Source organism: Giraffa tippelskirchi, chromosome 2 (genome assembly GCF_054371585.1).
Source record: "Giraffa tippelskirchi isolate mGirTip1 chromosome 2, T2T-mGirTip1v1.2.pri, whole genome shotgun sequence".
NCBI classification, from domain to species: domain Eukaryota; kingdom Metazoa; phylum Chordata; class Mammalia; order Artiodactyla; family Giraffidae; genus Giraffa; species Giraffa tippelskirchi.
This window is the reverse complement of record NC_137276.1, coordinates 209,792,203-210,080,560: the sequence shown is the minus strand read 5'-3', so window position 1 is coordinate 210,080,560 and position 288,358 is coordinate 209,792,203. Positions and strand designations below refer to the sequence as shown.

At 36.8% G+C, this 288,358-nt stretch overlaps 1 protein-coding gene, 1 long non-coding RNA gene and 1 pseudogene across 51 annotated transcripts; all 3 read right to left on the bottom strand.

Moving 5' to 3' along the window:
• Nucleotides 1-97,179: 97,179 nt before the first annotated feature.
• On the bottom strand, nt 97,180-250,245 carry USP25 (ubiquitin specific peptidase 25). 50 transcript variants are annotated; one of them, XM_081572631.1, is made up of 28 exons: nt 249,753-250,245; nt 249,257-249,367; nt 226,773-226,850; nt 223,206-223,350; nt 219,348-219,431; nt 210,004-210,127; nt 196,087-196,249; nt 187,574-187,660; nt 178,792-178,929; nt 176,181-176,257; nt 170,579-170,652; nt 165,060-165,208; nt 159,314-159,441; nt 158,876-158,971; nt 157,566-157,727; nt 156,747-156,970; nt 153,835-153,905; nt 152,941-153,169; nt 151,328-151,528; nt 142,806-142,945; nt 137,757-137,870; nt 135,425-135,520; nt 111,616-111,794; nt 109,734-109,812; nt 106,145-106,224; nt 102,010-102,133; nt 98,092-98,287; nt 97,180-97,791 (listed from the first exon to the last, which is right to left on the bottom strand). In XM_081572631.1, the coding sequence occupies exons 5-28, from the start codon at nt 219,415-219,417 to the stop codon at nt 97,619-97,621; spliced, it is 3,174 nt and encodes a 1,057-aa protein (XP_081428757.1). In that variant the 5' UTR covers nt 219,418-219,431; nt 223,206-223,350; nt 226,773-226,850; nt 249,257-249,367; nt 249,753-250,245; the 3' UTR covers nt 97,180-97,618. The 50 variants fall into 50 exon arrangements, 49 of the variants coding, with proteins under 49 accessions (XP_081428757.1, XP_081428783.1, XP_081428765.1 ...); XM_081572657.1 differs by lacking the exon at nt 219,348-219,431 and having other exon boundaries at nt 223,206-223,345; nt 249,257-249,371; XM_081572639.1 differs by lacking the exon at nt 219,348-219,431 and having other exon boundaries at nt 196,087-196,247.
• Nucleotides 244,614-247,171, bottom strand: LOC145539139 (uncharacterized). The gene is made up of 2 exons (XR_014077595.1): nt 246,636-247,171; nt 244,614-245,293 (listed from the first exon to the last, which is right to left on the bottom strand). It is a non-coding gene; the product is annotated as an uncharacterized LOC145539139 (long non-coding RNA).
• Nucleotides 250,246-284,806: 34,561 nt separating the features above from the next.
• Nucleotides 284,807-287,798, bottom strand: LOC145539637 (small ribosomal subunit protein uS2B pseudogene; annotated as a pseudogene).
• Between the last annotated feature and the right edge of the window lie 560 nt (nt 287,799-288,358).

Genomic DNA, 288,358 nt, shown 5'->3' with positions numbered 1-288,358 from the left:
ACTGATTATACAACTCAGTACTATATCATGAACCAATGCACAGTAGAAAAAAATAGGGACAAAATATTCTTTTCAATAAAATGGAGAAAGAGCAAAAGAAAGACAAAAAAGTAAATGAGGGTAGAGACTAGAAAAAGAAATGGATGAATGAGCATAATAGAGAAAAGGAGTTATAGCTCTTTGGAAATTATATAGCCATCATTTTATCAACTAGAAAAAAAGGAAAAATTACAGAAAATTGTTAGGTTTTAAAACTTCATATTATCATAAATATTTTCCTCTCAGACATATGAAAAGTAACAACTTCACAGATTAACCATGATGTTCATTAAATACACGAACTATGTCCAAACTACAGACTAGATAAAAACCAAGGTGTGTGTTGTGTGCTAAGTCACTTCATTGGTGTCTGATTCTTTGCGACCCTATGGACTGTAGCCCGACAGGTTCCTCTGTCCATGAGATTCTCCAGGCAAGAATACTGGAGTGGGTTGCCATACCTTTCTCCAGGGGATCTTCCCCATGCAGGGACTGAAACCACATCTCTTATGTCTCCTGCATTGGCAGGCAGGTTCTTTACCATTAGTGCTACCTGGAAAGCCCAAAGCCCAAGGTACCCTTGCAACTTTTTAAGTTGTGATATATTAATTTTTGTGTAACATATTTATGATTCACAAATCTTGAAATAAGAATAACTATCCATTTCATTCAATAACTCTGTCAAAGGCTTTCTTTATAAATTTCTACATCCTCAACTTATGCTTAACTTATAAGATTAGCCAACAACTGTGCAAAGAGCACAGACTTTAGAATTCGAAGAGCAAGTTTTATGTTGAATTATGTTGAGAGCAAGTTATGTTTGAGTCTAGGTTTCATGATTCTGTACAAAAGGGTAAATGCCAAAATATGGTAGAAACACTTTGTATACCAGATTGCCAATCCAATGTATGTAATCCTCATCCAATTATAGTACCATTACATTGTCATAGTTGTTTAGAATTAAGAAACTTTTTCATAAGAGAACCATTTATAATATGAATGTTTCTCCTTTTTTTCCCAACCATTCTAAGCTTTCTGTTTAATTTTCCTGCTGCAAAATAGTCTGTCCAGAAGATTCAGAAATTATCTCTTTTTATCTGTAAGAATTAGGGAAATATCATCTTAAAATCGATCATAATAAAAACAAGTGCTTATTATTAGATTGTCTTTGAAATTAAATCAGAAAATGCTGTTGCAGATATTTCAGAGACGTGATTTTGTCTTTCTTCTATCAGGCTGAGGTTTAGTTTAAAAATTCCATGCCCTAGTGCATTTTATTATCTTCATTAGTAATTATTTCTAGTTACTTTACTTCTGTAGTTCTCAAGACTAGTTTCAGACTTGAATTCCCTAGGGAACTTTTGAAACTATGGGATAAATTAGAAAACCCCATTTCTCTTCCTTGGGTGGGGGCTTGGGCATTGATTGTTTTTATGTCCCCAAGTGATTCTATGGGGCAGAAAAGATTGACAACCACTCCTTTAGTTTTTCCCACTAATCAAAAAGCAGCTAAGAGACTCAGAATTCAGTCAAGAGATTCTAAATTGATTCAGTCAAGCGACAAAAAAATTACATCCTTACATTCCAGGGGGAAAAAAAAGTTATGACTGTATCAAGGATATTCTAAGAGTAATTATCCCAATTCTGTATCAGTAATTTTTCCTTCTGAGTATTCAGAGCATAGAAACCATTATTTACCCCAGCTTAAAACATTTAAAAATAAAAACTGCTCCTAATTGCACAACCCTTCCTCACCACCACTTCATTTTTTCTGATTTTCTTGACAGCAGAACTCCTCAGGAAAGGATTTATACTGGTTATTTCCAATTTCTCTTCTCATTCTCTCTGGAACTTACTCCATTTGGCCTCTCCCCACTACTAACACTTCATTTAAACTGTTTGTTGCAAAGGCACTGATAATTTGTATAATCCAAAACCAAATGGTCGTTCCAAGACTTGGATCCTTCAGCAGGCTTTGACTGCAGTTGGCAGTAGTTTGATGACTTCTCCCTTCTTTGCACACTAATTCACTCACTTCTAGGAATTAGCTTTCCCAGTGGCTATACCTACTCAGTCTTTTTAGCTGGCTTCTCTATTCCAACCACACTCCAGCTGCTGGTGTGCCCAGTGCTCAACCAGAAGACCTCTTCTCTTTTCTCTGCTCATTCCCTTTCTGGTACTCAATCAGTCTTGGAGCTTTAAAAATCAGGTAGATTTTGAGAACCAGCAAATTAAAATCTCCAACACTTCTCTCCTTTCAGTGTCCTTATACTCAATTCTGCCTACTTGACATCGCAATTAAATTTCTATTAGTTATTTCAAACCTCATGTGTTTGAAAGAAAACTCATGTTATTATTCTAGACTTTCTTTGATTACTCTTCCCCATCTCATCTCCACCATATTTCTAGCTTTCAGTCTCCAAACCTGGGAATCATCTAGCACTACTCATTCTATTATACTCCATGTTTATTCTTTCAGCAAACCCCACTGAGGCTACTTCTACAAATACACCCAGAGGTCAACCACATCATATCACCTCTACTACTTCCTCTCTCGTCTGAATTACATCATCTTTCACCTGAGTCAGGACAGCAACTTATAAATGAATCTCATTTCTTTTACTCTTCATGTCCACACAGAAGCCAGAGGAAGGATTTTTAAAATCCACATCATACTATGTGTTTCCATCACTCAAAACCATTTCATTTTATTCAAAGTAGAACTGAAAGGGTTTATCATTTTTTTACAAGATGCTATGTGATTTAACTTTCTATTTCCTGTCTAAACACATTTCTTAAGCTTTCCCATTACATGTACTGCTCCAGCCACACTGACTTCTGTGCTGTTCTTAGAAGCTACAGATATCTGGGAGAATAGCATTGAAACATGTATATTATCATATGTGAAACAGAACACCATTCCATGTTCGATGCATGAGACAAGGGCTCAGGGCCGGGGCAATGGGATGATCCAGAAGGATGGGATGGGGAGGGAGGTGGGTGGGGGGTCCAGGAGGGGGAACACATGTAAACCCATGGCTGATTCATGTCAATGTATGGCAAAAACTATTGCAATGTTGTGAAGTGATTGGCCCCCAACTAAAATAAATAAATTTATAAAAAAAAAAAAAAAAACCCTCTTAAAAAAATAAAAAAAAATAAAAAAAATAAATCTCAAAAAAAAAAAAAAAAAAAAGAAGCTACAGATATGATCTCACATCATGGTCGTTATTTTGGGTTCTTCCATTGCTAGGAATGGTTTTGCACCTCTCCCTGTTATACACCAGGATGTTTTCTCTCTCAGTTCCTTTAGGTCTTTCTTGCTCAGTGGTCTTAACCTGGCTGGGTTATTTAAAATTAGAATACCTCTCGTAGTCTCTATACTCCTTCCTGTGCAGCTGACCTATAACAGTTATCTGCTTATCACCATCTGATATGTGTGTGTGTGTGCTCAGTCATGTCCAACTCTTGGTTGATCCCATGGACTGTAGCACACCAGGCTCCTCTGTCCATAGGATTTCCCATGCAAGAATACTGGAGCGGGTTGCCACTTGCTTCTGCAGGGGATCTTGCTGACCCAGAGATTAAACCCACATGTCCTGTATTGGCAGACAGATTCTTTACTGCTGAGCCACCTGGGAAGCCCACCATTTGATGTACTGTAGGTTTAATTGTGACTCTCACTCCCATTAGAACGAAGACACCATGAAGGAAGAAATTTTTGGTTTTATTTCATTCTTTGGTTTTTCTTAAGGTTTTCATTATTATTTTCAACTTCAGTATAATTGACAAATTGTAAGATATTTAAAATGTACACATGATGATTATATATATGAATATATTTTGAAAGGATTCCCTCCATCAAGCTAATTAACACATCCTTTACCTCACTATTTAGCTTTGTTGTTGTTGTTGATGGAAACTTTTAATTTCTATCTCTTAGCAAATTTCAGTTATACAATACCATGTTATCAACTTCCCAACTACAAACTGGCACTTGCCACCTAGGTCTATAAGGATTAAATCACATGCTGCTGCAGCTGCTGACCTTCAAGACCCCTGGAAAGGAGTTCAGGGCAGAAAGCAGAAATGAGGTACTCTGTTCCCTCATTTTCCCTTGCCAGGAAAAACTGGCAAGACATGTCTTCAGATAGTTAGATATTTTCAGGAGAAAATTTCATGAGCCCCATTCTTGCATCTCCTCATATCTAAAAAAGCACTAAAATTCTGCATGGTGAAGCACGTTCCTTGTGACTAGTGGAAAACTTCTGCAAAAAAAAAATATGTGCTTGATTGCATACATTCCCCCTTCACCAAAATCACATATATACTGAACTTCCTCCTGTCTCTTTGGAGCAGTTGTTTCTCAAAGCTGAGAGGTTGCCTCCTGGTCTATGGTTCTCATTTTGCCCCAAGTAAAATTTAACTTGCAACTCAAGCTGTGCATTTTCTTTTAGTTGACAAACTATAGTCACCATGTTATACATTAGAACCTCAGACTTACTCATCTCTTAACTGAAAGTTTGTACCCTTTTACCCACTTTATCCTGTTTCTCTCACCTGCAGCCCCTGGCAATCACCTTTCTACTCTTTGTCTATGAGTTAAACTTTTTTTTTAAGACTCCACATACAAGATTTGTCTATCTTTTCAAAAATCCATCTCATAGTTTCATTGATCTTTACATCATCATCTTCATCTCTACTATTTCCATTTTGATCTTTGTATTGCCTTCTATCTACTAAGTTTAGGTTTTTTCTAGTTCCTTGAAGTGTAAAGTTAGGCTGTTTATTTAAGACCTTTCTCTTTCATCATGAAGGCATGTATCATTATAAATTCCCCTCTTAAAACTGCTTTTGCTGCATCCCATAAGTTTTGGTTGTTCGATGTTTCCATTTTCATTTGTCTTAAAACATGTTTTGACTTCTCTTTTGAGTTGTTCAGGAGCATGTTGTTTAGCCTCCATGTATTTGTGAATTTTCCAGTTTTCTTCCTGTATTGATTTATAGTTTCATACCATTGTGGTCAAAAAAGATACCTGATGTGATTTTCAACCTTCATAAATTTATTTAGACTTATTTTGTGCCTAACAATATGGTCTTTCTGGAAGAATATTCTATGTGCTTTTGAGAAGAATGTGTATTCTGCTGCTATTGGACTGAATGTTCTATAAATGTCTGTTAAATCTATGTGATCTAACATGTAGTTTAAGTCTAATGTTTCTTTATTGATTTTCTGTCTGGATGATCTATCCATTGTTAAAAGTGAGATTTTTGAAACCCCCTATTGTTGTACTGCTGTCTATTTCTCCCTTCAAGTCTGTTAATATTTGCTTTATATATTCAGGTGCTCCTCGGTTGGGTACATAAATATTTACTGTTATATCCTCTTATGAATTGACCACTTTATCATTATACAATAACCTTCTTTGTCTCTTGTTACAGTCTTTGTCTTAAAGCCTGTTTTGTCTGACACAATTATAGCTACCCCTGCTTTCTTTCAGTTACTATTTTCATGGAATATCTTTTTTCAAATCTTCACTTTCAGTCTGTGCGTATTCTTAAAGCTGAAGCGAGTCTCTCATGGGCACCTTGCCAGGGGCACATTTATGGAGAAAGTGTGTCTTGGCCTCTCCAACTCATTTTGATATAGGCATATTTTCATTTACTTGATATGTAGAAATCACTTAGCTAGTTTCTGGATGTCTCTCACAGTTGGTTGCTCCTTGTGTGGCTGTACAGTTGGTGTGTCCCTGAGAGGAGGAACATTCAGGAGCCTCTATATCACCACCTTAGTTCAATCAGTTTGCTTTTGTTTTCTTGACAGTGTCAATCCCAGTGACTAGAATTATACTAGGCATGTAGTTGATATTCACTATTTATTTGTTGAATAAGTCAATAATAAGTTTCAACTTTGTCCTGGATACTTTAAAGTTTATCCTAATCTAGATCGTGTGCGTGCTAAATCGTTTCAGTTGTTTCCTGCTCTTTGCAACCCTGTGGACTGTAGCACAGCCAAGCCCCTCTGTCCATGGGATTCTCCAGGGAAAATTACTGGAGTGAGTTGCCAGTGAGTTCTCCACAGATGGAACCTGTGTCTCTCATGTCTTCTGCATTGGCAGGTGGGCTCTTAATCACTAGTGCCACCTGGGAAGCAGTAATCTAGATTAGGTAATCTCTAAATTACCTTCCAATTCTACAGTCCTGTGATTCTAACACAAACCTGCTCTTAGTCTGTTTATGTCTCCTTTCCTAATTCACTCAAATCAAATTAGTTCACTGCCCCCCTTGCCTTTATAGTACTCTATTCTTGCTATATAATGTCAGCATTTACCATATTTTCCCCAAAATTTAGCCCAGAGTTAATTAAGGGCAAGGTATGTTTTTATCTGTTTCTTCATATCCTTGTTATAACACCCCATGCAATCCAACACTCATAGTGTTAGGCTTTCAATAACTATTTATTGATTTAATGAATGTGATGTGTAAAGTAATGCTTTAGGGGGTGGGGATCTGAGAATATTTTGGGGGGGAAATATTTTTCTTTTTAAACATTTAGCTGAAGAACAAAAACTAGAGGGGAATCTCTCTAGTGGATCATTGAGGAACTTTTTAAGATTTTTCTCTTTTTCCTAGTCTTGAAGCCCAAGCACTCAAGCAACAGGTTTTTTGTTTTTGTTTTTGTTTTTCTTTTCTACGATGTTTTCTTTTGGGGGAATTCAAAAGTTATCATTAGTCTCCTGGAAAGTAAGTCTCATTTAAAAGGAGAGAAGCCTATCTAAATCTGCCAAGGTAAGTGAGAAGCAATCTTGACGTTTCAGAAATAGATATTAACTGAAATCTCCATTTCTATATTTTATCACGGTTTTAAAAAATGAGGAAATACCTATCATTGAACATCATTTTAACTGCATCCTCTAAATCACAATATTTAAATAAAATAAAGAGAAAGAAATAACATTGTAAAATAAGAAATTTTATTTAATCACATGTCTAAAGGAAAAGTCAAGGAATTGTATTTATTTTAATTATACATCTACAATATGAATTTATATTTACTCATTATTGTAATAAAAAAGGTCATCATTCTGATATAAGATTTTACAATATAATATATATATTATATTTGACTCTATCATCATGCCTTTCCTATAACTTATTTGCTACACAAACAGAATCAAATAAATTTATTTATATATGAATTTTCTGCTCTTTGAAAATGAAAGTGGATCTCAACTTCACTGAAGTAAAACTCAGAGTTCCCTTTGGTTTATATTTTGTTTTTAACTTTCCATAACCAAAGCACTGCCTCTAAGTGTATGCTCCAGATACATTCAAAAGATAAAAAAACAAACAACAACAACAATGACAAAATTATAGCACTGTTACCAGCAAAGTGCTACCGTCCATGGGGGTCGCAAACAGTCAGACACGACTTAGTGACTGAACAACAACAACCAGCAAAGGCCATTAACCATTCCTGGGGATAAAAATAGAATTTGAGTATCTGACCTGTTTCCTTCCTCCGTGTTTAGTTTACTGTCTCTTGCTCATAGGGTGCCATGTGCTTAGGCCTCACACCAGGCCCTTCAGATGAGAGTTCCTGGTGCCAAATGGCTGCTCTGAACCGTCTGCTCAGGGACCAGGTGCAGCTGACGCACAACACAGCAATTCAAGATGGCGGCAGTGGGGCTTTGCTGTGCCTAGCACCAGGATCTGGAGCCTGAGCAGCACAGCTGTACCCACTTCATGAGAACTCCGCCCGCTCCCTTCACAGCTGACAAGGATCCCTATAAAGTCAGCCCCACCCACTGTCTGTAAGGAGACTGTGTGCTCTTGAGCAAGCTCCCACCTCACCATTCTCTGCCACTCTCTGATCAGCATCAGGGAATGCTTTTGCCTTTGCCCCAAAATTGGTCTTCTTCTATTGGCCTGCCTGACCTCAGACAGGGCTTCCCTGGCGGCTCACTGGTAAAGGATTCACCTGTCGATGCAGGAGTCCTGGGTTTGACCCCTAGTTTGGGAAGATAGGGCTTCCTTTGTGGCTCAGCTGGTAAAGAATCTACCTGCGATGCAGGAGACCTGGGTTCAATCCCTGGGTTGGGAAGATACCCTAGAGAAGGAAATGGAAACCCACTCCACTATTCTTGCCTGGAGAATACGTTTATATTTGTATTTATTTATATATAAATACTGAAATCAGTTTGATTATATTCTTTGAAGCCAAAGATGGAGAAGCGATATACAGTCAGCAAAAACAAGACTGGGAGTTGACTGTGGTTCAGATCATAAACTCCTAATTGCCAAATTCTAAACTGAAACTGAAGAAAACCACTAGACCATTCAGGTATGACCTAAATCAAATACCTTTCAATTATACAGTGGAAATGACAAATAGATTCAAGGGATTAGATCTGATAGACAGAGTGCCTGAAGAACTATGGAAGGAGGTTCGTGACATTGTACAGGAGGCAGGGATCAAGACCATCCCCAAGAAAAAGAAAGGCAAATGGTTGTCTGAGGAGGCCTTACAAATAGCTGTGAAAAGAAGAGAAGTGAAATGCAAAGGAGAAAAGGAAAGATACACCCATTTGAATGCAGAGTTCCAAAGAATAGCAAGGAGAGATAAGAAAGCCTTCCTCAGTGATCAATGCAAAGAAATAGAGGAAAACAATAGAATGGGAAAGACTAGACATCTCTTCAAGAAAATTAGAGATACCAAGGGAACATTTCATGCAAAGATGGGCACAATAAAGGACAGAATTGGTATGGACTGAACATAAGCAGAAGATATTAAGAAGAGGTGGCAAGAATACACAGAAGAACTATACAAAAAAGATCTTCACGATGCACATAACCATGATGGTATGTTCACTCACCTAGAGCCAGACATCCTGGAATGTGAAGTCAAGTGGGCCTTAGGAAGCATCACTATGAACAAAGCTAGTGGAAGTGATGGAATTCCAGTTGAGCTATTTCAAATCCTGAAAGATGGTGCTGTGAAAGTGCTACACTCAATGTGCCAGCAAATTTGGAAAACTAATCAGTGGCCACAGGACTGGAAAAGGTCAGTTTTCATTCCAGTCCCAAAGAAAGGCAATGCCAAAGAATGCTCAAACTGCCACACAATTGTGCTCATCTCACATGCTAGCAAAGTAATGCTCAAAATTCTCCAAGCAGGTTTTCAACAGTGCATGAACTGTGAACTTCCAGATGTTCAAGCAGGATTTAGACAAGGCAGAGGAACCATAGATCAAATTGCTAACATATGCTGAAACATCAAAAAAGCAAGAGAGTTCCAGAAAAACATCTATTTCTGCTTTATTGACTACACCAAACCATTTGCCTGTGTGGATCACAGCAAACTGTAGAAAATTCTGAAAGAGATGGGCATATCAGAACACCTGACCTGCCTCCTGAGAAATCTGTATGTAGGTCAGGAAGCAACAGTTAGAACTGAACATGGAACAACAGAGTGGTTCCAAATAGGGAAAAGAGTACATCAACACTGTACATTGTCACCCTGCTTATTTAACTTATATGCAGAGTACATCATGAGAAACACTGGGCTGGATGAAGCACAAGCTGGAATCAAGATTGCTGGGAGAAATATCAATAACTTCAGATATGCAGATGACACCACCATTATGGCAGAAAGTGAAGAAGAACTAAAGAGCCTCTTGATGAAAGTGAAAGAGGAGAGTGAAAAAGCTATGTGAAAACTCAACATTCGGAAAACTAAGACCATGGCATCTGGTCCCATCACTTCATGGCAAATAGATGGGGGAACAATGGAAACAGTGACAGGCTTTATTTTGGGGGGCTCCAAAATCACTGCAGATGGTGACTACAGCCATGAAATTAAAAGACACCTGCTCCTTGGAAGAAAAGCTATGACCAACCTAGACAGCATATTAAAAAGCAGAGACATTACTCTACCAACAAAGGTCCGTCTAGTCAAAGCTATGATTTTTCCAGTAGTCATGTATGGATGTGAGAGTTGGACCATAAATAAAATTGAGCACTGAAGAACTGATGCTTTTGAACTGTGGTGTTGGAGAAGACTCTTGAGAGTCACTTGGACTGCAAGGAGATCAAACCAGTCCATCCTAAAGGAAATCAGTTCTGAATATTCACTGGAAGGACAGACACTGAAGGTGAAGCTCCAATACTTTGGCCACCAGATGCAAAGAACTGACTCATTTGAAAAGACCCTGATGCTGGGAAAGATTGAAGGTGTGAGGAGAAAGGGATGACAGAGGATGAGATGGATAGATGGCATCACCAGCTTGATGGACATGAGTTTGAGTCCACTCCAGGAGTTGGTGATGAACAGGGAAGCCCAGCATGCTGTAGTCTATGGGGTCGCAAAGTTGGACATAACTGGGTGACTGATCTGATTATATTTATACTTACATTCATATTTATGTTTATATATTGCATGCCTGATCAACTTTGTCTTGTGACCCCTTGGACTGTAGCCTACCAGGCTCCCCTGGGATATTCCAGGCAATTATACTGGAGAGGGTTGCCATGCCCTCCTCCAGGGGACCTTCCTGCCACAGGAATCGAACTTGCATCTCCTGTGTCTCCTGCATTGGTAGGTGGATTCTTCACCACTGAAACACCAGGGCTCCAAACAATACTAAAAACATCCACATCTAAACATGTTCTTAAGTTAAACAAAGATTTTATTAGAGTTTATTTGTAATTTGGACTCAAAGTGAAAAGAAAGTTGAGGTATTAGTTTTGCAATAGACATTTCTCTTCACATTCAAAATAGTTATCCTTACTTATGAGATAGAATTGTATGTTTTTACACACACTGGGGAAGGTGAAATCAAGTGACTTAAAAAATGTCTTCTCTAAGCTGAGCAAACTATGCTTTCATTATAGGGTTTGATTATCTGTATTACTTAAATCAATATTTTCTAATTTTTCCAAAATGATGAATTGCTATCATATAATTACTTTCATCTAAATATGCCAATCATTTTACCAGTAAAAGCAGAGGACCCTGATAACCACCTTGAGCTTCTAAACCAATCCTTGTCAGACACTTTAACATCCTATATTCCTTTAACAAGCAATTTCCACAATTATATATCAGGTACAGTGCTAGCTGGGCTTCCCACGTGATTCAGTGGTAAAGAATCTGCCTGGCAATGCAGGAGGCACAGGTTTGAGCCCTGGAGAAGGAAATGGTAACCAAATCCAGTATTCTTGCCTAGAAAATCCCATCAACAGAGGAGCCTTGTGGGCACAGTCCATGAGGTCTCAAAAGAATTGGACACGACTCAGCAACTCAACAATAACAACTGTGCTAGGTATACAGGTTTTAAAGATAAAAGTCCCTACTTCCTTCCTTAAAGAATTAACAAATAGAAAGCAAAATTAAGATAAATGCTTACTAGAATATGAAGTATTCTGTACAGTTTTATAGGGCTTGAAATTTGAAGGACCATTTTTTGTTTTTTAATTTATTTTATGGAAATATAAATGGCAACCCATTTCCAGTATTCTTGCCTGGGAAATCCCACGGACAGAGAAGCCTGTCAGGGATCACAAAAAGAGTTAGACTTGACTAACCAACTAGACAACAAATAGTTGAGTTACAAAGTTGTGTTGAGTTTCTGCTGTGTAGCAAAGTGAGTCAGTTATACATATGTAGATTCTTTCTCATATTCTTTTCCATTATGGTTAATTATAGGATATTAAATACAGTACTGTGTGCTATATAGTAGGATTGTGTTGTTTATTCTGTATATCATAATTTCCATCTGCTAATTCCAGACTCCCAGTTCATCCCTCCCCCTTGACAACCACAAGTGTGTTCTCTATGTCTATGAGTCCATTTCTGTTAAATAGATAAGTTCATTTGTGTCATATTTTAGATCCACCTGAAACATCATATGGTATTTTGTCATTTTCTGACTTCCTTCACTTAGTATGATAATTTCTAGATCTATCTATGTTGCTGCAAATGGTATTTTTTGGATGAGTACTATTCCATACAGGGCTTCCCTTTGGCTCAGATGGTAAAAAGAAAATCTGTCTGCAATGCAGGAGACCCAGGTTTAATCCCTGGGTTGGGAAGATCCCCAGGTGAAGGAAATGGCAACTGACTCAAATATTCTTGCCTGGAGAATTCCATGGACAGAGGAGCCTGGTGGGCTACATATAGTCCATGGGGTTGCAAAGAGTCAGATACAACTGAGTGACTAACACACACACAGTCTTCCATACTACTCACATTTTCTTTATCCATTCACCTGTCAATGGACATTTAGATTGTTTCCATGTCTTGGTTATTGTAAATAGTGCTGCTATGAACATTGGGGTACATGTATCTTCTCAAATTAAAGTTTTACCTGGAAATATGCCCAGGAATGGGATTGCTGGATCATTTGGCAACTCTCGTTTTTGAGGACCCTCCATAGTGGCTGCATCAATTTACATTCTTGAGGGAACTTCTTTGTGAAAAAGAATATAAAATTACAAATGCAAAATTAGGCATGTACATGAATATTTAAAATGAGAAAATAAGTCAAAAAAATTACAAAATTTAAAAAGCTGAAAATACTACAATTTTCACAAATTTGATAGGCAAATTCTGTCTTTTCTCTGATACAATTTAATAAAATTATTTTAGTATTGATATTTTAGAAAACTTTTACCTTCACAACTTGTTACTGGTAATGTTATAAAAGTGTTTAGGATCATTATCCAGTTTGAGAAAACTTTTATTAAGTTTCTTTCATATAAATAAGATTACTGGCACTTCAAATATTCCTGCACACTGACTGTCTCACATACTGAGTTGACAACATTATTAACCAGTTTATCACTGATATCTTCATTACTTTGATGTCTTTAGGAGTTTCATGTTATCTTTATCAAAGTCAATAATCTTGTCCAAACAACAAAAAATTTAAGTCATTTTCCACTGGGTTCATACGACTTACTTATTCACTAATTTGATTATCTAACAATTTATGACTATTCAGTTCCTTGTCTCAGAAAAACATCTCTCTCTTTATTAACATGGAAATAGTTTTTAGGTATGATTTGAACATGTTATGTTAAAATTTGCTTCTCATTGTCAGAGTAATTTTAATTAATTTTCTTTCTCACCATTTTTTTTCTTTTTCTTTTTAATTTATATTTTTATTTATATTTTATTGATTTTTTGTAAATTTTCTCCCATTTAAAAAAATGTGTCCCAAAAAGGATTCTATAATTTCTCACTTGCTATATCAAAAACGTTCCAAAAAGTATTTATTACAGCTAACATGGCTTCTCCTTAGTCTTATCCTAAAAATTCTCTAGTGACTGCAATGAGTGGAACAAGACTCAAATCATAACCACTTGCAGTTGAATTATGTTTAGCTTCACTATCCTTCTCTTCCAGTTAGCTATCCATCATTCTCATTGTCCAATTTCCACCTACTCATGTACAGGGCTGCCGTCTATGGGGTCGCACAGAGTTGGACATGACTGAAGTCACTTAGCAGCAGCAGCAGCATGTACAGCAGCAATTATGGATTTTGTAACTCAAGGGCAATTAAAATAAGCCATGTGGCATATAAATTTCCAGGTGAAAATAGAATAAAGACAGCTTGAGATTTTTGGTTTGGAAAGGTAAAATAGAGTGTCATGCCCTCCTCCAGGGGATCTACCCAATCCAAGGATCAAACCCATGTCTCCTGCATGGCAGGCAAATTCTTTACTGCTGAACCACTGGAGAAGCTCAAAGGCCAGGAGAAGGATATATTTGAAACATATTAAATCATGAAGGAAATGCTTGTCTTCAAGTTGTGGATGTACCAAATAATGGAACATATTCTTGAAACTTGGAGGCATTTTTGGAAAATGAATGTACACTTTCAGTCAGTGGGCTTCACCAACCCGAAAGATGGTAAAGATTACAATCAGGAGTTTCAAGGAAGCTTAAATGACATCAGATGAAAGATCTTTATCAAAAGGAAATTATACTACAGAGCCTCCAGTCCCTACTCTTTGTGATAAAGTTCAAGAAAAGGAGCTGTCATCCTCTCTACATAAGGGGTCTTATTAAAGTCAAATACTCTGGAGTCAGGTGAGCTTTTAGGGTGATCTGACCTGATGTTCTAAGTTTCTCAAACATCTTTCAAGCCTGTAAGAAAAATAAATATCAAATAGATAATCCCAAAGATTAAAGACAAATGCATATCACATATATGGTTTCCTTTTTCACTAATGTCATGGTTAATTTTATGTGTCAACTTGACTGGGCCACAAGATATTCAGATATTTAGTCAAACATTATTAGATGTGTCTGTGAGGGTGGTTTGGATGATATTAACATTTGAATCAGTAGACTGAGTAAAGAAGATTACTTTCCCACTGTGACTGGGCCTCATCCAATGGATTGAAGAACCCTGGATAGAATGAAAAGGCTGACTCTCCTATGAGTAATTGGAAACTCCCCCTGCTTGATGGCTTGAGATGGAATATTGGTCTTTTTCTGCCTTCAGATTCAGACTGAAACATTGTCTTTTCTTGGTCTTGAGCCTCTCTATCAGTTCTCCTAGTTCTCAGACCTTCAGATTTGGACTCCTACTACACCAGAGGCTCTCCTGGGTCTCCAGCCTTCAGACTGTAGATCTTGGGGCTTTTCAACCTCCATTATCACTCATGGACCACTTTCATATAACATATATCTTCATGTATTTACATATGTGTGCTACATGTGTGCTCAGTTGTGTCCAACTTTTTGCAATCCTATGAATTATAGCCCACCAGCTTCATCTATCCATGGAATTTTCCAAACAAAAATACTGCAGCGGGTTGCCATTTCCTCTCCCAGTGGATCTTCCAGGCCCAGTGATTGAACTGACGAGTCCTGTGTCTCTGGCAATGCAGGCGGATTCTTTACCACTAAGCCATCAGGGAAGACATATGAAGATTTCGGATATACACACAAATACCACTTTCATATAATATATATCTTCATATATATAAATATATGATATAGATATATACATATCCTGTTGGTTCTATTTCCCTGGAGAACCTAATACAACTGATAGAAATTAGATGAAGATTTCCGTATGGTAGCTAGCTTCCCTTGTGGCTCAGGCAGTTAAGAATCTGCCTGCAATACAGGAGACCCAGGTTAGATCCCTGGGTGGAGAAGATCCCCTAGAGAAGGAAATGCAACCCACTCCAGTATTCTTGCTTGGAGAATCCCATGGACAGAGGAGCTTTGTGGGCTACAGTACATGGGCTAGCTAAGAGTTGGACATGACTGAACAACTAACTTTCACTTTCACAAGGTAGCTAAGAGAGTGTCTCAATTAATATTTATGGCTCAGACAGTTCAATCCCTGGGTTGAGGAAATCCCCTGCAGAAGGAGATGGCAACCCACTCCAGTATTCTTGCTTAGTGAGCTACAGTCTGTGGGGTCACAAAGAGTCAGACACAACTGAACAACTTCCACTTTCAAATTAGATGAAGAATTATATATGGTAGCTAAGAAGAGAATATCTCAATTAATATCTATGCTTATTTAGCCTGTACGTTTGTCATTTGCCAGTTAAAATATGGTATAGTAAGGGAAAAAAAGACATACCCCAACCATAAACTTATATCCATGAATGTTAAGTTGGTCCACTTTACAGATAACAAAAAAGGAGCACAGTGCAATTAAACATTTTTACCAAAGATATACAGCAAAGCAGTGGCAGGACCATCAGTAGCATAGCTTTTCTGAATTCTAATCTATTGTTCTATCCTTCACACCAGACTTCTAATTTCACACTTGATTCTTCCCACATTTTAGTGGTTTAACATGTGAAACAATCTCTGAAGCTAACTCCCACTCCCCACTTCATTTACTGTGTATCATTTATTTCTTTAAAATGAGTACGTTCAGCTGAATAAAACAGGTCCTTGGGTTGGGCAAGGAGTATGTTTATACTTTAGAAAAGGATGACAGTGAAGGGCCAGAAGAGATCATCAGAATGCCTCTGGCTCATGAGGCTCCGCCAGAGAACACTCTGAAGTCCATCCCAAGATGAGAAGAGAGTAAATACTGAACTAATGCCAAAGTACTCAACTGCAAGGAGAGTTGTGGAAGGGAGAGGGGGAGGAAATCCCAAGGTCTACTGGGAAGCAGTATCCTGGAGCCTCCTTAGACCACCTCATCTCCAGAGAAGGCTCTGGTAACCTGAACATGCGTAAACAAAACTGACATTAAGAAGCACAAAAATTTGCTTCAAAGAACTTTCCCTGAATATTCTTACATGAGGTGCTCACTGTCCATCAACTAACTGTTTTTGGTAAATTTCACCACTACACTTATTCAGTTTTCATACCCTTGGAAGTCTCACTCAATATTTAATGATATGCTGGCTTGGCAAAATAAAAGAAACTGTAGATTACTTTTGCAAAACACATCTGCTTGCTACAGAAGACAAGTGAGGAAAGGAAAATAAGGCATTGATTCAAATTTCCCTGGACAGCTTTTAAAGTTAACTGAAAAAAATTATATCAAAGAATTATTTCTAATTTCTAAGAAAGGAAATAAAAGTCACTTAGAGAATGTTTATCATAAACTAGCTATATGGCTTTTGTCAAATCTATAATGATAGCTTTTTTATACAACTAATATGTTCAGTATATTTTCCCCTATTCTTTGATTTCAAGCAAGATTTCACTAGTTTGCATTATGGCAGATGTTTATAGTTGCTATGCATTTTGCTGTTTTGCTCTGATTAGCCTTATGTTGGGTCCTTAATGAGAAATATGACACTTATGACACCATTACAATCGCTCCTATGAGAAAAATCAATCTTTTTTGACAGTGAAACAAGTCATGACAATTTTCATGAACATCCTCTAGTGAAAAGAAAGGGTAGATTATTATATGTTTTCACTATACAAAAAGGACCAGAGGGGTAATATCCTAGAGTTTGCTTTGGATAAATCATTCTGATTTTATGAGTCCTTGCATAGATCCCTTCCCTGTGTCAGAACCAGTGACAAGTTTCTAAGGGGATTTCATAGACCTCAGGGTGCTGCTAAGCTGTAGTTCTGCCTGTCCTTAGACATGAAGGTCAATGTCCAGACCTGCTTATATGAACTGTTTGACATATTCTATGGTTTGTAAGCTATGAACCCTAGGATATATTCAAGAGCCAGTTATTGGTGACTACAACTATATACTCATTTCTGATAAAGCTCATGATAAAGCTCATGAAATAGGACTGCTTTTACTTATATGCACAGAAATAAATGAAGAAAAGACATCAACACAAAAACAGATGACTAAGTACCGAAAGCATAAGCTGGAATCAAGATTGCCGGGAGAAATACCAATAACCTCAGATACGCGGATGACACCACCCTTATGGCAGAAAGTGAAGAAGAACTAAAGAACCTCTTGATGAAAGTGAAAGAGGAGAGTGAAAAAGTTGGCTTAAAGCTCAACATTCAGAAAACTAAGATCATGGAATCCGGTCCCATCACTTCATGGCAAATAGATGGGGAAACAGTGGAAACAGTGGCTGACTTTATTTTTCTGGACTCCAAAATCACTGCAGATGGTGATTGCAGCCATGAAATGAAAAGACGCTTACTCCTTGGAAGGAAAGTTATGACTAACCTAGAAAGCATATTAAAAAGCAGAGACATTACTTTGCCAACAAAGGTCCATCTAGTCAAGGCTATGGTTTTTCCAGTAATCATGTATGGATGTGAGAGCTGAACTATAAAGAAAGTTGAACGCCAAAGAATTGATGCTTTTGAACTGGGGTGTTGGAGAAGACTCTTGAGAGTAACTTGGACTGCAAGGAGATCCAGCCAGTCCATCCTAAAGGAGATCAGTCCTGGGTGTTCATTGGAAGGACTGATGTTGAAGCTGAAACTCCAATACTTTGGTCACCTGATGCAAAGAGCTGACTCATTGGAAAAGACCCTGATGCTGGGAAGGATTGGGGGCAGGAGGAGAAGGGGACGACAGAGGATGAGATGGTTGGATGGCATCACCGACTCGACGGACTTGGGTTTGGGTGGACTCCGGGAGTTGGTGATGGACAGGGAGGCCTGGCCAGCTGCGGTTCATGGGGTCACAAAGAGTCGGACATGACTGAGTGACTCAACTGAGCTGAACTGAACTGAAGTACCAAAAGATTAAGAGAGGATTGGGGGAAAAGTTATCTTTCCCAAAAATAATTCTCTCAATAATCATAGACGTTAAACATGTGGGCTTTTTAAAAGCCCACTGGCCTTTACAAAATGTCTGAAACCTGCTGCAATTTTGTAGTACATGTAAACGTCAAAAGAATTAAATCTTTTGACCACTTTCTCCCATTCCTATGGGCTTCCCTGATGGCTCAGATAGTAAAGAATCTGCCCGCAATGCAGGAGACCTAGATTCGATCTCTGAGTCAGCAAGATCCCCTGGAGAAGGAAATGGCTACCCATTCCAGTATTCTTGCCTGGACAATTCCATGGACAGAGGCTCCTGGAGGCCTACAGCCCATGGGGTTGCAAAGAGTCAGATATGACTGAGGGACTAATACTTTCCCATTCCTATGGTGATCTTCTTAGCCTATAACAATTTGATTTACCAAATACCTCTCCTCTATGCAGACTCTGTTTACAGTTTCTCATCAAAAAAATGGAGAGGAATCTTTATTATGAAAATGGAATGAGAACAGAAATTGACTTCCTATCCTGGAAAGAGATGATTTGCAACATAGAACAAGGTTAAGCGAAGATATCAGACTATCAGGGTGAAAAGAAAGGAAAAGGGAGACACATGGTTTGAGAAACATATTCAATATACTTTAAATTTTACAAAGCAAACAAAAAGTACTTTGTAGTATCATAACGATAAATAGTACAACCCACAGGAAATAAACTTATGAAATCTTAATAAATGATAAATGCATATGATACTGTGACTTAAAGAAGGTTTATTATAATCAGAAGGAAAGGAAAACTGAGAATTTTTTCTGAGATACACGTATGTAGAAAAAGTGAGAGAAACACTGGTCTTTGTAAACAGACAAAAAATAATAATTTACAAGTGGGAGCAAAATTCCATTTGGTCATTTGAGGATTGATCACATCTATTTACCAGAAAGTTTTCCTCTAATAAAATAATAAATGAGCTGATTTAAAGGTAGTGAATCTATTTTGACATTCTCTCTTTTCCCACCTGGATACAGACCGCGTTAGCTCCAGAACTGACTCCTTTATTTGATGAACAAGGATGGCCAGGGGAAAGCAAACATAGACATACCCTCTTTGCAAGCTCAGTCTGACACCCTAGTGTTAAAGGCAAGTCATATATTTGATACATTGGTCTTAACTTTATTTATAAAAGCAGAGTTCCTCTGTTGATTCCATAACTCATTCTGAGTTCTGAGAGGTTTGTATAAAGGTCAGCTGTCATAATTTTTCATTTATTTGGGAGTGTTTCTTAACATTTGTAATGAGAACTTGGGATTCCTGATGTAGGGATATAAAATTTCTCTTTTCACTAAATCCTTTAGACTGACTAGGAAATCCTAGGCAACAGAATCCTAGGCAAATTCTGTTGCCTAGGATTTAAGCAACAAAATTTTAAAGCCAGAACAGACCTTAGAGATCATCAGTTTCTTTATTTTCATAAATATGAAAACCAAGGCCCTGAAACCAGAGTCTCAAACTCATGCTTACCTAGCAATGCTGTAGAGTACAAAAGACTGCAGGATTTGGAAGCCACTTTTGAATTCAAATCTTTACCCTGTCATTTATAATTATGATATTCTGGGTAAACCATTTAGCCCCAGAGGAAGATATTTTGATGTGACTGAAGTTAAATAATTTTACCATACACATCAGTTTTATCTATCTATAAAATTAGGGCAATAATAACTAGGCGTCAGGGTTATTGATAGAAATACAAATAATATATAAAAATGCTTTTAAAATGTTAACTGTTTTTCTTTACTAGAAGAAATTCCAGAAATCCTAGATCTCCACTCTTTGCTCTTTCTAACTAAGAGATGATAGTAGTATAAGCTTTAAAAATCTGATTCCTTTTTAAAAAATTCCTTTAGTAAAAACCTATTTCATAACAGTATATTCCAACAATATCACAGTTAGACCTAGATTAATATTTGACAAAGAGTGAGTCTCAACAGTAGACTCAGAAAGCTCCAGGAAAAATGAGGCATGGCTCAGGTAGTGCTGTATATGCTATGCGTTCTTAGTTTGTTTCAGTTGTGTCCGACTCGTTGCAACCCCATGGACTGTAGCCCTCTAGGCTCCTCTGTCCATGGGATTCTCCAGGCAAGAATACTAGAGTGGATTGCCATGCCTTCCTCAATGCTACATGCTATGGCTCTAGACCAAAGAGAATATATTATAATAGGGAATATTATAATATCCCCTTATTAATATTAATATCTAAAAGACTTCTAAAACATCCTACAGGAAGGAAATCTATATATACTAGCTTAACCAGTTTCTTTGGCATCCTAAATAAATATCTATTAATACCACACAGATTTGTGTCACCTGGACAAAATCCATCCCCGAAAATAACTTACAAAAGTGCTGCTAAAGGCACAAGTCAACTGAAATGAAATGGATTAAATAATGGCTTACATTCCTTCTGAATGTTAAGTAAATAAAATAGCAAGTCAATTCATTTATTTTTACTTAAAAATTTTTATACATAGGGCTGGGGAGAGTGGGGCAAAGCCGCTGGATACATATGGAGTTTTACCTTAGGGGAGGAGGGAAGTGTTTTGAACTAGACAGAGGCAGTTGTTGCAGAGCACTGTGAATGTAATAAATGCCATTGAATTGTTTACTTCAAAATGGTTCCATTTATTAGGCAAATTTCAACCTAAATATATTATCTTTTAAAATTCACACATGCATCAAAAGTACAATTTCAAAATGTTAAAATCTAACTATTTCAAGTGCTGTATGAGAAACCTACAAAAAGTTTCAGCGTTAAAACATATATTCCTACAAATGTTGAATCAACACATTGCATAGCTGCAACTAATACAATGTTATGTCAATTACACTACAATTAAAAAAAAGAACACATATCACCAAATCAGTGAGTAAGTTTTCTTAATAGCCTGTAAAATGTCTGTATGTATTTGTAAAAATAAAAATCAATATTCCTTTTAAGCTCCAAAATTGCACAAGCTATGTAATAAAGTCAATACTAGGAAAAAAAAAAAGGTATTTTCTACAGGTAGCTAATATTTTACAGGCAGATTACAAACCATCACAAAACACATATTGACAGAGATTGACTGCGGCTGCTGTAACTTAATCTCTGCATTGGTGATCTCAAGCCTCTTGAGTCTCACTTCATGGTTTTATGATACAGTTACATCACAACCCCTCAGCAGAATTACAGCTTTGTCACTAATCTCTCCCTATCAGTTATCCTGTAAGGAAGGAAGTTGGAAGGCACCACGAGAAAGAGGTAACGGCATGAATGATTGTGTTCAGTTTCTTTCCACCACAATATCTGTAAGTCTGGGAGTGATAAATGGCACCCAAGTTATAAACGAGCAACAAGGTCAGTAGCACCAAGCAGCCAAGAGTTCAAAGAAAAGTCACAATTCTGATGGGTTCAAGAAAAGGCCACATACTGCTGGCGTGCATCAGTAGAGATAAATCCTTCGAGATGCCTTACTGCAATTACAAAACAGAATTAGGAAAGCCTGTTATGGGAGAGCTAAGGGTTCTGTCCAGGAACTGAACAAAGGACATTGATTAGAATAAAAGTCATTCATTTTCTAGAAAAAAAAGTCAAGAATCCTGGTGGAAAATGTCTTCAAAATGTTAAATAATTCTTCGACACTGAAAGATGTATATCTGAGCAAGTCTGCTTTTCTTCTTGGTCTTCTCCCCTTAATCTCTTAAATACATCTATAAAGAATCCAGAAGAGACATGGAGGGAAGTGGCCTGACTCTCTAGAATTATTTTAGACTGAGTCTTTATCTCTTTATCAATTTCCTTAGGTGAACTGCATAAAATGAAAATGTAATCTTTTCTTATGAACTAAAATATATAAATCTCCTAAAAACATAAGGAATAAAAACCACTCAATGTTATAATGATAAGTTGACCAAGAAATAAATCCCCTTGTTTGACCATTTGTGTAATGTGTGTGTGTGTGCGTGTGCTCACTCATGTCTGACTCTTAGCAACCCTGTGGACTGTAGCCATCCAGGCTTCTCTGTGCATGGGATTTCTCAGGCAAGAATACTGGAGTGGGTTGCCATTTCCTACTCCAGGGGATGTTCTCCACCCAGGGATCGAATCTGTGTCTTGCACCTTCTGCATTGGCAGGCAGATTCTTTATCACTGTACCACCTAGAAACCTGAAAATGTTGAGGATTTTCCCAAAGTTATATCATTGGTAATTGACAAATTAGGTTTAAAATCACTGGATTCTTGAAACTTACTCCTGTCTTCTTTCTCCTTAATAAAAAATCCTCTCAGATAGCTTCTGAAGTTCTTGTACCATCTAGCTCTCTCATTGAAGGGACTGTAGTCCTCAAATTTTCATGCTCTGTATATTTGTAATAGATTTCAATAATCTTTGCTATTGCTCATTTATTTGTTTGTGAGGATCAAGACAAATTGTACCACATTGGAAAACTTGCTAACCATTCTGATGCAAATCTGAAGAATACTAAAACTGAAAATCACTGAAATCTCCAGTCTTCCTCGGAGAAAGAATCCTTGAAAGCACTTCTCTGCACTTTCACTCTTGCCTGGAAAATCCCATGGACAGAGGAGCCTGGTAGGCTGCAGTCCATGGGGTCGCTAAGAGTTGGACACAACTAAGCGACTTCACTTTCACTTTTCCCTTTCATGCACTGGAGAAGGAAATGGCAACCCACTCCAGTATTCTTGCCTGGATAATGCCAGGGACGGAGGAGCCTGGAGGCTGCTGTCTATGGGGTCGCACAGATTCAGACACGACTGACTTGACTTAGCAGCAGCAGCACTCTCCTTCCTCATTAAGGAGCCTCATGTTCCACCTGTGACAGCCATAGAAATTTTCCTCCTTATTTTAAATAGCCATGTTGTAGTACAGAAAACTGCACCATGTCTCCCATGAGTAATTAACATTAGGGTAATTATTTGCACAATGCTTTTGCCTTAAACAACAGAATATGAAATGTTAAAAAGCTGTTCATTGGGTCCAATAATGGAAATGTAAGGTACATTTTGTTTATGGATGCTTTTAAGATTCTAATTGATGTTACAAAATTTCCAGGACAGGACAGTAATCATTAAGAAAAAATATATTTCAACAGTGGCCTAAAACTAATTAGTATTAATCAAAGGACACAAAAGCTCTTATTGTCCAAATTGGTAGACAATCCAAGAAAGAATTATTTGTCTTTTAAGACCATTCTTTATAGTTATTTTGTGCATGTCTAATTTTCTGAAACTACTCAAACTAAGTATTGAAATTATACCATAAAGCTTTAAAGGTTTCTTTTTTCCATTGTGTCCCATAAATGCCTCTACAACACTTTCTAATTTGCTGTGAGAGCACTTGACTGGCATTGTGATCAGCCCCAAAGAATTTCTGCAAACTTGCTGAGTCACATCTCTCTTGAATATATATAATAACAGTTTTGCTTCAAAGGTATCTCTCTTCCTGCTATGTTAAACTTGAAAAGCAGAAGATGACTATTTCAATCAAGTACATCGTTAAGAAGTCTAGACCATGAAAGTGAGATTTTTTTTTTACTGGATAATGAAAAGAGGGAGTGATCAATAGAAAGCTACTCAGCTTCAAATACATGTGAGAGTTATGAAGAGTTGTGCTCTGATGGGAGAACAAGATCAATAAAAATATATATAATCACTGAAGTGCTCTGTGTACTCTAGATTCTAGAAAAATTATAGTTCAGGGCAAAGTCTTCTACAACCACTTCAAAGTGTCTGAATTCTTTCCTTGTGCTGGAATGTTCTAATTATTATGGCTAGAAAAACCAAGCTGCAGGATAATTAACTACCTCCTCCATTAGAATCGGACTGAAATAAAACAGATCTCAGATGCCCTCAGACTTCCTTTGGCACCTTTACTTTCATTTGGGTAGGTTTACTTCATGAATATGCAAAATACAGAATTAATCATTCTCTCTTTATTCCATGAAATAAATTGCTCCTGCAGATTTATCCTGTAAGCAATGCTATGTGCCCTGTTTGGCTTTCCTCTTTTGCTGTAGGCTTCCAGAATAGCTGTTTACCCCTCTTCACAGAAAGCACTTCCTGTAGTCCTTGCTGAGCCAGAAAATCTGCATTCATTATCATGGAGGGAGATCACAAAGAGAGATATAACCTGGATAAAAGGCACGTTTTAACTTAATTAAGTCTGCTATTATAATGAGACCATTAAAGCACAAATAGTATTGGCAAGCGGCTGGAGCTGAGAGACTTTTTTTTAAACCTGTGGTGGATTTTATTGTTGCTATAATGGTTTTTGCCATAATGAAATTTAATGCATTACCAGGAAAAAGCCATGCCCTGTGGTAGGGTGCTGCTTATATTTCGAAACACGTTAGCGTGAAGCTACAGTGAGATCTAATAATAGAAATGAACTTACCTAAAGATGCATTGATTTTTATATCAGGTCATGTTGAGAATTTACAAAGATCATCGAGTCCATGAAACAAAAATCCTCTTGAGAATAGCATTGATTGCAAGAAAGGTAATATTAGAAAAATGGAAATCCTCTCCTCCCGGAATGGCGTGCACTCGTATAATGGATTAAGTGCAGGAGGTAGTTTAGAAAAGGTCATCTTTCAAAGAAATGATAAATTTGACAAATTTCAGTAGATTTAATCACCCCTGAGATTTGCTCAAAACAGCAATGAGGTAGCAATACCCATATAATTTGCTTATTTATTATAACTTCTGAAATTATAAACATTATTTCTATTAGCATGATCTAATCAATAAAATTCCTCACAAAATAAATTCGTACCATTTTAATACCTAGCCTAATCATTGTGGAGAAAGAGTGTCAGTTGTCAGTCATGTCTGACTCTTTACAACACCGCGGACTGTAGCCCACCAGACTCCTCTGTCCACGGGATTTTCCAGGCAAGAATACTGGAGTGGGTTGCCATTGCCTTCTCCAGGGGATCTTCCCAACCCAGGGATTGAACCCAGGTCTCCTGCATTGCAGACAGATTCATTACCATCTGAGCTACCACAGGAACTCTAATCACTGGATGACTTCAAAGAAGTTAAGGAGACTGTCCAAGAGAGAAAGAACAGAAAAATAATGCAGAATTCAATTACATCTTTCACAAAAGCAGAGACCCCCACTCCACCCCAACCTCCTGAGACATGAGGGATTCTTATGTCTACATCATTAAACTTGAAGTCAGCATTCAACAGTTTGTATATGTATTCAAAAAACACTTTGCTATCAGCTTACTTCAGGGTAGTGTATACCTTCATTTACTCATTCTAGTTTATGTTGTTTATCCATAGTCCCTATTATAATGTATTTTGTCTTGAAATACTATATTACCATTTTCATATCTTTGAGGGCACATCTCTTGAGAATTTTCCTAATCTGTAGGGACATTCTGGTGCTCCTTACTTTCTCTTTACCTGTATGAAATTGGTACAAGATTCAGCTCATCTTTTTCTATTGCTCAATTTTACGTAAAATAAGGGTTTCAGTCTTTTTTGAAAGAAGGAATGAACCCTGCTATCTTTCTCTACTTTATGGCTCTAGAGCGCCCTCTTTTGTTGTTTTCTCAAAGTTATTGAAATAATAGAGTCATTCCCTTTGTCATTTTCATGCAGAGCAATAGAGACAAATCACCACCTATGGACCAGACATGGAACTCTGGCCTATTTTTGTACTGCCTTCAAGCTAAGACTGTCTTTCATGTTTCCAAAACATTGAAAAGAAAAATGAAAGGAAGGAAGGAATAAAGGAAGATGATGTACAGAGATGCAGTTAGCCCACAATAAAGCTGGCAGATTCACTGTCTGACCCTTTAAATAAGACATTGCCATCCCCTGAGTCTCAGGTCAACATTTTCCTTTGAACTTGTCATTGCCCTGTACAGTGACAATTCTATTTCCAGAATTTTCTCCTAGTTCAAGCAAGACTTTAACCTGAAAGAGAGCTTCTAGTTTTCAGTCTCAAGAATCTTTAGGGTCCACAACTTACACAGGTCCCCATGCACTAACCATTAAATGCGATCCTGAGGACACTGCCAGCTTTGCCTGATGTTTTCAGATTGCCACTATTTCCAGCTGGCTTTCTTCCTCTGTATTTGTGGAGAGTTTCAGGAAGAACTGAATTTTTGCCACTGCCTCCATCTTCCCAAAATTGAGTTAATTTTTTTTAACTGAATAATGAAGAGAACCTAGAAAGATTAGGAACATTTGTGCTTTCTCTCTATGAACTGGAATGTGATTTTTTAAGGACCAAGGATGTGTTCAGTAAATGCTTATTAGCTTTAGTGTTTCTTTCTTATCTCTAATAAAATATTCAATTAATTTTTATATACATTAATAAAACTGATCAAATAAATAATTAAATTTCAATTTATGTACCATTCTACAATAAAATTAAATTCCCCTCAGAAAGGGCAGACTGTTTCTCCTGGGTTAATTCTATATCTCCCCAAATAATAAAGCCACTCTCAGGGAGTTGAAGCTATTTTACTCTCTTTGTTTCAGATTTCCTTTTCAAGCATGTAGCACAATATGAACCTTCATAATTAAATTTATTCTATGAGAATGATGGAGTCACTTATACTGAACCCTTAACTATTCAAAATGCTAAAGAAAATATAAAAAGTAGCTCTGAGAAAACCCTGGAGAGTGAGCAAAGCAGGCAGAACCTGGAGGGTATTTGATTCTTTGGGCAAAGAAAGGAAGCACACCAGGTGAAATCCTTGTCTCCAAGGCTTTGGGGTGAGAATATCCACCAGACAACACAGCGGGAGGGAAGGGTGCAGACACTCAAGCAAAGGTTCAGACTTGCCGGCTTCATAAGTCAGAGAAGGAAGTTTGGGATTCTAAGCGGCTGAAAATGGAGAGGGGAGAATCAAATTAAAAAGACCACAGCATGTCTTTTTGCATTATGGTTTTCTCATGTATATTCCCAGTAGTGGAGTTGCTGGGTCATACGGTATCTCTATTTTTAGTTTTTTGAGAAGTCTCCATACTGCTTTCCATAGTGGCTGTAGCAATTTACATCCCCACCCAGAGTGCAAGAGGGTTCCCTTTTCTCCACACCCTCTCCAGCATTTATTGTTTGTAGATTTTATGATGATGGCCATTCTGACTCCTCATTGTAATTCTATTTCCATTACTCCAATAATTAGTGATGCCTCTTGGCCATCTGAATATATACAAAAAAGGCAATGGCACCCCACTCCAGTACTCTTGCCTGGCAAATCCGATGGACGGAGGAGTCTGGTAGGCTGCAGTTCGTGGGGTCGCTAAGAGTCGAACACGACTGAGGGACTTCACTTTCACTTTTCCCTTTCATGCACTGGAGAAGGAAATGGCAACCCACTCCAGTATTCTTGCCTGGAAAATCCCAGGGACGGTGGAGCCTGGTGGGCTGCCGTCTATGGGATCGCACAGAGTCGGACACGACTGAAGCGACTTAGCAGCATATATACACTATCACATGCTAGTGGGAAGCTGCTACGTAGCACAGGGAGTTCAGCTCTGGTGCTCTGTGATGACCTAGAGGAGTAGGATGGGGGGCTGCGAGAGAGGCTCAAGAGCGAGGGGATATGTGTATGCTTATAGCTGATTCACTTTATTATACAGCAGAAACCAACACAATATTGTAAAGCAAATATACCCCAATAAAAAATATAATACAGCTTAAACGAAACACCTCTTTTGTGACCCCATGGACTGTAGTCCACCAGGCTCCTCTGTCCATGGGATTTCCCAGGCAAGAATACTGGAGTGGGTTGCTATTTCTTTCTTCAGGGGATCTTCCCAACCCAGGGATCTAACCCAAATCTCCTGTTTGGCAGGCGGATTCTTTACCACTGAGCCAAAAAACAAAAAACAGTTAGGGCAATCTTCAAAGCTAAAAATCCAAGTTGATCCCTGAATGTGCCCAGAATGGGATATGAAGAATTTCTGGTTTGCAAACTTGGGAAGAAATGCCTGGGTGAAATCTGAAACTGGCCCCAGGGCATAGCCAGGAAGGAGAGACCCAAGAAAAAGGCTTACTTGGATTCTCTGCTATGGAATTTTACCTAAGGAAATCTCCCAGTATTTCATCCTTTATTTATTTAATACCTTTGATGAAGACCTATAACATGCACTAAGATGGGCACCACAGGAAATACAAAGTGAATGAGACAAATCTTGGCCTTACAAAGAATTTACGATCTAGGTTAGACACTAGTGGTACATATGCTGTGCTATGCTTTGTCGCTCCGGAGAAGGCAATGGCACCCCACTCCAGTACTCTTGCCTGGAAAATCCCATGGACGGAGGAGCCTGGTAGGCTGCAGTCCATGGGGTTTTGAAGAGTCGGACATGACTGAGCGACTTCACTTTCACTTTTCATTTTCATGCATTGGAAAAGGAAATGGCAACCCACTCCAGTGTTCTTGCCTGGAGAATTCAAGGACGGGGAGCCTGGTGGCTGCTGTTTATGGGGTCTCACAGAGTCAGACACGACTGAAGCGACTCAGCAGCAGCAGCAGCAGCTTAGTCACTCAGTCATGTCCGACTCTGAGACCCTGTGGACTGTAGCCCGCCTGGCTCTTCTAACCATGGGAATTCTCCAGGCTAGAATACTGAAGTGGGTAGACTATCCCTTCTCCAGGGCATCTTCCTGACCCAGGAATCAAACCGGTGGTCACCTGCATTGCAGGTGGACTCTTTACCAGCTGAACTACAAGTGGTACATATAAATATACAAAAAAAAAATACAAAAAACAATTAAAGAGGAAAAGAATTGGGGAATTGTGGTGGTTCACCTAAGGAAACATTTACTTCTAGGGTGATTGTCTAGAGAAGATAGTATTGTAGGCTACTTTTGCAAATCAAAAGTATAGTCAGAGTTTTGCCAGGTGAATGTGTTTGTATAGGGCATTCTAGTGGATAAGGCCACATTCATAAATGTTCACAAATCTGTTGAAAGAACAGCTTGCAAGTTCCGATATTATATTTTATACCATCATTATTCTGTCAAGGCTGATGCAATTTGAATTTTATGTAAGCTTAAAAACAATCTAATTTGAGATTCAGTAACAAATCTCACCACATTGTTATTAGAGTCATCCCTCAGTATTCATGGGGGGGTCATTCCAGGACCCCTGTGGATACCAGCATCTAACCTACACACAACCTCCCATATATGGTAAATCATCTCTAGATTACTTATCATACCTACTATGACGTAAATGATATGTAAATAGTTACCATCTCTCAGCAAATTCAGCTTTTGCTTCTTGGAACATTCTGGAGCTTTTCCCTCCAAAATATTTTCAATCTTTTGGTTGGCTGAATTCAAGGATGCAGAGGGCTCACTATTACAACCAAAGAATCAGGTTTTAATTCCAAGAAAATATAAGAAATTCCTCATGATTTACTCTTTTTAGAAATAAACAAAACAAATAAAATCATACAAAGACATGAAATTGTGCACATTACAATTTATGCATCCCCCCTCAAGTGAAAAGAAACTGAAGTGTTAATTGGCCATCTTTCATATATCAGGTGTAATGGGATAACTGTGTATGTGTATCACTATCTCGTGTTTATTTCCACTCTGTGCAAAACACTGTGCTACATCTTACAGAAGAAGAAAAATAGGTATTCATTCTTTAAGGAGTTTGCACGTTAATGAGGGAAACACACATGAGCTCAGTTACCACAAATGAAGTCTATGCATTTATCAGTTCAAAGTCATAAATATGCCTGCCTGTTCAGAAAAAGGAAGCATTTTCCCCTTACCACTGTCTGACTTACAGCTCCGTCTTCAGAATCTTCATCATTGTACTGTTCTATATTATAATACTTAACTGTATTTTAACTGTGTACTTGACTTGCTCTTTTGACACAGTAAGATATTAAAGGGAAAGACTGAGCCATCATCTCTTTTTGCCTCAGAATCTGGGAAGTCCTGGAATATTCCATGATTCAATAAACATTTCATTAAAGGAGGAGTAAGTAAATAATCAGTAACTTTAAAATAAATTATTATATTTTAATTGGGGTATAGTTTCTTTACAATGTTGTGTAAGTCTCTGTTGTACAATGAAGTGAATCAGCTATATGTATACATATATCTCCTCCTGGACCTCCATCCCACCGGCCACCCTCATTGCACCCATCTAGGTCACCACAAAGCACAGAGCTTAGCTCCCTGTGCTATACAGTCAGTTCCCAGTAGTTATCTGTTTTACACATGGCAGTGCACATACATAGATCCCAATATCCCAATTCAACCACTACCCACACGTCTACACGTCAGTTCTCTATGTCTGCATCTTTATTCCTGACCTGAGAATAGGTTCAAATAGCCAGGACATGGAAGCAGCCTAAATGTCCATTAACAGATGAATGGATGAAAAAGATGTGGTATACATATACAATAGAATATTACTCAGACATAAAAAGAAATAATATTGGGTCATTTGTAGAGACACTCCTTTTTCTATTTGGAACCAGTCTGTTGTTCCATGTCCAGTTCTAACTGTTGCTTCCTGACCTGCATACAGGTTTCTCAAGAGACAGATCAGGTGGTCTGGTATTCCCATCTCTGTCAGAATTTTCCACAGTTTATTGGAAAATTTCCTCAGTCAAAGGCTTTGGCATAGTCAATAGCACAAGCTGGAATCAAGATTGCTGGGAGAAATATCAATAACCTCAGTTATGCAGATGACATCATCCTTATGGCAGAAAGTGAAGAGGAAATAAAAAGCCTCTTGATGAAAGTGAAAGAGGAGAGTGAAAAAGCTGGCTTACAGCTCAACATTCAGAAAACTAAGATCATGGCATCTGGTCCCATCACTTCATGGCAAATAGATGAGGAAACAGTGGAAACAGTGTCAGACTTTATTTTCGGGGGCTCCAAAATCACTACAGATGGTGATCGCAGCCATGAAATTAAAGATGCTTACTCCTTGGAAGGAAAGTTATGACCCACCTAGATAGTATATTAAAAAGCAGAGACATTACTTTGTCAAAAAAGGTGCGTCTAGTCAAGGCCATGGTTTTTCCAGTAGTCATGTATGGATGTGAGAGTTGGACTGTGAAGAAAGCTGAGCGCTGAAGAATTGATGCTTTTGAACCACAGTGTTGGAGAAGACTCTTGAGAGTCCCTTGGACTGCAAGGAGATCCAACCAGTCCATCCTGAAGGAAATCAGTCCTGAATATTCATTGGAAGAACTGATGTTGAAGCTGAAGCTCCGATACTTTGGCCACCTGATGCGAAGAGTTGACTCATTGGAAAAGACCCTGATGCTGGGAAGGATTGGGCGCAGGAGAAGGGGATGACAGAGGATGAGATGGCCGGATGGCATCACCGACTCCATGGACATGAGTTTGGATAAACTCTGGGAGTTGGTGATGTATAGGGAGGCCTGGCGTGCTGCGATTCATGGGGTCACAAAGAGTCGGACACAACTGAGCGACTGAACTGACTGACTAACTGTAGAGACATGGGTGAACCTAGAGTCTATCATACAATGTGAAGTAGATCAGAAAGAGAAAAACAACTATTATATACTAATGCATATATGTGGACTCTAAAATAAATAATTTTTTACTGTAAATCTTATTTAACAAAAGAGTACCCTCATAACCATAGAAATTATGTAATGATAGAGTGGGATGGGACATAAAATGATCTATCATTTTATTTTCTCAACCTGACTTCTATAATCTTCTCCCAAAGCACTTTAAGCATCTGAATTAAATATATATGCTGCAAAGGGTAACGTATAAAATATTTTGGTAGTATGTGCCAAAGTTCAATTAAACACTTGGATTCATATTTAATCTAAATTCTACTCATAAAAAGTTCTCATCCTTTCTCTGCAATAGAAATAGAAATATATCATGTCATGGAAACTCTTTTTTTTTAAAATCATGTCCACCTTAGAATTTAAAATAATAACACAGTTTGTGAGTTTTTGCTTTTTTTGGAAAAAAAAATGTTTTTAACGAAATTTACAGTAAAACTGAGCCAAAGCTATAGAGATTTCCTATATACCTCCTGCCTCACATACACACAAGCCTCTCCACTGTCAGAATCCTGAACTAGAAGGAACATGTTGCAGCTAATAGACCTACATTAACACATCATTATCATTCAAAGTCCATAGTTTACCTTAGGGCTCACTGTTGGTGTGGTAGCTTCTATAGGTTTTAACAACTAGGTAAGGACATACATCCACAATTATAGTATCATAGAGAATACTGCTGTAAAAATCCTTTGTGCTCTACCTATTCATTCTTCCTCTTTCCTAACCCTTGGCAACCACTGATTAATTTTTTTAATAGACCTTATTTTTTGGAGCAATTTAAGTTTCACGGCAAAATTGAGCAAAAAGTACAAAGATATCCCCTTCCTATACCCCTAGCCCCACACATGCACTTTTCAATCATTTCTGTTGCGCAAAGGGAAGTGAATGCATAACTAGAAGCTAAATGTTCTACTTCTAAATTCTGTGTTCTTTCTACTTTATAGCAAATACTCCTCTCTAAATACAGTCTCTACTGTAACAGAGTGGCTCTAGGGACCCACTCTATACAAAGTTCATTTGGGGTGATTATGGCCCTAATTCCTTTATTAAAAATGCTCCTGAAAGAATCATAAAAGTTACCCTTTAAATATTAACCAACTTTTAGTGACTACAAATAATCAAAATTTGATTATTTGTGAAGGCTAACCTCTCAGAGTTTTGTATATTCACTCTACACTGTCCTTTAAAATTGCATTTCCTGTTAATAGTTCCATATAAGTATGGAGTCAGTCACCTAAGTTCCTTCATTTTCAACAAAGGTCCTCATGGACTAAATAAATTGTCAGTTTGTTTCCAGCAATAGAATTCAATGATGACACAAACATTCTTTTCTGTCATAGAATTAGAATCTCTCAGAAAAAGTCTATTAATTAAAAAAATGAGACTATATTACTAAATATTCTTCTATTTCCCAAAGTAACATTTTCTCTATATACTGATATATTTTAAATCTGCATTTATAATACCTTAATGTTTTCCAGTACATTGCAAAATTGTTCCCATATAATTTTTTCTATGATTTAAAATGTGGAAAAAATTATATGGAAACAGTTTAGCAATATGTTGGATAAATCATTATTAATAAAGTTATTGGGTTGGCCAAAAAATTGCATTCCAGTAAATGTTACAGAAAAATTCAAATGAACTCTTTTGGCCAAACTGATATCATTTAGGTAATTATAGTTATGTAAGTGGTTATAATCACTTTATAATGCTGATAATTAATGATAATTGCTAATGCTATTTTATTAAAATTATTTGATGGCAATTCAGAAAATAAAAATACATCCATGAATGGTATTTATATATTGTAGAAAATGTAAGAGTGTAATTGGAATCTGCTAGGAGATAGGATATCTGAAGGAAATGTTTATCAGTACTTCTCATCAAATAACAGCCTTCTAGAAATAGAGTGGCTTGCTCAGATCTCAGTCTCTGGAGAATTACAAATTTGGAAAGGAACTTTAAAAATATTGGCAGTGATTTTCCCTGTAAGCTGTAAAGAAGACACCTTAATAGGTATCACGCCTTCCAAAACAATACGTGTGACTGAAGCACAGCATCTCAACCTGTAAGAGAGGCTTGTCAACTCCCTCTGTATTGTGAAGACAAGGTGCTTAAATGCCAGAATCTCTCAGGAGTGTTCTGCTGGCAACATGTTCAAGGCTGACACTCCTTTTCATGTGGATTGTAGAGTCCACCTTGTTGAACTAACCCCAAACAAAGTGAGAAACCAGGGTGGGTTAGGGAAGCTAACTGGAATCAGGGACAAACAAAGCTCTTCAAATTGTACATTTGTGCCCTGAGGTGCCTTTCTTAAACTTTGTTCTCAGACGTGCTGTGAACAAAAAATAATAATACTGTAGGTTTTTATCTTTCATTAGACCTTCATATTTCAAGAATGCTGGTCTTTCAAGTTGCTTAGATTTGCTAAAAATGGATACTATCTGTAGTTTTGCTCTGTTTCCATCTGAAAAAAAGCTAAGATAAAGGACTTTACAGGTTAAATTATGCAATGAGAGATCACATTCAAGTTACCATTCCAAAACTGAAAATGAAGATGGAACCCTTTAAAACTATAGATGAATGTTATCTAATGATTCACATGACTTCTCCAGTTTTTATTAAAATTATCAAGTGAAAAAATTAGTTTCATAGAAACTGACTTTTGACTTATGAGTAAGATGATGCAGTGGTGATGCACGGGTTCAGTTTTATTCCTGGAGAGTAAGATTTAGAAATCTGCCCCTCTAAAGTACCAGAATCATAGTAATCCCAGGAAATAAGGAAGAAACAGGAGCAGCCACTGCCTGTACTTTCAGAAGGAAATCTGACTTCTCATTTTCTTTACAGAACAGCTCCTAAAACATTACAGTATGATGATTTATACTTCCTTTAATTTGAAGCTAGTGAGGTTGATTAGATGATTAAAGCAATTACTTTTGCTAAAAAAAAAAAAAAAAGTGTGATGTTTGAATTCTGGTAAATGTCAAAGTGACGATCATTATTTTCTGATTCTAAAAATGCAACCTAAGTAAAGTTTGCTTCAGCCTTTACTCCAGTTAACTATCTACATGGCTCACACATCAGTCAAGCACTCTGTTCTTTAATGATGAAAAACAGGAAGTTCAACGAAGTTCAAATGAGGAATGTAAACAGAAAGGAGGTTCAGAATATGTATATATGACAGAGGAGATTCAGCTAAAAGACTCACATTTTCTATGTATAAAAAGGAAAATAACTGATTATAAAGATTGCATAAAAATAATTAAAAATTACATTGTTTTGTGAACACCTATAGAGAGAGATTTTAAACTTTTGAGGGGGTTGGGGGATGTTTATCCACCAAAGAAATCTAAATGCTAATATTTACAGGGTCAGATAGGAAATAATAGAATTTTTTAGAGCTGGAATGTGCCCTTACTAATCAAATCCTCTCTTCAAATTTGAATTATCCATTGCATCTCATTTCTCCACTAAATGAAGTTATTTTAAGCAAAATACAAATCCCAATGTGAATAAAAACACCAGTTGGAAATTGAATAAACTCCTTCAGCACAGTGACCTAACTTTTTTAAAGATTAAGAACTCTCAAAAGTAGAATTTTAAATACATGTGTAAGTGTATTATTAACACACTTACAATGATTCTGCTCACAGATAACCTTCTGTTACTCACTCTCAGCACAACAGTCAATACATTATATGAACTTTTCAACACTTTATTATAGAATAAGTTCTGTTAGATGATGACTTTGCCCACTTGTCGGCTAATGTAAGTTTTCTGAGGATGTTTAAGCTATGATGTTCACTAGGTATTTTAAAGGCATTTTTGACTCACAGTATTTTCAACTTACGATAGGCTTATTAAAACATAACCTCATCATCAGTAAAGGAAGACCTAAATTAAAAATATTGCTTTTCTGCTGTTGCCTGTTACATTTTTGTATATGTCACCATTTACTTAATAATATTTAACATTCAAGCTATATTGTAGCATGCTGGGGCCATCTCAAAGATAATTTTTATCCCTGAGACCTGCATTATTCAATGGACTACATCCTTCAGCTACATCTACTTCGCTTTACCCTATCCTGCTCTCCCACATCCATTGTGTTCCATTTCTGCCTCATCCATCATCACAGATGCACTTGCTTACAACTGTACTTCCTTACCCTTCACTTCTGAAATCAAGGGTTCATACAAGTTTAAGTAGTTTATGTGAACTTTCTCTTCTTATCCTATTTAAACCGGGATTTCCCCTGAATATATTATTTTCTCTATAAAAATCCTATACTTATAAAAGCTACTGGATTCAGGTAATCCAGGGCTCTAGTCTATTCCTCTACAAGGAGTCTATAAAGACTTAAAGAGAAAACAGCAAAAGGGATTGATCATGTGATTTCTCAAACCATAGGCATATACTCCCTATGGGTATATGTGGGTATTTGGTGATGATAATGATAGCTGACCAGGAGGAAGATATTTCTCCTCTGCATGTTCTTAATACCTCCTCACCCATTCTTACTAAAGAGAATTTACATTATATCCCAATGAAAGATTAAGCTATTCTTTATTCAAAGCTGTACAGTGCCCAAGAATGGGAACATAATTAACATAAACCAATTTGATGCAGGTACCTGAGTATTATGTACCACACATTCTTCTGGGATGTCCAATCATATTCTGAAACAATGACTAAATCCCTGTTTCTTTTGTGTATCTTGTAAATTTCACAGCCCCCAATCATTCACTTTCAAAGATTTTTCTTCTCTATTTGATTTCTGCTGGTATGCAGTGGAGATTAAGAAGCCTTGGTCTCATTGTTGGTTGGGCGTATCAGGCTTTCCACTTCAGGGTGCAGCTTTTGACAAAATCTTTCCCTAAATCCACCAATGGGTCTTCCTTTTGTCTCATTTGCTGAAATTTGGTCACATGGTCTCTATTAGGTACAATAGAACCTAAAATCCCAGTATACAACAGGGGATCAACATGCCATATGTGGTTTACAGCAATAGCATTTTACCACTTGGGGACATGTTATCACATGAAAACATCTCCATCCTCCACATATGAGGGTCTGGTAGCAAGGAAGAAGATAAAATGGATATTCCACAAATTACTACAAATTACTCATTGTGAAAAAAGCTTAGTGTTAAAACTCATAGAAAAGAAGAAAAAAATGGAGTTATATGTTGCCATTAATATTTATTGATGACTACCCAATAGTCTCACATTTCATTTCTTCAGTTTATTATGTAACAATTTCATGAAATTTATGAAATGTAGCAAAATTTTTCTAACAGGATGAAGCCCAAAGGAACATTGATAGAGTGGGAAGCTCTGATTAAAAAAATGTTCATCAATTTTATCAAAGAAATCGCCAACCCTGATTTCCAGTGGTTTTGGTAACTGTCTACCAAGGCAATCTATTCTATATTGAGAATATAAACAGCAGTTATTTCTTACAATTAACCAAGTGAAAATGTGGTAATGGATATAGAGCTGTGTGTTAAGAAAGTGTCTATATTTTCTGATGGAAGGTAGAAGCACCTCTTAGTAACAGTGCTGAGATTGAATTAAAAGCACTGTAAAAAAATAACTCTCGTCTTTTATTCCTAAAGAATAAGAAGGGAAAAAATGTACTATTGTAAGATTAGGGTGAGTCTTACAATGGCAGAAAGGCAATGACATGATTGTTGATAAGGAATGAAGAGACCACAGAAGTACCAACTCTCTCGCATTTACCAGGAAATTCCAGCATGACAGCCCCAGATGAAGTAAGTATACTAAGAAGCAGGAAGCAGGATGTTATTGTGTCTCTCTTCCCCACAACTTTAAAAAGTCATTCCATCAGAAAAAAAATCATTATATGAAGTTACAGAAACCACATGGAAAAACAAATTAAATGAGAAACCTTGTATTTCACAATCTCATAAGCATTTTTATTTAGTTAAATCCCTGATGCCTTCAAACTGCTTTCCAACTGCCTTCGAACTATAGAGTTGGAGAATACTCTTGAGAATCCCTTGGACTGCAAGGAGATCAAACCAGTCAATCCTAAAGGAAATCAATCCTGAATACTCATTGGAAGGACTGATGCTGAAGCTCCAATACTTTGGCCACCTGATGCAAAGAACTGACTCATTTGAAAAGACCCTGATCCTGGGACAGATTGAAGGTGGAAGAAGAAGGGGATGACAGTGGATGAGATGGTTGGATGGCACCACTGACTCAAACATGAGTTTGAGCAAGCTCCAGGAGATGGTGAAAGACAAGGAAGCCTGGCATGCTGCAGTCCATGTGGTCACAAAGAGCTGGACACGACCAAGAGACTGAACAACAACAACAAAGATCTTTGAAAAAAATAAAGGCTTCTCTGACTAGTATCATTTCTGGGAGCAACTGAATAAAGCATAGGAGGCCAGATTCTCCTTTTAAAGTTTCTACACAGCTCAAGACTGTACTTTCAGAAATCATTTCTATAGTTTTAAACCCAAGTCTCTACACAACTCTAAAGGTGAAAAGTATGTTCATAGAAAAGCTGCATGAAGTTTTTTAAGTAAGATCATTCATTTGCTTCTTCCTTGGTGGCTCAAATGGTAAAGAATTTTCCTGCAATGCAGGAAACCCAGGTTCAGTCCCTGGACTGGGAAGATCCCCTGGAAAAGGAAACGGCAACCCACTCAGGTACTCTTGCCTGGAGGATTCCATGGACAGAAGAGCCTGGTGGGCTACAGTCCATGGGATCACAAAGAGTCAGACATGATTGAGCAACTAACTTTTTCTTTCATTTGCTTATAGTCTTAAGCATAGGGTTGATAGTAATGCACCTCATACTTCAGAATTATTCTAATGTAATCAACATAACCCTGGAGGAGGGCATGGCAACCTCTCCAATATTCTTGCCTAGAGAATAACCTCTATCCAGGATAGAAGAGCCTGATGGGCTACAGTCCATGGGGTTGCAAAGAGTCAGACACCACTGAAGCTGAAGTGACTTAACACACATGCATGCAGAGTCAACATATAATGACTAAATTTGGTCATATGTTAATTAATTAAAGTAAGCAAGTTTATAAATGAACGACCGAGGAGTTCACTGAACAGTAATGTTCTAATAAGAGATGAGTCCTAGCTAGTCACTTCTATTAGGATACTCAATCAACAATTGAAATTCACTATGAACCAAATAAAAGCATCCTGAAATTTTACAATTTTAAGAAATATGAATGTGTACATTGGACCACAATTAAAATAGATTTATTATTAAACAAAAGAAGAGATGAACCTAATACCAAATTTGAGTTGAAAATAATAAACAATATTATTAATATAGTTTTAAAGTTATGAGTAAAATAATTTCTCAAAATAGAAGCAAAAAGTTTTAAAGTAAGTAAGAGACATTGGACCTGACCCAGAGTAACCTCACACTCCTTAGTAAAATCTGTCCTTAAGACACAACATGAGGGGCTTATCAGCAAGACTTTGTCTGCAGGGAAGAGGAGTATTTAAAGTTCTCTTGCCCAGGATCAATCACTTATTCTGACTCTATATTCATATAGAAAAATTCCAGTTATGATTTGCCTTGAGGAACCTACAGGTAGAGAACATTATAGCCTACCACCATCATAGCTAGTTCATATGGAAATAACATTTATCTTTTAAAAACAAATTAAAAAATGGCATTTCTCTCTATGCCTAGACTTCTGTGAATTTAGTTTAATTCAGATGCATGCTAAGTCTCTTCAGTCATGTTCAACTCTTTGCAACCCTATGGACTGTAGCCAATGAGGCTCCTCTCTCCATGGGGATTCTCCAGGCAAGAATACTGGAGTGGGTTGCCCTGTCCTTCTCCAGGGGATCTTCCCAACCCGGAATCAAACCCATGTCTCTTACGTCTCCTGCTTTGACAGATAGGTTCTTTACCACTAGCACCACCTAGATAACTGACAACATATTCTTTTCCTACAAACCAGGATAAGGGGTCCCTATCAGAAAAGGGGCTGGCTGCCTTGTGCTAGCTGTACACCTCTTCTCCATTCTTTCAAACCCTACACTATCCTCTGAATATGAAAATTATGTCACTGTTCCACTCTTAATGAGAGGTATCTAGTAATATCTCGAGAACTTGAGCTAGATTCTGCTGAACAACAAATACAAGACTTTTACCAACAGAATAGAAGTGAAATTAAATTTAGAGAATAAAGGTAAAATGTATGGTCCATTATGGGAGAATGAATCTCTAGCATACTTAGTTCCTACTGTCAACTCATTGGGTTATCAACCCAGGTATTATTCAGTAAGAAGCCTGACTTGGCTGCCAAGGATGACCTAGATTCCTGGGAAATTCTAGCAATGTGTCAATGAGACAACACCCCTTCTAATTCCTAATTCCCCCATGTATTTTTAAAATTTAAGTATTGCCCTCTTCCTGTTGTTTTTTTTTTCCACTTTGACTACTGGGTAAACCAATCATAATCATTGTTACATCAATTCGCATTTGTCTTGGCAGAAATTCCAATAATCTGTAGGAGAATGTACAGCATTTTATGTCTATATGATGATCGAAAAGATTAGGCAATACTAATTAGGGCATTTGTTTTCCCTCTTTCCGGTACAAATATATAGATTCAAATATGGGTCATTAAGTAACTTCCAGAGACCATTTAGCAAATGAATAAAGGGAAGGTTTTCTGATGTCCTGAGACTTAACTCACATTATGGCCTGTCCATATCACAATCAGACCAAAAGTTAGGATAGGGAGCCAGTTGGAGGAAAACCAGACTTGAAATATGATAAACCCAGAAGGGGAGGCCCAGCACAGGAAGCTGGAAGCAGTACGGTGCTGGCTCATGCCACACTCAATCATCTGCTAGATTAAGTTTTGGCCAGGTTAGCTTGCCGCAGAAAAAAATGTGAAGCAGAAACTTGCTCATTATAGAGGTGTAAGTTGACTAAAAACAGAGTAATACTGTTTAGTAATTATCACCTTTTCCTCCCAGCTGCTCCATGCCCCCAACACACACGTCTAATAACAGATGGATATATGGCATGAAAGTCTTTGGCACAAGACAAACAGACAAAGAGTCCAGGAAATGTGCCCCAGGAAAGAATTCTAAAAACAGACACTTGGAAAATCTTCACTTTGTTTCCTTATGTTTATCGATGATGTCTTCCCCAAAGGACCACTTAAGATTCTCCTCCAAAATCCAAGAGTCCTTCTAGGTTACCAAGAGATAGACTCTTTTTTTTTTAGACTAAAAACAAATATTTTAAAGTACTTACAGCAGGATCCTCCATGATCCACCTCCCAGAATATCGGAAATAAAAGCAAAAATAAACAAATGGGACCTAATTAAAATTAAAAGCTTTTGCACAACAAAGGAAACTATAAGCGAGATGAAAAGACAGCCTTCAGAATGGGAGAAAATAATAGCAAACGAAGCAACAGACAAACAATTAATCTCAAAAATATACAAGCAACTTCTGCAGCTGAATTCCAGAAAAATAAACGACCCAATCAAAAAATGGGCCAAAGAACTAAACAGACATTTCTCCAAAGAAGACATACAGATGGCTAACAAACACATGAAAAGATGCTCAACATCACTTATTATTAGAGAAATGCAAATCAAAACCACAATGAGGTACCATTTCACACCAGTCAGAATGGTTGATATCCAAAAGTCTACAAGCAATAAATGCTGGAGAGGGTGTGGAGAAAAGGGAACCCTCTTACACTGTTGGTGGGAATGCAAACTAGTACAGCCATTATGGAGAACAGTGTGGAGATTCCTTAAAAAACTGGGAATAGAACTGCCATATGACCCAGCAATCCCACTGCTGGGCATACACACCGAGGAAACCAGAATTGAAAGAGACGCCATGTACCCCAATGTTCATCGCAGCACTGTTTACAATAGCCAAGACATGGAAGCAACCTAGATGTCCATCGGCAGACGAATGGATAAGGAAGCTGTGGTACATGTACACAATGGAATATTACTCAGCCATTAAAAAAAATACATTTGAATCGGTTCTATTGAGATGGATGAAACTGGAGCCCATTATACAGAGTGAAGTAAGCCAGAAAGAAAAACAACAATACAGTATACTAATGCATATATATGGAATTTGAAAAATGGTAACAATAACCCTATATGCGAGACAGAACAAGAGACACAGATGCGTAGAACAGTCTTATGGACTCTGAGGGAGAAGGTGAGGGTGGGACATTCTGGGAGAATAGCATTGAAACATATATATTACCATATGTGAAACAAAAACTCCATTCCATGTTCGATGCATGAGACAAATGCTCAGGACTGGGGTAATGGGATGACCTAGAGGGATGGGATGGGGAGGGAGGTGGGAGGAGAGTCCAGGAGGGTGAACACATGTAGACCCATGGCTGATCCATGTCGATGTATGGCAAAAACTACTACAATATTGTAAAGTGATTAGCCCCCAACTAAAATAAAAAAAATAAAAAAAAAAAGAAAGAATTAAAGGACAAACTGTATGATACCTGCATTTTCACAGCTAGCAGTGGCAAGGTAGATGGCCTGCAGCTATGGCAGTGGAACTAATCAAACATGTACATCTGATTAATTTTGATGTGTTAGAGGGCATTTGACCTCCTGAAGAGAGAAGTCATGAATTTCATAATGAGACCTAAAAAGGAACACATATACCCACAGCCCTGAGAATATTTTCTCTGAAAATGTCTTCCTTATAGAAAAGTATTGTTTCTGTTACCTTTAGGTTTTTGTTTAAAATCACAGATTTGATAGACTTCATTGCATAAAGAATCTCTCAAGTAAGCAAAACAAATAGAAGGAAATTCTATTGTCAAAATGGGACACCGATTGAAACATTAAAATATTATTTGCACACTAAAAATAAATAAAGAAATAAATAAAGTACTTACAGCTAAGAAGGAGGGAAAGTTCTTTTATCTATAAATGTCCCTTTGCATTTATATTTTGTCTTCTAAAACTCTTGAAAATGCATGGCAAAATAAACCACCAGGCATAATACAGTTTAAAGTCAATACAATAAAATACGGTTGAGGGATGTTGCTATCTTAGACTTTTAAAACATAGTAAGATAACTACATTGATATATATTAAAACAAATATGTCACTGCATTTGTGAGAGGAGAAAAGGTATATTTTCTCAACACAGAAGGACTTAGCCTGGACATTTGTATTCATAGAGCACCACTGAAGAAGTCTAAGGCTTTTTTGGGAAAATGACTTACTTCAAGTAAGAGCCAGAAATTGGTGCCCTCTGGGATTGCACACAGCTAGTTTTTTTGTCCCTAAATTGCTGGAATTACATCTCTGTTTCTCTGTCTTCTCATTCTGTAATTGGCCCTATAATTTAGCTTTGACCTGTTCCCTGCCTGGGACTCCACGCTGACTTCAGTAGCCTTCCACAACCTAAGGAACAAAGCCCTGTCCTGAACCCTAACCTGCAAGGTGGGCCTATGCCTACCAACAAGTCAGTGGTGCAAACGATGACCACTCTCTCCTTGGCTCACAGTATTCCCTTTTTTCTGGTTTACTCACTACTGATCTGACTGGAAAATGACTTTTTCTGCATTGTGAATTAGACTGCAAAACTCCTCAAAGATGAACCCCTGATTCATCACCCACATTCCATCAGCGTTTATATTGAGTCACTTCCTCTGTGTCAGTTCTTCCCCACAGAATAGGTTTTGTGGTGCCACTTGAACCTGTACAGGCAGGTTTTCGGCTCTGTTTCGCTGTAGAAAGGTATCAGTTTTGGGCACGAGTCATCCCAAGATGTGATATTGTATGCAGGATTTTAAAGAGCGACGTTCCCCTACCAAGATTCCCATTCCCTAAATATTCAAACATGTATCTAGGCACTGTTAGCATATGCAACTAGGATCATTAATCAGTTGACCTTCAAGCAAGGATATTATCCTGGTTTATCAGGGTGGATTCAGTATAGCCCAATGAAGAAAAAGATTAAAGAGTGCATCTGAGAAGTGCATTCAAAGAGGAAGACGAGAGATACAGCAGAAAGAGGAAGCCAAAGAAATTTGAAGCAGGAAAAGGGCTCAAATGTACATCACTGCTGGCTCAGATGTGGGGGCCCACGTGCAAGGACGGGCAAGGGTCTGGAGGAGCTACAGGCAAACCCCAGCTGACAGCCAGCAAGAAAGTCTTGATTCTCTAACCACAAGGAACTGGATTCTGCCAACAATTTGAAAGACTTTTTTAAAAAAATTTTATTGGAGTAGAGTTGATTTACAATGTTGTGTTAGTTTCAGGTGTAACCCTGAAAGATCTCAGAAGTGGATTCTTTCCCAGAAGTTCCAGATAAGATCCAAGATCACTGACATCTTGATTTCAGGTTTGTGAGACAAAACAGAGAAAGGAAACCAATGAAGTCATCTGGACATATGACCTGTAGAACAGTGAGGCCATAAATTTGGACTGCTTTAAGCCATTGACTTTATGGAGATTTGCTTTGACAGCAATAGGAAACTACTTACAGATGTTCAGTTGACTCATAATTTTTTTTGGGAAAAAGAATTCTTAGGTTAGGAAGGAGGAGATGTATGTATACCTATGAGATGGTTAGATAGCATCACCAACCCAATGGACATGAATTTGAGCAAACTCCAGGAGATTGTGACAGACAGGGAAGCCTGGCATACTACACTGCATGGGGTCATAAAGAGTCAGAGACAACTTAGCGACTGAACAACAACATCAACAATATGGCTGATTCATGGTGCTGTATGGCAGAAACCATCACAATATTGTACAGTAATTATTATCCAATTAAAAATAAAATCAAATTATAAAAAGATTTCTCAGGGAAAAGACACCTCTGGTTAAGGTTACCTTCTATATTCTTCTTTATATACACAGTTAGCTCATATTTCTTGTAGTTTTGCCAGCACTTTATAAGTAGAAGCTTTTTGTAACCAAACATGTCTTCATTCACTAGACATTTATTGAACATCACCTCTGCCCAAAGGTCTACCTATGGTTTCATCCTCATATGGAAGATGAGATGACCCTACAGGAAAAGCCTAGCCACCTTAACACAGCACTCACAGTGTTCAATCATCTACCTTTTGCCTCTGAGTCTCCACTTCTCCTTACATGATACCAGCCTGACATGATACCAGCTTCTTTCTAAACCCCTGATATCCTTTTTGTGCCTTTGAAACTTGGAACTTACAGCTCCACTACCTCAGGTTAGCTTTTTCCTTTGTCTAGAAGACTCCCCCCCGAGATAGCCTCATGGCTCTCCCATTCACCTTCTTCAAGTCTTTGCCACATTTTGTTCTTTCCAATACCCCTACCCTGACCACTCTACTGAACACTAAACTACCATCACCTCCACGCTCTGAATTGATCTTTTATGCGTGTGTGTGTGTGTGTGTTAGTCACTCAGTCATGCCTAACTCTCTGCAACTCCATGGACTATGTCATACCAGGCTCCTCTTTCCATGGAATTCTCCAGGCAAGAATACTGGAGTGGGTTGCCATTCTCTTCTCCAGGGGATCTTTCTAACCCAGGGATTGAACTCAGGTCTTCTGCATTGCAGGCAGATTCTTTACCATCTGAGCCACCAGGGAAGCCTGAATTGACCTCATCCCTGTACAATTTCTATTCCATAACACCTAGCAATCTCCAAAGCACTGTAATATTCATTCATTATATTCATTGGGTGCTGCCTCCTTCCTCCCCCAATAAAAGATAGAAATTTGCACAAGAAAGTGACTTTTATCTGCTGTGTTCACTGAGTTATCCCCAGGACCCAGAACTGTACCTCACTCATGGCAAACAGACTCTTTAAAAATAGTAACAGATCAATGAATTATGATCTTACCAAGATTGATTGATCTTACCAAGATCATATATTTTCAATAGTTATCTGCAGCATGGAGTTTGCAAGAGCCCAGTGGATGTTCATGAAAATTGGAAAACTGGCAGGTCCACAGGTCACCTTGCCAAGATGAGAAAGTGATCAGGACCTAGGACTTCACAATTGTCAAGTGTCTAGTATGCCCAACATTCTTCTAGGACTGATCTGGAAGTAAGAGAAGCATTGCTAGACGAGTTCTGGTGAAAGTAGGGTCAATCTTACCTATATAGGATACTACCAGGATGAATAACTTTCAAATTCTTGAAAGAGAACAGGAGAGTTTATGAGTCTCACTCATAAATCCCTTTTCACAACTGCCCCTTTATGTTTCAATAAAGACATAAAAAATAATGCTTAATTGAATGCAATATTTATTACTTCTGCATGGCGATCCCTATTGGCTCTCAATCTTCTTTTTGATAAACCTTCAGTTCATGACTGACGTTTTCCCCTAATCTTTAAAAAAATAAACATTTTAACCTTGTTAGTCAAATACCTGACATGCAAGGGTGAAAATTGTAAAGATTAGAGATTTTTTTCTCTCATCCTACAAATACAAGTTGTTCCCTTTGAGGTTATTCTTTAATATATTCTAATTTCTGACTCATTTTCTGAAGTCGTACCTAGAATAAAAAAGGTTGCAAAGAGCTACACACCCCTATGAAGCCACATATGGCTCCCAACACATAAACGAAAGCCACAAATTTATATGTGCAAAACTTCGAAAGTTTAAGAAGGTGCTTCTGGGATATGTGACTGAAAAGTACTGACACTGTCGATTCTAGTGAGGCGAATGTCCTAGAGCCTGTTTACAGAGTGAAGCAAGTCAGAAAGAGAAAAACAAATATCATACATTAATTCACATGTATGGAATTTAGAAAAATGGTACTAATGAGTCTATTTGCAAAGTAGGAACAGAGATACAGACATAGAGGATGGTCTTGTGGACACGGTAGGAAAAGGAGAGGGGGGGACGAATTGGAACAGTAGCACTGAAACAAATACATTAACCTATGTAAAATAGAGAGCTGGTGGAAAGTTGCTGCGTTAACACAGGGAGCTCAACCTGGGGCTCTGTGACAACCTAGAGGGGTGGTACGGAGTGAGGGATGGGAGGAGGGAGGTTCCAGAGGGAGGGAACATATGTATACTTATGGCTGATTCACACTGTTGTGTGGCAGAAACAAACCCAACACTGTAAAGCAATTATCCTCCAATTAAAAAAATAAAATAATTTTTAAAGGTACTGACACCATGAATGACAAGGAGACAGTGTGCTCCCTGGTTGAAAAAAAAAAAAAATTCTAGCTCGTGCTGGCATCGTACACCGTGCTTGAACTTGTCCACTATTTAGTAGGTTACAGAGTGCCAACTTTACAGAGGAAATGTTTATGAAGGAAAAGTTTCAGCTCTCTTTCTTTAGCCTTCTGTATCTTGTCCAAAGCAGTTTTGCCAAAGCCAAGGTTTTAAGGGCTGGGCTCAATTTCTCCATTTTAAATAGGGAGCGCAAATAAAACTGTCAACCAGTAAGAATAAATGGAGCGAGCTTCTTGCCCCAAGTGGTAGACTTCACTTGACTAGCCATGCCAGAGCAAATACGGCCACTGGGCTCATTCAAAGCCAGTCAGATGTGGACTTGGTCCCAACAACAGCAAGTGGAAAAACTCAGTCCTCAAATCACCTCATTGTGGGTTTGCATGTTTTAAGTTATGCCTCCTGCAACCTAAATAGCAGCTATTTCAAACATGTTTTCATCCTCCAAATTCTAAAATGGACCTAATCACATAGTTTCATTTAAGTATGTTGTGTTTTTAAGTACACACAACAAACATGACCAACTTTCCCTTAAAACTAGAAGCATAGCAGATAGACAAAGATAATTTAAAGCCCAACATATTTAGGTATGAAGGAGGAAAAAAACAGCAATTTACTTTTTGAAAAATGATGAAAATAATTTTTTTAAAGAACTTCCAATCTGCCTGGGAAATTTCAATTTTAATGGCAATTTCAATGTTCTAAAATATTTGTATTAAATATTCCAAAGAATACTCACAGTAGACTGACTGCCGTGGCTACAAAGCCTCTGATATGTGCATGTCCTAAGGTAAACTTTGGCAATACTGCCTATTAGAATTATATAGAAGAATACTAGAATACTAGAATTAGTATACTAATTAGTATACTAATACTAGAATTATTCTAGAATACTAGAATTATCTGAAGAATTTTTTTAAAAAATTAGATGACCAGGTCTGACCTTTAACCAGTTAAAGAAGAATTTCTGGGAGTTCAGGTGATTCTAAAATCCAGCCAGGGCTGTAAATTGAGAAGGTCTACAAACAAAAGGAAGGTAATAATAATTGAGAGAAAAATGTTTTGCACACTTGCCTGATGATCCATTTCTCCTGGAATGCTTCTGAACACCAATTGCATGCCAATCTCTTGGGAAAAGCTTGGGAAATGTATTTTTAAACAGGAGCACAACAATCTTTATCACCAGGAGCCTGTGTCCTGGAAGGAGAAATGTGACAATATACAAGCTTAAGCTGATATCCATGGAAAGCATGGGAGAACAAAATGTTTTTTAAGTTGCCTTCCAAATCACTACCTGAGTCTTTTTCAGGTAAGGCTTAAGTGTTAGTCGCTCAGTTGCATCTGACTCTTTGTGACCCCATGGACTATAGCCCACCAGGCTCCTCTGTCCACGGAATTCTCCAGGCAAGAATACTAGAGTGGGTTGCCATTTCTTTCTCCAGGGGATCTTCCCAATCCAGGGATCAAACCCAAGTCTCCTGCATTGCAGGCAGATTCTTTACCATCTGAGCGATGAGGGAAACCCTTAGGTTTAAGGTGTACAATAACTGACGCACACTTCAGCAGACATTCAAGTTTCCCTTAATATTTCTCATTAAAACCCCGAGGAAAATGCAAGGTGAAAAAGTCAAGAGCAAGATGACATCGTCAGACACTGGGCCATAGCTTTGGAGGATGGGGGAATTTCTAGGAAGAGTTGGATTGGGACAGATCTTCTCATGTCATCTTCCTGTCCTCACACAGATTCACTCTCTTCACATCACACACTGTGTTCTGTTCACAGCCTTTTGTCATGTTGAGCTGGGGCCTGGAGCTCCTTAAGAGGAGCAGGGATCTCCAGCTCCACAAAGCCTGATAATACACACAAATTGGCCATTTAATTGTATGTTAAAACAGTCTTTTAAGTATCTGATTGCATTGTGCTATTTGTCTTACTAACTTTTACTATTTTATTTTTAGTAGCTTGTTTTGCTATTTCCCTCTTGCAATGCTGGAGTATTGTGGTAGTCATTGAAAATCCCTCTATCTACACAAGTCCCCAACCCCTGAGATCTAATGCCTGAAGATCTGATGTGAAACTGATGTAATAATAATAGAAATAAAGTGCATAATAATTTAATATGCTGGAATCATCTCAAAACCATCACCCCACACTCCATGGTCCATGGAAAAATTGTCTTCTACAAAACCAGTCCCTCATGCCAAAAAGATTGGGGACTAATGCTTACCAAACTATAACGTAAAGAGGGCAAAGGAAGGCTTTCACAGAGTGCCATTGAATTTCCTGCATGATTTGGCCTGTGAGACACCATGACCTCAGTGGCAATGCCCAGAGGAACAACAGAGAAGCCTGATGGGCACAGAAATATTCTAGTGGGATACAACAGTATCATCAGCAGGACATGGTGATACCAGGAACTCCATGCCAAGAAATGCAGAAGAGAATCTTAGGAATCAACGGAGTAACCACTAGAATATTCAGACAAAACTTTATTTCAATTTGAGAGTTTCTATCAGACTTGAGGCTCTATAAAGTGAAAACCAAAGCCAGAAAGACTGAAGAGGATACCATACCACATGTGTGTGTACATGCGTGCTAAGTCTCTTCAGTCGTGTCTGACTCTGTGCAACGCTATGGTCTATAGACGCCCCCCAGGCTCCTCTGTCCATGGGGATTCTCCAGGCAAGAATACTGGAGTGGGTTGCCATGCCCTCCTCCAGGGGATCTTCCTGACCCAAGGATCAAACTCGCTTTTCTTATGTCTCCTGCATTGGCAGGTGGGTTCTTTACCACTAGTGCCACCTGGGAAGCCCACCATGCCCACAGCTCTACCCAAAGACAAAGGTGGTCTAGAGATACTTACATTTAACCAATTTTTAAAAAAATCAGGATGTAATTACATTCATGCAACAATTTGAGTTGTGTTAGAGAAATTTGGGTGCATATTTTGAAACTTTAATGATATAGAAGACACGGTTAACAGTGTTTACTTCTGGCTAGTAGGTTTGTGAGTGACTTTAGGGATTTATTTTTCCTTTTTCTTAATTCTACAATCAATATTCTTATAATAACACAAAGTATTAAAGTTATACAATTACAATTGTTCAATATTTATGGTTTACTATATAGGTGTGATTTAAGGAAGTTAAATTTACAAGCATCATTATTTCTTGATTTAAGCCTTTCTCATAGCAACAGGTTGTTAAAGAAATAAATATATATATAAATGGTACTCAAATTATATATTAATCATGTCTTAAAGGAATAGTAATGTTCATGATTAAAATACAAGAATGTGCATTAGTCACTCAGTTGTGTCTGACTCTTTGCGACCCCATGGGCTATAGCCCACCAGCTTCCTCTGTCCATGGAATTCTCCAGGCAAGAATACTGGAATGGGTGGCCATTCCCTTCTCCAGGTGATCTTCCTGACGCAGGGATCAAACCCAGGTATCCTGCATTGTAGGCAAACTCCTTACCATCTGAGCCACCAAGGAAGCCAAAAATACAAAAATATTGTAGTGTATTTTTGTATCTAATACAAATATTCTTCAATTATAATTATTCACTGTATTGGCTAATATTTTTTCAATCTCCCCTTATTCTGTTTCTTTAGAATGTGTCATGAGGAATCAATATTGTCAACATCACTGACTGTGAGTAACTGCAAAACTCAGGTTCTTTAGTTCTGGGACCCAAATCCCAGCAGTAGCTCAAGTGACCAGCATTCTCACCAACATAGTTCTCATGAGAACAATTATTTTAGCTGAAAGTCAAATTTTTCTAAACGCAGAGTAGAAAATCCATGATTCTGTTTAGTTATTCCTTTAACAAAAAGCAGAATTTTATAATATGCTTAAGTATAATCCATCTCCATTTATATTAAATTTAATATATTACTCTTAACTTTAGTTAAACATAAAGTATTCAACTATTAATAAGGTTTCAAAATATTTATTTGTTACATGAATGGTCATATATGAAAAAGTGCCATATGATGAGAATTTTATTTATAATTCATATTTTCTCTTTGTTGTGCAAACATTGAAGTTTTCATAGTCACAACTCACGATATGTTTTAAGAGAGATATAAACATACAGCAGTTGGATGGCCAACAGAAACAACCACCCATAACCCTCAGACCCCAGAGTGGTGCACACCAAAATGGGGAGATAGAGTTATCACTTACTATCATAGAATTGTAAACTAACAATGAGTAAATTTACTGCTTTCCTCTCTTTCTGATGAGGTACACAATGAAATGGAATGACCTCATATCAGACCCAGTAGAATGAAATGGCAACCCACTCCAATACTCTTGCCTGGAGAGTCCATGGACAGAGGAGCCTTGGTGGGCTACAGTCCAAGAGGTCACAAAGAGTCAGATAAGACTGAAGTGACAGAGCTCACAATGGAATAGTCTACTGATTTTTAAAAAGTATCTGATGAAAATTTAATTTAGTTAACTTTATTAAATAGAGAGGTATATAAAGGCATATCAGAAACGCTGCCATCTGAAACAGTAAACTTTTATTCTGTGTGATGGATGTCTATTTATAGATGAGTTTTCATAATTTTGGCCTCTGTACTTCTGAAAAAAAGAGTTTCCATCATGGCATTCAAGAACAACATGCTTACAATCATCCTACAGCAAAAGTCATAATCATAATCAACATTGTCAATATCATCCTAGTTATAACAAGTAAACTATAACCAGGAGCCACAGTTTTTAAATCTCACCTTTGCCTTAAGTCATGGCTCTGGCATTCTCCTGCCATACAAAACAGTCTTTTAAGAAATAATATCCGAAATTGTAGGCATAAACTGACAGTAAAAATCAACTAAGATTTTTTAAGACACATTTCATACTTGTGCCTTAAACCATAAGAATATAAGGGTATGATGAAAGACACAATTGATATACTTTGATTTTATATTGCTTATTGAAAAGAAAAATCTCATGTTGAAGACTCTTCCTCTGTGACTTACTCAGTATCCTTGAACACGATCTTTATTAGTCTGTTATAGTGAAAGTCTTCCATTAGAAAATAAACTACAACTATGGATTTGGATGTATAAAAATATTAGCAGTAGGATAAATTTACTAGTAGTAGTGAGGCTAAAAATTGGTAAGTGTAACTAAAGAGGAAGAAAACATGCAGGTATTCACTGAAACTCTGTCATAAGCCATATATAATAAGTGCAAACTGCATGTTCTGTAGCCATAAGAAATTTTATTGAGTTGTATTTTTATGCAGAGCCTACAGGCAAAATGTATGCCCAGGAGGCATGTTCCAATTGTGATGGATACTTGCGTAATGACTACAGTGACAGGGAAAAGACTATAGTTATAAAACAAAGCATAATAGTCATCTGTGAAAACTGGACTTGTTAATCCTATCTGAAACATTACAGATCACACTTCCCACTCAAGTCATAACTATAATTACAAAAATGAGAGGATAATAGAATATATTTATTATACGGTCTAGAATATAGCTGTGTTGAACACTGTTTAAACATTAACATTAAACTAATCTGTGTTAGAGGAACTAATGGGCAGAAAGAGTCAACTAAGAATATCTAGTTGTAAGATCAATTAAATCAACTAAAGGATCAATATAACAATGACTAAACCACAGAATAATGGAAGCATTAATGAACAGGTATTAGAAAGAAACCAGTCCTCCTTTGACTCAGGCATATACATGAAGAGCATTCATTAGAGAAAACAGGTAAAAAGCCAGTATCCATTGTAGTCCTCTCTATGTTTTTGTCTTTTCAACCTCTTAATGGTGTCATTTCAAGGTCATTTAATTTTGTTCTAGTCCAAGTTATCAAATTTTTGTTATAAATTATGCTTTTGATGTAATATCTAATGCTGGGAAGGATTGGGGGCGGGAGGAGAATGGGACAACAGAGGATGAGATGGTTGGATGGCATCACCGACTCTATGGACATAGGTTTGGGTAGACTCCAGGAGTTGGTGATGGACAGGGAGGCCTGGCGTGCTGCAATTCATGGGGTCGCAAAGAGTTGGACATGATTGAGCGACTGAATTGAACTGAACTGAAGGTCATGAAGAGTTTCTCCTATGTTTTATTCTATAAGTGTCATTGTTTCACATATTGCACTTAGGTCTATGGCCCATCACTACTTATTGAAACCAGACTTTCCAGTTGGATTATCTTGGCATATTTGTCAAAAATCAGTTGTCATAGATTTAATATAGTTAAGACAATACTCCAAAGCTTGATCTACAGATTCAACATAATCCTTATTAATATTAGAGTTGTTTTATTCTTTTTTTGACATTTGACACATTGATCATAAAATTATGTATAACAAAGGAATCCAGAATATCTAAACCATTCTGAGAAAGAGAACAAATTTGGAGAGACCACACTTCCTGATTTTAATACTTACTACAAAACTACTGTAATTGACTCTGTGTGGTATTGGCTTAAGGATAGACACATAGATCAATGAAATAGAATTGAGTGTCCAAAAATAATCCCTTACATTTATGGTGCATTGATTTTCAACAAGGGTGCTGAGACCACTCAATGGAGGAAGAAAAGCCTTTTTAACAGATGGTTCTGAAAAAACTGGATAACCACACACACACATACACACACACACACAATGAAGTTGGAACCCTTTTTTATCCATACATAAAAATTAACTCAAAACGATCATGGGCTTAAATTTTAGATCTAAAAATATAAAATTCTTTGAATAAAATATAGGAGCAAATCTTCATGACCTTGATTATGAAAAGCCTTCAGAAATATAATACCAAAGCACAAGAGATAAAAGAAATATTAGATAAACTGAACTTCGTCAAAATTAAAAACTTTTATGCTGTGAACTATATCACCAAGAAAGCAAAAATATAATCCATAGGTGGGATAAAATAATTTTAAATCATATAACTGATAAGGAAATTGTAGACACAGATGTAGAGAATGTACTTATAGACAGAGCAGGGGAAGGAGCAGGTAGGACAAAATGAGAAAGTAGCATTGACATATATATACTATCATTTGTAAAATAGATGGCTATTGAGAAGCTGCTATATAATACAGGGAGCCCATCCTGGTGCTCTGTGATGACCTAGAGAGCTAGGATGGGGTTTGGGGCGGGAGGCTAAAGAGGGAAGGGATATATATATATATATATATATATATATATATATATATATCCCTTTTATTTATATATAAATAAGTATATTTATATATTATATAATATAATAATAATATATTGTATATGTAATTATGACTGATTAATACAGCAAAAACCAACACAACATGGTAAAGTAATTTTCCTCTAATTAAAAAAAATTAAAAATGGGCAAAGGGTCTGAAGAAGATATGCAAATGACAAATAAACATATGAAAATATGCTCATTAGGAATATGCAAATAAAAAACATAAGGAGATACTAGTTCACATCCACTAGGATAGCCATAATGAAAAAGACAGATAATGAACATTGGTAAAGATGTGGAGAAACTGGAACCCTCATACATTGCTGATCAAAGTGTAATATGATACAGTTACTCTGGAAAATTGTTTAGCTGCTCCTCAAAATATTAAACATAGAGTTACCATGTGTACATGTGTGCTAAATTGCTTCAGTTTTGTCCAACTCTGTGCAACTCTATGGACTGCAGCCTGCTAGGCTCCTCCATGGGATTCTCTAGGCAAGAATACTGGAATGGGTTGCCAAGCCCTCCTCCAGGGGATCTTCCCAACCCAGGGATCAAACCCACATCTCTTATGTCTAACCTTCATTGGCAGGTGGGTTCTCTACCACTAGCGCCACCTGGGAAGGCCAAGAGTTACCATAAAACCCAGTAATTCCACTCCTAAGTATCTATCCAAGAGAAATTAGAAGATATATCCACACAAATGTTCATAGAATTATTAGGAGTAACCAAAATGCAGAAGCAACTCAAATGTCCATCAAATGATGAATAGATTAATAAATACAATATACTCATGCAACGGAATATTATTCTGCCAGCTGATTTTTTTGCAAAGGTGCAAAAACAATTCAGTGGACGAGGACTTTTCAACAATGGTTCTAGAGCAATAAGACTTCCAAGGTCTAAAAATCTGAATCTCAAACCTGAACCGCACATCTTCCACAAAAATTAAGTCAGAATGGCTCACAAATTTAAATGTAAAATTATAAAACTCTTGGGGAAAAAAAAGTACAGAAAAAAATCTTTAGAATCTAAGAGTAGACAGAGAATCCTAAGACTTGATACCAAAATAATGATGCATAAATATTAAACCTGATAATGTAGATGACATCAAAATTAAAAACTTTTGTATGTTAAAAAAAAATCTATGAATTTTGAGTGAAAATATTTGCAAAACACATATCCAACAAAAGATTAATATCTCAAATTCAGCAGTAATAAAACAATCCAGGTAGTGGACAAAAGACATGAACAGACATTTCACTGAAGAGCACATATAGACAGCAAATAAAACATAAAGACGTTCATCATCATTAGCAATTAGGGAAATACAAATTCAAACCAAAATGAAATACTACAACATACCTATCAGAGTACATAAAATTAAAATAGTGACAACATCAAATGTTGATGAGGACCTGGGAAGTCATCATCCATGTTCTGCTGGTGGGAATACAAAATAATATAGCCACTCTTTTTTTTTTTTTTTTTTTTTTATAAATTTATTTATTTTAGTTGGGGGCTAATTACTTTACAATATTGTAATAGTTTTTGCCATACATTGACATGAATCAGCCATGGGTTTACATGTGTTCCCCTTCCTGGACCCCCCACCCACCTCCCTCCCCATCCCATCCTTCTGGATCATCCCATTGCCCCGGCCCTGAGCCCTTGTCACATGCAACGAACATGGAATGGTGTTCAGTTTCACATATGATAATATACATGTTTCAATGCTATTCTCCCAGAACGTCCCACCCTCACCTTCTCCCTCAGAGTCCATAAAATTGTTCCATGCATCTGTGTCTCTTATTCTGTCTCGCATATATAGTATAGCCACTCTTAAAAACAATTTGGCTGTCTTATGAAACTAAACATGTAACTACCATTCAACTTACAAATTGCACTTTTGGTCACTTATCTGAATGAAGTATTCAATGTATACACACAGAGTTCAATGTTAAGAATGATGCTGAAACAGAGGTTCCTTGCTTTCAGCCATCCCCAGTCTACCTTTCTTCTTTAACTTCAGTTTAGCCTGAATATTTTTTATTTGAATGAGTTGGATGAAAGTACAGGGTTGGGGAGTGGGCAGGAAGAGAAGTGAGCTTTACTCTGGACTCTGAATTTAATAAACATCTGTTTTCCATCTGTTGGAATTTACTAATATATTCTAATAGTTCGATAAAGTATTACATGAGTAATAAGTCTGACAGAGAAAGACAAATAGTATACTTTTCACTTCTATGTGTAACCTAAAAAATAAAACAAAGGAATAAATATAACAACAGAAACAACCTCACAGATACAGAGAACAAACTAGAGGTTACCGGAGGGGAAAATTGGGGGAGGGGCAAGATAAGGGTAGGGGATTAAGAGGTACAAAGGACTAGATGCAGTATACAAAACAAAATAGGGTCAATATTTTATAATAACATTATATGGTATATAAGATATAAAAATATCAAATCACTGTACTATATACCTAAAACTAACATTGTAAGTCAACTATACGTCAATAAATTAATTAATTAAATATTAAATACCAAAAAAATTAAATTGCAAAGTACCATGAATGTATATACAGATGCCTTTCTTTGTAAAAGCAGTACATGCCTAAGTCCCAAATTAAGAACTTCAGTTACAAAGGATATTGCACACAAATGTTTAGTTACTGAGATTTGCTAGTATGTTTGTAAGACATAATTTTTTTAATTACTGCAATGGTATTGTGTGTCATAATGTTATTAGCAGTGATTCTAGTAAGCTAACATATTTGAATTATACTTTTCTGAAAAGTAAATCACTTGGGACTAAAATACTGCTTTCTATATTGCCACCCAAACAGGAGAGACCCCCAGTTCTAAAATCTGCAGGCAAGGTTATGAGAAATGAGTCATTTTTGGGTGAGAAAATATTCTTCCCTTTGATCACACTTAGTTTATCTTTTGTCTAAGCTTCTGTTTCAGAATAACATACACTTCTTTTGGAAGTCCTTGTAGTGCGCATTCTAAATAAATCAGTTCTGTCACCAAATTCTGATTTCTATTGGCTTAATAAAACAATTTCTGAACAATACAGGTTTGGGGTGGAAAGTGATTGTGGATGAATTTTAACACACTTTCACATCGTATTTATGAAGGCATTATTTTTATCAATAGTACAGACAATGGATAATGCTGCTGCTGCTGCTGCTAAGTCGCTTCAGTCGTGTCCGACTCTATGCGACCCCATAGACGGCAGCCCACCAGGCTCCACCATCCCTGGGATTCTCCAGGCAAGAACACTGGAGTGGGCTGCCATTTCCTTCTCCAGTGCATGAAAGGGAAAAGTGAAAGTGAAGTCGCTTAGTCATGTCCAACTCTTAGCAACCCCACGGACTGCAGCCTACCAGGCTCCTCCGTCCATGGGATTTGCCAGGCAAGAGTACTGGAGTGGGGTGCCATTGCCTTGGGATAACCACGAATCACCCACTTGTCCATTAGTTAAAATTCCTTGTCTATGTAGCTTTCATTAATTACATGTGACCATTTTGGGGACCATATCACGAACATCTTTGAAACACATCAATGCACACTTTTTCTCTCACTATGCTTTACAAACTGCTCGTATGAAGCTGATAATCTTTTTATGTTTGATAAAATCCACAAGATATGCCCACCTTTGAATACTTAAAATGGATGGAGTTCCTTTCAAGAAGTGTGTTTTCAAAGGCAGTGGGAAGAGAAGGGCTGAGCAGCAGCCTGGTGAGCAAAACACTCAGAGTTCCGCTGTCATCTCGACCCTGGTGACCCCTTCACTCCACTTCCCTCAGCTGCAATAACACAGAGGGCAGCCTCGCCCTTGCTTCCTCCATGACATGAAAAGGAAACCATGCAACCAAAATGAGGGGAGCTCAGACCTGGCAGAGAAGTCTTGTGGAAAAAGGCAAGTCAAGAATCAGAAGACCTGGACTGTTTTCCACTAATCGAGAGTATGTGGCCACAAAAAAAAGTAAAAACCTTTCATTTCCTTATCATAAAATGGCCATCATCACAATTTTTAAAAAGTGAACGTTCAGACTTACAAAAGGAATACTTCCAAAAGTACATTGAAATCCAAATAAAGACTGCCTTCATTTGATGCATTATAATTGCCAAATAAGTAACAAAATTAAGTCTGAACTCTTAATTCATTTTCCTAAGTTTGAATAGAAACCAAATAATGTTTTAGTCTCATGGCAAATGTCTTTTAGTCAAAGGAATTTCAAGATTCTACCCAGCAGGAAAACAGATTGCCAGAAAACAAATAAAAGAGTTTCTTAAGGGACTTTAGTTTTTGGATATCAACCTTTAAAAATAAGGTTGTGATAATATATTGAATCAGAACTCAGTGGACTGCATTCCATCAAATGATTACAGAAAGAGAAAATGTGTACTCAGATGTGACTGGAATTTCAGGGAAGACAAACAGGACATATTTTATGCTCTCTTTTTGGTATTTAGAATTTGTAGTACTGCATTGAAAACTATTAAATAAATAAGACAAGATTTTTTAAAAGATGCCACTCAAAAAAATGTAACAATTACTTTTAAACCAAAAATACCTATTAGCTAACATTAGATAATTTCCTTTGTCATTTTTTAAACTCAAGGATATTTAATGACTCTAGAAAATCAGCAGCTTAAAATACATATCTTTATTTTTGCTGGTAATTCCAACACTTAAAATCAGCAGTTAAGAAGACTCTCTGAGGAAGCTTAGAAATACAATACAAATACTTTCAACTCATCTGTCTCTTTCCTTCATCAGACTACAAAATGTCATCTACTTATTGGTTATTCCTTCTGAATAATGATAACAACATGATCAGAAACATCATCTTGTTTTATTCTCCTAACTACTTGAGGAGTTTTATTCTCCTAACTATATCAGGCTTTAATATTTCAATATAGATGATGTTCTCATTATATGGGTATATTGACAGAAAGTTATTTTCAGGAAGAATTTAAGTGATTTCAAGTCAAAGCAGAACTGAAAAGGAAGAAAGAAGTGCCTGTTGGTTTTACCCACATAGTCTAAAAGGTGATACTACAGTTCTCCCTTACTTGCTGAGCTGTTTGCTCTTTCATGGAAAATAAAATTATGTGAAATGGCATGAAAAAGTTGGTACTGTGACTTTAAAAGGCAGGGGTAAGGGTCTGAAAAAAGCTTATGGGAAGAAGAAACTATACCAGAATATTGAAACATAGAAATCCAGAAAAAAACAATCACTATACTTAGCTCAAACATTATAATGTATCTTTTACTGCAGTAATTATATCAATGGAAATCATAAACTATTTTTTGTCTAATTACACCTGATGATATAAGACACAATAATAATTTAATTTATGCCATGGTTCATTCAGTCGGTTCCATCGTTCAGATGTGTCTGCCTCTGATGATGCCATCCAACCATCTCATCCTCTGTCGTCCCCTTCTCCTCCTGCCTTCAATTTTTCCCAACATCAGGGTCTTTTCAAATGAGTTAGCTCTATGCATCAGGTGGCCTAAGTATTGGAGTTTCAGCTTCAACATCAATCCTTCCAATGAACACCCAGGACTGATCTCCTTTAGGATGGACTGGTTGGATTTTCTTGTAGTCCAAGGTACTCTCAAGAGTCTTCTCCAACACCTCAGTTCAAAAGTATCAATTGTTTGGCACTCAGCTTTCTTTATAGTCCAACTCTCACATCCATACATGACTACTGGAAAAACCATAGCCTTGACTAGATGGACCTTTGTTGGCAAAGTAATGTCTCTGCTTTTTAATATGCTGTCTAGGTTGGTCATAACTTTCCTTCCAAGGAGTAAGCATCTTTTAATTTCATTGCTGCAATCACCATCAGCAGTGATTTTGGAGCCCAGAAAAATAAAGTCAGCCACTGTTTCCACCGTTTGCCCATCTGCCATGAAGTGATGGGACCAAATGCCATGATCTTAGTTTTCTGAATGCTGAGCTTTGAGCCAACTTTCTCACTCTCCTCTTTCATTTTCATCAAGAGGCTCTTTAGTTCTTCTTCACTTTCTGCCATAAGGGTGGTGTCATCTGCATATCTGAGGTTATTGATATTTCTCCTGGCAATCTTGATTCCAGCTTGTGCTTCCTCCAGCCCAGCATTTCTCATGATGTACTCTGCATATAAGCTATTCTTTGGAATTCTGCATTCAAATGGGTATATCTTTCCTTTTCTCCTTTTCTTTTCACTTCCCGTCTTTTCACAGCTAATTGTAAGGCCTCCTCATGCAGCCATTCTGCTTTTTTGCATTTCTTTTTCTTGGGGGTGGTCTTGATTCCTCTCTCCTGTACAACGTCAGGAACCTCCATCCCTAGTTCATCAGGCACTCTGTCTATCAGATCTAGTCATTTAAATCTATTTCTCACTTCCACTGTATAGTCATAAGGGATTTGATTTAGGTCATACCTGAATGGTCTAGTGGTTTTCTCCACTTTCTTCAATTTCAGACTGAATTTGGCAATAAGGAGTTCATGATCTGAGCCAGTCAGCTCTCAGTCTTGGTTTTGCTGACTGATTGATGCCATGGTTAAGTGATTACTATTCTATTTTACACTGCTGCTGCTGCTAAGTTGATTCACTCATATCCGACTCTGTGCGACCCCATAGACGGCAGCCCACTAGGCTCCCCCGTCCCTGGGATTCTCCAGGCAAGAACACTGGAGTGGGTTGCCATTTCCTTCTCCAATGCATGAAAGTGAAACATGAAAGTGAAGCCGCTCAGTCGTGTCCGACTCTTAGTGACCCCATGGACTGCAGCCTACCAAGCTCCTCCATCCATGGGATTTCCCAGGCAAGAGTACTGGAGTAGGGTGCCATTGCCTTCTCCACTATTTTACACGACATCATCCAAATTATCCGAAGTACTTATTCCCAATCAATGTTAATGCTGTATGAAAGGAGGAAAAGTCCCCAGCAGGTTATTCATGCAATCTACCTCCACTGAGTGAGTTAAATGGTACCTTGGAAAGGTTTCAATACAGTACCAAAGGGTGGAATATCAAAAATGGAGCATTTAGATAACCTATGGAGCAATAGATAACCCTATATGCGAGACAGAATAAGAGACACAGATGCATAGAACAATTTTATGGACTCTGAGGGAGAAGGTGAGGGTGGGACATTCTGGGAGAATAGCATTGAAACATGTATATTATCATATGTGAAACATAACACCATTCCATGTTCGATGCATGAGACAAGGGCTCAGGGCCGGGGCCATGGGATGACCCAGAGGGATGGGATGGGGAAGGAGGTGGGTGGGGGGGGTCCAGGAAGGGGAACACATGTAAACCCATGGCTGATTCATGTCAATGTATGGCAAAAACTATTACAATATTGTAAAGTAATTAGCCCCCAACTAAAATAAATAAATTTATTAAAAAATTAAAAAAATTAAAAAAAAAATGGAGCATTTATCTGGGAGGTTTTTCTAGTGTGCCATTAAATTAATAAAGACTTTAAAATAATTTTTAAACATGAAACTTTGCATCCATTTATGAATCTGTAGAGACATAATCATGATTACTGCTAATCAAAATTAGCTGAAGCAGCTTTTCTATTATGCACTGGTGTCAAGGAAGGCAGGAAACTAATATTTCTGGCATCTTCTACTTACAGAAACTTTCAAATGCTTTCTCACTTAGTCTTTACAACAATCTTATGAACCAGGCTTATTATTTTTATTTTACAGCTGAGGAAATAGAGACACATAAGCAATTTTCTAAGTAAATGACAGGGCAGTGATTCAAATTCATTTAATTCAGAGAAATTTTGTGGAAAATTACTGAGAAAGTGTGATAAAAAAAGTTATTGTTCTTCAGTCACTAAGTTGTGTTCTATTCTTTGCAACACCATGGACTGTAGCACAACAGGCTTCCCTGTCCTTCACCATCTCCTGGAGCTTGCTCAAACTCATGTCCATTGAGTCAGTGAATATTCATTGTTGATTTCCTTTAGGATTGACTGGTTTGATCTTCTTGCTATCCAAGGGACTCTCAAGAGTCTTCTCCAGCACCACAGTTAGAAAGCATCAGTTCTTCAGTGTTCGTCTTTATGGTCCAATTCTCACATCTGTACATGAATACTGGAAAAAACATAGCTTTGACTATATGCACCTTTGTTGGCAAAGTGATGTCTCTCCTTTTTAGTATGCTGTCTAGGTTTATCATAGCTATTCTTCCAAGGAGAAGGATTTTTTAATTTCATGGTTGCAGTTACCATCCACAGTGATTTTGGAAACTCAGAAAATAAAGTCTGTCACTGTTTCTAGTTTTTCCCTGTCTATTTGCCATGAACTGATGGGACTGGATGCCATGGTCTTAGTTTTTTGAATGTTGAGTTTTAAGCCAGCTTTTTTACTCTCTGGTTTCTCTGCCTTTCCTAAATCCAGTTTGTAAAGTGGTATTTTTTTCTGTGTTTTATAAAAAAAATTGTGAATGATTTTCATAATACAATTCAGGCCACCTTAAAAAGGGCAAGTAGAAAATTTACAAAGCAATTAGTATATTTCAGAATTAGAGCCACATGAGGAAGGATTAACCATTCCATCAGACCTTTTGAAATGACATTCTATTAATACTGTGTGCGTGCACAGCTGCTTCAGTCGTGTCCAACTCTGCGACCCTATGGACTATAGCCCACCAGGCTCTTCTGTCCATGGTATTCTCCAAGCAAGAACACTGGAGTCAGTAGCCATGTCCTTCTCCTCTATTAATAAGAGTGCAATCTAAATCAGTTTTGAACTACAGAGGCCTATTGAGTTCTCTAGAATATTTTTTAAATTATTTTATTTGTTGTTTTGTCATAATGATAGTAATCTGAAAAATAGTAATTAATTGCTTAAGCATAAATACTGCGTTCTGGTCTTGATGCTTGCATTTCTTTATATGTAACTTCTAATGAGGTTATATGTAACCTCTAATCCTTCTTGGTACAGGATAATGAGAAAACAGAAATCAACATTATAATTTATGTGACATTTAAACTACCTAATTTTAGGACTCACTAGAAAGCTACAATAATTAAGACAGTATTGATATGAGAGTAAAAACAGGTAAATAGATCAATGCTGTAGACTAGATAATATCAGTGGTGACAAGGAAGTGAAACAAAAGAAGTTTCAAACATTTCTGGTAAAGTTGTAAAGTTGCACAATTTTGAATTGTTTGGAAACTTCTTATAAAGTTAACATCAAACATCACTTACCATATCAGTCAATAATAAATACAAAAAACAGATGTACAAAAAAGACTTCTAAATGAAAGTTTGTAACAGTTTTATTGAAAATAACAGCTTGAAACAATGCAAATGCTTGCCAATTGCTGAATAGCTAAATAAATAATGGTATATGCATAAAATAGAACACCACTCAGATATTAAAAGAATAAGAGTACTGGCATGCACAACAAAATGGATGAATCTCAAAAATATTATGCTTTCAAAAGGACCCAGATACAGAAGTATACGTACTGTGCAATCTCATTCATATGAAATTCCAGAAGAGGCAAGACTAATCAATAGTGGCAGAAAACAGATCAGTAATTGCCTGCTATTGGGAGTGGGCAGGGGAAAATTAACTGCAAGGGGACAAAGGGGACTTTTTTGAATAATGAAAGTGTTTTTTATCTTTAATAGATTGATGTTTGCATAAATACATGTTTCTCAAAATTCATAAAATCGTATGCTTTGTATAGGTGTCAGCTTTAAAAAAATTTCAACTACATAAAGTTCCAAAGTGCCTTTCAGTCCCATCTTATAAAATATTTCATTACAATTGTTTTATAATCTGTTTTCCAGGGTCTTAAAACATTTTTATGACCTAACTTCAAGGCAAATCAACATTAATGGTGAGGACATGTTGTACTCTACATACCCATGTTTCCTTCTGAAACTGTAGCCTAGGAAGAACAAAAAGAGGGTTTGAAGATTAAAAAAAAAGTCTGAGACTCCCAAGGAAATAAGATTATCCAAACCAGTTACTCCTAAAGGAAATCAACTTAAATATTCATTGGAAGGACTGTGCTGAAGCTGAAGCTCCAATGCTTTGGCCACCTGATGTGAAGAGTCAACTCATTGGAAAAGACCCTGATGCTGGGAAAGACTGAGGGCAGGAGAATAAGGGGGTGACAGAGGATGACATGGTTGGATGGCATCATCAGTTCAATGGACATGATTTTGAGCAAACTCCAGGAGATAGTGAAGGACAGGGAAGCCTGGCGTACTGCAGTGCATGGGGTCACAAAGAGTCAAACATGACTTAGCAACTTGAACAGCAACAAAATAGCCATAGGAACATAAGTACCAGAACCAGTTTTAAATCTGTCTAAACCATCAATGTCAGTTAAATGGCAATGGGAACACCAGAACTGATTTTAAATCTGTCTACTCGATTGATGACAATTCACTTCAGCATACAAACCTCTACAACTAAGCAAAACATCACCATACTTCGGCTTCTATTTGCATTACAAAACATGCTTCTAAGACTGACTTCAATCCACTCCTTCCTGTGTAACTAGCATGACCCAAAACAAGGTCTTCCTAAAGATTTTGTCAATATTCTTTGCTCTACAAGATTAACCTTAATCATCAGAGCTCTCCTTTGCTTATGCTGTCACTTCAGCATTTACCTTGCAGATACTGAAAGTGAAAGAAAGTGAAAACGTCAGTTGCAAAGTCATGTCCGACTCTTTGCAACCCCATGGACTGTAGCCCTCCAGGCTCCTCTGTCCATGGAATTCTCCAGGCAAGAATACTGGAGTGGGTTGCCATTCTCTTCTCCTGAGGATCTTCCTGACTCAGGGAAGATACTGAGTAGTGGTCAAATTTTTTGGCCATTCTCAGATCTCATTTTACAGATGGCAAAAATGTGACATGGAAAAATTAAAGGTTTTGTTTTTAATATAACTAATGATTATATTACTAATATAATCCAGTGGGAACTAAATATCACTCTATTAATAACATGTCTGGTATTATTTTCCTGCCAGCATTCACTAATAAATACATACAAACAAGCACATACATCGCAGACATAAAATTCTTTAAGGCAATAGATGCCATATGAATTAGTTTCATGGTTACTCAATCTCTTTTGACTTATATTTTAGGGATTTGAAGATGAACACATGCTTCTAATACCAAGGGGATATGACTTACTAAATGAGACATTCAGGTAAGAAATAGTAGTAATGTGGTAAATGGAAACAAAATAAACTAGATTCATATTCTAGACTCACTGCTTATTTGCAATATAATGTTGGAAAAGTTAATTATTCTCTTAGAGTTTCAAGTTTTTTATCCATAAAATGGAAAAATAAAACTTACTTTGAAAGACTATCGGGACATTTGAAGATTCATTATAACATAATTAAAATCACAACACTTGAAACAAAAATAGTTGGTATTTCATTTCACCAATATCATTACTCCCAATAACACAAGTGTTCTATGAACATACATGAGAGAATGGCTGTGATTTTGAAAAGAAAGTGATATGTGGACTGGGTTTGCAAGAATAGGAATAAGTTCAGTGGAAAGGAATCTTGATGTGGGAGTAGAGATAGAATGGAGGCAGTCCAGCCAGTAGCTTGTTCTTCAGTCACTAAGTCGTGTCCAACTCTTTGCGACCCCATGGACTAAGAATGCCATGCTTCCTTGTCCTTCACTGTCTCCCGGAGTTTGCTCAAATTCATGTCCATTGAGTCAGTGATGCTATCTAATCATCTCATCCTCTGTTACTCCCTTCTCCTGCCCTCAATCTTTCTCAGCATTGGGGCCTTTTCCAATGAATTGACTCTTCGCATCAGGTGGCCAAAGTATCGGAGCTTCAGCTTCAGAATCAGTCGTTCCAATGAATATTCAGGGCTAATGGTGAACTCCTTCAAAATGTCCTGTGCACACACTGCTGCACTCAGTGCCCCTGAACCTGCAGTAGGCCACTGCCAACCCACGCCTCCACCAGAGACTCCTGGACACTCACGGGCAAGTCTGGGTCGGTCCCTTGTGGGGTAACTGTTCCTTTCTCCTGGGTCCTGGTTTTGTTTGTGCCCTCCAAGAGTCTGTTTCCCAGTCTGAGTAAGTTCTGGCAGCTCAGTGGTGGGGTTAATGGCAACCTCCTCCAAGAGGGCTTATGCAATACCCAAATCTGCTACACCCAAAGCCTCTGCCCCTGCAGCAGACCGCTGCTGACCCATACCTCTTCAGGAGACACTCAAACACTCAAAGGCAGGTCTGGCTCAGTCTCTGTGAGGTCTCCTGGTACACACAAGCTTTTATTTGAGCCCTCCAAGCATCTCTGGAGGGTACGGTGTTTGATTCTAAAGACAATTTCACCCCTCCTACCATCTTGCTAGGGCCTCTCCTCTGCCCTAGGACGTGGAGTATCCCATTTGGTGGGATCCAACATTCTCCCGTTGGCAGCTTTTAGCAGTGAGTTGTAACCCTGGAGTTCTCCCAGGAGAAGAGTGCACATCCTTCTACTCCACCATCTTCTCATCATCAGATGGATCATCAAAAAACCAAGAGAGTTCCAGAACATCTACTTCTGATTTATTGACTATGCCAAAGCCTTTGACTATGTGGATCACAACAAACTTATGGAAAATTCTTCAAGATATTGGAATACCAGACTACCTTACATGCCTCCTGAAAAATCTGTATGCAGGTCAAGAAGAAAAAGTTAGAATTGGACAAGGAACAACAGATTGGTTCCAAATTGTGTGAAAGGACATCATGTGAAATGCTGGGCTGGATGAAGCACAAGCTGGAATTGAGATTGCCAGGAGAAATATCAATAACCTCAGATATGCAGATGACACCACCCTTATGGCAGAAAGTGAAGAAAAACTAAAGAGCCTCTTGATGAAAGTGAAAGAGGAGAGTGAAAATGCTGGGTTAAAACTCAACATTCAGAAAACTAAGATCATGACATCTGGTCCCATCACTTCATGGCAAATAGATGGGGAAACAATGGAAACAGTGACAGGCTTTATTTTCTTGGGCTCCAAAATCACTGCAGATGGTGATTGCAGCCATGAAATTAAAATACGCTTACTCCTTGGAAGAAAAGTTATGACCAACCTAGACAGTATATTAAAAAGCAGAGACATTACTTTGCCAACAAAGGTCCATCTAGTCAAAGATATAGTTTTCTAGTAGTCATGTATGGATGTGAGAGTTGGGCTATAAAGAAAGCTGAGCACTGAAGAATTGATGCTTTTGAACTGTGGTGTTGGAGAAGACTCTTGAGAGTCCCTTGGACTGCAAGGAGATCTAACCAGTCCACCCTAAAGGAGATCAGTCCTTGGTGTATATTGGAAGGACTGATGTTGAAGCTGAAACTCCAGTACTTTGGCCACCTGATGTGAAGAGCTGACTCATTTGAAAAGACCATGATGCTCGGAAAGATTGAGGGCAGGAGGAGAAGGGGACAACAGAGAATGAGATGATTGGATGGCATCGTTGACTCGATGGACATGGGTTTGGGTGGACACCGGGAGTTGGTGATGGACAGGGAGACCTGGCATGCTGTGGTTCATGGGGTTGCAAAGAGTCGACATGACTGAGCGACTGAACTGAACTGAAGTGAACACAGTCAAAGGTTTTAATGTAGTCAATGAAGCAGAAGTAGATGTTTTTTCTGGAACTCTCTCGCTTTTTCTATGATCCAACAGATGTTGGCAATTTGATCTCTGTTTCCTCTGCCTTTTCTAAATCCAGCTTGAACATCTGGAAGTTCTCTGTTCATGTACTGTTGAAGCCTAGCTTGGAGATTTTTCAGCATTACTTTGCTCAAGTGTGAGATGAGTGCAATTGTGCAGTAGTTTGAACATTCTGTGGCATTGCCCTTGTTTTGTATTGGAATGAAAACCTTTTCTAGTCCTGTGGCCACTGTTGCTATGCTATGCTATGCTATGCTAAGTCGCTTCAGTCGTGTCCGACTCTGTGCGACCCCATAGACGGCAGCTCACCAGGCTCTGCCGTCCCTAGGATTCTCCAGGCAAGAATACTGGAGTGGGTTGCCATTTCTTTCTCCAGTGCATGAAAGGGAAAAGTGAGAGTGAAGTCACTCAGTCGTGTCCGACTCTTAGCGACCCCATGGACTGTAGCCTACCAGGCTCCTCTGTCCATGGGATTTTCTAGGCAAGAGTACTGGAGTGGGGTGCCATTGCCTTCTCCGGTGGCCACTGTTGAGTTTTCCAAATTTGCTGCCATATTGAGTGCATCACTTTAACAGCACCATCTTTTAGGATTTGAAATAGCTCAGCTGGAATTCCATCACATCCACTAGCTTTGTTCATAGCGATGCTTCCTAAGACCCACTTGACTTTGCCCTACAGGATGTCTGGCTCTAGGTGAGTGATCACACCATTGTAGTTATCTGGATCATTAAGATATTTTTTGTATAGTTCTGCATATTCTTGCCACCTCTTCTTAATATCTTCTGCTTCTGTTAGGTCTATACCATTTCTGTCCTTTATTGTGCCCATCTTCACATGAAATGTTCCCTTGGTATCTCTAATTTTTTTGAAGAGATTTCTAGACTTTCCCATTCTATTGTTTTCCTCTATTTCTTTGCATTGGTCACCTAGAAAGGCTTTCTTATCTCTCCTTGTTATTCTTTGGATAAAAATTAGGTGTTCACAAACTGCCAATTTTATTTTTTCATTACTCAGTTTATTTTCTGTCACAGACTTTCAAGCAGTCAGATCATAAAAATTGAATATCCATTTGCCTTATTACTACATTTTAAATGCAGAGATGGGTAGGAGTTTTTGAGTATCCAGCCCTTGTCTTATTACTGTATATGTTGGCATCTCTTGAGATCAGCTGAGCAATCAATAATTCATTTCAGTCCATGAATTTCTGGCTAAACAGGTCACTGCTAATCCATAGTCCTTCTTATCCAAAAAGTTTTTTCAGATATTCAACCTCTCATGTTCTTTTCAGATATGTAGGATTATTCTGCTATTCCTCATCACTCAAGCCACAGAGACTTACAGCATGAGAAGCTGCCTAGGACCTCTCATTACTTCCTTGCTTCTTCTAGTTTAAGGAGCTATTTGTACTTATCAGGTACCAACCGGGTACATGAGAAAAATATTACCGTAAGTTGAGCACAGATGTTTGTCTACCTAAATCCATTTTGTCTTTTTCCTGGGACAGTGATAAATTCTCCCTTGCTGGGAGGTGTGACCCCATGACTGGGTTTTAACCAATCGGATGTGAGCTGCTTCCAGCCTGGCCACCAAGCCTTGCACACACTCTCCTCTGTGTTCATCCTCCTCTGTTGTCATGACAGAGACAAATGAGTCCCTAGAGGCTGAAAAAAAACCAGTTGAACAAGCTGGAAAAGACTTTGCTTCCTGAGTGAGCAGACGGTCATAATCTGAAATACCCACTAGGACTCCTATTGATCAAGAAATAAACTTCGGTTTCTGTCCACCCATTACCAGTTTAAGTGTGTTTCTTACCACAGGCTAGTTTACCCTAACTATATAATACCCAGACCCATATGATTAAATGTTTTGAAACTGAGGTTTATGTTCTGTAATACTGTACTGATGTGCCTCCTTGGGCTGTACTTCCAGAAGGGAATAGAAGCACCACTTTCACTCCAATCCCCTAAATTTTTCTAGAGTGTCTGAATGACCCCTCGTTCATCCAAGAGAGGGGTCATCTCTCTTTTATAAAGGCCATTCAATATTTACCTACTTACTGCTTTTCCATCTTACTCTCTTCTTTCCTCAGCTCTAAGAAGCTATTACTTTAATGGGGGGCAGAGAGTTTTGTGTTACACATCAATTACTCCATTTTTAATCATGGTGAAGAGGTTGCTGCTGCTGCTGCTGCTGCTAAGTCGCTGCAGTCGTGTCCGACTCTGCGCGACCCCACAGACGGCAGCCCACCAGGCTCCGCTGTCCCTGGGATTCTTCAGGCAAGAATATTGGAGTGGGTTGCCATCTCCTTCTGCAGTGCATTAAAGGGAAAAGTGAAAGTGAAGTCACTCAGTCGTGTCCGACTCTTAGCGACCCCATGGACTGTAGCCTACCAGGCTCCTCCGTCCATAGGATTTTCCAGGCAAGAGTACTGGAGTGGGGTGCCATTGCCTTCTCCGGGTGAAGAGGTTAGAAGGTTATTAATTGTATTTTGGAAATTACTCACAGAGAAATAAGTAATGTTCTAGCTGATTAATTGAGAGAAAAGCAAAGAGGACAAAAAAAAGCAAAGGTGGGGGAATATCGGTTAATATTCCCAAATATCACCCCACAACATCCACAGTCCCCTATCAAACAGATCACGTAACCCAGAACTGCATCATCCCTTAGGGGCTTAGAAATTAGCTTGAGTCTTACCCAGAATTTGAGGAATGGTGACACTTAAAAATGATTATTATATTTGATAGTGAGGAATTCAGCCCATGCAGATTTTTATTCAGTACCTACCACATATGCCAATCACTGTTATACATATTGACATCTCTAGAAGTACAAATCCTTGTAGTGAAGGACCAACAATCTCTCTTTTCTCCCAAGATACAAATATCCAAAAGAGGGACCATCCCCCCACTCCTTATCCGCTTCAAGCAAAAGAGACCACGGCAAGGTTCTGTAATTCTCCACAGATGTTCTCATGAAGTTGCTCATGCAACCCTAGATGAGGAAATGAATGCAGCTCTCTTTGCATTGCTTCAAGAAAGCCGTTAGTGCCTTGAGTCCCTTGAGTGCAGTTCTTGGTTTGAGATGTATTTCCTTATCTCCCTACCCTCCTCAGAGTACTCACAAAGTTTTGTGATGGAGAACTCCGAAAACTATGGAAATTGCCAACTGCCTCAAATTCTTCTAGGGCCAGCCTCACTCTTTAGTCTGGAGCAAAGCAGCACATATTCAAACTGTATCCTTGACACATGCTTGGATAAACTACAGTTTCCTGATTAAATATGCAGAGTAAATTCCAACATGGGTCCCAGGTGATATGCGGGGTGTTAAGTTTCCTAAAATAATTTTTTTTCTCAGTCATGTTTCTTATTCCATCTCAGTCAAGAGTTAATCCATATTGTACAAAGTCTCACCCCAGCTGGCTAAACTGAGAGCGTGAAATGAAAACCAGATATGTAATAAATATGGGAATTGTGACTTCAATGATGGAACACTGGGGAACTGAAGGATAGGAGATTTTTAGGTTTCTGGAGAACTTTCTTCTTCTAAAAACAACTTGACTTGCCTGGGTTGGATTATTTTGAGGTTATAAACTGTGGGTTAAAATAAAGTCTCAGGGCTCACAAGTCTGGTAAAACCACAAAGTTCTGTCTTGAATGGAATTTCTGGCGCCAAGCTTTGCATTGTTTTCACCTGAAACCATAATGAGAGGAGTCAAGTTTGCATGTGGGTAGAAAAAAGAGAAAGAAAACAAAGGACACTCGTTTATCACGTCACCAAGCAAGTGGGCAGTCACACTGGTGCCAGATCTGCCCAGCATTTAAGCAAGAATCCTCGAGAAAGGCTAGAGAACCACTACTATTGCTTCACCCTGTTTCTCCCCAAAGACTTGGGCACTCACGTCCCACCGTCCTGGGGGAGGACATGGGGTAAATCTGAATTTTTGTGGACAGCATGGCCAGGGTTGGGAAAAGGGTTCCCTTTGTGGGAACTTGCTGGATACGACAGCCAAAGTGTTTTTCACCATATTCAGTCAAATAGATCCCGTCTCCCCTTTGTCACTTCTTTTGGCTTTTTTAGTAACTTTCTTCTATCCTACTTCCATGGAGCTCATGCCTTTTTGTCTCAATACCTTTACTTGTTGTTGTTCAGTAACCCGGTCACGTCCGACTCTTTGTGACCCCATGGACTGCAGCACACTAGGCCTCCCTGTCCTTTACCATCTGCCACGGTTTGCCCAAGTTCATCTTCATTGCATTGGTAATGATGTACAGCCATCTCATCCTCTGATGCCCTCTTCTCCTTCTGCCCTCAATCTTTCCCAGCATCAGGGACTTTTCTAATGAGTCGTCTGTTCACATCAGATGACCAAAACACTGGAGCTTCAGCTTGATCACTAAAACATCATTCTTAGTTGGGGAAGATGGAGGGGAGCGACTTTTGGCTCAGATATGCTGCATGCTGCATAGAAAACAAACAAAGAAGGCTCTGAATTGTGGAGGCCAGAGGATAGACTGCCTACAAAACATGGACTCAAGGAATGACACCATGGTGAGATCCCTGGGCTTTCTTTTTGCCTCATTCACCTCAGACTTGGAGCTGAAGAAGCCAGCAAGCAGGAAATGCTAATGGGCATAGACAATTAAGCCTCAATAAAAGTCTATTTTTCTCTACCCAAAGGGCTAGGAAAGAGTCAACCTAAACAATGCCACTCAACTCCAAACAAGTACCTCAGATAAAGCTGCTGTCCCATGACCCGCCCTCCCACACCCACTTCTGCTGGTGCGGTATCCGAGAAGGCTGACTGAGGGCCTGGGAAGTCTGTCTCCATGAAGCTTTAATGCATCCCACCCTACCCTGGTGTCAGATGCCACATGAGGAGTCTGGACTTCTAGCCTCGCACTGTGGTAATGAAACTCTCCTCTCCCTCCATGCTCCAGAGGCACCAGATGAAGTCTAGCAAAGGGTCAGAACCTCTACTACTGCCACCCCATCCCTGCCCCACGTATCAGCAGAGGACATCTGTGCAAAATAAGCAGGCATTCTAGCCACAGAGGTATCAGCAAAGGTCTAGACCAAAGCCTGAGTTCTTACCCCCAGCCCAAAAGCAATGAGATGCCCCTCAATAACCCCCTCCCTTACTGTGGGGTTAACACAGTAGGGAAACCTAGATTTACTAGGTTTACTGTAGGGAAGCCTAGATTTCCAGCCACTTCTAGCAGTAAGGAAGAGGTGTTCCCACATTGTTTGCCAGCTTCAGAGGAGGTCTGACAAAACAAAAGATTTAGATGAGATCTAGTTTCATAACACAATATTCAAAATGTCCAGGATACATCACAGATCACTCATCATACCAAGAATCAGTAAAAACCTCAACTCTAATCAGAAATAATTAGTAAAGCCACCACCAAGATGACATAGATGTTGACATTATCTGACAAGTGATTGAATAGAATTCTTCTTTAGCAGATTCACTGTAGTTTCTCAGTGAAGTGGGCAGATCAATTAAAATAGATGCAATGAATTATAATCCACATTTACTGAAATGTCTTTCTGAAAAGGATCATTCAGCACCAGCAACCATAAAGAAGCAATGACAGCAATTAATGATGGCTTGTTACAAAATGAAATTGGAACACAGCTTAAGAAATTGAGACTCAAGATAAACAGTATCCATGCTTTACTCCATCCACACACATTATAACCAAACAATTATCAAGTGAGTTACAGATTAGAATGCATTTGTCCACAAACATTTATCTCCATGTCTCCATCACCATTCCTCCTGACCCCTACATATACACCCCACAATCACTTACGAGTGTCTGCATACCGATTGCTTATAACTTATAATTATTCAAATATGGTCAAATATAATTATGAATATCATTTGCAAGAATGGAAACTGGTGAAAATGTATGAGTCAAAGTTCTCCAGAGAAACAGATCAATAATATTTATGTGTATAAGATATATATTGATATATAATATATATGCATAACATATATATAATGCTAATACCTGTCTATCTACCAATAAGGAGAAGGCAATGGCATCCCACTCCAGTACTCTTGCTTGGAAAATCCCATGGACGGAGGCACTTGGTAGGCTGCAGTCCATGGGGTTGCTGGGAGTCAGACACGACTGAGCGACTTCACTTTCACTTTTCACTTTCGTGCATTGGAGAAGGAAATGGCAGCCCACTCCAGTGTTCTTGCCTGGAGAATCCCAGGGACGGGGGAGCCTAGTGGGCTGCCGTCTATGGGGTTGCACAGATTCGGACATGACTGAAGAGACTTAGCAGCAGAAGCAGCAGCAGCATCTACCAATAATATATATAATTATATACATATGTGTGTATATATATATATTTTATATCTACCTACATATTTATATCTGCACATATCTATCTATCTGGATAGATATCTACAGATGTACAGATATATACATACAGCTATAGATAGGTATAAAGTATGTTTGTACTTGTATTTACACCTATATCTATATATTGAGAGAGAGAGAGGTTGGTTGATTGATAGATTATGAAAAATTAGTTCACACCATTATGGAGGCTGAGAAGTCACACAATCTGCCTTCTGCGAGCTGGAGACTCGTGATAGCTGATGACACAGTTTAGTCTGAGTCTGAAGGCTGGAGAACCAGGAGCATCTGCACTCTGGGTCCCAATCTGAGGGTAGGAGAAAACGGTGTTCCAGCTCCGCAGTCAGGCAGAAGGGGCAATTCCTTTCTCAGCCTCTCTGTTGTATCCAATGCATGGGATAATGCTCATCCACATGGGGTGCAGGGGGGCCATCTGTTTTACTGAGTCCTGCAGTTCGAATGCTGACGTCATCCAGAAACACTCTCACCCACACCCAGAAATAATGTTTAGCCAAAATATGGGTTAAGCCCCATAGTCCAATCAAATGGATACATGTTACAAAAGACAAGTGGCCCATCCAACTTAAAGTTAAATAATTAATTTCCTATTTGCTCTGAACTACTTCCCTGGTGGCTCAGACGGTAAAGCGTCTGCCTGCCATGAGGGAGACCTGGGTTCAGTCCCTGGGTCAGAAAGATCCCCTGGAGAAGGAAATGGCAATCCACTCCAGTGCTCTTGCCTGGAAAATTCCATGGACGGAGGAGCCTACAGTGGGTTACAGTCCATGGGGTTGCAAAGAGTCAGAGACGACTGAGCGACTTTACTTACTTTCCTTCCTTAAAGAGTTTTCAGTGCCTACTGCCTTAAGAAAACAAACCCCAACTTATTTTATCGAATCTGGTAAGTCTTTAGGATATCATTTCACTGCAAATGGTGTTTCTTCTTTCTCTCTTTTTACAGTCAGATTTTATTGAGTCTTTATTTATGAGACAATGTTATGATCCACAAGTAATACAAAGCTTTTCGTAGAATTTTTCCCCCCTCTGAGATAAAAGTCTAAAAGTTCTCGTAAACACCTTCACTCTTAAAAGCAAGAATTGGCAGACCCCACTAGGGTTTCAGAATCATGGGCTATCTTTAATTGCATAGTCATCTGTGTTTACATGATATCTTTCACCTGGCATTTAATGGCAAGAGAAAAAAGTGTGGATGACTAACTTTTCTATTTAAATAAATACAAATAGAAATATAAAAATATACAAAAGATAAGTTTATCATTTTCCACTTTTACTCATTTTATTAGTGAATCTCAGGAATGGGTCCTGTTAGGGGAAAAAACAAGATGATATTCAATTTGAATAAAAAATAAAAGAAGGAAAGGAGGAAGGAAGGAAGAAGAGGAGGGAGGAGGAAGTCCTTCCTTTATGTAGCATCTCTAAGATGTGACCGTATTTGTAAAGAATTATTCCTTATCCTAGAAATCAATTTGAATGTGCTGTGAATGAATCCTTGAAAATTTCCCAAGGCACAGAAAATGGAATTTTTCTACTTAGGACTCTGTAGTATTGCGAATTATCTGAGGTAGAGCACACTCGTTATAATTCTTTCCAGATTAGTAAACCACAAAAATGTAGGAAGCAGAAAATTACTTGCAAGCAAAATGAAACCAGTATTTATAGTAATTAACAGATGAGGGGTTTGGGGGAATTAATTTAAGGAGGGGGAGAATCTACACTATTTAATTAGACAATGACACTATTATAGAAACTTTACACAGTACGTGCTAAGCAGCTCATAGTCAACCTTCTAGTATTTGAGACATCCACCTTTCAGCTCTACAGTGTTGACGGAAATATGAGATGCAAGCACTTTATCTTTACCCACGCGGCATTTTCCTGTTAAGATTACAATTGATTGTGCATGACTGGAGAACATGTTAAGGATATTGGACATTTTTAAACCTTTATAAATTAAATCTGAGACATGGTTAATCCTTATGGTAGAGGTAAACTCTAGAAATCTTAAGCTCCACTCTATAAAATATTCTTGATTTTTTAGGATTTGGTCACATTTCTGTATCATTTCCTGGGAAATAGCAAACCCTTACTCCAACTGAGTTCTTCTCTAATTTTTTCTGCAGCCACCCTCAAACCAACTCTGGTGATAAGGACTCAGAACATTACCAGGATGGTATGAAATGTCAGAATTTCTGGAGAAAACCTTGTGTGTGGTGGGGGTAGCAGCTGTCTGAAGTTCTAGTAATGTTCAGAACCACGTGGGAAGGAGTTAGTTTTTCTTTAGATAATATCTAGATCTGTTATTTTATAGTAAACTCGAATTTATAGAAACTCAGGAAGACCCTCTGGAGGAGGAAATGGCCACCTGCTCCACAATCCCTGCCTGGAAAATTCCATGGACAGAGGAACCTGGTGGGCTCCAGTCCATAAGGTTGCTAAGAGTCAGATTGACTGAGCACACACACCACTACCACTAACTGTCAAAGATCATTACAGAGAATAAATTGTAAATTTGGCTCACCTGATGAGCTCTGCTATGTCACTTCAACAGCTTTTAAGATTTTTTTTGCAAGTATTTGGAAAAAATTTTACAGAAGTTAAATGACATTAGAAAGAGAAGACTCAAAACAGAAATCCTTCTGGAATAGCTTTTACATAATACTTTATAGTTTACAATGTGTTGTACATGTAACCTCAGCCGATGGCCTATTTATTCCCCTCCAATCATAGAGTACAATTCCATGTCTTAGATGATTCAGCAGTACACAAAAATCATCTTGGCCCTAACCGTGCAAATACAATCTGAACTCAATTTTTAAGAAACCACAGATTTTCCCCTTAGGGAACGGACTGTTTGTGGGCAGTCTGTCTCTTTATAAGAAAATTATATTCCAGTGGAGCATTTTCACAGGCTAAAACTGAATTCAAGTATTTTCACTGCATAAGTGTATCTAGATATTTCAAAGAAATACTCCAAAAAACTAAACATGAGCAGTTTTCTTGGGTTTTTTTTTTTTTTTTTTTTCAGTTTAAATAGCTGTATGCAGCCCTATGAATTTCCCGGGTGGTGCTAATGGTAAAGAAGCCGCCTGCCAATGCAGGAGATGTAAGAGATGAGAGTTCTATCCCTGAATTGGGAAGATCCCCTGGAGGAGGGCATGGCAACCCACTCCAGTATTCTTGCCTGGAGAATCCCATGGACAGAGGAGCCTGGTGGGCTATACAGTCCATGAGGTCGCAAAGAGTCGGAAGCGACTGAGCATACCGGCCTGCACGCACAGGGAGCCTTGTGTAAAATTCTACTCAAGGACTGATTTTTGTTATCAGATTAAACTAATGGATTCTTAGTCTGCAAAATCTCTCGCTTTTACTTAGGAAAAAAGAAGCAATTTCACTTACCTTGTGTCAGTTACCTATTGATTACTACCTCTCATTGCTCTCCTGATGATACTGGAGCCGGACCCGTAAACATTTATCTTTTCACAGACGGCACAGCGGTACATGTTGTCAGCAGATGGCGCTAGAGAACACTGCAGGAAATAGAGGTTTTGTTTCCGTGGGTTTCTCTCCACTTGCTTCTATGATGCACAGGACACCAGCGCTGTTCTGCTGCATAGCACCTTCCCCCATGGCAGGTTCTTCTGGCACTTCAAAGGGCAGTGTTCCAGCAAATTCCATGAAGCAGCACTTTACTATGCACAGTTTCCCACCCAGAAGAGAGCTTCCTGGCAATTTCAGTTGGCAATATACCACAGAGGACTTCACCATCCAATGGGCCATGGCCATGGCCACAACCTCTCCACTGGGGAGAAGGAGTTTCTCTTCCAGATTTGGTTTTTCTCTTGGTGCTCTGCTTCTGTACTCAGAGATAGAGACTCCTCCCTAGATGTCTTCTTCCATTATTCTTTGGAGTTTTTCTGTAGGTAAGTTAGTGGTAACAGTTATTAATGCTTTAAACTTTGTTTGTTAAAATTATAATGTTATTTCCATCTTGTAACTGGACTCTGAATGACACATACCTTCAAACAGTTTTAAATTTAATAGTAACTGACAATACAAATACAAATTTGTTTCCCCCAAAACATATTATAGTAACATCAGTTCAGTTCAGTTCAGTTGCTCAGTCATGTCCGACTCTTTGTGACCCCATGAACCGCAGCACGCCATGCCTCCCTGTCCATCACCAACTCCTGGAGTTTACCCAAACTCATGTCCATTGAGTCGGTGATGCCATCTAACCATCTCATCCTCTGTTGTCCCCTTCTTCTCCTGCCTTCAATCTTTCCCAACATCAGGGTCTTTTCAAATGAGTCAGCTCTTCACATCAAGTGGCCAAAATACTGGAGTTTCAGCTTTAACATCAGTCCTTCCAATGAACACCCAAGACCGATTTCCCTTAGGATGGGCTGGTTGGATCTCCTTGCAGTCCAAGGCACTCTCAACAGTCTTCTCCAACACCACAGTTCAAAAGCATCAATTCTTTGGCGCTCAGCCCTCTTTATAGTCCAACTCTCACATCCATACATGACCACTAAAACAGTATCTTAAAAAATATGATCCCACAATTTTTCTTTCAGTAGACATTATATGTAGAGTATCCTCTTACCGTCAACATAAATAGATTATCTAATAGAATGTGTGTGTGCTTGCTAAGTCATTTTCATTGTGTTCAACTCTTTGCGACCCTATGGACTGTGGCCTGCCAGAATCCATGGGATTCTCCAGGCATGAATACTGGAGTGGGTTTCCATGCCCTCCTCCAGGGATCTTCCCAAACCAGGAAACAAACCCAGGTCTCTTACATCTCCGGTATTGGCAGGCGGGTTCTTTACCATAGCGCCACCAGGGAAGCCCGATCTAATAGAATAAATATTATCAAACTAATCTGTTGATCATTGATGTTTGAAAGAGAATTTCCTTTAGTGGAAATGCAGCTGAAATATTTACACAGGTGGCTCAAAAAATCCAGTTGCCAATGAAGGAGACACTGGGTTTGATCTGTGGGTCAGGAAGATCCCCTGGAGCGGGAAATGGCAACCCATTCCAGTATTCTTGCCTGGAAAATCCCATAGACAGAGGAGCCTGGTGGGCTACAGTCCATAGTGTCACAAGGGGTAGGACACAGCTGAGCAGGCAGGCACATAGGCATTCGTCAGTAAGAACGTCAAAGGAAATGAAACCAACCATGCACTTTTAAAAAGAATTTGATTCCGTATACAGATATTTTTTGACTTGTAATGGGGAGATATCCCAATAAACTCATAATAAACTGAAAATATCTTAAGTTGAAAATTCATTTAATACATCTAACTAACCAAACATCCTAGCCTAGCCTAGTCTACCTTAACTGTGCTCAGAACACTTACATTAGCCTACAGTTGGGCAAAACCATCCAGCCCAAAACCTAAAGTGTTAAATATCTCATGTAGTTTATTGAAAACTGTACTAAGAGTGAAGAACAATTGTTGTACTGGGTACAGAATAGTTGTACGCGTATTAGCTGTTCACTCTCATGACCATGTGCCTGAATAGGAGCTGTGAAATGATCCCACTGCCCAGCATCAGGAGAAAACATCATGCTGTGTATCACTAGCCTGGGAACAGACCAAATTTAAACATTCAAAGTACACTTTCTATTTTCTTTTGAAACTTTGAAGCTTTATTAATTTAAATTTAGGAAGCATTTATGATAGATATATTCCTCCACTCTTAGGGCTGTGTTTTCTTTTCATATGAAGTATGAAAAATTCATACTCATAATATTCAAAGATGCCTGCAGTCAAGTCCCAAACTTTATCTCATTTTGATCTCACCCTTTTACACCCTATGTTAGTCATTAAATTAGTGAAGTACACAATACCTAAATTCTATTGCACACAGAGAGTGTTTTGCTTGTTGATCAGTTTCTTTATCTAGTGGTTATCAAAGTGTGGTCTAGGACCATCAGCATCAATAACATCTGGGAATTTATTAAAAATACTAAAGATACTGAATACTAATGCCATGAAACTAAAAGATGCTTGGTCCTTGTAAGAAAAGCTACAACAAACCTAGACAGCATATCAAAAAGCAGAGACATTACTTTGCTGGCAAAAGTCTGTATAGTCAAAGCTATGGTTTTTCCAGTAGTCATGTGTGGATGTGAGAGTTGGACCATAAAGAAGGCTGAGCACTGAAGAATTGATGCTTTCAAACTGTGATGTTGGAGAAAATTCTTGACAGTCCCTTGGACTGCAAGGAGATCAAGCTAGTTAATCTTAAAGGAAATTAGTCCTGAATATTCATTTGAAGGACTGATGCTGCAGCTTAAACTCCACTTCATTGGCCACTTGATGCAAAGAGCCAACTCACTGGAAAAGACCCTGATGCTGGGAAAGATAGGAGGCAGAAGGAGAAGGGAATGACAGAGGATGAGGTGGTTGGATGGCATCACCAACTCAATGGACATGAGTTTGAGCAAGTTTCAGGAGACAGTGAAGGACAGGGAAGCCTGGCATGCTGCAGTCCATGGGGTTGCAAAGAGTTGGACATGATTGAGGGAATGAACAACAATAATTTCAGAAACTGTGGGGTTGAGACCCAGTAATCTCTGCAAGCTTATTTTGTACTGAATGCTTATCTCTGTGGCACCATGATAAAGTCAAAAAGTCGTAAGTTGAAGCGTCTACTCAGGGACCCTCTGTACATGTTAGATGACATAATTTAAAGCACCTCTGAACTTCCCAGAATGAAAGGCTACTCCCTAACACTAATGTATTTTACAGCACATGGATCAAAGGAACTGAGATAATATTCAATGATATTAAGGAACACTTTTGTCCTTAGCCAAATAAATATGTAGGTTAACCTTTCTTTCCTAATTTTCTCATCAAAAGGGGCCCTCCTTCCCTCTGCCCTACGTGCAGAATACCCTCACAATGTCAGAAGTTAGTCTTGAAAGTTTCTGTAGATTTAAAGTTTATTTAGTTTCAAAAGCAACAGAAACTTATGATGTCCAACTACAGCAAGTATGAAATTTGTTTTTAATGTTATTGGGCAGCTTACAAAATTGGCAGGAAGTCTGGAGAGTTGGCCTCAGGAAAGGCTTGGGATAAGAGCTCCTCTGGAATTCCAGGCAACAGGCATACTCCATCATCCTGTCAAGGGGACCTCTGAGAGGTAACATGTTCTGAAAGCTCTTCTGTCCTTAAGTCTTTCTACTCAAAAGTCAGAGTCCTCAGATGTGATCCCAGTTTCTCTAGCTTAGTCATATGCCAGTCCCTTGCTTAGACAAGAGAGCATTGTGATTTTCAGTCTCACCAAAACTGCACAAATTGGGAGAGTTAATTAACTCAATGGAAATCAGGATGATATCAGCTGAAGTAGGGTATTCACTGGAACGTCTGAACACTTTTTTCACTGTGCAGACTATTGAGATCAAGTCTCTCATTCCGGAAGCACTGCAGCTTACAGCTAAGTGACAGATGAAACACACTCAAAGAATGACTGACTGTAGTAGTTCAAAGCCTGGTAAACGTCTCCTGTGGGTTGTCTGTGTGTTGGAGAAAGAAGCAAGGTCACTCCCAAGAGTGTTCATGTTCCCCAGTGCATGCCTCCTGGTGACTACTGAACTTTATCCCATCAAACCAAAAATATCAGTGATGGTGATGTGGTGTCCACAGCTAAAATGTTCTTCCTTCTCCAAAAAGGAAACTAAAGGTGTATGACTACTTAACTTCCTTCCTTGCCCTTAGGACCCACTCAAAAAATGATGCTCAAATGATCATGAGGAATCCTCATCCTAGTATATTAGTTTCCTGTGGCTACCAGAAAAATTGCCACGAATTTGGCAGCTTCAAACAACAGAAATTCTCTCATAGTTCTGAAGGCCTGTACAGTATCAGTTTCCCCAGGCCAGAATCAGATTGTTGGCAAGACTATGTTCTCGCTGGAATCTCTAGGGGAGAATTCACTCCTCGGTCTCTTCCAGCTGTGGGTAATTGCTGGTATTTCTTTGCTGTGACCACATCACTCCAGTCTCTGCATCCATCTTGGTATGGTCTTCTCCTTTTCTGCCTCCTTCTCTTCTAACTTCCTTCTGCCTCTCTCTTATAAAGACACTTGTGACTACATCTAAAGCTCATTTAGATAATCCAGGATAATCTCAAATGGCAAGATCCTTAATTTAATCATGCATGCAAAGACCTTTTTCTTTATAAGGTAACATTTGTAAGTTTTCAGGAGTAGGCCCTGTCATCTGTGGGTGGCTGTTATTCAGCCTAGTACATTGAGCACCACTCAAAGCACTTTGACTGTTGTCTGAATGTAATAGCTGAATGACTCTGGGCTAGTTTCCTTGGAGAGAAAGTAAATGTGCCCTGCGCTTGGAAAGAAAAAGTGGGTTAGGAAGCAGCTGCTCTACGAGCATCTAGATGTAGCCACGTGACTAGTGACTGTAGTGAACGGAAAGTAAGTGGAAGTAATTGACATTTGTCATTTGGGGCCAAAGATATTGTGAAGCTGGTGTCTCTCTACAATAGTTACTTTTTCTTTCTTCTAGCTGCATATGACTATGAAAAGTAAATTTCTGAGACATAAAATGGAAAAATCTGAGTCCCTTAATGATTATGTGGAAGAATGGTATCTGCCAATATGTCTAAAATAGGATCAACACAAAGAAACATCTTCACAGAAACACTGTAGTGAAAATGTAAGCACCTGATAAATAAAGATCTTAAAATGTCAGAGAGAAGACAAACCACCTACAAAGACATGATGGATTAATTGATGATACATAGGTTTTTGATAGGATTTTCAATAATAATAAGGGAAGTCAGAAGATTGGGGGGCGGGGGGGAGGATTTTAAAGTGTTGAGAAGAAATATGTATCAACCAAGAATGATGTATCTAGCCAAACTTTACTACTAGAAAAAGGATAAAAGAATCTTAGAAACCAAAGTCATTGAATGTTTATCACCTTAAGTAAAGGAACTTCAGATGGACTTCTATAAGAAGGAAACTGGTCATAAAATGACAGTTGGAACATAAAAAATATTGAACAAATAAAATGATTAATGGGTAAATAAATATAAAATAACTGATTTGTATAAGCTGTTAATGATAGTATGTAGTTTTGAAAGTTAAAAAAACAGAATTTAATTTCTGGGTAACTAGAGCGTGTAAATTGTAAGGCTGTTGTATTTGAGCCAACTGGGGGCTGCAGAGGATGAGATGGTTAGATAGCATCACCAACACAATGGACATGAATCTGCGCAAACTCCAGGAGATCCTGAAGGACAGAGGAGACTGGTGTGCTGCAGTTCCGGAATCAAAAAGGGTTGGGTATGACTTAATGACCAAACAACAACACTCTGAATTTAGATTCTGCCTCAGGTTAAGGCAGAGAATCTGCTGAGGATGTTGACTAAAAGAAATAACTAAGGAAGCTACTTATTGTTACAAAATACATTTATGTTCATTCAAACTAATTAAGCAATCAATCAGTTAAGCAAACAAGGCATGGCAGATTATTACCTTATGCCTATTATTTGTCCAAACACTTCATTTTCTTTGGCTATTTTTTATTCACAGTTGACCCTTTGTTCATAAGTCTTCTCGATCCAAGCAGCACTAGGTGGTCCTAGCAAACTCAGATAACTATCTGAAGCAAGATCACAGTACTCCGGAGAGAGGCTTGGGAGTACAGTGTTGTTCTTTTCCGTTGGGTGGTAGGCCAGTCACTTTATGCTAACTAGGAACATGCGTATATTTGATATGTTTTATCTTCTTTTGGTTCAAATTAACATCAACCTTATCTGTCCCTTTAATAGAGTGTATACAACTGATCCTACTTGGGTTTACAAATGAAGTGGTATTTATCAGTATCAATTTTCAGAACTATAGAGGTTAACTAATCAGAAAGTTTCCATTAATGGTGGAATAGTGTCTTATCAGCAGTCTCACTTCGTAGGAAGCAACTGTAAAACTTTAAGGTGCTGAAGAGGAGACTGAAGCAGACTTAGATGTGAGTATACCTTCAAGGCAAGGTCATAGAGCTGTGTGAAGCAAGCACCTATTTCTGTGACTTTTAGCATAAAGTTAATTGGAGTCTTTGAGGTCACCCAGCATATGTATATGTGTGTGTATGTGGGGTGGGGTGGGATGTGAAAAATCACACTGTATTTCTGGGTGGGGAAGCCAAAAAACTGATGCAAGGAAAGTACCACTAGAGTGAGGAAAGACACTAGAAGGGAAAAAGACCGAGAAAAAAACATAAAATCCACATCTTTAACCTCAGAAAATACTCACAATGACCTTCTCTCAAGTATCTTGCTGTATAAATTCCAGACATAGGCCTGTGTACTCTAATCTTTATCTTCTCCACTTAGCAAGACCACCATGTTCTTCTTGGTCTCCTTTCTGTGAGAGATTAAGGATTTTTTAGGTCTTTCCTGGCCTGGGCACACCACAGGCTTGCCTGTGTGTGTGACCTTCTAGATTCCAGGAATATATCAGAACTTTAAAAAAGCCCATATGGACATTTTCTTCTCCAAATTTTTCTTTTATGTTTTTGAGCCAGCCTCTTATTTGCTCCAACTGGTATTGCTAGCTCAGCTGCTTACATGTTAAATAATTGCTGCTGATTTTCACAAATGCTCTGGGTATAGGATCTTTTCCATCAAGCAAATGTGGAATCATTTTAAATAAAGCAAGCCCTTTGAAGTGGGCTTTTCCACAAAACTGCCAGACAGGTGAAGTAGTAATAGCTATCTGGGGATGGAGAATTTTCACCATTCCATCAAAGACTAACCCCATGGAGATTAATGATTACTGAGGTATCATAAGTATGAAACTACCAAAGTAATAGATCTCATAATGTGGACATCAAATCTTTATGATGTAGGGAAATTTCAAGGAGAAGTCAGTTGTTTAAATGTATATAGTAGTGCATTTGTTTAGTAACCATTTACAGACATCTACTACATAGTTTTCATAGTTTAAAAGGGACATTGTGATAGTTACAAAAATCAAAAACAAAACAAAACCACCCACTAATCCATTGGTCTGATCCTCCAAGAGTATGTAATCTAGGTGAAAGTGAAAATGTTGCTCAGTCGTGTCATACTCTTTGTGACCCTATGGACTATAGGCCACCAGGCTCCTCTGTCCATGGAATTCTCCGGGCAAGAATACTGGGGTGGGTTGCCATTGCCTTCTCCAGGGGAGCTTCCCAACCCAGGGATCAAACCCAGGTCTCCTGCATTGCAGGCAGGTTCTTTACTGTCTGAGCCACCAGGGAATGTAATAATCCAGGTGATGAGACACAAAAAAACATGGACGGTTACACAGTTGTTGAGAGTCATCCTCTCAGAGAGACCATGCTATTTTCTGAGTTATAACTATCTCAGTGCATGTATTATATGGACAAAGCAAATGTAAGGATTACTGAAATGTAAGATAGAAGAATGAGAATGCATTGAACTCAACTATAAATAGCTGGATTTCCACAAAGCCAATCACTTATAATACAGATAGTTCAAGAGTAGCTAAAAGTAGAAAACATTTGAGTGCAAAAGAAAGGTTATAATGGTTATAATGACAGGTCTGGCATTCCTGTTTGACTCCCAGGACAAAAACAGTTTTTTTTTTCACATGTCTACAATATAAGAGTAACAAAATATACTGGGAAATTTGGGAGGCAGGTATTTTAGCCATCTCATTCTTTTGACTGATTATGTATAATTATATAACTATAGAGAATAAGTCATCACTTACTACATATTTTCTTATAAAAATGTGAATTACAGATTCATCATAAAGAATTAAGATGTTCGTAATAGTGTCATCTTAGAGAAAAAACTTTTAAAAAGAAAGTACATAGTTTTGAGCAAGCATATTAGTTCAAAAGTATTTTGTTCTTTCTCCACGTCATTAAAAAGAAAAAACCCTATTCTCTAAATACAGTATTATGACACCACCTACTGGGAATTTAGAAGACAACAATCAAGTTATTTCAGCGTGACCATCCCTTCATCCCTTCTTCAAACGTTTTTTAAATTATCAATTTAGCCATGTTGTTGAATTTTTGAAGTCTTTCCAAAATGCTTTCTGCTCCACCATTCCACTGAAATGACCCTTGTCAACATCACCTACTCTTTTGTCCTTATTTTACCCAGAAACACTTATCTTAAATGACCACTTCCTACTTTTAGAAAAATTCTTCTGCTTGGAGTAAGAGACACCAGATCTTTCTACTTCATTGGAGAGCCTTCTCTGTTTTCTTGACTGGTTTTCATTCCAACAAAACACTTTTTAACTGCATCTCAGATGTGATGATTGCCAAATTTATACCTCTGGAGATTAATCCTCCTCCAAACTGCAGACTTAAACTCAAACTTCAAACTTTCATGCAAACATAAAATTAAAACTTATTAAATCTTGCAAAATTGGAAGCAAGTCTTGAAACCTCCCAGATGTGCTTTTCCAATCACACCTTTATCCTCCCTCCTGGAAGTAACAGTTATCCAGACTTACACGGTAATCCTTTTGTTTTCAGTTTGCCATTAGTACATTCCTATATATTTCTGTTTTACTTGGGTTTTTAAAGTTAAATAAATGGAATTAAACTGTATATACTTTGGTCTTATTTCTTTTAGTCAGCCATATATTATAAGATCCTCTTTCTCCTTTTATTGCTGTATAGTATTCCATTATATGAGCACACTAAAATTTATCAGTTTACAGTTAATGGATATTTGGGTTGTTTTTAGTTTTTTGCCAGGAGAAATATCAATAACCTCAGGTGACACCAGATACACAGATGACACCACCCTTATGGCAGAAAGTGAAGAACTAAAGAGCCTCTTGATGAAAGTGAAAAAGGAGAGTGAAATAGTTGACTTAAAATTCAACATTCAGAAAACTAAGATCATGGCATCTGGTCCCATCAGTTCAGTTCAGTTCAGTTCAGTTCAGTCACTCAGTCGTGTCGGACTCTTTGCGACCCCATGAACCGCAGCACGCCACGTCTCCCTGTCCATCACCAACTGCCGGAGTCCACCCAAACCCATGTCCATTGAAGTAATGGGGCTAGATGCCATGATCTTAGTTTTCTGAATGTTGAGTTTTAAGCCAAGTTTTTCACTCTCTTCTTTCACTTTCATCAAGAGGCTCTTCAGTTCCTCTTCACTTTCTACCATAAGGGTGGTGTCATCTGCGTATCTGAGGTTATTGATATTTCTCCCAGCAATCTTGATTTCACCTTGTGCTTCCTCCAGCCCAGCATTTCTCACGATGTACTCTGCATATAAGTTAAATCTGGTCCCATCACTTTATGGCAAATAGATGGGGAAACAGTGGAAACAGTGACAGACTATTTCCTTGGGCTCCAAAATCACTGCAGATGGTGACTGCAGCCATGAAATTAAATGATGCAGTCCATAGGGGTGCAAAGAGTTGGACATAACTAAGCGACTGAACAACATACCTTTTTGTAGATCTAGGAGCATTCTCTTCAGAGCTCCACTTCAGCAGCCGGTCATACTTTGCCTCCTAGGTTTACTGCAGAGTGACACCTCCTTTGATTTGCCAACTTCTGTCCTAGACTGTCACCTTCCAGCTCCTCTCATAATTGTGTTTTAATTACTATGAGTAGCTTATCTCACAACTCAAAGTTCTGCTTCCCTCATTTAACCTCATAAATGTAGTTATTGGTATCAAGAGGCTCCAGAGTAAGTGAATCTTGAGTAATCTACCATCTTTATCTTCAATTTGATTAGATTAAAATGGATTGATGTTGTCTGTCATAAAGAGGATGCTGGTAGTCCATGGACTGCAGTGGTAAAACTGTGACTTAGATTATCACATGAAATCACCTGTGGAAGGAGTGACTCAGTAGCTGCTGCCATATTTTGCTGAAAACTTGTACCAAGGGATTGATTGGTTACATCAAAGAGCACTGAAGAATCTGAAGAAAATGATGATCTCAGGGCATTAAATTCCTATCTCAAAATCTGGGTAAAGGACAAGAAAACTAGAACTATCTTTAATGACCTTCCCATGTGGCACTTGTGGTAAGGAACCTTCCTGCCAATGCAGGAGATGTAGGAGACTTGGATTCGATCCCTGGATCGGGAAGAGCCCCTGGAAGAGGGCATGGCAACCCACTCCAATATTCTTGCCTGGAGAATCCCATGGGCAGAGGAGCCTGGTGGGCTATGATCCATAGAGTCGCAAAGAGTCGGACACAACTGAAGCAACTTAGCACACACATCTTAAATGAAAACCTTGTCTCCTATAGCCACACGGACTTTTCTGGAGGTCTCCCCAGGATGATGTTTGCCCTTCAGAAGCAATTTTGATTTTGAGCATTTTTTTTACTTCCTTGAGGCTTAGATAGCCTCAGCCTCCTCCAATATTTTTACACATGTCCTTTGGTACCACCCATCCACACATTGAAGCTAATGGAGCATGCTCCCTGTTTTACCACTGCTCTGTTGCAGAAGATTCCAATTAGATCGAGGTCTTCTTTATATTTATTGGCAATTTATTTTCTTGGGGTTTTAGGATGTACAGAGTTTCTTTTTTTTTTTTTTATTACTCTGATACCTACTCATATTTGCTAAACCTGCCAAAAGTCTTGCCAGAATACAATAGGTGCATGTAGTTTGGCTCCATCCACTAGTATTTTGTAGCTTATGAGAATATCCGTCATTTCATTTAGTTGAAAAATGCTGTCACTGGATTTTTAACTATTTTTTTTAATGAAAAAGGATCTGGTTACATTTTAGAAAGTATGTTACCAAAATGATCTCACCCAAGCCACAAGTCCCTTCTTTATATAACTTTATTACTGCACTGCCATCCTGCATGTTGCAAATACCTTCTCTCACTGCACTGCCTTGTCTCTTCTCACTCTGCAGGGAATCTTTTGATCGACAGAATTCTTAATGTCATATGGTTATTAAATTTACCAACTATTTCCTTCATGTTTAATTCCTTTTCTGTTAAGAAGTCCACTGTTGTTCTAAGACCTTAAAGAGAGTACCCATACATCATCTTCTAAAAGATTTATAGACGTTTGCAATTTAGCCATCATAGAACAGCTGGTATCAGAATAAGTTTCCTGACATCAATAACCATTAAAATTGGATTTTAAAAATATGAAGCAATTCTTTTCAGTGTTAGGACAATGGACATACAAGGTGGCAATGCTTGAGGGCAGTGTAGAACATGCTTTCTTCCTGGAGACATTTTCAAAATATGAGCTACAGGAAGTGCAATCCAAACAGAGAGCAATTTTTTATTGGGTTAAATTTCCAGGACTAGGGAAGGCACAATGAAGTTTGAAATGGTTAGGTGATTCTTCATTTTCTAAGAAATTAAATGATCAGTTTGAAAAGTGATGCCTATCTTTAAAATAATCATGCTTGCTGGTCCAAATTTTAAGCTAATCCTATGTGCTGTGTGGAAATGTGATCACAGTATAATTTTCATAATCATTTTATGAGGTGGGGATAGTTATAATTAGTACTTAATTTCCTCTCAAGCATAAGACTTGTGATTTTAAGCCCACCAGACTACAAAAGAAAAACAAGGCAGAAAATAGAGATATTTTTTACTTAAAATAATTTTAACATAAATGTTGACCTTTTAAATCATTTTAAAATTAATACACACTTCAAAATCAATTTCTAAAATGGTAAATATCAGATATAATCTGCTCAAACAAAAACTTTTTTATGTCAATAATTTTCATGTGAGGTCCTGAGACCAAGAAGTTTGAGAGCTGCTATTCTATACCAGTAATATTCAGTTAGAAAGCATTTTTTTTTTTTAAGATGGGAAAAAGCAGCTCATTCATAACCACCACAGAAACATTAAACCACTTTACCACACCTAGAATTAAAGACAAGAAATAATTTTAAAACTCTTCTGAAAGACATTAATTTAATAAAAGGATATACAATACTGGTTTTGGACAGGAAAATTCATCATTGTAAACGCACCATGATTTTTCTATATGCCAATCTATGCAAGCCAATGTAATTACAATCAAAATGCCAGTAGGAATTTTATTTAAAAAAAGATTGAATAATTTAGTTTATCTATAAGAGAGTATGGAAAACTCTGGGAAAAATTGAGTATTAAGGGCATCTGTGTTAGGGAGTAACGTGACATGTTAGATACTGTGAAAATGTGTATTAGTTATAAAACAAACATTTTAAACCAATGTTAAAACAATAGTCATTAAATTAGTAATGGTAGTTGAATAGACAAAGACATTAAGTGGAACTAGAGTGTTCATAAATATCAAATATAAAAATTTATTATCTAGTGGAGATTACATTTTAGATCAGTAAGGGAAAAGAGGAAATATTTTATAGACAATTAGATAATGGCAAAAATTTGTAAATTTTTACCTCATAATATAATTTCCAACTGCATTAAAGACTGACATAAAAAATGAAATCATAAAAATATCAGAAGAAAACATGGGTATTTTTATAATCTTGAACAAGGAAGATTCTTTCTAAACATGATATCCAAGGCAAAAATTTTAAAGTAGGTCAATAGATTTGATTACATAAAAATAAAGTCATAAAATTATAACATATAAGCAAGCTGAAAATAAATGACAGAATGAAAAAATTTGCAGTGTATAATAAAGAATGATTTCTAAAATGAGATATTGCAAATTTATAGACATGAACACCCAAAAGAAAAAGCACAAAGGTCATAAGCAAGTACAAACAGCCATTAACATATTGAAATATATTCACTCTCAGTAAAATTTTTAAAAATACAATAAATTTTTGGCTGTCTCTGAAAAATATTAAAAACTGATAAAATTCTATGTTGTTGATCCTGTAAAGAAATAAAACTCTCATGCACTAGTGGCAGCAGTGTAGAGGAATGGCTTGGTGAAGGACAGTTTGACAATTTAGCTCAAAATTTTATGTCTGTATACTCCATAACTCAGGAGTTATATATCTCCAAATTTAGCAGAAAGACAGAAAGAATAAAAGTAATACACACAAAGATGTAAGTAGCAGCCTACATTGTATGTCCATGAATAAATACTGTACATCCTCCTTATAATCAAATACTGTAGAGCAGTAAGAGACACAGTTTCTGGGAACTATGTCTACACCTATTATGTTTTAAAATTTTTATGAAAGTCATTTAGATACACTTGTATGTGTGTGTATGTATATGTGCACATGCATAGCAAGATGTCCAAGGGAGTCAACACAAAAGCCTTAAGCTCTTTTAAGTGTTAAGTGTCTAAATCTGGGTAGACATGTGGATTTTGGTGGATTATTACTTTCGTCCAAGTTTGATAAATATACTACCTGGCAGATACTGTGGCATATGGCACACAAGCAAAACATGTGAGTGAATGGGCATGAATTCATACATCCTTCCACTGCTGATTTAAACAAAATAATGCATTAAATAGCATCATTAAAAGGTCTCATTTGGTTATAAAAAGAGAGAGCAACTAGATTTCAATCAGAACTAGTGCATTTACTCTTTGAGTTCCCAGAGATAGTCTGTAGATATACTTGTGAATATCTAGGGTTTCAGTGATTAACATGTTTAGATAAGAAGGAAATCTTTGACAGAAAACTAGTGTGTAGGTTGTATTCCTATTGTCTCTCAGTTCCAGTTGCACCCTTTTACCCTCTGACCTGTGACGCTGGGGTTGGGATTTTGCAATGCATTTTGCAGATCTCTTTGTTGCACTTCATAGAAAAGATGGAAGGCAGAAAGAGGAAAACAAGATCTACCTGTCTTTGCTTGCCAATCCTACTAGTGACCTAATAATTTCAACTGATTCCAGTCTTCATTCAGCTCCTTTCAGAGAACACTTAGGTGGTGAATCTTCTCAGAAGTTTGAGCATCACCTCCATGGAGACCCCTTTTCTGGAACTCCAAGGTTCTGGGAAGCTCCCCTTTTCACCTTTTGTTTTCCTACTCCTAGGAACAGTAGCTGCATCCTGCAGTTAGGTTCTCTGGGTTACCTCTAATGCCTCTACCACATCACCCCTGATGAAATACCTCGTGTGGGTCCTTTTAACTGGATATATCCCAGTAGAGGTGTGCTCTGAAGAGCAGATGTAGTAGAGTGATTCATAGCAGGATCAAGATGAGGAGACGTAAATGCTTAAGGCCAGTTTGCTCAGGTTGGCACTTAACAGGTTGTTTTAATGTTCCAAGTGTGTTAACAGAGGAAGATGTCCATATCAGCAAGGCTTGGAAGTACTTCTATCCAATGAAACTTCCTGCGATAATAGAAATGTTCTAAAATGTGTTGTCCAATAGGTAGCCAAAGTGACTATTGAGAATTTGAAATATGGCTAGGATAACTAATTTTAATTTTATTTGGCTTAAACAGCCATAGGTGGCTAGTGGCCAGGCAGGTCTGAGGTGACTGGAGGACCAGACAACCTGCAAGACTGCACCTTTGTTAATTTGCCAGGTATTTTTAACAGATACTTGGGTTACAAAAATCAGGAGATACTATCTCCTTCTAAAGGAGTTGAGGCCAGCAAAGGAAGATGGATATGCAAAATCACTTTGAAAGATGATTCTGCCAACAGTATGCAAGATGGACTAAAAGGGCAAGGTCAAAGATAGGCCACTCAGGGCAAATGCAATTGTCCAAATTAGATGAGAAATCTCACTGACAGTAGTAGTGAGGGGTGCACGTGCAAGTGAAAATCTGACCTGTTGACACCTGGTAATCAATGGGAAATAAAAGTAGAATTGAGAATAATTCCCTATTTCTGAAGCAGTGTATCACTCTCTAAGAGAAAATAAGAGAATCAGGTTTGGGAAGAAGTGGTGAATTCAGTTTTGGATGTGCGGAATTTAAAGTGCCTGTGAAACATCCAAGTCTCTGTGTTGAACAGACACATGGACACACACATGTATCTAAAATGTACAAAGGAGGTTGTTAGGAATACAAACTTGTGAATCAGAAGCATGTAGGCAGTACAAGAAGACAAAGTAGCCAATAGTAGCCAATATGACCGTCCAGGAAGCGTGAAGAGTTAGAAGTGGGCCAAGAACAGAAACCATGACAACATTTGAGCAGAAAGAAAACAAAAGAATGAGAATAATGCAAAGAAGCCTGTCTCAGGAAGGCAGAGATTCTGAAAATTAGCAGCCAAAGCCAACAATGACAAACTATAAAATGGCTGACAATAAATTGAACACTCACACCGTGACATTTTCTGAGAGTTTTTGTTTATTATAGAAACCCATTTCATCTTTTAAAGGAATCATATAAGGCAGTTTTTACTGTAATCCTATTTTATAGGGAAGGAACTTAGGCACAGAGGAGTTAAAGAGTTCACTCACGACCAACACAGTAATCCAGACACGGTCAGTCTGGTTCTGGAGCCTTCACTCTTAGCCACTCAGAAAAGAGAGTCCACAAGTTAAGGACTGAAAAACGTTTGAGAGCAGCTTCGGCTAGAGCACTGACTAAACTGGGCATGCTGTATGGCTGAGGGAGTATTCCGAAAATTTAAACCCCCTGCCTTTTCACGTGACTTAAAACAATGCAGAAGGCAAGTTTCTCTGCCCTACTTTAGCCAGGCTCAGTTAGCCTCTGAGGGGAAGGGCATGGGCGATCCTTAGAAAAATTCAAGTTGGAGAAACACCTACTCAGTGTTCTTAAACATCTGCCACTGTAAAAGGCTTTTAAGAATCCACATGATAAGAAAGGACCTAGACATCTTTTGTAAAGAAAGCTCCTCATATGCTTTTGATCCACAGCTAGGGTTAAGGATACATAACTGGCTCCAGATTATTGAAAAAGAACCATTTGCTAAAGGACAAACATATTTTGTACAGGCTTTGGGTTAATAGAAAGCAAAAAAAGTGAGTTTTCTAATTCTGTCAAAGAGCAAATATGTCCCCCAGGTAATGAATGTACTTTTAATTAAATTTATAAACTCATTCTATAAATTTTACTTATACTTTCCTTGTAGCATTGGTTATCAATAATGTCTATTCCTTATCCCAACCTGGTTAACAATTAACTGTAAATTTACAAGTATGGGGGTGAAAACCTGGATGGGGTCATACCCAAGATACTAAAGGAGATCAGTCCTGGGTGTTCATTGGAAGGACTGATGCTGAAGCTGAAACTCCAATACTTTGGCCACCTCATGCGAAGAGTTGACTCATTAGAAAAGACCCTAATGCTGGGAAGGATTGGGGGCAGGAGGAGAAGGGGACGACAGAGGATGAGATGGTTGGATGGCATCACTAACTCGATGGACATGGGTTTGGGTAAACTCCAAGAGTTGGTGATGGACAGGGAGGCCTGGCGTGCTGCGATTCATGGGGTCACAAAGAGTCGGACACGACTGAGCAACTGAAATGAACTGAACTGAACTGAACTGATACCCAAGCTCCCTTTCTTGGTAAATCAAGATCCCATTTTACTGGAGCTGTGTTGAATGGGAGGTTCAAGGATAGTAGTGAAGGTGTGAGAAGAACTGTGCATGGAATAAATATGGAATTTGAAATTCTGGTGTGTGTGTCTGTGCGCATTCAATTGCGTACATAGTTCCCTCAATCATGACTCTTACTTTTATCTGCATACCAATGTAAAATCTAAAAGAAATAATTACACAAAGTCATCCCTACTCACTCTTCCCAAGTATCCTGTGGGATTTTACTTTTGGAGGATGACAATAGGACTCAGAGGTCAAAATCAACAATTCTGAATCATAAAGACCGTGAACTGCTATAGAATCAGACACAGGAGGAGAGAATTGACCTTGGTCTTAGTAAATCTAAAATTAAGGAAAAGAATTTTAAGTTACTTTCTTAAAAGTGTCAGTGAGAGAAATAATGAAGTTTCCAATAAACAAGGGTTCAGAAAGATGCTAGGGATTATTTAGTACTGTGGTTCTCAAACTTCAGCAGATAGCAGAATCTTCTGAAGGACTTGTTGAAACTTGTTCACTCTTCAAGCTTACCATGTGTTAAATCAGTAGTTCTGATGTGGGGCTCAAGAATTTTCAATTCTAACGTGTCCCCAGATGATGCTGAATCTGCTGGTCTGGAGACCACATTTTGAGAAGTAGTTATTTAGTGTAGTTAGGGTATTGTATTTTAACGAATCTGAAAAGAATTCCAGGCTTTCAGGCTCACTGATGGCTACAGTCTCCTTATACACAATGTTTATAAGTTCCTCCAAGTCTTAACTTCCATTTGAATTCTACCTTAAATTTTTACAAAATGTAATTTTCGGGGAGTGGGAAAGGAATACTACAGTAATCAAAATGAGAGTCATTAAGTGAAAGTGAAATCTGCCATGGACAATAGTTCTATGAGGTTTTGCTTTTTAAATTACTAGCCCTAAGTTATATTTAATCCAATACATAGTGTAAGAAAACTTCACTGACCTAAACCATTAGATTAAAAGCTGATATAAAAACGAGTTGCTTAAAAAAGGTCACTCTTTAAAAGAAGAACTTCAGATTCATAATTAGGAATGAATAAACTGGCTTTAACTACAGAGTAAATATAATACTTACCTGGATGTGCCTTATAAAAGAAGTAATTTACATATGGCATTTAGCAAATTGTGTCTCAGTAGTCAATTATACACAAACAACTTTACTGTTACGGTATAATATCATAAAATGCTAAAGATACTTTATAAATGCTTTGATGATACACATGAAGTTTCTACACTTTCAACAGCACTGGAAAATAGATGCAGAATACTAATTCTGCTAAGTAGAGAATTTAAAATCTAAACCAAAACACATTCTGATGGCTATAATACACAAAATCTAACTTTACAAAGAAATAGCAATTTATCATTAATACCTTAGCAGTACATTGATATCTTTATAAGGAGTATTATATAATAGCTTAATATTTTTTTGTTCTTCCTCCATCCAGATCTTTTATGAGAGGCACTTATAAAAAGCTCTAGTTTTGGCGACGCTGTAACAAACATACACATAGTATAATGATATATTTTACTATGCTGACAAAGTATCACTTATAAAGAAATTTTTATAAATTCAAAAATAGGTTGTTGGTAGCATGATTACCTTTAAAGTATTGGATTTCATTCACAATATTACTTCATTAATCTTAAATAGCAGTTCCACCTATAAAATGTTCTACAGTTTTTTTCCTTTTTGAAAAGGAAGTAAATAAATGCAAGAAGATACTCATATAATTTCTAGTTCAACAATAAACTTCTATTTCACAGCATTATTAGAGAACATTTTCAATTAAAGTAGTATACAATTTACAAAAATAGAATGATTATGTAATGCAAACACCATCCTCCATTATGAAGAATGTGTGTGTGTGTGTGTATGTACGTGTATATATATATAATATATACATATACATAGTTCTTATAAGTTTCACTATTAAATAGCCCTTATTCAAGTATTTTTTTCTGGTATCTCTTGAAATAATCATCTTGCTATACTATATGTAAATACATTAAAAAAATTAAAGGTTAATCTAAGAAAAGCTTAAAAGTTTCAGTGTGGTTGACTTAAATATCAGCCGCTCACTTCAGTTAAAACCTGATTTGAATTCAAAACAGGTTTAGGTGCCATACTAAGTATAACAACTTAGTCAAAAATATAGATATAATATTTAAGTATCAAATATTCAGTAAATTTCTAATGTGCTAACATTAGAGCAAAATTAAAGGTCTGTATTAATCTGTTAATCACCCATAAACAATTCCCAGGAAAAAATTCATTTATATAAACTAAAAAAATACACTAATATATAATATACCTGCTTACAAACACATAGGTAGCCATAAATAAAACTTTATTCTTTAATTTCATTTACAAGCTACCAAATATTATGTATTGTACACAGTGCTGAACACTTAAATGGCTATAGTCACGGAGGATCTAGACTGAATGGAAAGCTGTAGATCAAGAAAAGATAAAAGCAAAGTAATACTGTAACAGAAAAGTGGCAAAAGCATGGTTTTGCCATAATAAAATCAATTGGATTGGTAATCATACATCAGTTCTGGTTAAAACAAAGTCTGAGTGCCATGCGATTCTCAGCTTTATTGTTTGCAGTCTGGCTAAAGTCTGCAGAGTCAATTTGTCTTTTGTAGTTATTAAAATAAAAAGTTAAAAATTATAGCAGCAACAAGCAAACCCTGTGAAAGGAAGGCAAGGGCTAAGAACTAAAAAAACGTTTATACAGTGTGTTCAGGGAGAGTATGTGCAGTTTATCTTCCATCAGCAGGAGTTCGACTGAGGGACAGCATGATTCGGGCAAATCGCTCACAGAGTTCATGTGTGGAGTACGGAGGTAATTTCGGCGGCTCATGGAAACCTTTAATCTCCGTAGAACAATCAAGCAGCTTTGGCAGAAAATCTGTCAGCTTCTCTTGGAGGTTTGCTGCAAATACAATCAGATGTAAGTAAACACTGACAGGGAGAAAAATTATCTTCAACAAAATTTATTAATTTAGAGTAGGCAGCTGATGTTTCATTTCAAAGCATGCAAAATCATTGCCATTTAGGAGGAAGAAGTAAAACATGAATGGCAACAGCAATATGTACAGCTTAGTTTGTAAACAAGAAAAAAAAAATCATGTGAATGTAACAATGTCACAGAATATAAAAATGATAATAACATCTAATTCTAACAGCTTTAATCCCAACAACTCAGGAATCCACTAGCATTGTTTCAACTTACATTCCATTTCTTGTCCAAGATAGGAACACCATCGATTTCTCATATCTTCCACAGCAAGTATGTCTTTCTCTTCCATTTCATCCACCAATAACAGGGGCAAAAATGGGACAATAAATTCATTCATGATAATCAGACCATTGTTTACTTCTCTATCCTCTCCAGATTCAAACAGTTCTGCAGCTTGCTCATTTAATTTCTTAATGCAATGAGAGAGAGAGAGAAAAAAAAAACAGGTTTGTTTCCTTTTCAATTAAATAAAAATAGAGTGTGAATAATGAAGGTAACATAATAAGCATGTTTTTGCAAACAGTAATAGAACAAATGGAAATCAGAAAAAGCAACCTCAGCTTATTGAGCGAGAAAAGTTTCTCAGAAAAGGATATGCATGTTACAACAGAAACAAAAGCAAAAAAAAAAAAAGAGAGAGAGAAATACTGTTGTCATGTTTTTAAATTTCATATTCAGTTTATTTTACTTTGATCATCACTATAGGAACCATTTTTAAATTAATTCTCCAGAGGTGAATTACCCCAATTCTAAAATATGATAAGCACTCAAAGTAATTTTAAAAGCAAAGAAATTCAGATTCCATACTAATTTTGAAAAACTCATCTTTTCCATAAATGTCAACTGAACAGGGACTGTTATATTTCTTGATACAAAAATATAAAGGTAATCAATTAAACCATTCATTTCTTCAAAAAATTCTACTCAGTACATGCCATGTGCCAGAAACTGTTTTAGTTGCAAGGGTACCCAAATGACTAATAAGGAAACTCTCATGGAGTTTACAATCTGTTACAATACAAGGATCAGTAAAATTTTCTCTGTAAAGGACAAGACAGGAAATATTTTAGGCTCTGAGGGCTATATAGTCTTTGTTGCAATGACATTAACATTATTGCACCAAGACAGTCATATGTAAATGAATGGGCAGGGCTATGTTTCAGTAAAACTTCATTTATAAAAACAAGAGGCAGGCTGGAGCAGAGGCCAAGAATGCTGACATCTAATTAAATAGAAGAAAGAAATCCATGAGATAAGAAATACAGACATGGGAGACAGAAAAAAGATACAGGTATAATAAGACTTAAAACATTTTTTTAAACTGGAGGATAACTGCTTTAACAATGTTGTGTATGTGAATCAGCTATAAGAATACATATATTCCCTCAGTCATGAGCCTCCCTCCCACCTGCCCATAAGATGTTTATGTCTGAAATCTCATGTTAACAGAATGAAGAGTATGATTTTTAAATAATCTTCATATTTTAAGAAGAATTTAAATTACAAAAATCATATTATTTCTTAGGTTTATGACATTCTTGTGCAATTCATCTTGACTTTGTAGAGAGCTTATGCTAAAAGTCCAATTCAGCCACTAAGTAATTATCTAACAGTCAGCAAACAACTAATTTCCTAGCTTCACCTTCTTTATATGAAAAATGGCATACTATATATAACCTTCCTCACATAGTGGCTAAGAGGATTAAATGAGATAAGCCTTTAAGTATATAGTGTAATTTTTACAATTTGCATTCAAAGACATTATTATTCTGAAATTTGATGTTATGTTCACTAAATCAATACAGATCCTACAAACAACTTAAGCATAGTTATGTCCAAAGCCAGCCTTATTCATCCTCTTAAGAGTCCCCAAAGCCAAAGACAGAACAGAACTAGTAAGTCATGAGGCTTTAATGCTTCTATTTCCTTCTTTCCACTCACCTAATAGTTACCAATCATTTCCTTTACCATTCATACAGCTTCTCTTTCATACTGTACCTCTTAGTTGAGACTCTTCCTCTTTTCCCTGTCTATCTTTTCTAGGGTTCTTTGTTTCAATCTTTACTCCATTCCAGTCCATATTCAAGTATACTACCACCAGAATTATTTTCTAAAAACAAAACTGATCATGCCCGATTTATTCCAACTTCACAATCAACTCATGAGAATGGTGCGTAAGCTTCTACACTGTTTGACATCAACAAACACTGTTGGCTTTATCACTTCCACCTAAACTTGTTCCTCGTAACTAAGCCACAATAGACTTATCTTCATTTTCTCTTGTATACTCTCCATGTCTTTTCATATGATATTCCTTTGTCTAGAATTTCTTGCCCCTTCTCTACAAGGCACATAAAGCCTATATATCCATCAGGATACAGATCAGTGTTTATCTTATTTCTTAAGCTTCTCTCCTACAATTTCAAGCATATTATGTTGCATATTTCTCATAATACTTATTATGAAATATAAAAATTACTTGTATACATCTCTCACCAGATTGAATTCTCTTAGGATATAATAATGGGTCTTATCTTTGCATCCCTCAGAATCTGATACTCAGTAAATGCTCAATATAAAAAAATAAATAAATAAATAAATAAGGAAAAAAGAAAACACCTAAAAAGAATACTAAAATTCTCTTGAAGCTTCATTTAAATTCCTATGTGAAACAATAAATGCGGCTGGCTTACTAACATAAAAGGATAAACACTGTTTACCATAATATAAACACTGTCTACCATAGTGGTAGGCAGTATTTTAGTTGTGTTTATGTTTAAAATAGGTTTACCAAAATATTTCAATATCCTAACACTGCAAAGTTTTACATTAAGAATTGCTTTGATTCATTCAATGCATGAATTATGAACCTGAATATAATTCAGATCTTCCTTCTTGGGCATTGATTAAAAACCTTTTGAAACTGATCATATTAAGAATGGGCTTCCCTGGTGGCTCAGAGGTTAAGAATTTGCCTGCCAATGCAGGAAATGCAGGTTTGATCCCTGGATTGGGAAGATCCCCTGGGGAAGGAAATGGCAACCCACTCAAGTATTCTTGCCTGGAGAATTCCATGGACAGAGGAGCCTGGCGGGCTACAGTCCATGGGATCACAAGAGAGTCAGACATGACTTAGTGACTAAAGAACAACAAATTAAGAATACCATCCTTGATGGATACAAACCATCAATAATTAAAGTCTTAAAATATACTCAAATGCAATAATACCAGCTAAGAGAAAAATAACAAAATCACAAGCTTCTACTATTGCCATTCAAAAATTCTGAAGACATAATGCAGACTACAATTAACATATACTATGCAGTTCTACTGAAAGAAAACATTTCAGCAGTACTCCTACTGAAAGTCTTTTTAAAGTACATGTAAACCAAGTAACCTATATTGGCTCAAAAATGATATACTCTTGCATACGTTTATGTATTTTATAGAAAAAAAAATCATGACTTAGAGGTCCACAATCTATAGTCATGTTAATAGCGAAATGAAATCCAATCATAAAAAGTATAAAGATGGAATTTGTGGGTTTACACTTAAAGATAAGCAAAGTCAAGAAACATTACCAAAATATTCCAGATATCCAGAAAGTAAACTGGTGGGGAAAACTGCTGAAAATATTTAAGTTCATAACAATATTTCAGCACAAACACAGTAAAAATACTTGAGGAAAAAATTTCAATGACTAGATTGGAAAAAAACTTCGTATTACAATGAATTATTTAACGTTATGTACACCAAATATACTCTTTATAAAAACTCAGAAAAATCTATACATTTTCTGGAATAACAATAATGATAATGTATCATACTATTCAGCACCTCTTCTGCATCAAAAATGGAATGGTAGAATGAGAAGAAATCTACATATAAAAATTAATTATTCTGATCTCATTTTAAGAATATTTATTATTTATCATCTGTAAAACTTAAGATTCTTAAAGAAGGGATAAAGAATTGAGTGTATTCTCCCACCTCAAGGAAGTAGACCCAGAAGACAGACATCATCATGACAATTACTCCATCAGAATTTATAGTCATTTACATGAGTCTGAAAAATTGCCCAATCTAAAACAATCCGAGAGAGTAAACACACACTATGTGCCTTCGACTTACTAGTAAACATTCTCTTCTATAATGTGATATCAGTTCTTCATCATGTCCTCTGTATGGGCCTTTGGACAACAGTTCTTTGTTATTCTGATAAGCACAGATAAGGAATAGCAAGGAATCTATATAACTTAAAAAACAGAAGTACAGCATTAGTATTTTATTTTTGTAAAAGAAGGACAACTACCATTACAAAACATTTTGAGTATACATTTAAATTTTGATTATCCAGATCAACATTAAAATAAAACATCTGATGATACACTGTATGCCTGAGAGTATCTCTGGAGCAACAGCCACATGTGAAGCTAGTAGACAGTTGTTTTAAAACAAAGAAAAACTCAAAAACCAAACAAAATTGAGCTAGGAAGTTAGAAAAAACTGGGAAAAAAAGGCCAAACTGATTAATTCAGAGAGTTCCTTCTGTCTTCTTTGCTATTTCTTTCCATTTAGATTCAAAATTAACACTGACGTGAAAGTCAACAGTCTACTTTTTTAGTAACACCATGACATTTTGTTTGAGGGACTGATCAGGTTACTTTGCTTATCACAAACATCATTTGATTAATTCAATGACTATTTTTAGTCAATGACTATTTTTAGGTTTGTTTTTTTTTTTCCCCTATGTGAGGGCACAGTCATTGAGAAAAATTAACAGAGGGGAGAATATCCAAAGGAGCTGGGAGAAGTAGAAAGGGAAAAAATGCTTCCAAATCTGGGAAATCTACTGGGATACAAGCAAACACTAACATAAAAGGCAGACAGGGTTAAGCCTTTGCTTAATATTTAATATTGCTATAATTTTAGACCTTATGAAGTTCAAACTAAGTTTTAAAAAGGGAATATGACACAAATATTTCAGTATTATATTTGTCTCTAAAATGATTATTCCTCCTCTAACATGCTGTAGGACAAATATATAACAGTTGTACATCTGTATGGGCTTCCCTGGTGGCCCAGTGGTAAAGAATTGGCCTACTTCAATAAGGAGACACAGGTTTGATCCCTGGGTCAGGAAGATCCCTTGTAGGAGGGCATGGCAACCCACTCCAGTATTCTTGTCTGGGGAATCCCATGGACAGAGGAGCCTGGTGGGCTATAGTTCACGGTGTCACAAATGAGTCGGACTTGACTTAGTGACTAAAACAACAACAATATATCTATATAACTGAAATATGAAAGATATTTTAAGACACTGCCCATGAGCCAATTTTTCTACTCATAGCATATCTTACAAATTCTGAAAAATGCAACATCCTAAGAAGTGAAATGCTGTACAGAAACAATATTTTATAGCTCTTTAAGCAATACTGCCCATCATTGTTACTGTTTGTTAATTTCAGGTGCTCAGACACAAACAAGTCATTTATATAGTCCAAATGTTAAATGTAGAATTATGGGGAAATAAAATACTCATTCATGACAAATCAAATTACACACCTGAAACTACTTCATTAAACATATGTTCTTTTAAATATTTCTTGAAAACAGCTTTTCCCAGGGATTTGTTTTTGCATAAATTTAGGGCATGACATCTTATTTTGAAATAATATGGGTATAGTCTCAGCTAAAGCTTTTTCATTTAGAGAGTGACAATAGTACTAAGTGCTGTCTTGTGCCACTAAGTTGAATTAGTCTGCTGGCACATCTACCTTTCCTTTTACAGCTACTAAGTTCCCAGTTGAAAGGTCTCCCTGGAATGACACCCATATCTGGCTTTCTAGACCTGAGTCATCTCTCTGAGAATAGCTCTGAAACCATGAACTTATTCCAATTTTCTAGTGAAGTACACAGAATGTTCCACATTTTATCAGCCTTTAAAGTGCTTCCATTTCAAGTAAACCAGAATAAAATTCAGCAGTCCAGTTACCAAAATCTTATTTAAGATAAAATAAGACTAGGTAGCCTTTAATTTTCATTTTTACTGCTGTAAAATTATGGCTCCTAAAAACATGATTTCATTTCACTACTCATACAAGTAACAGCAGCCCACTAATAAATATTCAATTTATAGCTTTCAAGTGCTGTTTTTATTAAAAAAAAAAGTTTGACAGAGCATTTTGCCAACATCTTATATACTGCTAGTTATGGTAACTGCTACATTTGTGGTATAATTAACATTTCTTTTTACAAAATCCCGTAAATATTATTTGCCACAATCACTAATTTCCTAACTGATATTTCCAATTTAAAATAAACATTTGCGATGCTAAGAATATTCATTTTACCAACAAGAATATATTTAAGATTAAGTAAATTATGAAATTTAAACACAATTTATTTAAAGTCCTTTAACAAATGCTAGCTCAGAAAAGCTAATGCAGAAGCAATGCAGAGAGGAAGAAAAAAAGTTTCATCTTTTTAGTTCTTACTGAGATAATGAATACACTTTGTCCTTTTCTTATTTCATTAAATATAAGAACACAGAGGCCTTTATTTCAATTCTTCTCGCCCTAGTCAGCTGTGTGACCTTGGCAAAGTTATTGTATCACTTTAGAGCCTAGTTTCTTTTATCTGTTAAATGGAAAAGCCTTTTACACACTCTATTCTATTGCAAAGACATATTAATATTTTTCTTAGAAACCTTAATCTCTAAAATCCTAAAGCAAATTAGAATATTCCTACTAAAGAAATAAAATGTTGGCCAAAATATGATTTTATAAAAGAGAGCTATTGATCAAAATATTTTCTACTTCAGCTGACCAAAGTGAATTATCTTAAAAGTACACAATCATTAGGTCTTTAATAATTTGTCTCCAAGTATTAATATTACTTTTTACTTTTCTACTTTTACGTGTTAACTTTTAAGATTTTGATGGCTTTGTGCTTGGTCCAATGAACTGAGTGGCACTGTTCAATAGAACTTCCTGCAGTAATGGAAGTGGTGTGTCTCTGCTGGCCAAAACAGCAGCCATTAGTCACATGTGACTACTGGCCATCTGAAATACGGCTAGTATGACTGAGAAACTTAAAAGTTTTAAAAATTTTAATTAAATTGTCCTACACGGCTCGTTAGCCACCATCTTGTACAGCATAGCTCTAGAAGTAATACTCCATGTTGGCATTTAAAAAAATAGCATTACTACTTCCAGTGGAGGTAAAATACACAATAAAAAAGGAAAGAAAAAAAAAAAGAAATCAATACCCTTTTTACTTGATGGCACTATTACAGTATATTTTAAACATGGCACTTAAAAAATCCCTAGTCAAGTAAATTAATGTTAAAGGATATGAATTAAATACATGGATAATAAATAAATGCAATTAGTTAATAATCTATAGTGCTCAGTAAATCAATATGCCGCCTTTCTTCTCAGTAACAATAACAATTTGGTAAGTAGAAATTCCTTTAAAATCACCTGTAATTTGTATGAGAAGTTATCTAAAATATTTACAGCTACAATATTTAGAAGGCAAGTGATCAGTTTTCTAAAGATATATTTTTTACAGTACCTGGAATTTCATAAAAAGAGACACATTAGAAACATTCTCTAATTTGCAATCAAGATTAAACTCAGAAAGAACAGGAAAAAGGCTAGTGACAGGAAGGTGGATGTTGGAGAATACAAAGAATTCCATTTGCTGGCTACCAGCTGCTTTGAAAGTGAACGTGAAAGTTGCTCAGTCATGTCTGACTCTTTGCGACCCCATGGACTCTGTAGTCCATGGAATTCTCCAGGGCATAATAATGGAGTGGGTAGCCTTTTCCTTCTCCAGGGGATCTTCTCAACCCAGGGATCGAACCCAGGTCTCCTGCAGTGCAGGCGGATTCTTTACCAGCTAAGCCACAAGGGAAGCCCAGGGAAGGAAAACCAGCTGCTTTGGTCCCTAGCAAATCTAGGCTTCAATCTAATCCTATTTCATTCTAAACTTCAACTGTAGTGTCTGAGAGCTGATAAAATCAATGAAAATAATGCTAACTTTACAAATTTAATTTTAAATGGAAAATATACTGCATATGGGGTATATGGGGATTCTTTGTATTAACTTTGCAATTTGCAATTGTAAATTTAAGATAGTTGTAAAATAAAGTTTATTGAAAATATATATTGTGAATAAAATCTTTTTGAGAGATGAGGTCACATCTGAATAGAATACAAGAATTAAGCTTTTCTTATCATGTGTGTCCATTTTGCCTTACCTTTCTCTTTGAAAATTTTCTAGCCCAATAATCAGATACATGGTTGTTTCTCTGAATTTTCTATAATCCTGATGCCACTCCTGTAGGTGAAAGAATATTAAAAGTATATAGATATTAAAACTACAATGAAAACTACTTATAAATACATTTTATGATAACTACTTGAACTAACAGAAGCAGAGTTCAAAATTGAAGATAAACTAGACCTAAATCAAGACTTTAATTTCTTACATACAAACCTGTCAGTGTAAAAATAAAGGTAAAAATTGAAGACACTGATGAGAGAAATTAAACCACCTCACTAGAAGATAGCAGAAATAAAAGGCAAGATGATCAACAGGTAGGCCATTTGTCTCTCAAAAATTCTTCAGTGTAAAAGTTTATTAAGATATTATCAGAGAATATTTGGGGTGCATATATCTTTTCAAATTTCTGTTTTCAATTTTTTTCCAGACATATACCAGGAGAGAATTGATGGGTTATTTTCATGTTTTTGAGGAACCTCCACAGTGTTACCCATGGGGAGAGGAAAAGGAGGAGGAGCACAGTCCAAGTACAGAATCAGAAAATGTCAAGTATGTATGAAATAGATAAGCAACAAAGACCTATTGTACAGCACAGGGAATTATAGCTATTATCTTGTAATACCTTTTAATAGAATATTATCTGTAAACATACTGAACAACTATGCTGTACACTGAAACTAATATAATGTAAAGCAACAACACTACATTTAAAAAAATATTATTATAGACCTACATCACATTGAATGTAGAAGGTAAATGAAGCTAACTAATAGGAATCAAAGCTCGAAGACTATTATTTGAAACAGAGTTTTAAGGAACTGAAAGAAAAATAAAAATGTTGTATTAAACTTAACCTTTTAATTTTGCAAAATTTGTGATAAATTTTAAATGTGGTTGCTAAGCAGTCTTTTCAACTGAGACATGGTGAAAAAGACAGAAGCATTTCACAGCTCCTCTCCAAAACACCCATAATTATTGAGCATGTCATATAACAAAATGATTCAGAACTCACAATCTACAACTCTATAAAACAATTTTTTAAAAAAATCAAGATTTTTTTAACTTACTTAATAGAAATTGATTCAAGGAAAATCATAACTAAAATTCAATATAGGATTACCCTAAAAGAGATAGTGATGATAAAAGTGTGAAAGCTTTTATACACATTATTGTAAATAATGAAAGTAAGATACATATAGGCCAGTTACTAGCCAACTATTGATATATTCTCCTTGAATATAAATCATTTTAATTTAAAAAGGCAAAATTTTCATACTATTGAAAGTGGCAGTGTTAGTCACTCAGTCCTGTATGACTCTTTGCAACCCCATGGACTGTAACCCACCAGGCTTCTCTATCCATGGAATTCTCCAGGCAAGAATACTGGAGTGGGTTGCCATTCCCTTCTCCAGGGGATCTTCCTGACCCAGCGATCAAATCCGGATCTCCTGCATTGCAGGCAGATTTCTTTACCAACTGAGCCACCAGGGATAGAAGACATTAATAACAAACAAAGGTAAAATTTATCTCTAAGCATAAAGTTAGCTTTTCTGGGGGAAGTATTCAAATTGCCACTCTGTTATCATTAGATTCACCTCAGAAGTTTTCAGTAGGTAAACTTCTTCTTTAAAGGGTTAGACAATAAATAGTTAAGGCTTTGCAGGCCATGCAGTCTCTGTTGTAGTTACTCAACTCTGCAGTTGTAGTGTGAAAGTGTTTATAAGTCAATATCTAAACAAATGGCTTGTGTTCCAATAAAACTTTATTTATAAAAGCAGGTGATGAGCTGGATTTGGTTTGCAGGCCGAGGATTACTGATGTGTGACTCAGAGCAAGACAAAGATATGTGGGATATACAAAATCCAAAAACATGTCATGTAAATACCTGTAAGATTTAATGGCTCTGCAATTAGAAAAAATAATGAGAAATTTTCAGAATAAAAATATGCAGAATCCAATCTGATGAAGCAAACTGGTGGAGGGACTGCAGAAGCAAATAACAATTAAAATCAAGTCCCATGTTAACTTGAATCTTGGGAGACAAGGGCAGAATTAGCAACCAATTTGCCTGTATCTCTGCCATGTATTATGTGTCCATTTTTTTTGTGGCTATGTTCCCAGATTTTCTATTTTGCCTTATAATTCAAATTTATCCTTTCTTATGATAATATTATTATAAAGTATAACAGTTAAGATAGTTTATATTGATTTCAAGTGAAAATAGCCTTCCTACCTTGTTTTACAAGAATGCTGAGACTAGAATGTTTGCATTTCCAAAACATTTTTTAATCAGCTTATTAAGCTCCATAAAACAACTTGCTAGAAGTTTGTTAGAAACTGAACAGTTTCAATAAACCATTCTGTGGAAAACTGACATCTTTACAACACCAAGTTTTCCAAACACAATACATACATCCATTTACTTAGGTTTTCTTTATAACATCTCCTAAAATTATGCACATCTTTTATTAAATTTGCTTTCAGGTACACCATCATTTTGGATATTATCTAAAATGGTGTCATTTTAAAGAATTTCTATCTGAATACTTGCTACTGGTATAAAGAAATAAAACTGATATTTGACATAGATTTGTATTTTACAAAGCTCTCTTATTATCTTTATTTATTGCCAATAAATTTATCTGTAGCTTTTTCTTTTCTAGATATAAAACATCTGCAAATAATGAGAGCTTTGTTTCTTCTTTTGCAATTTCTTACCTTTTGCTTTATTTTTATTGCCTTACTGTACTGCTTAAACTTCCAGTACAGCATTGAATAGAACTCGCATACAGCCCTGTCTTTTTCTTGATCACACAAGGAAAGTTTTCAATTTTCAGATTTCAATATGACTTTTATGGTAGTTCTGTTAGTTTTTGTTTTTCAAGACACTCTTCAGCAGACTAAAGTGTTCCAGGTTAGCTAAGAGTTTTGATCAAAAATGAATGTTTTTCTGTATCCTTCCTTTTATCTGTTAAAATGTAGTGAATTATACTAATTGTTTAAGGGAATATAAAGTAATCAGGTTTGCAAACCCGACCAATCACTAATCAAAGGCACTCATGAATGTAAGTTAAAATTTATTCATGTAAAAATTTTTGGAAAAACAATGTAGAAAGTTAAACTTAAAAATTTGACAAAATACTAGGTGTTTGAATTGGTAACTTAATTTTAAAGCCAAAGTTAACACAAAGAGAATTTTGTGCACAAAAACTACCACAAACACAATACCAATGCTCACATGCGTGCTCTCTCTCATACAACACTGTCCAATAATGACAAATACACAAGGCATACAATGACTGAAGCAAATTTTTAACTTCCCCTCAAAATATATATATATGAAGCAAAGAAAACGTATAGCATGGCTTCACTGTAATACAGCATTTAAGAATGGAGGTTCTGCTAACCAAGTTGTGACATGAAGCTATGATAACTTCAGACAGGTTAGTTCACCCCCCTTCATGATGAATTTTCTCAAGTGATTATTAGCTATGCTGAAATGAAAGATTACTGAACTAAGGAATTCCTCAATTTACAGTTCAACCTCTCAAAAGGCACATTACCTCATACTCCTCCATGTTTACTTCTTCAGGTTTTATCATTTCAATTTTGGCTTGAGCAACTTTCATTATGTTGTGACACCTTCAAATAAAAAAAAAAATTCTAAAGCAAAATCCATAAAAACTTAAAAAAATGTGTTTTATACAAAATTAAACTACTCAACACATACGAAAATGAAATCCACTATCACTGTGCAATATTTTTGAGAAAACAAATTTCAAATAACTTAAGGGAAAAATGTGGTTTTTTGGGCAATACTGGATATTTACTAAGTATATAAAGAAGACAAAAGCAATAATTCTAATTCACCATGATATATTTACATATGAATTTAAAATTATGTTCTATTAAAAAACATGAAAAAAGAAAGTTTTTAAAAAAATTGATAATGTATCTCTATTAAGCAAGCTCCAGAGACACAAAACCTCACTTCCCCCAAATAATATTATTCATAAATAGTAAAAAGATATCCAAAATGTGCCTATCCTTTCAGATAGGAATGGCAACATTTCAACAGATTTTATGATCAGAACCACTGCTAAAGAAATCTCCCCAAAGTATATTTATAGTTATCATAGACAGTTTACTCTGTATTTCAAGCACAAGAGAAATTAGATTTCTCAAAAAAAACTATTTTTACTTGCCAGGGCTACTAATTGCAGAAGATTGAAAAGTTAATGTGAGTACTTCATTAATATCTTCCCCAAATTCAATAGCATACACTCATTGGAACACAGTACACTAACAGCCCAGATAAAAGAAGGTCATAATTTCTGAGTTCTTCATTTATATTTAACAAAATAAGTGATGTCAACATTATTACTAATAAAAATAGTCATAGCCAATACTTACCGAGTTTTTACCAGATAGTGCTCAAAACCATTTACTTGCATTATTTCCCTTAATCCTAAATTTCACAGCAGATACATGATGAGGCAGAAATTAATCCTAGATGCTTTGTTTTCCATCACACTCTTTTCTACTACACTTATTTTGAATTCAGTATTTTCAAGACATTCATGAAAGGATAATCATTTACTTCAGAATTAAACTGTGTTTACCATGAACTCCAAGATAGTATAAATGTTTCTACATTTTAAAACTCTTCAATACTTTGGGTGTTCATCTAATAGCTGAATGTTTTGTTTTTTTTTTTTTTAACAGTATTTATTCTAACTGGATTAAATTTTAAACATTAGTAAACAGTTTTATAGGAACTTCTAAGAAAAAACTTGTTGGTAAACCAAAATTCATTTAACCATTCGAAGCCTTCTCTTTAAGTCAGAAGATGTTTAATTACTTTGTGTATATTAATTACTTTCCCCAACTGTTCTCAAAAAAGGATGATTCTGCTCCCACTGGGGGTATTTGGCAGTATCTGTGACATTTTGGGTTGTCACCACTTATGGGGTACTACTGGCATTTAATGGGTAGAGGCCAGGAACATTACTTACAAATTATAGGATAGCCCCCATACCCAGAACAAAACAAACTATCTGGACCAAAACATCCATAGTGCAGAGGTTCAGAAATTCTTTATTTTTCTGGAATTTCAGTCCCCAAAGGCCAGTGAAAATTATATTATACTCTTCTGTGTATCTTTCTATTGCTTATCTCAGTACCTCAGTTCACTATTAAAATGTAATAAAATGATCTAAATTATTTTGGGGTTAAACTTTTAAAAGTCATGATTATAAATAACAAATTACAAAGCAACTGAATTAAGTGAAGTCAAATTAAGTGAAGTCAAATTTTGTGCAGCACTTACTGAAATACATCTATTTGTAAAATACATATTCAAAAATTGCATTTGGAGCTATAAAAACAACACGGGCAATTTGAGCATGGGAATAAAATACTTAACATTTTGTATTTTCAAATTACCTTTCATCAAAACTCAAATTTCTATCAGCAAATTGTTCTAGCAATGTTTTCTCAATGATTTTCTTTGGAGCCTGATTTTGGATAAAGTACACTATTACATGATGTAAACGATAGTCTGTTTCTGGTGGGGTATCTTCTTGGGCCAATTTAACCAACCTTGAATATTCCAATTTAATTGCCTAGAAAATACAACAAAATGCCAATCTTAGTTAATTATAATAATTCACATCCTTCAATATTATAATTATCCTTATATTCAAATATGCTTTTTTCCTTTTAAAGTATTACAAAAAATGTATATCTAAGAACACTGTCCAATATTCCATAGTTTAAATACATCTAAGCTTACCATGAGTTATTTTGCAAAACCTATCAGAGTTTGGTCAAAGTCTATTCAGAGGCATCAGAAGACTGAGATACTAGCTATATCTCCTAATCTATGCTCCATTTGAAATACAACTCTAATATCTAAAATTCTAGGGTTGAGCTGTAGGTCCCTAGAATATTCATATCTGAAAGAAAATGGCTGGCTCTTAAATTGATGATAATAATACCATCACAATTAACTTTAACTGTAGAGCTTATAAATAAGGGATGAAAAAGTAAGGCTTTTTTTTCACTATAAATTTTTGTTTCAAAAATATCTGAATTTCACCAGTGTAATGTTTATCAATGAACACTATCACTATTACTACCTTGATACTGAGCTTACCTGTTCTTTATTAGCAACTACTATTTTGAGAAATAATAAATACTAATGTGTGTTCTCACACATAAGCAAATGATTTGAAAAATATTTGCTCAGAGAAATACGTATAGAGATATATATCAAGTACTGCCATATGTAAGAAGTCCATATAATTAAAGATAACACTTTAATTAAAATATTCATTTATATTAGACACCATATCTAAATTATTTTCTACTAACCATAGGACATTTGGAGCTACGTGCAAAATATGTTACAAAAAGTCCATTCTATTGGAAAGGGTTTTTTTGCATGCGTTTCCTAAGCAATTCTTGGCCATCCAGATACTATCACCTATTTGGCTGTATTTTACAGAAGTGAGAAAATGTACCTGAAAAACAGTAAATGGAACATTCTAGTTATATGTTTTTAAACTTCAATAAGGGGGGGGCTAATAAGTCCTTTCTATACAGATTAGCATTATAAATAGCATAAGATAATTACTCTATAGCTAAAATAAATTATTCCAACTTTATTTTAGACATACATATGCCATTCTAAAGTTTTATTGCTGTGCTAAAAAGCAGCCATGAAAATTAACTGTATTTGTCATGTAAGTCTATCATGACTCACTTTACTGCATGCTTTGCTTACAAACTCTTTAATCTTTCCGATTTGAAATTTAAAAATTCTCCAATTTGAAAAAAAGGCACATGGTCATTTAATAACTACACTATACTGAATTTGAGAGTAAGTGTAAAACAAAAAGTAATTGTTCTTCCTTGTTATGGCCATTTAGACAATGACTGCCATAGGCTATTGGAAGGTTTTTGTGTATTTAAATATTTCAGATGTCATGCTTTTGGCTGAAATTGGTATGACCAAAATAAAATTCTCTCTCAAATAATAATATAGGTTTAGATACAAGACATTATAATACTAAATGACTATCCATTCTCCCACCTCCCTTCAAAATGCAGGCTGTGATTTTTTTTTTTATAAATAGTAAACAGATTTCTATTAGAGAGTTACATTATCTGTCAGCTTTAAGATGATGTTTACCTCTTGATTTTGCTCTACTTATGATTCTCCTAATTATAATGAGTAAATGCCAATCTAACAATTTATAGGTGTTTTATTAAACCAGTAGAGGTAGAAAGGCACTTCCAAATTTCTAGAGCAATTTTTCAAACACAAAAATACTAAATTTTATTAGCATAAATTATCAATGAATGTTTTTTTATCAACTTCCTTCTCAAAAAGTTTTCTGACTTTCAAAATATACTGCATCATATATATTCCTTTCAAATTTTCAATGAAGTGTTCCACGCTGGTATATTCAGGAGATCTCTACACAATTTACAGTTAAAATTTAATGGGGTCCTGCTAATCAGGCTCAACGTTACCTATAAGGTCTTATTTCCTTTTATTCCTCTATTCAGATCAAGCTCCACTCCTCACAAATGCATGCACAACCTTTGTTTCTTAAGTTCTCTACTTGGATGATGTCCTTGACCATTTCCCATCAAGCCACACATGATCCATTCAATGAGACTGGTTAAAATCTGCTTTTTGAAATCTTCTTCCAAACAATTTCTAGTTTGACTTTTTTCTACTTTTCTGAATCATATGATAAAACATACTCTACATGTATTACTTCTTATAGAAGTTATATCTGGGCTTCCCTTGTGGCTCAGCTGGTAAAGAATCCGCCTTAGACCTGGGTTCAATCTCTAGGTTGGGAAGATCCCCTGAAGAAGGGAAAGGCTACCCACTACAGCATTCGGGCCTGGAGAATTCCATGGACTGTATAGTCCATGGGGTCACAAAGAGTTGGACACAACTGAGTGACTTTCACTTTCACAGACTATTTAAAATACCAAATATACAAATATATAGTATACTCTGGAGGCAGTAAGATCAAAGGCAAGATTAGCTAGAGTAAAATTCAGAAAGCTAAATATATCATTTTATTTTAAAAATTGATAGTGTACTAAGAGATACAGAAAATCTACTTCAAATTCCAGAGGATCAGAATCATATGGGTTATATTCTTTGACCATATGTTATATAAATAGGAATTAAAGGTAACACCCAAACTAAACACTTAGGAGTTTAAAAGTATTCTTCTATAAACTATTCTTGGACCAAAGGAATCAATATTATAATAACATTGGGAATATGAAATCTCAAAACCTAAATGACACAGCCAGATTGGTACAAGGAAAATTTCAACTTAAGCAATATAAAATAACATTTATTTCAAGAAGCTAGAAAAAGAAAATAAAACAAAATAAAGTAGAAAAAAGAAAATAATGTGGCAATTAGATAAAGACCACAAAAGGCTTTTTCTTTCCAAAAATCTGAATAGAAGACCAAAAAATGGGAGAAAAACAACATTAGAAATCAGGAAGGTGGTAATACCAAAAATATAGGAAAAAGTTTTAAAATTTATAAAAGAATACATATAATTTATGCCAATAAACTATAACATCTTTATTAAACAGATCATCTAGGAAAATATAAGTTACCAGAATTACTTTACGAAGCAGAAAAACTGAAGAGACCCAGCAAAACTACAGATAACTGAAAAGGCTGCCTACAATCTATACCCAATAAAGGAATTAGGCTCATTTTGTATTAGAGTTGTGCTGTTACAGCAAATCTTCAAGCACCGGATGACCTATATCTAAACTGCTCCGAACATTAAAAACGGGGAAAATTTCTTTCATATTATATAAAACTAGTATAATCTTACTATAAAAAATTGACACATTTTTTAAAAAGGCTAATTTTGCATATGAACATAGATGCCCAGACTGACATCTAATTTTGATAAACTTCCTTGTATACATAAAGAATATATAAGAAAAGATAGTGTTTACAATGATTTAAAAAGAAGATAGATCAATGCTAAGATCCTTCCTTTGCAACTATTAAGCATTAAGAAGAAATTTGTGCAGAATCTCTAATAGAGGCATTTAAAAAAAAATGCCTAAATTCCAATATCAATCAGCTTAAAATAAAACTCTTTAACTGTAAATTTAAGAAATGTCTTTATTTTTAAATCTGTAAGAGAGGAGCTATTAAAAACCAACACTACTCATCCTATTTAATAATAAAACATTTACAAACATTCACATTAAACTCAGGAACTAAGCAAAGGAGTGTATCACCATTATTTTATTATTTAACTATATTCTAAAAGCCTGAATATATTTCAGAAATGAAACAAGAAAAAAGTATAACCAAAATCATCCTGGTAATGAGATAACTGGGGCTTCCCTGGTGTCTCAGTGGTAAAGAATCTGCCCACCAATGCAAGAGACAGGGATTAAATGATCCCTGGGTCAAGAAGACGCCCTACAGTAGGAAACAACAACTCACTCCAGTATTCTCGCCTGGGGAATCCCATGGACAGAGGAGCCTGGCGGGCTACAGTCCAAAGGTTTCGCAAGAGTCGGACAGGACTTAGTGACTAAACAACAACAACAAATGAGATAATTACTAGGAGGCAGTTTACTGAAATAATCAAGAAAATCCACTGGAAAACTATTAGAAAAAATAAAGTAATAAGGTAATTTGATACTATATGAATAAATACAAGTAATTAGCTTTCCTACAAGATACTCTACCAATAATTTGTTATTGAGGATAGGTAACTCAATTCACAGAAAAAATTTCTACACGTCTAAGATTAGATTAAAAAAGAAGGTATAAGACCATGCTGAAGTTAAATAATAAAAGCTTACTTAAGAACCTAAGAGAGGGCCAAAAAAGTGAAGAGGCATATCTTGTTCCTTTCTGAGAAGACTGAGAAATATAATACTGAGAAATATAATTATCCACCTCACTGTAATAATATGAGGTACAATCAAATTCTGAAAGGATTTGAGACTATAGGTGGCAATTAAAAATTATCAAACCAGGAAAAATGAAACCTGACAAACTTTCCATTTATAAAATTAAAAGGTGTTTCTCCTACAAAATGTGAAAATATATTTCAAATGGTACATAATGATGGTACATAATGTAAATAGGTATAATGTGCAAAAGAGACCCAAAAGAACCCACTTATAAATGATACTTAATACTATATGATAAAGATAGTATTTTAAGTCTGTGTGCGAAGAATGCATTAGTCAACATGACATAAATCATATTATGTTTGGACTATCTAGATATTTCTCTATTTGGAAAAAACTGAAATCTTATATGTGGGATTCAAGCAAACAAAAAAAAAGTGACAGAATTAAAGATAAGCATAATTTTGGAAGAGATCATACACTCTCAAATCCATAAAGGAAATATTGCTATATTTTATAAGATTAAAAAAATAGGTATAGTTAAGATACCACAAGATATAATTTGCAGATTTATAGATGATTCAAATTTCTTAGATCAAATGCTCATTTAACTTAAAAGGGGAAAAAACCCTCTATAAAATGTACAAAAATGGATAGTCAGCGAACATAAGAAATACCAACAGATAAAAAATTTCAGAAAGATACTAAGTCTCACTAAAGATCAGAGATACATAAAATAACGTTATTAGCCTTTTCATATCATTTTGTCAGCTAACGATCAACGAAAGTACAAACTATTATAGATATTTGAAGCCAACTTAAAAGTATTTTTATTATTTTATTAAAATATATTTATGTATTTAAATTGAACAAGTGAGTTAAAATTCATAAATATTTTGACTGGGCCAATCTATTATGTTATGTTCACTTGAATTTTCAATAATATATTTAGGTTGGTGCAAAAGTAATTATGGTTTTAGATTCTGAATTTTAAATCATTATAACTAGGCTCAAACACATCTTTATTAATCAAAATAGGAACCATTACAATCAACACATTTTTGCCAATGAGAAATGTTTGTTTACTCCTGTAGGATAAAAATCTGTGTTTCAGGATTCCACAAACGCTTGGAAAGCATCTTTCGCCTCCTGCTGGTTGTGGAAGCATTTTCCCTTCATAAAGTTGTTGAGATGCTTGAAGAAGTGGTACTCGGTTGGCGAGAGGTCTGGTGAATATGGCAGATGAAGCAAAACTTCATAGCCCAAATTATTCAACTTCTGAAGCATTGGCTGTGCATGACACGCGGTTGTCATGAAGAAGAACTGGACCCTTTCTATTGATCAATGTGGTCTACAGGTGTTGCAGTTTTTGGTGCATCTCATTGATTTGCTGAGCATTCTTCTCAGATGTAATGGTTTCACCAGGATTCAGAAAGTTGAGGTGAATCACAGCAGCAGCAGACCACCAAACAGTGACCATGATCTTTTTTTGATTCAAGTATGGCTTTGGGTAGTGCTTTGGAGCTTCTTCTCAGTCCAGCCACAGAGCTGGTCATTGCAGTTGTCTTATAAAATCCAATTTTCATCGCACGTCACAAACTGATTAGAAATGGTTTGTTACTGTTGCATAGAATAAGAGGTGATAACACATCAAAATGAGTTTTTTGATTTGTGGTCAGCTCATAAGGCACCGCTTATTGAGCTTTTTCACCTTTCCAATTTGCTTCAAATGCCAAACGACCACTGGATGGTTGATGTGCTCTTGGGCAATTTCTTGTGTAGTTGTAACAGGATCAGCTTCATTGATGGCTCTCAACTGGCCACTGTCAACAACCAATGGCTGCCGCTGAATTCCTCGTCTTCAAGGCTCTCATCTCCTAGACAAAACTTCTTGAACCACCACTGCACTGTACATTCGTCAGCAGTTTCCAGGCCAAATGCATTGCTGATGTTGCGAGATGTCTCTACTGCTTTATGACCCATTTTGAACTTGAATAAGCAAATAGTTTGAATCTGCTTTTTGTCTAATATCATTTCTACAGTCTAAAATACATATAAAATAAACAGCAAGTAATGTCACTAGCAAAAAACATAAAGCAAGAAATGTGCATTAAAATGATGTACAACATAGTCGCATTTAAGAATGCACATCAAATGGCAAAGTTCAACAATGCAAAACCGCAACTACTTTTGCACCAACCTAATATGTACAAGAACATTCTCAAAAATACTGGAAGTGATCCTAATACCCAGCATGAAAAACCGCAATATGGCGTTTAATAAGTTACAATTTGTGAGCATTCTTTATGTGACAGACACTGTCCAGTGATGTCTAACATGAACTATCTCATTTAATTCTCAACATAACTTCTCATTTATAAATTGAAAAACTGGCCATGATAATTTCAGTAATTTGCCTAAAATCACACAATTATTAAGTGATAAAGCTAGGATTTAAATCCACGCATCTGACCATAAAGCCTTCGCCAGTAACAGCTCAGGTGGGACAGAGCTTCCTAACTTAGGCCATGAGTAAGTTATAAGGATTGAGATACTAATCCTATCAGACTTTACGGTGGCCAGATCCAAAACTAGATTCATCCTTGTTTGTCATAACAAGGAAAAAATGAGAATGCCCTGCTCTAAAAAAGTGTTTAAATAAACTTTGGTAAGTTCAACGGGAAATGTACCTACGAAAAATCTACAAATCATGACATGACTAATCATCCACCACATTACATGAAAAAGATGATAAAAAAGATCAAAAGAAGAAACTTCTATTTTTATTTAAATTATAACATATGGATGAGTACTATCAGTCTTATTTATCTAGAAGCATATATAAGAAATAATCAATACAGGCGAATTGGGGAGAGAGATTAATTGTGGAGTGGAAATTAGAAAATGAGAGAGAGGTAGGCTGGGAACAATATGGCGGAGGAGTAGGTGGACGTGGAGTACATCTCTCTCCATGGATACATCAGGAATACACCTTCAGACACAGAAGTGCATGCGGAACACGAGCTGAGTGAGAACAGGACTGTCTGACAAGTGGAAAAGAATATATAGACCCACGCAAAACTTGGTAGGACGAAGGAACCAGGGGGAAAAACAGGAGTGTTAGTAGGACGGGACTTGCCCTCCATGGGTGGGGGAACTGAAGCAGGGGTCAGATTCCCCACATCAGGGCAATTGTCTGAGTCAGAGGAGAAACATTTTAGGCTGAGAGTGAAACAGCTGATCTGTGGCAGCCTAAATGGAATGAGAATCAGACAGTCCTTGCCGCAGCCATACATACCCGGGACTGGGATGTAGATCCCCTGGAAGGTGCAGTGTCGCAGCTGGGAGCTGGAGTTTAGGGACTGTGGAACAATCCCAGAGTGAGGGCTGCTGCTGACTGCGGAGACACGGGTAAAGGGGATGTGAGGGAGGAGATTGGGGGGGGGGAAATGCCTGTGGAGGGAAGTTGGGCAGAGATGGAAGCAAGGCGATACTGCTGAGTCACATGTAGGGAGTAGAGCCATCACCACAGCCTCTTTCCCCCCACACACCAGCACTGGCAGCTGATCAATACAGATGGTGATCCATCAAACGCCTGACACACTGAACTACAGAGTAGGACCCCACCCAGGGTGCTCCTTTAAGTGATTGATGTGCTGAACCTACACAGTAGGACCCCACCCAGTGGTCCCTTTAAGTGCCCGACCCGCTGATTTACAGAGTAGGACCCGGGGCGGGAGAGGGGGCCTCTATGTGCCTGACACACCGAACAGAGAAGGACCCAAGGCAAGGTAGCCCTCTAAGTGCCTGAATGGGCGGAGCTGTGAAGCAAGACTGGCCAAAGGGTATTCTGATCGCCAGCTACAAGAGGCTCGAAAAAAGACTCTGATAGGGCCGTAACTCCTGCGGAGGAGGCAGTTCGTGTCCCTGTATACTTGGCACTGCCAGGGTTCCTGCAAGCAAGGCAGCTGCGCCACCTTTATGCTCAACTGTCACTGGGGCAGAGCTGCCACAGGCGAAAAATGTCTTGCATCTATGTGCACAGGGTCACTTTGGTAGTGTCCGACTCTTTGCAACCCTGTAGACTGTAGCCTGACAAGCTTCTCTGTTAGGGAGGTGGTGGTGGGGTGCTCTACAGGCAAGAATATTGGAGCGTATTGGCCAATACTGGTTGCCATACCCTTCTAGAGCACTGTATTTCCTGCTGCCCTAACTTCCAACTCCCCTGGTGCTGCCAGAGCCCCTGCAACCCAAGCAGCTGCACCACCTCCACACCTGGCCTTCACAGAGACAAACCCAAGTCCTCTAGGGCAGCCTCAGGAGCGAACCTCAGTGGATAACCCACAGCAGAGGTGGAAATAAAACCACAATAGAAACCCAGGAGCAATGTGACTAAGGAAGACCCAAAACCTTCCCACCAGCTGTACATGCTGCAGATGAAATTCACACGATCAATTAGGCAGACTCTGTGTCTATGGAATATATAAAAGGTCATTGACAGCTCCTACAAAAGAAAATGCATTAGTTCTGATAGCTGTGGACATTGGCGGCAAGAACACATAGGAGTATGACCAGATTAGAATCTGAGCTGGCCCCACAGAAAGTCCAGATATCACAGTGTTGGAGGGCATCCTAGCGAGGTAAGGTTGACTGTGACTCCCAGTGAGGGAAAGGACTGACAGCAGTGACTAATGAAAAACATTTATTATTTTTATGTTTTGACTTGTTCTGTAGATTCTTTTGAAATTTTTTAATCCCCCCCCATTGTAGTTGTCGATTTTATGAAATCTAATTAAGCTTTTGAGTTTTTTTTCTTTTTTTTCTCAGTCACATTTTTTTATTGTTGTTATAAACTTCTGGCTCTACACTGGGCTTCTGCAGTTCTGAGGAGCTTTCCTTTTTCTTTTTTCTTTTAATTTTTTAAATCTATTATTTTTTCTGTTAAACCTATTACTATTATTATACATTTATCCTTTTCCAGTGCAGTTAGCCTTTAACATATATAAAACTTTTTCATCTACTTAACTTTACATATCTATTCTTTTTTTCTTTTCTTTCTTCCCTTTCCTCTCAACATATTTTGTTAGTTTTATTTTCATTGCTTTATTCCCCAACTGGTGCCTTGCTTTAGTTTTGTTTTCCAGTTTGTGCTTTAGTTTTGTTCTGGTAGATATAATTTTTGGTTTCCTTTGTTTGCCGGGTCAATATATTATACTTTATTTTTGTTGGACTGTTTTGATTTTGCTTATGGTTGTATACGTACATGTGTATATTCAGTCACACTTTTTATTGTTGCTATAAACCTCTGCATCTACACTAGGCTTTTGCCGTTCTGTGGAGTTTTCCTTTTTCCTTCCATTTTTTTCCCCTCTTCTCCTTTTTATAATTTTAACTTTTAATTTTTTGTTAAACCTATTATGTTTTTTCTACATTTATGCCTTTGTTTGCCTTTCCTAGTGGTCTTTTCCCCTTGCACTTAATCTTTAACGTATATAATAAATCTTCTTCATCTACCTCTATTTAACTCTGCATATCTATTTTTTCTTTTCTTTCCTTCTTTTCCTCTCAACATTTAGTTTTGTTTTCACTGCTTTATTCCCCACTTGGCACTTTGCTTTAGTTTTGTTTTCCAGTTTGTGCTTTAGTTTTGTTCTTAACTGGTAAATATAATTTTTGATTTCCTTTGTTCGCCAGGTAAATCTATTGTACTTGATTTACGTTGGACTGTTTTGACTTTGCTCACGGGTGTATATGTGTATATACCATTATTTTAATTATTATTTGCCTAACTTTGTAACTGCCATTTGGGGTTCATCTTTGTTTTCTCATTTTTTTGTTATTTGTTTTAATCTCACTTAATGCTATAACAAACCACTTGTGGAATCTTCGTTCCTGACCAGAGAACATGCCGTGAGCCTTTGGAGTGGGAGCTCTGACTCCAAGACCCTAGACTAACAGAGAACTAACCCTAGGGAGTGTCAAATAGTGAGAATTCACACAAAGGAAACCACTTGAATACAAGACCCAGCACCACCCAACCACCAGTAGCAACCTGTGTAGGATGCCTCATCTAAACAACAAACAAAACAAAAATACAAACCCAATCATCAGCAGACAGGATTATCACCTCACTCAGCCTTGCCCATCAGAGGAAAAACAAACACACACAGCACAAATATCATCCTACATGAAGCTTACACAACCTAGGAGGAAACAAACCAAAAGGAAGAATTCAACCTTGAAGCCTGGGAAAAGGAGACCTCAAACACAGTAAGTTAAAAAAAAAAAAAAAAATGAAAAAGTAGAGAAATACTACACAAATGAAGGAACAAACCAGAAACATAGAAGTCCAAATAAATGAAGAGGAAATAGGCAAACTACATGAAAAAGAATTCAGAATAATGACAGTAAAAATGATCAAAAACCTTGAAAAGAAAATGGAGAAAATACAAGAATCAATTAACAAAGGCCTAGAAGAATTAAAGAATAATCATACAGACAACACTGTTACCGAAATTAGAAATACTCTAGAAGGAATCAATAGCAGAATATCTGAAGCAGAACGAATCAGTGAGCTGGAAGATAAAATGGCAGAAATAACTTCTGAAGAGCAGAATAAAGTAAAAAGAATGAAAAGAACTGAGGATAGTCTCAGAGACCTCTGGAACAATATCAAACACACCAACATTCGAATTATAGGGGTCCCAGAAGAAGAAGTGAAAAAGAAAGGGTATGAGAAAATTTTTGAAGAAGAATATAGTTGAAAATTTCCCCAACATGGAAAAGGAAATAGTCAATCAAGTCCAAGAGGCATAAAGAGCCCCATACAGGATAAACCCATGAAGAAACACACCAAGACACATACTAATCAAACTAACAAAGACTAAACACAAAGAAAGAATATTAAAAGCAGCAAGGAGGAAGCAACAAGTAACATACAAGGGAAACCCCATAGGCTTAGCAGCTGATCTTTCAGAAAAAAACTCTACAGGCCAGAAGGGAATGGCAGGATATATTTAAAGTACTGAAAGGGAAAAATCTACAACCAAGATTAGTGTACCTGGCAAGGATTTCATTCAAAATTGATGGAGAAATAAAAAGCTTTTCAGACAAGCAAAAATTAAGAGAATTCAGCACCACCAAGCCATCTTTACAACAAATGTTAAAGGGACTTATATAGTCAAGAAATACAAGAGAAGAAAAAGATCTACAAAATCAACCCCAAACAAATAAGAAAATGGTAATAGGAACATAGACATCAATAATTACTTTAAATGTAAATGGATTAAATGTTCCAACTGAAAGACACAGACTGGCTGAATGGATACAAAAACAAGACCCATATACATGCTGTCTACAAGAAACCCACTTCAGATCTAAAGACAAATACAGACTGAAAGTGAGAAGATGGAAAACTACATTCCAAGCAAACGGGAAGCAAAAGAAAGCTGGAGTAGCAATCCTCATATCAGACAAAATAGACCTTAAAATAAAGAGTATTACAAGAGATAAAGAAGGACACTACGTAATCATCAAGGGACCAATCCAAGAAGAAGACATAACAATTGTAAATATATATGCACCCAACATAGGGGTACCTCAATACATAAGACAAACACTAACAGATATAAAAGGAGAAACTGACAGTAACACAATAATAGTTGGAGACTTTAACACCCCACTGACACCAATGGACAGAACATCAAAACAGAAAATTAATAAGGAAACACAAGTCTTAAGTGATACATTAGATAAGATGGATCTCATTGATATTTTCAGGACATTCCATCCAAATGCAGAACAATACACCTCTTCTCAAGTGCACATGGAACATTCTCCAGGATAGACCACATCTTGGGTCACAAATCAAATTGAAAAAAAAAAATGAAATCATATCAAGCATCTTCTCTGACCACAATGCTATGAGACTAGATATCAATTACTAGAAAAAAACTGTAAGAAACACAAACACATGGAGATTAAAAAATGCATTTCTAAATAACCAACAGGTTACTGAAGAAATCAAAAGGAAAATCAAAAAATTTCTAGAAGCAAATGACAATGAAAACACAACTCAAACCTATGGGGTACAGCAAAAGCAGTCCTAAGAGGGAAGTTTATAGCAATACAATCCTACCTCAAGAAACAAGAAAAACATCGAATAGACAACCTAACTTTACACCTAAAACAACTGGAAAAAGAAGAAGAAGAACAACAACAAAAAAACCCCACAAAATTAACAGAAGGAAAGAAATTATAAAGATCTGAGCAGAAATAAATGAAAAAGAAATGAAAGAAACAATAGTAAGGATTAATAAAACTAAAGGCTGGTTATTTGAGAAGATAAACAAAATTGACAAACCTTTAGCCCGACTCATCAAGAAAAAAGAGAGAAGAATCAAATCAACAAAATTAGAAATGAAAAAGGAGAGGTTACAACAGACAATGCAAACATACAAAGGATTATAAGAGACTATTATGAACAACTGTATGGCAATAAAATGGATAACCTGGAAGAAATGGACAGATACTTAGAAAAGTTCAGTCTTCCAGGACTGCACCAGGAAGAAATAGAAATGATGTACAACGCAATTACAAGCACTGAAATGGAAGCTGTAATCAAAAATCTCCCAAAAGACAAAAGCCCAGGGCCAGATGGCTTCACAAGGAATTCTATCAAACACTTAGAGAATAGCTAATGTCTATCCTTCTAAAACTCTTTCAAAAAACTGCAGAGGAAGGAACACTTCCAAACTCATTCTATGAGGCCACCATCACTATGACACCAAAACCAGACAAAGACAACACAAAAAAAGAAAACTATAGGCCAATATCAGTGATGTACACAGATGCAAAAATCCTCAGCAAAATTTTAGCAAACTGAATTCAGCAACACATCAAAAAGCTCCCACGCCAATGATTAAGCTGGGTTTATTCCAGGGATGCAAGGATTCTTCACTATACGCAAATCAATCAATGTGATACACGGTATTAACAAACTGAAAGATCAAAACCACATGATACTCTCAATAGATGCAGAAAAAGCCTTTGACAAAATTCAGCACCCATTTATGATTAAAACTCCTCAAAAAATGGGCACAGAAGGAACCTACCTCAACACAGTAAAGGCGATACATGATAAGCCTACAGCAGACATTACTCTCAATGGTGAAAAACTGAAAGCATTCCCCCTAAGATCAGGAACAAGACAAGGGTGTCCACTGTCAGCACTATTATTCAACATAGTTCTGGAAGTCCTAGCTACAGCAATCAGAGAAGAAAAAGAAATAAAAGGATTCCAGATCAGCAAAGAAAAAGCAAACCTCTCACTATTGCAGATGACATGATTCTGTACATAGAAAACCCTAAAGATAGTATCAGAATTTACTAGAGCTAATCAGTGAATTTAGCAAAGTTGCAGGATACAAAATCAATACACAGAAAACACATCCATTTCTATATACTAACAATGAAAAATCAGAAAGAGAAATTAAGCAATCAATCCCATTCACCACTGCAACAAAAAAAATTAAATATCTAGGAATAAACTTACCTAAGGAGACAAAAGAACTGTACACAGAAAATTATAAGACACTGATGAAAGAAATCAAAGATGACATAAACATATGGAGAGATATTCCATGTTCCTGGGTAGGAAGAATCAATATTGTGAAAAAGACTATACTACCGAATGCAATCTACAGATTCAATTCCTATCAAATTACCAATGGCATTTTTCCCAAAACTAGAACAAAAAATTTCACAATTCATATGGAAACACAAAAGACCCTGAACAGCCAAAGCAGTCTTGAGAAAGAAGAATGGAGCTGGAAGAAATCAACCTTCCTGAATTCACATTATACTACAAAGCTACAGTCATCAAGACAGTGTGGTACTGGCACAAAAAAAGAAATATAGACCAATGGAACAAGGAAGAAAGCCCATAAATAAACCCATGCACCTATGGGTACCTTATTTTTGACAAAGGAGGCAAGAATATACAATGAGGCAAAGACAGCCTCTCCAATAAATGGAGCTGGGGAAACTGGACAGCTACATATAAAAGAATGAAATTAGAACACTTTCTAATTCAGGTATGACCTAAATCAAATCCCTTATGATTATACAGTGGAAGAGAGAAATAGATTTAAGGGACTAGATCTGATAGACAGTGCCTGATGAACTACGGACGGAGGTTGATGACACTGTACAGGAGACAGGAATCAAGATCATCCCCAAGAAAAAGAAATGCAAAAAGGCAAAATGGCTGTCTGAGGAGGCCTTACAAATAGCTGTCAAAATAAGAGAAGTGAAAAGCAAAGGAGAAAAGAAAAGGTATACCCATTTGAATGCAGAGTTCCAAAGAATAGCAAGGAGAGATAAGAAAGCCTTCCTCAGCGATCAGTGCAAAAAAATAGAGGAAAACAACAGACTGGGAAAGACTAGAGATCTCTTCAAGAAAATTAGAGATACAAAGGGAACATTTCATGTAAAGATGGGCTCAGTAAGGACAGAAATGGTATGGACCTAACAGAAGCAGAAGATATTAAGAAGAGGCGGCAAGAATACACAGAAGAACTATACAAAAAAGATCTTCACGACCCAGATAATCATGATGGTGTGAACACTCACCTAAAGCCAGACATCCTGGAATGTGAAGTCAAGTGGGCCTTAGGAAGCATCACTACGAAGGCAGGAATACTGCCTGGAATACAACTGGAATTCCTATTTCAAATCTCAAAGATGATGCTGTGAAAGTGCTGCACTCAATATGCCAGCAAATTTGGAAAACTCAGCAGTGGCCACAGGGCTGGAAAAGGTCAGTTTTCATTCCAATCCCAAAGAAAGGCAATGCCAAAGAATGCTCAAACTACCACACAATTGCACTCATCTCACATGCTAGTAACTGCTACTGCTGCTAAGTCGCTTCAGTCGTGTCCGACTCTGTGTGACCCCATAGACGGCAGCCCACCAGGCTCCGTCGTCCCTGGGATTCTCCAGGCAAGAATACTGGAGTGGGTTGCCATTTCCTTCTCCAGTGCATGAAAGGGAAAAGTGAAAGTGAAGTCGCTCAGTCATGTCCGACTCCTAGCGACCCCATGGGTCTGCAGCCTACCAGGCTCCTCCACCCATGGGATTTTCCAGACAAGAGTACTGGAGTGGGGTGCCATTGCCTTCTCCGACATGCTAGTAAAGTAATGCTCAAAATCCTACAAGCCAGGCTTCAGCAATACGTGAACCGTGAACTTCCAGATGTTCAAGCTGGTTTTAGAAAAGGCGGAGGAACCAGGTATCAATTTGCCAACATCTGCTGGATCATCGAAAAAGCAAGAGAGTTCCAGAAAAACATCTATTACTGCTTTATTGACTATGCCAAAGCCTTTGACTGTGTGGATCACAATAAACTCTGGAAAATTCTGAAAGAGATGGGAATACCAGACCACCTGACCTGCCTCTTGAGAAACCTGTATGCAGGTTAGGAAGCAACAGTTAGAACTGGACATGGAACAACAGACTGGTTCCAAATAGGAAAAGGAGTCCGTCAAGGCTGTATATTGTCACCCTGCTTATTTAACTTATATGCAGAGTACATCATGAGAAACGCTGGGCTGGAGGAAGCACAAGCTGGAATCAGGATTGCTGGGAGAAATATCAATAACCTCAGATATGCAGATGACACCACTCTTATGGCAGAAAGCGAAGAAGAACTAAAGAGTCTCTTGATGAAAGTGAAAGAGGAGAGTGAAAAAGTTGGCTTAAAGCTCAACATTCAGAAAACTAAGATCATGGCATCTGGTCCCATCACTTCATGGCAAATAGATGGGGAAACAGTAGTAGACTTTATTTTTTGGGGCTCTAAAATCACTGCAGATGGTGATTGCAGCCATGAAATTAAAAGACACTTACTCCTTGGAAGGAAAGTTATGACCAACCTAGAAGCAGAGACATTACTCTGTCAACAAAGGTCCATCTAGTTAAGGCTATGGTTTTTCCAGTGGTTATGTATGGATGTGACAGTTGGGCTATAAAGAGGGCTGAGCACAGAAGAATTGATGCTTTTGTACTGTGGTGTTGGAGAAGACTCTTGAGAGTCCCTTGGACTGCAAGGAGATCCAACCAGTCCATCCTAAGGGAAATCAGTCCTGCGTGTTCATTGATGTTGAAGCTGAAACTCCAGTATTTTGGCCACCTCATGCGAAGAGCTGACTCATTTGACAAGATCTGATGTTGGGAAAGATTGAAGGCAGGAGAGGGGGACGACAGAGGATTAGATGGTTAGATGGCATCACCGACTCAACGGACGTGAGTCTGGGTAAACTCCGGGAGTTGGTGATGGATTGGGAGGCATGGCGTGCTGCGGTTCATGGGGTCGCAAAGAGTTGGACACGAATGAGTGACTAAACTAACAGAACTAACACCATATACAAAGATCAACTCAAAATGGTTTAAAGATCTAAACCTAAAACCAGAAACTGTAAAACTCTTAGAGGAAAACATAGGGAGAACACTCAATGACATAAATGAAAGCAAGATGCTGTATGACCCACTTCCTAGAGCAATGGAAATAAAAATGAAAGAAAACAAGTGGGACCTGATTAAACATAAAAGCTTTTGCACAGCAAAGGGAACTATAAGCAAGGTGAAAAGACAACCCTCAGAATGGGAGAAAATAATAGCAAATGAAACAACCGACAAAGGATTATTTCCAAAATATACAAGCAGCTCATACAACTCAATGCCAGGAAAACAAACAACCCAATTAAAAAGTGGGAAAAAGACCTAAACAGACATTTCTCAAAAGAAGACATACAGATGGCTAACAAACACATGAAAAGATGCTCAACATTGCTCATTATTAGAGAAATGCACATCAAAACCACAATTAGATATCACCTCACGTGGTCAGAATGGCCATCATCAAAAAATCTACAAACAATAAATGCTGGAGAGGGTGTGGAGAAAAGGGAACACTCTTACACTGTTGGTGGGAATTTAAACTGATACAGCCACTATGGAAGACGGTATGGAGACTCCTTAAAAAACTAGGAATAAACCACCATATGACCCAGCAATCTTACTCCTAGGCATATACCCTAAGGAAACTAAAATTGAAAAAGACACATGTATCCCATTGTTCACTGCAGCACGATTTACAACAGTTAGAACATGGGAGCAACCTAGATGTCCCTCGACAGATGACTGGATAAAAAAGTTGTGGTACATATACATAATGGGATATTACTCGGCATTTGAGTCAGTTCTGAAGAGGTGGATGAACCTAGAACCTATTATACCGAGTGAAGTGAGTCAGAAAGAGAAAGATAAATACTGTATTCTAACACACATATACAGAATCTAAAAAAATTGTACTGAAGAATTTATTTACAGGGCATTAATGGAGAAACAGACATAGAGAATAGACTTATGGACATGGGGAGAGAGGAGGAGAAGGTGAGCTGTATGAAAACAGTAACATGGAAACTTACATTACCATATGTAAAATATCGCCAAGGGGAATTTGCTGTATGGCTCAGGAAACTCAAACAGGGTCTCTGTAGCAACTTAGAGGGTTGGGATGAGGAGGGAGATGGGAGGGAGGTTCAAAAGAGAGGGGATATATGTATAACTATGGCTGATTCATGTTGAGGTTTGACAGAAAAAAAACAAAATTCTGTAAAGCAATTGTCCTTCAATAAAAAAATAAAAAGAAAAAAAAAGTGAGAGAAATGTTTACATTCTATGTTTTGATATATGTGTATTTTACTAGTTTAAACATCATTTTCTCTAAGAAGTCCTCTAGATAACATCTCTGATTTTCCATTATATGTTTTTCTTCCGTGTCAAAATGCTACTATATCATACTGATTATAACTCTAATTAGTATTTGCTTTCTCCTAGAAAATAAGCTACATTAAGGCAGAAACTTAGTCCATCATTTCCCCAGCTATATTCACTAGTACCTTGATATCAATACTTTGATATAAGCACATAATAAATACCTTTTGAATATGCCCATCAGCAGAATGGGACAAAAACAGTGTAGTTATACAATGAAATACCATTAAGAGAATGAACAAATTCTAACTATATTCAATAATACATATGAAGCTCCAAACATATTATTGAGTAAAAGCTGCTGCTAAGTCACTTCAGTCATGTCCGACTCTGTGAACCCCATAAACAGTAGCCCACCAGGCTCCCCCGCCTGGGATTCTCCAGGCAAGAACACTGGAGTGGGTTGCCATTTCCTTCCCCAAAGCATGAAAGTGAAAAGTGAAAGTGAAGTCGCTGAGTCGTGTCCAGCTCAGCGACCCCATGGACTGAAGCCTGCTAGGCTCCTCTGTCCATGGGATTTTCAAGGCAAAAGAATACTGGAGTGGGGTGCCATTGCCTTTTCCTGAGTAAAAGCAGCCCGACACAATGGACCTACAGTAAAAGACTCCAGGTATATAAAGTACAACAAGAAAACTTACTTACATTGTTAGAAGTTCAGATAACATCTACTTTTGGATAGGGGAAGAGTGTAGTTCACAGGAAGGATAAACAAGGGTAGTTTCTGGAGTATTATAATGTTCTATTTCTTGACCTGGTAGGTAGTTACATGAGTATGTGTACTCTGTGATAATTTACTGGGCTGTAAACTCATGAACTGTGTACTATTCAGCAAGTTTTATAGTTTAGTAAATATATTTTCATAACTACTTAATAAACAGAGAAGTAATAATAACAGGAATTTAAAAAGAAAAAGCAAACTGATAAAGTTATATCAACTGGGAACAATTGTTAGGAGGCAATGAAATAGCCAGTAAGGAAAAAAAGTTTCATAATATAGTAGTGCTATTGCTTCATTAAAATCCTAAGGGCACTTTAATAGGTATAAACAAAAAATATACATAAAAGAAAACTTAATATATCTGAAAGTAAATGAAAAAAATAATACTAATCCAACGATTTTAATTATGACATGACCCCTCCCACTCCCATACATACACATACAAGTAACTAGTACTTTGAGAATATTATTCCTTTCCTTTCCTTCTGGCTTTTATTTTTTTTTGCTCATCATAGTAGCCTTGTATTGCCTTTCTCTGGATTTTGTTTTTACATGACAGAAACTTCTGTCTTTAAGCCACTATGATTTGGGGACTTTCTGTTAACAGTGAAAACCAACCATAACAAAGTCATCTTGGGAGAAGGACTTACCTAAGTGTCTTTTCTCACTTATTTTTCCAGATCTGCCTGCCCAATAACTCTTTAGTATTCGGTTTATAGAGGCAGACCCCAATGTGGGAGGGCCTGTGGTTGAAATAGTAACTGCGACTGACTGGATTGCTAACCCTTCCTAATTCAGAAGTTAAGCCTTATCAAGGCCACTTACCCAGCAAGATGTAAGTTTCAATGACCAACTGATCTTTTTATCAGTAACAAAGGTAACATTTTCATCACATGGTTTTTCAACTAGCAAACAAATATAACATTTAAAAAATTGTTTTAATTATAATGCATAAGGAAATCTATATTTAGAAGTACTTAAATATGCACAGAGTTGAAAAACATCTTCTCACAGTAAAAAAGCTAATACAAAATAAATCCAACAAAGATTTTTCTTTAGTACTATGACAGGACAGAATAAATATTAAAAAAGAAAAAAAAAAGCAACAAAAAAACTCTTTATCTTAATTTATCATAAACCAAGCCTTATAAAGAAAGAAAATTAAAACTATACTATATCTAATTTAGGGAACATAGGAAGACAGAAGCAATCGTCATATGTTAGATTCTGTGCTATATACATATTTTGTGATTTAATACTGAATGTCAGCAATGATTAGAATCAAATGTCAAGAATGTACAGAACAATTAAACAGATCAATTGCTGTAAAAGGAATCAAAAAGTCTGTCAAAAGATCTACAGCCAAAAAAAGAGGCCAAGCTCATATGGTTATATTACAAGTGAGTTCTAGTTTACTCTTAAGGAACAGTTAATTCTTCTGTAAATTACACTAGAGTTAAAGAAAACAGGACAGTAAAGGAATTTAACAAGTATAACTGCAAACCTGGGACGACAGTCCCCAAATAAAAACATATAGCAATTTTATATTTAATATAGAATGCAGAAAGCCCAAATAAAATGCTACAGTTAAATGTAAATAGGGTATTTTTGAATTTATAAAATAAAAATTTATTAAAAACAATGTTTTAAGAAAAACTATAGAAAATTTATAATACCTTTGTTGAAGATGACTTTTTGAATAGCGATGAAACTCCAGAATTCAGAAAAGAGAGGAAAGATAGTATAGATACCACAGTATTTTAAAAACTGCTTTATAGAAAAAGGTACGATAGACTAAATTCAAACAAAAATGGCAGATGGGGAAAAAATATATGACGTATATCCAAAGAAAGAGTAATATATAATAAATGAGCGTACATCTATACCATAGAATACTAAATTCAAGTGGTATAGATAATGTGGTAGATATATTGGCTTAAGAATACTCACAATATGTTTCTGAGTTATAAAATATGAATAATTAAAAAATAATATGAATAGTAAAAGTTAAAAAAATTCTCTATGCATGTCTTTACAAACAAAACAAAAATATCAGAAAGGATATACAAATATTAGAAGTAGTTACAACAGGGCAGCAGGAGAGACAGTTGTTATTAGTTTTAAGACACCACTATTATTACTGAGTGACTGCATTTTGTATGTTATTTTAATTTTATATTATCAGCCAGAATTTTCAAAATGCTAATCATTTACCTATACAAAAAATATACATTAATTATAAATACATTCCTATATATATTTATATATATTATATATAAGTATATAATATATAAAATATATTTTATATATTCCTATAATTATATATATTTTTGTATATAAATATATTGTAAATATAAACATATCCCTATATTATGTATGTATAAAAAACATACATATTCCTCAATTACAGATAGATGGAAATGTACAGAAATAATAAACTTTAGAGATTTTCCGCTACATCAGAATCGGCAGGGAAGTTTAAAAACAAATATATGAGATACAGAAAATACACAAAGAGCAAGATGCAAAGGCCATCCTGAAAGTGACAGTGAAAGATCTCAAGATACTAGTTACATACGAAGAAGAGTGGAAAACCAATGCAGACTGGAGCAGGTCATAAAGCTCCAGAATAGCCTTCTACAAAAAAAACAAAACAAAGCAACAACAACAACAAAACACACAAAAGAACTAATGAAGAACAGAGCAAAAAACTAAGCAAAATACAACAACAACCAACTAATTCCAAAGAAAATGAAAACTGAGGGGGGAAAAAGTAAAATGATGTTTATCACTTAGTTCAACCCTAAGTAGCATACAAAAAGTAACAGTACAAGCTGAGAATTCTGATTTAATCAAATGATAAAATTCTGTTTGTTGATGTAGGGATAAAAATTGTATGTGTTAATGTGTGTATATAGGGCAGGAGAATAAAGAGAGCTTGTCAATCACATTCCATGGTTGGGAATTCAACAGGAAATAGGTAAACTAAGAATCACAAAATCACAAGCATCCTTCTTAAAGAATTAAAACCAAAAGGATTTGATGAAATAATTGAAAAGTGTTATCACTGATTGGGGGTGGGGGGGACACAGTGTGATTACTGTTGTTTATAGTATGTATTAATAGTTGGCTCTTTGAAAGTATCTATGTATTAATAAAAGCAAAGCTTCCAGTTCAATATAAAGATACCCAAACGTGACCAAAAATGACAGTGGTAGTGTAAAGGACAGATAACTCTTCCACAAAGTAGATGAACATTTTAGAAGACATGTATTTAGTGATTTTTAAGAAAAGAAATGTAGGTTACCCGGGGATAAGGCTAGACTTTTTAAACATAAAAGTTGTTTTTCTTTCTTTTTATGGTAAAGTAGTTTTCAAACTCTCTCATGGGATCTTAACAGAGCAAACAACTCATCTTAGGACTAGTTTGCCAGAACTCTAATCGTTTAGCACTAAAGTCCTGTATCCCAGGAAATCCTTCAGTCCCAGGCATACCAGGATGCTTGGTCACTCTAATTCTAACCCGTCTAAAGTATTTACTGATCTAAGTTTGCTATTAACAAGGCCTTTGTTTGTACTATACACTGAAAGAAATACTAAAAAGAAGTTTCTTAAAGATCTAGTTGAAAGGTGGTCGAGTATAGAAAAGGGAAATTTTTAAATTGTAAATGTGAAGAAAGGGAACATATAACTTACATGGCTTGCTGACGTGAACTATACCTCAATAAAGTTGTGTTGTTTTTTTTTTGTAAATAACAAACACTAAAGGGGAGGGAGGAGTGAAAAAAAGTTGATTATTTTTGATTAACCTAAAGAAAGTTGGGCTTTGCTGATAGCTCAGTTGGTTAAGAAACCGCCTGCAATGCAGGAGACCGCTGGCAAGATCCGCTGGAGAAGGGATAGGCTACCCACTCCAGTATACTTGATCTTCCCTTGTGGCTCAGCTGGTAAAGAATCTACCTGCGAAGCGGGAGACCTGGGTTCGATCCCTGAGTTGGGAAGATCCCCTGGAAAAGGGATAGGCTACCCATTCAAATATTCTGGGCTGGAGAAGTCCATGGATGGTATAGTCTATGGGGTCACAAGCGACTTTCATTAAAGAAAGTGAAAACCAAATGGAGTGTTTTCATCTTTCAAACATATAAGAACAAATAATACTGTTATCAAAACATTGTTAAGATCTGGTATAAGAGGGAAGAAAGATCTAGTCACAGAATAATGCATCAGCTTGATGACTGCATGTTTTGAAATAACTAAGATATTAAAATTAACTATGAGGAACATAATGGAGAAACATAGGATAATAAATGAATGAATTATTTTAGAAACAACTAAATGAAGAAAGCAATTTAGTATGAAATGATAATAAAATCAAAGCCACACTGACTAATAATATTACCAGAGGAGAAAAAAGATATTACCAGAAGCAGGTACTCAGTTCCTAGATGAGTTCTGCTCATCCTTTTGCTCATCAATACCCTGTATTTGCTTCAACTATATATACAATTCAAACTCCTGCTAACAAACCAGAGGTGTACTATTAGGGTAACTTGGGTAAAATGCTTTGTTTTTGTTGAAGTATCTGAATTAAAAAAATAATCAGTCTTAGATTCACGTATAAAAGAAACCCCCAGAACATTAGGTGGTCATGGCTAAGATAGGAAGAGAGAAATTACATAGGAAAACAAATTTAATTCAAGGAAATGAAACATTTTAAGAAGTTACTTAAAAAAATAAATAAAATGAAAATGTTCATTGTACCTTAAAGAACCCTGCTTCAGGGCCACACCTGTCATACACACTCCGGGATTTACCTATGGCCATGATAATACCTTGCATGTTCGGTGTCATCATGATCTGCCATAAGGGATTTAAAGTAAGAACTTTTGAATGGTTATCACAGAAAAAAAAAAAAAATCACAAAAACAAAATAATTCCTTTACATGCAAGTTGAAAATCCTTTGTTTTTTACTATAAATAAAACGTTGCACATTTTTTGGGTAGCAAATGTGATCTGATACGCATGTAAGTATCTCTCAAAATCTTCCATACAGGGCCACAGCTAGCTGGCATGGTGCCTTTGTGCGAAGTGCAAAAAGGCATCCCATCTGAACTGAAGGATTTTTTAAAAGGCACCACCTTCTTGACAATTTAGAAAAATGTGCTGCTCTCTAAGAGAACCATTTAGAAAAATCAATGTTCTTTTTATTTAAAAACATGCTTCTTCTTTAAGGCTTGGGGAGCTCAGCATTAGCTAAATTTCAGCTCCACTCTGCCAGCAGGCCAGGTACCCCTGCTTGTACAACCATACAATCTAAACATCTAAGCAGCAGCCCTGTATCCATATGACTTATTTTTAAGAATTACAAGGCACATGCACTGCTAAACTATCACTCCAATGAATTAAAACACACACACACAAAACACAAAACTCTGCCAATAGCATAAGCACTTGCACAAATGATAGTGTTAATGATTAATCACAATTCTATTTTTGTAAATGACAGAAGGCTCACCCTAAAACAAGCACTAAGATGCCTAATCAACAAATTAACATTTTAAAAATATTTTTAATACAACATGCCAGTTTCCATAATCTTCAAGTACCACCAACATAGAAATGATTAAATAGAAAAATGTACTGCTATTAAGCATTAAATATTTAAGTATTTTTTTGTTTTCACAATAGTTTATTTTGTATAATGGATTTGAGCTTCTGAGGATTTTGGTATCTGCTGGGGTCAGGGAGGGTCCTGGAATCATTCCCCCCAGATACTGAGGAATGACTGTATTCTTAAATGCTTATATGTTAAAATATCTGAAAAATGAAAATCTCAAGACACTATGAAGCTATAATATTGGCGCAATCAAGAGACTGCATCCATTACCTCTAATTCACTAAAACTACTGCCCATAGCATATTTTGGATCACACACAGATAGCTGGAATGTATCTAACTATTTGCTTCAGAAAATCCTTCTGATCAGTTCCTAACTCACAACTCTACTTCTCAGTCTCTTTACGGACCATGCTTTCTTACAGAGGCACAGTAATAGACACCTCTGATTTTGGTGATTAACTCATGAAAGTAAAGTGACTCATACAAGAGTTTAATTATAACCTTGAAGTCAGTCTGAAAAAAAGTTACTTGGAAAAAGACTAATATACATTCAGTTCTCATCCATGCCATTAATAACTAACAAATGATAGAATTCAGGATCTGTCTTCTCTGTTGTTACTATTCAGAAACAGTTTTACTGGCTTCTCTCAAACATGGAAAAGATCAAAATCGAAGAGTGTTAAGAAAAAAGTGGTAAAGGGGGGAAAAAATCTGATGGGATCAAGACAATAGCAATTTTCATCTGGATTCCCAAGAACCATATGACAGGAAGCAAAAGTGACTCCATAATGTTAGAAAACTAAGTGGATGAGAATTAACAGTGGAGTGATAAGAAGAGGTAAGATGAGGTACCCAGTGTACAAAATACTGGTAGGTATTTAGCAATGCTGATGAATTATTCAGTTCAGTCACACAGAGGTTGGGAAAAAAAACAAAACCAACCCCAGTCTGCTATATTGCAGGCAGTCTTCTGCACTGCAGGCGAATTCTTTACTAAATGACCCTCCAGGGAAGCCTATCTATTCACTAATATACATCAAATCAGACTGTAGGAATTCTGGTAGGAAATAGTGGGCAAAGTATAATAATTGATACTTCAAGCAAAACAGGAAAGGAAAATAAAAATTTTAAGGGCTCAAAAAATTTTTGCTATTTAATTAAACAAACAATTAAAACTTACCAACCTGAGGGTAAACAAATTCTGTGTGTGAACAAAGGAATTAATTCTTGCAATACAAAATTATTATTTTGCCAAATTCATAAGCTTTCTAGTTAAATTTTCACTTGAAATTCAAAGTATTTAATACTGTTAGCAATTGGTAAGGTAATTTCAGACTGTGGGTGGCAAAGCTGTATGTTATGCGGCAATAGACACAGTGTGAGGGTGCAGGCATGCCCAAAGCACTTGCATTTAAATAGCAAAAAAAAAAAAAAAACAAGTGGAAATAGTGCCAAGGGCTACAATAAAGGTACCTCATCATCATAACCCCCCTCCTTTGACTCAATCATAAATTTCCCTACATGAGGAATCTCCACCTCTACAACTTGCTGGTTAGAAGGTGGCTGGCTTGTGGTATTTTCAGGTTTCTGCAGAAAAAAATCATTAGTGTGAACATTAGAAAAGAGAACAATGGAAGCACTCAGTTTAAGTGCATAGACTGTTGATCCTTTTAAAATACCTGTATTTGTTTAGTATGAAATAAAACCATCTAAAGCTGAACATAAAAGCAAATGCATTAATTCAGTAATAACACAAGATCTCTAGCTTTTGCTTTGCATCTCAAGTATTAAATTAAATGTAAAAGTTTTTTTTTCCTCACAGAGCACCTTGGATTCCATATTTGTAGAAATAGTTAATACTGAAGTTGTATATCCTACTGTGGTCTTTATTGGTGACAGATTTATTTATTTTTAATTCTAATAACTCTATATAGCCTTTTTTGATATTTTCATCAAAATAAGATACGACCTCCTCCGACCCCAGAAGAATTTGTAAGTTTTCCTTCTCATGATTTTACCTTTCTATCCTTTCTAATAACTAATTATATTGCCACTTAATATCCACAACCTATTGTGTCTAACTCACTAGCACCTGGTATAATATATTTACATCACGAGTTCTCCATGAATTCTTGTTTTTGGAAATGCTGCTAGAAAGTGGTATCAATTTTTAACAACTCAGATTTGTTTTTTTGTTAAATTCTATGAACTTCACTAAACCAATGGAGTTGAAGCCAGTGTAAAATCCAGAAAGTGCACTCAAAGACACTAATATGGTTCATTCAAACTACTGTTCAGATTTCACAAGGATCCTTTTTTACTGAATAGATGACTACCATATTCACTATTTATCTACAAACAAATTTCAAAAATACTTAAGGTGCTTGAAAGCAGATTGCTTAAGTAATTTCAAATTGCACCTTTAAAGTTTTCCTAAGCAAAAATCAACTTAGTTTTGACATCAAATAAACAGAAAATTTTAATGAAAACGGAGTGGTCTTACTGCAGTTTAAAATACAGGTAAATTTTAGTAATGTGAGGATTTTCTGACTTTTTCAAAATACATATGCAGAAAAAGTTTAATTAAACAATAAAACAAGAACAGCGGCTAAGACTGGCCTATTTTTTAAAAAGAAATGCTATTTTTAACCATGACATTTTCAGGAAACGTTTCTTTTGCTTTGAGTCTTCAATTTTTCAAGAGAATATAACCAACCTACATGGTTATCATGATCAGGAGAGAGTATTCAGCTAACCCAAAATCTGATACATTAATTATTGTTCTATAAATGACAGAAATTATAAACATTATACTATTATGCTTCTTGGAATTGCTTATATTTGAATAATCTTAACTCAATATACTGACACATATTCTACAGAGATAAGCTTGATCCATGATATTTAATTAATTAATTGAGAGAGAAAAAAATAATAAAAAAATAATTAAGAGAGAAAATATTGTCCTAGGTTTCCAGTCACAAGAGTGAAATATAAGCAGGTAAACTAAGAAATTTGTCTGGACTTTTGGTGAAAAATTTCTCACAAGCAAACCAATTCAAACCAATAATATATTAAGAATAATAAATGTAAATTTAAGGAAAATATCAACCAGGAAATGCACTCTTTAGAATACTGATCCTTACACAACAACAAATTTCCTTTGAAAAAAATAATTGCACTTAGGAAAAATAAATGTTTTATAAACCTTTCCAGTTACCACAAAACAGTTTAAACAGCATATTATTAATTATTTTGGTGAAAGCTGAAAAAAGGAAGCAGCTTTGGGCACACATTCTATAGTATTTCTCATCAAGCTTAGATATCTTAATTTACCATAAAATTTTTCATATAAAGAATTTTAGGGTTCATTGAAGTAAAGTACAAGGATATTTAGGAGCTTCCCCAATGGCTCAGCAGTAAAGAATCTGCCTGTAATGCAGGAGCCCCAGGAAACATGGGTTCAATTCCTGGATCAGGAAGATCTCCTGGAAGAGAGCACGGCAACCCACTCCAGTGTGCTTGCCTGGAGAATCCCATGGACAGGAGCCTGGTGGACTACAGTCCATAGGGTCGCAAAGAGTTGGATACAACTGAAGAGACTGAGCACGCAAGCCTAAGGATATCTTTTCCTGTTAGGGTCACATCCTCTATGAACATCTTAATAAAGGCTGAGCTTAAAGGAGGTTAAAAATAAATTCCTCAGTTAATAAGTTGCAAAAATAATCAGATCACAAAGATTTTAATTAATTGTCCGAAATCTATTAAATACCCAATTTGTTAAAAAAAAAAAAAAAGTGGTCCCATAAAAGGGTGATTAGAAAGTTATATATTTTCAACCCCTTTGGATTCCTCAATATGCTCACAGCTTTTAACCTAATAATTCCACTATGGAAATCTAAAGAAATAACCAAAAATATAGAAGAAGTTTCATCTTTAGCAGTCTTTTTAAAATTATGTAAAAGCAGAAATAAATATATAAGAAGGGAATGAATAAACAAGAATTTGATCACTCAATGAATTATTATTAAGCCATTAAACATTTTTTATAAAGAATCTGCAACATGGGGAAAGTTGTTTAGTGACAGAAACATTAAAATATAAAATTGTATATGTAGTAAATCAACTACAAAAATATATCACAAACCTGTATATAAAAATAAGAATGAAAGAAAACATACTAACTTATTAAGTGATTAACTTTGGGTAGCGGAACTATGCATGATTCTTAGAGTCTACTTTTTTGTATTTTTAAATTTTCTAAAATATTTCATTTAAAATTAGAGACTCTTTTCTAAAAAACAGGCTGTCTAAACATCTGGAGAGTATCTCCTTATGGCTTCTGTGATTCTAAGCTTCTCAGTAAGTAAAATTTCTTACACTAATGTCAAAACTTTTTATACTGGAAATTTGTGAAATGGTTAGGATTTAAGTAACAAAAGGAAATAAAGAGCTACTTAAGGTCTACACTACATGCTAGGCACTTAAAAAATGATTTTAATTCATCCTATAATCACCTCCATTTTATATTTTTAAAAAACTGAGGTTTAGAAAAATTAAGCAACTTATTCAAGTTTGCAAAGCTTGCAGGAAATAAAACTAATATTCAAAATCCCAGGACTATTTAATCCCCAAATCTGAACACTCTTTGCAATTTACTTTCTTTGCTGTTATTCAGTTGCTATGACTGAGTCTTTGCGACCCCATGCACTGCAGCATGCCCACGCTTCCCAGTCCTTCACTATCTCAGCGAGTTTGCTCAGATTCATATCCACCAAATCGGTGATGCTATCCAACCATTTCATCCTCTGCTGCCCTTAGTTTCTAAGGCATACCTTTAAATGAGAAAACCCAGTAATTATAATGATCCTAAACAACTGGCCATGAGACCAAGAAACACTGGTCATACAGTCATGATCAACATACTCTAAGACATGGTGCAGGATTTATACAGACAATGGGACCAACCACTGGTTTACTCCAGAAGATAAGCCAAATTGAAAAATATTTATGCTAGTTAATCTATTTTCTCAATGCCATCGTTTTTCAACTAAAGGTAAAGCAGTAGGCTGCTACCTTATAAGATGATAACCATATGAATAAACTATCTAAATTTAAGTGCTAATTTCTACAAATTTAAACTGCATCTGATTAGCCAAAATAAAAAAAAAAAAACATGATTCTACATTAAGCTAAGTAATGTTTCCACCTTTTTGATATCAGTTAAAAGGATGAAACTTATCAACCATAATGTAGGCTCTAACAAATAAAAATCCTACCTAGCAAAAGCCCTAGCAAAATATGTTTTTATATCAGACAAAAATATTTCTGCCTCATATTTACTCCTGTGCTTTTTCTTCCTTCCTAAGGTGTCTTCTTCTATCATTCACCCAGATCTACTCAAAGAAGCATTTTTCAGGAAGTGCTTTAGAGTGAGCAATTCCTCAAGGTTTTTATAGTCTTCAGGGTATTTGGAGAATTTGCAATAATAATAAAAAAACTATATTAATACATTGTTTTTTATGGTAAGAAGATATGTAATCAAACTTTTTCAAAAAAGAAACTAAATTAAAAAATAATTTGTCAATATCACTTTGTTCAGCAAGATATAATTAAAAGACTAACCTATTAATTGAACATTTTGGTTAATATGGCCTTATAATATTAAAGACCACACTGTAATTAGAGGGTTACTGTTGAGATTAAGTTCAGTAAGTAGAAATTATGTGTTGAAATGTCTTCTTTCTTTAGTTCTCTGGGTGGGCATCTTCAAATCCTAAAATTAGCTACTGTGAAACCTGTATTAGAGCTGTTTGTGCTCACTAATAAAATAAAAAATAAATACCTGTAGCAACTGAATGGTCTTACAGTATGAAATCCTTGAAACATCTCTCAGAATGCCATATTCACTGAAACATAATACAATACTAATTTGTTCAACTTACTTTTATTAAAAGACACAGCTAAATACTTGAAAATTACAATAAAGGAGGTTAATAATGACAATTTGACACAGGGCCCTTGAAATATGCATAAACTGTTTTATAATAACCTATTTATCCTGCTAATATTACTCTAACCTAGATTATCTAGGATTTTGTTAAACATAGTCCATGGAGCAATGAAAATTATACCCTATATTCCCAACTATTCTAACGTTAAGACTAAATACGGAAGGCAGGCTGGGAAGGAGGTTGAGGGGAAGGAAAAAACAATGTTAAACTCTACACTTTTCTTTTGAAGTTCCAAACCAAATGACCAGTTTGGCCTATGATTATAATTTTTCATAATTCTCTAACAGGAAGCTAAAAACTTTTTTTTTTTAAGAAGCATTTAAAAAGTTATAGCTGAGGAAATTACAACCTGGCAGTTAGGTGACACCTACAACCTCTCATCATGTTCACGGCAGAGCTATCCCTTGGCCAGGTCTCTCCTGACTCCCAGACAGGCCACTCTCCTCACACAGCTAAGAACCCTCGTGAACATGGATGGGTCTCAGAGAGCTAAAAGAAAAATTCTTACCGACTGCAAAACTGTTTCAGGACTTTTATCTTCATGCTCATGTGATGCCTTGGTAATTATTCGAATGGTTTCTTCTTTCAAGTGCTTTGAGAAATCACTTCTTGATGGCTGCTCTAGATATTCTGGTTCTCCTGCTTGTGCTTCACGAGAAAAGAATCAATTGTATATCTAATATATAAATCAGTGAGTCTAGACTAAGATGAATTTCTTATTTACTTCTCATTTGAAGTTATACATTAATTTTACTTTATTGACTCTAAAGTAATACATGCTTCAAACAACAGTACTTCCTCTTCCAGAGTTTACCAAAAGAAAAGAATCAAATCTCAGATAGGTCAAATAATTACTGAAGAAAGCACTCATTATAATTTATGCTAAGAAATTTATTGTTAAGTTTTTTTTGTTAGGACAAGTATCAAAATCTCACTTTGGGTCATCACAGAGCACTGGGTTGAGCTCCCTGTGTTATACAACAGCTTCCCACTAGCTATCTATTTTACAGATGGTAATATATATGTTTCAATGCTACCCTCTCAATTCATCTCACCCTTCCTTCCTTGCTGGTCCACTAGCCTGTGTGGGATGGGGGCTGGGGGTGGGAGGGAGGTTCAAGAGGGAAGGGATGTATGTATACTTATGGCTGATTCACGCTGTTGTACAGTAGAAACCAACAAAACATTGTAAAGCAATTATCCTCCAGTTAAAAATAAATTAGAAAATAAAACTGTGAAACCTTAAAAAAAACAAATCTCACTTTAGAAAATCACTAGCATTCTACCCAAGAACAAGGCAGCAGGGGGTTGTACAACAATCGTGGTCTGAGTTTCCACAGAGAGCACAGTAGCTGTTTTTCTGGCCACAGTATTCTTTTTCTTACTTATCTAACAAAATCCTAACCATGAATGAACCCAGCCTTCTACCTTTTCTGAACCTGTTCCTGATAGCTGAGTGTTGTCAGAGGAAAACAATTACAATTTGCCAAACTAGGACCAATATAAACTCAAGAGTTCAAATACTACTTCTGGGAAGAATTCCTAAAATTATATCTACTGTCTATGTTCTGAGTTCTAAATCCATAGATGCAACAATGTACTCTGAATGTCCACTGGATATTTAACAGACAAGCCCAATATTTATCCTTATGCAACCTACGAGGCTTTATATAAGTGGGCCTCTGCCTGTCTCTCCATCACCTGGTGTCCTTTGCTCAAAAAGAAACACATACTAGCCTTTTTTCAGTTTATCCAACACACCAGAGAAGAGGCTAACCATCCAACTTCTGGATCTTTCGTCATTTTCTTCCCTTTGACTGTTTGGTCAACAACTCTCACTCCTATACCTAATAACTTCTATATATCTTTTTGCTTAAATGGTGGTCAACAACTCTCACTCCTATACCTAATAACTTCTATATATCTTTTTGCTTAAATGCTGTTTCTGCAAGGAAGTATTCTCGATGACTCCATTTCTAGAGCAGGGCTGCTCAGCCCCAGTACTGCTGACATTTTAGGTCAGATGATTCTGTGGTGTGGAGGGCTCTCCTGTGTACCCAGGCATCTACCCACTAAATACTAGTAGTACTGACCCCTCTCTCAGCTGTGACAACCAGAAATGTCTCCAGTATTGTCAAGTGCCCTCTGAAGGTCAAAAATCACTCCCATACAAGAATTACTGCTCTACAGTAACTTATACTTCCATTTTAACAGTACTTTCCCCCAATTACAGCTTCATTACTGTTATTTGTTTCAAGCCTATATTCCCTGCTATACTGTAAGAATCTCAAGAGCAGGGGTGTTATCTCCCTTTTGTATTCCTATTTCTTCCACACTGAGCATATAATAAGCACACAATAATTTAATGAAACAAATGAATTAGTAAACTAATGAAAGCATAAAAGGAATAAGAATGTACTCTAAAATATTGCACAATGTTACTGGGATACGTTGAGTACCTGCTCAACCAACTGGTGGGAAACAACAGGACTACTGTCATCCTTTCCCAAATCTGATTAATTTAAAACCTTTCTCAAAGTGAAATATTATTAAAAAAGAAATACTATAATTTCAACATAGATGCATGAGTATTCATTCATCCACTGAATTTTAATTAAGTGTCTATGTGCCAGGCACTAGGCCAGGCACTGGGATTCAGTGTTAACAAAGTGGCCAGTCCCTGTCCCCATGAAGTTTATAGTTAACTATGGAAAAAGTTATTAACCAAAGAATTACACGTATGAATTGTGATATCATCATAATACATTATAGGAATAAAATGGGGCAAGGGTAACTTAAGATTATGGGGTATGAGATAAACTAACGTTTCAGTTGAAACATAATGAATTAGGTGGAAGAATGAATAGCCCATGAAGTGAGCATGAATTTAACAGTCGAACTATAGACTATAGTATAAGAGGGGAGAAATGGCAAGAGATGATGTAGACAGGGATAAAATGAGGCCTTTGAGTCATGAAAGTTTTAATGGCAAAAGGAAGTGGATAAACATTCTAAATACAATGACAACACGCTGAGTTGAAAGAAAATTATTCTGGCTACAATGTAAAGAAAAGATTAGAGAATCAAGTAAAACCAGAAGTCAGTAAAAGTACTAAAACAGCAATATAAGCTCTTTGCCTTGCTTATAGAGCAATATTAGCAAGAAATGACTGTGCTTTTGGATAACAGAGACAGTGAGAAAGGGAGAAATTGGTTAGACTCAAGATACATTTTAGACATAATGGTTTGGAGACTGATGTGCAGATGTCTTGTATTTTTGGTATGAGTCATTAGGATAATGGAAGTGAAGTATACTCTGACAAGGAAAACTAAAGGAAGAAATGATTACAATGTTTGTGACAGGAAAGAAGTCCAAAAGAAGTTAAATGTCTCATTTCTATATTTCCTAAGAACTGCAATGTTCTTTCAGTGTGCCTGTATAATAGATTAAGTTAAGAAAATCTTAACCACTACAACTCCAGTTTAGCAGAGCTTCTGCTTCCTGAAAGTTTCATGGTTTAGTGGCTTAAGTCAGCTGTTTTAGGCCTTAACAGAGACAAACTTCTTGTTGCTAAAGCTTACATTACTTGTGTTTTCCCCCTCTGTCTCTTCTCATTATAACAGATAAAACATCAATGCTTGACAGTAGGTTGTGAACTTAATGCAATGCGGGTCAAGAAATTCATTTGCCAGGACACTGGGCTAAGCCAGGGAAACCTGGACAATGTAGGTAAATAAAGCTCTTAAGAGCAAAAGTAATTTTATCTGATCAACACAGTCAAATGTCTCCAGGGTTAAGGCTTCCTTCCTCATAGGGATTTGAGTCCAAACACCTTATGTGATGCTGAATGATTCTGCCTAAATGTCATACAAAACTATTTCCTCTAGAATTTTCTCTGTGCAAATATCTTCCACGGAACTTATAAGAGTGGTGCTGTAATCACAGTAGGGGAACCTACAAGGATTCATGTTCTGGGAGTTTGGAAACAAAAATCCAAACTTCATTCCCAACATGTTTGATGAGCATGTGCCATTTTCAGTACTATGTTAGGTATTAATAATGTTAAGAAAAAATGACATAAGATTTACTCACTTTAAGAAACTCTCAACAAAATCAGATAAATGTATACTCCATTACAGTACAAAGTGCTAAATGCTGTAACAAACTTATGCACAAGGTCCTAGAGAAGCACTATGGACCCATACACACACTTGGGAAGATGTTGCATGCTAAGAAAGACTTCCTAGAAGAAATGCCAACTGAGCTGAGTGTTGAAGGATTTGTAGAGAAGATTATCTTGGAGATGAGAAAGATGATTCCAGGCAGAAGGAATAGCATAAGCAAAGGCACTGTAAGGACAGATAAAAGATTAATAAATTCCTTGCTACTAATGAGCCTTTATAACGGTAAGCAAGACAAAATATAACGTTGGTACTGAGAACAGATTGGGACTAGAATAGGGGGAAAAAGACAACAGTTGCTACAGGGGTAATTAGAGAGATTCATAAAGATTTGGGGCTATTAGGGAAGTCTTAAAAGTGGACAAAGTTTCAAGAATAGTGAGGATAACAGGACATTTTTCAAATTAGGGATACTTCATGAGCAAAACCATAATGACAGGAAAAGACCCTACAAGGAAGAGTGATAGAGAACAACCTGGTTTAGATGAAACATGCTTATAGAACAGTGGTCATGGAAGAATTACAAGGGATTCAGATTTAATAGAGGGTAAAACAAAAAAGAAAAGAGGTTTTAACTTTATTTTGTCAAACCAGAAGAGTAAAAGACATGTTCACTAGAACAAACAAATAACCAGAGGAGGAAAATAAAAAGCTCATTCCACTACCCAGAGAAAAATACTTAAAGAGCACTGCTTCAAAGAACAGCCAGCAGTCCATTTTCCTTATAGAAATGCATTTAAAGTCAGTAATTCCCCCAAAGCAGTCTATAAAAAGCCATGCTAGGCTGGCTGGCTAGAATATCAGAGAAACTTTTAAAGGCTTCAGATTCCTAGGTAGCACCACAAACAAAATTCTCAGGAATGTGGGAGGTAGAGGCTTAGGAACCAAAGTTAAATCTACAATTTATCTAAGAAAAAGCCGTAACAGCACCACATATTTTTTACTTTTTTTCCTGAAGTATAGCTATTTGGGCTAACCTTTTAAAACAGCTACACTCCCATACACCGAAGATCACTTCTAGGAAACTCATTATTGCAATTTCCAAAGGGAATGAAATCAAATCAGAAAATATTTAAGGGGCATCTATCATGTGTCATGCATTATGCTACATTCTGGAGATTAAGATAAAAACATGACCTGGTCCCTGCTTTAAAGGAACTTAAAATACTGAGGCTACTGAAAATATCCTAAATATACTGAGAATATTGTCCACTCTACCAGATCTTACTCTCAGGAACCAACTGTACTTTCCTGGAATATCAACTTATTTTTGACTTGTAGACCATTTTTGCTTCATTTTTTCTATCCTTATTTTTTGGTTTCAGTTTCTTTTTTGCTTTTAAAATCTGAGTATGCTATAGAGACAGATTGTAAGGACTTCAAATGGTTTCTGAGTAAGATATGAGTAACACAAGCAATATAATAATTCAAGCAAAGTTCCCTCTTCCTCAGAATATGGTTTTATTCATATAGCCTAGAGCCATGATGCTTAATAAGAGGTACACTCAGAATTATCTGAACATCTTTTAAAAAATATATACTCTGGACCCTTCCTCCATAGATTCTGATCCCAATAAGTCTTAGATGGTATGTCCTCAGAAGCAGTCTCCCAGGTAATCCTGATGTATATACCAGTAGTAAAGAACTGCTGGCTAAATCTCTAAACATAAGTGTTAGGTAAATTTTCTTTTGCAGATTAGAGAGGTAGTGTGATACGGATTGAAGAATACTTTCCTAACACTTATTACTTAGTTTCAATAAGACAATGAATCATGCTGAAGAAGTGATGCCTATGGATTTTTTTGGTTATCTGTTAGCAAAAGAGGAACAAATACTAATTTAATTAATGCTATCTAAATATTCTTATTTGGAATATCATTCTGAAGAAACTGGACTTCAATGGTTCTTAGGTTATAACTTTATTGAAAAGATTTTCAGGGAGAGGAGAAAAATCACTCTGATGGATTTTATGAAGAAGATCTCCTTTTATTACTTCCACTAGTCACTCATAATCCTAATGTACACCTGAGAGATAAATACAGGTTCTCTATGATATTATGAAAGTATTATATCAAATTAAATTATCTGAAAATTGTATGGAGAAATAGGAAAAAAAATGGCATGGGCATTAAAGTAAAATTTCTCTGCTAATAGAAGGAGATAAGTAATGCCAATGAACAATATAATAGATTCTCTTATTCAATTGTGTATGTTAAAAGGCCCTGCAATGGAAGATAGATTTCTTAATGTGATATGTAAGATAAGATAGTGGTAGAAATCAATTTTTAATCAATACTCTCATACACATCCCAAATTTATAGATTTACAATATTCTATTTCTATTAACTCAAAGTGCCTATTTCTAGCAATTCTACAGAGGACACACAGTTTTCTACTGAGGCAGCATTGTCATTGCCTTCTAAAAACTCAGTCCTGAAGATAACTATCACAACAGTTACATGTAAATTGACCTTTACCATCTCTTTATTTTTTAGTTATTCTGGCTCCTCTCAGCTGCATTTCTCTTCAAGTTTTTTTAATACTAAAAAGAGACATGAACATATATGGACAATGCCCACTACTGAATTTTTTAAAACTTACAAAACAGGATATAAAGTGTGTAACAGGAAGTACTGATCAGAATAAAAAGGATATGGAGCATATAGATGTGGCCTTTTCATAGAGAGGGACTATAACAAATGTAAATGATGGGGAAAAGCTGGCAAGTTCTGTCAGATAGGAATATTAGTGGGGAATATGTCTTAGTTTGCCTTAGTAAAAATAAAATGTGTTAAGTCTGTAAATTTAGATACTCCTTGTGAGAAACAGAAAAGATGAAAAGCAGACCGTATAGAATTTAATATTGTGATGCTACAAAATATAAGTGAACCAAGAATAACACGGTTGGAGCTTGGCCAATGACTAGAGGACTCATCTTCATCTGAGTGCTCAGGTGCCACTAACATTTACGCCATTTATGCAGCCCTGTCCTCCCACCAATACGAACAGTCAGAAGCAAATGGAGGTGTTAAAAATTAAGTGAAGAATAACAGAGTAGCTCCATCTTGGGGTAAGTTCTAGGGAGTAATTTCGAAGCAGATAAGGGATGAAATCACAAAGAGATGGAACCAACTCAAAAATGACAGGAACTATAACAAAGTTACTACAGTTATTTGAACTCAAAAACCTCTTGATAGCTACTGAGCTATTTTATTTCCTACTAACATGGGCAAGGTTACTATAATGAAACTGCACTGTTGTAAAACTATAGAGTTCCACCTGCTCTACACGTTGGCCTTTGATGTACGTGAAGAAAGTGCAGTCCTCGTCTGGTATAGATCACCAAAGACTACAATGGTGGTACTGAAAGACACTGTACTGCATACTGCATTTATGTATCAATATGGCAGTATAATACCGTTTTCATAGTCTTTTAAAAATGCTGAATCAATGCTGCTTAAAATCAAGATCAAGGACTCAACTATTCAATTTGCATGAAAACAAGTTACAAGTCTGGAAAGATTTGTGCATGCCTATACATCAGTCACCGGAGAAGGCAATGGCACCCCACTCCAGTATTCTTGCCTGGAAAATCCCATGGACGGAGGAGCCTGGTAGGCTACAGTCCATGGGGTCGCTAAGAGTCAGACATGACTGAGCGACTTCACTTTCACTTTTCCCTTTCATGCACTGGAGAAGGAAATGGCAACCCACTCCAGTATTCTTGCCTGGAGAATCCCAGGGACGGCAGAGCCTGATGGGCTGCCGTCTATGGGGTCGCACGGAGTCAGACACGACTGAAGCAACTTAGCAGCATACATCAGTCACCACAACATACTGTAGTCTTACAGATCTCTCACTGAAAGAATAAATCCGTCTAAAGTTCAAAGGAGAATGCTAAAACTTATCTAGGTAAAAGTGCATAGGAATCTGTCTGTAAAAGACAAAATTAAACAAAGCATTTAAGAGAACGCTTTCTTAAAAAATAAAAACAAAATACACAAACCTTACAAAAAAGGGTGATTCAGAATGATCCACTCAGAGTAAATAAAAAAAAAAGGGAGAGACAAATGAGTTTAAGGAAAAGATCTAATATATGTCTTCTCATTTCCCTAACCACTGAACAGAAATAGTACCTTCTTTACAATACAAAATGTCATCTTAAATTATATTCACAACTTAATCATAAGATGAATCTTAAAAAAAACCATTGGACATTGTATTTTCAATTGTGCTAGAATGTATTTTATTTTTGTAGTCTTATTCTTAATATTTTATTGATTTCATAAGCTAATAATTATAGAATTGTTAAAATATTTATATTTTTATATACTTCTCATTTGTTTTATAGATTACACAGATTTTCTTCACTTGGAATATATTAAAAATTTAGTTGCTGCTAATTTGTCCTTTAAGAATTCTGAAAAGAATCAAATAAATACTCTATATTAATACTATTTACCAGTAGTGTTATTTTGCTTAAATATGAACTTATTAGAGTGCATTCTCTTGAAAGCTTTAGTGAATTGGCGGTTTCACAGTTTTTCTAGGTATCTTGCCAAGAAAAGTCAATCAAAGTAGGCAACATACATAGACGGAGAGTTAGCAGAATCATCTCATTCAGCTTAAAAATGGTATATATGTATATACAGCGTTATCTAGCAAAGGGGTAAACTAAATTGTTGCCTTTTATCTTTGAGTGATGGAATTTCAGATTTTGTTAATTGGAGTCTTCATATTCTAGGATAAAGTTTTTTGCTCTTGCTTTTTCAATGAGTATATCTTATTTTTACAATAATTATCAATGATAAATATGAAATTGATAAAATGCAATAAAAATGGACTAACCTGTTGTCACAGAAGACTCAGACTCTCTCAATTTCTGAGATGCTAGAAGTTTTTCCTGCAAGGCTTTCTGGGCAAGTTGTGCATCCCATTCTTCTAGTTCTTTCTCAAATCGTTGGTTGTCTTCCTCAACAAAATCTCTTAAGTCAGGGGGTAGTGTTTCTATTCCAACAAGGGCCTGCCCAGTTTCTTTATTAAACTCCTCTGCAAATCATATTTCAAAAACTATTATAAAATTAAGGATTAAAAGAAAAATGCAAAGTTCAAAATAGAAGGTATTTCAAATGTTAAAGTCCAAATTACTACCATCTAGCAAATCAGTATTACCTATATATTAAAAGAAAACTCAAACAAATGCTCAGAAAAGCAGGATACAAATACATGATCATCCATTATAGGTAATGTTCTCAGCTTTTATTTTTATTCTGAAGAGTAAAAACAATGAAACAAGACATAAAGCCAAAATTGTTGCTACTCAAACACTGACATAGCACTACTTTTTCTACTATAAAATACCAGATACTTGATTATTCATGAAGTAAAACTTACCACAAAATGAGAAGTAACGCATAACCCCAAAGCTCAAAACAGAACTAAAATTCTTTTCCATCTGAAGCAGTTAAGTATAGCAATATATTTATATACAATTTCAAATCTAATCAATATAGCAAATTTTTTTTAAAAAAATCACATAAATAGAATCTAAAAAGGTTACTCAACCTCTACCACACACACATAAATTAAATTTTAGCTTTTCAGTCATAAATAAGCAAGTTTTGCTGAATGGTTAAATACAAAAGGAAAGTTGATTTCTATCAGTCTCAACAAACCTTTATTGCATGCTTTCTTTTTTATATGCAAAGTCTATATTAGAATATGAGAAGTAAAAAGATTAAGACCATGTCATAGTATGACATGGTCCCTGTCTGTGAGCAGATCAGAGTGAAGTAGGAAAGGCAAGACAGCATATAATTCCAGCACAGTAAGTGCCCAATACAAGTATGGTATGAGGCGATAAGAAGGGATACTTTCTGGCAGGTTCAAGGAAAACTGCAAAGGAGATGACACCTGAATTGAATCTTGAGAGATGAGCAGGAATTAGGCAAAAGAAGAAATAAGATCATCATTGGCAAAAATAAAAAACCTAAGAACATATTGATATAAATATGTGAAATGATTTGGTGTGACCCGAAGAAGTTTAAATATCAGTCAAGTATTTAAAGTTTGAAATGGAGAGTGGTTATAAATAAATCTGGAGAGACAATTAGAAGCCAGATAATGGAGGCTTTACAAGTTAGGCTAAGAAGTTTGAATATGAGTCAATGTGTGATACAGTCATGAAAGGGATTTTAGCAAGGAGAAAAAGTCCAATTTATATTTTATAATAGTTACTATATAGTTAACTTTGAATACAAAATATATCCCAATTCTCAGCCGTGGTCACATTACATTTCAATTCCAGTTTTCTCACTTACAATAACCCAAAAGCATTTTCCAAATATATCCATCACCTTCTTGAGTAAACTACACTTAACTAACCACACCAGAGACCAGAATCAAATTAAAGAGCTAGTTATTTAAAAATATATATTTCCCTATATATTTCATATTCTTACCTTGTATTAAGAATTGTGGTTTGTCATTTATGTACATTAAACAGTATGCACTGGCATTTCTGTAACCACCAAAAGAATCCCTCACTAGCTCTTCCCATGATGATTTTGTTACAGCAATATCATTGTACTTCATCCACCTGTTTTCACGATGATCAAAAATGTATGCCCAGTAGTGTCCAGCATTAGCTTGACCTTCATGAACTAAAACAGCATGTAAACGATAAGGAACCTAAACATGAAAACAGAAGAGTTAAACTGCAGTTAAGTACTCTATTATAATAACATCTCATGAAACTCACAAATCATCTGATGCGAGGGTTCTCTCAAAGCATATGTTTTTTAACATGAGTAAACTGGCTGGGGTTAGAGTTTTGACAAAATTAAACTATGAAATAAAAAAAGGCAGGGAAGAGGGAGGATAAGTAAACTAAAGACATGTAAAGCAGACAGGTGTGTAAAAAGGATGATTTTCAAAACTCTGGAAATACATTTGTTCATTTATTTAAGCTATCTTTAGAATAAAGAATTTATATAATGAATATTTATACATTTAGCACATGATTTGTTTAAATTTTCATAATTATAAATTGGTGGTAAGTTCAGCAAATGGCATATATAAAGAGCCATTATATAAGTCTCAAAAGTTTAAATTTAACTGAGGCCTTTACCTTCTCACATAATCTTAGTATCCTTAAACAACCATATAATTTCTCCCATACAATCTCTTAAAAATACTGAAGCACTTTGAAAAATTTTAATAAATTTTTTTACAAAAGAATAAAATGGCAGGGAATACAGAGAAAAAATAACACAAAGTATGATAAGCTAATATAAAGATAAATTAAAATATGTAAATAATTTAGATAATGCTTACTAGCTCAAAATTCAACTTACCTGGATCATAGATTTGTCAGAGTACATTAGCTCAATTGTGCGATGGATTCTAGATATGCTTTCCTGTAAATCTAAGGATAGAAGATGCCATTTAATGATCAAAATCAAGTATGTTTCTACTGAGATTTCTAAGATAGGGAATAAAGGTTTTTCTACAAATATGCTAGAGGAGTAAGAAAAAGTTTCTAAAACTGTTCTTAAAACATTACTATTCAGAATCTGTATAAAATGAATTCAGTTCTCCTTAATAAAAGATGCAGCACAAATGAGAAATTAAAAACCAAACAAATACGGTTTATTTTAAAAACGAACAAAGCCAAAAACACTGAATTTTGTTCAAATTTATAAAAGAAGGTTCCAATGAAAATTAAAGTTAACCCCCCCACATATTTGTATAAAACAGGAAAACTTTACAATGAAATAAAGTAACTTCATCACATATCACACACACACATACATATATATGTAACTGAATAAAAATCCACTATAATCACCAATGGAAATAAAGTTGTGAGACTCCCATTACCCACTACTTCTACTTCAAGTAGAAATCTATCCTACACAGTTACTTAGAGGCAGGGATGTGCAAAGCTATATTACCCATAATTATTTTTTAAAAACCGGAGACAACCTAAATATCTGTCATACAGTATAACCACATTATTCTATGAGGCTATTAAAAATAATCAAGCAGAAAACATCAAAGCTTACCAAAATAAAGGAAGTAACTTTAGAATAGGAAAGGCCTTTTTTTTTTTTAAGCTTGATAGAAATCCAGTAACCATAAACGCAAAGACTCCTCCCCAAATTAAAAAAAAAAAATCTACTGTGTAGAAACAAAAACAAAAACCAATATAAAGAAAATCAAACAACAAACTGGAAAAATATTATCTGCCACATACACTACAGGTAACAGGTTAACAGGACTTCCCTGGCAGCTCAGCTGGTAAAGAATCCACCTGCAGTGAAGGTGACCCCTTCGATTCTTGGGTCGTCAGGAAGATCCCCTGGAGAAGGGACATGCTACCCACTCTAGTATTCTTGGGCTTCCCCGGTGCCTCACACAGGAAAGAATCCACCTGCAATGCAGGAGGCCTGGGTTCAACCCCTGGGTTAGGAAGATCCCCTGGAGGAGGGCATGGTAACCCACTCTGGTATTCTTGGCTGTAGAATCCCCATGGACAAAGGAGCCTGGCAGGCTATCCCGTCCATAGGGTTGCAAAGAGTTGGACACAATGGAGCAACTAAGCACAGCACAACAGGCTAATATTCACAACATTTAAGTTTCTATTAAACAATAAGACAAACTGTTCAATATAAAAATTGGGTAAATCCACAAATTTATTAAAAAACAGAATTTCATTCATGATTAATGGAATTGAGATCAAGACACTGTAATACCATTTTCATTTCAACTATCAGACTACAAATTAAAAGGTGTCCAGGGCTAAGGAGAATACTGGGAAACAGGGTGTCTCACATAAAATTAGTGAGACTAAACTGGTTCATTGCTTGGAGGGGGTGGAAATCTTTAATACCTGATCCGTAGGTCCAAAATCATATGACATGTCTCTCAAGTTCCTCAATTTAAAATGACTAAAAGTGGACTCATCATATTCCTACTTCCTTCCCCAAGGCGGAGGCGACCCACCATTCTGGCCCTTTTCCATAATACCTTCTATCCATTTAGTTTTTGATACCACCATGAGTAACTGAGGGAGTCAACCCTGATACCCCTCTGTCTCTCACCTCTAGTCAAGGACCCACATCTGTCAGCTGTCTCCAAAGAAGAAACCAAATTCATTTATTTCTTCCCTAAATGCTACTTCCCTGGTGTCAAAAGCATCTTAGTTTTCAGCTTTCTGACTGGAATCTTACAGAAACAAACATAACATGCCTAGTTCAGTAGAAAATTATCCAATAACCTAACAGAGTATTCAGGAAAAACTATGTGCTTAAGTAACATTCACTAATGATTTCAAATATAAAAAACTCCCTTATATATGAAAATACCAAGGATAATCTTCACAGTAACTAATGCTTTTAGTTGCTCTCCCACCTTATTTACTCTCTATTAAATTAGGACTGATCTTTATTTCCATATTGTCTATAAAGCATCTAGCTGGGCTTTAAAACTAGATTTAAAACTTAACAAGTGATGTTGTTTAGTGTAAGTCCAACCTTTTGATATAAAAGAGTAACTCTTAGATTTTTTCCATAGATCAAGAAAAATGATGATAAAATCTACCATAAAATATCGACATCACATCATTTTAGCAACACTGAGGTAGGAAGGAGATAATTTTAGAATAAAGGAGCATTCCTTCGAAGAATGGAGAGATGGCAACTTAATACCAACATAATCACTGCTCCTCCCCTCTCAGAGCATTGTCCTTATTTTTCTTATGCCAGTTAAAACTAGTTACAGACTGGCACTGAATTAACAGATCATGTTTGGATATCCGCTAGAGCAGACTGAAAATGAAAATTCACATTTCTAATTCTTCAACCTAGAGAAAATGTTTTTCACTTGAACTTAGCAGACATCAAGGGAGGTACATAGTTGGTTATGTACAAAATCTGATGCTGGATGATGTTTCACCAATGGAGTACCTGTGAATACCAGCTTGATATAAATTTAGAGCACTAAACCAGAAAATCAGACCATCTGCTAGGTCATTAATCAGCTAAGTAATCCAAGGAAAATCTTTTGGTCTCTCTAAAACTGATACTAAGATCATAAAAAAGGAAGCCAAACGAGCTCATCTTACAGAAAACACTTTGTAAGGGGGGGAAAAAAAAACCTTTTTTAATATTTACACATGAAACCCACAGATGACTTCCCTTCTCAATTTTAACATTAACCATGTCCATCTGAGGTGAGAGTAGTTCTGCTATGAGAAGCTTCTTACCTCTGGTGTCATTTTCTATTTCTGTCCTCCAGCGATGTAAACAGCTTTCTAGCACAGAGAGTTCTTCTTCTGTTATGTGCCTTGGTGCTGGATGCATGGGCAAGTCTGGAGGTATCCGAGACTGAGTGAATGGTTTGTGTATTACTGATCTTGAAATGGCAGCTATTGACGCAGGTGACGTGCTTGGCAGTTCTGAAGAAGGAGCTCCCTGTTGGTCTGTTGTGCTGTATTTTTAAAGCATAGAATATTCATTATTAAACTTTCCAAACTGAAGCTCTGGACAAAGATTATGTGCTAAATAAGCAATATTAAGTTGGCTTATAAAGAAAAAAGTTTTTTTTAAAAAAAAGAAGTATGTGGATTAACGTAACATCCAAATGAAATTCCTACTACATGGAACTATGGATAAAACTGGGGCTTTATATTATAAATGGCTCAATAGTATTTACTTATACAAATCATACGTATACCAGATTTATAAAACCTTCCCTTGCTGATACTTACCAGCTCATGCTACAGAAAAAAATTCTCATTTAATAGTAGTATTTTCATGGATGAAAGAAAGGCTGATGCATATACCAAAACAGCCTAAAGTATAATTCTGAATGGAAAAAAATATGAAAATTTTAATTGACAGCCATAAAAAAATCCATTGATAACAATGAAATAAGAAAGCCCCTAGAAGACCTACACAATCTTCTAAGTTCAGTAAAATAAATCACAACATGAATTTTATGAAAAACCTTCTTTAAAGGTATCAATTACAATATTACATAATACAGAAACACAGCTGTCTCTTCTATCAAGAAAACTTTTTACCTTGGTAATGTCTGTGATGGTATGGAACCACTAGATGGGGAACTAGCATCAATATCATCAACAGGAGAAGTGCAAACAGGTTTACTTGAGGCAAATTCCAAGGCGTACTGCAGAACATCCACCAAGGGGAATCGTTTGGGACCCGAACCATAGCTTAAATATCTGTTAACCATAAAATGCGTGAACGTTTCCATTTGTGTAAAAAGCACATTTATTTCAATAATTGTTCTAAAACATTATAAAAACACTTAAATATTCCTCAACAGTGAAATTAATTTTGCTTTCAAATGATGGTAAAACTACATATACATTCAAGAAATAAGTTAAATGTTCTCTAGAGGAACAAAACCAAAGCTGAGAAGACTGAATGAGTATATACACTGTTATAAATTTCAAATGCTGCTGTAAGTTATAATCCAACAGTAAAATGAAAACTGACATTTTCATCTTCTCAGGCTTTTTATTTTTAGATCTGTCATCTGGTCTTAAGATGATGGCTAATATTATCCCCCTCCTTTTACCTCTGATTATATTTCAATATGATTATTGATACCTTTTAAGAATTAAAACTATTGAAAAATAATATATTTTATATTAAAAGCTTTAGATTACTCATTTGCAAGTGAATAGTAAAACAAGGGGATACAGATTAGATCAGAGGTTGCAAACTGGGCTCTTTCAGACCACATTTTAGCCTGTAGACTTCTGTTTGAACTACAGACTATTTGATAGTCTAGATTCTGGCTTCTTTTGGAAACAATCTGAAGCTCTAGACACCAAGGAGTTGATAATTCACGCACGGCACTGCCTAGTATAGATGGCAGGCACCATCTCTCCACAGGGATGTGCTCTCTGACTCCCTCTGCTCACTTGACTTGCTTCCCTTCTTTATAAAGATTCCATTCTTCTTTATAAAGCTCATAGGCATCTGTGCTTGTATCTTCAGTGTTAAAGAGAAAAACTCAGTTACCATTCATTAACGGAAATCTCAAGAGTAGTATTTAACCTCACACAAGAAGAAATCTCAATCATAAATTAGTTTAACTTTGTATTTTCAGCACCATGAGTATTACCTCTTGACAGTAGGAATATTTAATTTTAAATAATAATTTTCTAATGCCAACTATGAATTATTTTAGTCTCTAACAAAACTCAAGCCTAAACTATTCAAGCAAAATATTCACCCAGAATGATTATCTATATGTAGGACCACAAGTCATTCAAAGCAAATTTTAAATTAAAACTCTTAAGTAGTCATTAAGAATATGAGTTCCTATAGTTAGTTCATAATTTCATAAAAGTTTCAATACCTTTCAAGTCTTTGTTGTAATACTGTGAGGTAATCTTTTAGTCTCTTGATCTCTTCCCTCTTAATTCTTGTTATTTCTCTGTTTCTATGCATGTATCTATCAGGAAAAAGAAATACAGCAATTATCAGTATTTCCAAACAAGAAATAGATACAATATTAAGCCTAGCCACCACCATAGAAGATTAACTCATCTAAAATTTTATAATAAAACATTAGAGAATACAAATTAATATTTTTCCTTATAACATTATTCCCAATAACTATATTTTTCTAAATAAAAAGAGAACTCCATTTTCCTTGACAAATGGTATTAGAAACATTATGCAAAAAGTAAAACTTCTTAAGGAAATTAAGCAAAACTTTTCTCTAAGAACAGTAACTCTTTACTTGGATACTAAATTGTTTCAAAACTAAGTCATGCTGTATACCAAGCCATACCTGTCCAGATATAAAACTTGAGGAAATTCTAATTTATTGTGAATTTTTTCTGGTCTTCCCAGTGCCTGATTAAATTCAAATCTTGACAATTCAAATGTTAACACAGGTGGTAGTTCGGTAAACCAATGCTGAAAGAAAACAAGAAAAAACCTTAACGCGACATTTTTATTTCCTCCACTACAATTTTAGGCACAGAATGTTTGTTAGCAGTGGCATTTTTACATACATCATCATAATGCTAACATCACAAATAACTGATTGGGTATGCAATTTAGTTAAAACTCAACTTCTTCCTAAAAGTTTTTCACACCTTTTGAAAATTCCAATAGGATAACACACAGGAAAGAGAAAAATCTTCTAATGACTCTTCTTCACTGGTAATTCTTTACATTATAATTTCTAACCCAAAGTGAAAAACATTGAATGAAAGTATGGCTTAGTATCTCAATTTTTCTGTTCCCTTAAATCTTATGTCACAGTTATTACCAGGAATGACACATATACTTAATATAATCAACCACACTGTCAAAAATCTGTGAGGAAGTTATTTGTAAGATGTAATATACAAAAGAAAAAACATTTTATAACATAAAAGATCACAATTCTCATGATAAAGCTAGAAACTGATACTTCCTTGTTTTAAATTTAATGTTCCTCCTAGAATTTTGGCAAATTTAAGAAAGAGATCGATTATTATCAAATACAGCATTTATACTAATGATAATTACATTTAACATCTTTAAAAATTACTACTGCATAAAGATTTGAATGCCTGCTTACTATAAGACAACTCCTCCACACACTTTGGCAACTGTTCAATTAACCATAAAATGCAACAGAACTTCAGAATTATTTTAATAAACAAATTCAAGCTTTACATAAACCATATTTATTTAAAGATACAGAAAAATGAAAAAACTTGTGAACCAACAAATACAGAAGTATAAAATAATGTAACAAGTATTTTTTAAATGTTTATTTTAAGCTGTGCAGTGTCCTTCTGTAAAAAGAAACTGCGGCATGCTTTATATTATTTATGGTATTTTCAAGGGCCACAAAATGTCACCACATAAATGTCAATAAGCTCAGTATGCTAATTTAAACATTCAAGAGAGAAAAAAAAAGCAGGAAAATGGACGTTTGGCCAATTGTATATAATCTTGTAAGTTGCTACTTTTCACTAAACAAATTCAGTTAAAGTAAATGGTTATTCAAAACTATTTCATACTTCCCCGGCGGCCTAGTGGTTAAGACTCACAGGTCTAAGGTTCGATCCCTAGTCAGAAAATTAAGATTCCACATGCCGCACAGCTCGGCTACAAAAAAAAAAAATGCTAATGATCACTTGAATTGAGATTTCCTGAGTTGGAGTTGGTTGATCTTTTACTGAAAGCTGAAATTGAAGGAATTTGTTTTACATGTATATTATCTGAAACTGACAAGAGAAAGTCATGAAAGATCTAATATTAAAAATATCCCTTAAGTTTTAAAATTTCTTGAGCAAAGTTTGCCTATTTGCTTTGGTGAGGTGCTTTGTTTTTGTTTTTTTAAGTTAGTTTTAATCCACATCTAAAGTTACTACTAAGAACTAAAATACACCCTACACATATCACAAGGGCAACTTTTGATGTCTTAGGATGATACTCTCTATTCAACTTCATAATACTCGAAAAGTAGATTTCAAAAACTACTACCTTTATTTTTTTCTTGCAATGGTTTAGATGTTACTATCTAAAATTAAATATAACTATATTAAGGTATGCTTACTGTTTAGCTTTAAATAACAAACATATTTTAATTCATGGAAACCTACAATGGCCAACAGAAAGGAAATGACCCAATTTGGTGGCATGCCTTTCTGTAAACCATAAACAGCCCAGGAAATAGGTTCCATATCTTATGAAAGAATGTTCATAATATATTATGTCTCTGTGTGGATTTGTTTAATCTAACAGCAATGACAGTTTTTTCCTACTACAGGAGTGGAAGGGATTTCACTGTTTCATTTTAATGCTGCTCAGGACAAGAAGGGATAGCCAGACATTTCCTAAATACATTTAAAAAAATATTATGGGTGTGCTGAGCTCTGTGATTTTATATTATAAGTACAGCAGTATATAAAAGAGAATTTTAAATAATATAAAACGAGACTTTTTTTCCTTTCAAAATATTTTCCCATTTAGTAAAAACCTATACTTAATTCTCTGATAAGCCATGAACTTTGTGAAACACAGGTCACTAAAGGTAAAAATGATCGTTATATTCTCCATATCTCAAAACACATATCATCATCATCACTATTACTACATTATAAAATGAACGGACAGGAGTAATAGATTTTTGCAGTTAGTAAACAAGAACTTAGATATTCAGTACTGGCAACAAAAGTACTCCTGAATTTACTCTAAATATAAATCTGACCTGTTAAAATATTTTCCAGAGAGAATGTAGTCATTTTTATGAGTTAATAGCAGATTCTTCTATTATATGATTTAACTATCTTGCTTTTATGAGATTACATGTATATTGGGGGGAAAAAAGAAGAAAAAACAGACCTATTACTGCAAACTCCCCATAGAACATCAAACAAAGGTAGGATATAACTAAGCCTTAGAGGAGAAAACTTTCAATTCCAATTCAAAACTCAGTTTCAGTCATTTGATTGTCTTCACTCCTTTGCCCTATTTATTTCCTATGTAATATCTACATATATCTAATATGGCACATGTAGGTATTATTTCTGTAATGTAGTTTTTAGCTAAAGCTCTGTAAAATTTCTCTCAGCACTTTGATTATAACTTGTACAACCCTGAAGGGAAATTTGGCAGTACTTACATTTCTAAACGAGCATGCCCTGTGACCTAAAGATTCCATTTCTAACTATCCTTCATTCCAAAGTGCGCAAGGGTATTAATAGAAAGACATTCTTTGAAATAATTCTTTATCCAATAGTTTCACAGAAGAATTAAATCAATTTAATTTTAGAAATACTAGCTATAGTGATACTACACAGGTTATAAAAAGAATGATGTAAAGCCATATATTGACATGGAAGGATGTTCACAATATACTGGTAAGTAAAAAACAACGCAAGTCTCAAAACAGTATGAACAAATACAAACATTTTTATGTGCACATCTAAAAGGATGTACATCATAGTATTAGTAGTGAATATCTACACCAGAAGTGAGATATTTACTCTTTGAAATTCTTTCTCACAAATAGGCAACCAAAAAGTAGTTCCACATTTCTTGGAGAGATTAACTTATCTATAAATGGCATACCATTTAATTAAAAGTTATGATCTAGAAAAAAAATTGGAAGTAATTATTTTACATATAATCATTTTTAATTTATTCAGTTGATTCTTGGTATGTCATTAAAGAAATGTAAATTCTTATAGCCCACTGAATGTTTTACCATAGCAATTCTGGAGACTAGAGGTCTTCCTGTATTAGTTGGCCACAGCTGTTTTGCAAAAATGTTTTTAAAAATGTTTGCTGCATCAGAGTAAAATCAATAATTTTTATCATAGTGTAAGAGATAAAAGGTATTAACATCAGGGGTTATGCCAATTTAGAAACAAGCCTAAAATGCTATTCACTGGCGTTTGTAGAGAAATAAAATAGTTTTTTCTGAAGGACACAATGGAATGAAACTATTATTTAAGTGCATTACTAAAAACTTTTAAGATATTCTACTCTGGTCAGTGATAGTCACTTCAATTAGGCTGACTTATTGAAACTACCATGTCCAGCAAATCTAGGCAACTGAACTAGGAATCACAAGTAATCATACTAGCTATTATTGAGGAACTAGCTATTATTCAGTTCCTATTATCTTAGGAACTGAATTTAGATACTAGAGAAGATGACAAGCCACTGTATACCTTAGGCCAAGTGGGAAAATCTAGGCAGAAAATATATATTGCAGTATAGGGCAGTCAGAGTATGAAGCCAAAGACAGAGAACAAACTAAATCTTGTAGAAAATAAATGATGACATTCAGAGTCAATGTAAGAAAAATATTTTCAAAAGCTAGGAATATGTGAGAAATATTATTTACCTATTATTACATTATTTACCAATAAATCATAATGTTTCATTTATAAGTTACTGTAATATTGTAAGGAAAAGGCCATTCCTTCTCTCCCTGCATGAATCCACCATTCTTCTAGTTAAAAGCAAACAGGCTGCACTTTATAAAGCTCTGTTTTCCTGTTCCATTTTGGGATCCCTGGAAAGTTCTAATGTTTAAAGATCTGTTTCCCAATCAGTAAGATAAATAAGCTTAATTTAAGTATTATTAATTAAAGGTCTATTATCAGAGTCACATGTGGCTCTGGTGCTCATGTATCATAACCCTTTCCTAGATTCTGATTTGATAGCTTTGAGGTGGAATCTAGGCATCCGCTGAGAATCACTGAGGTAGATGATCTATGATGTAGGCACACCTACCATTGGTTCAATTGGTAAAGAATTTGCCTGCAATGTAGGAGACCTGGGTTCGATCCCTGGGTTGGGAAGATACCCTGGAGGAGGGCATGGCAACCCACTCCATGCCTGTGAAATCCCATGGACAGAGGAGCTGGCGGGCTACAGTCCATGGGGTCGCAAGAGTCGGATGTGACTTAGTAACTAAACCACATGTAGACAGAGAAACTATTTCAAAATATTTTCTCTCTCGCAAAAAAAGAAAAAGGCAAAAAGTAATAAATACTTATTTCCTTTTTGTTTGAATGTATGAGGGGACAGAAGGAGATGAGGATGGCATTAGAAATTACATCTTTTTTAAAAAGCACATAATTCAAATAAAAACAATTGATTCTCAAAGATACAAGAAACTAGTCCCTCTTTAGATAAACAGAGATGCAATCATGTAATAATTATCAAGTGCCTATTCAAGATAAAAACCTTGGAAACTTTTTTAATATTACTGAGATGTTTCACTCAGTCAATACATATTATGTACTTCTATCTGCTGGTAACAGGGTTATAAGACAGAGACCATACTATCCAAGGGACAGAGTGGTGAATGGCACAGAGGAAGACCCCTACAGAGCTTACATCTAGACAGCTAGCAGCAACTACTAAATGATGACTGATTTTGGAGCACATGATCTGTCCTTTCCTTTCTAATATTCTGGATGAATATATGGATGGAAGGATATACAGACAGAGCTAGAGAGATGAATCGAGAGATGAACGTATGTTACAAGACAGAGGCCAGTGGAGACAGATACACAGGTTTGTAATATCTATTTTAATTCTCTTTCTTGAGGAAGCAAGTTCTTCCATCTGCCCTTCAGGCAATTACACAGTAATTTTACAAGAAAAGGAGTGTGGTGTTGCCTCCTTGGGCCTGACACATTCCAACATATTTGATATAAATAACATATGTCTATACAGAATTCCACTCTAACATCAGTGTTCTTCTTCCTTACTTCCAGCACTAGCATGCTGTAATGACTGGTACCTTGACTGAAAAGTCTTAAAAGACCGAACAATGTCCTAAATGAGGATTTTAACATAAAATTTTGAGAAAACACTTTAAATGAAAAGTTAACATAGATTATAGACTGTATTGACTCTGCAGTTTTCCTCAAAATGTCTAAATTACCATAATTAAATTCAAAAACATTTTCTGATTATTCTCTCAATTATTAGGTAGCTATACAGTTTGAGCCTTACTTCACAACACTGTAGAAGAGACCCATAGGGAAGGGGAATAAAGACGCTAAACTCACCTCTTGACCGGATTTTCCTGAATTTTCTGAATGTAAAGACTCAATTTCTCCTTCAATCATAGCAGCTTCTAGGCATTCATGTAGATCTTTGAATCCATTGACCTGAAGTGGGTACTGACCAAACATTTCAGTATTTTCAAATTTTTTACCTATAAGAGAGGAGAAATTCATATTCCTCAATATGGCCTTTTAGCTTCTAGAAAGTAAATAAATGTATATATTAATTATCTCCTCAACCTAAAAACTATACCTGTTTATGTTTCAGACAAATAGATGGGGAAACATATGTTTACGTTTCAGGCAAATAGATGGGGAAACAATGGAAATAGTGACAGACTTTATTTTCCTGGGCTCCAAAATCTCTGTAGATGGTGACTGCAGTCATGAAATTAAAAAAGACACTTGCTCCTTGGAAGAAAAGCAATGGCAAACCTAGACAGCATATTAAAAAGCAGAGACATTACTTTGCCTACAAAGGTCTATATAATCAAAGCTATGGTTTTTCCAGCAGTCATGTACGGATGTGAGAGTTGGACCATAAAGAATGCTGAGCACCAAAGAATTAATGCCTTCAGACTGTGGTGCTGGAAGAGTCTCCTAAGAGGCCCTCGGACTGCAAGGATATCAAACCAGTCAATCCTAAAGGAAATCAACCTTGAATATCCATTGGAAGGACTGATGCTGAAGCTGAAGCTCCAGTATTTTGGTCACTTGATGTGAAGCGCTGACTCACTGGAAACGATCCTGATGCTGGAAAAGACTGAAGGCAGGAGGAGAAGGGGACAATACAGGATGAGATGATTGGATGGCAAAACCGACTCAATGGACATGAGTTTGAGCAAACTCCGGGAGATGGTGAAAGGGAAGCCTGGCGTGCTGCAGTCCATGGGCCGCAAAAAGTTGGACATGACTGAGCAACTGAACATTTCAGACAGTTATAGTTACTATTGTTTTCCTACTGGCTTGTACATGCATGTAAGTATATTCACATACAGTTATGCTACAGATATTAATTACACACTCATATGTGTATATGTAATTATATTTGTGTGTGTGTGTGTATATATATGTTTCTTTTAAAAAGTGCATTTTAAGGGCAAGATACTGTACTAACAATGAGAATATACATAGCAGCATACAAAAATTATAGGGTCTCTGAGCTGAAGAAACTTTTAGCCTCTTGGAAAAATGCAATATGCACATTAACTGCACATACAGCTATGAACAAATACTATTACAGACATCAGAAAAGGTGTGGTGAGATAGAGTGCTGTGAGAAGATATGGAAGGGGAGCAAATCTAGTCTTTAGGGCTGGAGGGTAAAGTTGGGAAGACTTCCACAGGAAAATGACATTTATGCAGAGACTGGAATAGGAGGTGGCCAGGCAAGAATTGGAGAGCCAGAGTATTCCTGGCCAAGCACAGCACAGGCAGAAACTTTCAGGCTGCAGAGAACTTAGCATGTTTAAAGAGTTAAGGGAAAGGAAGCATAGCTTAGGGGAGCAACATGGACACAACAATGAAGAGTTAGGTGGGGAATCAAAACAAAATTCTTAAGCAAGTCTAGTAGCCCTTATCAAGAATTTTTTTCCCAATATATTCTGAATATAATGGAAAATCACTGAATAATTAAATATAGGAATAAGAGGCTCAGATTTACATCTCTGAAAAATCCTTATGCTTCTGTTAAGTGATAAGGCTGGTATGAGACTATATAGAATCCACCTATAAGTAGAAGTAGAATGGAATCAGGAGTTAATAATAAAAGTGTACAGAAACAGATGAAGTAACACATACACACATTTATAAATATATACAAAAGGAAGCACCAATAGGACTTGACTGACTAGTTCATAGGCAGGATGGGGAATAGAAAAGAAAGGAAGGTATCAAGAATAATATTCAGATTTTGAGAATGAACAACTGAATTGATTTTTATGTACTGAAAAGGGCACCAGTGAAGGAATAGCAGAGGATTTTTTTTTTTTTAATTTTCTGCTAAGGCAGCAGGGAAAATCATTGGTTTAGAATGGTCCATGCCAAAGCCTTCGACTGTGTGGATCACAATAAACTGTGGAAAATACTGAAAGAGATGGGAATACCAGACCATCTGACCTGTCTCTTGAGAAACCTGTATGCAGGTCAGGAAGCAACAGTTAGAACTGGACATGGAACAACAGACTGGTTCCACATAGGAAAAGGAGTACATCAAGGCTGTATATTGTCACCCTGCTTATTTAACTTATATGCAGAGTACATCATGAGAAACGCTGGACTGGAAGAAACACAAGCTGGAATCAAGATTGTCGGGAGAAATATCAATAACCTGATATGCAGATGACACCACCCTTATGGCAGAAAGTGAAGAAGAACTAAAGGGCCTCTTGATGAAAGTGAGAGAGGAGAGTGAAAAAGTTGGCTTAAAGCTCAATACTCAGAAAACTAAGATCATGGCAAATGGCCCCATCACTTCATGGGAAATAGATGGGGAAACAGTGGAAACACTGTCAGACTTTATTTTTGGGGCTCCAAAATCACTGCTGATGGTGATTGCAGCCATGAAATTAAAAGATGCTTACTCCTTGGAAGGAAAGTTAGGACCAACCTAGATAGCATATTAAAAAGCAGAGACATTACTTTGCCAACAAAGGTCCATCTAGCCAAGGCTATGGTTTTTCCAGTGGTCATGTATGGATGTGAGAGTTGGATGGTGAAGAAAGCTGAGAGCCGAAGAATTGATGTTTTTGAACTGTGGTGTTGGAGAAGACTTGAGAGTCCCTTGCACTGCAAGGAGATCCAACCAGTCCATCCTAAAGGAGATCAGCCCTGGGTGTTCATTGGAAGGACTGATGTTGAAGCTGAAACTCCAATACTTCGGCCACCTCATGCGAAGAGCTGACTCATTGGAAAAGACCCTAATGCTGAGAAGGATTGGGGGCAGCAGGAGAAGGGGACGACAGAGGATGAGATGGCTGGATGGCATCACCGACTCGATGATCATGGGTTTGGGTAAACTCCGGGAGTTGGTGATGGACAGGGAGGTCTGGCGTGCTGCATGCAGTTCATGGAGTTGCAAAGAGTCGGACACGACTGAACAACTGAACTGTACTGACAATATTTTATGTTGAAAAGAGCTAGACATAAATAAGTCAGTAACTAAGACTGATGTGAAGCTATAAACTGAATAAGTGGTAGCTTATTCACAGCAGGAAATCAAGGGAGTAAATGAGATTGTCCAAGGAATTAGCAAACAAGTAGAGGAAGAGGATCTAAGCTGAGTACCAAGGCTCTCTCACACTTAGATATAGAAAGAAACCACAAATATAATTCCTAAAAAGTATCAACAGAGGCATGAGAAAGCCAAGATAATACGGTGCACTAGAAGCCAGAGAAGTATTTTCAATGCAAAAGTAGGTAAAAGGAAGAGGAGGAGGAGAAGGATTGGAGTCAACAGCATTAATAGTTGATAAGAATTCAATGAGAATTGAGAGGGATCCAATGAACTATCCAATGGAGTAACACATTTAGGAAATCAATAACCTTCAAAAGAAGGTTAGAAGAGGTCTGGAGCCAGAAATAAAAATCGGATAGGTCAAATAAATAGAGAGATAGAAGATAAAAACAAGATGCTTTCTTTAAATAAAGGAGATTATTTCTGAATAAAATTAACTGAAAAAGAACATGTGAAGGGATTTTATTTTTTTTAATTTTAAAGATTTGAAATACCAGATCATATCTAAATATTGATGAGAATGACACAGTGAAAGGAAGAAGCTAAATATACAGAAATAAAAGCAAGATAAAGGATAGAAAAAGACCTGAGAGAAAGCATGAAAAGATGAGATTCTTAGCACACATAGCCATTGATATTAGACAAAATAATTCCTTTATTACCTGGAGTGACAAAGAAAAGAATATGGTGGAGGTAGGAATGGATCCAGGTTGGGAAGCCTAAAGCTCATAAATCTGAGGAAGTCACTTTTAAGAACTATGATAAAAAAAAAATTATAAGCATAAAATTAGATCCATGGCCTTAACCAGGATCCACGGTTAGGTTTCATAAGTTTCAACATCAATCTATGAAATCCGAGGTAAGGACTTTTTCAGAAAATGAAGAGACAAAGAAATTGTATTAAACATAAACAGAATGGAGGGATCAACGGCCTAGTTTTGGCAGAGTTGAATGAACTTCTGAAATAGAGGACTTTAGTAAACAAACTGAAAATTACCCTAACTCAGAGTCTTTAGTCTAAAAAAATGCATTAGGAAGATATATGTAAAAATGACAAGAAAGTGCTCTAAAATATATTGTTAACAAAGCAAATACATAGTTCACCTGGAAATGTACTGAAATCACATTTATACAGCACAGCAACACTGAAACGACATACCAAAACCAAGTACAAAGACTTCAACGCTGATGAAGAAATTTTAATAATCCCTTCTAAGAATCCAGGTAATACAGGTAGAAGTGCTCATGACGAGTATAATATTATCAACAGTGCACAGTCACAACCTGATTAGAGCTCCTCAACTTCTACAGATAGTGTTCTACTTCAAATAAAAACTAGTGTGACAGTATGGACATCCTAAATAGGAATACAATTCACTATATAAAATATCCCACTATTTATATAATGAATATTTAGCATTTGAGGCAAACAAAATGTACTGAAAGCTCAGTATAACCTTTAGCGTATATAAATCCCGAGTTAGTCTCTGCCTTTTTCCAAATCTCAAACTATAAAACCATATTCAAACAAAACTTCATGGTGATCCATCACTTGAGATCTTGAAGAAGTCAAATCCCCAAATTTTATACTTTGGGTAATTTGGGTGAACATTCAAAAGTTGATCCATAGGACCATTTGGGAAAAATAGTTTTTCAAAAATGTATGCTTTGAAACTTAAATGATTTTATTACTTGACATGTATTTTATGAGTCAGTTTCCTGCCGTTGTTAGGAAAACCAAAGAATAACTCTTTAGGCCTGGATTTTGACTAACAGGAATACTATCACTTTCAACTGATTTTTTTAAAGATAAGAGTACAACTCTTCCTTGAAAACTATATTCTAAAGAATTTTATAATCACCCCCTAAATGGGAACCCCGCAAAACCCTGACTATGCTAAATTACTAAGTATAGCTTTTAACTTACATAGACATGAAACCCTCAAAAACAGTGACCATCATACCAAGCCCAGCATTAAACTCTCAATAGTATTTTTTAAAGAGGCACCAACTGCTCCCTTAACAATTCACAGTATCACAGAACCTTTCCCAAGGAAAGAACATCAGATCAACATTAACTGAGTATCAATTAGCATGTGATAATATACTGTGTACTTTCCTTTATATGTACTCAATTCTTTGCTTTCTATATAATTGATTAACAGAAACTACTAGACAGAGGAAGTCAAATTAAAAACCATTCCACAAATAAAGTCACTATTGTGACAAAGGACCTAACAATTAATAATATCTCAGTTGTAATAAAGAAGTAAATATGCAACTATACCTTCAAGCACTCCCACAGCTAGGAATCTTCCATAGAACAACTCTACCATGGGGTTCTTTGGCTTGTCTTCATCCCTAAAAATCACATTAAAATTATAAATGTGACTACAATTTTTAATTTTTAAAACTATAATAGAGAAAACATTAAAAGAACAATAATAGATGACAAGACAGTAACATTAATGTGGTTATTATATGTTTGGCTCTGGTACTTAGTGTTGAGCCAAGATACTTAAATTTATTCTGTTTCTTCACGTGTCAACTGAGGATATTAAACCCACAAAGCTGTTGTAAGGGTTAAAAACTGGGTGGGACCTCACTGTAAGAAGATATGAACCCAGTTTGTATTCACAAAGTGCCTGATCATTCCATTACCGTTTAGAGTATGGACTTTTAGTCATACAATACATGCTTATTTGGACTTGTTGGGAAGGAGGAAAAACCACTCTTGCACAGTGGCCATTACCAGTGAAATAACAAAATACCAGTTTTAAACCAAGTAGCCAAAGAGGTACACCAATATTTTGTAAAGTTTCATGTTGCTGGTAAAATTAGGCATCTGTGAATTTTCCAAATTCTTTAACATATAAATTTGCCTTTTTGTTTTTTTTGCTTGAAGCAAGTAGAAAAAGACAATTTTTAACTTTTCCTTTAACGTTTTGTATCCTGTGATCTAAAAACACAAAGTCCATCTTGGCCTTGGTATATAAAAGTATGTTTTATTCACACACAACTGTAGAGAGACTTTTTCTTCATAAATTTTGTGCTTAAATTAATAAAACTGATTTACTTTTTAAAAAGAGAGAAAGATACTATTGTCTCTTGATGTGTTACATGCACCCCCATTTAAAGCATAAAACAACTGGAGGGAAGTACTTCACTTAAGCCTTGCAACAATTCTGAGGTATATGGTGATCACCAGTGCTGTACAAAAAGATTTCCAGCCCTCTACTTTCAGATACATAGTAAGAAGCACTTTCCCATCTACTTTCTATTCAAATTTGAAAAAAAAAATCTGAATTGTGATAAAATACACACAATATAAAATTTACCATCTTAACCATTTTTAAGCGTACAGTTCCGCAGCGTTAAGTATATTCACAACTGTTGTGGACCAACCTCTAGAACTAATTTCAGCTTGAGAAACCGATTAAACAACTCCACATTCCTCCCTCCCATCAGGCCCTGGTAACCGCCATTCTAACTTTGTTTCTTTGAAAGTGACAACTCTAAACACATCCTATAAGTGAAATACAGTGGTTGTCTTTTTGTGACTGGTTTATTTCACTCAGCATCATGTTTTCAAGGTTCATCCATGTTGCAGCATGCATCAGAGTTTCCTTACTTGGTAAGGATATTCTATTGTATATGTATACCACATTTGTATTTCCATTCATCCTTGGACATAATCAGTCACTTCCAACATTAGTCTATTGTGAAGAATGCTGCTATGAACATGAGTGAGCAGCATCTCTTTGAGACCCTGCCATAAATGCTTTTGGATTTAAATTCAGCAGTGGAATTGCTGGATCATCATGTAGTTAATTTTTGCTGTTCCGTCTTTATAAATGCAACTGACAAACAATTGTAAGATATTTGAAGTGTACAACATAATGATCTGATGTTTGTATACACTGTGAAAGGATTCCCTCTATCAAATGATAATTCTACTATTAATTTTTTTAAGGAACCACCATAATGTTTTCCACAGCAGCTGCACCATTTTACATTTCCATCAACAGTGCAAAAAAGTTTCAATTTTTTTCACATTTCAATACTTGTTATTTTCTAGGGTGTTTTTTTTTTTTTTGCTCTGCACAACAAAATGTGAGTAGAGGTAATGTGTGTCATTTCTGGGCTGTAACTTTGAGAGTCAATATACTTTTCACTGATGTGGTGATCCCAGAAGGCTGGGATGAGATGAAGCCTCTGTCATCTGATATGGGGGAGAGGAAGAATGCAAAGACTGATTCTCTTGATGTAAAAGTCCATGAATCTTTAGACATAAAGATTAGTACCTCCACTTTCATGCATCATACTGTGGTGTACTGGGATGGTCAAAAAGTTCGTTCGGGTTTTTCAATGACATCTTACAGAACCTTTTGGCTAACCCAACAGAAAAACAACATTCCTGATTTCTCTCCTTATTTTCACACACATACTCCACAGAAAGAGCAATGACATACCAGGTTGATGTCTTTGACAGAAGAAACTGTGTAAGAGCAGCTGTATTAATTCTGAATTCTCTTTCCAAGTCTCTTTTCAATTCTTTGTATCTAAATTTTGGTCTGCTCTCCACTGACCTGCGGTATGCACTGACCTTCCCTAAGGAGTCAGGCTGACAAATTTTCTAGAAATTCTTTACCCTGTCCTTCTTTGCAACCTCTCAGAGGTCTTACTCTTTACTGTGCATTTAAGCTTTGAATCTCAGGGACCCCAACTGTTGTTATCAACAAAAGTGCATGGAACACAAGTTAAGAACAATTTAAAACACCTGAAACTTCTTTAATAGAAATGATATATCCACCACTTGCACGAAGAAAAGCTAGACTGACAGAAATATCACAAATATCAAAGGCAAAAGAAATCATCAAAGAAACTTGTATCAGGGACACCTTAACATCAGGAATCAGGTTGGTACAGAAAAGAGTTCAAAGATTTAGAGCAACTGATACAGTACTCAGAGCTTCCCAATCTTTTAAACTTTAAAAAGTTTTAGCTCCATAAACAGTAAAGAAAAAACAAAACTACTGAGAAATAAACAACAAGTAAATACTTCAACTAAAGCTTGTGATTTCAGATGAAATAGGTAAGTTCTAGATTCTTTTAAAACAGTTTTAGAAAAAGGAGAGAGAAAACTTGTTAGTTCAGTACAGTCACTCAGTCACGTCCAACCCCATGCGACCCCATGGAATGCAGCAGGCCAGGCCTCCCTGTCCATCACCAACTCCCAGAGTTACTCAAACTCATGTCCATTGAGCTGGTGATGTCATCTAACTATCTCATCCTCTGTGGTCCCCTTCTCTTCCTGCCTTCAATCTTTCCCAGCATCGGGGTCTTTTCAAATTAGCCAGCTCTTCGCATCAGGTGGCCAAAGTATTGGAGTTTCAACTTCAGCTTCAGCATCAGTCCTTCCAATGAACATTCAGGACTGATTTCCTTTAGGATGGACTGGTTGGATCTCCTTGTAGTCCAAAGGACTCTCAAGAGTCTTCTCCAACACCACAGTTCAAAAGCATCAATTCTTCGGCGCTCAGCTTTCTTCACTGTCCAACTCTCACATCCATACATGACCACTAGAAAAACCATAGCCTTGACTAGACGGACCTTTGTTGGCAAAGTAATGTCTCTGCTTTTAAATATGCTGTCTAGGTTGGTCCTAACTTTCCTTCCAAGGAGTAAGCATCTTTTAATTTCATGGCTGCAATCACCATCTGCAGTGATTTTGGAGCCCAGAAAAACAAAGTCTGACACTGTTTCCACTGTTTCTCCATCTATTTGCCGTGAAGTAATGGGACCAGATGCCATGATCTTAGTTTTCTGAACGTTGAGCTTTAAGCCAACTTTTTCACTCTCCTCTTTCACATTCATCAAGAGGTTCTTTAGTTCTTCTTTGCTTTCTGCCATAAGGGTGGTGTCATCTGCATATCTGAGGTTATTGATATTTCTCCCGGCAATCTTGATTTCAGCTTGTGCTTCATCTAGCCCAGCGTTTCTCATGATGTAGTGTGCATATAAGCTGAATAAGCAGGGCTCAAAGGAGCCTTGACGTACTCCTTTCCTGATGTGGAACCAGTCTGCTGTTCCATGTCCAGTTCTAACTGTTGCTTCCTGACCTGCATACAGATTTCTCAAGAGGCAGGTCAGGTGGTCTGGTATTCCCATCTCTTTCAGAATTTTCCACAGTTTATTGTGATCCACACAGTCAAAGGCTTTGGCATAGTCAATAAAGCAGAAATAAATGTTTTCCTGGAACTCTCTTGCTTTTTCGATGATCCAGCAGATGTTGGCAATTTGACCTCTGGTAATTTGTTAGTTACTAGATCAGAAAAGTTAACACGGGAGCCGAAAAAATATTTTTAGAAGTAAAATGAGTAAAATAAGGAAAGATCTCCAAAACCAGAAAAGAATGATCCTTTCAGAAATAATCAGTATTCAGAAAACAGCCAAGTGGCAGTCTAGTGAGAGACAGCAATAAGAGAGCTGTGTTGAACAGAGGCTACTACATGAGGTGATTACAGAAAGTCTGGACAGATTTCAGAGGAGGAACCAGGGACTTCAGGGTAAAATAAAGAATTACTGAGAGAACTCCAAAGAGACAGGGACACAGATAGCATTCACACTCTGGAAACATGCTCAATAAATTTTGGGGGTTGGAACTCTAAGGAAAAGTACAAGGAACATGAATTTTACTAAAGAGGAGCCAGGGTAGAAAATTGTAGTTCAAGTTCACACACAGGCTGTCTGTCGGTCTGACAGGACAGAACCCTGGTGGAATTCTGTAACACAAAAGAGGTGAAGGTGGACAATTCCTGTGTGAATAATAAACTACTTGGGCATACTCCTAACTCATATTTCATTAACTCTCATTATGACAGACCTATTAAGACAGCATAGAGAGATAGGGCAGAAAACAGAAAAAAACAGGGCAGGAAACAAAGTCAAGCAACAAGAAAGAGAAGACACCTGGGGGGGGTGCAGAAAGAAATATACTAAAGGCCTACAACATTCAAAAGTTGAGAAAACAGCTTATCATAGAGATGATGATCTTTACTGGAGCTGGAACTCAGGTTTCAGAAAGCATCAACAGCAGATTCAGTTCAGCATCGGGATGGGGAGATTTACCAAATGAAACTAACATAAAGAAAGAAACTCCCTAGAAAGCAGGTTTCACAAGTCTAACCAATTTCATACCAAAATGCTACAGTAGCAACCACTGTGGCATGAAAATATATTATTAAAAAGACAGCTTATATTCAATGCAGCACTGAGGGCCAGCAAACTGACTTTTATAAGCAAACTGCAACTTAAGAATTTTGATGAACAGAAAAGAAGAGCACCAGACCACAGCTGTTAGCATCATAAACTTCTAAACATTCCGAAAAGGAAGCAGCTTTCATATTCTAAGTTTCCCACAACAGGATTTTTCCCTCAGATATTGTAGATTTAGTGCCATAATCTGGAGAGATTTTTTCCAACACAAGTTTATAAGTAGTTGTCTAATAAAAAAAACCAATTGGCCCTTAATGATAGGCATCCTGGCAGAATTAAAACCATGATGATTTCCTCCATCTATGACATCATCCAAAGTTTCTGCTACAGTCTTTACAACAGGAACTTGAGTCTGGATTGCACTAAGAGCCAGGAACACTAGAGCTGGACTGAAAGCTAGAGGGCTGAAGCTTTGCTTTTGTTTTAAACCTCAGCATTTGTGGCCACAAATTCCAAAAAGCTTATAAATAATACAAATAACATTTGGGTTTCCATACCCTTATCTCATCTTCCTATTTCTCTGTTGACACGGAATACATAAGAGAAAAAAAAAAAACAGTGTTATTCATCAATCTCCTAAACCCCATAAACTGAACTTCACAGTAACTTACGTCTCTTCTTCAGCTTTCATTTGGAAGGCATCTTCTAACCAATCTAATAATTTGTGTGTAAACTCACTCACGTCTTGCTGTGGGGGAAAAAAAATGTCTTATTGATATTTGAGTGTAATGAAAACACTGCAACATAAAACTTACAGCTAGTCTTTTCTAATGTATAATTAACTGACTTCTCACAAAGGTATCATATGAAATGTTTCACATCAAATGCAAGACATATTTATAACTTAACCAGAGCATAAAATCAGTATTTGAGAAAAACAAGCATTATATTCATGATTCTGTGACTGAGTTTCACTTTAGGAGGGAAAAAATATATATGTATATATATATTGATATATATAAAAACTCAAACTCATGAATGAGATTTTTAAAAAGAGTTATCACCTTCCCCCAGAGTTCTCTAATGAATCTTTATAAAACGAAGGACTCACATTACCAAAGAATTCTCCCTTAAAGATTTATTACTGGCTTCTCTCTTAGAAGTAACATGAGCTTTTAAACAATTCATTTTCTCAATTCAACTGTTACACACCACTTTTTAAGCCATATCTAATTTTACTAAGATATCTGTTAACTTGGATAGGTTGAGTCCAATCAATCACCGATTCCCTGATTATCAAGGTCTACCACCTCTGAAGTTCAAACTGAGTCTCCAATCAGAACCAGCATAATCTTCACCTTCCACAATCCCTTCCTTCGGTTCTAGCTCACCTGACATAGATAAACAGGAATAAAGCAGTGGCAGTTGTACTCATCAACTATCATAAACTTCTTTCAACAATCTGACCTGGAATACAGCAAACAGGTTTGTATAGAACCTGCATGAAGAGTGGGGTTGGGTGCAAGGATAAAGCAATTCTTACTATGACTGCCCAAAGACAGATAAGTAAGTGTAAGCAACTTGCTTTTATCAAAATAGCCTTAAATATAAAACAAACTTACTGTTACACATTTCCATAGCCAGAAGTTTTTTGAAGAGCATCCAGGACAACCGATTTACCTTTAAAATGTTGAAACTAAGGTCTAGGAAGTATCAATAAATTGCTCCAAAGCCATATGAAGACAACCAAACTTAACACAAAAAGCTAGTTATAAACATCCATACCACCTGTAGTGGGTTAAATTGAGGCCTATCAAAATATATGTCCACTTGGAACCTCAGAATGTGACTGTATTTGGAATAAGAGTCTTTACAGATGTAAAGAAAGTATGGATCTTAAGATGCGACCATTCTGGATTAAGACAGGCCCTAACTCCAGTGATGGGCACTCTTATAAGAGGTGGGGGTTGGGGGGCAGGGGCAGGAACACAGACATACAGGGGGCAAGGTCATATCAACACAAAGAGATTGGAACCATAAGCCAAGGAACCCCAGGAATCAACAGAGGGTAGAGGCAAGGAAGGACTACCTTTGAGGGCCACTGGAGAGAGCATGGCTCACTCGGCCAATACCTTTATCTTGATCTTCTGGCTTCTAGAACTATGGGAGAATCATTCTCTCTTGCTTTGAAATCACTTGGTTGGTGAAATCACTCATTTGTTACAGCTGTCCTAACTAACATAATACCTTAAAACGACTTGCCATATTTTTCTATAATGTTACTTACCCTGCAAGGCTATACCTGATAAGAAAGAAAAAGGTTTCCTAGTTATCCAGTGCTCTTCAGAAGAAAATGCCAGGGGGGAGGGGATGGTTAAAAATTGAAAACAACAACAAACATAAGCAAATTCTGATATGACCACCTTTTTTGTTCATTTATCTTTGCCATTAAAAGCATTTTTTAAAAAGCACAGGGAAGGCAGTGGCAAAATCAGACACCTTTCAGAATTCTCTGCCAAAGACCCTCTCCACACATCCAGATAACAGATATATATGCACGTACTACAACAACTACACTGCAAATGTAGTGGAATTTTTAAAATTTCAAGTATCCTCTTTATTTTCTGCCCATTACATCACTGTCATCTTATTCAACATTGTTGCTATTATCCTCTGCTACTTTCTTTGCTTCTCTTCTGCATTCCTTCTTTAATTTCTCTAACTTTTCAAATTATATGTGAAAATGTTGGTATGTTTGTAGGCACTTTCTACTTTTATAGGAAAATTTCCAATATTCTTTCTAAGAAATTGATAAAAAGTAACCAAACAGCACTACATAAAGATTGGGAAATAAAAGAAGCAGTGACAAAGTTAATATCATTCAGAAGCAAAGTTAGTATCATTCAGAAAACTTTTCTGAATGAGGAATTTCTGCCAGCAAAAACATGCATATCAAAAGTATGTATACTATACTGACACTGGGTTATCAAACCTTGGTGAAGATTTTTAATTACATACTTGTGAACATTTTTCATTTTACCTGTTACTTTCATTTAATTACAGCTTGATTTATCATATACTATCAAGATTACTGTGTTTTAATTTAAAGTAAATCTTCCAAATAATCATATTTTAAATGGCTCCAGCTTATTCTTATAAAAATAAGAATTATTTTGATAATAGAAATGTTATTCTCATTTATCTTTTAAAAACACTGCTTAAGGAAGAAAAAATTAAATAAAATAAAAATAATTAATAAACAAGCAAGCACAAAAAAGCTACCTGCTGGGAATCATTTGATTTGAAAGCATCTTTAAGTATCTCAACTGCTCTTGATGGATCAACATATTTCCTTTTAGTACCAACAAGAAGTGCAAATAGATATCGAAGCTCACGCATAAAAGGCAAATTCCGATGCTCCTATTGAAAAAAAGAAAAAAAAAATCTTAAGTGAAATTAAATTTTTTTACTGGTAAAGGGATACTCATTTAAAAATTAACCAGAAATTTAACTAATATAACATAAGAATGAGTCCAGCATCCTATTATAAAAAAAGAAGAGTTGGTTCCAGCTAGCAGACAGAAAGGAGTCAAGCATGGAAACAGCAGAGCATCTAGCTTAAGCTCACAATTTTAGCATAAATGCCATATATTCACAGCAAATCATGTCATTACCCAGCCAAGAATATCCTCATTTATGTCTTTATTATAATCCTTCCCATTCAGCAAAGCCCAGCTGCTGCTGAGAACAGCAATAACAAGAGCCAACATTCAATGAGTGTTTAATCACGTACCAGGCACTATTTAAGTACTTTACCCTCAATAAACCCATTTAAGCAAAAAATCCCTCCTCCACCATGAAGTCTTCCCAGGCCCCTCCAAGTCAATGATCTCATCAAACTCCACATCAACTGAAATTAATGTTTTTCACTTTAGGAATGAATCACTAACTTAAACTGTTATGTGATAATCCTAATTATCAAACTAACATTAGTCAAATAAGAATGCATCATCCTTCCAGGGTTCCTTTTGAAAGTTCACTTTTATTTTTTGATTAACTGTTAAGTTTCTCAAAGACAAGAATATCTGTATATCTTTCACAACTTTTTGCTACACAAAACAAGCATTCAATTCTTTCTGGTTGATTAAACCAAATACTCCAGATGGAACAAAAACAATCAAATATCATAAATAATTCATTTTAAAATAAGAAGAAAATGTTTTATAAGATTATAATTCACCTATCTTAGTGAAACATGATAACAAACCAGACGAGTAGTTGTTACTATGGTTAGCTCTTGAAATAAAAATTTTAACAAAGCTTATATATACCATTTAAATATTAGAAAAAACTTTCAAGTTTGCAGTTTTGTAGGCATGTGTATGTGTGTACAGTTGATGCCCAGTATAATCAATTAATACAGAAACAGCTGCTCTCAAAATGCATCAAAAAAGGAGTCTTAAGAAATAGATGTAAGGAGACAAAACGATTTCAAATATTTATCTGATTTAAAAACTACAAATCCACTATAGCAATCAGAAAGTACATAAAGTCTAACATAAAAATACTAAGTTACAGAAAACATTAAAAAAAATGGATTTTATTTAAGCATAATAAATTCTATCATCTATGATAAAGAATAAATGCAAAAGTTTTAAATAAGATAAAAAACTAATTCATGATTTTTCTGTGGTACTTACTATTTCATAACAAGGGTTTCAAGACTGTAAATACTAACAATTTTAATCCACAAAGTAATTTTCATAAATACTCTTAATTTCTTGTGTTCAATCTCTTCATTTATCACTACACCTAAGGCAAAGACAGCTTGAGACATTCCTTGCCAAGTAACAAGGATGAAAAAAAAAATGTCTTTTGAAAATTTAGTGAAATTCTGCTAAGAAGTAAATGTGAAAAGTTAAATACATTAATAAAACATTCTTTGCTCTTGGCAATTCCTTGTGGCTAGAAAAATCTTGAAATTTCAAAAGACAAAATTAGTGAATGCTGTTAAGACTAGCCACTATATGTGGCTAAATTATGAAAATACCACCACATATAGAAACTATTCAAACATGATTCTTTATCTTTTTTTAACAGATTTACCAAGATATAACTGATGTACAATATACTGTATATTAGTGTACAATTTTACAAGCTTCACATATGTATACATCCATGACTGTATTACCACAATCAGTACCTGCATATTACCCGCAGAACTTTCTTCATCCCTCACTCCCCTCCCTAATCATTCCCAAGCAACCATGGTTACTTTATGTTTTCCAGAGATTTATATACATCAAAATTATACTCCATGTACTCATTTCAGTCTGCTTTCCTGCAATTGGCATAATTATTTTGACCTTCACTCGTATGTTTATGTACAATCCATCCCATTTTATTGCTGAGTGGGATCCCACTGTGTGGGCAGAACACAATTACTTACACATTAACCTGTTCCAGCTGCTGCAGATATTATTGGATGTGGCTTTGTGTGGACATACGCTCTCATTCCTCGTGAGTCAAGCACCACAAGGAACTGGCGAGGCTGTATGGTATACATTTTTAAGAAACAAACAGTTTTCCAAAGGCACTACATATGCCAGTGAATATATAAAATATGTAAACTTTATATAGAAAATCAAGGGATATGGATCAGCCATAGCAGTTTTACATGTATGCAATATTTTACATACTCAGTGGCGGTGGAATGCGAGTTCTAGGTCCACATTCTAGGTTCACATTCACACTTGGATATGGGCTATATTTTTTAACTTTAGTTCTTCTAGTGTCATCTCTAGTTAAAATTTTCATTAGTCCTAATTTAGTCCAGTAACATAGAGCATCTTTTAATGTAGTTATTTACAATCTGTTTATCTTCTTTGGTGGTGTAATCTGTTGAGATAGGTTATTTGTCTTGTACTGAATTGTACAAATTCTGTATATATTTTACATAAAATTCCTTTTTGTGATACAAGTTTTATTGTTATATTCTCCCAATCTGTGGTGTGCCTGTTTAATTTGCATGAATTTTTCAAAAACAAATTTTTCATTTTGATGAAGTCTGATTTATTAAAATTTCCTTGTTTAATTTGTGCCAGTTTGTTGCAGTACTTAAAAAAATTTTTAATTCAGAACCCTAAAATTTTCTGTTTTACCCATGAATTTTTATAGTTTCAGTACTTTGTTTTAGGTCTATAGTTCATTACTTCTTTTTTTTCATATATAATGTCTTGTAGAGGCTGAAAAGTACTTTTCTTCCCATGACATCATTAGTTCAAAAGATTTTCCTTTTTTCACTGAATTTTTTGGGCAACTTTTATTAAAACCAATTGCCCCTATGTGTATATTAAATTTCTGTACACTCTATTCTCTTCTAATGATCTATTTGACTGTCTTTTCACCAATAACATAGTGTCTTGATCACTGTAGCCTGCTAATTTCTCCAACATTGCCTTTCTTTTTAAAACTGCTATTGCTATTCTATATCCCTTGATTTTCCATATAAATTTTACAATATGTCAACTCCTATGAAAATGCCAGCCAAAATTATATCTGTATCGCACTGATTCTATAAGCTGGGGAGAACTGATATCCTAACAATACTGAATCAGCTGATTCATAAACATACTATATCTCTCTACTTCTTTAAATTTTCCCAGTGATGTTTTGTAGTTTTCTGTACCTTTTATCTACTTTCCCTCTAATATTCTATCTTTTATGCTCTTAGATAATCATTTTTTAATTTATATTTCCAATTGTGTGTTGCTGGTACTAAGAAATATAGTTGATTTTTAAAATAATTTTATTTAGTTATTTATTCTTGGCTGTGCTGGGGCTTTGTTGCTGCATGGACTTTTCTCTAGTTGTGGCGAGCGGCGAGCGGGGCTACTCTCCAGTTGCAGTGCACAGGCTCTAGGGCATGTAGGCTCAGTAGTCGGGGCACTGGGGCTTTGTTACTCTGCAGCATGTGGGATCCTCCCAGATCAGAGATCGAACCCTGTCTCCTGCATTGGCAGGCAGATTCTTTACCATTGAGCCACCAGGGAAGCATCTACAATTGATTTTTGCACGTTTGCCTTGTACCATGTAACACAGCTAAATAATCTGGCCCCTTGATTCTAGCACCTTTTTTTTGGTAGAGTACTTAGGATTTTCCAAATAGACAATCAGTCATATACACCAAAAGACAGCTTTATTTCTTCCTTTCCAATTTGCCTGCTTCTTTCTTTTTCTTGCCATATAGCACTGGTTGAGATCGCTAATGTTTAATAAAAAAGTGGTGAGGCCTGACATCCTTGTTTGTCCCTGATCTTTGAAGAAAAGGATTGTCTTTCACCATTAAGTATTATAAATATTTGTAGGTTTCTCATAAATTAGTTTCATCAAGATAAAAAAGTTTCTTTCTATTCCTAGCTACTGAGAGAGATTTTGCCATAAATAGATACTAGCTTTTGTCAAATCCTTTTTCTTCATCTACTGAGCTAGTCTTATGGCTTTTCTTGTCTAAACTGTCACTATGATGCATTATATTCATTTCTGAACACTAAACCAATCTTTCAGTCCTGGAAAAATCCCACTTGTCAATGAGGTATTGTCCTTTACATGTATTGCATCATTCAACTTGCCCCAATTCTGACAATTTTTCCTTCTATTAGTCATAAGGAATATTGGTCTACAGTTTTCTTTTCTTGAAATAAATTTTTCTACTTTTGGTTTCAGTGTAATGTTGGTCTCACAGGGTAAATTTGCAAGTTTTATCTCTTCAATTTTCTGAGAAAACTTGAAGAGAATTGGTATTATTTCTTCCTTAAATGTGTGGTATAACTCACCAATAAACTTTTTGCTGTTGATTTTATTTTTTGGTGCATAAGTTCAAAACTAAAAAATTAATTTCTTTAATATAGAAATACATAGCTTATCTTTTCATCAGTTACATTCAATAGCCTTTGGCTTTCAAAATATTTGTCTGTTGTTTGTAATATTCCACTATTCTCTTTTACTGTCTGCAGAATATGCAGTGATGTGTGCCGCTTTCATTTATTTTGGTTATTTGTTTCTTCTCTTTTCTTGCTCAGTCTACCTAGAAGTTTATCAGTTTTACCAATATTCTTAAGAAGCAGCTGTGATTTCATTAATTTTTCTCTATTGTTTTCCTGATGTCTATTTCAAAGATTCACACTCTTATCTTTATTATTTCCCTTCTTCTGCTTTCAAATTAATGATCTTTTTTTCTAATTTTCTGACATAATCATATGTCACTAATTTGAAACTATTTTCTAATAAGGCATTTAGTTCATATATTTTCCATTAACCACTGCTTTTAGCTATATCTATCTAATTTTGATACATCATTTTAATTTTTATTCAGTTCAGAACACCCTGAAATTTTGTTTGATTTGTTCATTGTTCTTGGGGTTATTTAGAAGTGTAAATAATTTCCAAATACTGTGGGGATTTTCTAGATATCTTTCTGTTGTTGATTTCTAACTTAATTTCACTGTGGTTGGAAAACATAATCTGTATGCCTTGAATCCTTAAAAATTTGCTAAAACTTGTAAATCCAGCTTCTGTTATACCTTCACAGCTAAACACAAAAATTCCAGAATGTCTCTTTTTATTTTAAAATTCAAAACTCCCTCAGATATTTGCTCAATAATATATTTATGGCATTATCCCCATATCATTTCCTTCTCATATGCTTCTCACTTCTAAGTAGGGAGAATATTGTTTATTTGAAAATATTCACCTAAATCAAGGCTTTAAATAATAAACCTTATGATTAATAAGGTTATTAATTATATGGTGATTACCTCTAAATATTATAAGCTTATGCCTCTTTGTTTTGTCAACATTCAATATATGCTTTCCCATCAGTCTGTGGCTTTTTAAGTCAAAAGAGATTATGTGTGGAAACGGGGAAGGATGAGATGTTTACAGTGAGAATCTATCTTTAAATTTCTAATAATCTCGCAATTCTCCTAGACATTAAGATTACAAATAGCATAAATAAATATGGATGTATAAAATTAGTTTCAAACTCTAGAAGCAATAAACAAGTCTATTCAAATGCAAATTGATTTCAAAGACTTCATTTCATTCTGTCGATCAATAGACATATAATGCTTGCTGCAATTTTAAACTGCTAATAAAAAAAAATCCTGCTTTATAATGTATGCAAATACATCTCTGTGATTTGATCAAAGTGAACCCTCAGTGTTTACTGCTACACTGTTCAGACTCAGTGCAGCAGTAAACACTAGATGAGTCTGCTATAAATTCATTATTAAATAATAAGTGACTAAGGTTACACTGACACCTTTTTGAAACCTGTGCCTTTTATCACTTCAAATGAATTGAATTGTAACACTAATCAGTGGCTACCTCTAAATCTCACATTAGCTTCAAAGATGTCAAGTTACAATATGTATTGCTGTCATCACGTGAAATTAAAGAAATATCCCATTTGTAGAACAATCTTTTATAAAACTGCATAGTATTCCTGTTGAGGGATTTTTCCAATGGCAGTCATTATTATTAAAATTATTTTAATTTCTTAAACTAAAGGGATACCTAGACATGCAGACCCTTCCATTAAGAGAAATTTCCCTAGAAAGGTGTTAAAAGATTGGATTCATACATTTCTATAGTATTCAGCTAAACATTCTCATGACCCCAAACTCTTGTACACAGGCATTGATATCACGATTGTTTTTCAAGTAAGATTATAAAACTAAGTAGGTCTTATTCAATTATTTAAAGAATAAAAGAAAGCTAAACTCTGTAAAGTACTAAAATACAGGAACACAAAAGAGGTTAAGATACATATGGGGAAAAAAGATACTTATGAACATCTAATTGCAAGTAATAATTCTAAATAATCATGTAAATTACAAATATACTTCAGCAAAAACACCAAAAGAAAGAATTAACCAAATCGTTAACAGAGGGAGGCAATAGTCCAAAAAGTTTCATGTAAAAACTGTAATGAATGAAAGAGGTTTGCTTAATTTCTCTGGAAGTATAAGTAGTTGGTCAGGTGATCTTAGTTCCCTTCTGAAAATGTTTTTTAGTCTGACATTTTATGGCTAAAGATTACAGCCTGAAAAGCTGGTTAAAAATCAAATTATATTCCCATCAGCTTGCATTATAAATGTTTACATTTATAATGTTTGCAGGAAAAATTGTTTTCAAAATTATAGACTAAAAAGAAAACATAATTTAATAATGTATCATTACAACTAACAAAAGATCATACAAAGTTCAACACTTTATTGAAACCTACAACTTTTCACTTCTTTGTCTTTATGGCTAGTTTCTTTATGGTAAGATCATTAAGTCTTACAGTCAAGCATATCATCTCCATAATTAATCTTTTTCATTAAGTATGAATTTCTGAATGTGAATCAGTCCTATCTTTTGAAAAGCTAATATGAACAATATAACTAGCAATAGCTGACACCTGGTACTGACTACTGAGACAGTTAATTCTTAGGTAGGTTGATAAGGGGTCCGGAGCTCTCAAGAAAGAGACAAGGACAAAAGGTTTTTTTCTACCTTGCTTGGTTTTAGTCACATAAGATGTTTTTTCTTCAACTCTGAGTTGTTATGACAATCTTTAAGACTAAATATCTTTACACAATAAAACAACTCATCTTGCTCAAAGGTATGTTTTTCCTTCAGCTCTGTACTAATGATTATATAACAATGTATCTTGCTCGAGGACATGTTTCTTCTTTTTAACAAGAACCTTCTAACTAATTTGGTATCTTAAGACATGCGCTGTGGGAGTGGGTCTGTAAGATCTTTCTTTTGTTAGTTCTAATCTTGTTAATTCAGGATATTTGTTGTGGGAGTGAGTCTGGCAAAAGTATATAAAGCACGGATAAGACTAGCAAGTGGAGCACTCTCTGTCCCCCTTCTGATGTCTATGTCAGAAGCATTCTCTGTCCCTTTTCACTTCTGCCACACAAAATCTCTGAGTGATCAAGCTCAGTTCCTGGTCCCAAAGCTAAATCTTCTTCAGGACATCTTTAACTGTAAGCTACCACTATGTACCAGGTACTTCTAAGCCCTTTATGTTTTATTATCTCATTTAATTCTCACAGAAACTCTATAAAACAATTGCTGTCATTATTTTCAATTTTCAGATAAGAAAACAGAACAGCAACTAGATCAAGTAACTAGCTCTAGGTCCAGAACTTAGGCAATGTGGCTCTGACCTCTGTGCTCTCTGTCACGTTATATTGCCTAACAATATTAGAAAATATAGATTCACACTGCAAAAACAGGGCAAAACTAATCTTTTAAAGAGTTCATCTACAGAAATATATGAAAAATGTTTGATTTCCACACAATTTTTGAGGAGGAAAGACCCTGAATTGTAAATGGTAACCTATTACTCTGATATTCTAAAAAGAAGAAAAAAGCAATTACTAAAGTGAAACAAAAAAACTGGCCTGTTACTGACACACATGTGTAGAAAAATTCATATATTTACAATATACTGACCAAGAATAGTAAGTTATGTTGTAGTTGAGATTAACAGGTTGATGTTCAAATTTGACACTGCTGGTGGCTCAGATGGTAAAGCGTCTGTCTGTTGTGTGGGAGACCCGGGTTTGATCGCTGGGTTGGGAAGATCCCCTGGAAAAGGAAATGGCAACCCACTCCAGTACTCTTGCCTGGAAAATTCCATGGACTGAGGAGCCTGGTAGGCTACAGTCCATGGGGTCGCAAAGAGTCGGACATGATTGAGCGATTTCACTTTCCTTTCACTTTCAGATTTGATTTCACAAATATCCCAAAAGCAAACTTTCTTCCATGGCTCAGCGGGTAAGAGTCCACCTTTAATGCAAGAGACACAGGAGATGTGGGTTCCATCCCTGGGTTGGGAAGATCCTTTAGAATAGGAAATGGCAACCAACTCCTGGAAAATTCTATGGCCATAGGGGCCTGGCAGGCTGTAGTCCATACGATTGCAAAGGGTCAGGCACACGGCATGGCATCAAAAGCAAACACAAAAAAATATACTCTACTTAAAAATCTTTCATAATTTTACCTTTTGGTTTCGGGGTAAATCTTGAACATTTGATGGAGGCTTGTAATTCAGAACTAATCTTCTGAATTCCAAAAGATTGAATAATGACTGGAAAAGAACAACAATTTAAGATAACCAAAGTGAAAATTCTATTAACAGAACTATAAAAATATGACTAGCTTGAGAGATTTATTTTATATACAGAACATTTCCCACTAGCACAAGAAGGCCTATTTTCTCCCTGAGAAAAAGTCACAATTCTTTTATTTTGACATATTCTTGATCATTAACAATATTTATTGTACTGCAAAGCAGAAAATTATACTTGGACAACTCAAAAATTATAATATGTATTATTAAAAGTTTTCTTTATATGACTATGTGCCTAAGCAGTTTCCTCAAAATTAAATGTATACAAATGCAAACTCAAGAACTTTTTCAACATGTTATGTACAATATAAGTTTTCTAGAGGTATCAATTCTACAAAAATACAGTACGAATAAATCTATAGGCCAGATGCTAGGTTATAGAGACTCAAAAAAATTATGTACTGAAGGAGACACAGCTTAGGAAGGAAACAATATTTAATTAAAACAACAGCAATGTTACGCAAAAATACAGTAACACTGATCACACAGAGCATAATGAAAGCATATGGAAAGATGCTCATGGAAAAGTTTCCTGGAGCTACCCTTTTAAACTATAGCTTGCAATCCATTAATATCAAGATAAACATTAACTTTAGAAAATGAAATAAAATGTAATGGAAAATATTAGAACATGTCATAAAGAGTAAATTTACCAGAATATTATTTATAAAATTTTCATTGGTGAAATTCTCATACATATGTATGTGTAAAGTGTTTTAGAATGTAAAATGTATTCCTTTCTGTGAGTCATAGTTTATGAAGTTTGAAAATGATTGTACAGGAGGTGATGATGCATTAAAATCTTAGTAAAAGATGGGCTAGCCAACTTGCTAGGAAATAAACGTAGCATCACAAACCAATAAGAAAACAAAAATTTGTTCAGTATTGGATGTTGGGAAAACTGGTCCACTATAAATAAAGTCAGATACATATATATATAGATGCAAATCAAAGACCTATATATGAAAGGTAAAACCATAAAACTGATAATTGTGACCTGAAGTATTTCTTTAGTAAACAATATGAACATATTCATTTACTCAATCTTTTAACAAATATTTATGGAGCACCCACTACATGCCAGACACAAGGAAGCCAGGCAGCAGAGAATAAAACATACCAAGTCATCTCTGCCTTTAATACTATCTTGTGATTGCAAGTTAAAACAATGAGAGTAGATGTTATAAACCAGAAACAATGTGAATACAATAATAGACCAAAATCAGAAACTTAAGAAGCACTTAAAAGCCAAAGGAAAAAGAGGTATAAAACAAAAAGGAGGATGACCCAGAGGGATGGGATGGGGAGGGAGGTGGGTGGGGGGTCCAGGAAGGGGAACACATGTAAACCCATGGCTGATTCATGTCAATGTATGGCAAAAACTATTACAATATTGTAAAGTAATTAGCCCCCAACTAAAATAAATAAATTTATTAAAAAAAAAAAAAAAAGAAAAAAAAAAACCAAAAAGGAATAGTAATAGAAGTGGCGAGTCTGAGGGCCCAGAAGAAAAAGGAGTAGAGAAAGCTTTCAAACATAGTTGTGCATCAGAATAACGGCAGAGCTTTAAAAAATGTTTATGTCCGGAATTTCTCAACAAAGATGTAAAGTACCAGATATTCTGAAGTACATCAAACAATCACTGGCAAATTTCATGATAGAGAAGATTAATAAAGGTTGGAGGTTGCCACATCCAAAGAAGGTAAGGGTAGGAAAACAATCTTTAGATTTAGCAGTTGGGACATCGCCTTTCCAATAAAATGGTGGGATAGCAGCAATGAGTCCTAAAGAAATGGGATAAAAGTAAAGAGGTCAAAGTATGGACTGTTCTTACAAGGGATGTATACAGGAAACAGAATGACAAATCTAGAGAAGCTCAATCCACTTCTATGCTCTGAGCTCCCACTCAAAAATATTTTTTCTTCTTTTTGAACACTCTTTAGATTTCCCCTGGCATGGGTCTTATGGTAACGAATTATTTCAGCTTCTGCTAAGCTCAAAATTGTGGGGGTTTTCACTTTTAGAAGACTTTTACTAGTTATAGAATTTGAGATGGCCAGTTATCTTTTCCCAGCACGTTAAAGATAGCATTTCTGTTGAGAAGCCAACTGTCAGTCTTATTTTTGCTCCTTTATTGAAGCAATATATCTTTTTCCAACTGGCTACTTTTAGGGTTTTCTTGGTCTTGAGTTTTTTCTATTTTACTATGATGTGCTTTTGTGCAGTATTCTTTATGTTCATACTACTTGGTTCCTATTGCTTCCCGAATCTGTGGCTTGATTTCTTTCATCAAGTTCAGAATATTCTTCGTCATCTCTTCCAATATTGTTTTTATCCTATTTCCTTTTTAGTTTCCCTCTGGAATCACAAAGAAATTATGTTAGTACAATTTACTCCTTGTTCAAAATCTCTCTTCTATGCTCTCATCTGTACTTTATGGCTTTAGTTTGAAAATGTTCCTCAGACAAACTGTCCAGCTGACTAATTCTCTGGTCCTGCTATGTATCCTTCAGTTGTGTCTAATATGCTGCAAAATTCATCCACTGATATCCTAATGTAATTTATGATATTTTTCAGCTCTAAAATTTCTTTTTTTATAGTTTTTAGTTTTCTATCAAAAATTCTCAATTATGTTTCTAATTCCTTAAGCATATTAGTAGTTATATAACAAACCATTCAATTTTAACTTTTCCCTACATAGTTATATTTCTAATTATCCATTATTTTCTCTTAATTTGGGGACATGTCTTATTTTCTGATATGACCAATTATGAATGATTGAGTGCAAGACATTGTATGTAAAAAACTGGAGAAAGTTCAAAGTTCAAGATGGTATTATCTTCTACCAAAATTTACATTTCCTTCTGGCAGGCAGCAAGACTAAAACATTTGCAATCCTATAATACCTTGATCCAATCAATTATGAGATGATCTTAAGCTGGGATTCACAAGTTATAAAGCCTGGCCTCCTGTCAATTCGCGGTTAATCCTAGAGTCTAGCCCTTTAGAATTCAACTGAAAATCTCAAGTATTTCCAAGGCTTTCAAACTTGTGTGAAACTTTGCTTAGCTTCCAAACAATCAGCAGCCACTTCTGAAATTGCCTTAAAGATCCGTTCAGTTCAGTTCACTCACTCAGTCATGTCGGACTCTTTCAGACCCCATGGAGTGCAGCACACCAGGCTTCCCTGTCCATCACCAACTCCCAGAGTTTATGCAAACTCATGGCACCCCACTCCAGTACTCTTGCCTGGAAAATCCCATGGATGGAGGAGCCTGGTAGGCTGCAGACCCATGGGGTCGCTAAGAGTCGGACACGACTGAGCGACTTCACTTTACTTTTCCCTTTCATGCACTGGAGAAGGAAATGGCAACCCACTCCAGTATTCTTGCCTGGAGAATCCCAGGGATGGCGGAGCCTGGTGGGCTGCCGTCTATGGGGTCGCACAGAGTCGGACACGACTGAAGCGACTTAGCAGCAGCAGTAGCAGTAGCAGCAGCATGTTCATCAAGTCAGTGTTGCCATCCAACCGTCTTATCCTCCGTTGTCCCCTTCTCCTCCCACCTTCTATCTTTCCCAGCATCAGGGTCTTTGCAAATGAGTTATTTCTTCGCATCAGGTGGTCAAAGTATTGGAGTTTCAGCTTTAGCATAAGTCCTTCTGATGTATTCAGGACTGACTGCCTTTAGGGTTGACTGGTTGGAGCTCCTTGCAGTCCAAGGGACTCTCAAGGGTCTTATCCAACACCATAGTTCAAAAGCATCAATTCTTCAGCACTCAGCTATCTTTATAGTCCAACTCTCACATCCACACACGTCTACTGGAAAAACCATTGCTTTGAATAGACGGACCTTTGTTGACAAATAATGTCTCTGCTTTTTAATACGCTGTCTATGTTGGTCATAGCTTTTCTTCCAATGAGTAAGGGTCTTTTAATTTCATGGCTGCAGTCACCAACTGCAGTGATTTTGGAGCCCCAAAAAATAAAGCTTCTCACTGTTTCCATTGTTTCCCCATCTATTTGCCACGAAGTGATGGGACTAGATGCCATGATCTTAGTTTTCTGAATGTCGAACTTTAAGCCAACTTTTTCACTCTCCTCTTTCCCTTTCATTAAGAGGCTCTTTAATTTAGTTCTTTGCTTTCTGCCATAAGTATGGTATCGTCTGCATATCTGAGGTTATTGATATTTCTCCCAGCAATCTTGATTCCAGCTTTGCTTCATCCAGTCCAGGACTTCTCATGATGTACTCTGCATATAAGTTAAATAAGCAAGGTGGCAATATATAGCCTTGATGTACTCCTTTCCCGATTTGGAACCAGTCTATTGTTCCACATCCAGTTCTAATTGCTGCTTCTTGACCTGCATACAGATTTCTCAGGAGGCAGGTTCGGCGGTCTGGTATTCCCATCTCTAAGAATTTTCCACAGTTTGTTGTGATCCACACAGCCATGGGCTTTGGTGTAGTCAATAAAGCAGAAGTAGATGTTTTCTCAAAGATAAAACTGCTCAAAATATGAAGCTTACTCTCTGAAAATCCTGTTCTCTCAAAGGGTAGCCTCAAAATTCCTCAATGCTTTAGGGCTTACGATGACTTCAAAAAGCTGGTTTCATTTTTGTTTTTAGACTCCAGCAATACATGACCAAGTGGACAGCTGAAAAGAACTTAATATGCTATTACCCAAAGCAGAATTTATGACCATGGAGTATCACAACAAATCACAGGAACTCATTTTAAGACCCAATCTATACTCTAGATCAGGCATAGTAATATTGGTCAACATATTTCTTCAAAAGGGGTGGGAAAGTGTAATCGCCACTACTGTCTAAATTACATTTGTGAGTCATACACATTGAAAACAAGTATCCTTTTATTGGGCTCAAAGCCAATATATGAATTCTGAAATCTGTTAGGAATTTGGCTAAACTTGTGGAGGATGAGAGTTTAAATACATTATTTATAGAAAACAAAAAAAGTGATGACAAGAGAGCAGAAGGAGATATACTCTCTCTATGATGAAAGATACTAAGGAAAACCAACATAAATTCTCCTTGGTGGATTATTAATATTTAAAAATGAAATGGTAACAGATATGTTTCAAAGTGTGAGAAAAACAGAGTGGCTTGATTAAAAGATGAAAGTTTGTATACAGAGCAATTAAATCCCTATGGCCTTCCCAGACGGAGAGGCATCAGACAACTACTCTCCTTCTGTGGAATATAGGAAAATTTAGACTTTGGATATAACTGAACTTAACTGACTCGAGTTCATAAACCTTATCATCCAACCCACAGCTCTTCTGAAGACGAAAAAGGGCTCTACAATGAATTAATAAGTGCTGACGCATCTACAATAGGAATAAACTGGGACTGCACCAGGCAAATCGAGCAGCAGGAGCACCTTACTTCTGAGCATCTCAGAGGATTCCAAATGGGAATGGTGCTAAGGATCATGAGAACTCATGAATTACTTGAACTTAACACCCCAAACTAGAGAGAGGAATACAGTAGAAAAAGCAGCCCCAATTAGTACCATCTACATAAAAGTTGCTTTTGAACAGGATGAAAATAATCCTGACTAGTTAAGTGGTTGATACCCAATCTAAAGAGGGTCAAGTTAATATTGTTAGCATCCAAAAAATTATGTAAGCCACTCTCTGCACAATTTCTTTTTGCTAACCATCTCTTTCTGATATTCTGTTTCTCTTTTCTTCCAAAATACTTAGGTCTCAGTACCTAAAGGAACGAGTATAACAAAGCTGTATCTTCTGCAGCTTACCCCCCGTTACCTATTCTGAAGTGAGAGTTTCATAATTCCTGTGATAGAAATACTATTAAAGAAGAGAATTCTCAGTTGTTTCATGCTAGTCTTGCCAATTAAGAAAATTCCATGGAGAAGGAATTGACAACTCACTCCAGTATTCTTGCCTGGAAAAGTCCATGGACAGAGGAGCCTGGTGGGCTGCAGTCCATGGGGTTACATGACTGAGCATGCGTGCATGAGGGTGGAGGGAGATGGGTTGGTAGCAATAAACTGGTAGAACTAAAATAAAAAAAAGAAAATTACATCCCTGAGAAAATTTTTGTAACTGAAACTTCACAGTGCATTTATGTCACAATTTGAACAAGTTCCAACTTACTTCGAAAAAAAACAATTTAAAAACTCCCAACACTAATACAGATTTCCTACCCAAAGTTCCTTTCATAAGTGAAAAGTTCCATTTATTATGATAAACATATTTTAGATGTCTGCTGAATTAAGTAAATGTCAAGGAATGAAAAAATAAAATATTTCAATTACTAGAAGTGAAAATTAAAAGCTACTTAAAATGGTTTAAGAGATTTTAAAGTTACATTCAAAAACAAAACAAAGTCATAACTAGATAAGTTTTTTTTCCTCATCCACAATTTTCCAAACTGAAGCTTACTATTTTTCTACATTCCCAAAAGACAGTATCCTATTACTTCATTAGAAGCCAAAATTTTCAAGGTTATCTGTTATTTCTCCTAGATGTTTAAAGCACCTATTCTAACTAACAAACACTGATTCTCTGCGAGCACTTTCTTACTTCTTACAGTTTTCTAAGAGAAGCTGCTAATCAGTAAGCCTCATTTACTGGCCATAATAGTGTAAAGGTAGCATCTGCTTATCCAAATACAGGGAGCAAAACATACTCATAAGCATTCAGATCACAGTTAAAATTGTGTTTCACATTTTAAAGTGATACTAAATTATGAAATTTAAACAATAAAATGCAAAAGAATTTGCTAGTAGTGCAAGTCTTAAGATAGCAAATAAAATTTGAGATATTGCTAGCATGTAAGTGGATAATTAACGCATACTAAAGACCAAAAACAAAAAAAAGTATTATTACAAATTCATGTTAATTCCAAGTATTCCTTAATATTTTAATAGCCTGGAAAACAAATAACATTATTGTGTTATTAACTGGTGCGTACCGATAGTTGATTAAAAAGTGAGGCATGAAACCAGAAAACCAAAGAAAATCAAATTGTATAATACTATTTGCCAGAAGCAAAATGACAGAAAAGAGCTGGAAATTATAACATTGAAGTAGAAAAAAAAAACTTAATCACCTAGAGAACACAATTAGTAACCTTTAGAATAGAAAATTTTAATAACCTGTTAGTTGGTTTAATATCATATGAAAGTTAATACTATATTCAGGTTGGAAACGTACAAAATGAAGAGGTATTTTGAATGTAAAAGAATGTAAATTAGAAAACATCTAATGATTTAAAAAGACTCATCAGAAACACTAAATGAGCTACAGTTCAGCTATATTAGGAAATTAAGCACAAATATTAATTTTCCTAAAGAGTAATTAAAAGTAAAAGCATGTTATTATTCATAGATTATTTTACTTGAGATTGTTTAGTTTAAGGTTTCACAATTTGAAAGACAACACTACCAATGTCTGAGAATACTAAAGAATTATGACAACAATCATTACATAGGAGTTAAAAAAAACACTAGTCTAAACTGAGAATATGGTTATCTATGTATACAAATATTTTTCATTTTAGAATAAGAAGCTCAATAAATAATTCCAAGTTAGAAAGAAAATGTTATTCTTAATTTATTTTTATTCTTTCATTCTCACATATGTATTGAGATTTGTCAGTCTATTTCCTCCTGAAATAAAATGTCCTTTTATAAAAAAAGTACTTAAACGACTATAATTATTGAATGACATTTTCCATTATATATAAATAAATCCGATCTGACTCACACACACACACAAAAAAACAGTCTTGGTTTCATATCTTGGTTATGAAGTGAAGTGTTAGTCACTCAGTCATATCTGACTCTTTGTGACACCAAGGACTGCAGCCCACCAGGCTCTTCTGTTCGACGAATTTTCCAGGCAAGAATACTCGAGTAGGGAGCCATTCCCTTCTCCAGGGGATCTTCCCAACCCAGGGATCAAACCTGGGTCTCTTGCATTGCAAGCAGATTTTTTTGTTTTTTGTTTTTACCATCTGAGCCACCAGGGAAGCCCCATTTTGGTTATATCCTTTCCTAAATTTGCAGGGATTTATATACAAGTACATATTTTTTTCACTCTGACAATTCCCAACAACAGAAGGAGGAGAAATTAGTTCTGAATAAGGCACTGGCAGTGTTTTATCATGAAACGTCCATACTGGGAATGAAGAACAAAGTGGAGTGGGGAATACTGCAATCACCAAACTAGGTTAGTAGAAAGGCATATTAAAACCTTGCTTGCAGTGTGTGTGTGTGTGTGTGTGTGTGTGTGTGTGTATGTATATATATATAACAACTAAAAAGAAACACAAGTCCAACCCACTTTTCACTGCTGCCAAGCCCACCAGATAAGATCTGCATAAAGATTCTTACCTGAATAACAGCACTAAACCAGCAAGTATTGCCAACATTCTTTAGTCCAACAGGAGCTTTGTCCTGCCTTTTTCTATCGTAAGGGTTTCGAGAATCTCTCCAAACTTCAGTAGGTGTCCTCTTCAAACATGCTTTATTTTCCGCTATGCTGGCTTCAAGAACTCTTAAACAATGGGTAGAAAATAACGGTGAAAAAATACAGCATTAATTTAGCACTGGATGGTAGAAAACAGCATACTATAAACTAAGGATTTTGATAAATTAAGGTCTAGACAATGCATCTGGAAAAGGAATACTTAACACTAAATTTACTCAAGTGGAGGCTACTTTTCTAGAATGTAGCATAGTTCTAGTTTTCAAGAACATAGCAGTGGCAATGCTAATAGATCAAAACATAGGCAGCAGTTTTTCCTCAGAAAGCAGATTTTAATCACAAAAAGATAGCATTACATAATTAACAAATAGATAGAATTAAGTTATATTTCAACAAATTAGAAGCTTAGTACCAGGAATATAGTACCTAGATAAGTTTTCTGAAAAGTCCTTGTATTGAAGTACATATTTACAATACACATAACAATTAGTTTTTATAAGAATTTCTTTGAATCATCAAGAAAATTAAAAATTGAAAAACACTGCACTTTCATTCCTCTGATATTAATTTCCTTTTCTATTTTAAAAAAAAGGTAAGGTAAATTCTAGGTTTCCTTTCAGTTCTACACATCCATACTCTACAACAGCTACGGAAAAATAAAGGGAGAGACTATTTATGTGTTCATTTCATTCCCCAATAGTTTGCCTAGAGAAAAATCTACTGCAATAAACACCTACATATCAGAATAATAAAAGAAAAACCTCTTCAAAATAAGCACATCTACAGAATATCTAAACTATATCTAAACACGGCTAACAGTAATGCTACTCTGCTTAATGGTGTTTATCTTGCTCTTAAGCAAGAAAATGCTGGAAAACCCTAATCCCTACATATAAACTAATCATGCAGTTTGCCTACGCAAAACATGTGTTACTTACTATTCCAAATTATCACGAATAACAGCCAAATATCTTAACTCATTTTATGTTCACTACAAAAATCTCAGATAGTATGAGTTTTTTCAACTTTTTGGCTTCTTGAAAAAAATCTCATTCACGCTACACTATTTTTATCCTAAAGATTTTGCTCTATTAGATCACTGTCAAACTAATACAGCTATCTTCCTTAATTATGGAGGAGAAGCAGAATATTTTTCATCTCTAACTTTGTAATATGACCTTAGATATAGCACATTAGATTCCAAATCAGTATTACTTAAAATAACTTATATGAATATAGGATAGAGTTTTTCTTTGGGAATCAATTAAATCACATACTGGGGTGGGGGGGTGGGAGCAGAAAACATGATACATTAAAATGTAAAGGTCAAAGTAAACTCACATATTTAAATAGTTTACACTTTTAAGAGTGATCTAACATTAGCAGCAGTACTCTCTGCCCAACTATCAACTCTCACAAGGAACCTCAGCCCCTAGAGGCTTTTTCTCTTAAATTATATAACTATAAACAGTGCTAGAACTCCTTGGAAGGTATTTAGTTAGATGATTTGGGACTTATTAAGAATATCAGCGTTTATTTGGAACATACCACTCTAATCAAAAACGAGTTCTCAAGAACATAAAAGGGAGGTAAGTCAAAGAGCCAACTTGCAAGACTTTATACTATTCATTGCACAATTTAGCATGATACAAGAAAAATCAACTGTGCAAATTAAATGTGTACAAGATGACCATTTCGAAACAGAGAAGTTAACACATAGTATACAAAAAGGTAAATATAACACCAAAGTCTGTTTTACATATTTAATCATTTATTGACTTTTATAAGCGGGAGCAATGTTCATTGGAAAACTCTGTTCCTTTTGTTACATATGTATATCTAGAAGTATAAATTAATGAATCTTATTTCTACATTGGTAATCAAAAATGAAAAAACTAAAACAAGCAATGGGTTCTGGGAAAAGTAGCAAATATATTACAAACAGGAAGGAGTGCCGGTGGTCATTTATTAGTTGGCAAGAGAGTTCCAGAAAAACATCTATTTCTGCTTTATTGACTATGCCAAAGCCTTTGACTGTGTGGATCACAATAAACTGTGGAAAATTCTGCAAGAGATGGGAATACCAGACCATCTGACCCGACTCTTGAGAAACCTGTATGCAGGTCAGGAAGCAACAGTTAGATTTGGACATGGAACAACAGACTGGTTCCAAATAGGAAAAGGAGTACGTCAAGGCTGTATATTGTCACCCTGCTTATTTAACTTATATGCAGAGTACATCATGAGAAACGCTGGACTGGAAGAAACACAAGCTGGAATCAAGATTGCTGGGAGAAATATCAATAACCTCAGATATGCAGATGACACCACCCTTATGGCAGAAAGTGAAGAAGAACTACAGAGCCTCTTGATGAAAGTGAAAGAGGAGAGTGAAAAAGTTGGCTTAAAGCTCAACATTCAGAAAACTAAGATCATGGCATCTGGTCCCATCACTTCATGGGAAATAGATCGGGAAACAGTGGAAACAGTGCCAGACTTTAGTTTTTTGGGCTCCAAAATCACTGCTGATGGTGACTGCAGCCATGTAATTAAAAGACGCTTACTCCTTGGAAGGAAGGTATGGCCAACCTAGATAGCATATTTAAAAGCAGAGACGTTACTTTGACAACAAAAGTCCATCTAGTCAAGGCTATGGTTTTTCCAGTGGTCATGTATGGATGTGAGAGTTGAATGGTGAAGAAAGCTGAGCACCGAAGAATTGATGCTTTTGAAGTGTGGTGTTGGAGAAGACTCTTGAGAGTCCCTTGCACTGCAAGGAGATCCAATCGATCCATCCTAAAGGAGATCAATCCTGGGTGTTCATTGGAAGGACTGATGTTGAAGCTGAAACTCCAATACTTTGGCCACCTGATGTGAAAAGCCAACTCAGTGGAGAAGACCCTGATGCTAGGAAAGACTGAAGGTAAGAGGAGAAAGGGAAGGCAGAGGATGAGATGGTTGGATGGCATCACCAACTCAATGAACATGAGTTTGAGCAGATTCTGGGAGATGGTGAAGGACAGGGAAGCCTGGTGTGCTGCAGTCCACTGGGTTGCGAAGAGTCAGACATGACTGAGCGACTAAACAACAAGCACCACAACCTCCAGGGGATCTTCCAGACCCAAGGATCGAATTCATGTCTCTTGTGTCTCCAGCATTAGCAGGTGGGTTCTTTACCACTAGTGCTACCTGGGAAGCCCTATAATTTTCCTTAACCATGTGGTAATATGGTAGAATTACTGTACCTAAAAATGGTGGATGAAAGAATGCCATGACTTTGTGATCTCCTTGATTTAGAACTTATAATATATTCAGGTTTGTAATCATTAGGGACTTACAACATTTTCCAGTAAGTTTCCTCCTATGTCTGCCCCCTGGCTTTTAGAAGACCTTATAAACACATTTATTACACTGCACAAAATTCTGAACCAACCAGTCTCTCCTATCAGCATCAGAGGATAGAAACGGATTTGTTTCATCCCTAGGGCATACTTGGTTAAAAAAATTGGAGTTAAACAAGTGTTTGAAATATAATGATAGATACCATATGTTGCTATCTCTTTGTTATTATCATTATTACTGTCATTTGGCAAAAGCCCAACATCTAGCCCAAATATGAGCCCTCCAGTCCCAAGTTCTTGTCCTTTTCGAGAGTCTGGTTCTGGCATTATGAATATAAATTTTATATAAACCAAGTCCTCATAAGGGTTCCTTCCTGGCCTCACCAAAGTAAAGCCAATGATTCTACCTAGACTTTGAGAGACAGTGACAGAGAGAATAAAAAACAACACTGCAAATCTGAGAGCTCAGAAATAGCTTATAATAAAATGTAGCATACTGAGAAAGTGAAACTGAAGTCACTCAGTCGTGTCTAACTCTTTGTGACCTCATGGACAGTAGCCTACCAGGCTTCTCTGTCCATGGGATTTTCCAGGCAAGAGTACTGGAGAGGGCTGCCATTTCCTTCTCCAAGGTTGCCTTCTCCAAAAGCTGCCTTCCTACTGAGAAAGGCAACCCCCAAAACCAACCCCAACTAGAACCACCTTACGTTCCCAACACTAGTCACGATCATGACATTCACAATAGAAAAAGAGGACAATAAATTTTTGCTGTCTCTTTTCCTTCCACACACTATATTGAAGGAATCTTTAAAGCACTTCAGTTCAGTTCAGTTCAGTTGCTCAGTCGTGTCCAACTCTTTGCAACCCCATGAATCGCAGCACACCAGCCCTCCCTGTCCATCACCAGCTCCCGGAGTCTACCCAAACCCATGTCCATCGAGTCAGTAATGCCATCCAGCCATCACATCCTCTGTCGTCCCCTTCTCCTCCTGCCCCCAATCCTTCCCAGCATCAGAGTCTTTTCAAATAAGTCAACTCTTCACATGAGGTGGCCAAAGTACTGGAGTTTCAGCTTCAACATCAGTCCTTCCAATGAATACCAAGGACTGATCTCCCCTAGGATGGACTGGTTGGATCTTCTTGCAGTCCAAGGGACTCTCAAGAGTCTTCGCCAACACCACACTTCAAAAGCATCAATTCTTCGCTGCTCAGCTTTCTTCATCGTCCAACTCTCATATCCATACACGACCACTGGAAAAACCATAGCTTTGACTAGACAGACCTTTGTTGGCAAAGTAATGTCTCTGCTTTTTAATATGCTTTCTAGGTTGGTCATAACTTTCCTTCCAAGGAGTAAGCATCTTTTAATTTCATGGCTGCAATCACCATCAGCAGTGATTTTGGAGCCCAGAAAAATAAAGTCTGAAACTGTTTCCACTGTTTCCCGATCTATTTCCCATGAAGTGATGGGACCAGAAGCCATGATCTTAGTTTTCTGAATGTTGAGCTTTAAGCCAACTTTTTCACTCTCCTCTTTCACTTTCATCAAGAGGCTCTTTAGTTCTTTTTCACTTTCTGCCATAAGGGTGGTGTCATCTGCATATTTGAGGTTATTTATATTTCTCCCAGTAATCTTGATTCCACCTTTTGTTTCTTCCAGCCCAGCATGTCTCATGATGTAATTTACATATAAGTTAAATAAGCAGGGTGACAATATACAGCCTTGACGTACTCCTTTTCCTGTTTGGAACCAGTCTGTTGTTCCATGTCCAGTTGGAACTCTTGCTTCCTGACTTGCATACAGGTTTCTCAAGAGACAGGTCAGATGGTCTGGTATTCCCATCTCTTTCAAAATTTTCCACAGTTTGTTGTGATCCACACAGTCAAAGGATTGGCACAGTCAATAAAGCAGAGGTAGATGTTTTTCTGGAACTCTCTTGCTTTTTTTGATGATCCAGCAGATGTTGGCAATTTGATCTCTGCCTTTTCTAAAACCAGCTTGAACATCTGGAAGTTCATGGTTCACTATTGCAGAAGCCTGGCTTGGAGAATTTTGAGCATTACTTTACTAGCGTGTGAGATGAGTGCAATTGTGCGGTAGTTTGAGCATTCTTTGGCATTGCCTTTCCTTGGAATTAGAATGAAAACTGACCTTTTCCAGTCCTGTGGCCACTGCTGAGTTTTCCAAATTTGCTGGCCTATTGAATGCAGCACTTTCACAGCATCATCTTTTAGGATTTGAAATAGCTCAACTGGAATTCCATCACCTCCACTAGCTTTGTTCGTAGTGATGCTTTCTAAGGCCCACTTGACTTCACATTCCAGGATGTCTGGCTCTAGGTGAGTGATCACACCATCGTGATTATCTGGGTCGTGAAGATCTTATTTGTACAGTTCTTCTGTGTATTCTTCCCACGTTTTCTTAATATCTCTTGCTTCTGTTAGGTTCATACCATTTCTGTCCTTTATCGGGCCCATCTTTGCATGAAATGTTCCCTTGGTATCTCTAATTTTCTTGAAGACATCTCTAGTCTTTCCCAATCTGTTGTTTTCCTCTATTTCTTTGCATTGATCGCTGAGGAAGGCTCTGTTATCGCTCCTTGCTATTCTTTGGAACTCTGCATTCAGATGGGAATATCTTTCCTTTTCTCCTTTGCTTTTCGCTTCTCTTATTTTCACAGCTATTTGTAAGGCCTCCTCAGACAGCCATTTTGCTTTTTTGCATTTCTTTTCCATGGGGATGGTCTTAATCCCTGTCTTCTGTACAATGTCACGAACCTCTGTCCATAGTTCATCAGGCACTCTGTCTATCAGATCTAATCCCTTAAATCTATTTGTCACTTCCACTGTATAATCATAAGGGATTTGATTTAGGTCATACCTGAATGGTCTAGTGGTTTTCCCTACTTTCTTCAATTTAAGTCTGAATTTGGCAATAAGGAGTTCATGACCTGAGCCACAGTCCGCTCCCAGTCTTGTTTTTGCTGACTATATAGAGCTTCTCCATCTTTGGCTGCAAAGAATATAATCAATCTGATTTCAGTGTTGACCATCTGGTGATGTCCATGTGTAGAGTATTCTCTTGTGTTGTTGGAAGAGGGTGTTTGCTATGACCAGTGCGTTCTCTTGGCAAAACTCTATTAGCCTTTGCCCTGCTTCATTCTGTACTCCAAGGACAAATTTGCCTGTTACTCCAGGTGTTTTCTGACTTCCTACTTTTGCATTCCAGTCCCCTGTAAGGAAAAGGACATCTTTTTTGGGTGTTAGTTCTAAAAGGTCTTGTAGGTCTTCATAGAACCATTCAACTTCAGCTTCTTCAGCGTTACTGGTCAGGGCATAGACTTGGATTACCGTGATATTGAATGGTTTGCCTTGGAAACGAACAGAGATCATTACTTATAGTAAATGTTCCCATTCCTAGTACTGATTTTGAGGGCTTTTTTGTGTATTTTTATTTAAATCGCAGTATAGAAAACATTCCACTTTGATCATTCAAATCCATTTTGAGCAAGCAACATACTGGGAAATTTGCATGTCATTTAAGTACTATATACATCAACTGGAAAAAAAAAAAGAAAGAAGGTAGAAGGGAGGGATAGAGGGTGGAAGAATCATCTACATTTCCTTTAAAAAAAAAAACAAACATGGTATTTTGACTGGGATCACACTAAATCAGTAAGTCAATTTAAGGAGAACTAATCAGTTTTACAATCTTAAATCTTTCAATTTGTAAAATACAATATATTTCCAATTATTTCCATATTCATTAATATGTCTCAGTGTTATTTAATAATTTTCTTCTTAAAAGTTTTTGCACATTTCTTTTTTATTCCTGGTCTTTAATAGTTTTATGTGTTATAAATGGTAGCTTCAAAATTTTTCTCCTTATCATTCTTTATTATACAAAAAAATATAAATTTTTGTATATTATCAATTAACATAGCTAAATACATTTTTTCCTGGTAAAAGTATTTTATTGAGAGGTGATTTTATATAAGATACAGGAAACTTAAATGTACAGTCCAGTGAAATTTTTACCAATGAATACACCTATGTAACCACCACCCAGACCAAGATAAAGAAAATTTCTATCATTCCCAAAAATTCTCGCATGCCCTTTTTCCAACAAATAGTGTCCTCTCTAGTTCTCAGATAATCAGCATTCTGATCACTTCTACCACCATAAATTAGTTATGCCTGTCCTTAAATATCACGTAAATAGAATCATACAGCAGTTATTCTTTTGCGTCAAGTCTCTTTCACTCAACATGTTGCTTTGGGGATTCTTCCACATTTTTTAAAAACATCTGGAAAATGTTTTCCATTACATTGCTTTGTATTCCACTGTGTGAATGTACCACTACTGTTAACTATTCTGCTCTTACAAATATTTGGTTGTTTACAGTTTTTAATTATGATCAATAAAGGCACTATGCGCTCCTTTCTCAAGGGTCGAGACCTAGGAGTGGAAACATGGACTATGCTAAGTCCAAGGATAATACATGTTGAAATACACTAGAAATTTTCAGTTTTCCAAAGTGGTTATATCATTATACATTCTTACCAACAATATATGACACTTCCAATTGCTTTACATACTTAGCAATATTTTGGTATGTCAGTCTTTCTAATTTTAGCCATTGTGTTGGCTGTATAGTGATGGCTGTTCTCCAATGAGGAGACTCACCAAGCTTGCACCAGAGATTACCACTACTGCTGTAACCTATCATCATATCCCACAGGGTAACTAGTCCACAATCATCTACTGAAAACCAGTCAAAGAACTCTGTGTTTCTGACACAGAAACTGCATGTTGGATATGTAACTCTTCCAAAAGCAGGTCTGTTTCTCCAGTGGTAAGCAAGCTCTTGCCCACTCCTCACAGACTGACTACACTGGCCCTTTGATCACCTTCCAGTCTGCATTCTGACCCTTCTCAGGACTATCACTGGTCCCTCATGGTTCAGTTCAGTTCAGTTCAGTCGCTCAGTCATGTACAGCTCTTTGCGACCCCATGAACTGCAGCACGCCAGGCTTCCCTGTCCATCACCAACTCCCGGAGTCCACCCAAACCCATGTCCATTGAGTTGGTGATGCCATCCAACCATCTCATCCTCTGTCGTCCCCTTCTTCTCCTGCCCTCAATCTTTCCCAGCATTAGGGTCTTTTTCAATGAGTCAGCTCTTTGCATCAGGTGGCCAAAGTATTGGAGTTTCAGCTTTAAAATCAGTCCTTCCAATGAACATTCAGGACTGATTTCCTTTAGGATGGACTGGCCAGATCTCCCTGCAGTCCAAGGGACTGTCAAGAGTCTTCTCCAACACCACAGTTCAAAAGCATCCATTCTTCGGTGCTCAGCTTTCTTCACAGTCCAACTCTCACATCCATACATGACCACTGTTGGTGACACTTTTTTTTGAGTTACAGTTTTGCTCTCCCAGTCTGACTGTTCATCTCATGCCATACTCTTGCAGCCCTTGAAACTAATGTTTCATATTTTCCATTTTTTCAACTTATAATCTGACAATGGTATACCTTTTATTATAAAAGCCACTCAAAAAAGGAATGATAGTCAAAGAATTGGATGGACCTTCTATGCTCTCTACCATCCATGGACATCTGGTATTGCTGAGCCTTAAAATTATCCTTACAAATTCACTTCAAAGGATTTGTAATTGCCCCCCTCACCTACTCCTGTTCCAAACATCTTTTTAAGGCATTCAACCTTATAACTGCTTCCTAAGTATTGATCAAGACGAAAAAGAGTGAGAGCTACAGAAATCAATAACTTTTAGGTTATAGGTTTTTAAAATTCAGAACCCTGCCCCAACCATTCCTGCACATGTTGCTTTTTTCTTTCCCTAATGAAAACTCTAGGCTGCCCTGGTTGGTAAACCCTCAAAGTGGCTCCCAAACTTAATTTCAATTCAGACACCTAGAATTCTCTGTTGGACTGAATGATCTTAAGAGTGTAAAAACAATGATTACTTGGATGAGCACACTGCTCATCCAGTTCCTCTACAGTGGCCCATGCAAGCCAAGGCGGGAGGTACGAAGAGGATGCATGTGCGTGCGTGCTAAGTCACTCAGTCATGTCTGACTCTTTGAGACCCCAAGGACTGTAGCCCGCCAGGCGGCTCTGTCCATGGGATTCCCAGGAAAGAATACTAGAGTGGGTTGCCATGCCCTTCTCCACGGGATCTGACCAACCCAGGGAATGAACTCACATTTCTTACGTCTCCTGCATTGGCAGGAGAATTCCTTACCACTTGTGCCACCTGGGAAGCCCCCACGTAAGCCAAAGTGGGAGGTACAAAGGGTCCATGTAAATTTTACAAAAATGTTATTGTTTCTCTTATATCAGCCTGTCTGGGTGAAACCTCAGGTACAAGTAGGAAATTATTGGGGAAAAAAAGGCAAAATTAGAACTACTGGAAAGGGACACACCGATTTTGTAGCAGTGGAGGCACTGCAACCACCCCCCATCTGTGAGTATGAGATATCGTAGATCCATGAACATGAGAAACACTAATAATTCTTTGTCTTTCAGAAACGACTTTAGAGCCCTAATGAAAAAGAAAAACACTCTGGTGAGGCTACCCCATACCACAGAATTCTGGCAGTTATTTTCTTTCCAATCATTGAAAATCCTTTTTCATTATTTTCATGTGTCTTATTGCCATGTAAACTTGCATAATTTATCACTTTCACTGTCACTATTTTTAAGACAATTCTACCTTTTTTCTAAGAAATTTTAAGATTTTCTCAGTCTTCAGTGTTCTGGAGTATCACTATAATGAATTTAAGTGTGAGTTTCTTTTAATTTTTCTAATGGAATTTGTAGACTCATGAAATTATGTTATCTTTTCACTTCTAAAAAATTTCTCTGATGATCTCTTTAAATTCTGCCTCTGACCCACTCCTTCCTCTCCTTCTGTAACATCAATTAACGTATGTTTGACCTATTCATTTTATTTGCCATGTCATTCAACCTTTCTCCATATTTTTTATCTTTTTAGCTATCTTTTACATGTTGGGTAATTTCTTCTCATATAGCTTACAGACTAGTAACACATTCTTTAGCTATTTCTAATCTATTAAACTTGTGTTGTTTTTTCCTCCTTTTTTTACTTAATAATTCTTATTTTCATTTCTAGAAGATATTTTCACAGTTCTTTTTCAAGTAGAGATTTACTGAATTACTAAAGTGACACAAATTTCTACTGCACAACCATGGTACAACTTCTCAAGGGCAAATCTCATCACTTCCAACAACACTCCTCAAGCCAAGAGAACTATCTTTGCAGTATTATAGGTGTTTTGGAGAGAGGATACTTCTGATTTATCCTTATGGTGAATGACATCCACTGACATAACCACTTTACGAGGGGAATGATTTTCTATTAAAGCTTCCCACCTACCTACAGACAATGGCCTTTGACTTCCTTTTCCCACATTCAACAGAGATATCAAAACTGAAGCTCAAGTTTATATGCACAAGCAAATTTCATCATGTCAAAAAGTGAATTTCAGCATTTCACACTTATTTCCTTGAGTACATTCTCTCACTTTGATTTAATTTTACTACAGCCCTTACTATATGAACAACCCTAGAATACTTTCAAAAGATCTTAAAAATATTTTATATTCAACAGAAACAACACATTTTGGTTCCTTACACTAGAAAATTTGTTTTAGTCTACCATATTTCCTGACACACCTGAAGGCATGCTGTTTGTAACAATCTTAACTAGAACCTAGCCCTACTTTCTACTCAACTTACTCAAAGTCATTTCATGAAGCAATCATTTTCACAACAAATATGCCTAGCATAAGCTAGCCACATGCAATTTACTAACAAATTTCAGCTATCCATACTCTACTTGTTCTCTGTCTGAACAGTAATAAATACATCCAATCCTGACATTAAAAAGTAATTATATTAAGAAGTACACTTTTAAAATGTTCAACTTAAGAAATTTTACCATGAAATTTATGGGTGCTGAAACAGGACTCTATAATGTAAAAAGACAGGTTTTAGCATATCTAGTTATACACAGTGACATAGTATTCTAAATGTGTGAATCCATATTAAAGTATATATACTGAAATACAATCATAGTCAAACGACTCTGGGATTTTATTTAGTAAGATTTTGTCATCAAATAGTTAAATTCACTTTTAAAAATATATATTTAAATATATTTTACCCTTTGAATTTAGAGCCTTGAGTCCTAATAAAACTCCCTGGAATACTGTAGTTGTCAAATGTCTAACTAGAATCCTCATCTTCCCTTATTTCTAATACAATGTGATTTATAAATATGCTTCTTTGCTGCATGTTGCATTTAACATTTTTTGTTACCTGATGTTATAAAACCTACACATATCAAGAAAAAAATTACACTGTGCAACAGTAAATACTCCTACTTTAACAGAGTATAATTTTATGTAAAATTTTGTCATATAACACTATACCAAGTCTCTGTAATGTTATCTACAATAAAAATACTTACAAAATATTTACTATTTAAGAGTATGTTAAAATTAAAAGATCAAGAATAAGAAAGAACATTACCTTAAAGAGATTTTTTCCATTTAGACAAAAATTAATATCTTAAAAAATATATAACATATAGTGAACGTAATAAAGATTAGGAATAATATAACTCCTTCACTTTCAATTATTTTTACCTAATTATTATATGCTATTTTAATTACAAAACGTAAGATATAAAACTACTGATACTCAGTATATAATCCTCCAGCCTTGTTTCTATTTATGCAGTAATGTAAATCAGTATATACAAAATTATATATGTACTTTAAAAACTATTTGTATCACAGTATATGAGCATGCTAAGTCGCTTCAGTGATGTCTGACTCCTTGAAACCCCACGGACTGCAGCCTGCCAGACTCTCTGTGCATGGGATTCTCCAGGCAACAATATTGGAGTGGGTTGCCATGCTCTCAGCTAGGGAATCTTCCCGACCCAGGGATTGAACTCAAGTCTCTTATGTCTCCTGCATTGGCAGGCGGGTTCTTTACCACCAGTGCCACCTGGGAAGTCATATATTACATTTAATATCTCTTTTTCACATAATAGATCCTCATTCCCCTTAAATATGAATTTCAACTGATGTATTTCATGTTTAAAATATTTCTTACAAAGCTTAAGTATTATCAAATTTTATAGTTATTCAAGACAATTGTATCAATTCCAATTCGTGTTTATAAGACAAAACCTAACTTTATAATTTCTCCAAATCCTTCAAAAAATCAGCCTAAATAAAATGACTGAAAATAAATATGCACTTTTGGTTTTCATTTAAAATTACTGGCATTAAATGATATCAGCTACAGTTAAAGAAGAATATGAATTTTAATTAATTCTTACCATCTTAAAATCTTACAAAAGTTTCCGAAGTAACATTTAGAGACATTAAAAGGTATTACTATGAAAAATTATGTGCCTTTGCTAATAAACATAGCATTTTGAGACATCTCCTATCATATAGTAATCTCAGATTACTTAGAAATACTCTATTAAATACTGTGTCAAGGGAAATTATCTGAGAAAGTGGTACATTCTGCTACCAAACAACTCTGTTAACAGGGAAAAGAACACTGGAGAAATAAGACTCATCTTAGCTGCATACCTTTGGAAAATCATTTAACCTCTTCAAAGATAAACTTCTTCCACAGTAAGATTAAATTGCCCCTGGCTCCAAAGAGTTGTGTAGACAACTATAGTTTGTTATAATTTAAAGCTTTTTTTTTTTTTAAACCAAACTTATTTAATCCTTTGGTGGATCAAACTGTTTTGAACTAAACAGCTTTGGTAATTAAATCAAAAGATGCATTCTATCACACTTCTTGAAATCTTGTTCATTTCTTCAAAAAAAAAAACAAAAACCTATGAATATACTATCATATTAAAGATGAGAAGCAGGCAAACTATGGCTCATGGGCAAAATCCAGCTGGCTGTCTTATGTTTTTGTAAATCAAGATTTACTGGAACACAACTGTACTCATTAAATTATGTATTATCAGTGGCTGCTTTTACACTATAACACTAGAGTTGAGTAACTGCAACAGAAACCAGATGGCCGACAAAGCCTAAAATATTTACAACTGGCATGTTACAGATAAAGTCAGCTGATCCCTGCTATAAATGACTATAAGTTGTATTGGACAATGGATCCAAAAGGAGTTAGGGAAGAAAAAAAAAATCAAGTAATATTAAAATATATGCTTAAATTTAATGCCTCAAAATGCCACTCCAAAACTAAATCTAAGATTCAAATGCAATTAGATCTAAAATATGAACATTCTGATTACATATACTATAACAACAATACTGAAGTTTACTAATAGTTTATTTAGAATAGTAAAGTATATCTTTGTGCCTCTTCAAGTTAAAGTTAATTATTATTTCTATTATAAATAATACTTATATCTATAGAAATTGCATTTTTACCTGCTAATGGCTTGCTCCTCATCAGTTATTCCAGTCTCCCTGAATGCCCTGTTTGATTCCGCCAAACTCAAGGCAATTGCTCTCTGAAGATCATCTTTATCATCTCCAGTAAGATCAATCACATCTGAAAAGCAAAACTATGTTTCTCAAAATTAAGTCAAACAAAATGAAAGGTAATTCCTAATGGAGATTTTATACCCAATATACCCTTTCAAATCAAACCCAGCACCAACTTAATTCTGTACAGGCACCTCTCCAAAGAGAATGCAAACACATTTTAAATTGATTATACTTTGAAATTTAATGTTCTTCCCTATAAAATTAACAGCATAAATATTTTTCATTAGAGAAGACTCAGTACTATGAAGTCTCTGATTAAAAGCTAATAAGCAGAAAGATTGCTAAAAAACAGGTTCTGTAATAACAAAAATTGAAAGCAATGATTAAACATTTATATTTATGTTTTCCGAAGTTAACCCACCTATACACATGTTACAGTTAGTCCATACAACCTAGACATTTATCAAAGTATAATAATTAAATGAGCTCTCAAAGTTATGTTCCAGAAACTAATTGACCATGTTGTTGTTTAGTCACTAAGTCATATTCAATTCTTTTGCAACCATAAGGACCGTGGCCTACCAGGCTCCACTGTCCACAGGATTTCAGGTAAAAATACTGGAGTCAGTTGCCATGACCTCCTCCAGGGGATCTTCCTGATCCAAGGATCGAACCCAGGTCTCCTGCATTGCAGGTGGACTCTACTGCTGAGCCAGCAGGGAAGCCCAATTGACCATATATACTTATACACACTTTTAAAGTCTAAAAGAATGTATGAAGCTGTTAACAATGGCTAATTTTGAGAAGGAGGATTAGGGGGAAAAGAAAGTATAAGGATCTCTTGCTTTCTATTTTCTGTTCTATGCTTTTCGTTTAAGTATAAAAAGAAGTTTTCATTTCACGAAAAGAAAATATACACTACTAAATGAAATGTTTTCTTCAGTGAGAATAAAATAGTCTTGATGCTGTAAGTATTCTTTCTCAAAAGAATAAAGTCTACAACTATTACCACATTCAGAAAAACTGCATTGTAATCCAATTTCCCAACATATATTGATCTATTTCCTTAACCCAAAAGAGATCAATTATATCTCTATTAACATTTAAACAATGGCAGACCATAACATGTTGCTAAGTAGGGGATTACAAAATAATAGGATGAGAAAGAGAAAGAAATATAGCTGTTACTACCTTATCTTTGCATCACTGGGATTATACTGGTTAGTATTTTGGACAAGTTTTATGTTCATTTTGTTTATTTGTATTTGAAACATGTTAAAATTATTTTTTTCCTTTGTAATCCGAATATTACAAGAATGAAACAAGAAAAAGGAGTAAAGAGTGGGGACATAAGGTGTCTGCATTCTACCATCTGAAAGTGAAGTGAAAGTCCCTCAGTCGTGTTTGACTCTTTGCGACCCCATGGACTAAACGATCCATGGAATCCTTCAGGCCAGAATACTGGAGTGGGTAGCCTTTCCCTTCCCCAGGGGATCTTCCCAACCCAGAGATCAAACCCAGGTCTCCTGCATTGCAGGCAGATTCTTTACCAGTTGAGCCACAAGGGAAGCCCAAGAGTACTGAAGCAGGTAGCCTATCCCTTCTCCAGTGGATCTTCTTGACCCAGGAATCGAACTAGGGTCTCCTGCTTTGCATGCAGATTCTTTACCAACTGAGCTATCAGGAAAGCCCAAAGTGAAAGTGAAAGTCGCTCAGTCGTGTCCGACTCTTTGTGACCTTATGGACTATACAGTCCACAGAATTCTCCAGGCCAGAATACTGGAGTGGGTAGCCCTTCCCTACTCCAGGGGATCTTCCCAACCTAGGGATCGAACCCAGGTCTCCAGCATTGCAGGCAGGTCTAAAAAAATTCAATCAAGTAAAATGTGGAACAGAGTTACAGAACAACTGCAATGATACACCTGTCAGCAGGCCAAAGGATTCATACGTCTGGTTTACAAGTCCACCAAACCATAGCTGTAGATGGATGGTGTCACTGGTGTGTGTCATCACTGGGTCCAGCTGAAATATTGATTAAAGAAGCTAGAACTCGAGAGGCATGAAATAGCCTCATAAAAATGAGATCATGGTCATTAAAAATGACTAAAACTTGGGTGACTAAAAAGAGAATGATAAAGTAAAGAAAATAACTTTTTATGTCATTTGAAAATCACAAAGAAGCAAACAGGTTTGGAGGACTTGATCAATTAGCCCCTCAGACTCCACTGTCTCATCTTCCTAATGTGCTTTCTTCAACGACAGAAGCCGAACAGATTAAAACAAACCAACCTATTTTCCTGATTCACTTGTAGTTATGGTTTTGGATAAAATTTAGGTTCCACCAATCGGATATACTAGCATGAGATGTGAAAGGCAGCTATGAAGAGGAAGGCACTCTCCTGCTGCTTTTGGCTGTGTTTTTTTCCAGCATGACTGAACAGATGTGAGCTGCTCCACAGCAGCAATCCAGTTTCCAGCTTCAGGATGGCAAGAGAGACAGTAGAAGTAGTAACCAGACTCTGTGCTCCAGTGTCCAGGCACAGCTTAGTGGCAGTTAGCTAATCCTGGCTGGCTCTCCCTGGGCAACAGCTATAGAGCTATGTTCTCAACTGTCCCACAGGCAATCTCCTGATTCACTATCTCCCGGACTGTGGCAGATGGAGTAGCTTCGTTGGCTGGCCAGTCCTGCAAGAATCTGGGAGTCATTTCAGAAAGCTGAGCTAGAGATCCTTCCTCCAGTGCTCCCACCGATTTTTTTTTAACAATCTAGTCCCCTGTATTAAATTTCTTCTTTGAAACTATCTAAAGTGTTTACTGTTTCATGACTGACAAGTAAACTAAGCTGGCTAGAGCAGAAACTCACTTGGAAATAGCAACAAGTTATATTTCGAGCTTTTCTTAATTCGGCAATCGTAACGCGAGAAACACAAAAGCAAAAAGTAAGGCAAGATGCTTTTAACCCTATTTCATAAACAAAATAACTGAAGTTGTGAGAAATGAAATCTAGTATTAGAAAGGTAGACAGGCTTCAAATTTAAGTCCTCAAATTATTAAATCCAGTGGTCTCCCCTCCATACTAGCAGTACCCAAGGGTAATCCATGGAATCTTGGGGATCCCCAGTGACTCTATAAGAGAAGGGGTTCCTTAAGTAAAAAATGCTCTCATAAAAAATGTTATGATGTTATCTGTCTTTCCTATTATGGTCACATTTACAGTGATTATGCAAAACAACAGTGCATTAAACCATTGTGTCTTAGCACAAATCAAGGTAGTAGCATCAAGTTATATAAGAATTCATTATATTACAACTATACACACTAATAATTCAAAAAAACAAGCCAATCTCTCTTAAATCCTTAATAAGAGAAAACTAATTTTATGAAATCTCAAACATTGTTTTACATAGTCTTTTACTTCTATGTGAAAAAATTGGACATATGCAAAGTATGCTATTGCTGAAGAAAAAAACACTAGTGCATTGCTTGAGCTGCAAGTTGAACTGAATGCATTTTCTTCATGGAGCACCATTTTTACTTGATATTACAACTGATAAACTACAAACTGTGATTATTCAGACATCAGTATTTGACAGATATTTTCTCAAAAAAAAAAAGGGGGGGAGCCTGTCACTTGAAAAACAAATGAGAGTATTTGCTGCCAATGGTAACTATGGAATTGTCAAGCAGAAGTTGCAACTTCAGAAAACTTGTTTCTATCACTATGAAAGTGATATCTTCCCAGTACTTCAAAGCCTTTTCTGGTGAAATCAAGTGATATTAACAATTTCTATTTGTTTTATAATGTAAATGTTCTTCCAACATTTGGAAGGAAATCTTTTCCAAATTACCAATGCACTGTGTTACTAAATCATGCATGGATTAACAAGTCAATTCAAAGAGCAAGGTAAGATCCTAGGAGCATCTTTTGTTCTAATACTTGGTCTCTGACCCAGTTCCTGACAAAGAGCTCCTATATCACTTGGCATTACCTAGGTGACAGGAGCATCTTTTGTTCTAAAGAGATGACTCTTGGTGGGCTGCAGACTGGTTCAGGATGGGCCGGAAAGACTAAGTCATGATGAGAAGCTTGCAACTTGGAGCCCCATGTCTCATCCTCTAGGGAGATACATATGCGGGAGATTAAGTTAACAAACAATCAAGCCTACCTGATGAAAGTGCCATAAAAATTCCCAAAGTACAAGGTCTGGAGAGCTTCCAGGTTGATGAACATATCCATATGCTGGGAGGGTGGTACATTTCAACTCCACAAGGCAGAAACTTCTGGCTTGGGACTTTTCCAGACTGTGTCTATACCCCTCTCTATCTGGCTGTTCATCCTTTATCATAGCCTTTAATATAATAAACTAACAAAAATGTGTTTCCCTGAGTCGTGAGCCATTATAGCAAATTATCAAACTTGAGGGGGGGGTCACGAGAACTCCCAATTTGAAGCCAGGTCAAACAGAACATAGGTAACCAAGGGACCCACTACTTGTGACTGGTGTCTAAGGTAGGAGTTTTGTGGGACTGAGAATTTAGCCTGTGGCGTCTGATGCTAACTCCAGGTAAATGGTGTCAGAATTGTAGAACGCCCAGCTGATGTCATAGAACTGGTCATATATAGGGGGAAAAAAACCTCACATATCTGGTATCAGAGGAATTAAGTGTGAGCAGAGGAAGAAAAAAGTAATTACAGTCTTTGATGCTAGGAAGACTGGCTGATCAGACTATCGGTCCTTAAGTAAAATGCTGAGATTTGTTCCTTTAAGCAATGGAGAAGATTTAGTATAGTTTCATTTTAATTACAATAATTTTCTCCATGATGTTCATACAGCTTCTTTCCATAGGTTATTTTAGAACTAAACAGCCATACAGCAAAACTAAATTATATCCTACACACATATCAAGTACATATGATTTTAAGAACAGATATTAAGAAAGTAAAATGTTATTTTAATAATGATTGATCCTAAATTTCATCTCTTCCTAGAGTTTAGTAGAATGATTTCTGTAAAATATGTAATCAGCTATCAATTTCACAATGAAAAATAATCCTCTATGAATTTCTTATGTGCTTATTCAAAAAGGAACAGAACAAGCTTTCAGTTCAGTTCAGTCGCTCAGTCATGTCTGGCTCTTTGCGACTCCATGGGCTGCAGCACTCCAGGCATTCCTGTCCATCATCAACTCCCGGAGTCTATGCAAACTCATGTCCATTGAGTCGGTGATGCCATCCAACCATCTTAGCCTCTGTTGTCCCCTTCTCCTCCTGCCCTCAATCCTTCCCAGCATTAGTGTCTTTTCAAATGAGACAGCTCTTCGCATTGGGTGGCGAAAGTATTGTAGTTTCAGCTTCAACATCAGTCCTTCCAATGAACACCCAGGACTGATCTCCTTTAGGATGGACTGGTTGGATCTCCTTGCAGTCCAAGTGACTCTCAAGAGTCTTCTCCAACACCACACTTCAAAAGCATCAATTCTTCAGCACTCAGCCTTCCTTATAGTCCAACTCTCACATCCATACATGACCACTGGAAAAACCATAGCCTTGACTAGATGGACCTTTGTTGACAAAGTAATGTCTTTGCGTTTTAATATACTGTCTAGGTTGGTCATAACTTTCCTTCCAAGGAGTAAGTGTCTTTTAATTTCATGGCTGCAGTCACCATCTGCAGTGATTTTGGAGCCCAGAAAAATAAAGTCAGCCATTGTTTCCACTGTTTCCCCATCTATTTGCCATGAAGTGATGGGACCAGATGCCATGATCTTAGTTTGCCGAATGCTGAGATTTAAGCCAACATTTTCACTCTCCTCTTTCACTTTCATCAAGAGGCTCTTTAGTTCTTCTTCACTTTCTGCCATAAGGGTGGTGTCATCTGCATGTCTGAGGTTATTGATATTTCTCCCAGCAATCTTGATTCCAGCTTGTGCTTCCTCCAGCCCAGCGTTTCTCATGATGTACTCTGCATATAAATTAAATAATCAGGGTGACAATATACAGCATTGACATACTCCTTTTCCTATTTGGAACCAGTCTGTTGTCCATGTCCATTTCTAACTGTTGCTTCCTAACCTGCATACAGGTTTCTCAAGAGGCAGGTCAGGTGTTCTGGTATTCCCATCTCTTTCAGAATTTTCCACAGTTTATTGTGATCCACACAGTCAAAGGCTTTGGCACAGTCAATAAAGCAAAGGTAGAGTTTTTCTGGAACTCTCTTGCTTTTTCGATGATCCAGCAGATGTTGGCAACTTGATCTTTGGTTCCTCTGCCTTTTCTAAAACCAGCTTGAACATCTGGAAGTTCACGGTTCAGTATTGCAGAAGCCTGGCTTGGAGAAATTTGAATATTAGTTTACTAGCGTGTGAGATGAGTGCAATTGTGCGGTAGTTTGAGCATTCTTTGGCATTGCCTTTCCTTGGGATTGGAATGAAAACAGACCTTTTCCAGTCCTGTGGCCACTGCTGAGTTTTCCAAATTTGCTGGCCTATTGAGTGCAGCACTTTCACAGCATTACCTTTTAGGATTTGAAATAGCTCAACAAGCTTTAGTAGTAAACAATTTCTAATTGGCAAAAGTCAATTACAACAAATTTAGCCTTTGCAAAAAACTCCATCAATGCCAAGGGACAACCCTGGTAAAACACTAAGCTTTCTTTCAACCAATCCTCCCTTCAGTATTAGAATAAATGCGAACGGAATTCAAGGGCATGGCATGTTAGTGTCAGCTGAGTAACACTGTAGACAAGTCATAGTACAAAAACCTATGAACAGTACTCTCCAACATTTCAAGATTGCCCAAAATAAAACATTTTTTTCCTATAAAGTCAGAAATATATATATCAAAACATAAAATTCAACTTAATCAATCCTTCTAAAAACTTACACACCAACTACCAAACATTTCTCTGCTAACTCTGAAATACAGAAAGCCATCAAGTTAACAATAAATTAGACTTCAAATGTATACATCATTTATTATACATAATTCATTTTCTCATGAAAATGGTACATAAAATGACATGAGGAGTCCAAGTTAGTTCAGAAGAGCCAATTTAGCCCATAATCTAATTGAACTACAATGTATTTAAGACTGTAGTTACATCTACAATGTAAGATTTTGATTTAGGTGGGAAGAAAGTTCTTTCATTATCTTCCTCACCTACATAAGGCGAACCCTAGGGGAAATGTTTTCTTTTCTTTTTTTTTTTTTTAATAAGCCAAGCTTATACTTACCATCAGCAAAGATTTCTAGGCAGAGGAGTGATATGAATAGAAAGAACTGTTCGGGAAGTTAAGAATTAAAAGTGCTGAATAAGCGTTTGAGAAGAGTTGTAGTTAAGAATATGTACCAGGGCAGAAAAACTGAGGGAAAAAGTAGGCACATAAAAACTGACAGAGAAACACTGAAGGGGAAAGCATGCACATAAAAACTGACAGAACTGCCAACTACATGGTGGTTCTGGGAGATGAGGAAAAGCTGGAGGGGGGAAAAAAATCACTGAGCCACCAAAAGGAAGGGGAAAAAAGCAAAGATGAAGAAAGAGATCCTAAGCAGGTGAATGGAAATGAGGAAAAGACCATTCTCAGCCTCACTCTGTTTCAACCACGGTTGCTATCCTCACCATTCGCCTCCTGAGCCAAAAACACTCCTGCCTCAAGGCCCCAGCCTGGGCCACACTTCCCTCAGATATCCTGGAGGTTCAGCCCCTCACTTCCTCAGGCATCTGTATAAATGAGACATTTCCCATCCAACCGTCCATCTAAAATACCACACCCTGTGTCCGAACTACAAACCCATCCCTGTCACCCTCTGTCCTTCTGCCCCGCTCTGTTCTTCTTCATAAACTTACTACCACCAGACATTTTTTATTTATTATTTACCATCAGTCTTCCCCCTATGTTAATGCAGACACTTCTTGATATTTTTAATGGTCTAAAAGAGTACTTGATTTGTATTAGGAAATCAATAAATATCTGTTAAGCAAATAAAGGTTAATATCTAGACTGGAATAGAAATAAAAATTAATGAGTGATCTTCATAGTGGCACTAGTTAGAATACTTGAGAATATATACTTCATCCATGGAAAACTTTTTCCAGATAAAGGACAAATAGCATAATAAGGTGTCATGTTAAAAGAATACTTAAAAGCAAGAAGACATAATAGAAATTGTGCTGCTCACTGCACTCTCCCATTCTTTTCCAACCTTATCGTTGCTAAACTGAGATTCTCCGAAACAGTGATGTCCAATAAAACTTCCTGTGATGATGGAAATGTAATATTATCCACACAGCCCAATACAATAGCCACTAGTTAACATGTTGATGACTACTGCCCATTTTAAATGTATCTATGGCAACAGAAAAACTGAGCTTCAGGATTATTTAAATTGATGTTAAATTTAAGTTGCCACATGTAACTACTGGCAACTGTATTAACAACTCAGTTCTAAATGGTCTTGCTCTGTTTTTAATAGTTGCTGCTAAATTTATAACAGCAGCACTGTTAAGTAAGAAAAGGGAAAATAAAGGAGCCATATCCTGAGTTTGTCATCTATTTCATCATGCTTTCTGACTTGGAAAAAATTAAAAATTATCATTCTTTATTAGTCAACAAAAAGTGCAAATGCCATAGCTATCATTTTGTCCTGAAATAACAGAAAATAAAGTTATACAAGCAATTCTACAGTGTATGTCTAAAACAGAATGTATGCCTAACTGCATCTAATTAGCTACAAGTTATTTGCATACCACTGTAGCATCTCATTTTTAGGCTTAATTGCCTTTTGGTGAATCAGGCATTATGCATTAGACATCTCTACAGAAAGAGATTTAACTTGTATTTCACTTCTTTCTTTCTGAAGTTGCTTATTTAACACATCTAGTGAATGGGAAAAATTATCAGTGTTCAATTAGAAAATCCTAAACTTCTCAACATAAGTGATTTAACCTCAGCAGGGATGAGAGCACTAGACTGGAACCTGTTTATCCTTTTTGCTTTAAATCTAAAAAAAAAAAAAAAAAAGAATTTTAGACTAGTCAAGCAATATAACCAAGACTAGAGTTCCAGGACAGAACTTCAACATGTTTCTCACTTTCCGTGCAATTCTTACCAAATAATTCAAGTTCTTCTGTAAAAAGAAATACAGCAACTTTTTAAAAAAAATATAATGCTTCTAAATTTGTGAAGGGTCTACCACTTAACACTCACTCCAGTGTGTTATACTAATTTCTCTAAAACTTAAGTCAATATGTGGCATTATTTTCTGTGTTAAAATTACCTACCCAAATCCCTCTTATCTTTTGATCCATACTTTGATTGCTCAATTGTAGCACATCTTGTTCTGGTGGGCATATACTGTTTTTTTCCTGTTTTAAAAAAGTTCAAAAGAATTTAATGATCAAGAAAGAAAGAATATTACTATTTGATTTCAAATTGGGCAAAAGTCTTGTATGGTCATGTCTATGACAGAGTTTGCCATGACACAAAAACTTCACACAATCTCTTCTCTGATTATTAAATACACCTATGATATCTCAGTATCTTGCACTATTTCCTAGTCCTCTTTGCATTTTTAATTGCAAAATTTCTAACACAATCATTTTACTTCTCATTTAAGCTGGAGGCAGGAGGCACTCACTTGACAATTCACAATATCCAGTCTACACAGGGGATAAAAGTAATTTTAAAATATGCCTCAACTATATGCTAACAGTACTACAAAAAAGTTTTTTGTTTTTTTTCCCCCAGAAACCTGTAGTATTTATTTACAGCTTGGAATGTTACCAAAACAATACTTCTTAATTCCTTATTATGCAGAGTACAAGCTTTCCTTGAAATGTTTCCTTTTTCTCTCAAAAATGAAAAGTAAAAATACACTGAGGCCAATAATCACCCTACCAACTACTGAAAATGTAATTACTTCTTCAATATTAAAGTTCACAAACGTTGTGTTCACAAATATGTGTTCTCCTTTCAAATGACATAATTTATTTTCTTTTCTGATGTACTTGGGTATATGAAAATTTCCCTACAACCCCAAATGTGACTTCTATGGAATATTAATTTGAAAGCTAAATTTTTTCTAGTCATCAAAAAAACACGTGTTTAGCTCTTCTAAAAAAGACCCTTAGTTACAAGTTTTATTCTAGTTTATAACAACAAGGAACCATTATGTATTTAGCATTAGAGACTTTTATTTCAAAACATAAATGTTTTGTCAGCACTACAACCAATAAATGACAAAAAGTTAGCAAGGTTTGTTTACACCTTAGCCCTGTTTATAACCGATTTTACACTTAAAAAAAAAAAAAAGAGAAGAAATTGAAAAAACAAAAACCCTTGCCATTATTTGAAAGAATTAAGTTCAAGTATGGTCAATTTTCAAGTAACAAGGCATGTCACATAAAATTGAGAAAATGTTCAAAAAGAGTTTTTATCTAGAAAAATCCCTTGAAAATTTCCTCACACTCTGATGACTCCAACACTCCACACTCCTTTAGCACTTACACTTTTATTCAAGAAGAGGTCTGCATTTAAATATGTATATATTCATTAACATTTATTTTCTATCCTTCCCACATTTAACCGCTCCTTCCAAAAATTAAAAATAAACAAGAGATTTCATTTTTCCTCAGCAATTATAGCATAGTAATTTAAAGAATCTGCTGAATACATGACATTTACTTACTTTCTCAGTTTTAAACCATGTAATACTATTATGACATGACTAAATTTAAATGCTAAATCAAGACTATTTGCTAAAGGCAGTCGTACTTAAAAATTTTTTAAAGATGCAATTTGTTAAATGGAAAAAAATTATTTTTACCTCATAAGCTATATTTTCCCACTTTGATACTAATACTATTATAGTACAATCATCTCACTATATTTTTAAGTTTTTTTCTCAATAACCTCAAACCAATTTTATAAATATACAAGTTATTCAATTATTAAATATGAGTTAGCATTCTGGTTAGAAGGATAGCTCAGTTTATCAAGAAAGAAATTAAAACAATAAGCAATTTGTTCAGTAAGATAATCAATGAGATGAAGTCAGAAACTCCATCTCTCTACCAATTCTTTCAAGGGAAATATAAAAGTACTTAGTGCATACTTTTCAAGAGCTACACATATACACACACACAAAAAATTTTTTATTCAATTAACAAATGGGACATACACTTTCTGAAATCATGTTGCTTTCTCCCTAAGAGTACCTATTCAAATCTTTCATTTTGTCCATAACATTTTCACTACTCCTTGTCAAAAGTCTTGAACAGGTGTTAACATGCGGCTTAAAGAATATTTTCTAATTTTCACACAACAAATAAGGTTTCTTTTTTATGACAGTTTATAATCCTAATTCTTCCTTGCGTATGTTGTCTCATGTCACAAAGTCTACCATCTATATTAAGAGTTCACAGCTATCATTCTAAAATCTTTCCATCCTTTCAACTAGAACACTGAACCATGTCTACTCAACTTCCTGTTTCTTTCACTTTAACCAGCTGTCTTCTGTCAAAATCTTTTTTGCTTTTTCTACCTAACTTCATTTGCCTCCCAAGTCTCAGAACCTTAAAAGATATGAAACGTTATTCTCACATATTAATTCCTTCTCTATTTATACCACTATCTGTTTCCTAATTTCTTGTAACAAGTTTCTCAATCTTGTTCAAGAGAACTTTCATTGGTTTCAAAATAGCTTTTTTACACATATTATCAAAAATAACTCAACAAGCACTTCTTTGAGAAACCATGACATCCTAGTATAATGGTGGAACTATAGACACTCTATTGCCCTGTTAAGTTTATAGTTTGGTAACCAAGAAAGGCACAGCAAATAATTTCAAAATAACACAGTACTCATTAAGACAGAAGTACACTCTGGGTGTTAAGAGAAGCACTCAGTTTAACATAGAAGCTAGAAAAAATACTCTCAAGCCAGCAGTTCCTGAGCAATGTCTTAGAGCCCCAGCAGAAATCAGACTGGTGGTGAAGGCTAGAGGGGATTCCAGACAGAAGTAACAAGTGTAACGATAGGAGAAATTAAATAGCATTGTGTCAGTGAGGACTTCCAAGCTATTTTCCATTATTACAGTGTAAAGTGACAAGAGGAAAACAGTGGAAAATGAAGTTAGAGATGTAGGTAGGGGCCAAAACAGTTTGTCTTGAACTTACACACAGCAATTGAGTCTGTCTTATACAAAGCTTCTGCCATCACCTATTATCTGTGTGAGACAGGAGTATCCCAGCTTTGGAGACACAAGACCATTTGTGGAGCAAAAATACTAAGATTACCTTGAAATTCTGAGATTAAAATATTCTATCAACAACATTAAACAGTATTTAATGCCAATCAGTAGCTACAGAAATCTATATGAATGGGATCTTTCTGGCTGTTTCCTAACTTTAAGAACATTTATAAACAAAACCAAAAAATTCTCTTTAAGGACAAGTTAGTAACCACACTATTCAAATCTAGAATGCACAGAAATACCTATATTTTATATAATGCAGTTACTACATCATAATGAGATAGAAATTAAGATGTTTAAAAAAAACTCAGACATATAAGCATAAATTATTCATATTATGAAGAAAAGTTAGAGTCCTATGTAAAATTTTCTGTATGTTTGTATGCGTATACGCATGTTTATTTATTTTGTTCTGCTGTATAAACCTTCTTCCAAGATCTTTATTTTGGAGAGGGGTTGGAGTTGAGGGAAGGAAAATTCTGTTAAACAGTAAATCATACCAGTAATTAAAAAAATACTTTATCTTGAAAAATAATACTAAGGTCTGTACCAACACTTAACATCTATAAAACAAATGACTGTGCCCCGTTTAAAATTCTAAAAATTTTTAATAAATAACACCTTTAGATGTTCCATATTTTGAAACAATACTATATGAAATGTTTTATGAAAGAACATATAACTTGAATGTAATCTTTTACTTCCAAACTGGAAAAAAATACAGCAGCTAATAAAAACATATGCACCTTTCAACTACAACAAGAAGAGCCAAAGCTAAAGTCATTCCTCTTCTTCTCCTTCACCTCTGCTTAAACAAAACACAGCCCCAAGCAAAAGTTTTCATTACATTCTAATTAAAATATTACGAAAGAGAAGTAAACTTACTTGTATCTGCTTGGCTGCCCACACTGATGTATCTATCATTGCCAGGAAGCGCTGTTTGGTAGTAAGTTGTTTCCTCCTGCTGAGGGGTCTTGGCATTCTTTGCAGTAAGGAAAGCCACTGCTAGCTCCAAGTTTCCATTACTATCCTTCAAATATCAAGAACAGAACATCAAATATTTTGTAGTAAGTATACATTTGCATATGATTTATGTAATTTTCTCCATAACAACACTAACAGTAAAAATAATTTTCAGATTTAAAATTATACTATGTGATTCTTAATTTTACAATATAAATTCACTGTAAACACAGTATATTATATCAACAGTAATTCCTTTATCTATTAATTAAAACTAATATAATGCAAAAATCAATTCTATAAATAATTTCTGTTTTCCATTAGTTTTTTATATCTGCTTAACAAAAGTCCAATCATAAACTTATAGTTCAAAGCAAATGAACAAACTAAAAAATGTTTTCTGGAACTTGCTATCTAAAAGAGTGAAAAAGAAATATTTAAAATAGTACTTCAGCAAACAAGAACAATAACAGATATTCTCTTTAATATTTATGCTGAATGCCTACTTAGAGGCAAACTAACAAGCAAATATCAGACCCATAAGAAGAAAACAGCATCAGTGGCCTGAAAGCTTGACAGAGAGACACACAGAATTCCAGATGAAAATGAAGATGAAAATGAAGATGAAAATTCGACTGAAATTAAATACATAAATAATATTCTAAAATTCAGAAAAAAAACCAGATGCTAAAAACACTAAGAATTTTTGACAGCAAAATCATGAGAGAAACTTGCCCAGTTATCTCTATATTCTCTCTACAGTTAACAATAAATACAACACTAGCTCTATGACTGCTAACTGAAACCACATTATGAAATCTAGGTATTAATAATGAAGCTATCTTTGTATCAAAGGCCAGAACACATAATACTGTGGAAGCCTTCAGAAATTTAGTTTACAAAGTGTAAGTGGAAGCCAGTGGAAGGTTCTGGACAGAAATGACATGGTATGACTTACATTTTAAAAGGATTACTGTGAGTATATGTGACGAACAGACTATAGGAGAGAATCAGCAGAAGCAAAGCCCAATATTATTTGCTATCATATTAAATGTGAGGAGGGATAAAAAGAGAAAGACCAGGATGATTCCACAATTTGATGTCTGAGCAACTGGAACAACTCACCCCAACTCCAATTCTAATAGCCTTTGAGGGGGGAAAACAGTAGGAGTGCACCACTGTTTTAAACTTCGTTATCTATCAAAACTGTTGTTAGATTCTTAAATGACTCATTCAAAATATGAGTTTAATGTAGTCTATAGTTTGTAACAAACCAGACGTAAAATAATTTTAACAATGGCTAATATTTATTGAACACTAAGTGCCAAGAAATGTGCCAAATGTTTTCCATATACTCACTCATATGATAATAATGGTAAACTGAATGCAGCAGGCATCTATACAACCTGAAGGTCACTTACTTTGAACGTACAAAGAGATTCTCAAAATAAAAGTGCTAAAATCAATCAATGATATTGTGGCTCCCAAAAGTAGACTGTGTCAGTATAATGCTGAAATAGTCAACCCATTATTAAACATTTTACAAATTTATACTAAGCAACAATTAAGATTTAAGTACACTGTTTTCTCCCCTAGATACTGGTAACTGAAACAAGTCTTACCTCAAAGGAAATGTGGACACTACTTTAATTTTTTATGTTTATTTAATTAAACATATTCTACATATTTCTGAAGTTTTAAAAAAAATGTAAGTGGATTCCCCAAATTTGCCCTGACAAGGTAATGGGTCTAATCCCAGACTCAGTGATACAGAATGAGAAAGGCCATTTCTGAAAACAGACGTGGAATGATTCTCATATTTAGCAGAATAAAGAACGGACTGCCAATCATCTAAACATCATAATCACAAAAATTGAGGTACAATATTTTTGCTTCCTTTCCAGCTACTTAAGAGTGGCTTCATAAACCATGCTTTAAAATACTCCTAACAGTACTGGTTGATCATTTTCCTGATGGAGATAAAAGCTGAAGCAAAGCTTCTAGTAAAAGCAGAAATTATGTGTGGTACTGGGAGCAGGCTGCTTGGTTTCTATTCCAAGCTCCTCCACATGTTAACCATGTGGTCTTCAGCAAGTCATTTTAACCTCTCTGTTTCCTTACCCTTTAAAAGGGGGATAAAAATAACACCTACTTCAAAGTTACTAGGAGGAGGAGTTAGCCACACAAAGTACTTAGAATAGCACCTAGTACTGTAAGTGCTAAATAAGTGCTAGTTATTACCACTACAATGATGATGATTATGCTTACAGCCATTTAAAAGATAAATTATTTCTAGAAACAAATGAAGAACTTCTGACTCCAAATCAAAAATAATATAATTAATGTTGTCTTTCAGAGCAACGTGCAAAGGGATAAAGCTGTATGTGTGCCTACAGTAGCACAACTGCTGTACTGTTGATGTTAGCCTTTAGCAATGATCTATAAATACACTTCAAGTGGAGTTCTAGTTCTTGAACAGTTTTCCTTCATTCGCTCTCTTTCAATCTGCATATCTGTGTGATCTGACTCATCTGGGTGCCTCTGCATGGCAATGAGTATATTTCACAAGATACAACAAAAATCATGCCCTCTTTTTGTGCACAATCGAACAGTTTGATGTTGAATGATCTTAACATGCAATTAACTGAAGGCTAGCTGATTTATATTTCTCCTTCCTGGAAGAGTAAAAGGGAAGCTTCTGATACTGTATTAATTTTCTCCCAACTCTTCTTCCTCTTCTATGCCACTCTAGCCCTCCATCCCCAATTAAACACTAAAATGTCTCGAGTAAAACTGGCCATTAGTACTCGGGAGTCATATCACTCCATTTTGCATGAAAACTGTTTCACGTGGAGGAAGGTCTTCTTTCACTCCAAGGCATCATGGAACATTAGGGTGCTGAAAGCTAATGTACTCAAAATTGCAGTATGTTATGTTAGTTCAGTTCACTTGCTCAGTCATGTCCGATTCTTTGCAACCTCATGGACTGCAGCACGCCAGGCTTCCATATCCATCACCAACTCCCGGAGCTTACTCAAACTCATGTCCATTGAATCAGTGATGCTATCCAACCATCTCACCTTCTGTTGCCCCCTTCTCCTTCTGCCTTCAATCTTTCCCAGCATTAAGGTTTTTGGAAATGAGTCAGTTCTTTGCATCAGGTGGCCAAAGCATTGGAGTTTCAGCTTCAGCATCAGTCCTTCCAATGAATATTCAGGACTGATTTCTTTAGGATGGACTGGTTGGATCTCCTTGCAGTCCAAGGGACTCTCAAGAGTCTTCTCCAACACCACAGTTCAAAAGCATCAATTCTTCGGCGCTCAGCTTTCTTTATAGTCCAATGCTATGTTAAGTAAGGCCTTTATAAAAGTTCTTCCCTACATCTATGGTACTACCCATTGTATAACTAAGAAACTCAACTTTCCAACATGGTAGACGGTGGAGATGAGGGTGTAACAGAAACTGCATCTTGTGAAACAGAGGCCATACCTTCAAGGCTTGCTGTAGAATCTGGGCATCATTAATCCCCGTAATTTCTCGTAGCTGATTCAGAAACGTCTGCTGGTGCTGGAAGAAGGGAAAAACCGAAAGCGTTATACTCTGAAATCTGAAAATGTACAAAGACAAGAAAATAGATGACCTTTGGGAAAAAGAACAGAAAACACAAAATAGAGTAAAAACAAAAAAAACATAAACTTGAGAAAGACTGAATAAATTTCATTATTTTAGGAAGAATGAACCACACTGCGTGAGTCCTGATTCATTTTCATGTTTGTAAAAGCTGATTCTTCACTGTCTAATGTATGCCGCACAATAAAAGAAGGAGTGATCTCTGTGATGGCTAAACCTAAGAAGAACTAAGGGAAACAGGTATCCACTGGTGTACTTTAAACTAGGGGATGAGACCCCAGAATGAAATTGAGGCAGGCCTATGAATCTCTCCCTGCCCCTAAAGTCAGCCAGCATCCAGGCATTTAGGATGTACGGAAAAAACACGTCTTTGGCAAGCAAGCCGTAGGTGGATATATTACATTGGGGGATGACTAAACCACCACACCCTATTCAAGGGGGGAAAAAAAACACCTCATTCTCCAATCTGTCATAAAAGATCCAAAATAAAATTGATTACTTGCCCCCATCTGCTTTGTGTGTTTGTTAGTCGCTCAGTTGTGTCTGACTCTTTGCGACTCCATGGACTGTAGCCCGCCAGGCTCCTCTGTCCATGGAATTATCCAGGTAAGAATACTGGAGTGAGTTGCCATTCCCTTTTCCAGGGGAACTTCCCAACCCAGGTATCGAACCTGCATCTCCCAGATTTTCTTGCAGGCAGATTCTTTACTGTCTGAGTCACCTGGGCCCATATGCTTTAGATGTGTTTATACTCTATTGATCTACCATACTCTACTACAGAGAAAAACAGGCAGGATAGGATTCTACTACCAAAAACCCTTCCCTAAACTTCCCTAATTAAGAATGTGGTCCTCCCTCCATCTCTACATTTCCTAATACAAGTTCCCCAAAACTGAAGAAAGAACCATGAAATCTCAATGGGTGATATGACATGGAAAGCAAGTCCCCACTAGAATAAAAGGATCTGCTGACATCTTGTCTTCCCATTAAACATTCTTACATGACATTTATTAACTGTCACTCTAAACTTCCTCCTCTAGCATTCAGTCCAAGTTCTAGATAAGATAAAAGGCAAAGGACAAAGAGTGTCTGCTAAATGATTCCACCTTCTTTAACAAGCCCCATGTGCCTCATTCACTGAGCAGAACAAAGTCATTGCATGTGGCCCTTCATGGTTGCAAAGAAGGTTGAGAAATGTATTTTTCAGTCAGGCAAAAAGCTCCACTTCAAATCTGTTGCTAAGGAAAAAGAAAAGAACGAAGAACGTACACTAAACAGCCACTGGCAGTATCTGCTATGACATCAACAAATTTTAATTTCCATAAAAATCTTACTAAAAGCTGAGATAACTGAGACTAAAAATAAAATACATAATAATGTATACGAACAAAGGTCATATAAACAAAATAGTTAAATAAAAGAACTGAACTGCTGAATTTAGAGTGCTGAAATATGAGAAAAGTAAAATTCTCTTTAGACATGTCAACTTTTCTACTTTCATTTTAAAAATTACCAATAAGAAGCAATGGGACCACAACTAATTTACACAATACCCAACATTACAAATTAAAGATGTATACAAATTATACAGAAATTCTCTTTATCTAATTCAACATTTTATTTTAGTGAACATAAAATATTTGAAAGATTTACAAGCTTGTTTGTAACCACCCACACCAGGATTCCAAACCCTATTCTTTATACAGAACATAATCTTCCTCAACTGCAAATTATTCAACTGTGTATCAGGGAAAGATTTCTGAATATCCCACATAAATTAATCATTTGTACAAATATGCTGGCCATTATTTATAATGCAATTAGAATGGAAACAATGCAGATGTCCTTCCACTAACGAAGAAGTTCTAAGTTGTAATGTGCAAGACAATGCCCCGATAAATTTATCAATAAAGAAGATTCCCAGGCCCCACACCCAGAGATTGTGATTCCAGAAGCATCTGGATCTGCAAAGGGATCTTCATTTTTAGTAAGCATCTCAAATGAGTTTGATACAGATGAGCCTAGAAGCACAGTTTAAACAAACAACTGTGTATTTTTAAACAGCAAATATATAATCTATATAGAAGTTAATCTTTACAAATCATATTAAGCTAAGCTTAAATCTTATTAAGCTAAGATTACAAAAATAGTGTGTCTATGTTAATGAGTACAAGGTAAGATGTAAAAAGAATGTAAAACCCAGAAAAGTTTACAAAGCCTGCGTTAGACTTCCAATTCTTCTCCCTTCTCTGTATCCACACACTTTGCCACTTCTCACTTCCTCCCACTAGTTGTTGCTGTTCAGTCGCTAAGTCATGTCCAGCTCTTTGTGACCCCATGGAATAGAGCACGCCAGGCTCCTCTGTCCTTCACTATCTTCTGGAGTTGGCTGAAATTCATGTCCACTGAGTCGGTAATGATATCTAACCATCTCATCCTCTGTCACTCCCTTCTGCTTTTGCATTCAATCTTTCCCAGCATCAGGGTCTTTTCCAATGAGGTGGCTCTTTGTATCAGATGACCAAAATACTGAAGCTTCAGAGACATATTTCCTTGCTGCACTGATGACTGGCTTGGTCATGTGACAAGCGTTCATCAATGGCATATTAGCAGACATGAAATGTGCTTGCATGGTTGCGCTTGCCCTGTTGAATTTGTGCAATTCATTGAGAACATAACCTGGGTAGCCCACTTGCCCCAGAAGAACGAGCCACATGAGAAGAGCCACCCCAACCAACCAGTCTAAACATGGTAATATTTGGGATGTCACAGACTTTTGGTGTGGTCTGTTACAGTGATAGGTGACTCCAAGTGAGTACAATAAGAATACTCATATGAGAGTATTTTATATAGAAAAGCAACATCTAAAACTTTGTTATCATTTAGTGAGTTTTGTCCATTTTTCACAATAATGTCAGCTAACTATCCTAACAAAATTATTCAGGTGCATGTCTAGCGTGGTTCTCGATCTCATGAGTTTTGACTGAAAGTGAAACAATGAAAAGGATTAGGGTGGGAAAGAAGGCTGAGAGGGAAAAAGAAAAGGTAAATGAATTTTCTTAACTAAGCAAGAAATGGGAACAAGATCATTAGACGAAAGCAATGAGAAAATTCTAAGTTTATGGAAGAGAAATCACCTCATCTGTCAAGTTTTCCTAATTGCTATTGGCATCTTCCAGCTGTCCTTTTTTCTACCTTTGAAAATTTGCGCCTTCATTTCCTACAATCTTAAGATTTTGCTGCTATTATTTCTGTTGTGATTAAGACCCTGGTCTTCTTTCAAGGTTTGCACCTTCTTATTTACCAAACTTCAGGTCCTTGAAACACCCTGATCCTCAACTAAAAATGCCCTGCCATGTGGTTCTCTCTTCTTTAACTAATGATTTTGGATCCAAAGTGGACCTAACGACTGAGCGATTTCACTTTCACTTTTTACTTTTATGCATTGGAGAAGGAAACGGCAACCCACTCCAGTGCTCTTGCCTGGAGAATCCCAGGGATGGAAGAGCCTGGTGGGCTGCCGTCAATGGGGTCGCACCAAGTTGGACACGACTGAAGCAACTTAGCAGCAGCAGCAGCAACAGGCTATCATCTCCAGAATTCCTTTTCTGAGCTGAGGTCTTCCTTGTATAAATTTCTTATCTACTACTGTATAATTGCACTCATCTCACCCGCTAGTAAAGTAATGCTCAAAATTCTCCAGGCCAGGCTACAGCAATACGTGAACCGTGAACTTCCAGATGTTCAAGCTGGTTTTAGAAAAGGCAGAGGAACCAGAGAACAAGTTGCCAACATTTGCTGGATCATCAGAAAAGCAAGAGAGTTCCAGAAAAACATCTATTTCTGCTTTATTGACTATGCCAAAGCCTTTGACTGTGTGGATCACAATAAACTGTGGAAAATTCTGAAAGAGATGGGAATATCAGACCACCTGACCTGCCTCTTGAGAAACCTGTATGCAGGTCAGGAAGCAACAGTTAGAACTGGACATGGAACAACAGACTGGTTCCAAATAGGAAAAGGAGTACGTCAAGGCTGTACATTGTCACCCTGCTTATTTAACTTATATGCAGAGTACATCATAAGAAATGCTGGGCTGGAGGAAGCTCAAGCTGGAATCAAGATTGCCGGGAGAACTATCAATAACCTCAGATATGCGGATGACATCACCCTTATGGCAGAAAGTGAAGAAGAACTAAAGAGCCTCTTGATGAAAGTGAAAGAGGAGAGTGAAAAAGTTGGCTTAAAGCTCAACATTCAGAAAACTAAGATCATGGCATCTGGTCCCATCACTTCATGGGATATAGATGGAGAACAGTGGAAACAGTGTCAGACTTTATTTTTCTGGGCTCCAAAATCACTGCAGATGGTTACTGCAGCCATGAAATTAAAAGACGCTTACTCCTTGGAAGGAAAGTTATGACCAACCTAGAAAGCATATTAAAAAGCAGAGATATTACTTTGTCAACAAAGGTCCACCTAGTCAAGGCTACGGTATTTCCAGTGTTCATGTATGGATATGAGAGTTGGACTATAAAGAAAGTTGAGCACAGAATTGATGCTTTTGAACTGTGGTGTTGGAGAAGACTCTTGAGAGTCCCTTGGACTGCAAGGAGATCCAACCAGTTCATAAAGGAAATTAGTCCTCGGTGTTCACTGGAAGGACTGATGCTGAAGCTGAAACTCCAGTATTTTGGTCACCTGATATGAAGAGCAAACTCATTTGAAAAGACCCTGATGTTGGGAAAGATTGAAGGCAGGAGGGGAAGGGGATGACAGAGGATAAGATGGTTAGATAGCATCATGATTCAATGGACATGAGTTTGGATAAACTCTGGGAGTTGGTGATGGACAGGCAGGCCTGGCATGCTGCGGTTCACAGGGTAGCAAAGAGTTGGACGCGACTGAACTGAATTGAACAATATAAGGAGGTGGGTGTAACCTGCTGACACTGCTGAATCAAGAAGGGCAAGACACAATGTTCAAAGAGATTCAATGGTTTGCAAACACCACAAAAATCAGTAAGCAAAGAAGCCAAGACTATCTACAGGCCTTCAGATTTCTTCCTTGATGTAATTTTTACTGAGTGACGACATCCTTAAGTACCTACTACATGTAAAATCCAGTACTGTGCACTTCAAGGAGAAGAAGGCACCAGTAACTTCAATATAAAGTATGGATCAGAGTGTTTCACAGAATTCTTTCCTTCCTCTGTTGATTCTATATAATACTGGGTCTGTTTTAAATCTATTTAAGTAAGACTACAGCATATTTAACAATGGTATAACTTCTTGAAAATGCAAAAAAGGATAAGTGACTTAAGGCAAAAAAAGAATACAGGCATTTATTATGCTCTTACTGCATGCCAGACTGTTAAGTGCTTCTAGTATATAATCTCAAATAATATAAGCGTACATGCAGACACACAAATCCTCTAGAAAATCACTCTCATTTTATAACGAATAACATATTTAAGAGACTAAGAAGTACAAAAGCAGAAATGATCGTCTAATTTTTCAAATTCCACAGTCCATGTGTCTCCCACATTTTCTCCATGGTATCTGATTCTGGAGATTAAAGATGTAGTAAAAAATAAATACTCAGCCCCAAAGTCCATTACTATGTTGACATAAAACACTTTGATAGTAGTACAAGAAAACTGGAGCACTGATGACCACAAGGCAGGAAAGCTCTCTGTGTTAAGAGGTGAGTGACTCATAAGTCAGTCTTTGGTTCCCTTTGACTGAATTTCTAAATATAAATAAAACAGTTCAGTGCAAAAAGAAGACCAAGGTTTCCATCTTCAGAGGAAAAAATGGTAACTCTCATAAGAACCTCTAAAAAAAAACTCTAAACATTTCTAAGGAAAAAAAAAACTAATTCGATAGAAAATCCCAAAGCATTCATTCATCAGCTTCAGAATCACACGACTTAAATTTCAGAATTAGCAGTGCTAGGCACCAAATGGTAAACATTTCAAAGTTCACTGACAGATAATTTCAAGTATATAATATATCCTTCATGTAGTTCATTGTAAAACCCAAACCTGCCTCTAACCAGACATAGAAGAAAAAAAATCTTCATTTCATAAGTCTTGTATTTTACTTTTATCCATAATTTTAAGGAGAACAACATGACAACCTTTCATTTCTCTTCATATATAATATTCTATGACCTCTCTGAGGAACTCACCTACAGTATGACCCTTCTCACAGCTTAAAGGGCCCTTTACATGCCCCAGCTGTTTCCAGCTTGACCTTACACTGCTTTCCCCTCTTGCGCTTCCTCTTCCAGTCAGGGTGTACACAGTACTATTCTGCTTCCTAATTCAAAGGTCTGAGGATATTCAGTTGCTTTCTGTTAAGGTCAGAGGTTTCTCTGACACTTACCACAGACTGTAATAATATATAATGGTTATTAATCATCAGACTCTATATCAAAGAGAACACAGGGTGTCTATTTCCCTCATCATTGTGTTCCTGGCAACTAAGTAGCACTGTGTCTGGCATGTGGTAGAAACACAATAAATATTGACCAAATAAACAAAAACAACAGTTTGCAGAGGTGAACTGGAGTAAGTCACCTCACAGGGCTTGAATTCATCCACAGGAAAGAGGTACAAATTAATTATTGGAGAAGGGAACAAGAAGCACGCATAAATCACGTCCATTTGCTTAGCAAACTTTCTACACTTTCCTACATTGCACTGAAAAGTTCACAGAAGGCTTTACCGCCTAGTTCTGGTAATGTCCATCCTGCCTGAAGGGGAGTGTACAGTACAGTACTGGTGAAATTTCCAAATTCAAATAATCTACATATTAATCTCAAGAATAGCTGTGGTATCTTTTATTTTCTACTGCCATAGAGTTAAGGTTCATCTCAATCTTTTTGGGTTAAAGGCACTTCAGAATTAAAATAATCACATACTTTTATGGGTGTATACATCTAAAAGTATGCTTTTTGTATTCTTAACTATTTAAATTTAGCCTTAGAAATGCCAGAAATTCTGAACTTAAAGTCTTTTCCCACGTTTTTATAGAATCCAGATCTACAATCTTAAGCATTATGTAATCTAAAAAAAAAAAAAACGATGAAGAAATAAGATACTTTACTCATCCTCAATAAATGTTTCCATCATGCCTCACTTCAGAGTTCATACCCCTACTGCAGCCCTTTAACCAATCTAACATCTGTATGATGTCCCTGCCCTGAAGAGAACCCTCTATCCCTATTAACTGGCAGACAAAAGACATGCAACAAAATTAGACACTAAACAGTTTCCCCCAAATATACTGTTTTGTGTGTGTGTGCACTTAGTCACTAAGTCACATCCAGCTCTTTGTGACCCCATGGACTGTAGCCCACCAGGCTCCTCTGTCCACGGGGTTCTCCATGCGAGAATACTGAAGTGGACAGCCATTTCCTACTCCAGGGGATCTTCCTGACCCAGAGTAATAAGCTAAGTTCACACAGAGTTAAATACATTTCTAGGCCAAACAGGAATCTAATACCATGAAACATGGTTTCTATGGGAACATGCATTTAGAGTTACAAAAACCCAACTTGCAAAATCTTTTGGAACAGTGTGCTTTTAAATTAGAATGCCTATATTCTGGAAAATGTGGGTAAACAAAACTTTCATCAATAAAATCGTATCTGTGAACTGCGATCTCTACAGTTTAAATGAAGTGTATCTTTAACTTCTTTTTGATGCTAATGATTTGGTTGATTCCTAATATATCTTTCCCTTGTCCAATTAAATCTTTGTGTGTCTCTTGGTTTCTGTACTTAAATTTTTATTAACTTTCAGCCCCAAAATAAAATCCCTTATACTAATATAGCAAAATGAGCATGCTCTCAGTAGAACTTTCAAACTAGAATACCACATAACTCCTAGCAGCTCTATGTGTCACAAACAATTCCTTAAAGCAAATACAGTATTTGGTCATCCTAATTACAAATACAGTACATCCTATTGACTGAGCTTTCCTGGTAGCTCAGATAGTAAAGAACCTGCCTGCAATGCAGGAGATCAGGGTTTGATCCCTGGGTTGGGAAGATCCCTGGAGAAGGGAATGGCAACCCATTCCAGTATTCTTGACTGGAGAATACCATGGACAGACTATGGGGTCGCAAAGAGTAGGACACGAATGAGCCATTAACGCTTTCACTATTGCAGAGACATTACTTTGTCAACAAAGGTCCATCTAGTCAAGGCTATGGTTTTTCCAGTAGTCATGTATGGATGTGAGAGCTGGACTATAAAGAAAGCTGAGCGCAGAAGAATTCATGCTTTTGAACTGTGGTGTTGGAGAAGACTCGAGAATCCCTTGGACTGCAAGGCGATCCAACCAGTTCATCCTAAAGGAAATCAGTCCTGGGTGTTCATCGGAAGGACTGATGTTGAAGCTGAAACTCCAATATTTTGGCCACCTCACGCGAAGAGCTGACTCATTTGAAAAGACCCTGATGTTGAGAAGGATTGAAGGCAGGAGGAAAAGGGGACAACAGAGGATGAGACGGTTGGATGGCATCACCATTCAATGGACATGAGTTTGGATAAACTCCGGGAGTTGGTGATGGACATGGAGGCCTGGTGTGCTGCGGTTCATGGGGTCGCAAAGAGTCGGACACGACTGAGCGACTGAACTGATACTGATACTTGTTGACTATTAAAAACTGCATTATTCTAGACATACGGCTAGGTTTAATAAAGCATGTGCTCTGTACCACTTTCTTTCACAGACCGATAAAAGGGTCATTTACAGAAGTGTCCAGGCTCCACCACCTCAGCACACTTGTCCTCCATCCAGTGGGCTTCAATCATACCCTCGTCAATAAGAAGTGAATCTCAGTCTCAGGGCTCAGTGAGACCTCTCCCAAACGTATTTCTTCCTCTATTCTTTAGAGTTCTTTAAATGATAACTCAAATTGTAACACTTTATCATTTGTTACTAGTCAAATATTGCTTTGTGTTAAACTTTCCCCGTTCATATTACTGTGTAATTTCTATGTCCTAACTGGACTCTTACTCATACAACCAACTTCCTTAAAAGCATTTTTTTGTATTCCAATAATATTTTAATGATAAAATTTGGTATTTTTAAGGGAGAAGTCTCAAAAACAATCAGGAAGGGGAAAATGAACCATATATGGTTGGTTTTTTCTTAGGACCGCCACATATTGAGCACTTACTAAAAGTATACAAGGCACTAGAGACTTCATTATGTAGGCATGATGCATTAAATCATCGGCTACTGGTGACTGGACTCAATCTTTAGCCCCTCTTCCCTCCTTGGACAGGGGAGAGGGCTCTAATCATACTGGCTGGTTTTTGAGGCACAGCCCCCATCCTGAAGCAATCTAGTCCCCTCAACCAGGAGTTATCTCATTAGCATACAAAAGACAGCAAATTTCTGTGGCAGAAGCCAGAGGAAAAGACTAAATATTTCTTTAATCTTTCACTGTTTCATTTAGATTAAAAAAAAAAAAAAAACCCTAAAAATATACAGCAGACATTGCATTTAACTAATTCACAAAACAGAAACAGACTCACAGACTTAAAGAATTGAACCCTAGGTTGCCAGGGGATAAGGATGAGAAGAAGGAGCAGCCAGAGAGTTATTATACCACAGCCAGACACATATAGCTACTTGTAGATACACCAAGGCACGAAATTGTTTTGTCTGTTCTGCTCATGGACTTCTCTTAGCTTCAAATGATACCATCCATCTCCCTATACATCTTCAACATCACCTCCTCTATGAGGTCTTTCCTGTTCTTAGATCCTCTCTTTGCTCCTAGCAATATATCCTGTATATACTTCACTTAAGGAAAGAAGTAAAAGTATCAGTCACTCAGTCATGTCTGACTCTTCGCGATCCCAAGGACTGCAGCCCACCAGGCTTCTTTGTCCTTGGAATTCTCCAGGCAAGAATACTGGAGTGAGTAGCCATTCCCTCCTCCAGGGAATATTCTCAACCCAGGGATCGAACTCAGGACTCCTGCATGGCAGTAGGATTCTTTACTGTCTGAGACACCAGGGAAGCCCCATATACTTCACTTAACTTCTAATATAATGTATGCATTTCTGGCTCCTACCACCACCAAACTATAAGCTATTTTATAGTGTATTATTTATACTTATCTGCTTAAAACAAAGAGTAAATGAAGGGATGGACATGATAATAAGAAATAACTGGATATCTAAGCAGAAATGTAAAAAGGCAATTGAAAACCTGAAACAAGAGTTTACATGCAGGTGAAAAATTTAAATTATTTTGAAAATACTAATTTGGTAGTAATGAACATATACAAATGACAAATTACATAAACACTCAAAGCTTGCAAAGTAGAAAGCAGAAAACCAAAGACTAAACGTTGAAAAACTCCTACAATTAAGTAAACACACAGTCTATGGTATTAGCAACCTAACTTTAGTATGCTGTATAGCCCAAATGTAAATAGTTTAAATATATGTACTGAAAATACACAGCAAAAGCTGACAAGCTTACAAAAATCTTGCCCATACCTAGGCCTACTTGCTACTGTCTTCTTACCCGTCAATTCTCAACTTTCCTGTGTTTGTAGTATGTGTTTAAATACTAAGCATTTTTGGCAGCACACTTGAAAACATCTGAAACCTTAACCACAACAAAATTCAACTTTTAGGGAGGTGGCAGTAATTAGAATGCAATTATTCCTCCAGTACAACAATACTGTCCCATGGTGTCTGCAAAAGCACTTATCACACTGTTCAGTAGTATCCCATCCTCCTGATTATCCAGGCACTAAGACGTGCTAATAGCAAAGTATTGACAAGTTTCAAAAAATAATATGGATTCGGCATTAACTTAAAAGTAAGGTATAATCGTTTACCTCTTATTCATAATAAGTGTATCCCGCTCTACACTAAATCACAAAACCTGTTCAGAGGAGATACTGGAATAAGTAAAAATACATTTACTGAAGTACAGCAAAATAAAGTTTTAAATTATGTTCAAACCTGGGGGCACAACTCTGAAGATTTTTGACAACAAAAAGGCTGAGACCACTACTCTAAGACAAATGCTATCAAATAAGTCCTGAGGTCCCTCATAGCTGAGTTGGTAAAGAATCTGCCTGCAATGCAGGAGACCCTGGTTCAGTTCCTGGGTCGGGAAGATCGGCTTGAGAAGGGATAGGCTACCCACTCCAGTATACTTGATCGTCCCTTGTGGCTCAGCTGGTAAAGAATCCGCCTGCAACGTGGGACACCTGGGTTCCATCCCTGGGTTGGGAAGAACCCCTGGAGAAGGGAAGGGCTACCCACTCCAGTATTCTGGCTGGGAGAATTCCATGGACTGTATAGTCCATAGGGTCACAAAGAGTTGGACATGACTGAGGGACTTTCACTACAGATGGAATGTAGATGACAACAGCAATAAAATCTACTCTGTATGTTTAGTAACCATATTTTGTAAGAATTATACTGATACATATACATTACTTTCCTTGGCTGAAGCTGCAACTGCCAAGTTAGCTTCTATAAAACACTACCATCTGTCAAGTTAACCTTGTTATTCTGATATTTTTTAATTTTGGTTACATCTAAGTTATTAGTGGACCACATTCTGTCAGACCTCTCCACCATGACCCGTCCATCATTAGAGATACCAAGGGAACATTTCATGCAAAGATGGGCTCAATAAAGGACAGAAATGGTACGGACCTAACAGAAGCAGAAGATATTAAGAAGAGGTGGCAAGAATACACAGAAGAACTATACAAAAAAGATCTTCACCACCCAGATAATCATGATGGTGTGATCATTCACCTAGAGCCAGACATCCTGGAATGTGAAGTCAACTGGGCCTTAGGAAACACCACTATGAACAAAGCTAGTGGAGGTGATGGAATTCCAGTCGAGCTATTTCAAATCCTCAAAGATGATGCTGTGCAAGTGCTGCACTCAATATGTCAGCAAATTTGGAAAACTCAGCAGTGGCCACAGGACTGGAAAAGGTCCGTTTTCATTCCAATCCCAAGGAAAGGCAAAGCCAAAGAATGCTCAAACTACCACACAATTGTACTCATCTCACACGCTAGTAAAGTAATACTCAAAATTCTCCAAGCCAGGCTTCAGCAATATGTGAACCGTGAACTTCCACATGTTCAAGCTGGCTTTAGAAAAGGCAGAGGAACCAGAGATCAAACTGCCAACATCTGCTGGATCATCAGAAAAGCAACAGAGTTCCAGAAAAACATCTATTTCTGCTTTATTGACTATGTCAAAGCCTTTGCCTGTGTGGATCACAATAAACTCTGGAAAATTCTGAAAGAGATGGGAATACCAGACCACCTGACCTGCCTCTTGAGAAACCTGTATGCAGGTTAGGAAGCAACAGTTAGAACTGGACATGGAACAACAGACTGGTTCCAAATAGGGAAAGGAATATGTCAAGGCTGTATCCTGTCACCCTGCTTATTTAACTTATATGCAGAGTACATCATGAGAAACGCTGGGCTGGAGGAAGCTCAAGCTGGAATCAAGATTGCTGGGAGAAATATCAATAACCTCAGATATGCAGATGACACCACTCTTATGGCAGAAAGTGAAGAAGAACTAAAGAGCCTCTTGATGAAAGTGAAAGAGGAGAGTGAAAAAGTTGGCTTAAGCTCAACATTCAGAAAACTAAGATCATGGCATCTGGTCCCATCACTTCATGGCAAATAAATGGGGAAACAGTGGAAACATTGGCTGACTTTATTTTTCTGGGCTCCAAAATCACCGAAGATGGTGACTGTAGCCATGAAATTAAGACACTTACTCCTTGGAAGGAAAGTTATGACCAACCTAGAGAGCATATTAAAAAGCAGAGACATTACTCTGTCAAGAAAGGTCCATCTAGTCAAGGCTATGGTTTTTCCAGTGGTAATGTATGGATGTGAGAGTTGAACTATAAAGAAAGCTGAGTGCCGAAGAATTGATGCTTTTGAACTATGGTGCTGGAGAAGACTCTTGAGAGTCCTTTGGACTGCAAGGAGATCCAACCAGTCCATCCTAAAGGAAATCAGTTCTGAATCTTCATTGGAAGGACTGATGCTGAAGTTGAAACTCCAATACTTTGGCCACCTGATGCAAAGAACTGACTCATCTGAAAAGACCCTGATGCTGGGAAAGATTGAAGGCAGGAGGAAAAGGGTACAACAGAAGATGAGATGGTTGGATGACATCACTGACTTAATAGACATGAGTTTGAGTAAACTCTGGGAGTTAGCAATGGATAGAGGCCTGGTGTGCTGCAGCAGTCCATAGGGTGGCAAAGAGTCAGACCCAACTAAGTGACTGAACTGAACTGAATTACATATGAGATTAAATCTAAATGGACTCCTATTTATGGAAGAACAACCTAAAGAGAGCAAGAAAAATGCCGAAAATGGAAAAAGAATCTGCAAAATATGTAAGTTGAGGGAAAACGTAGTATCTAAACTATAAAGAATTCCTTCAAATCAGAAAGGAAAAAGCAAAACAACTCCCTCTCCCCCTACTCAAACAACCAGAAACAAATGTGAATTTCACAGGGAAAAAAACAATGGTTCAAAAACATATAAAAAGATAATCAATTAACCTATCAACACTAGAATGGTTAATGGCTCATAACTATAAATGAACCACCAAATATGCTCATATGCTGCCTTCTCTACCCCACAGCAGCCTAATACGCGCAGATGCACTGGTGCCCTCCCTCTGAAGCCACTAGCAGGAATGGAAATAATCAGTTCTATTAGTTCTGCAGTTTTATTACCAACTTGAAGTTCCAGCCCACTGGGGAAGAAGTCTGGAATTCAGTTCTGAGAATGTGTATGGAGGAAGGAGAACAGAGTTCATAACCCCAGGAGGTCTGCACAGAGAGCTCCTTCTTCCCTCCCAAACTGGTCATTTTAGAGCTGAGGCAGTGGACTGATGCTAATTTCTTTTCAACACTCTTCCTTGGCCCTGTCCTGACCCAAAGCCTTTCTTTAAAGCCTTACGGGAAGACTTCAGGGGTCCTCTTTCTGAAGTGCCAAGACCAGCTCAGAGGCCTCCGTGAAGGATACAGAAAGACCACACCCCCAGTCCAAGCTTGTTTCTGTAGTTCTCTCTCAAAAAAGGTGACATTTGATTTTGCATGCGCGCTGGTTCAAATTATGATGCATAAACTTATGTATATGCAAGTGTATGGTTGGTTCTCACATTAGTACAAGCACAGCATCAGATCCTGGCCACTAACGGTTCTTCATTCCTGGTCCCTCTCTCCATACTCCTCTCCCATGTCCTTCCTCTTCACCTAGGATCTAGCTCTCAGCTCCACAGTCAATCCTGCCCTCAAAGCTAGTGCCCACTTTCAGAGCCACTTCCAGGCTGGACAACACCAACAAAAACCCAACAAATAAGAAGTTTCTAGTTCAAAACAAGCTACTCTTCTGCCTTGTTCCCACATGGACCAAAAACCGTAAGAAACGTCTTTCTCTGCTTAGTTTACCTGTCCACAGTTCACCCCATCCCATCACCAGTACCCCAAGTTCTCTCCAAAATTCCAAGCCAACTACACTGTGAAAGTATTTTTGTACCCTATGGAACAAAATATACATCATAAAGATTATTATTCTGTGTGCAATTAATAAAGAGATTAATATGGTATTAGTTTGAGGTAAGAAGAAGAAATCAGTCTACGAAAGTCAGCTGCATTCATACACACCAGTAACAAATAACAAACATTTTAAAGCACTTTATAATATTGTTATTGGAAAGTATCAACTATATAGGGTAAATAATGTACATGAATTCTACTGTGAAAATCATAAACCAAGTAAAAAATATTAAAGATCTAAGGTGGCTTAGTGGTAAAGAATCCACCTGCAATGCAGGAGACGCAACTTTAATCCCTGGATCAGGAAGGTCCCCTGGAGAAGTAAATGGCAACCCATTCCAGTATTCTCGCCCGGGAAATCTCATGGACAGAGGAGCCTGAAGGGTTACAGCCCAGGGGGCTGCAAAAGAGTTGGACATGACTTAGCAACTAAACAACAAAAATGTTAAAGTAGATCTTAAAAAAAAAAAAAAGTACGCCCTGTTCATGGATAGAAAGACTCAATATCATAAAAGATGTTAATACTTCCAAATCAGTCTACAGAGTCAATAAAATTACTCAAAAAAAAAACCAAAAACCTCAAACAGGGTTTTTCAGAGAACTTGGTAAAATTATTCTAAACTTTCTAAGGAAGATAAAGTACCAAAGCACATTGGAAGAAGAGCAAACTTACTTTTTCGGTACAGAGATTATTATGAAGCCTTAACAATGAAGACAGGATGGTATTCACAAAATGAACCATGGAACAAAACAGCAAAGGGGGAAAATATAAAAGCATTTTCCATAAAACTTTTACATATGACAGAGATGGTATGTCAGTTCAGTGGGGGAGAGCATTAACTTTTCAATAAGGTAAGATTAACAACAAAAAAATCGTACACAGAATAAAAATTAAATTGGATCCCTAACACATCAGGTACAAATATTAAGTGCAGATAGTATAAGGTCTAGTTGTTGCAAACACAACTTTTAAAACTCTTATTATTATACACATAAATTTCATTTATATATCAAGGTGGTAAAAGTTTCCAAAGTTAAAACAACTAAAATTTAAAAATATGTGCCTTTGGAATCAGAGAGGCAATAAAAAGGAAATCAAAGAGAGAATGAACACAGGATTCAAGCTGATTACAATCTCAAAAGAAAATAGAGGGATGGGATGAGGGGACTATATGGATAGATATAGGTTACTTTCAAAGTTCTCACTTTTGCCTTAAGTAGAGGGTTCAATGTGTGCTTATCATCAAAGATTAATATGCTATTTCATAAATAAATGAAAACATATTTGCATTGATAGCTGATCATGATCCAACGTTTATTATTAATTCCATGCTGTGTATTTCAGAACCAACTAGAATATAATTAAAACAAATCTGACAAAAAGTATCTGACCAATTATGAAGGAAGCAAATACAGAACTGGCATACAAAAATAATAATTTTAGACAAAGCAAAAAGTTATTCTAGCACACAGAGCAAAGGAATAGAAAAAAATATAAAATGAAATTTGAAGCAAGATAGAGAGATGAATGGTATCTAATATCCAAATAATGTAGTTTCAGAGTAGGAAGAAAAATGGAATAGAGTAACCGTAGTAACTTTTAAATATATATCTTTTTCCTGAGAAGAACACTATAGTTTTCAGATCAAAAATTTCTGTCAGGATGGTTAAAAATACACACACACATGAAATTTCTGAATTCTAAAACAAAAGAGGAAATCTTATAATCTCTTATACAGAGAGTCCTACATGACCGAGAACACACACACACAGAAAGTTAAATTATCTACCAAAAAAAGGTCAAACAGCATTAAACTACACAGAAAAGCATAGTTAAAATTAAACATCTAAATATGTATTTTAAAAAATTTACTAGCTACTAATATGTAACACAATTAAGTAAAATAATATTTTTGACGTAGAGTACATTGTAAAAATTTTAAAAATCATTTAAAATTACCATTCCATATTATTCCAGTACACTCAAGAAAGATTTAAGAAAAAATATGCTAAACAGTCTTATTGGGAGCACAGGTAAGGAGGGAAAACTATTAATTATTACACAAAAACATGTTTAAATATATTTGTTTAAAATTAAAAGAGAAGAAAAAGCTCTTTAAATAAACGAAAATCAGATGGCAATAAAAAGATTAAACATTTTATCACTATATATATATGATGAAATCTTACTAAACGACCAGCAAAATCACAAATTTACATTAGATCCATTAGAAATACAAAGATAATTTGATAAATTATCTTAAAAGTAGAGACGTCAATCTTGCTCAGAAGATATAAAGATAAAACCATGAAATATTCAAATCACACTCTAAGTGCTCATGTGATATATATAGAACTCTGTAACTCAAAAAATACATATTCTTTTCACATGATCATTAAAACCTCATGTGCTTAGTCATAAGAAATTCTCAATAAATTTCTAAAACTATTACAAATCATATTTTCTAAACAGAATGTTTCAATTGTGTTGAAACTAAAAACCAACAACTTAAAAAGTGCAACAAAAAAAGTAAAACAAAAAATATTTTTAAATAATGAAAGAAAAACATTTTAAGGTAATAGGCAAAATTTGGAAAGCATAACTAAAACGTGCTTTAAATAAAGCGGTCAGCCTAATAAGAGTCACAGTCATCAAAACTTCAAAGTAACAAGTACTTAGGTTGAAAGATCAGAAACAGTTAAATGCTACAAATTTTGACTGATTTAACTTAATGCTATGCTAAACAATTCCAAAAGTGTAGGAAAAAACAAAAAGCTTTCTAATCTTTGTATGAGCTAATCTTAGTAGCCCATACACATATAAAAACAAACCTTGTAACAAATCTCATTTAAAAATGAAGATTCTAATTTTTAGATTAAAATGTAGTGTAATGAATTCTGAGGAATCAGGACTAAATGCGAGCCAGAAAACAATCCAGATTAATGGTTAATGGCAGAAGTCCCCAAGTCTCGGAGTTTAAAGCCCACCCACAACATACACTAACAATGAAATGCTGCTTTAGCTCTTCTCTAATACTTTTTCCTCAAACAGGACATGAAAGTAAAAAAAGTGTCTACCTAAAAAAGTGGTTGGGAAGATGAAGTTGAAAAGAAGCTATAAAATTCTTTGCACACTTTCTTAACATAGTACATAGTAAACATGTTATGTGTTATCCATTACAATTGTGCTTATCATAAAATATCACCATCAGTTGTTGCCAAAAAAAAAAAAAATTTGATAGAGTCAACATCTAAATCTGATTTCAAAGCATTTTAAAAACTTGTAACTATAAGGACCTTTCATATTACAATGAAACAATACATTACAAACTCTACTATTAATCCTAGCAGTATTCTGTAATCTTAGCTAAAATAATAACATATGAAAAAAGAGGTGCCAAAATTGACAAAGAGGCGGTCAGAATGATAATTATTTGCAAATGATATGGGCTGCATACAAAGAATATTGAAGAATATCACAATATTAGAACTAATGAAAACTCATTAAGACAATGGGATACAACCTTAATATAGAAGTCAAAACTACGTGAGAAAGGAAAGAAGTAAAAGGGGAAAAAGTAGCTGGATCCTGCTCTCTCAGTAAACCAAGTCTTAAGCTAATAACAAGATAACCAACCATTTAATACTAAAGAATGTCAATTTTATATAATGTTTACAGTGATTTATATAAGGTTAACTGTCTCTTTAAATGCTAAATTATATTTTTATAACTTCCAGTTCAGTTCAGTCACTCAGTCGTGTCTGACTCTTTGCAACCCCATGGACTGCAGCATGCCAGGCCTCCCTGTCCATCACCAATTCCTGGAGTTTACTCAAACTCATATCCATTGAGTCGGTGATGCCATCCAACCATCTCATCCTCTGTCGTCCCCTTCTCCTCTCCCCTTCAATCTTTCCCAGCATCAGGTTCTTTTCAAACGAGTCAGCTCTTCGCATCAGGTGGCCAAAGTATTGGAATTTTAGCTTCAACATCAGTCCTTCCAATGAACATTCTATAACTTTAGACAATTCCTAAATTAGAAATACTACATTATCGTAACTAAGAAATTTACCCAGAATTCAGCTTGGATGTTTTTCAAGTTTCAGCTCTTAATTTGGTTAATCTGTGACTTCCTTCCCAACTAACCCCCAGTATACTTAAATGAAAGCTGACCGTTGAGCTGTAAGATTCCTTCTGCCTTTATCCTCTACTTTCTCTCTTTTATCCTGTCTGGAATAAATGCATGCTTAGCTCCACTAAACACTCGGATCTAAAAAAGTTGCTCATGTCTAATCATCTATCTTCAAGGCTTTAAAAGTAGATTCAGAGGCATTTAATGACTTGCCCAAGGTCATGGAAAGGTGATTTAGATCAACTCACATCCTAGTCTTTCACTACACTGCCTATATTCTAACAGATGTCCACAATTTCAAGCTTTCATTGTTTCTGTGCATGCTAAGTCACTTCAGTTCTGTTTGACTCTGTGTGACCCTATGAACTGTATGTAGCCCACCAAACGTCCACGGGATTCTACAGGCAAGAATACTGGAGTGGGTTGCCATGCCCTCCTCCAGGGGATCTTCCCGACCCAGGGATGGAACCCGCATCTCTGATGTTGCCTAAATTGGCAGGCAGGTTCTTTACCATTAGTGCCACCTAAGAAGCTCTTAACTGTTTTTCAATCATGTTAAATTGTGAGATTCAGTTAAGGAACTAAAATAACCCCTGCAGTTTGCGTTCCTTTTAGAAAGCACTCACTCTTCATTTCATTCATCAAATATTTACTGAAACCTACTATGTGCAACTAGTCAATCCTAAAGTAAATCAATCCTGAATAATCATTGGAAGGACTGATGCTGCTGCTGAAGCTCCAATACTTTGGCCACCTGACGCAAAGAACTGACTCATTGGAAAAGACCCTGATGCTGGGAAAGACTGAAGGTAGAAGGCGAAAGGGACCACAGAGGACAAGATGGTTGGATGGCATCACTGATTCGATGGACATGAGTCTGAGCATGCTCTGGGAGTTGGTGATGAACAGGGAAGCCTGGTGTGCTGCAGTCCATGGGGTCGCAAAGAGTCAGACACAACTAAGTAACGAAACTGAACCATGTGCAAGGAGCTGTTCTAAGCCCTAAGGTGAAACAAAATAGGCAAAAAAAAAAAAAAAATTATTCAACTCAGGAGAATACAGTTAATGTAAATAGAATCCAGCTCACAGCTCTTCAAATTAATCTGGTCTCTGGGAGAATGCCTTCTATTTAATATATTGCTGCCCTAAAGAATCCTCATTTGGGACCTGAATCAATGAACCAAATTTCTGAGATGAGAATCCTACACTTAAGGTAAATATCAAGCAGAAAGGCCAAATATACACATTCAAGACCAAAATTATGACAGGACTTAACCTTAGCTAATCTGCTGCCAACTCCAATTCACCTGTACCATCTTAAACCTCAGAAAAATGGCTCTTTGCAGTTTCACTTAATCTCACAACTCCCTGCCAGGGCCAAACTTGAGCAATCAAGCAAAGAACACATTAGAGGAAAAGACACCCCTTGAGTTATGTTACATTGTGACAAGCTACTCTGTAAGTAAACAAGACCTGTGAGCTTTGCGCTACTTAAAAAAAAAAAAAAAAAAGACCTGAGTCTTGTGCTACTTTTTTTTTTTTTAAGTATAATCATACATCCTTTAGGAAGAAAAAAAAAATGAATCTCACAAAATAGGAAACTGTTCCAACGACCAGACTATAGCTCTTCACATAAAGCTAATATTATACATGAGCATACAATTTTTTAAAGAAGAGCAGAAAATAGGCTAAAATTTTGGTTATGCAATATGCACTAGACACTTCTCCTTTTACTAATAACTTACAGTTTCCATTTTAAAAACAAAGAGTTTCACTTTTGTTTCTTCTAAAGTAGTTCACTTCCTAGTTACTAGCTTGAAGTCTACTTCCTAGTTACTAGCTTAGTGGATTTTAACATCAGTTCATTCCAAGTAGATGGTTTAAAGTATTTGAACCTGTATGAATATTTTAAAATAGTACTAATATGAGTAACAAAGTAACAGCATATGAATATGGCAAGCAAACACATTAAATGTTTCTTTAATACATAAACACCATGATAGAAGTATAAAAATAAATGCGATTGTATTGCTCTAAAAAATGTCCACAATCTCCATGAGATGTTACGACACATACTAAAAACAGTGTCAAACGGTAGTATTTTAGACTAACAACTACTCCCTTTGTGTAAGGAGGGGACTCATTAAACTAAGAAACTGGGCTTAATGGCTAAGATCCACTTTTAGTAATTTGATTCTTGATTCAAATTTATACATAAATCTCTGAAATGGGCAGATCTGCATTATCTAAGTACATTAGTCAAAAATCAATTTAAAAAACTCACAAATTTTTTGCCATTGTTCAAATCTGACATGTGAAAAATATGAGCTACATTTCCCACTTAGACAAAAAAAAAAGGCTTTAATACTCAATACTGAAGAGAACCATAAACCGAAAGGACACCAAGCCTACTAAATATTGCTCAGTATACTATGGCCACAATATCCTCCTCTAAGTATTAACACTTTGTCACATATTCAACACCAAAAACTAAAGTTCAAGGTATTCAAAACAGAATGGAGGGGATTAGGAGATAAACTGTTCTAAACTCCCATTATTAAAACTAGAGCTATTTCACTGTAAATAAACTGCCGTCGGCAATGTCTTCTAAATTAACCTAGTCACGCTTGTTTAGTTGCTAAACTACTCTTTGCCACCCCATGGCCCCATGCCACCCCAGAAACCCCCTCAGGCTCCTCTGTCCATGCGATTTCCCAGGCAAAGATACTGGAGTGGGTTGCCATTTCCTTCTCCAAAGGATCTTCCCAACCTAGGGATCGAACTAGAGTCTTCTGCATTGCAGAGAAATTCTTTTCCACTGAGCCACCTGGGATGCCCAAATTAACCAATAACAATTAATTAACACACAGGAGTTCCAAGACAACTTCCCCGAAGTGCCTAAAATAACAATGCAGTATGCTCGCTTTCCAAAATTCTTGAGCATCTTCAATTACTTCAAGTACTACCATAAAATCCTAAAAATATCTCAAAGCAAAAACTTAGCAGGCTGTGAGTATACACAGTCCATTTTACGACAGTAGGCCTTATTCTAAAATCAAGCACAGGTAGGATATAATGACGCCAAAAAACTACTGCTATCACCACCACAGGGTGGGGCATTCACATTACTCTCCCAGAAAAATCGAACAGTTTTAGCAGCTTTTCATAATAAACCCATAATTCCAAGACGAGTAAAGTAATGTTTTCCTTTTGCTCTAAATGTTTTTCACACCAATAACCCCCTCCCAAAAAATTAAGCCATAGCAAACGACTCTCCAGGATATGGTGCAATCCGTGATAGTGCACTTGAGATTCCGAAAGCAAAATCGAGGGGGGAAAAGTAGCATCTCTCACTTAAGTATATTTAATGGAAAAGATTTGAAGCTTCACAAACCCAGATTTTTTTTTTTTTTTTAAGGGAGCAACCTTTTTAATGTGTGACCCAGGCAAGAGTAAAGGGTGAGGATGGAACAAGGTCAAACTTAGGGGACAAAATATACCTGAAATAAGCATGGCCAGAAAGGTCTCCTTCTTAAGGGACAGTTTCTATATTTTAAAAAAAGGAAAAAAGAACAAAAAGAAAGAAAAAGGAACCAACCAAATCCTCTACTTTTACGTTGAGTCCACCTGGTTCCTGTACCAGCTCCGCCAGGCAGGCAATTCAATTCCGGTGGAGACTCTTTTGTAAAATAGCAGACCTGGAAGTCTCCTGTCTTGGAAAGAAAACTGGGTTCACAAGGGATGACAACCGGCTATTCCTTTTTCTTAAAAAATAAAAAAGGACGAGGAAGATAAAGTTTAATTAGGAAGTCATATAGAGGAGTGTAGGAATGTGAGATCGCGCTCAACAAATAGCCGACACCGTTGGTTACAGGAAAACAATTGGCAAGAAGGAAGTGGACTGAAACCCGCTAACTACACCCCGCTTTCCACTCGCAGCCCGGAACTGGGCGCGACGCCCCCAAAGCGGGCAGGGGCGGGGGACGGCGGCGCGGGGAAAGCTGGGGCCGCGGAGGCCCGGGCGGCGGGGAGGTCCCGGCCGCGGCGGGGGAGGGCGGCACCTCGGGCGGAGGAGCGGGGCCGGGTCTCCTCACCTTCTGCGCCGCGCTCTGCTGCAGCACGTTCTGCTCCACGGTCATGGCCCCCGCGGCGCCGGCGTCCGGCTCCCCGAGCCTCCGCTGGCCCTGACTGCCTCGCTCCGCCGAGCTGCTCCAGGGAGCGGCGCGGACGGCCGGCGAGGACAGCGCCCCCGCCAGCCAGGCGCGAAGGCGACGGCGGCCGGCGTGCGCGGGCACCACGGGCTGGCGGCGAGGCGCGGACACCGAGGGCCACGGCGGCGGCCCCACGACTCAGCGCGGCTCGGCGGCCGCGGCCCGGGCCATGAGCGGGCGGTGGACGCTGGGGGGCGGGAGGGCGCTAGCAAGCCCGGACGCGTCACGCGCGCGCGCGCGCTCCACCGCTGGCGGTTCGCGGGCCACTGCGGGGAAGGGAAAGGGGACAGAGGGAGCGGCCGGCCAGAATGGCGCTGTCCTCCTCCCGCCGCGACTCCTCCTCCCCTCTCCTCCCTTCCCCTCCCCTCCCTCAACCGCCGTCACCGCCCCCGCCCGGCGGCTCCGCCCCCGCCGAGCCCCGCCCGCCGGCCGCCCTAACCCTACATTGTGACCCGCGGGGCGGTGGGGCGGGGCCGCTCCGGAGCCCTGCCCCACGTCCCGGAGTCCCGAGGGGTGGGGCGAGCGAGCGCCACGCGGGCCCAGCCTCGGAGCCGCCCCTGCGGCAGGTTGCGCGACGCCTGCCCGCGGCTCCGCGATGCTCCGAGCCAAGGCCGGAGGGCATCGTGCCTCTCTGTGCCCAGAATTTGTCGGATTTCCGAATCCCTGTAAGACAAACATTTTCCTCCAGGCCCCTGAACGTCCCCAAACCGCTTTGAGTCCCGAATCCCTGCTTCTTTCTGAGTCTCTGGTCCTCTCCCCAGCCCTTTCTAGGAATTTCACAAGCAGTAAACTTGCCCGAAGGGAAAAGTCAATTGTGATTTAAGCAAAAGGCTGTCAGAAGGCCTTATGCTGGAATGTACTTTTCTCCGCAGCTAATCGTTACATAAGTTAATATTGATAGTCTGTCAACTTCTTTCTTTCAAACATGTGCCAGTCATTGGCAGGCTCATAAGAAATAAGATTTATTTTCCTAAGGTTTGACATAAATGAAATACGGTCTATTCAACAGACGATGTTACAAAAATATCACTGCCTAGATGGTACAGCATACCCCAGTTGCCAAACAATTATCAATTAATCATCCTTCTTGAAATACTTGATTATATATGGAATAGTAAGGAAAACCTAATATTGAGAAAGCAATCTATAACCTTAAAAATATCTTGAATTTCACAAGCTAATCTGGGGATAGGACGCAAATAGAATGTGATGGTGCCATGTGCTGGGAGAGAAGGAATAATCAGTGGATATACTCACAAATACAATATACACATAAGCAAATTTGGGCATAGTTTTTAATCTGATAAAAGCCAGTTTGGTACGTGGTCGTTGAAATATTTGTTTTTATTTTATTTAATAATCATGGATTACGATAACTCCTAAGATTTCGTACTTTGTGCACTTTGCAAACCATCTTTGCTCTGCACCTTAGAGGTAGGTCTTCAACCACCTTTTGTGGTCTTTGCTTTCAGTTTTCATGTTTATTTGCTCATTTGATGTTGACAGATTACAATTTTTATTTATTGCTACCTTACGTCTTTGACAGAAGATTTTGAAAAGTTGTGAACTGATTGGAAACTCAGAATTTTAAGGAATGATAGAACAGTTCTGATAGAATGCATACATTTTTAATGAGAACATGTCTGGTGCTAAGCCGCTTCAGCTGTTTCTTTCTTTGTGACCCCACGGGTCATAGCCTGCCCTGCTCCACCATCCATGGAATTCTCCAGGCAAGAATACTGGAGTCAGTTGCCGTGCCCTCCTCCAGGGGATCTTCCTGACCCAGGGATCGAACCTACCACTCTTTCATCTGGGCTTCTGCATTGGCAGGCAGATTCTTTACCACTAGCACCACCTGGGAAGCCCTTTTATGAGAACACTGAGTTCTGACAAGCATAACTTGTCAAGGAAAGCTTACTAGAGCCCGTTTTTCCTCACTTATAGATGAAAATTCTTTCCACATATCAACTTCAAGTTTGTCTGTATTATAGATGTTCTTAAAATTTAGTCTATCTACTTCTTGACATTTGAATTTAAGAAAGTTACATGTAACATAAAAATCTACCAATGTGGTTTCAAAATGATATTACCAGATACTAAAGTTTAGTTTCTAGATTTTGACAATAAATGCTCCTCTGAGTTAGAATTTCTACTTCCACAAAAAAAAAAAAAATTATCTTACAGGTTCTTTCTATATAATTAGCAAATAAAGCTATTGATATGGTAGTTTGTACCTGCCCACTTTGATCATTCCCAGATTACTTCTAATGGTTTCCTATTTAAATTTTTTTAAAATTTTACTTGTGGTTTTGTAGAACCTTCAGAAGCAAATTTCATGTTTTATTACAGATATTTTTTTTAGAAAGCATACAGTTGGAATGAATAGAGACTGAAAATTTGAGAATTTGAGATAAATTTACACATAAGACACATTGCCAGATATCCTAATTCTTTTTAAAAAGAATTATGCCCCAATTTCAGTTTTGCTGTTCATGAGTCAGCCTTAATATGGATGGTTGCTGGAATTTTATGTCTTCACTATTTGTGTGTGTGTGTGTGTGTGTGTGTGTGTGTGTGTGTGTGTGCTTAGTCGCTCAGGCATGTCCAGCTCTTTGCAATCCTTTGGACTGCAGCCTGCCAGGCTTCTCTGTCCATGGATTTCCCAGGCAATACTGGAGTGGGTTGTCTTTTCCTTCTCCACATTATATTAATTCATAATTCCTAAATTACTGCATTGCTCTGGATTGTTGACACTTCAGTAAACAAGTGATAAATTTCATATAAAATTAAATGTTTAATTCTTTAAATTTATTTTTTAATTAAGCTGTAGTTGATTTACAATGTTATGTTAATTTTCTGCTGCAGAGTGACTCAGTTATACACATATACACTTCTTTTTTATATTATTTTCCATTATGGCATATCCCAGTATAGTTCCCTGTACTATACAGTAGGACTTTGTTGTTTAGCCATTCTATATGTAACAGTTTGCATCTACTAACCCCAAACTCCCAGTCTATCCCTTTCCCATGCCCCTCCCCCTTGGCAACCATTAATCATTTCTCTATCTCTGTCTGTTTCTGTTCTGTAGATAGGCTTATTTGTGCCATATGTTAGATTCCACATAATAGTGTTACCATATTGTACTTGTCTTTCTGATTTATTTCACTTACTATGACATCTCTAGTTTCATCCATTTTGCTGCAAATGGAATTACTTCATTCTTTCTTATGGCTGAGTAATACTCCATTGTGTATGTGTCTATATGTACCACATTTTCTTTATCTATTCAGTCATCTGTTGATGAACATTTAGGCTCAGCAGTAAAGAATCCACCTGCAACACAGGAGATGTGGGTTCACTGGATTTGATCCCTGGGTCAGGAAGACCCACTGGAGGAAGAAATGGTAAGCTACTGCAGTATTCTTGCCAAGAAAATCCCATAGACAAGGGAGCCTGGAGGGCTACAGTCCATAGGGCTGCAAAAGTAGGATATAACCGGGCAATAAAGCACACAAATGTTTAGCTTCAGACACCAAGTCTATTTTTCTATTGCAGATCAAAATATTGTTTCTAAGATTATTCCCCCCCCAGTCAGTCTCTCCCATTAGGAAGCTTCCACAAGCCTCTTATCCTTATCCATCAGAGGGCAGAAAGAATGAAAACCACAATCACAGAAAACTAACCAAACTGATCACATGGACCACAGACTTGTCTAATTCAATGAAACTATAAGCCATGCCAAGAAAGGCCACCCAGGATGGATGGGTCCTGATTGAGAATTGTGGCAAAAAGTGGACCACTGGAGAAGGGAATGGCAAACCACTTCAGTATTCCTGCCTTGAGAACCACATGAACAGCATGAAAAGGCAAAAAGATATGACACTGAAAGAAAAAAAAAAAAAGCAAGAGAGTTCCAGAAAAACATCTACTTCTGATTTATTGACTACACCAAAGCCTTTGACTGTGTGGATCACAAGAAACTGTGGAAAATTCTTCAAGAGATGGGAATACCAGACTACCTTGCCTGTCTCCTGAGAAATCTGTATGTAAGTCAAGAAGCAGCAGTTAGAACTAGACATGGAACAACAGGCTGGTTCCAAACTGAGAAAGGAGTACATCAAGGCTTTATATCGTCACCCTGCTTATTTAGCTTATATGCAGAGGATATCATGCAAAATGCCAGGCTGGATGAAGCACAAGCTGGAATCAAGATTGCCAGAAGAAATATCAATGACCTCAGATATGCAGATGACACCAGCCTTATGGCAGAAAGTAAAGAGGAACTAAAGAGCCTCTTGATGAAAGTGAAAGAGGAGAGTGAAAAAACTGGCTTAAAATTCGACATTCAGAAAACTAAGATCATGGCATCTAGTTTCATCACTTAATGGCAAATAGGCAGGGAAACAATGGAAAGAGTGACAGCCTTTATTTGCTTGGGCTCCAAAATCACTGCTGATGGTGACTGCAGCCATGAAATTAAAAGACGCTTGCTCCTTGGAAGAAAAGCTATGACCAAATTAGACAGCATATTAAAAAGCAGAGACATTACTTTGCCAACAAACGTCTGTCTAGTCAAAACTATGGTTTTTCCAGTAGTCATGTATGGACGTGAGAGTTGGACCGTAAAGAAGGCTGAGCACCAAGGAATTGGTGCTTTTGAACTGTGGTGTTGGAGAAGATTCTCAAGAGTCCTTTGGATGGATCAAACTAGTCCATCCTAAGGGAATCAGTCCTGAATATTCATTGGAAGGACTGATGCTGAAGCTGAAGCTCTAATATTTTAGCCACCTGATGGGAAGAACTGACTCAATGGAAAAGACCCTGATGCTGAGAAAGATTGAAAGCAGGAGGAGGGGATGACAGAGGATGAGATGGTTAGATGGCATCACCGACTAGATGGACATGAGTTTGAGCAAGCTCTGGGAGTTGGTGATGGGCAGGGAAGCCTGGCATGCTGCTATAAATGGGGTCACAAAGAGTCAGAAATGACTGAGCAACTGAACTGAACTGAGCTGAAGAGTTTTTAATATCCTATCTTGTAAGTGAACCAAGGACGTTGGTGTTACTCTATTTTAACTTTTTATTTCTCTTTGTTTCAATGGGTATGAAAATCTGTTTCTGGACACCTGTTTAATATGGTGCCAAAGCACATCTATAAGACATGAACAAGGTAAATTTAAACAATTCCACAGCAAAAGAATGTTTTTAAAATTTATTTTGAAGAGAATAGAAATTTTTTTTTTTTTTTTCGTTAAGGTGTATTGACTTTCTGGGATAATTTTGTTTCCACCAATTCAAAGAAGAGATTTCTATGATGTCACAGTGGCATCATTCAGCAATAGAGTGTTGAGAGACTGGAACCTGTAAGAGTACTTTCTGCCTAATACATGCACCATAAAATTCTTATCAAATTAAATGGGCAGCCACAAAGGACAGAAAATAAGTTTATTTATGGCTTCCTATAAGCTAACTCTAACTCTAACTTCTCATTCCAGTTGGATAGATTTTCATGGTCCTAGCAGCCATATTGTTTTATATGATATAATATCACTAGTATCTCCAGTCATTGATGGATGGTGCCTCCCACACTTATAGTCTCCAGATACTGCTCCTTTAGTAAGTGTATTAGTTTGCTAGGGCAGCCATAACAAAATGCCATGGACTGAGTGGCTTAAACAACAGAAGTAAATTTTCTCACAGCTCTGGAGACTGGAAGTCAAAGATCAACATACCAGCAGTGTTAGTTTTCTCTTGCTGCCTCTCACCTGGTCTTGCAGATGCTGTCTCTGCATATATGGTTTACTCTCTGTACTCACACTCCCTCAGTATCTCTTCCTCTTTTTGTTAGGACCAGCCATATTGCATAGGGCCCCACTCTAACAGCCTCATTTTAAGTTATTACATCCTTAAAGACATCATCTCTAAATATGATTATATTCTGAGGTACTAGGGTTGGGGCTTTAACATGAGAATTTTAGAGGAACGCAATTCAGCTCGTTGCAGCTATACTCAATCTAGTTAATCCTATACTTCATATCTATATGCCATCAATATCCTTTTTCCCTGCCCCACTCCATGAACTCTTAGATTGACAAGAGATGTACTAACACATTAAAGGATCAGTTCAGTTCAGTCGTTCAGTCATGTCCCACATTGTGCGACCCCATGGACAGCAGCACACCAGGCTTCCCTGTCCATCACCAACTTCCAGAGCTTGCTCAAACTCATGTCCATCAAGTCAGTGATGCCATCCAACCATCTCATCCTCTGTTGTCCCCTTCTCCTCCTGTCTTCAATCTTTCCCAGCATCAGGGTCTTTTCAAATGAGTCAGTTCTTCACATCAGGTGGCCAAAGCATTGGAGTTTCAGCTTCAGCATCAGTCTTTCCAATGAATATTCAGGACTGATTTCCTTTAGGATGGACTGGTTGGATCTCCTTGCAGTCCAAGGGACTCTCAAAAGTCTTCTCCAACACCATAGTTCAAAAGCATCAATTCTTCGGTGCTCAGCTTTCTTTACGGTCCAACTCTCACATCCATACATGACTACTGGAAAAACCATAGCTTTGATTAGATGGACCTTTGTCGGTCATTAAAGGACATATCTCTACATTTCCTGCCGATACTGACAGTTCCAATTGAAATAGTTTTGAAAAATTGAAAAGAGAATCCATTCTAATGTGAACTGTACCTTTGCAAGGTCTACTTTGAAAGCAGGATCTATGTGAAGAAAAACCTACACTTCATCAACTGAGAGCCCACATGAAAGTGGAGATTTCTTGAATGAATCACATGCTCCTCTTACCTTGAACCTGCCCAAAGATGTAGTCTGACCCTGAAAATGAAGTCCCAGACCCTTTCTCATTTCTTTCCTCTCTTCCCCTGATATAGTCGTAGGCACACACACTTTCCCCTGAAAGTATCATATGACATATATTGGCAGAAAAAATCATATCAGAAAGTGACTCACATCACTTCTTAAAACCTGTATCTCCCTTATTCAGGGCATGTTCTCTGCTTAGTCACTCAGTCACGTCCAACTCTTTGCGACCCCATGGACTGTAGCCCTCCAGGCTCTTCTGTCTATGGGGATTCTCCAGACAAGGACACTGGAGTGGGTTGCCTTGCTTTCCTCCAGGGGATCTTCTGAACCCAGGGATAGAACCCCAGGTCTCCCTCACTGCAGGCAGATTCTTTACCATCTGAGCCACTAGGGAAGCCAAAACATATACGGGCAGAAATCGTATTCAGGGTATACAATTTCTATATATGTTCAAATCCCAAAGACCAGCTGAAAGATTGATGATCTTTGCCAAGTTACTTAAGTCTTCCGCATATCCCTTGTCTATTTGCTATCAGGAACATTCCTTATACTTCTATTACTCTTCTCTGCATCACAGAAAGAACTATTCCTCCGTGTCCTACACTCTCAGGTCAGCTGGCTTCAGAATAGATTTCACCATTGAGAAACATAGGTGGGCATCAGAGTGTGAGAGAAAGGGAGAAACCAAGCTACTCTGCTTTCTCCTTCTCCTGCTCCCCTTCAGGGGCATCTCTTTGGGCTACATTTCTTCAGTGGTTCCTATTTTCAAAAGATTGGAATACCTGAGTTCAAGTTCCTCCGGGTGAGGCAGGTCCATGAGCTCTGGAAATCTTGTCTCCATCTGTCATGTGTCCAAATGAAGAGTCATAATGATTTCTTGCTGTTGCTAAACTCTGATTTAACTCATCCTCCCTTTTCAGTGTCCTCCTTCCTTACCTGTGTAACCAATACTTCAAATTATACTTTGATTTAAATACTTAGAGAGTATTGTGTTGTTTTTTTTATTTTTTTGATATGAACTTTACTGACATATGCTCTAGAGGTCTCTGTCATTTTTGAAATGAGAATATAATATAGGGTTATTTTGATGGTTAAATGATTTATTGCTGTCATTATTGTTCAGTCACTAGGTCATGTCTGACTCTTTGCGACACCATGGACTGCAGCATGCCAGGCTTCTCTGTCCTCACTGTCTCCCAGAGTTTGCTCAAATTCACGTCCATTGAGTTGGTTTTGCATTCTAACCATCTCCTCCTCTGCTACCCCATTCTCCCTTTACCTTCAATCTTTTCCAGCATCAGGGGCTTTTCCAATGAGTGGGCTCTTGGCATCAAGTGGCTTCAAAGCATTGGATCTTCACCTTCAGCATTAGTCTTTCCAATGAACATTCAACTTTGATTTCCTTTAGTATTGATTGGTTTGATCTTCTTGCTGTCCAAGGGACTCTCAAGAGTCTTCTCCAGCACCACAGTTCAAAAGCATGGATTCTTTGGCATTCAGCCTTCTTTATGGTCCAACTCTCACATCCATACATGACTACTGGAAAAACCATAGCTTTGATTAGATGAACTTGTTGGCATAATGATGTCTCTGCTTTTTAATATGCTGTCTAGTTTTGTCATAGCTTTTCTTCCAAAAGGCAAGTGTCTTTTAAAAAATTTCATGCTGGCAGTCACTGTCTGCAGTGATTTTGGAGCCCACCAAAATAAAATCTGTCACTCTTTCCACTTTTTCCTGTTCTATTTGCCATGAAGTGATGGGACTGGATACTGTAATGTTCATTTTCTGAACGTTGAGTTTTAAGCCAGCTTTTCACTCTCCTCTTTCACCTTCGTCAAGAGGCTCTTTAGTTCATCTTCACTTTCTGCCATTAGTATGGTGTCATCTGTGTATCTGAAGTTGTTGATATTTCTCCTGGCAATCTTGATTCCAGTTTATGATTCATCCAGCCTGGCATTTTGCACAGTGTACTCTGCATATAAGTTAAATAATCAGAGTGACAATATACAGTCTTGTTGTACTCCTTTCCCAGTTTTGAACCAATCAGTTGTTCCGTATCCAGTTCTAACTTAATTAAATGATTAAGTACATGTAAAATATTTAGAACACCATAAGGCACAAAGTATATACATAATAAAGGTGAACAAGTTTGTGTTACAATTATTATTCCTTGTGATCTACAAATTGAGAAATTAAAAGCTATCAGATGAGCACCAAGAAGAACTATTCAGCTGTGGCTGAATATTCTGAGAATAGGAAAATAAGGCCAGTAGGAGAGTTAAGTGACATCAGTTTATAAAATCTGACAGTCTAAGGAGGAACTGTTCTGATGATTTCTGTAGTAGTTTCATATGTCAAATCATGTACAAAATAACTTGTTTAGTTATTCTTGGGCAGCTACTTTACCACTAATTTCAGACTCTAGATGATCATTTGTGTTCTCTCTTGGATGGTAGAAAAAACACAAAGTTCTGATATAAAAGCCTTTAATTTTTAAAAATATATATTATTTAGCTATGAAAAGGAGCTAAACTGTGCCATTTGCAGAGACATGATGGACCTAGAGACTGTCATACAGAGTGCAGAGTGGAGTAAGTCAGAAAGAGAAAAACAAATATATATTGATGCGTATATGTGGAATCTAGAAAAAAAATGGCACAGATGAAGCTATTTACAAACTATAAATAGAGACAAATGTAGAGAACAAATGTATGGACACCTAAGGGGAAAGGGGAGATGGGATAAATTGGGAGATAGTTATTGACATATATACCCTACTATGTATAAAACAGATAGCTAATGAGAACTAAGTGTAGAGCACAGGGAACTCTACTCAGTGCTCTGTAGTGACCTAAATGGGAAGGAAATCCAAAAAAGAGGAAATATATATATATACATATATATGTATATATATATATATACATATATATATATAAGTAAGTAAGTAAGTAAAGTTGCTCAGTCTTGTCCAACTCTTTGCAACCCCATGGACTGTAGCCTACCAGGCTTCTCAGTCCATGGAGTTTTTCAGGCAAGAGAACTTGAGTGGGTTGCCGTTTCCTTCTCCAGAGGATCTTCCCAACCCAGGGATCGAACCCAGGTCTCACGCACTTCAGGCAGATACTTTACCCCTCTGAGCCACCAGGGGCTTTTATATATACATATATATGTATAACTGATTCATTTTACTGTACAGCAGAAAATAACACAACACTGTAAAGCAAATATCCTTCAATAAAATTTTTAAAAAATGCCTACCAGAGATATGGCAGGTCAGAAATTGATTTTTGCACAAACAAAGCTAAGCAGAAGTGCTGCTCATTTTTGGATTCTTCATAATGATGTTTATACTGAAGAGGTATTCAACAAGTGTAATTAAAATGAATTCACATAAATTTAAAAAATCTCCTTTCCTACTTTCTAGGCTTTCAGAAAATGTTTTTGTATAATTAGTGTGAAATATCATCTTATAAAATGAGATATGTATTCAATAATCTACTGTTGTCTCAGCCCATTAGTTTGGCCTGTTTTTCATTAAGAACAAGTGGAACATTTTTTATACGAAGATTAGTTAGATGGTTCTGTTCAAATCTATCATAGCTTTAGTTGGGCTATCATTTTATAAACACCCATAGTTATGTGAGAAGATTGAGAATAAATCTTGAATAAAGGAAAATAGGATAGCATATTTTAAAATTAGATCCTATTGGTTTCAATTTCAGAACCTCCTCTAAGACTGGTCTTACTGTCAGGTGAGTTGGGTTGGCTGTTCTAGGACTTCTATTTTGAGGGGAGTACAGAAAACAGTCTATGATACATTAGAGCCAGTTACTATTTTTTGTGCACTTACTATGTGCCAGGACCTATGCTAAGCATTTCACAATTCAAGCAATTTAATCTTAACAACAACCCCATGATACTGGAATGATTACACTCTTTTCACAGAGGAAGAAGTTTTGACTTGTTGTTTAAGTAAATTGTCCTAGGACACACAGCCAAACATATTAAATTAGTTTGAATTCAAGTAAGAAGTCTGCCTGACTTCAAAGCTTCTGCATTTAAACCCTCTACACTGTAGATCAACCATTTTTCAAGTGTTTTTAATAGAACCTGGAAGTCCTTAAAACCGTTTTGGAGGTCTGCAAGATGTTCCCTTTCTCAGTGATGTATCTATGTAAGACCAGATTTTCCTCACATACTTCAACCTGCATAATATATGTTAATGGATAGAATGTAGAAATAAATTACAGACTTTTGTTGTATTCTGTTAAACCAGATATTAGAGATTTGCAAAATACAAAATGTCGTTATCCTTCTTGTTTTGGAAAACGTGGTCATTTTTGATAAAAGTAATATTTACATTAAAATGTAATGGGTTTCTTGTTTTTGTATGAAATAATCAGTATTTTTGAAATTTCTCAGTTTTAACTTCTAATATAATAAAGAGTGATGGATATAGCCTACAGACATAAAATCTCATTGGGGTTCTCACTGATTTTTGAGTGTGTTAATCAGTCCTAGGACCAAAAATGTTGAGACCCATTGCTGTAGACTTCTACTGTCATGAGGCATTTTGCAATAACTAGAAATAAAACTGATCTGACAACTCTTTATGTCTCTCAGGTAACATGTATCACTACGGTGATCCTTTGAGAAATTGAGGTGGAAACAAATTGAATCAAAATTTCTTGCTTATTCAACTACCAAAAGTTGAATAGTTCAAAAGCTAGTTGAGCTCTAGATTTAGAAATTATTATGGAGAAAAGTAGATCCCTAGAAATGTGTGGATGAAAAAATAAATCAAAGAAGTTGATTCTACCTTCTCTGTTGTTGAAAGGATCAAAGATGACTTACTAGAGAGAACTCTAATAATGATAAAGAACAATTCAAATGTATGATGTTGTTATAGACTATTATCATATTTCAGTAGTATGAAATTATGGAAATTAAGAATTGGTTTTGAGAGCTAGATAAAGCACTATTTAATATATATAGCTATATTATATATAACCAATTTAATATAATAAATATAATAACTTTATATTAAGTGCTTTACCATATATATGTATATAATTCACTTGACTATATGATTTCATTTGATCTTTATTAATTATACTATGAAACAAAACAGGACATAATGTATATTCAGTATATTCATTCTACAAATATGGAAACCTAGTCTCAGAGTGGTTGAGTGACTTGCCAACAGTACACAGAATGTGTATGGTTGTGATAAAACTTGTACCTAGCATAATAACCCAGCAATTAATTTATTAAAATATTTATTAAATAATAAATAAAGAAATTATATCTTCTGAGTCTTAGTCCAGTGTCGTAGCTCTGGCTGATTTAAGAAGGTAATATATTTTGTAATATCACCTAATTTGCCAACATTATTCAAAATAAGTTCAAGGCACATTGCAGTATTCACTTAGCAGGTCTTTGTCAGGAGAGCAACAACAGATGAGGATGATATGCATTCTTACATTAAAGGCTTGTATTCAATCCTCAAATTTACTTTTTTTTAATTTTCAAAGAGTAAGTGGTATAATGCTAACACACACACACACACACACACACACACAAATTTCATTGGATTTCCAAAGTACAATGATTTGGCCTGATACATGGAAATTTAACATATTTTGTTAATAACCAATAAACTTAAGACAAACCAATGATCCCACCCTATTGTCATTGCTGTTCAATCACTCAATCGTTGTGAACCCATGGACTGCAGCATACCAGACTTCCCTGTCCTTCATCATCTCCCAGAGCTTGCTCAAACTCATGCCCATTGAGTCATCTAACCATCTCATCCTCTGTTGTCCACTTCTCCTTCTCCCTTCAATCTTTCCCAGCATCAGGGTCTTTTCCAATGAGTTGGCTCTTTGCATCGGGTGGACAAATATTGGAGCTTCAGCATCAGTCTTTCCAATGAATATTCAGGACTGACTTCCTTTAAGATGGACTGCTTTGATCTCCTTGCAGTCCAAGGAACTCTCATGAGTCTTCTCCAACACCACAGTAAAAAAAGCATCAATTCCTTGGTGCTCAGCCTTCTTTATGGTCCAACTCTCGCATCCATACATCACTACTAGAAAAACCATGGCTTTGACTATGCATTCCTTTGTCAGCAAAGTAGTGTCTCTGCTTTTTAATATGCTGTCTAGACTTGTCATTGTTTTCCTCCAAAGAGCAAGCATCTTTTAATTTTATGGCTGCAGTCACCTTCTGCAGTGATTTTGGAGTCCAAGAAAATAAAATCCATCACTGTTTCCATTGTTTCTCCATATATTTGCCATGAAGTGTTGGGACTGGGTGCCATGATCTTCGTTTTTTGAATGTTGAGTTTTAAGCCTCCTTTTTCACTCTCCTCTTTCACCTTCATCAAGAGGATCTTTAGTTCCTCTTCACTTTCTTCCATAAGCATGGTGTCATCTTCATATCTGAGGTGATTGATGTTTCTCCCAGCAATCTTGATTCCAGCTTGTGCATCATCCAATCCAGCATTTCACATGATATACCTCTGCATATAACTTAAATAAGCAGGATGGCAATAGCCTTGATGTACTCTGTTCCCAATTTGGAATCAGTACATTTTTCCATGTCCAGTTCTAACTTTTGCTTTTTGAGCTGCATACAGGTTTCTCAGAGACAGGAAAGGTGGTCTGGTATTCCCATCTCTTGAAGAATTTTCCAGTTTGTTGTGATCCACACAGTCAAAGGCTTTAGCATAGTCAGTAAAGCTGAAGTAGATGTTTTTCTGGAATTATCTTGCTCTTTCTATGATTCAATTGATGTTGGCAATTTGATCTCTGGTTCCTCTGCTTTTTCTAAATCCAAATTATACATCTGGAATTTCTTGGTTCACATACTGTTGAAGCCTAGCTTGGGGGACTTTGAGCATTATTTTGCTAGTATGTGAAATGAGTACAATTGTGAGATAGTTTGAACAGTTTTGGCATTGCCCTTCTTTGGGATTGGAATGAAAACTGACCTTTTTCAGTCCTGTGGCCACTGCTGAGTTTTCCAAATTTGCTGGCATATTGAGTGCAGCACTTTAACAGTATCATCTTTCAGAATTTTTAATAGCTTAGCTGGAATTCCATCAACTTCATAGCTTTGTTCACGTTATTGACTCTTTCGAATTTCAGTACCATGGACAAAGATGGAAGGAAAACGAATGATCTCTACCCCCCAAAAGCCTACATTTCCTGGGGAGTCAGCTATAGCAAGTATGTAATAGGGTACCAGGAGTATTAGGGAGCATCTTTGTTGTTTACTAGCAAGTCGTGTCCGACTCTTTGCAACCCCGTGGTCTGTAACCCACCAGGCTCCACTGTCCATGGTATTTCCTAAGCAAAAATACTGGCATGGTTTGCCATTTTCTTCCCGATCTAATGATTGAACATGCATCTTCTGCATTGGCAGGTGGACTCATTACCAGTGAGCCACCAGGAAAGCCCACCAAGGAGCATCTAACTCTGCCTAAAGAAGATGTCTTTGCTCTGACACAGTTCACAATCTGATAGGAGAATCAATAATGTATGACATGCTAATAACCAAATTTATGTACAAATTACTGGAAGTCAAAGGAAAAGGAAATGGACTCAGCCTGAGATAATAAAGCATGTTTTCACAGAGAGCATGACATTCAATACAGGATTTGGTGGAGAAAGTATGAAGTAGATATAATTGATAGCACAGGTCTTGGATCCCAACCTACTGAATAAAGTTACCAAAAACTGAAAGTTTCCTTTACTTTTGGGCTCACAAGAACTTGCAATAAATGATTATGAACCTATTCTGTTTGTTTTTAACCCATTACCTGGAGGAGATGGGCAGGAAGTCCTATAGCCAGAATCTCCACTTACAGTCAGACTGGTAAGTAGAAGACATTGGGTGAAAAAAAACACCCTTCAGGATGACAACCACATTTTTAAAACACTGTAGAATCCTCATTCCAGGTAAGTGGAATTATCCACAGCTGTATATATGAGGAAAACTTTTGGGAAGACAAGAAGTCTCCAGAACCATTTGGGGTTATCTCCTTCTTTATGTCACTATGGCCAAAAGTGGCTGTACACTGGCCATTAAATAATACTCTGTTGTTCCAAATTCCTCTACCCTTATTCAAATCTTTCTTGAGACTCCTCTCGAAAGAGGAGACAATTCCATCAGACTAAGCCTATCTCCAGAAAACTCTGTTCTGGCTGTGTCAGGGGTTGGGTTTTCAGATGGAGGCAGCCCACTATATGGACTCCATGTTTGGACACTTGGCCATTGTGTCTTGGTGAGGGGTAAGGTCCTGTCTACTGCCACAGAAAGCAAAATGCCAGATGCCTGCTCTCAGATCCATAGAATGAACTCTGCCAATCAGATACTCCCCCAGTCCGCTGAATCTTTAACTTGTGAAGCAAAAAAAAAAAAACCAAAAAACAAAAAATACAGACAACTGAGAATTATTTCTAGTGGGAGGACTGTTGGGGTTGGTGGAAAATGGTGGTTATCAGGGCTTCATGAGTGGTGTCCAGTGTCAAGTCAAGAATGTAGCAACAAGCTGTATTGACAGCTTTAGCTCAAGTTCTAACTTTCCACCCTTTCCCATTCCTATCCATTTTCCAATCAAATTCTCTATCCTTCTTTTTATCCTGTCAGCTGCCAGGTAGGTTTCCAACACTTTTTTTAAAAAGGCAGAACTGATTTCTATGATTTACAGCAATGAACCTCAACTGACCCAATTTTTCCTATATAGTAGAATGTATAGTGTAGTTGTATCTTGTAGTGTTTCTAAATGGAAAATTTCTATGGGAAATGTATTTTAAGAATGTCCTAATAATTGTTCAGTGACAGGCGATGACAGCCCAAAGGAAAAATATCTACGATTGAATATGAAGAATGATACATTAATTTGAGTAGCTCACATGACTCCCAAACCTAAGAGGATAAGCTTTCACTATACTTGGCAATGGTTATGCTCGTTAATTATAACCAGAAATTGCTGTTTAGTGGATTTAATGTATTCTGCAGTTGAGAACAGTCAGAGGAAGGACTAAAACTAGGAAATGTGAAGAACAGTTTCTTAGCAGAAAAGTTGAACTTAAAAATAACCAGTGTACAACAAAAAGGAATTCACCCATTAATTAATTCATTCAAAGAACATTCAAGGAATGTTTATGTGCTAAATGAAGAGAGACACAAAGAGAACCAAAGAGGAGTCCAGCTCTTGAGAAATATATGAAAATATAGACATGAAAAAACTTAATACAATAGTACACAGCTACCAAGAATACAAAGAATTGATGCTTTCAAAGTGTGGTGCTGGAGAAGACTCTTGAGAGTCCCTTGGACAGCAAGGAGATCAAACCAGTCAATCCTAAAGGAAATCAGTCCTGAATATTCGTTGGAAAGAGTGATGCTGAAGCTCCAGCACTTTGGCCACCTGATGCAAAGAGCTGACTCATTGGAAAAAACCCTGATGCTGGGAAAGATTGAGGACAAAAGAAGAAGGGGGCAACAGAGGATAAGATGGTTGGAGAGCATCACCAACTCAATGGACATGAGTTAGAGCAAACTCTGGGAGATAGTAAAGGACAGGGAAGCCTGGTGTGCTACAATTCATGGGGTCACAAAGAGCCAGGCACGATTTAGCAACTGAACAGCAACAAGGCTACCAGAATTACCTGTAATAATCTGTAAGCTTGTGTATTAGTTTCCTATGCTGCATAATAAACTACCACAAACTCAGAGGCTTAAAATAACTCATTTTTATACTCTCATATTTTCCATAAGTGAGAAGTTCGGGCCCAGCTTGAAGCCTCGCCCAGCTGCAATCAAGTAGTCACCAGAACTTGGGTGTCATCTGGGCTTGGGGTTCTCTTCCAAGCTTAGGTGACAATTGACACAATATGTTTTCTTGCAGCTATAGAGTCATAGCAGTTTACCTCTTCTAGGGCAGTAGGAGAGAGTCTCTACTCCTCTTATGTCAGACCTACCTTGATAATCTCCTTTTTGATTAACTTAGAGTCAGTTATTAGAGACATTATTGTATCTGCAAAATTCCTTCACCTTTTCCACTTAACATAATCTCAGGTGTGATATCCCAAAACATTCAGTTCAGTTGCTCAGTTGTGACCAACTTTGCAACTCCATGGACGGCAGCACGCCAGGCTTCCCTGTCCTTCACCGACTCCTGGAGCTTGCTCAAACTTATGTCCATCAAGTCAGTGATGCCATCCAATCATTTCATCCTCTGTCATCCCCTTCTCCTCCCACCTTCCATTTTTCCCAGCATCAGGGTCTTTTCCAGTGAGTCAGTTCTTCACATCAGGTGGCCAAAGCATTGGAGTTTCAGCTTCAGCATCACTCCTTCCAATGAATATGCAGGACTGATTTCCTTTAGGATGGACTGGTTGGATCTCCTTGCAGTCCAAAGGACTCTCAAGAGTCTTCTCCCACACCGCAGTTCAAAAGCACCAATTCTTCGGTGCTCAGCTTTCTTTATAGTCCAACTCTCAAATCCATACACAACTACTTGAAAAACAATAGCTTTGACTAGACAGACCTTTGTTGGCAAAGTAATGTCTCTGCTTTTTAATATGGTGTCCAGGTTGGTCATAGCTTTTCTTCCAAGGAGGAAACGTCTTTTAATTTCATCACTGCAGTCACCATCTGCAGTGATTTTCGAGCCCCCCCCCCACCAAATAAAGTCTGTCACTGTTTCCATTGTTTCCCCATCTATTTGCCATGAAGTGATGGGACCGGATGCCATGGACTTAGTTTTCTAAATGTTGAGTTTTAAGCTGGTTTTGTCACTCTCCTCTTTTACTTTCATCAAGAGGTTCTTTAATTCTTCTTCACTTTCTGCCATAAGAGTGGTATCATCTGCGTATATGAGGTTATAGATATTTCTCCCAACAATCTTGATTCCAGCTTGTGCTTCATCCAGCCTGGCATTTTGCATGATGTACTCTGCATATAAGTTGAATAAGCAGGGTGACAATATACAGCCTTGTAGTACTCCTTTCCCAATTAGACACCAGTCTATTGTTCCATGTCCGGTTCTAACTGTTGCTTCTTGACTAGCACACAGATTTCTCAGGAGGCAGGTAAGGTAGTCTGGTATTCCCATCTCTTTAAGAATTTTCCATAGTTTGTTGTGATCCATACAGTCAAAGGCTTTGGCATAGTCAATAAAGCAGAAGTACTAAACCATTAGTCATATTCTGTTGGTTAGAAGCCAGCCCTAGATCCCACCCACAATCAAGAGGAGGAGATTATCAAAGGCATTTTCAGATCTACTCAACAAAGCTTTGTTCTCTACATTCTAGTCCAGGAAATCCTCCTATCTTTACTGGATTTATAGTCTGAAGAAGAGATAGAAAAGGACATACCTTCTTACTAACTTGCACTGACAAGCATTCAGATTAACCATGACTCAGTAATACTTCCTTTCTTTCAGTTTTTAATGTTTATTTTATATTGGAGTTTATAAATTATCAATATTGTGTTAGTTTCGGGTATATAGCAAAGCGATTCAGTTATGCATATACATGTGTCTATTCTTTTTCAAATTCTTTTCCCATTTTGGTTGTTATTAAACAGTAAGCGGTGAACATCTCTTTTATAGCTAATATATTTATCCTCTTTCCCAAGCCCTTACATTTCTCTATATCCATATATATGTTTATTTCCAGAGACAGGTTCTTCTCATAATTTACAGGGAAGATTGAGGCCAACCTCAATGTAACTAACATTAATGGGTTCCCACATGTATGAGATGAAGAATGGAGTAACCTAATTTCTTCATGCAGTTCTTACTTTCATCAATGATAAGACCAGACAACACCTGGCTGATACTGGAAGGAGATGGGAGAGTCTTTTTCCCCTGAATGAGGGCTATAAGTTTGCTGTAATTTTAAAAAATGATTCATTCAGGGGACTTCCTTGGTGGTCCAGTGGTTAAGACTCTGCACTTCCAATGAAGGGTACATGGGCTCAATCCCTGTTGGTCTGGGAACTAAGATCCCACATGCCACTAGCGGGGGCAAAAAATAAATAAAAATAAAATAGCTCTTTCAGAACAGTTGATTACTTCAATTTTGCTCCCATGTGAGAGGGTGAGGGTGGCTACTGCCCTCCTCCTCTTGAGATACCATGGGCTGCTTCCTCTTGGGCAGGTATAGTCTGTTGTTGTGGGGAGGGTGGACCTTTGAAGATTCTTTCTGAGCATCTTGGATCATCCCGCATGAGGACTATCTTCCTACCACCCAAAGAAGTTGATAAACAAAACCAGAAGATAATATTAAGGGTGCATGATAATAATGAGTGCTGGGAAGTTTTAAAGAATAACCCTTTCACCAAAGTGCTACTCAGTGGTCTGAGGTTGTCTGGAGGCTGGAAGGGGCTGGACTTGAGGCACTGTGTCCAAAAGAATAACATGGTGGGACAAGAGATTTTCGTTGTGGAGGCCCTTTATACCCTGAACAAGTGCATCTGCTGGGGACATACCAACAGAAGAAAAGACAAAGAACCGTGGGACTGCCCCACATCCATCATTCTAGAGATGGAGAACCTCTCTGTTATATAATATAACTTCTGATCTGGTAACCACACAGCCACAAGGCCTACAGTCTTAACTCTGAACTTCACAGATTCCTTTTGTAGGTGTCTAGGACTCAATTTGGGTTTCCCCGATAGCTCAACTGGTAAAGAATCTGCCTGCAATGCAGGAGACCTCGGTTTGATTCCTGGGTCTGGAAGATCCCCTGGAGAAGGAATAGACTACCCACTCCAGTATTCTTGGGCTTCCCTGGTGGCTCAGATGGTAAAGAATCTGCCTGCAGTGTGGGAGACCTGGGTTTGATCCCTCAGTTGGGAAGATCTCCTGAAGGAGGACATGGCAACCCACTCTGATATTCTTGCCTGGAGAATCCCCATGCACAGAGGAATCTGGTGGACTACAGTCCATAGGATTGCAAAGAGTTGGACACAACTGAGCAACTATTCACACAGGGCTCAATTCATTATTATAGCCTTCAAAAAATAAGTTAGTGGGAATATCACGTTGTTGGCACTTACTGACATTTGATCTTGCAAAATCAAAACTGTTAATGACCTCATAATTCTGTCATGTCAAATTTATTTGCAAAACCCTGCCTCATCATAATATAAGGTGATAGAAGAATGGCAGTTATACTCCTGCATTGCTCTTATCTACAGAAATCTTAAGATTTCCCCACTCCTACCTCACGTCCTCTTCTGGTTAGGAGCATAAAGGTTATATTCTCATGTAAACATCTCTTAAGGCAGTAAGTACCAAAGGAGAGTTACAAATTCAGATACCTCAGCCAGACCACAGAGATTCCAATTCAGGAGAGGTAGGTAGCCAGCATCTGTATAGATTTTTAATCGATAATACATGCATAGAGCCTAAATTTTAAATTCAAAAGGATACACACATACATATTTATTTCATCCAATCCTTTTGTGGGGACAAATTTTCTGTGGAGACAATTGTTCTTACAGTCTTTCCCCCTCCCATACTTTGTACATATACAAAACCAGAGTAAAAAAGCATTACACATACTTGATTCTGTACCTTGCTTGTTTTCATTTAATAATATATATTGGAGATCATTTTATGTCCTTAAAAACACATATTCTCAAAGTTTTTCAATAGGTTGAAAACACTGATAAAAATTTTCATTGAAGATGAGGTTCTTCTAATAGTCTATGGAGGCAGTTCTGAGCTAGAACCACCCAGGTCAAAAGATGCCATTTAATTCACTTTCTCTTTATTCTTATCTACCAACCCAAATTTACCTGTTACTTTAAGTTTGCCATAATTTTTTGTTATTTAAAATATAGAGCTCTTATGGACTGGCTAGGGTTCCCACATGGTGCTAGTGGTAAAGAACCAACCTGCCAATGTAGGAGATGCAAGAGATGTGGGTTCAATCCCTGGGTTGGGAAAAGGTCCACTGGAGTAGAAAATGGCAACCCACTTCAGTATTCTTGCCTGGAAAATCTCATGGACAGAGGAGCCTGGCAGGCTACGGTCCAAGACTGGCTAGTACACAGGAACCTTTGTCCTAAAGTATACAGGAAATATTTATCCCTCATAACATCATCTTATTATTTTACTTTTGATGTTTGTCATGAAGATAGTGAACTGAATTGCAAAGCTTTTTAGTCAATATTTATACTTTAGAGATCCTAAACTGTATGTTTAAGGGCAATATAGTAATCTACTATCAAAGATAAGCAAAGGAAAAGTAAAAGCAGACATATATTAATAACTAAGAATTTGGATTTGAAAAGAATTTTGCTTTCCTCTTCAAATTTTCACTTTGTTCAAAAGCATATACTAAGCATATAACTAAAAGTTTAAGAAGAGTCATCTACATCTTCCAACTAGTTTTATCACTTATTTGACTTGGCCCAAAATTAATCTGGAAATTACACTGAGTAGACTGAAATTGATTATACACACACATACACACACACACACATACACATCAAAAGCCTCATATCTGAGAATCACCAACTTAAGATTAGTAACATGGGAACAGTAAAATGGTTTCCATCCTACTTTGGTTAGAATTTACCCAGCACAAGTACGTTGCTGTTCAAATATTTATCAAAGTGTTTAAATATTAAATGGAAAACCTCTCTGATACTAGACCTGCACTAAAACAAATTGAAATTGGTTTCTAAGTTTCAATATTGGTATTCTCTTTGGGAACAACTGAGAAAAAGAAAATGACAAAAAGCTTGTACCCAGGGACACTCTCAAAGCCAAAAATTATATTTATACACTAACTAACAATCTAGGGAACTTTATATATTCTTATTCCTCAGTTCAGCTAAGGAAAAACCCAAGATATTTCCTTATTCTTAGACTGCATGATTAGGAAACAGTAATATGTACACAGTTGAGTATTATTGTCTTCTTTTTTCGGAGATAAAAAGCAAGAGTTTTCAGAAATTTGGGTGGTTTTTTTTTTTGGTATTTGGTCTTCCCTAAACATAAAGTTGGAATTTGAAAAGAGTATATTCTGCCTATATAACAGAATTTATTGAATTTGCAAAGTTAAGTAGCTGCCTTTCATATTTCGGATAAAATAGTAACTAATATTTGCTCATTTTTCCACACCTTGATTTGTTTTTATTTTTATTAATCCTATTCTTAAAATGATAAACAGATTTTTTTCTTTCATTTATATCTAAATGAATATCCAGCCAGCATCCAAACTTAATCATAAATGTGAGTCATAGAATGAATATGAATAAATAACAGGGCTAGAAATAGATTTTTTCTATTAAAGTACAATTGATAAAGAACCCTAACAATCTCAGTTTTAATTCAAGATATGCTAATTCCCTGGTGGCTCAGATGGTAAAGAATCTGCCTGCAATGTGGGAAACCTGGGTTCGATTCCCGGGTTGGGAAGATCGCCTGGAGGAGGGCATGCCAACCCACTCCAGTATTCTTGCCTGGAGAATTCCATGTACAGAGGAGCCTGGCGGGCAACAGTCCATTGGTTTGCAAAGAGCTGGATGTGACTAAGAGACTAATCACACATGCTAATTCCAGGGTATAAGTGATCTGGTCTTCATTAATTTCTTGACCTATCTCTGACTTCTCATTTTTACAACATAGTGATAGTTTTCACAAATTTCTTGTTCTGTCAGGCAGCCCATCTCATTGACACATGTTCAAATATAAATGTATGCCCTATTTTGTAGAATGGAAATTAATTTGTAAAACTTTCTTACTGCTTTTCAGTTTTCCAGGCATCTGAACCATACTTTTACAAATAAATGGATTTTTGTAACATGGGGGAAATATTGCCCAGTTATTTGAAACTATATTAGAAATAATCATTAATAACAATTCTAGAAGACAACCACTGCCAGTTAGGTATTTTTTATATATATATATATATGTGTGTGTGTGTGTGTGTGTGTGCGCATATATGTATATATACATACACACATAAATGTATATATTATATGTACATATTTATATTTTCCTAATTAGGGCATGGAAGCTGGGGATTTATGAAATTATGGAATTATTCTTAATTAAGGAAATCTCCTGTGTGTCAACAGAATAAAGACTTAAAATTTTTTTTAATTAAGATTTATTTACAGTTGGTTTTTTTTTCCTTTTGAGACCTCAGAGAGCTTTTTCAGACTTTATAAAGTAGTTGAAAATTACACCTTTATCCTATAATGTGCTACTGATACTGGTTCTGACTAAACTAGCAATATGTGTATTTACCTGAAACACTTTAAAAGTAAAAATACGAGTAAAAATAAGATTTATGGCACATTAACTCTTCTCAAGAGAGTTATGCCCTAATGCAGACTGTACACCTAGGCTGTTTTTCTTTCATCAAAGTCTGTTGTCATTTAAGATTGGAAAAATGCATACAAGTGAGTTCCCGTTCAAAGATTCAAAAGATATTTACATTAGTCAGACAGTGGCTGATGTTCAAGTGTAAATAAGAAAAAGAGTCCTACTGTCAAAAAGCTTCCTATCTATGAAAGCTAAAACACAGGTAAATACAAGTGATATTGGTGTGATGATAGGAGTATGTTTAGGGTAACAAAGACAGATGAGATCACTTCTAATGTGGAAGGCAATGCAGTAGACTGAAGTGTGTGTGTGTGTGTGTGTGTATGTGTGTGTGTGCATGTGTGCTCAGTCATGTCTTACTCTTTGCAGCCCCATGGACTGTAGCCCACCAGACTCCTCTGTCCATGGAATTTTCCAGGCAAGAATACTGGAATGGATTACCATTTCCTTCTCCAGGGGATGTTCTAGGCCCAGGGATCTAACCTGCGTCTCTTTTGTCTCCTGCATTGGCAGGTGAATTCTTTACTACTGGTGCCACCTGGGAAGCCCCGTTTGTGTTCCCCAACAAAAACAAAATCCATATGTTGAAATCCTAATCTCTTAGTAATGCTTTTAGGAGGCTGGGTACTTTGGGAAGTGACTAGGTCTTCAGGGCAGAGCCCTCATAAATTAACTAATCCTCATGTATGGATCTGTCCTTATAAAAGAGACCAGAACACTCTCTTGCCCTCTTTCCACCATAGGAGGATGCAATAAGAAATCAGCAGTCTGTAACCTAGGGGAGGGCTCTCATCAGAACTCAACCATGCTGTCACTCTGATCTTGGAATTCCAGCCTCTGGGACTCTGAGCAAATAAAGCATTAGGTGGTTTATGCCACCCACTCTATGGTGTTTTGTTTCAGCAGCCAGAACTAACATAGTGATGTCTTCATAGCAGCAGGAACACAAAAATTGTGTCTCAAAATGGATATAAGTGTTCCCTAGGAAAATGAACAAGGCAGCACAAGCAAAGGCACAAGCTTGAAGCACTGTGCACCTTTGGGGAACCCCAAGAGTGCTAGCTGACAGCATCGGGACTGGGCAGGGTAAGAAGGGAACAGTGGGGGTTGAGGCTGGGAATGCTGGCCGAGGCCAGATAGATTGCTGTGCTATGCAGAGAAGTTTGCATTTAGATGGTACTGATGAACCTATTTGCAGGGCAGCAATGGAAACGCAAATATAAACAGACTTGTGAACTTCAGGGGGGCAAGAAGAGAGTGGGACAAATTCAGAGAACAGTATGGAAACATATACATTACCATACGTAAAATTGATAGCAAGTAGGAATTTTCTGTGTGACATAGGGAGCTCAACTCAGTACTCTGTGACATCCTAGGAAGGTGGGATAGGGTGGGAGATGGGAGCGGGGTTCAGGAGGCAGGGGACATAGGTATACCTGTGGCTGATAAATACTGATGTATGGCAGGAACCAACACAATATTGTAAAGCAACTATCTTCCAATAAAAAAATTTAAAAGAAGACTTTATGTTGTTTGCCACTTGTTTTTGATATTTTTAAAACTGCTTTTTGTCCTTTCTCTATGTCTGCATGTCTATTCCTGCCCTGGAAACAGGTTCATCTATTTCATCTATAGATTTCACATATTTGCATCACTATATTATATTTGTTTTTTTCTTTCTGACTTACTTCACTCTGTATGACAGACTCTAGGTCCGTTCACATCTCTGCAAATGACCCAGTTTCATTCGTTTTTATGGCTGAGTAATATTCCATTCATTCCTTTGTCTTGGACATTTAAGTTGTTTCATGCCCTGGCTATTGCAATTAGGGTGGGACAAACTGAAAGATTAGGATTGACATATATACACTACTGGGGCTTCCCATGTGGCCCAGTGGTAAAGAATCTACTTGATAATATAAGAGACACAGGAGCTGCATCTTTGATCCCTGGGTTGGGAAGATTCCCTGGAGGAGGAAATGGCTGTCCACTCCAGTGTGCTTGCCTGGAAAATCTAATGGACAGAAGAGTCTGGAGGGCTACAGTCCATAGTGTCATTAAGAATCCAACACGACTGAATGACTGAGTACACACACAAAAAAATATACACTATCACGTGTGAAATAGATAGCTAGTGGGAAGATGCTGTATAGCACAGGGAGTTCAACTCTGTGCTCTGTGATGACCTAGATGAGTGGGATAGAGGTGGGTTGGGAGGGAGGTCCAAGAGGAAGGGGATATATGCATACATGTGACTGATTCACTTTATTGTATAGCAGAAATTAACACAACATTGTAAAGCAATTATACTCTAATAAAAAATAAAAATAAAACTGCTTCTTGCATTGGACCTCCTTTTCTAAGAAATATCATGTGGAAACTCAATAGATGAATATATATATAATATAATGTGAAGTCGAGTGGGCCTTAGGAAACATCAGTATGAACAGCGGAGGTGATGGAATTCCAGTTGAGCTATTTCAAATCCTGAAAGATGATGCTGTGAAAGTGCTGCATGCAATATGCCAGCAAATTTGGCAAACTCAGCAGTGGCCACAGGACCGGAAAAGGTCAGTTTTCATTCCAATCCCAAAGAAAGGCAATGGCAAAGAATGCTCAAACTACTGCACAATTGCACTCATCTCACACGCTAGTAAAGTAATGCTCAAAATTCTCCAAGCCAGGCTTCAGCAATACGTGAGCCGTGAACTTCCAGGTGTTCAAGCTGGTTTTAGAAAAGGCAGAGGAACCAGAGATCAAATGGCCAACATTCGTTGGATCATCGAAAAAGCAAGAGAGTTCCAGAAAAACATTTATTTCTGCTTTATTGACTATGCCAAAGCCTTTGACTGTGTGGATCACAATAAACTGTGGAAAATTCTGAAAGAGATGGGAATACCAGACCATCTGACCTGTCTCTTGAGAAACCTGTATGCAGATCAAGAAGCAAGAGTTAGAACTGGACATGGAACAACAGACTGGTTCCAAATAGGAAAAGGAGTACGTCAAGGCTGTATATTGTCACCCTGCTTATTTAACTTATATGCAGAGTACATCATGAGAAACGCTGGGCTGGAAGAAACACAAACTGGAATCAAGATTGCCAGGAGAAATATCAACAACCTCAGATATGCGGATGACACCACCCTTATGGCAGAAAATGAAGAACTAAAGAGCCTCTTGATGAAAGTGAAAGAGGAGAGTGAAAAAGTTGGCTTAAAGCTCAACGTTCAAAAAACTAAGATCATGGCATCTGGTCCCATCACTTCATGGGAAATAGATGGGGAAACAGTGGAAACAGTGTCAGACTTTATTTTTTGGGGCTCCAAAATCACTGCTGATGGTGATTGCAGCCATGAAATTAAAAGACCCTTACTCCCTGGAAGGAAAGTTATGACCAACCTAGAAAGCATATTTAAAAGCAGAGACATTTCTTTGCCAACAAAAGTCCATCTAGGCAAGGCTATGGTTTTTCCAGTGGTCATGTATGGATGTGAGAGTTGGACTGTGAAGAAAGCTGAGTGCCGAAGAATTGATGCTTTTGAAGTGTGGTGTTGGAGAAGACTCTTGAGAGTCCCTTGGACTGCAAGGAAATCCAGTCAGTATCCTAAAGAAATCAGTCCTGGGTGTTCATTGGAAGGACTGATGCTAAAGCTGAAACTCCAATACTTTGGCCACCTGATAGGAAGAGCTGACTCATTTGAAAAGACCCTGATGCTAGGAAAGATTGAGGGCGGGAGAAGAAGGGTATGACAGATGATGAGATGGTTGCATGGCATCTCCGACTCAATGGGCATGAGTTTTAGTAGGCTTTGCGAGTTGATGATGGACAGGGAAGCCTGGTGTGCTGCAGTCCATGGGGTCACAAAGAGTCAGACACGACTGAGTGACTGAACAGAACTGAACTGAGGCCTCTTGATTAAGTGTATGAGTGGTACCCAGTGTCACTGAAGTACACAAACACCTGTTTCAAATTCTTGTCACATAGATGCATCCTTCCAAAGAGCAAGCACCTTGTCTTTTGAAAGTTGAGGATATCATGTCCACTCAGTCCTTTGACAGTAGGATGAGAACTTTATACTTATTTATATAAAAAGAATTAAGTAGTACTACAACAGAGGAGACTGCAGCACTGGGGAGAAAATATTGTTATTTTCTTAACAACAGACATCCTTGCCCCTGGCTAGGAATAGACCTACTTTTGTTTGGCAAGGTCCTGAGAATGAGATTGGATGCTGTAGATAGTAAAACCAGCTAGAAAATATATTACTCTTTTTTGTACTCTCCAGTCTATGTTTTGCTTAGGTTGTTTAAATTTTGAGTTCATGCTGGTAACGATAGAGCAGTTGGATACTATGAGAAAGAAGAACGGAGGATAGAAAGAAAAGGAGAGGAAAGTTACATTGGGAAGAAAGCATTTGAGAAAGAGAGACATGAAGGGTCCTCATGTCTAATGACGATTTTGCTTAAGTTTCTGCCACGTGGTGTGTGACATAACACATTCTCCCCCGTTTGCACCATTTCTATAAACCATCCATTTATTATTACTGCTTGGCTGAGTTTTCAGCTCTCAGTGAGAGAAAAGTGCTGGAAACAGCTTCCAGGTGAGTTAGGAGTCAAGGCTGAGGTTAGCCCAAGAAGTCTTTATGAGTGAATTTCATAAATGTGAATGATTTGCAGTTTATCCTTAAATCTGCCTGTTTCTCCCATATTAACTTAGAAGATACATGTCACCTAAACTTACTGTTAAGATTGGAATGTGTGATTGTGATGTCAACTAGGGTTGTACTCACATGTAATCCCCAACTTTCCCTGCTATCACACTTGATCTCTAAGTCATAGCTGCTTCCATCCCTTCTTCCTGCATATCTACCTGTGGTACTAAACTAATACCAAGTTTGGACCACTAGGGGTTATTCTGAACATCAGTCTCCTACTTCCTTTTCAGTTCAGTTCAGTTCAGTCACTCAGTCACTCAGTCATTTCTGACTCTTTGCAACCCCATGGACTACAGCACTCCAGACCTCCCTGTCCATCACCAACCCCTGGAGTTTACTCAAACTCATGTCCATGGAGTCGGTGATGCCATGAAACCATCTCATCTTCTGTCATCCCCTACTCTTCCCACCTTCAATCTTTCCCAGCATCAGAATCTTTTCAAATGAGTCAGTTTTTCACATCAGGTGGCCAAAGTATTGGAGTTTCAGCTTCAGCATCAGTCCTTCCAATGAAAATGCAGGACTGATTTCCTTTAGGATGGACTGGTTGGATCTCCTTGCAGTCCAAGGGACTCTCAAGAGTCTTCTTCAACACCACAGTTCAAAAGCATCAATTCTTCGGTGCTCAGCTTTCTTTATAGTCCAACTCTCACATCCATACATGACTACTGGGGAAACCATAGCCTTGACTAGATGGACCTTTGTTGGCAAAGTAATGTCTCTGCTTTTTAATATGCTGTCTAGGTTGGTCATAGCTTTTCTTCCAAGGAATAAGCATCTTTTAATTTCATTTCAGGAGCTATAAAATTCACCTACACCAAGAAGTGATTAGAATAGCACTGTTAACATAACAATTTTATACTTCTCCTGACTGGAAAAGTTCTAGCTTCTTAATTTCCTGTCTTAAATATACTGAGAGTATCAGATGCCAGATTCAAGACAAGTGATGAGACAGTCATAGAAAGAGGAGTGTTCAGGAAGGCTCAGCTCACTCCTGGGAACTCAGAGATTACATCTGAGGTCCTCTTGCTATCATTCCTTTGGTAAAATGTAAAGGAGCAAGATTTGCAGGGTTTTTTTTGTTGTTGTTGTTTTTTACAAGCCCATAAAAAAGAATAGTCAGCCCATGTGTCTAAAGAAGACAAAGAAAGTGTATTACTGATTTATGTGCCACTTCGGAAGCTGATAGTTAAGAACCCAGATTCAAAAGCAATGTTGAAAGAACACACACATCACTCAGAAATCTTGTAGAAAGTCAAATTCTGATTGAGTAGGTCTGGGAAGAGGGCAGAGGGTCTGCGTTTTAAATAATATCACCAGTGATACAATTCTGATACTAATAGCTATGTATCCACTTTGACGGCTTCCCAGGTGGTGCTGGTGGCAAAGAATCCACCTGCCAATGCAGGAAATGACCTGGATTTGATCCCTGGTTCAGGAAGATCTCCTGGGCAAGGGTATGGCAACTCACTCTAGTATTCTTGCCTGGAGATTCTCATGCACAGAGGAGCCTGGCAAGTTACAGTCCTGCCAGGGGTTGCAAGAGTTGGGCATGACTGAAGGGACTTAGCCTGCATGCACACATCTCACTTTGAGTAGCAAAATTCTAGAGTCAAATTACATGAGTTCAAGTCCTGGTTCTTGACTTCACCAAGCTGAATAACCTTGGGTAATTTATCATCTATATGACTTAATTTCCTCCTTTGTAAAGTGGGAATAATAATATTACTTACATATATGAGTTGTTATGAAAGTTAAAAGACTTCATGTGTAGTAGCACTGAGAAGACTATCTGGCCTTTGGTAGTTGCTCAATAAATTAAATACTTGGTGAATGAATTACTTAGCAGCAGCATAGAAGTGGGGGAAGGGCCTGTGCTTTTGAACCCAACTCTGTCTTCTTTTTAATTTGGCCAGGCCATACAATTTGTGGAAGTTTTAGTTCCTCCACCAGGGATTGAACCCAGGCCCTTGGCAGTGAGAACACAGATTCCTAACCACTGGACCAACAGGGAATTCCCCCAATTCTTTTTTTTTTTTCCCCATAAAATAGTGATAGTAAAAAATCACATTAAAAAAGTTTTTATTGAAGTATAATTGATTTACAAGATTATATTAGATTCAGGTATATAGTATAATGATTCAGTGTTTTTCCAGATTATACTCCACTAAAAGTTATTACAACATAATGGTATAATTCCCTGTGCTATATACACGTACTTGTTACTTATCTATTTTATACATAGTGACTTGTACTGCTTAATCTCATATCCCTAATTTGCCCTTCTCTCCTTTAATAACCACTAGTCTGTTTTCTCTATCTGTAAATCTGTCTATATGTGTCACAATTCTGAGTCCAATATGTATATTACATTTCTTTTTGCATTTATCCATTGATAGGTATTTGGGTTGCTTCCATATCTTGGCTATTGTAAATAATGTGTGTATCTTTCATATTAGTGTTTTCATTTTTACTGGATATATACCCAGGAGTGGAAAAAATGAAACATGACAGTTTTATTTTCAATTTTTTAAGAAACCTCCATTCTGTTTTTTATTGTGGCTGCCTCAATTTATATTCCCTACAACAGGGTATGCAGGTTCTCCTTTCTCCCCATTCTCTCCTACATTTGTTATTTGTGTTCTTTTTGATGATATACATTCTGACATGTGTGAGGTGATACTTCATTGCTCTCATTTCTCTAATAATTAGTACTGTTTAACATCTTTTCACATGCCTCAGCCATCTGTATGTCTTCTTTGGAAAAATGTCTATTCAGGTCTTCAGCCCATTTTTTGACTGGATTCTTTAATTTTTTTGATATTGAGTTGCATAAGCTCTTTGTGTATTTTGGATATTAACCTTTTGTTGGTCATATCATTCGCAAGTATATTTTCCCATTCCAGTAGTTGTTTTTGTTGTTTGTTTGTTTGTTTTGTCGAAGGTTTCCTTTTCTGTGCAAAAGGAAAGTTTAACTGGGTGCCATTTATCAACTTTTGCTTTTGTTTCTTTTGTCTTGGGAGACAGAGCCAAAACTCTTTCATGTTTCCTCAAAAGAGTCATCTGCCCTTTGAGCTTCTAACTTTGTACCATTGGTTGCCTTTGAGTCAACTCTGCAGAATCCTAATTAGGGCTCAAAGGAGGAAAATAGGGAAGACTCTGAAGAACGTAATGGATTCTTTTCTTTACCACCTAAGGGCAGGAAATGATCAGATTTATATTGAAGAAAATCACCCTGAGAGCACATGGGAGACAGATAGTAGAAGCTGGACAAAACTAGGGCTGGGGAAAGACAATTACAGACTATTATAATTGGCCAGGTAAGAGAAAAAATAAACCTGAGACTAGTGTAGTTGAGAGAGTTGCAAAGAAGGGGGTCAATACAAACACCATTAAGGAGGTTGACTTGACAAGACATGGCATTAAATAGTGGATACAGCTGTTGTTTAGAGAAAAGTATGGGAAGATGTCTTGTTTTCTAGTTTGGGTGAGAAGATAATTCTTGGGAATGATTTGCAAAGATTTGTAAAGGGAGAGGGAATATGTCACAAAGGGTATGAATAAAGCAGAAAGGGAATAAGATGGTAATAGGACTAACTTTGGACAAGTTGAAAGTGACTGTGGGGCTAGATAACCACAGGAAATTGGAAAACTAGGTCTGGAGTTGAGGAGACATACAAGTTGACCAGACAGATTGGTAAGTCAACAGCGTTTGTCTGTTAAGGCCCCTGAAGTGAATGAGTCTATCCAGGGAAGTATGAGATGTAGGAAAAGGTAAATACAAAATGGGGACCATGAAGGAGACTGAGAAGGAAGAAGGGAAGAAGAAGAAACAGCTGAAAGACAGCTCTGGCAGAAAGCCAAGAGAGGCGTGCTTCACCAGTGAGGGGATGGTCAACAGAGCCGAATTCCACAAAACAACATCTACACCACCAGAAACCGGTTCTCCCTCAGTGACTCACTGAATCTGTCAACACCGCATCATGATTCTAGTCTCTCAGTGTCCAAGTCCAGTATCTTTCTTTGACTCATCCTGCTTCCTCATTTTCTATATTTAAGGCACTAAGATTTCCTTCCCATTCCTTGATATCCCTTCCTTTCTCTGTAAGCCTGGTACCATATCTATTCCCTTCACTACTTTACATTTTTTAACTTGAAAGATTGGTTTTGTTTAGAAACAGGAGCCCCTATGTATTTAAGTATCAAGAAATGTGTAAGAATAATAAACACCAAGTTTTGGATAAGGATTACCTCTGCAGAGGGTGGGACAGTTATGATTCAGGAAGGGAGCAATTTCAGCTGCATAAATAATGTTCAGTAGTTAAGCTGGTAAAGGATCATAGATTTAAGTGTCCTGATATTTAAATAGTACAAAAAAAAAAAAAAAACCCCACTGAGAGATGCTTTATAATGACATCACCCTGATATTCAAGTTTCTAAGTTCTCAATTTGGGATATTATTCCCTGTCTCACCTTACTTCCCACAATTCTTCGCAATATTCTCTTCTGAGTCTGGTTTCTCTCTATAGCATTCAAAAAGGTCAATGTCTAGTGCATTACTTTGTTTTCCTTCAGTATTAGTGTCCTCCTGTCAGGAGTTCATCTCCACTTAGTCGAATATTCCTCTCTAAAATCTTTCCAGCCCTTTTAGCTCAGAAACCTTTGTTGTGGATTTCTCTATTGGACATAAACTTCCCACCTTCTGAAATCTCTTGAGTGTGTGTGTGTGTGAGAGAGAGAGAGAGAAGGGAGAGAGAGAGAGGGAGAGGGAGAGAGAGAGAGGGAGAGGGAGAGAGAGAGAGGAAGAGGGAGAGAGAGAGAGGGAGAGGGAGAGACATCCTTTATCTATCACTTTCAACTCTATTTGCATGATTTTTAGTTAATTTATTTATTTTAATTGGAAGTTAATTATTTTACAATATTGTAGTGGTTTTTGCCATACATTGACATGAATCAGCCATGGGTGCACATGTGTTCCCCATCCTGAACCCCCCTCCCACCTCCCTCCCCATCCCATCCCTCAGGGTCATCCCAGTGCACCAGCCCTGAGCACCCTGTCTCATGCATCGAACCTGGATCTATTTCATATATGATAATATACATGTTTCAATGCTATTCTCTCAAATCATCCCACCCTCACCTTCTCCCACAGAGTCCAAAAGACTGTTCTTTACATCTGTGTCTCTTTTGCTGTCTCACATATAGGGTCATCATTACCAACTTTCTAATTTCCATATATATGCGTTAATATACTGTATTGGTGTTTTTCTTTCTGACTTACTTCACTCTGATATTTTTATCAATATAGTTCAGTAATTCTAATCCTGATAACACATTAAAATTATCTGAGGAGTTCTTAAGAAATACTGGGTTGACCAAAAAAATTCATTTGTTTTCCCCAAACGAACTTTTTGGCCAACCCAATGTTATTTTCTGGGCTTCTACTCAAACAAACCTGAATCACAGGATTTAAGAGAAATTTCTAATAGCACAATTCTAGCATGATCATGCCTTGAAGACAGGGGCCACCTCTTCTTAAATGCCTCTATACTAGTGTAGAATTTCACATCTGAGTACATGAAATATGTGAATATGAGCTTAAATGTCAATTTCATTCAATGCAACCAGTAAAAGCTAATAATCTTAAAAAACTGTTGCACTATTCTTCTTCTGACATTATAATATATAATGAAGTCTTCTTAGCAGTAACTTGACCTTCAATAGTTCAGTGTCATGAATATTTGGATGCAGGTTACCTTAATGTGCACACATGAACAGCTGGACTGAAATTGAACACTGACTGAGTGACGTTAAATACTGGAGTCCAAGGAGGCAAGGCCATAAATAAGAGCTTTTAGTTCCAATGTTTGACAACTGATCCTTAATGCCATAAAGGATCAAAGTAGCAGTAGACAAGTATAAAAAATACAGCATGAAGAATGTAGGGCATTTAGTAAAAAGAATCACAGATGTAGAAAACAAATTTATGGTTACCAAGGGGGGGAGTGGGAGGGTGAATTGGGAGATTGGTATTGACATGTATACACTATTGACACTATGTATAAAAATAGATAATAAATGAGAACTTACTGTGTAGCACAGGGAACTCTACTCAGTGCTCTATGATGACCTAAATGGGAAAGAAATCTAGAAAAGAGTGGGTATATGTATACATATAACTGATTCACTTCAATGCACAGCAGAAACAAACACATTATTGTAAAGCAACTATACTCCAATGACGATTAATTAAAATAAATCAAGTTATAGATTTATTAGAAAAAATGATAATGCAAAGGTGTTTAAAAAGTTGGTCAGGATAATATACAGTAATGGGATAAATCCTGTTCTAATTCTCCAAATTAAGTCATAAATGTTTATAACTTGGGTGTTGCATTGCTCTTTACAGGCAAATGATATTTAAATGCCTAAAGTTGCTTCATCTATGTTAGTTATGTCAAAATGATATGCTTCTATGTATTTGCAATAGTCTTAATGGCAAGAGTTAGGTAATTACTTATATCACTGGTATACCATCAGAAAAGAGAAGGTATTTTTAATTCAATTTTCCAAGAGGAAATTGAGAAGATATATGAGATAACTTTTAATGTCTCTTCCAACCTTTAGAATCTTTTACTAAACTATTTCTATCTATCTGTTGTGAAGCTCATTGATTCTCTCCTCACCATGTCACATCTTCTGATAGAAACATTTTTTGTTTCAGTCGCAGTGTTTTTTGAACTTCTTGCATTTCCTTTCAATTTTTTCTTAGATTTTCCACCTCTCTGCTTCCACCTCTCTTGCATGTTGTCCACTTTTTCCCATTAGGGCCCTTTTTGTATTAGTCACAGTTATTTTGTTTCATTAAAAAAAAAAACTTTTAGAAATTGTTTATTTTCATTTTCTGTTTAAGAGTCTGTGGGCAAAATCAGCTTAAGGCCACTCAGCGGCTGTTCCTACATGTTCAGTGATGAGCAGTGGGAACTGCAGACTAGTCATCAATAGAAAACTGCTGAAAAGGCACACTACTTGCTGTCAGACCAACCTGCAACCTCAAGTCGAGTAGCAGTAAGCTCAGAAACTGGGGCAGTGCATTCATTCTGAAATGTCTCTTTGGTCCCAGCCTTTTCAGCAGCACCCTGCTCATCTATTTCAATCTCTTTAGGATTTCTGTAGAAGCAGAGATTAGGCATGAGCTCCCGTGAGTGTACCTGGGAGATGGTGCCACGCACACACAGAACTTCCGGGGCAGCGTCACCACATCAGACTTGCTGAGTGATCTCCATTGTTGGTGCATGGATGGCCATGTCCACATAGCACTGAGGAGAGTCTGTGTCACACAGAGCAAGAGAAGGCAGGAGATGCCTCTGTGAGAGGCTAGTTGTAAGTACTGGGATCAGTAACCACCAGAAGCGTCAGCCCCAGGCAGCCTGGATCTGGTTCCAAGTTCCAGGAGTGAAGCAGTTAGCAATGGAAGTCACTCTGTGGCAGCAACAAACTTCAGCTCCACTCGTGGCTCAGTATACCTGGATGATATGCCATTGACATCAGCTGGGTTTTCAAAGGCAACAATGGCACCAGCTGCCAGCTTCTCTCAGGTTTTCTTCAGATTTGTGATGTAGATGCTATGGCTCAGTGAGTAAAGAATCTACTTTCAATGCAGAAGATACAGGAGATGTGGGTTCGATCCCTGGGTCTGGGAGACCCCCATGGAGGAGGAAATGGCAACCCACTCTAGTATTTTGGTCTGGAGTGCCCCATGGGCAGAGGAGCCTGGTGGGCTACAGTCCACAGGGTCCAAAGAGTTGGCCCCGACTGAGCATTCATGCTTGTCTTTTGTGATTATTCCATTTAGAAGTCAGCATTGGCATCACCTAAGTGGGTTTCTGCTGAGAGGAATTTGAGGACATCTTCTGCTTTTATTTGCAGGAAACCAAGGTCTCTGAACATTGTGAAAGTTTTCCTCTAAGTTACAACAGAACCCAGAACAGTGTTGTGTGGACTCCTCTCTGGGTAGCATTTGTTGTTGTTCAGTTGCTCAGTTGTGTCTGACTCTTTGTGACCCCATGGACTGCAGCACTCCAGGTTTTCCTGTCCTTCATCATTTCCCAGAGCTTGCTCAAACTCATGTCCATTGAGACAGTAATGTCATCCAACCGTCTCATCCTCTGTCATCCCCTTCTTCTCCCGCCTTCAATCTTTCCGAGCATCAGGGTCTTTTCTAATGAGTCAGCTCTTCACATCAGGCAGCATATAAAGAAAGACTAATCACAGTTATTTTCAATTCTGTCTGGTAATCCCCAAATCTGTGTCACATCTGAGTTGAGTTCTAATGCTTGTTCTGTCTTCACTTCATACTGTGCTTTTAATTGCCTTTGGAAGGCCTTGTAATTTTTTGTTGAGAGGTAAATATGATGTGCTTGAATAATTAGAATGAGGTAAAGAGGGCTTTAGGATGAAGATTTATGTTAATTTTTGCCATGGCAATAGTTTCTGGAAGATTCATTTTCATCAAACCTTCTTGTTTTGTTTTTCCTCCTGACATTGGGCTTCCCTGAGAATGCCTCTTCAGAGGAATTCCACTTCTTGTGGGACTAAGAGATGTAATCCACCGTTTTACTGGAGCCCTGTTGGTGTGGTAGTATGGTGTGGATGAGGGGAGCATTCTATAATCCTTCAATTAAGTTTCAGTGTTTTAATCAGCCTTGTCCTTGAACTATGACATTCACAGGTGTTTCTCTGTGATACTGCTTCACCCACCCACCCAGCAACGTGTACTCCCTTCCCTGGCTGCAGCCTTTCCAACCTATTTCCTTGAACCTCTGATCCCTGTGACTATGTTTTTGTTTTTGTTTTCCCTCTCTAGACGAACAGCTGACTCATTGAAAAAGACCTTGATGCTGGGAAATATTGAAGGCAGAAGGAGAAGAGGGCAAGCGAGGATGAGATGGTTGGATGGCATCACTGATGTAATGGACATGAACTTGGGCAAACTCCAGGAGATGGTGAAGTACAGGGAAGCATTGTGTGCTGCAGTCCGGAGTTGTGAAAAGTCAGACACGACTCGGTGACTGAAAAACAAAAAAAGGTGAAACAGGAAGCCTGTGGGGTGGGGGCAGTGGTTGGAGTGGGAGGGATTCTCTTCCACCAACCGAAATTGTTGTTCAGTTGTTCAGTAGTGTTCAACTCTTTGCGACCTCGTGGACTGCAGCATGCCAGGCTTCCCTGACCTTCACCATCTCCCAGAGCTTGCTCAAACTCATGTCCATTGAGTTGGTGATGCCATCCAATCATCTCTTCCTCTGTCGGCTCCTTCTCCTGCCTTCAATCTTTCCCAGCATCAGAGTCTTTTCTAATGAGGCAGCTCTTCGGATCAGGTGGCCAAAGTACTGGAGCTTCAGCTTCAACATCTGTCCTTCCAATGAATATTCAGGACTGATTTCCTTTAGGATTGACTGGTTTGATCTCCTTGCAGTCCAAGGGACTCTCAAGAGTCTTCTCCAATACCACAATTCAAAAGCATCAATTCTTCGGTGCTCAGCCTTTTTTATGGTCCAATTTTCACATCCGTACATGACTGCTGGAAAAAACTTCCACTGGGATATGGTTCAGAAAAAAGTCCTTTTGCCAGGAGAATATCCTTTGTTATGGTTACACTGTTGGTTTATTTCACAGTGATTACTCTTCCCTTCCCCGCAAGAGCCAGAGGGATCTTTCTTGGATCTTCACAGTGAGAACCTAGTGGAGATTCAAGAGCTCAAAGCCCATGAAAACGTGGGGGCCCTTGTAAAACTGCAGCCCTAGGAGTTTCTCACTCTTAATGCTAGTCCATATTCAGTTTCCAGCTGTTCAACAAAATTAGCATTTCGGTGTCCCTACCAGTTTATGGCTCCAGCAGCTTTTGGTCCAGGTCAGCAAGTCTTACCTGTGTCTCTCTGGATGAATTTGCCTCTTCAGATTTTTGCCGTGCAATTTGTTCTGAAACCTCAATTCTCTGATGGATTCAAGAGCAAGCATGGCTTTTCAGTTGGGTCAGCTTTTTCTTGTTGTAGGGACAGCAGTGGCAACTTCCAAGGTTTTCATCTCTCACAGTGAACCCAGAAGCCTAACCAAGTTATATAGAATTGTAGATTTCTAAACTTGTAGTCACACACAGTAATTAAACACAAGATTTAAAAATGTTCTACTGTAACTAAATATCTTGTCACTGAAAAATACTGTAACTAAATATCTTGTCACTGAAAAATATTTTAAAACATTAGGAAAATTGTTAGGATTTAATACTTGTTGCAGGTTAGTGTTTTGATTTTTGTCAGTTTTCACTGTTGACACAGTGAATTTTGTCTTTAGTAATTTCATTTATGAAACTGCTGCTTCTCAATTAATAAACATAGCAATAGCAATTACTGCCAATTTCATGAAATCTTCCTCAGAGGTTATATTATTTCTACTCACATTAATCAAGAGTAATGTTTGTTCTTATTTTATTCTGTAGATTTATTTGGGGGATTAATATGTTTATTTAAATAACTCAGGATATCTGGATACTTTGATCAAGTTCAGCATTTCACTATACA

Bases quoted from the DNA above. Each gene is read 5' to 3' on its own strand.
- USP25 (XM_081572617.1), bottom strand. From the start codon at position 249,797: ATGACCGTGGAGCAGAACGTGCTGCAGCAGAGCGCGGCGCAGAAG. The intron at 187,661-196,086 runs GTAAGAATCTTT...GTTCTTTTCCAG, and splicing joins GGTTTAGTGCTGTTATTCAG to TCATTATTCAATCTTTTGGA. The intron at 97,792-98,091 runs GTAAGTTGAAAC...TTGTATTTGCAG, and splicing joins TCTTGGACAAGAAATGGAAT to CAAACCTCCAAGAGAAGCTG.